Below are 268642 nucleotides of genomic sequence, written 5' to 3'. Positions count from 1 at the left end.
CATGAGGTGTTTCCACCAAATAGAAGGAGATTAGTTTGACGTTTGGTTAGTGTCATAACAACCAAACGTCAAATTATTCTCCTTTCGAAAAGAAGAAAAAATATGAAATTTGTATTGATTTTATTGATTGATAATTTAATACTTTTTTAATTATGAAGTGTTAATTACTTTAAAAAAAAAGAATTAGTGTCGGTGTTGTTTTTTTTTGTATTTGTTCACTCATCTGTAAGTAATTAGTTTTATTATATTCTTGTACATATATATTATTTTTTATACTTACATTTTTTGTTTCGTCTGTGATTTCTTGAAAGTTGTTTATTGTTTTGAATTTGAATCATATGGAAGTGAGACAGATAATTTTTGTTGACATTTCCATCTGTCAATAAATGAAATTGGCATTTAAATGGTTCGGTTCAACAATTATTCTCCGAAAAAAAGTTTGTTTGATTTGACAAACTAATGTTTCCAAGTACAAAGTACTAATGTTTCAATGAATTTTATTTGAAATCTTCATTTGAGGATATTAAAATTTGTATGGTAATTCTTCGAGATTTGTAACAAATCTAGCTAAATCCCGGTTTAGGGCTCGGTGGAAACATAGTATAACAGCGAAATACTAGATTATATAAGGACACGCATATATTTCACGAATCGAATGGAAGTCGTGGGGCCTTAAACGTAATTTTTGGCAAAGGGAACTGGTTAGTTCTGCAAGCGTCATACATTTCATACTTGGAACTTTACTTTACTAACAACTACCAACTACTACATCCAAAATCCATCAAGCAAAAAAACCATCATGATTTGTATTTTTTATTGTAAGGAAATATTACTTATTTCTTTTACAAATTGACAAGGAACCCTTTTACAAAAAGCTTTAAAAGAAGTTGTTCAGAAATAAATAAATAATAAAGTTAAGCTTTCAGTTTAATGAAAAAAACATGATCAATTGTCATTTTGACATAAGTTGATTTAACTTTATGGTTAGGGAGATTTTTGTTGACTACCTTTCCAGTGAACTTTCCAATAAAGTTGCTTGAATTGGAAGGCAATTTTTTGGCGGCTGCCTAATCAGATACTAGAGACCTTACTTTCAAGTCTCTTATGTCGTTTGAACCTGTCCATTATTTGAGACTTTAATTGAATGCGTAGACGGCGGCGGGCTATCTATTGCTGACATGTATAGGCATTATAAAACGGATCGAATTTTTCTGTAAAAAAATTGTGGCTAGTTAGACACAAACGTACAAATTTTTAATAATAAATTAATATTGCATTTTTTGTACCATAAAAGGTTCAGTGCGATATTTGTGAAGCCTTTAAAAATGTAAAAAAAAAAATAGGAAAAGGAGCAGTTAGAAAGCTCTTACAGGCTACACCAGGTAGAACAGACTTGAAATCTGTTCTTCCAGTTTTTATTGGAAAAAAATCTGAGTTATTTTTTATAAATAAATTTAACGGTGAGTAAAATAATTATAACCTGTGTACATAATTGAACTCTTTGTATTTAAATTATGCTAAAAAACTTAAATTTAAATTTGCAGATATCACATATGACAAATGATCACATTGTATGTTATATCTGGCACGAGGATTTAAGGAACAGAGGTTCAAATGAGATTGGTCCTTGTGTGCTTATGTTTCTTCAAAACCTTTCGTTCACTAGTCTTTTAAAAACACAACTTTACTTTCACCTTTGCTTTGGAACAAAGCTGTAACCTCATTTGAAGATAATAGGCAGGTTTAGGCAACATAAGGGAATTTATTTGCAATCGACTTCATTCTTTGAAAGTAAATTCTGACCAAGGCAACCAGTTAGTTTTTGAAGTGTCATGAATTTCAATTTCAGAACTTTATTTCGCAAAGCTCTACTTTAAGTTCATAGTACAAAAAGTACCTAAGAAATTATTGTCTACAAAACACTCCTCAGGCAATCTACAAGTCCACCACGATTTATATTTTGTATTGTAAAGAAATATTAGTAATTTCGTCTTCATATTGATACGGAACCCCTTTACATAAAACATTTAATAAAGTTGTGCAGAAAAAAAATAAATCATAGAGTAATAAAGTTCAGCTTTCAGTTGAATAAAAAAACATAATCAACTGTCATTTTGATAGAAGTAGACTTGACTTTATAGTAAGGGAGATTTTTCTTGACTTACTTTCCAGTCATCTTTCTATTAAAGTTGCCTTTATTGGAAGAATGGAAGGTAATTTTTTGGCAGCTAGCCAATCAGATTCTAGAAACTTGCCTAACTTTCAAGTTCCTTATGTCGTCTGAACCTGCCCAATTGCTTGACAGTGAAAATATTGTCTGTCAGATACATTTTCTGACAATTGATTGCCATAGCCAATCATTTTTCATTGATCTATCTGATCAACTATGTACGCCCTATAATATTATGTGTTGTCTAAAACTCAAGAGAAACAATTTGACATATTTTTGCAGTCATCTAAAAATCTGAATAGTTTATAACTTCTTGACAACAATTTAAGTGATTCTTTTATTTATTTTTCAATTGATAACTTTTGAGAGAAAATAAAATGAAAAGTATATTTTAAAATTATGGTAAACAAAAATCAAATTCACTTTTCTGTCAAAACTATCAATAGTTTTTTGTTAATTTATGTATTAATCATGTCAAAGACCTATAATTATAGGGTACCGGTCCGGTACTTTACTATAAAAACTCTTCCATTCATGTATAATATAAACCCATAAAACTCGTTTTATTAATTCATAAAGTGCCGCCAGTCTTCAGGTCACCGGACGCCAGCCGTTGCGCCGTCATCAACACAGCAACCTGTAAACACTTTTGATTGCGTCATTAAGTCACGTGTTCATTTATAATGATTATTTAATTACTGATTTAATAAACCATGATCATTTTTTATATTGATATTTAAGTATGCATAAAGTTGTACAACATCATATTAGGTCTTTAACACTATTTAATTTGTCACACCTTTTCGTTGATGTGATTTTCGCCATTTAATAAATTCTTAAAATAAATCGAACTAAGGATGTTATTCAGAGTCCAAAAAAGGAACGCATCCTTTGTTAACATAAAGGTTATAGGTTGTGTCAAAATTATTTAGAGTCAAAAAAGGAACGCATCCTTTGTTAACATAAAGATTATAGGTTGTGTCAAAATTAAGGTAAGCATTTGAAATGTCTCTATTTGACAGCATGTGATTTCTATCTCCTGTTAATTAATCGATGGTAGCTCCTTGGCAGAGACGCCATTAAAAAATTATTAAAAAATCAATGTTTATGTGTTTTATGTTACGTATTTATATTTGTGACTTTAAATGTCATCATCAACTTTTATACTTAGGTGGCAATACTTTCAGACTTACTGAAATCAACCTGTAATGACATCTACATTAATTTTAGCTTGAAACATTTTATAATTCAACTTGACCCTGACATTTAGGTCTATAACAAAGAAATTCACTTCAGGATCCGAATTCTTAAGGCCGTGGCCCTACGTAACATTATTTCGCACCTGAATTTCTTAGAATAATTGTATTAAAATACAAAGTTGCATTATTTGATTTAAAACTGAAAACAAATGTCAATGATAAGCTTATTGGTTTGTTCTCATTTCTTTTGAGTGATTCATTCACAAAAATATAATTCTATACCTTTAGAAATAAATAAATATAAATTTTTATTGACGCATTCACGCATTGACAGAAGCAGTAGTTATGCGCATGTTTTGTTGTTTACCATTTGTTTTGGACTAAATAAACAAGTTTGATGTTGATCAAAATATATTTGAATCGATTGACCGGCACCGGGCACGGCACAACACCTTTTTCCAAGAATCAAAACTAGGACACATGCGGGACAACAACCTTATACAAATAACTACCTGGTGCCCGGGCCGATGGTGGTGGTGCGTAAGGTAGATAGGTATTATTAAACTCTTATAAGTAAACAACTATGATGGAACAACTATCTGTCATTTTGATAACACAAAAAAGAAAAAACGAGTGCACCTAAATATGCACTATTTTCGTATTATTAGGTCACAATTTTATGGTTTTCCAAATGATTAAGTAAACATTTTGTACTTTTTTGGGAAAAGATTTTATTTTAAGGCAAATACAAGGCCAAGTAAATGTAACCGCTAAAAGATCTACTTTGTAGATAGCAATGCGAGTTTCCGGTTCAATTTTCATAAAACATCAGCCATCAAATAATATCGTATGTTTTGTTTACATATTGATAAAAATATGTACAGTTATTTCATTATTTTTGTCTCAATATAAAAAGAAGAAGAAAATGCTGTCAAATCTTTATCTTAAAATAACGTTTATTCCATATCAACAACTGTCATTTTAACATTTTTAATGTTATACCAAAAGCATTTTTTAACTTTAAAACAGTCCTAAAATAGAAAAGGCGTATCAAATTTAGTGCAAATATTTCAATCTAACGGATTGATCATAAATCAGGAGAGGTAATAAACCAGAATTCGATTCTGAACTGGAAATTCTGGTTCTCTCTTTGGATTGGTTTGATTCTCTGAACGCATCCAAATCGGTTGTGTAAGAACTAAAAATTGACGAACCTTCAATTTTGACAGTTCGAAGCATAACTTCAAATTTTTAAATTAAAATTTTTTTCAGATCGTTCAAATCAGTGATAACTGTACTGTTGTTTGTGCTTTAATAATTATGGAGGCACCTTCAAATACACAATAACGGCTCACCCAAATGCGTGTTATTTATAAATGTTTACTTTATAGAATCTCGCCTATACAAAAACTCATGTCATAAATCACTTTAAGTTATTTCTAACTAAAATAACTTTGTACTTACTAGAATATCAAACGAACAGTCTCATTCAAAGGTCACATCAATTTAACACGTCAAAATCATATATATATTGCCTATATGATCCTTGATACTGTTTTAAATTCTTGTGCAAATAATAATTAGTAGTTACCGAGTCGCGTCATGTGCGTTAAAAAAAAAAGTAAAAGAAAACAATACAAATTTGCGACAACAACGACGTTTTTGCGGCGAAGAAACATATTAATATCCACAATGGGTGTGTAATTTATTTGTCTGTCCTTTCCGGTTTAGCGTTTGTGACGATGGCGGCGGCGGCGCGGGGGCAGCGATGGTTATAATTCTTTAAAAATTGTATGTTGCTTGTTTTTCTTAATGGAACACTTACCGTTGCCGCTGCTTCTGAATGAAATTAACAATCAAACAATAAAAATTGCAGAGAAAATGAAAACCACAACTTTATGCCAACATTAAAGGATCTCTACATGATAAAGTAGTAAGGGTAAATATTTAGTTTTTGTTTCTTTTTGTTGCTTACTTTATTTATTCAATTGGCATGCTTAACTACCAGTTATTTTCGTACTAAACTTGACCCAGTAACGTGATTATTTTTAAATTATTTTCCGCTTTTTGTCTGTGGATTTAATGATGAATGTGCGCTACGCCTTTGCATAGGCCTTTAGGGGAAGATAACATTTTATGATTTGTTTTGTTTAATTTGGTCGCCCAAATTCGATGTTTAAATTAATCATTTAAAGTTATTGCAACAGTTGAAATAAATTTAATTTTATGAAAAATTCAATTTATTTATAGCCGGTGGATCCATACGAAATGAACTACTGTCAAGTCAGAGTTGTCATAGATTTACCGTCTGAAGCAGAAGCTGTCATATAAAACGCAAATTTAAAACAAAGCAAAGTGTTGAACGAACCTATCGAAATGTCAATAATGTGCACAGTATCAAGTCAAAAGTGTTCAACTTGATCCCTCAATTATCCATACAAACCGTATTTATGACAAAAGTAAAAATTCACCAGCTTCCGCTAATGCTTCGGCTTCAACTTAACATTGTAGCGCTGTGCATTGTTTTTGTACTTTTCAACTTTGGCTGTTCCACATTCTTTAGCTTCACCATTGTGTTCAGCTTATTAAGGGCGCGAGTGAATTGCGATGGAACTTAAACAAAATTACCGTAAAACATAAGCAACATTCTTGCACTTAAGCATGCGCAGATCAATACATTTTTTATTTTGCGTTGCACTGATTCCATGTTGACAGACGTTAGTGAAATTACTGGCTGTCTACTCAGATCATAGTGGTAGTTGGAAATAGAGTTGTTACTAAGTGTCAATATATATTGGACATCTTTTGTTTAGGGTGTGTACACATTTTGACCTGTTTATATTATCATTGTATTACTTTTAATAATAATTATTCGTAGCCAGAAGTGATCTTCCCTTCTTCACATATTTGCACTATCTCTAGGCTCAGGTAGACTTCCATACCTTATGGAAGAAGGCACTCATTGCAACAATCTTTGAAAAAGGTAACAAATTTGACATTAGTAATTCTTATCCCTCTACCTTCCCAGAATCATCACCCATTCCCACATAAATAAGGCATACCACCTCCCACGTTGTAATGGCAAAAAAGCTAGATAGCGCTCCTATCTCCTATGTTCCTTCTCACTCTAGGTAACCTAGCTGAATTGCTGTTACCGAATCTTTTCCTTACATATCAGAATGATGATTTAACATCAACTGACTATTCGCCCTATCTCTTCCTCCCCTACCAACTCTCATCATTATTGGGCTGGATCTAAGGTATTAAACGACCCGTGCCGATGATCAGCCTGGCTGGGGGCCCAATTCAAAAATAGCCCAGTCTCTAACGGAGTATCCGCATACCTGGCGACCTCTGGATCAACTGTACATACGAACCTCTGTGCAGACGGATCTCTTTTCTTCGCATCTCGTGGGACCAAAAATGTACAAAAACAAAACAAATATGAAAAGAACGATGAGACCGTTATCTCTTTAGGACCGGGTGGCAGTTTGGCGTCAAACCCTGTTGCCGTATCTACTGCGGCCAACACGGAGAAGTGAGTTGTGGCTAACCATGGACCCTCATGTGCTGTTGGTAGCAACGAGAATATAAAGGAAGCGATACCTAATTTCAGTAGTGGCAGGGTTGTGAAAAATGGCCCTACCACACTAATGAGAGTACATCCAGAAATGGAAAGGGGAAACTCTCAAAAAACCTATATAGGCAAAGGTGAGAGATGATCAGAGTTTGTAACCCGTCCCTTCCGACGTATAAATGGAAGATGGCCAAGCTAGAGGAAGTGAAGGGTCTTTCTAGGAGTGCCATTGTGGTATACTTAATAAGGAATCCGTGGCTCCACTAGCCATTAAAATTCGAATCTATAAAAAAAGATGAGGTTAGCGGGCCTCCAAAAGCAACCGCAGGTGAACTAGCGGTTGTGGGGCTTGGACATCGTCTTCCCTCTGAACAGAGGGTGACAATGCACCCATGCCCTCAACAATCGCAACTCCACCCTCATCAAAAGTCGTAGACAGTCCATTCTTATTGGAGACTGAGGACGACCTTAACATGATCCTTCTGAGCGGGGTCGAAATCTTGGGCTCATCCTCACACTCAGAGGATCAGTTAGTACAGATTAATCTCCAACATTGTCCTGATCCAAGAGCCATGGATTGTGGGATCCGTTGATCGAGGACTCAGAACTCCTGGATACTACACACTGTGTGTGACAGATGAAGGTGAACCTAGATCTTGCATACTAGTGAAACGTAGCATTAACGTATTTTTACTCCATGATTTCAGTGACAAAGATACCACCGTAGCTAGGCTGGAAGCAACCAAAGGAAGTTTCTGGCTGGTGCCGGCGTATCTTGGGCATGATCACCTTATCTCTCTCCCTGGAAAAACCCTGGAGAAAGTCTTCACTGAAGCGGAATGGCAAAGGGTCCGCCTAATTATTGGGAGCGATGTTAACGCTCATCACACGGTATGGGGAAGTACGAATATCAACGACAGAGGTGTGTCTCTCTTTGATTATATTCTTGGTACTAACCTCTTAGCAAGTAATGTTGGAAATGAACCAACTTTCATAACTAAGACTCGACAAGAAGTGACATAACTCTTGTCTCAGATACTATACACCATATAAGCTTGGACTGGGATGTATCCAAAGATCACTCGTTCTCTGATAATAGATATATCAATGTGGATGAAACCCCGATCAGGCTCATAGATTTTGCTGCGGGGCAAAACGTCATGGTAGCCAGTACGCGTTTTCCCCACCTCATATATGTACAAACTTTCCGAGGAGCTAACATAGACTTGGACCACTACCTCGTTGTAGCCAAGGTAGCACTTCGGGTTTCCAGACCCAAGGCGAAACAGGGAGGTGCTGGGAGAAGGAAACAACGTCGAACGGCTACAATTGCAAGAGATCGGCAAATCCTTTTCCGACCGAGTAACAAGTAACCTTTCTCGAAGTTCTGTGCCACCAACACAATGTATCGAAAAGCAGTGGCAACATTTCCAAGATGCAATCAGAGAAACCGCTTCTGATGTGCTGGGTTTCAAGCAGCCACCAACAAGGAACCCCTGGTTTCATAAGGAATGTCGGCAGGCAAATGCAGCCAAACAACAGGCACGCCAGCGGCGCTGCATAAAAGGACGAGAGCTGCTCATGAGCTCTATGAGCAGAAGAGGTTAGAGGAACACCGACTTCTCAGATGGAAAAAAGAGAGGGCATGAGAAGCGTGCGGTGGAAGATTTTGAGAGGTTTAAAAGCAGGAATGAAGTTCTAAAGTTTTATGAACTGGTGAAACGAAATTCACAGGTACATAAACCTAGAGCCGAAGGCTGCAATGACGAAAGTGGAAACATCATAATGCAACCGCATTTAATGCTGAGGGTATTGAAAGAAAAGTACAGACCTCACACGTCAACACTAGACGACGTAACTTTGAGGTAGTCAAGGACTTCGTCTACCAAGGATCTGCTGTAAAAGCAGAATACAACACAAGCGCTGAGATCAAACGCAGAATAACTCTTGCTAACCGCTGTTTCTTTGGGCTAAAAAAGCAATTGAGTGGCAAAGACCTCTCTCGAGGGACCAAAGTCTCGCTATATAAGACCCTTATCATTCCCGTCCTGCTATACGGTGCAGAAGCATGGACTATGACAAAAGTGGATGAAAGCACCTTGGGTCGGTTCGAGAGAAAAGTTCTTCGTGTGATCTACAGTGCCGTATGCATCGAAGGGGAGTGGAGGAGAAGATGGAACGACGAGCTGTACAGCGACGTAGACTTAGCCAGAAGGATAAAAGTCCAACGACTAAGATGGCTGGGTCACGTAGAGCGCATGGAAACCAATGCTCCAGCCCGGAAAGTCTTCGAATTCACACCCACAGGATAGCGAAGTAGAGGTAGACCTTGGATCAGGTGGCGCGCACAAGTGGAAAGTGACTTCACCCATCTTGGAGCGAGAAACTGGACACATCTAGCTCGGGACCGATCGATCCCCGACCGGAATTGAGTCGAATCAAGCTCATTTCAACTCGATTTAGGTATATATAGAATTAAGGCGAGCTTCAGGCTTGCTTCAACACCACAAATTAATGTAGTAGTCTACGAACAAACCCACTTCTTGAAGCAATTGTTAAATGACCATTTTATTAATTTTAGTTAGTTTTTTTTCCTAATTTATTTTTAACTTTTAGTTCACAAAACTTTCTTCTATTTGTGTGTTTTTTTTTTTCATTGTTATTCTTACAGATCTTCTTTCAGTTGTACCAATCTTTAAATACAAAAATCTGGCTACTGCTGCCGATGCGTTTTCTTGGGAATTTTCTACTATACTATTTATAGAATGCCAAAAAAGCACGGGTATTGTATTCATTAAGTTGTATACGCTTAAACTACCATGAGAGTTACCACAACACCCACAGTTTCCAATTAATGCATGTTTCTCAACACACCACTAACTATGGAAAGCATGAACTATTAACTTTAAGCTTAACCTTTTGATTGCAGCATAAGTAAGAATATTTTCAAAAATATACCAAAGACCAGTCTACGCACTTAAACGTTCTATCAATTTGTTTACAAGTTAATTGTATACAAAAGTGCTCCAAACCAAACACCTCTAAGGCAAGTTACAAGTCTATTACGTATAGTAAAGGAATAGTACTTATTTCTTTTCCAATTCGGCAAAACATTAAATGGAAGTCTGCAGAAAATAAATAAATTACAAAGTAATAAAGTTCATCGTTTAGTAGAATGACAAAATGATCAGCTGTCATTTTGACATAAGTGAATTTGACATATGTAATAGTTTGGAAAATTTTTCTTGGCTAACTTTCCAGTCAAATTTCCAATAAACTTGCCCTTATGTTATCGGAACCTGCCCAATGTTAACCCATGAACTTGAAGCATTATCTGCAGGCGAAAAATCTGCTAACTTTGACAGATTGGTAAATTTATCTTTCGTATAGATAAAACTGAATGTTGTTCACATATCAAGTTAAACCTATAAATGTATCATTTTATTTAGGTCAAACTCGTAACTCGTAAATAATATTAAAAAGTACCGTAAAAAAAAAACAAAAAGTGACAGCTACACCCTGTACCAAAAACCCAAGTGCTACGTATTTGCATCATTATGAAAATCAAAACAAAATGTGCGGCGCGGCAGAGCGCGAGCGGTGGCTCGACGTGGCACACCATAAAATTCGAACTCGAACTTCGCTCCTATTACATAGTCCAGCTTGAGCTCTATAAAACGAAAAACCAAATCACGGTCGGGGCATGTTGGAGCCACAAAAACCGGCACCACAACACCATCATCATTAAATATGCTATTACTGCCGCAGCGAAACCAAAACAGGACCGGGCGGGAGGCATATGTAGCTTCACCATCGCCGTCTTTCCAATCTTGCTGATGCAGAGCTTGAAGCCATCATCATGAGTTTCTACTTCTCTCTAGCCACAACTAGGCAGATATGTATACCTATACCTTTGCAAACATCATCAGCAGCCAACACAAAACCAAACACACCGGTTACATCGCTTGCGCTTCCGCATTGCAATGTCAGTGAAGCAAGGCAAAGGCATAGCATAGCATAGAAAAGAAAATTTTCCCTAGAGACCGCACTTGGTGGCTATGTTACCCACTGAATGGGAAACTTGGTCTTTTGAAGCAGCCTCAGCCTGTACCACTAAACTAGTCCTAGCTCCGAGACTCTACTCTTCAACTCATAAAGTGGTCTCCAGCACCCGTCTCCTTTCATCTCTCTGGTGAACGCATTTTTCTTGATAATTCTCCGATGAGGGTCCAAGTCTTGGACAGGTTTTTCTCTTGCGGCTTGGATCAAATTTGCACCTTCGTGATCCATTAACCGTACCGTTCGCAGGAAAGCGCAATTGCGTCGTCGTGAGTGAAGTAGGCAACCGATATCCATACCATACCTACCTATACCTCTACCTACGGTCTCTTAGGTCTTGGCGTGCTTGTGGCGTGTTTAGCTTACTCGTAGCTGCTGCAATTGATGATGAATCCGTTTCGATTTTATGTGGCAAGCGATAGCGACATTGTTGCCAAATGAGCGATTTTCTGAATGTCTGACATTTTAAAAAGGTGAAAACCGACTTGACTGGGTCGCTTCGTTTTGCAGTACGCGATCATCGCATGATGGCTCGCAGAACTCGATTTATGAATGCATTAAATAAGTTGAAGCTAGATGCTTATAGTTCGTTTTATGTTTGGCGCGTTGAGCTTGGATAGTTTTGTGATGGTTTTGGGGGATCAAATTCAGGACTTATCTAAGTTTCGTAGAGATTGTTTAGCTGTCAAACTATATAGAGGTAGTCAGAGTTACAAGTAAGTTCGGTTTCATTTTGAACTTGTTCGTACTTACTCACATAATGCTGGCTTTTAAAATCATAATAACTAGTTGTGGACTTCACTTGCTGCAAGTTGTATTATATTTAAAGTTGTTAACACAAATCTATTATAATACATGTATTATTTTGTGAAAACGAAAGTGGAAAATTACTAACCATCACTTTCAGTTTTACTTGTGGGTGAGGGATGCAACATTCGCCGAAGTCGTACTCGATTTTCTGGATTAAGTTGGATTTTGTAATTAATAAATATTCATGCTTGGGCTTTAATAAGTTATGCCGGGGGTAAGATCAATTTCAGTAACAAATGCGAAACTTTATGCCACTGTTTTTGGCGGTATGGTTTCGAGCTTTAAGGCTCTGACTTTTGACAGAGAAGAGAACAAGGTTTACAGAAATTAATGGGCAAGTTTTAAGTATCTGATTGGCCAGCTGCCAGAACATCGTCTTCCAACTAAGGTAACTTTATTGGTAAGTTTACTGTAAAGTTAAGCAGCATTTACATGAGCGCGACCAACGAACGATGAATGACTTAGAAAATGTGAGTTTATACACGTTTAAAGACATATTTCCACACAAATTCTTAACAAAACGATAGCAATACAGTTTCTATTTGATTTATGATGCATACTTTTAGTTCTCAATATCATATATTAATAAATTTAGGAAAACAAATTTATTTGTCGCGAAAAAAATTGAAGTTGATACGAACTGTCAAACTTTATTCGCGTTGCACATTATCCACACTCCCAACGAATAAAGTAATAGTGCGTACTTAACCTAAAAAAATTATTCTTGTTTTGGTTTCGGTGGTGAATGGTGTTCGGCTGTGGCTCCTTGTTAAACTTCATTCGCGACGAATTAAAAACTCTCATTTGAAAGAAATGTCAAAATTGACGAATAATCGTTCATTCGTTGGTCGTTGGTCGTGCTCATGTGAATAGCGCTTTAGTCAAGGAAACCTCAAGTCAAGTCAAGTCTACTTACATATGTCAAAATGACATTTGACAATTTTTGTTCATTCAACTGAATGCTGTAATTTATTACGCTGTAATTTATTTATTTTCTGCACACTTCCATTTAGTGTTTTATGTAAAAGCTCTCTGCAATTTGGAAAAGAAATAACTTATGTATATTTCTTTACAATAAAAAATACAAATTGTGATAGACTTATAGCTTGCCTGAGGAGTGTTTTGTAGACAATAATTTCTTAGGTACTTTTTGTACTATAAACTTGAGGTAGAAGTTCGCGAAGTAAAGTTCAGAATTTGAAATTCGTGATGCTTGAAAAACTAGCTAGTTGCCTTGGTCAAAATGTTGACTGCAAATTAAATTTCTTATGTTGCCTGAACCTGCCCATTATCCCTAAGTCCCCTATTACACGTTGACTGACGACTCAACAACAACAAGAAAATCAAATGAAAAAGAACAGCATAAAACGAATATGAGAAAAAAGAAACCTCAAAGTGAGTCTAATAAAAATTTGGCCGAGAATCAATGGACATTTTTTTTACATGTCATTTTCTCACATCTCCTTTCTTTTTCGCACTCATGTGAGTCAAGAGGCATCGTGTAATAGCAGATTTACTGTCAACTCAAATCTACGTATACTTACTTACTTACATACTAAAGAAGGCGCTACAGTCCGGGCAGACCTGGGCCTGAACCAACATGCGTCTCCACCCAGCTCGGTCCCTAGCTAGCTGTCTCCAGTTTCGCACGCCAAGTTAGTTAAGGTCTTCACCCACTTAAGTGAGCCACTTGATTCGCGGTCTTCATCTACTGCGCCGTCCCTCGGGATTGGATTCGAAGACGTTCCGGGCTGGAGCGTTGATGTCCATTCGCTCTACATGATCCAGCCATCTAAGCCGTTGGACTGTAACTCTGCTAACTAGGTCAGTGTCGCTGTACAGCTCATACAGTTCGTCGTTGTATCTTCTCCTTAATTCTCCATCGTACGGGACCAAAAATCACCCGAAGAATTTTTCTCTCGAAGCATTCTAAGACGCTCTCATCTTTTTTTTGACAGGGTCCAGGCCTCAGCGCCATAAATGAGAACCGGGATGATGAGTGTCTTATAGATGGTGATTGTACATGCTCGAGAGAGGACTTTACTTCTCAATTGCCTTCTAAGTCCGAAGAAGCAGTGATTTACAAGAGTTATTCTTCGTCAGAAAAGACAGCGCTGGTGTCGTTGTCTGTATTAATAGCGGTGCCTAGGTAGACAAAGTCCTTAACTACCTCAAAGTTATAGCTGTCCAAGACGTCGTCGTTCAGTGTCCTTTTTTGATGGCAGCATATACTTGGTCTTGCCCTCATTGACCACTAAACCCATCTTCTTCGCTTCCGTCGCAATGCTCAAAAACGCTCCACTGACATCACGCTTTGATCTTCCAATTATGTCAATATCATCTGCGTATCCGAGTAATTGGATGGACCTTTGGAAGATTGTGCCTCTAGTGTTGACGGTTAAGTTTTGCACAATTCTTTCCAGAACCATGTTGAAGAAGTCGCATGACAGTGCATCGCCTTGTCTAAAACCTCTTTTGACATCAAATGAATCGGTAAGATTTTTTCCGAATTTGATAGAGCAGCGTGCATTCTCCATCGTCATTCTGCACAAACGGATAAGTTTGACAGGGATGCCAAAACTAGACATTGCTCTGTAGAGCTCTTGCCTATGGATGCTGTCATACGCAGCCTTAAAATCGATACAGAGGCGGTGGGAACCGATTTGAAGTTTCTATGCTTTTTCCAAGATCTGACGTAGTGTGAATATTTGGTCCATAGTGGACTTTCCTGGTCTGAAGCCACGCTGATAAGGACCTATCAGGTTGTTGACGAACGGCTTCAGTTTCAGACGTTCACATAATACGGCGGAGAGAATCTTATATGCAATGTTAAGGAGACTGATGCCTCTGTAGTTGGCGCAATTAAGAGGGTCTCCTGTCTTATGTATCGGGCAAACTATGCTGAGATTCCACTCATCGGGCATGCTTTCTTCCGACCATATTTCGCAGATGAGTTCGTGCATGGCCCCTACCAAGTCATGGTCGGCTGCTTTGAATAGTTCGGCAGCGATGCCGTCAGCTCCAGCAGCTTTGTTTGACTTAGGTTTAGGTTTAGCTATCTTTACTTCGTCGAGGTCGGGTAGGTGAAATTGTTGATCTGCGTCGCCTAAATTGAGTGGTTCTATATCCCTTACAGCGGAATTCGGTATAATTTTGAAAAGTTGTCTTTCCATATTCTCAACATAGACTGCGGTTCTACTACGATGTTCCCCTGTTCTGTTCATGACTGGTACCTCTGGGAGGTTTTTTTTACCTTTTGGTAAGATTTACGAACCTCATTCCTGTTGTGACATCTCTCTATCTCCTCGATCGCGCGCTTGTCATGCTTCATTTTTTTTCCATCTAAGAAGCCGGTGTTCCACTCTCCTCTTCTGCTCGTAGAGCTCGCGAGCAGCTCTGGTTCTTCTGTGCAGCGCCGTTTTGTATGCCTCTTGTTTTGCTGCGTGCGCTTGCCGGAATTCGTCGTCAAACCAGGGGTTTTGCTGTGATGGCCGTGTGAAAGCTAGCACTTCAGAGGCGGCATCTCTGATAGCTGCAAGGCTTTGTTTCCGCTGGTTTTCAATGTTTAATGCAGGCAGCATAGGACTCCTTAAGAGGTTATTAGAGACTCGATCGGAGAAGGACATGACAGTCTCTTGCGATTGTAGCCGTTTAACGTCGAATCTTCTCACTTCCGTGTTATGGCTTGGATCGGGATATCCGTAGCCGTACCTCTCAGAATGTTCGGATATCCTGTATACTGGAGAAGTGTCGTTCGTCGATCGCAATGTGGTAAATCTGGTTGACAGTTGATTGATAAGGAGATTTCCATGTGGATATTGAGATGTGTGAACTACGTACTGGCTACCAGAACGTCTCGCCCTACAGAGAAATCGATCGGCCTGAATCCGTTGTCGGAGGTGGTGTCGTGTAGGCTGTATCTCCCGATTGTGCCACTAAAGATGTCTTCTCTTCTAGACTTGGCGTTAAAATCTCCTTAGACAATTTTAATGTCACAGCCACGGCACTGCTCATATGTCTTGTCCAAGAGCTCGAAGAATATGTCTTTTGTGTCTTCGTCTTTCTCCTCTGTTGGGGTATGCGCGTATAATAGGCTTATGAAACTCAAGACTTTTGGCCTAGATCTAGTTCCAAGAGCAAATCTACGTACAATTTCAAAATATTCACTGGTTTTATTTTTTAACTTTCTAACGTCATTACTCCTTTATTAATTATGTTTTGGCATAGTTTAAATTTAATAATTGCTCTGAAGACTAAATCGATGATTTTGGAAGGCAAATTTTTTGATTTTGTTGACAAAAATGTAAAAAGCCCATTAATTGATGCCTTAAACGTTATCTCGACCTTATTTGAACAATATGTACCTGCTATGAACTTTTATTTTAAACAAAATTTGGATCACCGAATGACTTCTGCAACATTTTTAACTTTTCGACAAAAGATATTAAATTTCGACACACAATATTTAACACATCTTCGTTGCTAAATCAGTTATTAATATTTTGACGGGTAATTATGGGCATTACAGTGAAATTTGTTCTCAATGACTAGAAAAGTCAGGTTAGGTTATTGTAATATTCGTGGGCTTTGAGCAAATTTTATGTTGGCATACCGTAAATAAGCATTCACTATTGCTTCCTTTATCAAAGCCCTAATCTAGACGGAGTATCAATTTCTTCAGTCTTGACTTATTTCTTACCCCTGACCCTGTTTATCTCCTCTAGGCACATCTGATCATTGTGTTATATCAACAAATGTCTCCTGTCAAAAATATCCAGTTGAGGAAAGTCCTCCTTAAAGACTCTCCCTTAAAGAAAGTCAACTGGGATGGTCGAGATAATTATTTCAGGATCTTTAACTGATCAATATCCTCCCTTGATAGTGACGCTGATGTCACAAATCTCCTGGAAATGAGAAACTTTAAAACGCATGATTTGATGCGAGCTGTCGATATGGACCTGCGTCGCCAATATTCAGCAGACCAAATTCATACATGGACAAAAATTAAGGAAACAAATACTGCATCAAAGGCGTTACAAATTTGTGGTCATTTCCTTCTCCTCGATCACTACGCTCGTTTTCAAACTCGTTCTGTGGCAAGTGTCCTAAAAATCTTATCCCACACAAATACACTGGTCCAGATGGTATTTCTTCTATTGTTGAAGACGTGTTCTTTAACTCTGGAAATACTACTGCGTAAGCTATTTTATGTATCCTGCTCCTTAGGTCTCGTTCCAAGGTCATAGAAACGCTGATTATTTATCAGCTCAAGAAATATCTCGAAGATCGGAAGCTTTTTAGTCCGTCAGTACGGCGTTCGCTGCAATAGGTCCAAAAGTGATCTCGTGGTTTATCTCACAGAACACTGGAGCAAATCTTTGCATTATTGCACTTGATATTTCAAAATCATTTGATAGGGTTTGGCATCAGACTTTCTTATCGCGAATATCGGTTTTCATGAATCCCTCCCTAATTGGATTAGTAATAACCTTTCGGATCGTTAAATACTAGTAATATTATATAGGTTCAAGTCTAAAAACCTCAAAATAAATGCTGGTGTGCCCCAGGGCTCTATTCTATCTCCAACACTCTTTCATATTTGTATAAATGATCTTCTGTCTGTGACTTCTAATCCAATACATTGTTTTTGACAAAAGTACTCTAAGCTTTTCATATTCCTTTTTAGACTCACATCCCTTTTCTTCGGATGTGAAACTGCAACGACAAAATATGATAAGCTCATTAAATTCCAACTTAAACAGCTTTGTACAACGGGAAACAAAAACCTAGTTGAATTTAATGCTTCGAAAACCAAATTATGTCTTGTATCCATAAAGTGAGATACACCCTCCTTGCCATTATCTATGGATGACACTTGCATCAACTAGACTTAACATCTCAATGTGTGTGTCACCAATCAGCCCTTGAGGAACGAACACATAAGAAGTTTCAAAAAATAACGCAAGATGTTCCGGTTTCCTAAGGCGATGCAAGGAATTTGTCGCCCCTACCGATCTGGCTGTTATACACAAAAATCAAATACGTCCAAAGTTTGATTATAATGGCTGAACCACAAACACGCTTCAACTTCGGCTTCACCTGACGTTTACGAGTTTAGCCATAGGAATCCAATGCATGCTATCACAATAGAGCGTCGACCTCACGTTTCGTTTGACAATCGTAAGGAAAAGAACTTAATGTAACGTAATGTGACTCCAAACGGAATCTCTAGTTCAATTATTTAAATTATGCTTTGCCTGACAGCTCAACAGGTGTAAAAAAATGTCAACTTTGGAGGGATGAAGTAATAGAAATGTCATTCAAAGCAACCTCAAAGCAGGCTCACCGTAACGCAGACGAAGCTGAAGCGGGTTTGTGATTCAGCCATAACTCCAATACATATCTGGGCTGGTGTTTCTGCAAACTTACTTCAGCCAGTATGAAACGTAGAGCATTTAAATTGATGATAACATGATCCTTAGTTCCTTTACGTCTCAGCTAAGCAGTATAACCGCGAGCCCAACTTTGGCCGCACAGTGATTCGTTCTTTAGTCATACTACGCGAATGTGGAGCACCTCATTTGCAATATCTGAGAATTCAAAACCAATGTGCACCGACACCTCCTTTAAACCCCTCTCTCCTTTTCCTAATGCTCAAACTGTGACCCTTGAGCGTGGTTTGGGTTAGGTTGAAGTGGCTGTCCAAGATGGAAACCGTCACACTTAGGCCAGTTTAATGACCCATTGTGATACCACATGAATCTTAAGACTTCCTCCTAAGCAAAATGGAACCAGTTTGAGTCCCTTACGAAACGTGAGAGGCTGATTATGCTGATATGATTTTGATCGTTTAGATCGTTAAAGAAGAATTCTCCTAGGTAATTATTGCGTTTTTGAGCCAGAGCAGGGCATGTGCAGAAAAGATAAAGTTCTTCCTCTTCCTCGTCCATACAGCTTCTGCAAAAGTCATTTGAGAATACGCCTAGTCTCGTGGCGTGCTTTTCTATTAGACAGTGTCCGGTTATGACACCTATTATCGAGCATATATGCGATCTGCCTAGAAAGAACAAACACCTTGAACGTTTTAAAATCAGTATTGGCCAGATGTTTTTTGTGACCTGAAACGTGGTTATGTTGTTCCACCTGGTGCCTGCCCTCCTCACAGCGTCTTGCATTAGCAGCAGTTTACAAGTAGCGATTGGTATGCCAGTACTTGCCAAACGTGGTAGGATGGGCTGTACTGTACCGTTCCTGGCGAGTTCATCTGCCTTACAGTTACCTGGAATATCTCTATGGCCCGGCACCCAGCAGAGGTGAATATTAAGGTAAATATTTAACTGTTTTGCCAATTCCTTTATCACCAAAAGTTCCGCCTGGAACACGCTACAATGATTGGGAAGGCGGAATGAGAGACTTAATTTCAGTCGTTCACAGTACACACCTCCACCAACTTCTCTTTTGTTTTTGATCCATCTGTGTAAAAATTGATTGACTCATCCTATAAGAATATCCTATCGTCCCAGAAAGATCAGGGAGGTAAAGAAATCTGGAAGTTTCTGTCGAATTGCAGTTGGGGGATGGTGTAGTCTGTGTGCTTTCGAATTGATTATAAATACCTAAGAATTACAGAGTGGCCAATGTTGTTGTTAGTCCACTGCGACGAAGCTTTGAGGCGAATAGCAGAGCTTGCAGCTATTTATTTGCTTAATATGTCGAGAGGTGTTAGGTGGAGCAAGGTGTCCAGTGCCGCAGACGGGGTCGTGCGAAGCGATCCGCTTATACATAGGCAGGCTGAACGTTGGACTTTATTTAACTTATCCCTGTTTATACCTTCCTCTAAAGCAGTCCACTATACCGCCATACAGTACGTTAAAATCGGTGTGATTACCGATGTGTATAGTATAGCCAATGCGTGATTCTGGGTTGTAAACCCCATTTATTACCAATAGCTTTTTTGCAAGAAAAGAGAGCTACATAAGCTTTTTTGACTCTTTCCTGTACTTTGCGTTTCCAATTTAGTTTTTTGTCTAAGACAAGACCCAGGTATTTAGCCTCGTCTGAGAATTTTAATTGGATATAATAATAATATAAGGAGGGTTGACAAATGGAATTTTGTATCTCCTCGAAAATAAGACCAGATCGGTTTTGTGTTAGTTAACACCCAGTCCACACCAATCAGCCCAAAGTATTAGTCTGTCCAAGGCATTTTGTAAGAGTTCTTTTAAGATGCTTTCCTGAAACTGCTATATCAACGTCGTCCGCATAGGCTATCACTCTGAAACCCTCCGCCTCCAGACTAGTTAGGATTTCATTCACCACTAGGTTCCAGAGGAGAGGGGATAGAACACCACCTTGCAGTGTCCCTCTACTAACAAATCGTCTACTTGAAGAGTTGCCCAGTTTTGAGTTAATTATTCTGCTAGTAAGCATTAAATGAATTAACTAACGAAGCGAACTCTCTACATTGAGAGATGTTGGTGCAGATGTGATTGCAGATGTGTCCACGTTGTTAAAGGCACCTTCGATGTCAAGTAAAGCAACCAAAGTGAACTCTTTGTGATGGAGGGAATATTCGACAGTGCGTATTAAGGTGTATAACGCTGTTTCCACCGATATACCTTTACAGTAGACATGCTGAGACGAAGACAGAAGTCTTGTATCTATACTTGCCCTTAAATGGAATGATAGACTTATATTTCGTAAATTTTTAGGATTGACTTACGACCAGTTACCTGCTTTGGGTATAAAATCAACTTTTAATTCTCTCCATGCCGAGGGAACATGGACCAGGTAAAGACAGCTGGTAAAAATTGCCTCAAGGATTGGTGCAATTACATACAGTCAGAAGTCTTTTGTAGATCGGCTGATGCTGTTGAGAGCCCATTGTAGCTTGGCCCTTGTGATCAAACCTTGTGGATATGTTGTATTGGGTCTTGAACGTATATAACTGTTGCAATTTTCGGTAAGAGAACTAAATACCAGGAAATAGTAAGTTCAGCAATTCATTACTTGAATTTGTCCAGGAGTGTGCGCTTATTATAAAAAAAATCGTCGTGCAATTTGTCGGTAGACTTAAAAATTTAAAATTGGACGTGATAGTGAAATTTAACGGTGAGATTGAAATTTGTAGCCCTTTAAAAGTTTTATTTGTACTGCCGAAAAAAAACTTAATTTTGTCGATTCTGTTAAAATATTTAACGCCACAATTGAATCTTATAGTTCCCATTCACACGTACAACAACTTTATTCAAGATGAAAACGTTTCTTATCATTTGTCCTGATATAAAATTTCATTGAGAATAAACTTCAGCACAAAAGATTTCCAAATGATCTGCAAATTCACAAATTTATTGAATATCATGAAAGAAAAAACAAAAATGAGTGCTTAAAGTAGAGAAGTATAAGTACTGATGTACTCACATTAAATTTATCGATCTTCTCACATACTGATCACGTTTGATTGTATTTGCATTTTACAAATTCATTTCATCTTAAAACGGCACTTTAACTCTTCTCAGAATTTTAATAAGCTACCTATCAAAATCAAGTCACAAGTAAAGATTAAAAACAACAAAAAAAACTCTTCCTTTTAGTACTCACACCACCGTAAACGTCCCCGCCGACCGCCCGCGCCACCACCTCTCCGGCCAGTCGCTGCGCGTGGTCCCACATTAAAATATTCGAAAATAAAAATTGTCTTAAAAAAGCTAACAAAAATCAAATGCGCAATAACCCACTTAAATCTTTGCCCAGACAAGCTTTGCATACGTAATATTAAATTACGGTACTTTCGCTCTCTGTGCGAACATCCAATAGTATCATCTCATTCTTGCATGATATTATTTTTATATAATTTCACTAAAAAGTTTCCCTACATTATTCGAGTTAAATAAATTCCGAATTGAATTCTTTTGGTTACTTTGTTTGATTGTTTTTGTTTACATAATTTCCAAACGCCAAACAGGAACGGCGGCGGCGGCCATAACAAAGAACTATCAACTGTCAAAGAACCGTTAAATCACCATTTTTATTGTTCTGGATTTGGCAGTCGTTAATTTGATGGCGTTCTTTTTCTTCACCATCATCACCAAGATTGTTAACAAAACTCATGTCACATTCCGTCAGACGGTGGTGTGGGAACTTTTAACTGTCAACCCATTGATTGAATACAATTACAAATTGATTGAAATAAAACAAGATTAATTCATGCCCGTGTTTTATTTGGCGTCATAACAATGTAAAAAGGCCATAAAATTAACGTGTAATCATCATCGATCGTTGCCGACTGCGTCATGGTTGGAAGGTGTCAATGTCCATGCGTCAGATTCCAGTTTGATTGCGGTTATGCATCTGCATTAAGCGACCGACGTTATGAGTAAGCAACAACAGATCGGTGTTTTCGCTTTGGCAGGCGTCAAAACATTTGCCGTGTCGTTCCTCCGCGTCGCGTCGCGGTCGGACGGTATTCGGTACAGCTGTACCCAAACCCCAACCGGCTTCTACTTCATAAGGAAGTGACATCACGTACATCTTTACGTTTAACGGTATCTCTATACACGCTGGCATATGGTGATGGTGTCTTAATCTGCGCTTCTTTCCTTCGACTTTGGTTTTGGCGTGTGTTCTGGGTTCGCATAATTTGTTTTGCATCGCGCTTCTGAAATAACGAACACGAAAACAACCAACTCTGGAATGTGGTCTCTTGGTTAGTAAAGTAAATATTTCTTGGGTTGTTTTGGATTCTCTTTCGGAATTTATAAATGGAAGTATCCAGAACGAGCACGTAAGTATAACGGTAATCCTAAATCTGTTGGTTCTAAAGACCAAGCGGTTGGTGGCCGGCGTGGCTGCGCGGCGGGGCCAAGGGAAAAGAGATTTATGTTAACGGTTGTTGTCGTCGTCTCAAAGAGAGGTTCTTATCCAAATTTGGGTTGGTACGTGCCTTAGCGCGCATGCACTGCACGTTCGTGCGTCATAAACTGACCGATGCGACTATGCTGCCGCTAAGGCGCAAACGCAACGTCAGTTTTCGGAGTGCGCTGTGTGGGGACATCTGATGGGGACCTGCGGGCAATAAGCGAAAACGATTTCATCATCAAATGAAATCAAATGAATTTTCTTTTCATTATGGAAAGTATTTTTATGTATTTTTCTTATGCGCACTGTTTTTGATTTAATTTTGTTTCCTCTTCTCTTATATAAAAAGTGGACGTGTTGAGGTGCATGAATACCAAACACCAAAAATGTTGAGTCATTGATTAAATTTGTTAGTTTATTTTTGAAATCTTATACCGAATAACCAAAGGAAATAATTAATCAATAAAATGGGAAAGTGTTGGGTTTTGTAAAATAACTTGATTATTTTAAGCCAAAATAATGTCAAACATTTTGAATGACTCATTATATACATTATACTTACTTACTTAAGGTGGCCCTACATTCCGGGGTGGACCTCAACCAACATGAGTCTCCAGACAGCTCGGTCCCTAGCTAGCTGTCTCTAGTCTCGCAAGCCAAATTGGTTGAGGTCTTCACGCCACCTGAGTTGTCTCAATTGCATTCTAAGTCCAAAGAAGCAGCGATTTGTAAGAACTATTCTTCGTTTGATTTCAGCGCTGGTGTTCTTGTCTTTGTTAATAGCGGTGCCTATAGGTAGACAAAGTCCTTAACTACCTTGAAGTTATGACTTTTTGTCTAACTCGTCTTTGTTCAATGTCTTTTTTTGATGACAGCATATACTTGGTCTTGCCCTCATTGACCACTAAACCTATCTACTTCGCTTCCGTCGCAATGCTCAAAAACGCTCCACTGACATCACGCTTTGATCTTCCAATTATGTCAATATCATCTGCGTATCCGAGTAATTGGATGGACCTTTGGAAGATGGTGCCTCTAGTGTTTACGGTTGAGTTTTGCACAATTCTTTGTAGAACGATGTTGAAGAAGTCCATTGACAGTGCATCGCCTTGTCTAAAACCTTTTTTAACATCAAATGCATCGGTGACCTTGATAGAGCAGCGTGCAATCTCCATCGTCATTCTGCACAAACAGATAAGTTTGACAAGGATGCCAAAACTAGACATTGCTCTCTAGAGCTCTTCCCTATGGATGATGTCATACGCGGCTTTAAAATCGATAAAGCGGTGGTGGGTATCGATTTGAAGCTCCGGGGTTTTTTCCAAGATCTGCCGTAGTGTGAATATTTGGTCCATAGTGGACTTTCCTGGTCTGAAGCCACACTGATAAAGACCTATCAGGTTGTTGACAAATGGCTTCAGACGTTCACATAAAACGGCAGAGAGGATCTTGTATGCAATGTTAAGGAGGCTGATGCCTCTGTAGTTGGCGCAATTTAGAGGGTCTCCTTTATTATGTATCGTGCAAACTATGCTGAGATTCCACTCACCGGGCATGCTTTCTTCCGAACATATTTTGCAGATGAGTTGGTGCATGCTCCTTACCAAGTCATCGCCTGCTGCTTTGTTTGACTTCAGTTTAGATATAGCTTTCTTCGCTTCGTCGGATCGGGTAGGCGGAATTGTTGATCTGCGTTGCCTAGGTTGAGTGGTTCTATCTCCCTTACAGCGAAATTCGGTTCGTCATTGCCGTTATATAAATTGGAGAAGTGGTCTTTCCATATTCTCAACATAGATTGGTGTTCCCCTGATCGTCTGTTCGCGGCTAATACCTTTGTGAGGTTTTTTTACCTTTTGGTAAAATCTACGCACCTCATTCCTGTTGTGACATCCCTCTATCTCCTCGATCACGCGCTTCTCGTGCTTTCTTTTTTTCCATCTAAGAAGCCGGTGTTCTTCTTTCCTCTTCTGCTCGTACAGCTCACGAGCAGCTTTGGTCCTTCTGTGCAGCACCGTTTTGCACATTCTTCGTCAATCCAGGGGTTTCGCTGTTGTGGCTGTGTGAAACCTAGCACTTCAGAGACGGCATCTCTGATGGCTGCAAGGCAATGTTGCCACTGGTTTTCAATGCTTAATGAAGGCAGCATAGAACTCCTTAAGAGGGTATTAGATACTCGATCGGAAAAGGACATGGCAATCGCTTGCAATTGTAGCCGTCTAACGTCGAAACTTCTCACAGTACTTCCTTGTTTTGGCTTAGACCGGGATATCCGTAGCCGTACTTTGGCTTCAACGAGGTAGTGGTCCGAGTCAATGGTGGCCCCTCGGAAAGTCTACCAGAGAAGTGTCGTGCGTTGATTGATCAGGAGATATCCATGTCCCCTTGGGGATATTGAGATGTTTGAACCACGTACTAGCTACCAGAACGTCTCGCCCCGCAGCGAAATCGACCACACTGAATCCGTTGTCGGAGGTGGTTTCGTGCAGGCTGTATCTCCCAAATGTGCCACTAAAGTTGTCTTCTCTTCCAGACGTGGCGTTAAAATCTCCTAAGATAATTTTAATGTCAAAGCCAGGGCACTATTCATGTGTCTTGTTTAAGAGCTCGATGAATATGTCTTTGTTGTCTTCATCTTTCTCCTCTGTTGGGGCATGCGCGCATATTAGGCTTATGTTGGCGAATTTAGCCTTGATGCGGATTGTCGTGATGCGCTCGCTCACACTGTTGAAACTCAAGACTTTTTGCCTAATTCTAGTTCCAACAACAGATACACACCCAAATGAACGCTGTCTTTGCTCTCGGTAGCAGTCGCCGTAGTATACATCGCAGTCTTTTAGTTTGCGTTTGCCCGGTCCATTCCATCGCACTTCTTGGATGGCGGTAATATTTGCCTTGCAGCAGTTTAGGGCTTCCGCTAATTGTTCAGCTGCACGTGGTCTGTTAAGGGACCTAACCTTCCACGTGCAGATCCTAAGTTCGTTGTCCTTATTTCGTTTGCGTGGGTTGTCAACGGTGAATCCGTTCGTATCCGAGGCTTGTTGGTGCTTCGCAACTAAATGTATCCTTTACGTGGCCAGGAAGTTACCCAGACGGCATAACCCCCTGGAAGGCCAGATCGTTAGTATAACTCCAAGGACGTGGAGCCAGATAAACCGCTCCTTACAGGCCTGGGCTCCGAATATGTCGAAGAAGCCCTATAAGGTGTTCACTAAGTAGTTCAACCTTACTGGAACTGTAGATGCCACCGTTGATTCTATCTCGAGAATTCGTCCGCTGCCGCCTGGATAAGAAGAGGTGCCTTAGTGGAAACACCTCTCCCCCCTCTCTCGTTTGCTGTCCCCAACAACTTTCCACTGGGGTTGGAACCCAATCTCCAGTTGAGGTACTAGGCACCCGATATGTTCACCGCGGGGAGGTGTAGACAGAGGTGGGTTTTGAGAAAAACCTGTGGACGCTTGTGTCCTCTTGAATGCACAATTGAACATCAACATGACATGAAAAAATATATATTTGGAGGAAAAAAATTGCGTAAAAAGGGCACTACATAAAAAGTGAAGTATTGCTGCTGCAAGTCTATTCTGTTTTTTTACTAAAAACTTCTATAATTTATATATGGATGGACGAAGAAAATATAAAAGTTAAAATTACATGAGTGGTAATTATTAATTTCATTATTTGACTGTAATTTATAGGTGCCAATAAAAGATGGGAAATAGTTGAAAAGTTTAAATACCTTAGTTTAATATTTACGAGCAGCATGGAGAACATAGAGAAGAATTTTATTAATTGGCTGCAAAATGCTGAGACACCGTTAAAGAACTCGTTATTTACTTTGAGAAAAAAGTGTTTCAGATTCCCTTAAGCACTCCGAAATATGTTCATATGTTGTCATGCTGAAAACAGAAATCTCTCTTTTGTTTTTAAAAACTCTTTAGCTTCTTTATTAAAGGGTGGTGGTTATACACTTAACATCAGGGCGAGTTTTTTTGAAAAGCGCTTAAAAACACAGACACTCTATATAAAGACCGGAAACCCAATCTGTCATTCTGGTTTGCCTACAAGCAGGCGCTGATATATTATTTGCTCACCAGTTGTTAATGGGCAATATAAATTCCCCGGCACTCCTGACTGATATTCATCTTAACACCAACCCTCGACACCTGCGGTCTGTCTCCCTTTTCTATATCCCTCATCAGTTAAGTTAAGTTAAGTTAAGTTAAGTTAAGTTAAGTTAAGTTAAGTTAAGTTAAGTTAAGTTAAGTTAAGTTAAGTTAAGTTAAGTTAAGTTAAGTTAAGTTAAGTTAAGTTAAGTTAAGTTAAGTTAAGTTAAGTTAAGTTAAGTTAAGTTAAGTTAAGTTAAGTTAAGTTAAGTTAAGTTAAGTTAAGTTAAGTTAAGTTAAGTTAAGTTAAGTTAAGTTAAGTTAAGTTAAGTTAAGTTAAGTTAAGTTAAGTTAAGTTAAGTTAAGTTAAGTTAAGTTAAGTTAAGTTAAGTTAAGTTAAGTTAAGTTAAGTTAAGTTAAGTTAAGTTAAGTTAAGTTAAGTTAAGTTAAGTTAAGTTAAGTTAAGTTAAGTTAAGTTAAGTTAAGTTAAGTTAAGTTAAGTTAAGTTAAGTTAAGTTAAGTTAAGTTAAGTTAAGTTAAGTTAAGTTAAGTTAAGTTAAGTTAAGTTAAGTTAAGTTAAGTTAAGTTAAGTTAAGTTAAGTTAAGTTAAGTTAAGTTAAGTTAAGTTAAGTTAAGTTAAGTTAAGTTAAGTTAAGTTAAGTTAAGTTAAGTTAAGTTAAGTTAAGTTAAGTTAAGTTGGATTTTTAGATACCTTGTTGAGTATTAACCTTACAAAAAAATAAAAACAACTTTCAGCTGTTCACAAAAAGCAGAGAAACATTTAAGCTTCGAAGCCAAAATAGATCATAATGACAAATACAATAAGCTGAAATCAATTTTCAGGTTTCATGAAATTCAACCATGTGTTGAATCAGCTGTTCTATCAGGTAGCTACATACCCCGAAAATTCTTCGACACCTTTGGATTCATTTTTTGACATCTCAGCTGTTATTTTACACGTAAAACACTAACTAAAAGGTATCCGGATAACCCATCTGTCTAAGATTAAACGCAGCCATTGAATTTGTGAAATTTGCGGTGATTTATTTATTAAACAATATTAAGTATTTAATATTAAACTTGTTTTAGCCCGATATTCAGGACCGACGAGTGCTCCCGTTGCAATGCCTTTATTTTTCTTCGTATACTTGACGAGAGCCAAAAATGTATGTCAATTTGTTTTTATCGTTCGTAAAATGAATTTTAAAATTTTATATTTTATTGTGGATAAATTATAAGAAAATTAAAATAAAGCTAGCTATTTTTATATAATAATAAATAATCTTTTGCCTGTGAATCCGCCAAAAAAAGTTGTCGGATTTTAACTCGCCAACAAACATTATGTCATTTCAAATTCGCGTTCTTTTTCGTTAATTGGTCGAATTGAATTAATTGAAATTTCAGCTGTCAAAAGTGGAAGTGTGAAAGTTATTAAGCTCCAATTTTTTTTTATTTTTCCTGATAAATTAACAAAGTTTAAATTGTATCTAGTTGAATAATAGTTTGAATAATCACTTAACTTATCAAGCATCAAATAAATTGCTTACATTTCTTATAAGGAAACATATACAATAATATTTAAGTAAAAAAGACAAGAAATATTTTATATTGCCGAATACCGTGACATCAAATTATATGTACCGCAAAAGAGCAATATCGGAAATATCACCGGAAGTAATAAAGAACAACAAACAATTTCTCTGACATGGCTCAAGTGATATTATCTGCCCCAGATTTGAAAAAAATTATTCAAGATAGTTTAAATAATTGTTTGAGTGAGAAAATGAAAGATTAAGCTATGCATCCCCCTTCAGAGAATGGAACGCGCTTGCTGTAGGAGTTGATATAGTACTCTCTTTAAGGGAAAATAATGTAGAGGAATGTCAAAATGTGTTCGTGGTTTTGATAGCTAAAATTGGTGAAAAACTTTATTTAGAACACTTGCAAAATGCATCTTCATCGGCAAGCAGAAACATAAATACAAGTGCTTAAATGGCTCCGGAAGCTATCGACACCATTTTCAAAGCTAGAGTCGAGATCCTTAATCTCAACTTTGTCCCCCATAGATTGGACCTCTCACAAATTTCCACTCTCTGCAATAGAAGAGACCTGGAGTATATAAATCATTTCATAGCAATTTGTCTAATATTACAAGAAATACGACGGCTATATTTCCAAGTGAGTTTTGTGTCTATGGGCCAACTTATTGTCATGTATCCAGTTATGGCGATTGAGAATTTAATATTTTTTGTGTTCCAAATCACGGCAAAATTGAACTTGTGTTCATCTACTAAAATTGTTTTTAAAAACCGGAAAGTTTATTTTAAAAATTTTGTGTTTCAAAACACGGAAAAATTGATGTTTTAAGTCTCGAATAACTGAGAATGTAAAAAAAAGAAGACCTATTTAAACTCATATTTTTTACATACCCTTAAACATTATAAGATCATTCGAAATTCCTTTATTTATCTTCTTTTTTATAAATATTCAAGTTAATAAATTATTCATCTTTTATATTTAAAAACTGTTAAGAATAAACAGCACACGGCAACAACGCAATGTTCTTTTATTCTTAGCTTTAAATTAATCTAATTTTATTATCGAAATAAAGAATTTAATCTAATCTGTTCGAATTCAAAAAAAAGAAGGAAAAAGAAAAATGGCAAACTCGTTAGCAAAACGATTTGCCGCGAATCCCATAATTAGGCCCCAGGAGGTTTCAGATCAATCATTGCTGCAAACAAATTGCCTTTATCTATAGAGCTTCATATCCGAACATTCCGAGGGGCCAACATTGACTCGGAACACTATCTCGTTGTACCCAAGATACGGCTACGGATATCCCGATCCAAGCCAAAACAAGGAAGTACTGTGAGAAGATTCGACGTTAGACGGCTACAATCGCAAGAGACTGCCATGTCGTTTTCCGATCGAGTCACTAATAACATCTTAAGGAGTCCTATGCTTTTGCATTAAGCATTGAAAACCAGTGGCAACATTGCCTTGCAGCCATCAGAGATGCCGCCTCTGAAGTGCTAGGTTTCACACGGCCACCACAGCGAAACCCCTGGTTTGACGACGAATGCCGGCAAGCGCACGCAGCAAAACAAGAGGCATACAAAACGGCGATGCACAAAAGGACTAGAGCTACTCGCGAGCTCTACGAGCAGAAGAGGAGAGAGGAACACCGGCTTCTTAGATGGAAAAAAAGAGAGCATGAGAAGCGCGCGGTCGAGGAGATAGAGGGATGTCACAACAGGAATGAGGTTCGTAAATTTTACCAAAAAGTAAAAAAAACCTCCCAAGGGTACCAGCCACGAACCGAAGCCTGTAAAGACGATCAGGGAAACATCGTAGTAGAACCGCAGTCGATGCTGAGAATATGGAAAGATCACTTCTCCAAATTATATAACGGCGATGACGAACCGAATTCCGCTGTAAGGGAGATAGAACCACTCAACCTCGGCGACGCAGATCAACAATTCCGCCTACCCGACCTTGACGAAGTGAAGATAGCTATATCTAAACTTAAGTCAAACAAAGCTGCTGGAGCTGACGGCATCGCTGCCGAACTATTCAAAGCAGCAGGCGATGACTTGGTGCGGAGCATGCACCAACTCATCTGCAAAATATGGTCGGAAGAAAGCATGCCCGATGAGTGGAATCTCAGCTTAATGTGCCCGATACATAAGAAAGAAGACCCTATAAACTGCGCCAACTACAGAAGCATCAGTCTCCTTAACATTGCGTATAAGATCCTCTCTGCCGTATTATGTGAACGTCTGAAGCCATTCGTCAACAACCTGATTGGTACTTATCAGTGTGGCTTCAGACCAGGAAAGTCCACTATGGACCAAATATTCACACTACGGCAGATCTTGGAAAAAAACCCAGGAGCTTCAAATCGATACCCACCATCTCTTTATCGATTTTAAAGCCGCATATGACAGCATCTACCTAGGCACCACTATTAACACAGGCAACGACACCAGCGCTGAAATAAAACGAGGAATAACTCTTGTAAATCGCTGCTTCTTTGGACTTAGAAGGCAATTGAGAAGTAAAGTCCTCTCTCGAGCATCTAAAATCACCATCTATAAGACACTCATCATCCCGGTTCTCATTTATGGCGCTGAGGCTTGGAACGCATAGATGGAGAATGGGGGAGAAGATATAACGACGAACTGTACGGGCTGTACAGCGACACTGACCTAGTTAGCAGAATTAAAGTCCAACGGCTTAGATGGCTAGGTCATGTAGAGCGGATGGACATCCACGCTCCAGCCCGAAAGGTCTTCGAATCCAATCCCGAGGCACGGCGCAGTAGAGGTAGACCGCGACTCAGTTGGGAGAGGATCTCAACCAACTTGCGTGCGAAACTGGAGACAGCTAGCTAGGGACCGAGCTGGCTGGAGACGTATGTTGGTTGAGGCCCAGGTCCGCCCAGCACTGTAGCGCCACCTTAAGTAAGTAAGTAATCGAGCTTCATAGAGGAGTTTCATTGGAAGCAACAGTGAAGACCGACGACGAACGTAGTGATACGCAAATTTCTTAAATAATTCATTAATTGAGTTGTTGCTGGGCCAGATTATATATACTTGTTTAGGATTAATCAAACTAAATTAAAATTCAAATCATTAATTAATTTCATTTCCAATTTCTTATTATATTTGATTGTAAGAAAAACCTGCTCGGAAGATTATTCGCGCGACTCACTGAACTTACTTGAAATCCATCCAAGGCCAATAATTTCCATATTGTAATGCATTGAATTTAGATGAATTGGTATAAAAAAAAACACTATGTAGGTATCATTCCATGCAAGACAATTTTAAACTTTCCTTTTTTTGTTTGACCACCGCCGTAATCACATCTTCCAAGCAAGTCCTAATTGGTAACATTTTTTATAACGATTTTTTCATATACATACAAATAAAATTTAACTTTATAACGATTTAATCAAATCTTTCGAATTCACAATCAATACTAAATTAAACGGATACGAAACCATGAGGCCCATTACGAAAGTTTGCCGAGCCAGATTAGCGTTTTTTTTTTTTTGAATGAAACACAAATATTTTGGTCTTCAAATATATGCATCTATATATTTTGTTTATTATTTTAACACTTTTAGAAATACTGATTAATATAGTGATATAATGAATTATTACAATAATTAAAACATAACTCCCCTTACTCAAACATTAATTGACAAATCAAAAAGATAATTAAAAAAAAATATTAAAATATAAAAAAAAATCTTATTATAATTTTCTAACATGTTTTAATAATAATATGAATAAATAAAAAATATTATCGGATTTCCAATATATAAAAGTTATTACATTGAAATTAATTTTTCCCTACCTCTTATAGTTTTATGTTAAAATTTGTTTTGTTTATATTTTTGATCGTAAAGAAATTTTGTTTAATAAAATGTAAAAGCCAAACAATGAAAATGGAAATAAATTGAAAATCTCAAATATGTGAATTGATTTAGGATTTAATTTTTCTTTTATTTTGTTATTTTTTATTAAACTGTTTTGAGAGTTGTTTTAGTTTTAGATTTTTTACTTTTCATTGCTATCAATTCGTTTATTTTTTAATATTGTTTCCAATTTTTATCTAAATCAAAATGTGAGATATTCGATAAATTTTATTTTGTATGACTGTGCTATTTTATCAGAATAACACATTTTTATGAAGATGTCTTTTTTATTATTATTTTGTGTTTTATTTTTCTGAAATGGAAATTGTACATTTTTCCTGTTTTTTTTTTTATTTACCACGTGCGTATTTTATATTCGCTTGAACAATTTTGTTTTTATAATGAGAATGATATTTTTAATATAAATATATTAATTTTATTTTTTATTTTTGTTTCATCTTTAAATACATCATTCTTGTAATTTTGTTTAAAGTAAAATGTCATTATATTGCATTTTTCTTGATTAAATTAAAATTATGTGCCGCTGCTGTTTAGAGACAACATTTCCCTTTAGACAGCATCTGCCGGACTTTGGAATTCAGAGAGAGCATGAATTGGATTCTGAACCTTCTTTTGTGATCCCTTTCGAACTTTAGCCCGTACTTCTTCTGGTTTTTCTGGTCGAACAAGTGGTTTCTTTTCGGGGGCTTTCATCTTCCAAACGACAATGGGACACTGAAATTATTAATTGATAATTAATAAATAAATTGATTGAAGCAAAAACATTAATTCTAATATTATAATTAAGTAAGGTATTAAAATTCGTTTCTATGACAAGGAAAAATCTTTAAAAGATACTTATAATACAAAAATCGTGGTAATGAACAGAGGAACTGTGTTTCTGGTATAAGTACAAGTATATTTTTGTGTTGTTTTATAATTTCAGAGATTGAAATGCCTTGCACATGAGACACGAATTTAAAACTACGAATTTTGAAAAGTGTAAAACTTAAATTAGAGCTAATTTAGCAGTTTGTGGGAAGTATTCTGTCTGATGAGATATTTGCATTTTCATATTGCACCGAAAATGCGCGGTGTTGGAGGAGTAGAAAATATTTAATCGTTTCGTATCGAAGTTCGAATGATGTGATCATGTCGCAGCTCATGTGCAAGGAACTTAAAATAATTGTTATTAGAAACATAAACGACTAAGAAAGACATCTAATTAAAAGAACGTGCTTAAACATTATTCTAATGTGACATTATTCTGTCTGTTTATATTTAAATTAAAGAGAGTTGCTTAATGTAAGATAAAAGAAATTTGATCTAAGATAAAATTTAAATCACTATTTTTCAGTTTTCATGTAAGCAAAAATAAAAGTGGCCGTTAACATATGTTTGACTCAAATTAATATTTTCAATCATTTCTTGATTCAGCCTGATCTTGTATAAGTGTAAACCATGGGTCGGCAATTAGTTTGAAGTGGGCTCCAGATACGGTTGAAAACATTTTAATCGAGGTCCAGAAAAAAAAATTAATATTAATGAGAAAAATTATAACCATGGTCTTGAACCACTTTTTTATAGTTTGATTCATGTTCCAGAGTTAGATTACCCCATTGAGCTGCACGAGATATATTCTGCTATATCTTCATAAAAAGATTTGAAAACTCCTGATTTTGATGGAATACCGTATACATTTTATTAAAATTCAGGTCCATCTCTTATTGTAAAAATACAGAAGTTACTCACTGAGATTCTTGAAACTGCAACATCTATTATATACCCACTGTTCAAGAAAGGGGATACAAATGTTGTGTCAAACTATAGAGGACTTTCAATTCTTGATACGCTCTTTAAACTGTGTACTACAGTTCTCTTGAACAGACTGTCATGTCAGCTTGGTTAGAAAAAAAAACAACATCATCAATGAATTTCAAGCTACATATAGAACCAACTAGATATGTGCATTCAAGAGGACACAAGCGTCCAAGGTACCTCAACTGGAGATTGGGTTCCAACCCCAGTGCAAAGTTTTCGGGGCAGCAAACGAGAAAGGGGAGAGGTGTTTCCACTAAGGAACCTCTCCTTATCCAGATGGCAGCGCAGGAATTCCCGAGATGGAATCAACGGTGGCGTCTACAGTTCCAATAAGGTTGAACTACTAAGTGAACACCTTATAGGTCTTCTTCTTATTCCGGGCCCAGGCCTATAAGGAGCGGTTTTATCCGGTTCCCCATCCTTGGAGTTATACCTAGGATCTGGCCTTCCATGTTAGGGGTTGTGCCGCCGGGGTGACATTCTGGCCACGTAAAAGCTTTCATAGTTGCGAAGCACCAACAAGCCTCGGATACGGACACATTTACTGTTGACAACCAACGCAAACGAATTAAGGACAACGAACTTCAGATATGTACCTGGAATGTTAGGTCCCTTAACAGACATCGTGCGGCCGAAGAATTAGCGGAGGCCCTAGAACGATATAAAGCAGATATCACCGCCATCTAGGAAATACGATGGGATGGGCCGGGCAAAAAGAGGATGAAAAACTGCGATATTTACTATGGTGACTGCTACCAAGAAAACCAACAGCGCTTATTTGGATGCGGGTTCGTCATTGGAGCCAGACTTAGGCAAGAAGTCTTGAGCTATGGGCGCATCAATGAGCGCATCATGACCATACGCATCAAGGCTAAATTTGGCAACATTAGGCTGATATGCGCGCACGCCTCCACAGAAGAGAAAGATGACAACACCAAAGATATATTTTTCGTGCTCTTAAACAAAACTTATGAGCAGTGTCCTAGCTACGATATTAAAATTGTACTGGGCGATTTTAATGCCAAGCTAGGAAGGCAAGACATCTTTGGTGAAATAATCGAGAAAAACAGCCTTCACGACAACACTTCCGACAACGGATTCAGGCTCATAGATTTTGCTGCGGGGAGAAACGTCATGATAGCCAGTACGCATTTTCCACACCTCAACATCCACAAAGGAACTTGGAGTTCTCCAGATCAATCTGCCGTCAACCAGATTGCCCATATAGCTATCGACGCCAGGCACGCTTCCAGCATCATGGATGTCTGAACTTTCCGAGGAGCTAACATCGACTCGGACCACTACTTCGTTGTAGCCAAGGTAGCACTTCGGGTTTTCAGACCCAAAGCAAAACAGGGATTTGATGGGAGAAGGGACAACATCGAACGGCTACAATCGCAAGCGATCGCCACATCCTTTTCTGACCGAGTTACAAGTAACCTCTCTCGAAGTTCTGTGCCACCAACACAATGTATCGAAAACCAGTGGCAACACTGCCAAGAGGCAATCAGAGAAGCCGCCTCTGATGTGCTGGGTTTCAAGCAGCTACCAACAAGGAACCCCTGGTTTGATGAGGAATGTCGGCAGGCAAATGCAGCCAAACAACAAGCACGCAAAGCGGCGTTGCATAAAAGGACTAGAGGGGCTCATGAGCTCTATGAGCAGAAGAGGCGAGAGGAACACTGACTTCTCAGAAGGAATAAGAGACAGGCTTCTTACCGACTTTACGATATTTTACTACATCATGTGTCATAATCCGTATTTATTTCTTTTATAAATTCAACAACAGATAGGAAGACACTGCTGCTGCACACAGCTTCTGAAATAAAACCAGCGAAATTGCAATGACAATACAGATGTCAGCTGCAAAAGCGTCACCTTAAAAAAAAAAAGATCAATTTGTTCGTTGTAATTTACGATATGAAGCGGAGCAAAGCCTGACAAAACTTGATTGCCTAATAAGAGTCAATTAAGCCTATTCGATTTGTCAAAGTCGGCGCGACCGAACGCGTAATAGGGGTTTATCTATCATGCTCTAGAATGTGTATTCTAAGATGATGGGCGAGTCAAACTATTTCTTCTAAAATAATTTATGCAAACTAATCTTAAAGATAATATCCTTTTTAAAACAAAAACCAAAGACGTTGGTTGCATCACCAGAACGTTTGCAATAATTGCCTTTTCATAATAAATGGACTTACTCCTGAACAACGTTAGCAAACCGTGCATATTTATTTAAATAATAATGATTCAGTTGGCGCTAACAGTGATACAACCAAGGAGACAGTATATGTCTTAGATTATTCGTTGTGGGCCTTTGGTGAAGCCTATAATATTGTGCGATTTTACACCGCTGGATTATTTGTTTTGAGGTTATTTATGTTCTTATGTTCGCAGATAAGCTCAAGACGATTGACGTATTTGAAGATATTATTGGGCACCAGCCGCGGCGGAAATTATTTTTAGAACTTACGAAAATGGCCATAACACTCTTTACTAAGTTTCTTTTACAATGTCAAACGTGATCAATTCTATTTCTACTACTATCAAAAATTAACTAATCCCAACTCTATGAATTTTAAAGGTGAAGTATCTACTGAGGTTAGTAAGACACTTGAACTTTTTGCTCAGTATTTTGAATCCTAAATCTAATGAATGAATCTAATGATCAACCCAAAGTGGATATTGGATCCATACAGCATAATTCTGCTGATGTTTTAGAAGGATTACAAAGTCTCAAAACCAATGCTAAACCTGGTGTGGATGGCATTACTGCGATTGTATTAAAACGATGCTCTAATTTTCTTTGCCTACCTCTGCTTATTATTTTTAACCGTTCTTTGCCTTCCAGAATATTTCTGGACGAATGGAAATCATCTTTCTTGGTTCCAATTTTTAAATCGGGCTCTAAAAACAACGTTGAAAACTATAGGGGAATTTGTAAGTTATCTGCCCCTAAACTTTTAGAAAGTTAAATTGAAATTATACTTGATTTTATTGTGAAGGAACATGTTTGTAGTGCCCAACATGGATTTATTTCTCGAAGATCGACCGTTACTATACTGACTTCAGCAAAGCCTTCGATTCTGTATGTCACAATATATTGCTTCGTAAGCTTGAAGTATTCGGCATACACTCAAGTCTACTTCAGTGGATCGACTCATTCCTAATTGGTAGAGTGCAAGAAGTAAAAATAGAGGAATATACTTAAAGGCCTATTAGATATACTTCAGGTGTCCCTCAAGGTAGTCATCTTGGTCCTTTGCTGTTTATAATATTTATTGATGATATTGTCAACCATATTAATTTTAGCTAATGTTTAATATATGCTGATGACCTTAAACTATTTTTTAATGTAACAAGCGACTACGACTGCATTAAACTTCAAATGGATTTAGATAACTTATCCTGTTGGTGTAAGTCAAACAACCTAAACATTAACGTTAAAAAATGCTTTGTTATTTCTATCTCCAAGAAACATTTTATTCACGAGTTTTCTTATTCTGTAGAATCCAGCAACCTTAAAAGAACTTTTAAAGTTAATGATCTAGGGGTTACATTCGATCAAAAATTTTCTTTTGTTCCACATGTTGATGCCATCGTTGCCTGATTTTTCCTACCCCTACACCTTTGTTGCGCTATATACTACTTAAGTAAGTTCTATTTTGGAATATGCTGATGTCAACTGGAACCCTCACCAACAACTATTCTCTGATAGAATTTAAATGATCCAAAATCGTTTTACAAGGTATGTTTTTTCTAAAATGCATTTGAATTTCTGTTCAAACTCCCTAGCCAGGCAAAGTTTTCTAGGCCTGCAGATGCTCAAATCGCGAAGAACTATTTATGATATAATTTTTGTACGTGATATTATGTGCTACCATATTAAATGCCCTACCTTACTTTCTTGAATTTTTATTTATGCTCGAAGAAGACCAAAACAAGAGGGAAAAACCTACCATAGAACAAACTACGGAATGAATGAACCAATTTCAAGGTCAGTTAAGGAGTTCAATGAAATAAATAGATATCAAGATCTTTCATTTTCCAGAATATAAAATTGAAAAATGATTTATTGTACTTATTTATTACAATTTAATTTCATTATTGTTTAATGTTAACTTTATTTGCCTTAATAATTCTAAAGTAATCTGTGAAGCTTGTTACTCGTAGGTTAAATAAATAAATTTGTATTTTGCCCTTTTGCAAGCTCTGCTATTCACAAAAAACCCTTTTGCAAGCTCTGCTATTCACAAAAAAAGCTTCGTCGCAGTGGGTTAGCAACATCATTGTCCATTTTATTATTATCTCAATCAATTTCAAAGCATACACTACACTATTTTCCAACTGCAATTCGACAGAAACTTCCAGATTCCTATACTGTCCTGATCTTTCTGGGAGGGTAGGGTATTCCTGGAAGACGGATCAGTCTACTTTTATACAAATAAATCATAAACAAATGAAGGGTTTAACTCTCTTATTCCGCCTTCAAAATCATTCCAGGCGGAACTTTTGCCGATAAAAGAAATCTTGTCCTGGCTTAAAGAAAGCCTGATAACCGACATTTTAGAAAATTGTGAGACAGATGAACTCACGAGAAATGGTAGAGTACAACCCATTCTATGTTACATGCAAAACATCAGGAGGAATAACATCACCACGAGTCAGGTCACAAAAAACATCTAACATACACTAAATTTAAAGCGCTCAAGGTGCTTGGTTTCTCTAAGCAGATCGCATATAAGCATGATAATCGGTAATTTAACCGAGAACTGTCTAATAGGAAAGCACACCACGCGGCTAGGAGTATTCTCAAATGACTTGGCAGAAGCTATATCGATGAGGAGGAAACACTTCTTCACCTCCTTTATACATGCCCTGCTCTAGCTCAAAAACGCAAGAATTCTTCTATAATGATCTTAAAGATCTCAATGATATTAACATAATCAGCCTCTCACGTTTCGTAAGAGGATTAAACTGGTTTCATTGTGCTTCAAAGAAAGCCTCAAGATTCATGTAGTATCGTAATGGGTCTTTAAACTGGTCTAAGTGATCCCTACTCTATTAAGGAGAGACACTTAAAATTAACCTAAACTTGCTGTTTTTTATTCTTAAATTACCCCTTAAAAACAAGAGCTCTTTACGAACTTTCTGATTTTTAAGCACATACAAATTTAATAAAACTGTTCTAAAAATGTATTTTTATTAATAATCTACGTACTGTTTCAGAAAATATCGTGTACATTTATTCACGTAAGTATTTTTTGGTGAAATAGTAAAAACTAGTTATTTATTGAACCATAATATTATAAACGGTGTGTAAAATACAAATAATTTTAAGTTGTGTTTATCACTTTTAAAAACAAATTAACAAAACAAAAAAAACATATTATTTTGAGAGAAAGAAAAACATGCATATTATGTTAAGAACAGAAACTACGCTGGAGATATTTTGCTTAAATTTAAATAAAAATCCAAATGTTTCAAAATCGTCAAGTGATGAAATAAGGTGTTATTTTTGTTTGTTTGTTTTCTTGAGGGCAAAATATCCCAGTAGAAGTTAAAAAGATCTAAAAAAAAACTTCACACCAAATTCGCCATTGACGAATAATACTCACGTAATTCTGTTAAGATTTTTTGAAATAAATTTCAACAAATACAAGAATACAAGATAAAATGTTACTTTAAAGATTTCTATTTAGAGCTGTCAGTTTTGTTTTTATATTTCTTTATTTTCATAATAAAAAAAAGTAACCAAAAATAAATAAAAAAATTAAAATAAAGCAATAAATTAAAATTCAAAAAAGTAAATACAAAAGAGTAAAAAATAATTACAAATAAAAAACTTACCGGAACAGTTCCCTGTCTAGTGTATTTCGTTGAAGCCACATATGAGTATTTAACCGTTAGGACAACAGCATTCATGAGATTTTTGGCCGCCTGTATAAGAGACGTGGCACTGTCCAACTGAAAATAAAAACAAGGAGAAATAATTGTCCAGTGTCCACATAATTTATTCTCAATGTCTTACCCCAGAGACAATCAGTTCGCCACTAATATTCTGTACGTCGGCCTTGACCTTTGATGTGATTTGAATTTGATGACAATAGAGGGCAATACGTTGCAAATAGGCTAGTAAATCTTTTTTGGTGCTACTCTCTGGGCATTGTTCGGCGATTTCTCTTGTTAGTTTATCTAATTTGGTTCCAGCTTCGGAGATTTTCTTGGCGGCATTGATAACATCCATTGTTGTTTTCAATGGACCACGACCACTATTTGATTTTGAATACAAATTTTTAATATTACAGAAATGTTGTAAAAAAAAAGTATTTACCGTGTAAAATCTGTCATTTCCATCATAATCATGCACATATGCTTGGCTAAGAAAATTATATCATTGCCAGTGTCGTCCCACTTGGCTACTTCAGAATCAAATGTGAGTTTTTCTCTTCGGAAAAGTTCAACTTGTTGGGCAATCTTTTGCTTGTCTTCTTCGGTCATCTTACGCATGGCTTCCTATTTAAATCAAATAAAATTTGAATATAATTAATAAAATAGATTATTTTTAATAAGATTAAGATTTCAATTAGAGTGAAATAAGTATTTTAGTTAATGTAAGTAAACTTACTCTTGCTGTACAAATGCCACTTATGTCTGGATACTCATCAACCGTCTGATCACCAGTATGGGCGCTCGCTATAAAAATTTATTTGATTAATATTTTTTAAATGAATACTGAATTTTGTTGGCAAAAAATTAAAACATACACCTTGCCCGATTACATAGAAAGAAGTTAGATGTGATATTTGGTATTTTTGTTAATAGTTGGATACAAATTACAAGGAAAGTGTAAACTATATAATTAATTTGAAAGCATAACAATGAAAATGGTAGAAAAGGAAGAAAAACGGGTATATAGGCAAGGCTTAAGTATTGAGAAGGAAATATGAACATTAATGATATTTGGGGAGAAAAATAAAGTGTAAATAGTTACTTTACGTTATAATGCAAGCTTTTTATTGGTTGATATTTTTAAGAAATTAAATAAAATATTTATTATACATTAAATCGTTTGATTTTGGCATTTTGTTATCCTTCAGATTTACAATCCACTTTAACTTTTACAAATTTATGTTTTATAAAAATAGTTCAGGCGTTTCTTTAACTAAGAAATTAGTTTTCAAATTGTGCTTGTTAGGTTTCTATTTTGTGATACTTAGAACTCTAATAATACTTAGTTTCAAAACAACACTTTTAATTCCGTGCCCATACCAAAGAGCAACTTTTATCAATTCATACAATATTTCAAAATTAATTTTGTTTGCAGGTGGCGTTCAATATATTCTTGGTATCGTGGTGAAGATGTGGTTATATAGGGTCCGCCAAACAAGTTTTCTTTTTTTTTTGAAAACGCTATAAAAACATCGAGTGTAGCTTTGGCTGTGTGGGGCACATAGCGCCGCACCGTCTTGTTGAAAACAAATGTTGCCAATATCCTGCTCTTCAACTTTTGTGAACAAAATTTCGTTTAACATGGCCCGAAACTTCTTGCTCATTTTGCAAAAATTACCCAATTATGCCTCTGGACCAAAATCCGCAACAAACAATGACTCGTTTTGGGTGTATCGGCTTTTCAATGTATGTGTGCGGGTTTTCTGTGACTCAAATGCGACAATGTTGCTTGCTTACATACCCGCCAGGATCAAAATGAGCTTCATTTGAAAAGATGATTTTTTTTGGCAAAATCGGCATCTTTCCTATAGTCCAGTCAATGAACGAAAAAAATCAGTTCCTAAACTTGGCACACTTACTAAGGGATGACCCAAAAAAAGTCCCCAAGAACCCGACGTGAGCTCTAGCGGCAGATAAGAGAAACATGTAGATTGTTTCAGTGTTTTACGTTTATCTCGAAAACTATTTGTCGTATAAAAAAATGTTGTTCCACAAAATTAAAGCTCATTAAATTTTATAAAAAAAAGCTTTGATGATTTTGTTAGTATCTTTTATATTTTATAAAATAACTTTAGCGGCAGTGAAGAGTTTTTCGGGTTTATCTTGAAAAATATTTGTCGTATCAAAAAATAATTTTCTACAAAATTAAAGCTTATTACATTTTCTAAAGAAATATGATATTAATTTGTTTGTACTTGTTTTATTTTGTAAAATAACTCTATAGGTATGTGATGATTTTTTCAAACACATTGATGACGGTTGAGTACCTAAAACGCTAAAAAGTTTCTGGAAACTCTTATACTTGAAAACGAACATTAAAAATAGAAAAAAGAAGTGCATCGCAATAGGGCATCGCAATAGGGCATAGCATTATATCAGATGTGCATCCCAGATCATTCATGTCTCCAATACCAAGCGGCATTGCCTTATTTATATACAGTAAGCTTGGTTCTAAGAAGATGGTAAAGCTTGTATTAAACTTAAGGGTTTGTTCTTCATACGATGAAGCTCAGTTGTTAGACATATCAGCTATTTGCCATACGCGACCAGATTCCAGCGGTTTAAATGATAATGAGGACTTTATTGTCAGAACGTTAGATGGACATAAATACATTACATTCTTTGGGCGGAATAAGATGCATCGGTTTTCTGATGAGTGGAAGTGGCCTGCAAGAGTAAATGAGTGTTATATTGAAAAGATGCTGCAAGGAAAAGCTTTCGCTAGAGCAGTTCGTGTTTTAATACTAATACAGACATCTTTAGGTTTAGAAGACTGAACAAACTCTAATGCGTGGAAAGAAGAGTATGGGTGGCTTGACACCAGGGCATGGAATCACTGATAGTGTGGTTTTAGGGCTGACTGCTACTCATGAAATTTTCTAATCTTTCGAAGAATTTAGTGGCGTTCTTTTTTCTACTAGTAAGCAACATTAAGATTTTGGGGAGGCAAAATTAGAGATAATACAGACATTGCAAAGCTGTCGAATTGGTTCCAAAATCATCTTCGAAGCGAGTGGCATCGTTGGAGATGATAAAGTAACTTGTTACAATGCTTATTTTCTAGGCATGCAGGCAATGAGCCATATAGTTAGTGGCCCAAAGAGTTTCAGAAGGACACACAAATTAAATACTTCAGTATTTTTTGTGGACAATTACAGACAGGAAAAAATGCATACCATATTTTTTTAAAGGAAATTTAATAAGCTTTCTTTTCGTGTAAGAAAACACATGTTTTCCTTTCACCGATTTTTACAAGAGAGTTTTTGAAGCTATGGATCAGGGACGAGAATACAAATGAAATCCTTTGAATGCCATTACAGATGTTTATAAGGCTTGGTGCGTCGATGTTAAAACAAGTGCAATTGTTTTAACAAAGCTGGGTTTGGTACTTTTGATAATTGGTCCGATGAAGATTCAGTTCCATTGTCAACAATAAGATCATTAATAAATCGAGAACAACAGCAACTTTAACAGAGTTTTACCAAGTGATGATTATCCTCTGTAGCAGTGGATGCAAATGTTGCTACAATGGAGATCTCTTCAGACGAAACAATTTTGAATGTAATTAAATCTGAGGATGAGGAATCGGACTCATCAGATGATAATGCTGAAATCGAATTTATTCGAAAAAAACCCAACGATAATGATATGAGAGCTGCATTTGATAATATGCATTCGAAGTTTTATTTTAAAAAGAGATGAAAAGAATAAAAAGACATATGTACATTTCTTTAAAATGAATTTTTTTGTATACTTTTTTTTGAAAATATAAATAAAAAAAAATGTTTATATAACCATTTTTTTATAAAACTTCCTTAATTTTGTATAAAAAAATGTTTAGCTTGAAGGTTCGTTATAAAGAAGTTTGGCTGTATATTTACTCAAGAGAGCTACATTTATTTATTATTATTTATTTAATTTTATAATACAAATAGTTAATAATTATTTTTTATTCAAAATAAAAAGTTAAGATTTTATTAAAAAAAAACTTTTATTATTAAATATAACATTAAAACAATCAAATGTAATAAAAATGTCAAACATTTTTTTTCTAATATTTTTTTCTTTACCAAATTTTGACCAAGCATATACATATAAGCCTAATCTTAACATGTTTGCCAAATTTGATTTAAATCCGTTCAGATTAAACAGCATTTTTTCCGCTTTCCCATACAAACCGAACCACTGTGCGTCGTGGATACATCAAATGGGTGCTTGAACAACAGGCGGTTAACGGCGATTTTTCGAACAAAATGTTCTACACGACGAAGCGCATTTCTCACTCGGTGGGTAATTTAATAAAAAATATTGTCGTATTCGGGGTTCTGAAAATCCTCAAGTAATTGAAGAGAGGTCACTAAAATCGGAGATTTATGGTGATATGATAATCGACTTGGGGGATATGTGGTTTCCACAAGACGGTGACACACAACGCGAGCGAATATGGCTTTATTGCAAGAAACATTTTCTGGCCGCGAAATTTTTCGTTTAGGCGATATCAACTGTCCACTAAGATCATGCGATTTGACTCTCTGGATTTTTTTGTGGGGCTACGCCAAAGACCGTGTTCATGCAGATAAACCTTTAACTCTTGAGCACTTAAAAGGTAACATAAGTAATGGCTGAGATACTGCCCAATAGATGGTCATGTAAATGATTTTTTTAAATTTTGTTTTTATAATAAGCACACACTGAAGGGGGTATTACTACCTTTATTATGCAGAGCCACAGTGTGAGCACTAAAAAGAAGAGAGAGGGTTTAAAAGGAATATTGCTGAATATTGCAATGATTAGGAAAAACAGAGTGTGGTAAGGCATTCCACATTCGTGTAGTAGGCTAAAAAACAAATCTCTGTATTTGACAGTACGGTCAAAGTTGGGCTCGAGGGTATACTGATGAGCATTCCTAGAAGCGCGAGTATTACGGTTGAACTGTATAAGGGGAGGAATGCAACTGGCTATTTCACTAGAGCATAAGCCGTTAAAATAACGGTAAAAAAGGGTCAGACAAAAGCCCTTACGACGATGTTCAAGCGAAGTAAATGAAACTTATGATGATATTTTCACCTATCAATTTAAATACTCTACGTTCAATACTATCCAAGATGCTTAAGTAAGTTGCAGAAGCACCAGCCCAGAGATGGGAGTTATACTCAAGCTTTCGACGTATGTAAGTCTTGTAGATAACAGCCAGATCAGAAGGGGTGAAATATTTCTTGTATCGCCTAAGGAAACCCAAACACCTTGTGGCATTTTTGGCGACATCGAGTATGTGATCATTCCACAAGAGGTGGTTGGTGATACACATACCGAGAATATCGAGCTGTTCAGTCTCGTTGATGCAACTGGCATCCATGGATAATGGCAATGGGGGTATATCTCGCTTTAACGATGCAAGACAGCATTGCGTTTTCGAACCATTAAATTCCACGCGGTTTTTTAAATCCCCATTCATGAATGCTGTTTATGTCGGAAATTAATGAGCTTATCATATTTTGTCATTGCAGTTTTACATCCGAAGAAGAGGGATGTGAGTCTGAAAACGAATATGAAAAGCTAAGAGTACTATCATCAGCGAAACAATGTATTGGATTAGATGTTGCAGACAGGAGATCATTAATAAAAATGAGAAAGAGTTTTGGAGATAGAACAGAGCCCTGGGGCACACCAGCCTTAATTTTGTGATTTTCAGACTTGATTCCATCCAATACAATTTGTATTGAACGATCCGAAAGGTAATTACTAATCCAATGAAGCAGGGATTCATGAAAACAGAAAGCACGCAAGAGAGCCTGATGCCAAACCCTATCAAATGCTTTTGAAATATTGAATGCAATAATCTTACTTTCTCCAAAACAACGTAAACATTTGCTCCACTGTTGAGTGAGATGGACCATGAAATCACCAGTGGACCTATTGCTACGAAAGCTGTATTGCCGGCCATTAAGAGGATTTTGATTTGATCTTCAAGATATTTCTTGAGCTGATAATTAATCAGCGTTTCCATGACCTTTGAAAGAAGGGACGTAAGTGCAATCTGTCGGTAGTTAGAGGGTGAGGAATATTCGCCTTTTTTGGGAATAGGCTGGACAAATGCCGTTTTCCACCCGCTCGGAATGAGACCTGAGGAGTAGGACAAATGAAAAAGCTGACGCTTAGAACAATAGCGGGGATACCATCCGGACCAGCGGATTTATGTGTGTTTAGGTCTCTAAGGACTCTTGCCACAGTAGGAGTGCGAAAAAAGATTAGTCCCTTAGAATCACGAACTCGCTCAAGTACAGGCGGAATCATAACACTCACTGGCAGCATAGAATTAGCCGCGAACTGCCTAGCAAAGAGATTCGCTTTCTCTAAAGAGCTAACAAAAGGAGTGTCATTGACAACGAGCGTAGGAACCGATGAAGAGAAAGAATTCCTCATGTTTTTTACAAATGACCAAACATTTTTACTGCCTTTACGGAAACTTCTCCTCTTAGGCCCTAATAACCTCTTTACAGCTCACAACAAACCAAGCGTCGCATCAAATCACGCGTTTTCCTTGGGTCGGATACTTTTAACCCTGTTCGGTATAAAAGTTCTCATTCCCAGGAGAATTAAACTTGTGATCATATCAGCGCTGGCGTCAACGTCACTATCGAGAAAGCATAGTGACCAGTTAAAAATCCTGAAGTAATTATTGAGACCGTCCCAGTTGGCTTTCTCGTATTGCCAAACGGTTCTCTTAGAAGTTATTTCTTTAACTGAACAGTTTTGACACGAGAAATTTGCTTATATAACACAATGGTCAGATGTGACTAGAGGAGATAGAACACTAACAGTGTACTTATCAGGGTCAGAGGTAAGAAACAAGTCAATTGTGTTTTCTGCTCCACCTTCAACGTCCAGCTGAGTTAGGTGGTTTAACTCAGCGAAGATTTCTGCACACACTCCATCGGGTGTTGTCTGGGCTGAATGTTGAAGCAATGAAGAATTGTGTACATTGAAATCGCCCGTAACAACGATTTCAGTGCGAGGATACGATGAAACATTTCTCTGGATGGAATCAGACAAAGTATCAACTTCACGAGAAGTTGATACTCTATCTAAATTTCGGCTTCGATAAAGGAAGCAGTAGTGAATGATTTGCTTATTTACGGACAATTTAAACCACATATAATTAAAAAAGGAATTGGTGCAAAGACCATAATGTGGTAAGAGCTGATAAGCAACATCATTCCTAATGTATATGGCGAGACCATGGTGGGAAAAGAATAAAGGCACCAAGCTATACCCATGAATAAAAAACTCAGCAGGATCGGAATCCTCACCTACTTGGGTTTCACTTAGTGCCAAAACAGCTGGCCTATATAAAACAGTATGGCGGTATGCCAACACAAAATTTGCCTTTAACCCACGTAGTGTTTCACACATAATTTAAACGCTCAAAATTTATAATAACAAAGAAATATTATGAAAAAAACATATTTTGTATCTATTTCTACGTTTACTTTTAAAACCGCAAAATGGATAATCCTTTATAATATAAAATTTATCTCAAGTCGTTAGCTTATTGGTTCGTGAGATATTTTGGATTAACCAAAATACCAAACGTACGGACGAATGGACACGCAAGCCCAGACATCACTATAAAGTGAACTTAAAACGTCTACAATTGTAAATATTTTCAATTCAACAAATCGGACTGATTTCAATAATAAACTTGCAAATACCATCATACAAACTAAGTCTTGCATGGCATTTTCACAGTTTCTTTACTTTGTAACATTCGCTTTCTTTTTTTATTAACGATTAAGGACACTAAGTGAGATGTTGCAGGTTCCTATTAAAATTTTCTGTCAAAAAATAATTTTGATTCAACACTACTTTTCAGTTTTACAAAAAAGACATGCAATAGAAAATACTAACTACTCAAAACATTACTTGCATTTTCTTCAGAACAGTTTATAGCTTTCTTATCAAATTTTGAAGCACAAAAAGTCTTAATTCCATTCGTGTTTTATTTTTTCTATAAGGTGCAAGTCAAAATCAGATGAAGCTGACTATAAACATTTTGAAGAAAACACACATTCATTCAAATATACAGACGAAAGTGCAACAACAACAACAACAAAAAACACATAAATACAAAAATTCTCATACATCGACTACGAGTTTCCAATGTCATATCTTCGACTGGTTCAAATTCAGTATCTGTATCTAAATCTTCTGAGCTCTGTAAAATAAAAATGAAAAGAAAAAAACACCAAGCAAGATGCAAAACACAAAAACGAAATTAGTTAAAATGAATAAGTATTGTTAAATAAAACAAAAATGTATGTAACAAAAATGAAAAAAAATGATGTTAGGACATTAAAAACAAAGTAGACATTTAAGCAATGTAGACAAGACACAGGGGGGTTGGTAGTAGTACAAAATGGCAGGATGTATGTATGTTTGTTCGACCCCATCGATAAATCGATTTGCTTACATTTGCTTCTAGTTTCGGTTGTGTAGTGTTCATCGAATTCCACATCTTCTGGATCGAGGTCATCTTCATCCTTTTTTGTTTACATTTTACATATTATTATTATATAAATTTGATAAAATTGTAATTCAATTTAAATGAAAACATTTAGCAGACGGACATAAAATAAAAATAAAAACACAAAACAAAATAAAAATAGAAGGAACATTTGAAACTTACCCTATTCATTAGGACTGCTCGACGAATCTCCCTCACTCCATCGTACACCAATCGAGAAGCATCAATAAAATCATTTTCATCGACATCCTTATTGGAATTAGTTGCGAGAGCTTCAACAGCAACATCAACTCTCTGATCAAATTTAGACATAACTAAAATCAAATATGTAATTTATGAATATTTAATTCAATTAATAATGAGTTTAATGTTCTACGTTACCTTGTTCCCTGAGAACCTTGACAGCCTCTAGAACTCTCTTGGTATAAATGCACGGCTCATAGTTATCCATTTCGGCTTCAACAACATTACACACTCTGGCCGATCTTCCCTGAATAGCCCCAGCAGTGCTTCGTAAATCCTGTGCGTCACCCACTTGCAATGCCATCACACATTTATTCACATCCTCCAGTATATGATTCTCCGAGACGGCCAAGAAATCATCAATAGTTGTAATATCATCGACAGCCTCAGTGAGAATTCTCACTTGAACTTCCCAAGCCTGACGATAAGCTGCCATATTTTCTTGTGCTACCTTTGAATTTGGTCGCACAGTCAGAATTGAAGCTGCATTGATGACTTGAGGGCATAGACTCTCGATTTGTGCAGCAGCGAAACGTACCATTTTAACACCATCTTCGTTGTTCGACATGCTGCACACAAGATTAGCAACTTCGACCAATTTCTCAGCATGCTTAGTGAAGATGTCAGCCTTTTCACGAACTTTTTTCTCGTTGCCAGTTTTGGCTGCTTCAATTAAATCAATAAGTGGGGTAGTAGTTTCTAAGAACGAATCAGAAACATGATCAACAACTGCTTTGCGCAGTTGGCGACGCAGATCGCGTGTTTTGCGACACATTTGATCGATAGCTCTATCCAAGCCGGCGCTATTGTCCTTTTGACCCATCTAAAACAAAAATACCGAAAATAAGATTATGTTTAACCTAAAAGAACATGTTCAGGGTAAAGCAAACGTGATTGTGGTTTTATGATACGTGAAATGAATAATATGTGTTAATTTGATTAGCAACATTTTCTTAGTACTTGGGAATGCTCTTATTTGGGTATTCGAAAATACAGTATGTTGGACTTTAGCAATTAAAAGTTCTATTAAATAAAATTGAGAAGTTCTTTGCAAGCAAGTATAGTAGCTCTCACAACTAATCGGACAAGGAAAATCAAAAAATGTTCGTAATACAATTTCTCCATGATGGTAAGTGCGAATGGACTGTCATGCCAGAGGTCTTGGGTTTGATCCCTGCCTAGGATATGCCATCTTAAGTTTTGAATTGACAAATTCTCCAAGAGTAATTCTTGCCATGAAAAGTGCTTTCTCAAATTAGCCGTTCGGATTCGGCTTAAAACTGTAGGTCCCCTCCATCCCCGACAACAGTACTCGCACACAGGAATGTTTGAGAGTTTTAAGTCACTAGGCCCTAGTTCTCAACGGACTGTTGCGCCACCCTATTTATTTATAATTTCTCCAAGAAAATGTATAGAAGTAGTAGAACTTAATTATCATTTATGGCACCAAAAGAAAAACAAACGGAAATTCGAAAATTGCCTTTGTTGCATAGCCAGGACGGTAAATCAGTACGAGAAGTAGCAGAGATTGTGCATCGGAGTTTCATCGATGAGATGCTTCTTTTTAGGCAAATCAACAAAAATTCTACGTTATCTTCGGAATCTAAAGATTTTTTTTAAAAGAGATCACGAGTAAAGAAGTCTGCAACGAAACCATCAGATGAAGAAGCATCGCCGTTGAAGTAATAACTGAAAGCCGTGCAGCATTGTATAAAAAGTTATACAGGGTGGAGCGTGGTTACTTCCTTATCTGAAACTTTTGCAACTGAGCAGCTATTAATGGTAGAGCGTTGGTTTATGGCTTGCTCGAAAGTACGTTATCTAAGGTTTTCGTTTTGACTAGTTCAGTGTCAACAATGCAGTGGACTAAGCAAGTGGCGCGTTCGCCGTGGAGGCCTACTTTTCTTTCAGCCGTTCGATCATCGCAATTCAGAGTGCATTCAGAAACCACTTTAATATCATCGGTTTGTTTGTGGGTGGACACGTTCAAGGATACCGGTAGTGTGCAGAAGAAACATAATGGACCTTGCAGAACCGTCAGGACACCTGAAAACATCGAAAGGGTAAGGCCGGCGATTTTGAAATCCACTAGGCGATCTGCACATAAACATTCAGTGCCTTTTATCCTAATAACTTAATCCACGCGATTATGTTGCGCGGAAAAATGCAAAGTCTTACTTGAAAACCTGCCTCAGGCGCCCTTGTTTTCTTTAGTGACGAGGCACATTTCCATGTTTCAGGATGTGTGAACAAACAAAACAAGCGATATTGGAGTCCCACTAACCCGCGATAACTTCATGAGCAGCATAAGCATAGTGGTTAGTGTGCAATATCTAAAATTTGCATTATTGGCCCATGGTTCTTTGAAGAGAACGAAAAAGCAGTTACGCTCAATTCAGAAAGTTATGTCAGCATGATTGTGGATTTTTTTCTGCCCAAACTTGAAGAAATGAATATAGGGGAAGTGTGGTTTCAACAGGATTGCACCACAGCTCACACGGCAAGAAGGTCAATAAATATTTTGCGTGTGCACTTCTCCGAACGGTTCATCTCTCTTACAGAAGATCTTCAGTGGCCAGCACGATCGCCACATTTAGACCCATGTGATTTCCTCCTGTGGGGCTACCTTTAATCGTTGGTATACACTGATCGTCCAAAGACCCTTCGTCAGCACATTTAACCTTAAGGGTTCAGATGGAAGAATGTATGAATGGTAAAAAGCAAATGAAGAATTTTGTCATAAGCCTACTCGGGCTACTGTATGCATGGCCTTTTTGGTTAAGGTATGAGGATGTGATTCAAGTTCTAATAATCGGATCTAATATTTTGTGGAGGGTAAAAAATTTATCAAATGGCTAATATAAATATTATTAACAAACATTTGTAGTCCAGTGTCAGTGAACTTCGGACTACAAGACAATTTCATCTTTCACCAGGATAACTACCCAAAGCACACAGCTTGTACAGAAAGGACGTTGCTATTGTATAAATGCCCTTAGGTGCTGAAAACACAGAAAAAGTCGCATGACCTTAATGCAATCGAACATATAATGGATAAACAGTGACGTCGAGTTGCTTAAAAAGATCTTTAGAAACATTGATGACCTTAAGACAGGCTTTCAGTATGTTAAAAACTTGTCTCTTCAATCAGCCCTATTACCGATGTCGTAAACGACAGCAAAATATACGACACGACACAGTCTGCATTCCATAAGTCGTTTTCAACTTTTGTCACTCGTTTTTTTGTAGTGTGTAAACGTCAAGTGTGTTGAGCGCTTTCATTCAGCATTCTGTAAGACGAAAGATAACGACGACAATGTAAAAAACGACGGTATCTCTCGTTTGAAAATTTGCTCACGACGAAGAAATGGAAGTTCGCAAAACTGTCAGTTTCAAAATGTTTGAATCGCTCATTTCATTAATGTAAACAATATTTTAATGTTTGCTTTAATCAGGTTTGGGTCGACTTTAAGTTCAAAGTGAAGAAGAAAATAATAGATAATTCAAAAGAAACCATTTGCAAATTGTATCTTCGCTGGAAGATGCTGTAGCAAATTTGATTAAATACAAACACGGAAATAAAATTGGTGTTTCCCAGCCCAATTTCCTTCCAAATAATTTGACGACTACATACGGACATACATCAACAAGAACTCAGGCTACAGATGCATCATCATCACTATCGCTACTCCTGTTGTAATACATTTCTATACTTATCATTTTAATAACTTATTTATTTACCAATAATTAAATAAAACTGCATTTGTTTAACATTGAACAATGATTTTTTATTTAGACTTTAATTTCATTTTGACAGATGTTTGTTACTTTTGCATCTTTTAAAAATCTGCTACAAATTCGTCGAAGAACTTATGGAATGCCACTTAACGACACGACAGAGAAAACGAGAGTCGTCGAAAAAACGAGTCGACATCGGTAATAGGTATGAATATCTCGACGCCTTGAGTAAGAGATTAAAAGGAATGGAATCGAACTAAGTACTATTTATTAAGTATTCGATTATACGTGAGGTGTTTTTAATATTAATTGGCTTAAATTATAATTTATGGAAAATAAAAATGGTTTTAATTTTTTCTCCATACATTTTCTTGGAGGAAATGCATTGCGAAAATGTATATTCCATGTGCCGATTAGTGATGGAAGCCACTGTAGAAGTCGTATAAAGATGCCAAAGACAGTCCGTGGGAAAAGGCTACCTCTTATCTCATCGATATTTTAAAATTTTTCTATCATTTTAGGTTAGATTCAGGGCTGTGATCCCAAAAATTCTGATTTAACTAAGACACGGGTTGTGGCTGGGTACTGCTTATGCAATGGTTACAATGGTCACCTTTGTTATATTAGTTACTAATATTTACATGATATTTCTTTTGAAGTTTTGTTTAAGTCAGAGGTAACTTCTTTTTCATACTCAACTAGAAATTGCTAGTAAATATTAGAATTGGATTATTTTATGTTATTGGAACGTATTTTCTTTACATAGGAATGAATTCAAAGCCACATACATAATAGGATCTACAAATTAAACTTTTAGCTTTGAACGACTAATACTAAATGCTTTCGTGTAAGAAAAAGATCTTGCATTGATTAGTTGCCGGTAGGATATGGGCATTTAAAGCAAACTGACTAAAGTATAAAAATTGGTATTCACCAATGACCTTTGATTTTTTGGAAACTCGAAACCAAAACTCCACAGCATTTTTGATAGTTATTGTTTTAGCATAAGACTCTACCCAGTTAATCATTATGAGTTTATGCCATTGCCATACCTTAAATTTTCGAAACCAACCTGATCAAACAAAATTTGATATACTTAAAATCAAACTTTTTCATTATTGAACGCTCAAATACCATCAACATTCAACTCAATAGCCTGAAGAAAATCTGCAGAAAAATAGTGGATTATTTGCTACCAACGCACGTTCATTTAATGGTGCACGCTTTGTAAAAAATAACAAAATGGCTATGGGGCTCAAAAAATCAGCCTAGTTACAAGTAACCTCTCTCGAAGTTCTCTGCCGCCAACACAATGAATCGAAAACCAGTAGCAACGTTGCCAAGATGCAATCAGAGAAGACGCCTCTGATGTGCTGGTTTTCAAGAAGCCACCAAGAAGGAACCCCTGGTTCGATGAGGAATGTCGGCAAGCAAATGCAGCCAAACAACAGGCACGCAAAGCGGCGCTGTATAAAAGGATGAAAGGATATGAGCAGAAGAGGTTTAAAAGCAGGAATGAAGTTCGAAAGTTTTATGTACAGGTGAAACGAAATTCACAGGTACATAAACCTAGAACCGAAGGCTGCAAAGACGAAAGTGGAAAAATCATAATGGAACCGCATTTAATGCTGAGGGTATTGAAAGAAAAGTACAGAGCTCACACGTCAACACTAGATGCACTATCTTTCAAAAGTCTGTCCAATTACTAGCATATGCTGATGACATTGACATAATCGGAAGAACTCAGCGTGATGTCAATGGGGCCTTTGTGAGTATTGAGGCAGAGGCGGCAAAAATGGGTTTAACGGTTAATGTGGGCAAAACAAAGTACATGCTGTCTACAAGAAAGGACATACAACACCGACGTCTTGGTCACCGAAGGCTCTAAAATTATGGACATCTTATGTGGTGATATATGAAAACGGATAACTATAAGCACTGGTATTATTCCGACAGGGCAGCTAATTTAGCCAAAAACGCACCTTTATTCATCTTCAATATCTTCACCAAAACCGATCTCCTCAAGCTTAATGGAAAGCTATCTTTTGCAAAAAAATGCCACGACTTTGCTAGACTTTGACCTTGGCACACCACTGCCTCCCCGCAAATCCTCCTCAACAAAAAAAAAATTATTGATAATAATATTTAATAACAACAATAAATAACAATATTCATTTTTCTGAGAGAGATGTTAATCGACTTTTTTCTGTTGCATGTAAGATAGAGCGTTCTAACAGGCAGCCCATGCCACAATCTATCTTTATCCACCTTAATTTAAAAAAAAAAAAAAAAATAATTTTCGCGGGTACTGCCTCTTGCGAGGAATTGACAAATTCTCCAAGAGTAATTCTTGTCATGAAAAAGTGCTTTCTCAAACTAGCCGTTCGGATTCGGCATTAAATTGTAGGTCCCTTCCATTCCTGACAACAGTACTCGCACACAGGAATGGTTGAGAGTTGTAAGTCACTAGGCCCTGGTTCACAACGGACTGTTGCGCCACCCCATTTGATTTTGATCTGTAAAGTCGTATGGAAGTTCCAGCTAGACTATTTTCAAAAACACATAGTAGGAACCACTAAACGATTTTAAAAGACGGTTAAGGTGGAAGTGGAAAAGCTGTTGCAGAAGAACAACATTAAAGACGTAGATTTCCTCTTGTAATATTCCATGACATTTAACTTTAAAATTTGTACTCTGCCACTGACAGGACTTTGGAACTTGAGGTAAAACCGACTCACAGTGTTACATCACTTTACAGTCAAATCCTTACATTTTTAAAGTGAATAAGTTTGTTTTTAATTTATTTTTAGTACAAGGCACAAATATAGTTTATCAATATACATATGTAGGTATTTAGGCTAGCTAGCTATACAAAAATTGCAAGTAACAAAAAATTCCACACAAAACACAGAGGAAATTTTAACTCTGCGTACATACCAACTTTTTTGTTTTTGCTGCAATTAACTGATGTTTTGTTTAAAATATAAAAATTGAAAAATTAAATTAAATATTTAAAAACAATAATAAAACTAAAATTACTTACATTAGCCATATATTCAGATAATAGATCTTGTAGAGCTTGACGAACAGCATTACACTCGGCGACAATTCTCTCACGACGTTCATCGCGTGTGCAATCAGCATCGGCCATCAATGCCGCAGCACTAATAATACTCTCCAATCGTTCTTCCAATAGTTGCCGTGAACGTTTTTCACTATAGGTCAATGGATCCATGATGATACCTTCATCGAAATCATCCAATGCAGCTGCTAGTTCTCCAGCTCCGCTATATATATCAGTTGGTTGAGAAGATTTGCCCTGGGCAACATCACTGATTGTGTTAACAGCATCACAAACTTGTTTCAAAATGAAATCCCTATTGACTTTGGCCAAATCAAGTTCAGGATGACGAACATAAACTTTGGATGCTGTCAAAAGCATTGTCGAGTGTTTTTTGAGCATTGCTCGAGCAGCTGCCAAATCATCACGCAGTTGGGGATCTTTAAGTTCTTGTTGACGCTTGGCAGCTTGTTTAATCAATTCACCAGCATTTCTTCCAAATTGCTAAAATTAAAACATAACAAATATTGAGAAATTAAATTCCACAATATTGGATTGTTGTTGTTTTTAAACTTACTCTCATATTATTCATCAGTTCATCTTGGCTAGATGCATTTTTAAGCTTATTCAAGTCATCTTCGACTACATGCAGTGATTTGAGCAACAAATGAACATCAACCATATCGGCTAAGATCAGAAGGCGTGTCACAGCTGACAGTAAATTACGAGCTGCCCGTACCATATTGCCACGTTTTAAAGAACTGCACGGATCTTCGGAGAATTCTCGTGCTGCAATGCTCATGGCATCGCCAGTCTTGCGAACCTCATCCACAGCTGCCAACATTTCTTGTGTAATGTCGGGATTTTCATAGGCTATTTGTTCTCCTTTCTGGATGAAGTTTTCAGTTGCCTTCTCAACAGCTGCCACCAAGGCGCTAGCACGCTTGGATTTACCTTTTAAATGATTAAAAAGGTTGGTTATTAATAACATACAATTTATTTTAAAACTTAAATACTACAGATTAGTTTAAAGAAATGAACCCCACTCCATCCTGTTTTAAATAATATGGGTTTAAGAAATTGGATTAAATCCCAGTTTAGGTGTGTCCTAGCAACATCACAATATATGAAATCTTGAAGAGAATTAAAACAATTAAGACAAATATCAAAAAGTTGGGGGACTTCATTTCTGGGAATAATAACAACAAAGAAACTTTAACGAAGTACAAATCCAACGATAGGTTAAAGATATACACCCAGATAATTTTAATATTGCAATTTATTATGATACAGGTTAATGATAACAAAAGTTCAAAGGCTTAGAGCTTAATTTCTGAGTCGGAAAATGGTTGAAGGTTTTGGTTAGATGCAAATTTTATAATAATACAAAAAGAAAAAGAAGAAGCCTCTCACATTTAATTGAACTTAATTTCAAATATGATAATTTTTTAGAAAAAAACTTTTCGAAACACTATACACAATTAAAAAGTCTTGAATTGTTATGTTCAACTTTTTCAACTTCAAGGTTTGTAGGTTATATTAAATCCAATAAGTTGTTGCTTGCAATGAAAATGAACTGCACCTGGCAGTGACAAAATAAAATAAAATCAATATGTGCCTTAAGTGGTTTTATTGTTGTAATGTATTAAATAAGCTTTTATGGGTAGGTAATAAGACATTTTAAAGATGTAACACTTCCATATGCATTCATTGAAATAAACGAAGTATTGGAAATATACAAATTAGAATTTCATTTTAAAGCGAATTATTTAATGAAACAACTTTATTTATTATGAAATATAGAGAAAGAAACGAATATTTTGAGTATGTACATAAATGTATTTAAAGGGTGAGTCAAATACAGGTTTTTATATTTATGAATTGTATTGAAATTAAGATAATTAAATGTTTCTAAATATAATGGTTTTATTAGTAAAAAAAGAATTCTTTTAAATTATGAAAGACAATATCGTTCAACTCGGTGCATTGTTCATTCTGTCACTCTAATTTTCCAAAGCCCTTTTGATAGTTTGGGATTGATGATCCGAAGCTTCCGTAACAGTATGAATCCCATGCTTTTAATTTCGGTAAAAACCATGGTTAACTCCAAGTCTTCTTTCACATTTTTGAAGCTGAAATATGAAACACTACACTCTTAAAGTTAGTTTTTGATGTATTTTGTATTTAAGTCCATAGGATCATAACTAACTTGGATTTCATGACATTAGCAACTTGATCAGGAAATCTTAAAATTCCAAATTCATTATCGATTTTATAGTAATTTTTTTTCATTTTTTAGTTTGATTTAAAACTTAAATTGAAAATCTATATCTAAATAGAGGATGACAGTTCCTTTTTTGAATTATGAGGAATTAAGGGCTCTGCGAACTTAGGCCCCAGGAAATTAGGCAACAAAAGCAAAAATGAAATAAGACCTCAAAAAAATTCATACAAAACAACAACAATGAAAATTCATTAATACACATGCAAAATAGCAATGTACCTAGTTTTGATCCCTGGGGAACTACAGAATAAAGATGACAGCTTGTTTTCTCCCAACAAGGTAAGAAAACATTAAATCGAATGCTGAATCTTTGAATCGGAACAGCCTTTTTATTTTGGAAACAAGAACACTGTGATTAACCGTATCAAAAGCTTTCGAGAAGACAAGTTATCTTAAAAATTATACTTGATCATGGTCAATAGCACATCTTAGATCTTTAGTTACTTTAATGATAGAAGATACACAACTGTGATTTATTCTAAAACCGAATTTTTTCTAAGATTTTTTCAGGAGATGTTAAGCGAGTAGCAGGTTTCTTGATCACAGGAATTACTTTTGCAATTTTCCAGGTATGAGGAAAAGAACTTGTCGAAATGATTGTATTGAAAATATGCCTAAGGGTGGTAAGTATGTGAGGTAGTACTATTTTAATAAGCGAGGGGTGTATTTCATCAAACCCCATGGCTTTTGATTTAATTTTTAAAATACTGTCTACTAAATCAGCTTCTTCAACTGCCTGAAATTCAAAAAAATTTACCTCATTAAGAGATTCAGACTGGACTTTCGCAAAATTAGCATTAAGAACATCAGGATTAATGTTTTCAGGATATTTTCCTTGCAATGGTCCTACTCCAAGATTTCGTATATTTTTCCAGAGTGTTTTAGAAGGTAGATCGTTCCTTAAATGATTTGAATATACCTGTATTTTAGCTTCCCTTATTTTAATGCGTACTTTGTTTCGAAAGTCACGAAAATTATTATGACGAAAACGTCCCTTTGCTTCATCAGTCTCTTAATTTTAAAAGAAAACCACGAATTGTGCTTGTGCTTGACCACCTTTGTTTTGAGCTCTACATGCTTATCGAATAAACTAGGAATAAAATTTTCTAAGAATAAAACCGGTGGAAGCCATAAACAACAAACATATTCTTGAGTTTTAGGGTGTTACTTCATTTTTTGGGGCCTTATTTCATTTTGAAAATACCGCTGAGTGTGGTCCCAGCAATCATGTTCCAATGTAAAACCGAGGTGATGTAAAAGCTTGAAGAAAAAACCATCGTCATTTTGGATAAATCAGATTATCGAAGTGTTGTTAAGTGTGGATTTGAATTATTTCGTTTATATTAATTATGAATTGTGAAAAGTTTGTGGGAAAAAGGAGGAACAGTGAATTACTGTATGTTCCTATCATCAAAAAAATGATATACAAAAAAATCAGCGTATAAAGACATTATTAAACATGAGTGCTGGAGAAGTTCTTGTAAGGCAAGAAATGTTTTATTACCAACTTGTAAGAAGGCAAAAAATTATGTGGACCAAAGCCATGAGAACGATGAACTTAAAGCTTTAAATAAAATTAAAGAACTAGAACATACAAATTTGTTTATTTTTTGTTTGGATCTTATTAAAAACAAGATTTCAGGAAGACACTCAGAATTTATCGTTTTCAAAGATAAGAAGGGGTGGTCTGCAGGATATATGGCAGGATGATCCATTCAATATAGACGACGAAGCCAACAATCCCGTTCTCCCGACTTAGACGAAGTAAAGATTACCATATCTAATCTGAAGTCTAATAAAGCCGATGGAGCGGATCGCTTGAATGCCGAGTTCTTTAAAGCCCCTGGTTAGGAAACATGCAGCAACTTATCTGTAAGATATGGTCCGAAGAAAGCATGCCCGATGAATGGAACCTTCGTATTGTTTGCCCGCTCCTGAAAAAAGGAGACCCGCTAAACTGCACCAACTATAGAGTAATCAGTCTACTTCAAATCGCCTACAAAATCTTCTCTGCCGTAATATGTGAACGTGTAAAGACCATCGTCAACAACTTGATAGTTCCTTATCAGTGTGGTTTAGAAATATTCACATTACGGTAGATCCTGGAAAAAACTCAAGAACACCAAATCGACACCCACCATCTTTTCATCGATTTCAAGGCCGCATATGGCAGCATCTACAGGGACGAGCTGTATAGAGCCATGTCTAGTTTTGGTATCCCTGCCAAACTCGTCCGTTTGTGCGGGATGACCATGGAAAATTCACGCTGCTCCATAAAGGTTGGAAACAACTTAACAGAACCTTTCGATGTCAAAAAAGGTTTTTAGGAAAGGTGATGCGCTGTCATGTGATTTTTTTAACATCGAGCTTGAAAGAATAGTGGAGAGCTCACACGTCAACACTAGAGGCACTATCTTTCAAAAGTATGTCCAATTACTAGTATATGCTGATGACATTGACATAATCGGTAGACTTCAGCGTGATGTCAATGGGGCTTTTGTGAGTATTGAGGCAGAGGCGGCAAAAATGGGTCTAACGGTTAATGAGGGCAAAACAAAGTACATGCTGTCGTCAAGAAAGGACATACAATACCGACGTCTTGCTCAAAACGTCACAATCGACAGACGGAACTTGAGGTAGTCAAGGACTTTATCTACCTAGGCTCCGCTGTAAACGCAGAAAACAACACCAGCGCTGAGATCAAACGCAGAATAACTCTTGCTAACCGCAGTTTCTTTTTTGGCTAAGAAAGCAAACGAGTAGTAAAGTCCTCTTTCGAGGGACCAAAGGGTTGCTATATAAGACCCTTTTCATCCCCGTCCTGCTATACGGTGCAGAAACATGGACTATGACAAAGGGGATGAAAGCACCATGGGTCGGTTCGAGAGAAAAGTTCTCCATGTGTTTTACGGTCCCGTACGCATCGAAGGGGAGTGGAGGAGAAGATGGAACGACGAGCTCTACGGGCTGTACAGCGACGTAGACTTAGCCAGAATGGTAAAAGTCCCACGACTAAGATGGCTGGGTCACGTAGAGCGCATGGAAACCAAATCTTCAGCCCGGAAAGTTTACGAATCTACACCCATAGGACAGCGCAGTAGAGGAAGACCGCGGATCAGGCGGCGCCCACAAGTGGAAAGTGACCTCACCCAACTTGGAGCGCGAAACTGGAGACATCTAGCTAGGGACCGAGCTAGATGGAGAAGTTTGTTGGGTGAGGCCCTAGTTTACACAGGACTGTAGCGCCACCTTAAGTAAGTAAGGAAACCGTCTTATATTGGTTTTTATATGAAAATGAATTACTATTGTAAAAACGTTTGAAATACATGTTTTTTATCCATAAAATAATGCTCAGGGCGTGATGGTTAGAGCAATCTAAAATCGTCCAAGCGTTAATGCTTTTGGCCTCATCCTAGTGACGCATTATTTTATACTCTTTTTAAGTAGTTTATTTTTTTATCTTAAGGTACTCCAAAGTTCGTTTCCAATGCACACTTTAATATTATAAATTTGTAATGGTCAAATATGTATCTATTGACAGGTAGTAAACATTTCCAGATACAACACTTCCACCAGCTATAAAAGCGAACATCGATTCCAAAATGTGTAGCCTCATCCTAGTGGTTGGCAGTCTATGCAGTAAACTTATTTTTAAAATATTTATTCTGGCAATAATATTCAACAGTTGGTTTTAATACTCATAATGTAAAAAAAACATACCTACATAAAAACATATGTATGTACATACGAGTATATTGATTGGAATGTACAAGTTTAAGGACATTATCATGTTGAACTTCTTTTGTATGTATGTGTGTATCCGTGTATGAATATATGTATGTAATTATACAAACATAAAGTCAAAGTTAAAATTTGCATATCAAACACAACACTGATTAGTATAATATTTTCAAGTAAGAGGTTTTTGACTTACAATTAGAATAACATTGTGAAACCACTTTTAAAAGCTTTTGAATTTAAAATAGCTGCTGTTTTCATTTAAAAAGTCAGAACAAAATCAAAAACATAAAAAAAAGAAAACTTTTTTACTTTTCAAACTTAAAAGGGATTTTTTATCTTTTTATTTTCCATGAATTCAAATTTTAAACACAGACAAAATTTAATTTTATTTAGAAGATATATCTATTTTTTGTGTTCGTTAGATACAATTTAATTTAAATAATGAATACGTTTTAGTGTTCTTTTATTTAACTCGCGTTGACAGGAAACAAAACATTGCAATTAGAAATGCTTTTATTTTCAAAAGCGCAACAATCCAAATAGATTTTGAGTTCAGAGATGTCTTTTTGGTGTTTAGAATAGTTTAAAAATTTGTTGCGAGATTTTAGGGAAGTAGTGATTACTTTATCTCGCTTTAACGATACAAGACAGCGTTGGGTTTTAAGCATTAAATTCCACGCGATTTTTTAATTTCCACTGTACAATGCTATTTAGGTCGGAATTAAATGAGCTTATCATATTTTGTCGTTGCAGTTCCACATCCGAAGAAGAGGGATGTGAATCTTAAAACAAATATGAAAACTAGAGAACTTTCGTCAAAAACAATGTATTGATTATTAGACAGATCATTTATACAAATATGAAAGAGTGTTGGAGATAAAACAGAACCCTGTGGTACACCAGCATTTATTTTGTCGTTTTTAGACTTGAACAAATCCAATGTTACTAGTATTTAACGATGCGAAAGGTAATTACTAATCCAATTAAGAAGGGATTCATGAAAACCGAAAGATTCTCTCCAGTGTTCGGTGAGATAAACCACAAGATCACCAGTGGACCTATTGGAGCAAAAACCGTACTGACGGTCATTAAAAAGCTTTCGATATTCGAGATATTTCTTGAGCTCATAATAAATCAACGTTTACATTGCCTTGGAAAGAAGGGACGTAAGTGCAATCGATCGGAAACTAGACGGTGAGGAAGATTCGCCGAGTATATTGATTGGGAAATTCGGTTGACAAATGCGGTTTTCTATCCGCTCGGAACGAGACCTGAGGAGTAGATCAGTGGTTTTGTTTAAGTTTCTGAGAGAAAGCGCTTTTAAAATACAGTAAATTGATTGGTGATTAATTTCTTAGTTTATTTAATAATGCAAGAAACACACATTCTCGAAACCAGTATTTCAGGTAATTATTGATGAAAATACGATTTAATTACATTTTTATGGAATGATTACTGGAAAATGCAATTACTACAGCTTTTTTGATCATTACTTTTGTTTTCAATCACAGTTATGTGATTAGTAATTGAAATTCTTTGAATAAATTTTAAAGTAATTATAGTTGAATTACTTTGTAATGAAGTTTCCCTACTATGTCTGATATACGAAGACTGTTCAAAAAGAACCCGGAATTTTCGTTCTCTTAAAAAATATTTATTTATTCGTTTACATTGATGTGATCCCCTTCAAAGTAGTCCCCCCCAGATTCAGCCTTTATTTCTTCAATCGAGGAAAAATGACGTCCTTTTATGGGTCTCTTCAACTTTGGAAAAAGGAAAAATTCACACATAGCCATATTTAGTGAATATGGAGGTTCGGACATGACTACGGTATTGTTTTTTTTAAACTTGGATCGTCATTGACGTCATTTACCAGCTCGTGAGCGATGCTCATGCGATTGTTTTTTTATTCAAAATTCAGCAGTTTTGGAATGAATTTTGCTTTCAATCGGTTCATGCCAAAACATTTATGAGATAAGCCAAATAATAGGCCAACTTCGTCAGCAACTTCTCTAATTGCGATTCATTCATAACCATTTTTTCCACTTGTTCACATTTTCATCGATTATTGTCCTGCTGGGTGTTCGCGGCCATCATGGAATAGCTTACACCACTCGCAAAAACTTGTTTTTTTTTTCATAGCAGGCTCACCATAGGCTTTTTTTAACATTTCACACACTTTGTTACAATTTATTTCATTTGAAACGCAAAATTTAATACAAATTCTTTGACTCTTCAATTCTTTAAACAAGCAAAAATCGCCGAGCTTATAAAAACACGTCGAACCTTAGCCACTTCCACAGAAAAAGTAAACAGTGAATATAGCTGTAAATTGCAGCATTCTTTAGAGGGCATGTATACCAACAGACCCAGACCCGCGAAATTTAAAAATTCGGGGTACTTTTTGAACAAACCTCGTAGATACGAGGTTGAGTACTTAAGGTTTCAATGCAAACATTTAAAAGTGGACCTAAAACTTGTGTTATCCGTTCAAGAACAATTTACGGCTGTTTTTTTTTTTTAATAATATCGTGTCTAAGATGATACATTTGGAAGTTCGAGCAAAACGACTAGTATCTCGCTAAGAATACGAACGAGTAAAGTCGGCTTCCAAAGCGTCAATCTTTGCAGGTTTTTTCTAGATGACTTGAGACTTTACGTACATATGTATCTCCAGGCGTCCAATTTAAAGTAACAAAACATGAAATAAAGTGCTGACCAAAATGACTTCTCAACAAGTTCATTGTCTCACTCATTGCCTCATGAGCTCACTGAGACTATGGGCTTGAATTTCAGGAAGTACATCGTTCGTTAATATGGTGCGAAAACGGTTCTGATTTAATTCTTTTTTTTTTAAGAAATATGACCAATGATTCCATTAGCCCATAAACCAGAAAGTAATGATAGTTCTTGGTTCTCATCGGGTTTTTCATCACTCTAAATAAGACAATTTTGTATGTTAAGGTATCCATTGAGCCACGAATTAGATTGCTTGCGAGAATGGAAATACTCTCCATTGGCTCCGAGAATTCATCCGCGGAAATGTGGCAGTTTGGCTGAATGCTGATCTCCGCCTGATGGACATAAAGAAGATAAAGAACCTTTAATCGGCCGATAGGAAAAGTCCCGATCAGATAGGGAGATACATTTTATCTCTGAACGCCGATCTACTCGGCCAAGAGTGGAAAGTTATAGGAACGGAGGAAGGTATTGATATGATTGTGAGGTTAACTCACAAACCGATACTTCTGCTCCATGAGATAGATTTGACGGTGCGCATCGGTATACCACGATGCAAACTAAGACTGATAGAAGGCCAAGAAAAACAAGTTAGTGAGTTGGTAGGTAAATCTGATGGTGAATATTAAATAAATACAAAGTAATCTTCTACAAACTAAAGCTTAAAACTCCAACTTGGTCAACTGTATAAAAAGTGGACAACATGAAATTGCTTAAATACCTGAACCCTGGATAGCAGGTCTTAAAATTATAGGTTTAAATTCTAAAGATCTCGTACTGTATAAGGCAGACACAGGCTAGGAAACTGTTTAATCTCTTTTTTTTAAGAGCTCTTAGTAACTTGCAACAGACAGCAGTAACAATGGAACGTGAGAATACACCACAACTCATCATGGGATCAGTTTATATGCCCCATGGTGGAATGGTAGGATCACCAGTACACCTTACCAATAAGTTGTTAAGCTTCGCTGGTAAGAACAGACTGGACCTGGTTTGGGGATGCGAAGCCAACGCAAACCATGTTCAGCGGGGCACCACTGATATAAACACCAGAGGTGAGTCTTTTTTTGAATATATTTTGGAAAACAGCCTGTAAGTATCAAATAAAAGGAACACACCCACTTTTGTTACTATGAACCATAAGGAATTGCTTGACATTACTGTAACCAGTAATTCAGGAACTTGTACCAATGGAAAGTGTTAGAAGAACCCTCATTCCTTGAACAAAGACTAATTGAGTTCATAATTAAAACAAAAATTAAGAAAACTAGCAAGCCTTTTAGGAATCAACACAATACTAACTGTCAGCGCGATTTCGGAAAATTTCATCCAGGGGAACACCTCAAGGAGTGGCCTACACTGATAATCTATCTCTACTGGCGAAAGGGAAATTCTTAACCACTTTTAGAGAACAACCGAACCAAGCCTTATCCAAAATTTATACATGGACAACAAACTGTGGCTTTACGATTGAAGCCCTTAAAACAGATTTGGTATTCTTTACAAATTACAGGAAAATACCAGATTATATAACTCCTAGTATCGGTGGAACCACACTTAAATTATCAAATAAAGCTAAATACCTAGGAGGTGGGGAGGTGGCTGGCTTAAGCATTAATGCCAGTAAGACTAAGTTAATGTACCAGCCGAAACCAACAACAACAGGTTATTGTGAGACAAGTGGTAGTAGAAGAGGTCACCCAGTTCAACTATCTGGGAAGCTATTTGGCACTCGATGGTGGAACGGACCTGGATGTAACCAATAGAATAAATAAAGCCTGTAGTGCATTCGGAATGCTTTCTAACGTGTGGAACTCCATGAAAATAGCGCTCCGTAACATTTTAAAGTTGTTTGAGTACAACGTAAAATCCGTGTTGCTATATGCCTGCGAAACTTGAAAGTGCACTGCTGGCATCTCGAGAAGGTTGCAAATTTTTGTCAACCGCTGTCTACGTTACATCCTAAACACCCGGTGGCCACATATCTAACGATGAACTGTTGCTCAGGACTGGGCAAACAAAAGTGGATGTTGACATCGCGCAGAGAAAGTGGCGCTGGATTGGCCATACATTGAGGAAGCCGAACGACCACATAGCAAAGCAGTGCTTTCAAGGGGGAATCCACAAGGTAGAAGGCGGCCTGGAAGACCAAGGGAAACATGGAGATCATCTGTAATGAAGAAAGCTCGGTCCCAAAACTTGGAGAAACTATATTTCATTTCTATCCCATTGATATAACTAAGATCATTTGTATATTTTGTTTGTGTTAATAAAGTTCCCCTGAAGAAGGCAGAAACCCCTGCCGAAACGTTGGAAAAGTTAATGTAACTTAATTGTTTCATTACGAAAATTCAAATCAAATGGGGTGGCGCAACAGTCCGTTTTTGAACCAGGGCCTAGTGACTTACAACTCTCAACCATTCCTGTGTGCGAGTACTGTTGTCAGGAATGGAAGGGACCTACAATTTAAGGCCGAATCCGAACGGCTAGTTTGAGAAAGCACTTTTTCATGACAAGAATTACTCTTGAAGGATTTGTCAATTCCTCGCAAGAGGCAGTACCCGCGAAAATTATTTTTTTAAATTAAGCTGGCACAGGCAGGGATTGAACCCAAGACCCCTTGCATGACAGTCCAACGCACTAACCATCATGCCACGGGTACTACCATTACGAAAATTACAGCGACTAAAAAAGCCGGCGGAAAACTATACTTCCACTAATCACAACTATTACATAAATTGGTCAATAAATTATCTCAATATTTTCATTGATAATCTAGCACCAATAAAATCGATTACCGGCACAGTAATCCAAACAAAGCTTTTGAATTACTTTCGTTTAGAACTTACGGTTCTTTGATCACAGCAAAACATTAGATTCAGCTAGGTTCTGGGTCACAGTGAAGTGCCTGAAAACGAAAGAGCTGATGAGCTCGCGAGGACAGGTACAACACTCGACCAATCCCATATAGACAGAAACAGATCATTGGTAATAAGATACATCAAAAAACAAATGAAAGATTAGAAAGCCTCAAAACCTCAAAAAAGAAAAAAAAATCACAAGTTTTTATAAAGAATTTTTTTGGGAATTAAATACTTCTAGGTATCACAATGGATCTAATTGTGGCGATGACGTTATCTATCGCCAGCTCATTTACCTAACCTAACCTAACCTAAACAAATGGGCTTTATCGTGAACAAAACTTCACCATAAAACACAGGATATTCGTTAAATTTTGTTGTATACAGGATCATTCATTTTCTGACTTCGAAAGCTTAACTAAATAAAACACACATAGAGGTTCATTTTGATTAACTACTTATTGCATTGAATAGGTTGGACTTTGGCATTAAGCGTGATAATAATATCTATCAAAAGGCAGCCTCGGGAAGGTTTACTCTTCTTTCGACCACATCGGCATTTTTAATAATCATACCTTAAACGATGTTGTTTTTTTATGCCTTTAGAGTTGAGGATTATTTGCGTAGATTTGTTGGGTTCTTGTCAAATAGGATGATCTTGGTGGTCAATTGAAGTCAGTAAAATTTTCACTAAAAACAAGTTTGGATCACCTTTTTAAGTTACTTTTAATAATAATTTAAATGCGTTGTTCGATTTTGAATGGATCGATCACCATAAACAATAACTTATCAAATTATATTACTATTGTTTTGAGTTTGACAGATGTCAAATACCAGCTCTACCGTGTTAAAACCTCAAAATGAATTACCCGTTGCTTAGAATACTTTTTATGCAAAGTATTTAATTTTTGTTTTAAATTAAGTTCGATTTTGTCTTTAAATATTTTGAAAAAGTTAATTTTTCTTTGGCTAATATGTATAATCTTATTTAAAAACAAGCTAAAAACTTTGGACAAAATTCGATGTTGCCTCAAAAAGAGACACCTCTGATCATTATGCTATAAGTAATAACAAATAAGACCAGACATAATAAAGGTAAACTTTGATGCACAACCATCAATTGTTTCATTAATTAACCTAATTTATTGCAATTAGAACTGATTTTGAACTTTTGGTTTTTGAGCTAAAAGGTGATTTGGAAGGCTAACACAAAAAGGTCAAATTAGTTAATGTATTCGGCGCGACGTGGAAAGGTACCAATGAAATAATATTCCATTTTTTTGTGCATCCATTTTATTTGTGAAAGTCTAAGAATTTTATAAAAATATAACAAAATTTAATTATAAATGCAAGGATATCGTGGAAGATGATGTGAGTTAAAAAGAAAACTTTTAAAACAGTCGGTCCTTTGATGTTTTTTGCAAAAGGTAAGTATTAAATATTCATGTTTCTGATAAGTCTTTGTCTGCGTAGACAAAGTAATGTTCTTGCTACTTATAAATAATGATCCATTTAGTTTTTGTTTATAAAGAAAAGAAGAACAAAATTAGACTGAACGTAAAATAGCTTTCATGTGAATTTGAAGCCAAACAATTGCGTCTTAGACATTTCCTAATATGTAATAATAGTCTTCCTTTCCTTCGAGAATAATTAAAATGAATATTCTAAATTTGTAAGAAAAAAATGCGAAGATTTATTTATAGAAGAAATTAAAAAACAATAGGAGGACAAAAATATCTAAAATAGTGGACAGAAGTTTTCAAGACAGTGCCATGGATTTAATTGTATTCATATTTTATCCCACACTTAAGGCATCGAAGTCTTTCGTGACCATGCCATCCATTCAATCCATTCTGACAGGAAAGATGACATTAAAATTTTGACTGACGTTCAAGGCAGGAGTGCAGAATCCGGTGTCGGTTAGATTCTTTAAGCCTTAGCACGATTATAAATATTTATAATGTGTAGGTTTAGTGGTAGGAGGTTTAAGACATCTGTTGGATAGGATCGTAGGGCTCCTGTAGTTCCGACATTAGCTTTTCTTTGAACCTTTCTTTCTAGTTTCTTGATGTTTTATTCGTTGCAAGGCGCAATTGTCTACAAAATCATCTTCGATGAAAGGCCTCACTTCTTACCTAAAGTTTTTCCGCAGGCGTAAAAGGCAATGAACGGATTCTTCAATGTAAACTTTACAGTTTAGTTTATGATCTAGAATAATTCCTTGATATTTCACGCTGGACGATAAAAACAGGATTTGATCTGTCAGTCGGGGTCGGGTGAAGCCATGTATTTTAGTTTTGGTCATAAAGAGCATGACTTTAGTTTTGCTCTGATTAACACCTAGTTCATTGTTGCGGCCCAGTTGCTAACTCTCTTCAGAACCAGCTTTCCCGATTCCTGAAGTGAGTAAGGGATTCGGAAATAGATTCAGTAAGGACGTTATTAAAAGCACCTTTTACGTCTAGGTTCGTCGCAGTAGACTTGCCTTTGAGATATGCGTGCTGAGATTCTTCTAGCGGTTAATTGTCGAGAATAAGAATCATTATTGTGATACCTAAACACAAATTCCAAGCCGGTTTCCGACCTGGATTTTCAACCACATACACATATAACTATAAATATTGCTAGAAAATATATCGAAAATAATGTGTGTTTTGTAAATTTAAAAGCTGTATTCGACAAGTTTAGTAGGCAGGAATTTATTTATAAAATTTGGCAACAGATTTGTCACTGATAAAGAATTGGTTGATTTGGAAAAGGCCTTTGAATTTTGATACCGTATGGTTAGAGGGTGTTTACCTAAAACTGAGCAGGCTTGGCATAAGCAAACCGTTGTTGTATATACTTTACCATATACTTAACGGCAGAAAGATTGTTGTCAAAAGTGGCAATGCAACTTCTACCACCACATTCCTTATTAAAAATGGTCTTCAACAGAGAGCGGTGAATTCGCCTATTCTCTTCAGTATTTACACCAGTGATCTGATAGGTAGCCTTACAAAGGCAATTGCGTACGCCGACGATCTAATTACGTACAGAACTGCCCGAAAGATTGAGGTTATTAGAATTCTCTTGCAGAGTGATTTCCATAAGATTCAGCGATTTTGCGACGACTGGAAACTGAAAATAAATGTCCAGAAGTCGGAGACAATTCTGTTCCAGACTCCGTTGGCTAGGGCCATAGTGGTTACGTGCAGGAATTGGCGCAAGATGGTCATCGTTGATCTTCACGGCAGTCATTAGCAAGCAAAAGTGTAGTGAAGTACCACGGTATCTGGTTCGATCAGTATTTATATTTCGACAGATATATAAATGATGATGAAGGACCAGAACAGCCTTCACCCAGACAAAACGGCTGTTTTTAGCAGTCGGCTCGACCCCAGAGTGAAGGTAATTTGCTACATGGCCCTCATACGGCCGATGATCGTTTATAGTTATCATGTGTGGTTCAACGTTGCCCCTTCCCAGATGGAGAAGGTTCAGGTGTTCGAGCGACAGTGTTAACGACGATGTACCGGCTTATATCGAACAGCCGAATCTTTTTATGTGCATTACTACTCCAACGAGGTCCTATACAACGGGGCTTGAATCAACCGAATTGACAATTTCGTAATAAAACTCGTTCGAGGTCACATTGCAAGAGCTATGTCTTTGACCAACAATTTAATTTTCGGCCCGTTCTATCCGAACCACGAGTATTTTGAGAGTACACGCTTGAGCTGCTTCATTCCACCAGAGGCATTCCTCTTTTTAGACAAATGCGGTTTAATACAGGATAGATTGGCAGTTCCGCTAATCTACCACGTCAGGCGACGAACCGTGGATATGCGACTCCTGTACAATCGGGAGGTCATGGCACAAGGCGGAGCAAAGCTCCTTCGATTCAGTAGGGCTGTGTCCGAACGGGACCGAACTGATAAGGTGAAGCAGGAGAAAAAGTTTTGGTGTCTTCAATCAGCACTTGATAGTGGGTAGTCGGGATGGGGTTTTGAGCCTTGGCCGGCTTACATACTTGTTTTATAGTTTGGGGTTTAGTTTTAAGTAGGAAAGGCATGGTGGCACAAAAAAAATACAAACAAATATATACACACAAAAAATACAAAAAAAAAAAATAACATGAAATAATAACAAAAAAAAAAGAACAAAATGTGTTCGTTCTAATTTTAAGTAGTTTATAGGTAGAATAGGTAGTTTAAGTTAGCATTAAGTTTTATATTAAGGACCTTATTTTAAGTAGTTTTTAAGTAAAAATAAAAAAGGATATCGATATTAGTTTTTTAAATTTTCTAATGAATGCAAAAATTAATACAATTGAATTAAAGTTAAAATAGATCTTAGGGCCGAAAGGCATTACAATTAAGTATTATTGTTTAACTTAGAGTGTCTGGATGGGACCAGTAAGTTAGTTGTAAGTTATGGTTAATTAGGCTTGTTTTATGAATTTTTGACTAGCTTCGATAGGTTTAAGATTGAATTAATAAAAATGAATTTAAAAAAAACTTGTTGAATATATTGTTATAGGGAATTCAATTTCTAAGTGTACTCTTTTCTTCTATAACTTTTTTTGACAATTTATGCGTTTGGTAAAGCACAAAAACAACTGTATGGGATAGTTTTCAGTTTTCAGAGTAGTTTAATAATCTGCAGCTGTACCAGAGGGATGCATTTTTAATTCTGTTCTATTCGCCTTGTACATTGACGTAGTAGCTGATATTCTATTGGGGCATGCACTTTTAGTTAGATTTCATAAAGATTCTCCTCTATGCTGATGACTTGGTGATTCAACTTGAAATTAATCGATAATAGCTTATGAGTTATCAGATATTATTCGATAATTTAGAATTGTTGCCTTTATCATCCAAAGTTACAAGATTGTATGTTTCAAAATCAATACAATTTTAAAAGATCCCAGGTTTCTCGTTTCCCATTGCAATATTTAAGTTAAAAGTTTAATATTTATGATAAATCATTATACATTATTAACACCTTCAAATAAATTGGAAGCCCCTATTTTCTGAACAGAAAAAGTGTAAGTTGTACAAAGGTGTAAAAAGATTGGCATGCGGCCCACACATGATAACCTTTCACCCGTTTGTCGAAAAAAAGAAAAAAGTTTGCAATCAATATCTTTCATTGATCGATATTCTTTTGCAGGGGTGGAATCGGCTAAGGTGATTGTTGACTATCAATTTTTTGATAGTCAAATTGACTATCATTTTCATTCCGTCTGTGGAAGATGATTCAACTCAATTCAATTCGATTGAACAATTTTAGATTCAAATTGTCAAAATTCGTTGTTGCCTTGGTGAAATTTTAAATTGATTCTTATAAAATATCTAAATAAAAGTTTTAAATTGCCTGATTTTGAATAAAATTCTTCCTTTTCTTGTTTTTTTTCGAATGTCGTAAGCTTTGTCGGTCACAGGAATGTGTTTTTAAAAGAAATAAAGTGAACTAAGAAAATTTTTCAGTCGTTTGTGTAAGCGTCTGGTAGCTCTATTCAGAATAAACAAATTTGTTTGAAAACGACTATCACATTTTTTTGTGATAGCTTTTTAGGTATCAATTTGACTATCACCTTATGTAGATCAAATTCGATCATTTTGATTGTCATTTATCAACAATCACCTTAGCCGATTCCACTCAGATTTTCCGGCTGTTGGCCGATGCCGTTTAAATGCACACCCCACGGCTGCAGACGTCCCAGTGCCTATTTCATGAACATTAACAATTGGTAAAGGTTGTCACCTGTTAATATACACCTTGACAATTGTAAAATTTTGTTCATTAATAATTTTACAATTTTGTAGAATTGTAGTAAAATATACGACGATTGTCATCTTTTCGTTTCATGAAGAAATTGTCAAGTATTTTTTTTACAAGTCATGAATTTTCCGACAAATTTGTTCTGACAATTCTTTTATGAAATGAACAAAAACGTTACAATTAACATATGCGCCAGTATTAATTTGACAACAGGAAACTTAGTTACGATGAAAAGACTTAAAATAATGAACGATATATTTTCAAATGAAAGTGATTTTGATTCGTTAAATGGCTGCTTCCCAAAAACGTCATTTTTCGTGTTCTATTTATTAACCTTCATACCAATACTCTAGGTTTGGCTTAATTTTGCGAATAAAATATATATATTTCTTAAAACAACTTTAGTACACTTATTTTGAGACTGTTATTTATTTTATTTATGTTCACTTCTTCACTTGGGTCTGTTACTTCTAACATCAAACAAAATTCTAGAGATAAAAGATAAGTTCCATATTTCATCGTTTTTCGATCATGTCTTATTTCAAGATTATACAATGAAATGCCAGTATATGACAATGACAAAATTGTCATGATAAATTTGCCATTGGAATTTTTTGACAAATTTGTCACCTGTCAATATTTTATGGAATAGGGCCCTGGTCTATGCTATCCTTTCCCTCTGTCTTCTACCCATAATCTGTACTTTTTTTTTTGTAAATCTAATATATAAAATTATTCTGTCACAGTGCACTACTCCTCCGAAACGGCTTAACCAATTTCAATGAAATTTTGCACATACATTCGGTAGATCTGAGAATAGGTTTGTAACAATTTTTTATATTCCTAAGTGCTATTGTTTAATTGCATCAACATCGTACACGTTGAGGCTTACCACTCCGTTATTTCGGAATGCATTCACCAAATCGAAATGCATCTTATTTAATAGACGCTGAATTGAATCCTGAACTACAATACAATATTGTATAAATGGTAGCGATTGTTGCTCGCAATCTCAAACTTATGAATGAAAAACAAAGAACCATTTATGACCACATCATGCTCGCAGTTTCGGCAGGACAAGGTCTGTTGGTACTGGCAAAACCTTTCTTATTTCGCTGATTCTTGCTAAAATACGATCAAATAATGGTATCGCATTGGCTGTTGCATCTTCTGGTATTGCGCAACTTTATTTGATAGAGACTCATTCAGTATTTCAACTACCACTAAATATTCAAGCGGTGTGCAATTATTAAAAAAAAAAAAAATTATCCAGGGCCATAATGCCTAAAACATATTAAACTTATCATCGGAAATGTATGCACTATGGTACACAAACATTCGCTTGAGGCATTGGCCACGACTGACTATTTGGCGGCACTCTGTCACTTCTGTCAGGCGATATCAGATAAACATTGCCCGTTATTCCGCGTTCATCGCCACTGTGGCGTAATGTTGAAAAAGTACAACTGAAAGTAAATATTATGCGTGTTCAAATGATTCAAGATCCATCCGCTGAAACATCCTCAAACCAACAGTTACTACAGATGAAACTAGATGCATAAAATTACCGGTCGATTTCGAGACCAGATATTTCTCGATACACACAGACAATTTACAAATCATGAGTGACCGGGAGAAGGAGCAATTTTAGCAGCAAAAATGTGGATGTAAACGAATTTAATCTCAAGATACAACATTTGTTACGAGGAAAGCAAAATATTTTCTAGACATTGTTCATATGACAAAACAACGTGTGTCCGGTCAGCTAGTATTATATAAATAATATTCAAAACAGAAATTTAATGTTTCAAATCATCTAAAATTGTACAGTTTTATCATCTGAAATTACAAATCATAAAATTGTAAATAAGCAAATAATTTAATTATTTCTTTTTTTATTTTATTATATTTTTTTAAAGAAATGTCATATCTGGCAGACGGCAAATTTTGTCATTAACTTGTCTTTCGTATTTTCAACCAAAATATTGTTATCTTTTGTTTTGTAAAATAAAGACAAATCTATATATCTAGACATTTTGATGAAACCAGTCATAAGAAATCTTTAGGTACTCAGATTTGTACAAGTCACAAAAAAAGATCGAGATCTTAAACCATATTTGAATAGAATAGAATACAGATACGAAAAAAAGCGGGATACCCCTTTTTCTTTTAAGTTCAAATTCAACAACTGAAATGTTCTCTCTTTTTAAAAAACCCACCCTTAAGTCTATCTTTTTATCTAATTCCACAACATTTTCTGTGTCAATGAATGCACCCGCCAACAGCAGCAGCATCAGCTACCTATACATCAAGCATCAAAAGCTTCTTTACAATTAAATAACATCAAATGACACAGCGACAAGCGACTAAAAAGACCTACCTACCGATGTACCTACACACGAGACACTCTGTCTAGAGATTTTGCTTTTAAGAGTCATCTTATACTTAAAAAAAAAAAACAACAGTGGTAGCCACCACCCGCCAATCGTTTATCTCCTGCCTTTTGTCTTTTAAAACTCAACATAACTCAACTCATCTATATATATAAATATGTTCTATGTACCTGCTATAAAGTGCACACTTCCTGAGCGCGCTGAGCGAGATCAAGTTAAGTCATGGTTATTGTCTCGTCATAGGTACCTAGCCGCTTGCTTTGATCTTACTCACGACGTTCTATAGAAGCCCTCACCAAATCTAGGTGTAGTATGTATGTATAAGCATGTAAAATAAAAAACAGAAATAAAAGCACAAGAGGCACTTGAGTTTTTCGTTATTCAACTCGTTTAATCACTTGCTTATAAGTGAAACACCTTTATATGAATAATAAGAGCGCTCATTCCCTCATATACTTCTTACAGCTGTGGTTAAAATAATAGAAACACTTGAAGAAAAAGCTCATGCAATAATTTTGTTCATCGCCAAATGTGAGACGCATTCAACCTCAAGCTTGTAACATCCATGTTCAAACTTTGGAAGAAGTCAAATATCTTGACATAGTCCAAGGGACCACACTGTTATGTTGACGAAACACTAATTACAATGAAACAAAATATATGTTTTCGAACGCTATTCTCAATAACAGGACTCAAATTTTACTGAGAACTATTTCATTGAGTCAAAATAAAGTGTTCTTATTTTTGTTGACAAGCTTAAAGACTTTTTACTCTAAATTTTTGACAGCATTACAAATGCAGACTTGAACACGGATATTTGCGTTCAGTTCATTCCCTTATTTTGGGAATCTTCTACAATTGTTGTCCAGAAATATTGACTTCCAAGATTCATCCTTATAGTGTTTGTCGAGTTGATCTTTAGCACTACAATTTATGCTTTTCCATGATACTATTACGAGTCCGCATATTCCAGGTGTTTAAGGTGCGATTGCAGAATTCATTAACTTTCTGCATTAAGTACGTCACTTATTACCAACAGGAACGGTATTGTCAAGAGCCTTTGCTGGGTGTCGGCCAATAGAGACAATACAGGACATTTTAAGGCAGATGAGTTCACCAGATTTTATACAGTACAACCAATCTACCAAGTTTGGCTAATGGCTACATGTAAACTTTTGCTAATGGAAGACGATGTGAAGAAGCCAATCATCAGGTGAAATAACATCACCACGTGTCAGGTCACCAAAATTATCTAGCCTACACTAGATTTAAAGCCCTGAAGGTGCTTGCTATCTCTTAACAGATCGCATTTAAGCTCAATAATAGGTGTCATAACTCAAACTGGTTTCATTGAGCCTAGAAGAAAGCCTCAAAATTCATGTGGTATTAAAATAGGCCATTACACTGGCCTAAGTGTGTCCTACTCCATTACGTTCAGACACTTAAACCTAAACTCACTTAAACCAAACTTTCATTTTCAAATTGCTCTAAGAAGATGAGGTGTTTCCACTCTTCTTATCCCGAGATGGAATCAACGGTGGCGTTTACAGTTAAAAGGTTGAACTACTTAGTGAACACCTTACAGGGCTTCTACGACTTATTCGGAGCCCAGGCCTATAAGGAGCGGTTTTATCCTGCTCCCCGTCCGTGGAGTTATACTAAGGATCTGGCCCTCTAGGTTGGGGTTTGTGCCGTCGAGATAACTTCCTGGCCAACAAGCCTCGGTTACGGACGGATTTAGTGTTGACAACCTACGCAAACGAATGAACAGACCACGTGCGGCCAAGAATTAGCGGAGTCCCTAGACTGCTATAAGGCAGACATCATCGCCATTCCGCAAATACGATGGGATGAGCCAGGCAAAAAGAGGATGAAAAACTGCTATTTACTATGGTGACTGCTACCACGAAAACCAACAGCGCTTATTTGGATGCGGCTTTGTCATTGAAGCCAGACTTAGGCAAGAAGCCTTGAGCTACAGGTGCATCAATGAGCGCCTTATGACCATACGCACCAAGGCTAAATTCGCCTACATAAGCCTAATATGCGCAAAAGCCCCCTCAGAAGAGAAAGATGGCAACACCAAAGATATGTTCTTCGAGCTCTTAGACAAAACATATCAGCAACTACGATATTAAAATTGTCCTAGGCGATTTTAATGACAAGCTAGGAAAGGAAGAACAGCCTGCACAACAACACTTCCGACAACGGATTCAGGCTCCTAGATTTTGCTGCGGGGCGAAACGTCATGGTAGCAAGTACGCGTTTTCCACACCTCAACATCCACAAAGAAACTTTGAGTTCTCCAGATCAATCTACCGTCAACCAGTTTGACCATATTGCGATCGACGCCAAACACGCTTCCAGCATCATGGATGTCCGAACTTTCCCAGGAGCTAACATCGACTCGGACCACTACCTCGTTGTAGCCAAGGTAGCACTTCGGATTTCCAGACCCAAGGCGAAACAGGGAGGTGCTGGGAGAAGATACAACGTCGAACGGTTACAAACGACAGAAATCGCCAAATCCTTTTCCGACCGAGTTACAAGTAACCCCTCTCGAAGTTCTCTGCCTCCAACACAAAGTATCGAAAACCAGTGGCATATTGCCAAGATGCAATCAGGGAAACCGCCTCTGAGGTGCTGGGCTTCAAGCACCCCCCAACAAGAAACCCCTGGTTTGATTTGGAATGTCGGCAGGCAAATGCAGCCAAACAACAGGCACGCTAAGCGGCGCTGCATAAAAGGACGAGAGCTGCTCATGAGCTCTATGAGCAGAAGAGGCGAGAGGAACGCCGACTTCTCAGAAGGAAAAAAAAGGGCATGAGAAGCGTGCGGTCGAAGATGTTGAGAGGTATAAAAGCAGGAATAAGGTTCGAAAGTTTTATGAACAGGTGAAACGAAATTCACAGGTACATAAACCTAGAACCGAAGGCTGAAAACACGAAAGTGGAAACATCATAGTGGAACCGCAGTCAATGCTGAGGATATGGATGGACCACTTCTGCAGACTGTATAACGGCGACGACGAACTGAATTCCGCTGTCAGGAAGGATGATCCATTCAACGTAGACGACGAAAGCAAAGAATCCCGTCCTCCCGACTTAGACGAAGTAAAGATTGCCATATCTAAGCTGAAGTCTAATAAAGCCGCTAGAGAGGATGGCTTGAATGCCGAAATCTTTAAAGCAGCTGGAGATAAGTTGGTTAGGAGCATACACCAGCTTATCTGTAAGATATGGTCCGAAGAAAGCATGCCCGATGAATGGAACCTCAGTATTGTTGGCCCGATCCTGAAAAAGGAGACCCTCTAAACTGCATCAACTGTAGTGGAATCAGTCTACTTAAAATCGCCTATAAAATCTTCTCTGCCGTAATATGTGAACGTCTAAAGCCTATCGTCAACAACCTGATAGGTCCTTATCACTGTGGTTTTAGACCAAGATCAAATATTCACATTACGGCAGATTCTGGAAAAAACCCAAGAACACCAAATCGACACCCACCATCTCTTCATACCATTGAAGTTAAATAGTTACCGAAAATTAAGTTGTATTCCTATTATTTCGGCTGCAACTGTATGTAAAATAGGTATACCTTCTGACAAACCACTAGAAGGGTAGACAAAAAAAATATTCCTAATTCCAACCCTTTTCCTCCTACTCCTTCTCGGGAAGCAATTTGTTTGTTTTATATTTATTTTAAAATAAAAGTAAAAAATATAAATCAAAACCACTGACGACAACGACGACACAAAGAAACATAGAACCACACAAATAATCAGCTCAACTTTTGACGACATAAGTTTTTCTCATTAGCACAACAACAACAACAAAAATACTACCTCATATTAGAAGATAGGTATGTAGGTACATAACATAGGTAAGGTAGCTCTTTATCTTTTATTCTATCTCTCTGCACATCAAAGGAACCACACTAAAAACCACTTACAAACAAAATAATAATAATAAAAGAAAAAAGATAAATAATATATAATGCACAGCTATTTCGTATAGTAAAGGTAAAGGTACTTTGTACAATACCGTTATACACAATATTAGTAGTCTACAAAACAATTCAACAAAATATTTTTCATTTTAATTTTCTTTCTTTCGAAATTTTTCTTTTTATTTTAACTGTCAGTTCATAGATGGCATTGCATATACATACGAGTAGTTCTCATCATTTTTCATTATTATTTTACCTTCATCACCGTCATCATCAGATGAAGTTGCATTCTGCAAATAATGCTGCATGCTAATTATCAAACAACGAGACATCGAAAAAGCGAGTACTACACTCACTGTCACTGCCACTATTCACTTTAAACACACAACAGTTCCCGTTCGAGTTGTTGGCGCTGAGGAAGTTTGAAAAGAAAGATAGTTAGATCTTCCCTACCGTTGCTCGTAGATGTCACCGCCAACCACCAGCACTAAATTATAATTTAATTTCAAATCTTTTGATTTAGGTTCTTTGTGATTTTTTTGTCGTAGCTAAATACACTTTATCTGTAACTCTCGAGTGTTTCAAAATTCGACAGAAAAAAAAAACAAAGCTACACTCGCGATAGTCGTTCGTTTTCAAACTCAAACTCAAGCTCAATTCACATCCTACAACTAACGTAAGAAACCGCACCGCAACTTTGCTGTGTTCTTATTGTGATGTGAGGCTGCTTTGACTCAAGCCACCTATGAAACACCCAATAGTCTTCCCGTATATCCTTTTGATTTTTATTCCTTGTTTTGTTTTGCAAAAGAACGTTTCGTGTTCATAGCAAATAAGAAGAGAAGCTCAGTTACACAAACAAAAAACACGCGTTACCCAGTTTTCTATCCAAAATCAACAAAATCAAATATAACAAACTGGATGATGTGCAAAATAACAACCAACGGGAATGAAAAGATGTCTAATACTGGTTGTGCTCTCTATTTGTCTACGATGATGGTGACATCCTCCGATTCAGGGATTCATCATCATCATCATCATCATCGTCGTCAGCATCATCGTCATTGTCAACATCATCATCATCAACATCAGCTGCAGAAAAGCGGCATCAGTATCACATCTTTTCTTGTGCGTACAAACTCAACTCAACTCAATATAATATTGCGATAGAGAACCAGAGCAGCATCAGAAGCAGTGAAAGATGAAGAAGAACAAGAAGATTTCAAAGGTAGTATATATCATTTTGTTTTTGTTGTTGTTGTTGGTGTTGTACGTGTATGTGTGTTAATATTTAAAACTTTTCCTTTCATCCTTGTGCCACCCGACGAACCGAACCCAATCTTAACCCTCAATGCTCTTCTTCTGCTGCCTTTATGCCTCTAACTCAGCTACAGCTACATCAGCCTCATCTATAGGTATCAGCCTTAGCCTCATACTCAGCTTCAGCATCAACATGAAATGGAACCCTCGTGCCTGCCTTTCTCTCTGTTGCTCTCGCTCTTCTTCTTCTTCTGGTTTGCTCACGCGTTTGTTCACAAAAGAAACCTCTTAAAAGCCACTTTCCGAAAGATCAAAGCAGATCAAAGGAAGCTCCCATTCATGTCTGACTGGATGATGGTGATGGTGGTGGTTGTTGGTGGTGCGGAGGTTGGTGCTGATGATGGATGTTGGTTTGTAGTGAAGAGTGCGGTATGGAACGAAGTACGATACGATACAATACGATATGGTATAAGGCATGATGTATATCGACAAGGAGAGCAGATGTGGAACTCAGAATAGGACAGGACGGAGGACAACAATGGTTGGGTAGTGTGTTTTGGAGGGTGATAACGAGGACGAGCAACGAGTGAGGATGAGGAGTGACGACGATGAACGGACGGTTGATAAAGAGACGAGGGATCATGAAAGAAACAAAATAATTAAATTAAAAACATCAATGGACCATTTTCCATCAAAGAAAAACGGTGAGATATTATTCTCTTTTCTCTCGTTTCGTCTCGTCTCGCTTCGCTCCCTAACCTTAGTCACAGCTCAAAGCCATCATCACGATATCATCATCATCATCATCATCGACTTCAGTTTTCTCTATAGAACTACTATAGAACTCTCATCCCAAAAACCAAACCCTCACCCACCCTATCCTAACCCTCACGCCTTCCCTCGTCTTCTCCCTCGCGATGAGAAGACCTTTCTGTTAAGTTGTTACAACTATACGACTCGACTAGAGCAGGTGGTGGGCACATTCTATATAGAATTTTAGAAAATTTAACTTTATTTTTTCGTTTGTTTAATTTTTGCAAAGGTAACTTCAAACTATGGTACATACGTATAAAGGTTATCATTTTACGATGGTGGTGAATATAACATACTTAGACCTTATCTTCCTGGAGTTCAGTTCTGCACAGTTATTATACTCCCCATATCTGTTTGCCAGCCTGCTTGCCTCCCTACCTTACCTACCTCCCTATTTACCTGCTATGCATACACAGAATATTCTAAAATCTAGAGGAAAATGTTTTATCTTTTTGTTGTTTTTGATGTTGTTGTTGTTGTTACTGGTGCTGGTGCTGATTCTGATGTTGGTTTTGTTGCTGTTGTTGTTGTTGTTTGATTTATACATCAGTTAGTGGTGGGTGGACTTTGGTTGGATGGTTTTTAAATTCACATGGTAACCATTTGGATGGAGTTCTTAGTGTTTCGAGGGGGGTTTGGTGTTCTGGTGTTCGTTCTCACAAAATGAATTTGGTTTTTGTCTTTGAAGAGTTGTGTAATGAATGATTTTTGTTATTTTCTTTTTGTTTTTATTTTTTAATTTGATTTTCGAAAAAAGGTTTGGTTGTCATGGTCAAAGACATTTCATTTTATCATTTTGAATTTATACAAACCTCCCCCTACCCCCTACACATAACATACTCGTATAAAGCCACAAAAAGTTATATATGTACTCCACAGCACAGGAATACATATATCTACAAAATAATAATCGCATATAAGAGTGGTAAGGTAGTCAAAGAGATAGAGAGAGATATTTTGTTTGACTTTAAAATACTCTTCAATTAATAAGCCTTTTTTAATTGCAAGTTGGTTAAGGTACACTACGCACACATATTCGTGTATTGCATTTGGTTAAATTTTGGGGTTTTAATCAGGAAAATAATAATTTTGTGAAAACAACAAATAAAAGAGTTGAATTGCGGTTGGTTTATAGCCAGTGTCCTTTTATAACACATAACGTATGTATATTTACGACGTATGTAGGAGGTACGGTATTGGTCACATGCATATGCAAAAAACACATTAATCGATAGATATTCAAAAAAGAAAAACGAGCGGATTTGAGTTGAACTTTTGTAAAAATCACTTTGCACATTGATCAAAAAATATTTGGAATGCTTTAGGGGCTGTGATCTGGAAGTCGAATCACTTGACTCATGATAAGCTCCAACCTTATTCTGGCACAATACCTTAACTCAAAGTAGATTTTTTCTTTCTTTTCTCAAGAATGCGATAGGCTCTCGAAATAGTCCTTCCTCACTTTTCCTTAGAAAATTGTTTTCTTTCATTTCACTGAGCAACCGTGTCTCCGATCGTGAGTGACTTCTGGAAGAAATATGACCCTAGCCTGGATTTAAATGGACTCGACAAAAAATGACCTGGCTTATTCCTAGAACATTAGTAGGGTTTGAATACCACAACAGCAATTTGATTGTGCAACTACAAGGCTGGAATTTAATATGTTTAACAAATGCTAACCGATCATCAGATTCCTTTATTTGTGGTACTAAATCTTTGGTTCATTTAAATTAATTGAAAAACTTTTCTACTGTCATTCACTGGAACCCTGAGTACAGAGCCGATGGACTAGACATAGTTTTTACTAGCCTGCAAAAAAACATGATTAATTGTTGATTTACATAGAATGAAGAAACACTGATATTGTCCAATGATCGATAGCGGGTAAATTTTGGCGGCCATTTTGATTTGGTGACATCTGTCAAATCTTTTGTTTATGTCAGTAAATAATCAGACAACACCCGTACGTTCAAAGATCGACCCAGAACCAGACCAGACCGCAGCGATGTCAGTGAAAGTGTACAGCAGAACCCGAGGCAGTCTATTCCTCGAAGTGCACAAGAACTCGGCCTTTTGCAGACTTCAACTTCGCGAATTTTGCGTCGGGACTTGGGCCTACACCCGTACAAGATCCAACTGACCCAGGAGCTCAAAGTTCATGACTTTAGACAACGCCGTTTGTAAACTTACTGGGCTTCGAATTGTTTAGAAGAGGACGCCTATTTTGGCCGAAAATTCATCTTTAATTAACAAGCAAAATTGCCGTTTATGGGACGACACCAACCGTCACCGTCAACAGCAAGCGCTACATAACGATGATAACTAATTTCTTATGGCCTAAATATAACAGCAAACGTCATTTCAACATCTACCCACCATCTTTATCTGTTTTTTGAACAGGGCGGCAGATTTATACTTTCAAAATTAAATAAAGAAAAAATCTTTGTGATATGTTGTTTTATTTGGAATATTAAACGACAGCCAAATAATGCGGATTTCAATTTTTTTACATTATGTCATCCAAATGTCTTCCGCTCCAAAAGCCTCTTGTTATACGCTGCAGTAAACTTGATTTAATTGCGATAATTTCTCGACGAATGGTTTTTTTAGATTTACTAGGGTTCGGTAGACATGGTGCATTCAAAAGGACACAAGCGTCCACAGGTTTTTTTTCTCAAAACCTACCTTTGTCTATCAGCTCTTACTCTCACCTCATCGCGGTGAACATCGGGTGCCTAGTACCTCAACTGGAGATTACGGTCCAACCCCAGTGGAAAGTTGTTGGGGGCAGCAAAACAAGAGAGGGGGGAGAGGTGTGTCCACTAAGGCACCTCTCATTATCCAGACGAATTATCGAGATGGAATCAATGGTGGCGTCTACAGTTCCAGCAAGGTTGAACTACTTCGTGAACACCTTATAGGGCTTCTTCGACATACTCGGAGCCCAGGCCTTTATGGAGCGGTTTATCCGACTCCCTGTCCTTGGAGTTATACTAAGCATCTGGCCCTCCAGGTTGGGGGTTGTGCCATCAGGGTGACTTCCTGGCCACGTACAAAATACATTAGTTGCGAAGCACCAACAAGCCTCGGATACGGACTGATTTACTGTTGACAACCCAAGCAAACGAAATAAGGACAACGAACTTCGGATCTGTACGTGGAATCTCTACAGGCAAAAAGTCTTGAGTTTCAACAGTGTGAGCGAGCGCATCAGGACAATCCACATCAAGGCTAAATTCGCCAACATAAGCCTAAGACATATTCTTCGAGCTCTTGGACAAAATATATGAGCAGTGCCCTGGCTTTGACATTAAAATTGTCTTAGGAGATTTTAACGCCAAGCTAGGAAGGGAAGACATCTTTGGTCGTACAATCGGGAGATACAGACTGCACGACACCAACTCCGACAACATTTTCAGGCTGATCGATGTTGCTGCGGGGCGAGAAGTTCTGGTAGCTAGTACGCAGTTCGCACATCTTCATATTCACAAGGGGACAGGGAAATCTCTTGATCAATCAACTTGCAACCATATTGACCACATAGCGATCGACGCACGACACTTCTCCATTCTGAGGGGCCAACATTGACTCGGACCACTACCTCGTTGTTGCCAAGGTACGGCTACGGATATCCCGGTCGAAGACAAAACAAGGAAGTATTGTAAGAAGTTTCGACGTTAGGCGGCTACAATCGCAAGAGACTCTAATAATCTCTTAAGGAGTCCTATGCTGCCTGCATTAAGCATTGAAAACCAGTGGCAACATTGCTTTGCAGCCATCAGAGATGCCGACTCTGAAGTGCTAGGTTTTACACGGCCACAACACCGAAAACCCTTGTTTGACGACGAATGCCGACAAACGGAAGAGGCATACAAAACGGTGCTGCACAGAAAGACCAGAGCTGCTCGCGAGGTCTACGAGCAGAAGAGGAGAGAGGAACACCGGCTTCTTAGATGGAAAAAAAGAGAGCATGAAAAGCGCACGATCGAGGAGATAGAGGGATGTCACATCAAGAATGAGGTTCGGAAATTTTACCAAAAGGTAAAAAAAACCTCCAAAGGGACCACGAACCGAATATATTCACACTATGGCAGATCTTGGAAAAAAACTAGGAGCTTCAAATCGATAGCAACAATCTCTTTATCGATTTTAAAGCCGCGTATGACAGCATCTACAGGGAAGAGCTCTACAGAGCAATGTCTAGTTTTGGCATCCCTGTCAAACTTATCCGTTTGTGCAAAATGACGATGGAGAATGCACGCTGCTCTATCAAGGTCGGAAAAGATCTTACCGATGCATTTCGTGTCAAAAAAGGTTTTAGACAAGGCGATGCACTGTCATGCGACCTCTTCAACATCGTTCTGCAAAGAATTGTGCAAAACTAAACCGTCAACACTAGAGGCACAATCTTCCAAAGGTCAGATACTCAGATGATATCCACATAATTGGAAGATCAAAGCGTGATGTCCGTGGAACGTTTTTGAGCATTGCGAAGGAAGCCGAAAAGATGGGTATGCTTGGAACGCATAGATGGAGAATGGAGGAGAAGAAATAATGACGAACTGCGACGCTGACCTTGTTAGCAGAATTAAAGTCCAACGGCTTAGATGGCTGGGTCATGTCGAGCGAATTGACATCAACGCTAAAGCCCGGAAGGTCTTCGAATCCAATCCCGAGGCACGGCGCAGTAGAGGAAGAACGCGACTCAGGTGGGTGAAGACCTCAACAACTTGGCGTGCGAAACTGGAGACAGCTAGCTAGGGACCGAGCTGGCTGGAGACGCATGTTGGTTGAGCCCCAGGTGCACCCTGGACTGTAGCGCCACCTTAACATCCATTCGATAGATGATATAGTCGTTAGTGAAGAGTTCCGTACTAAGGATATCGGGTGTGAGGTTGGTTTCGGTTAATTTCACAGACTTCACTGTCTTTGAAATAATTACTAGTTTTTTGTTAAAATATTTACATCCAGTTAAAACTTGTAACAGTAGGTACTTAAAACTGTACGAAAAAATAGGAATTTTAGAAATCCTTGACAACCTACGAGTATTTGAACTCTCTATAAAGAATTTGTGGTTTTTTTTTATAAATTTCACATACTCAACATTCCATTTCACAGAGAAGAACATACTTCCTTTTAGAAATCGCTGTTTTGTTATTCGCACTTAGTTCATAATCCCCTTCCTATGAGTTCTCTCTGCAGCTAAGCAAATCATGAATAAAGGACCAGAACAGCAAAAAGTGTATAGCTTTTGAACTTTGACTTACTTATTTCCGGTTCTTTTAATCATTGTCACAAAAATATAATCTTTTTTTTCTGTGTTTTGTATTTTCTTCATATGTATTTACCCTTTGTCACCGGTTTATTTGGCTTCAATGGGATTTATTCCTTGATATCTCGAATCTACCAGAGCACCCCTTATAATCAATACTTTTCAATTAAGCGTTTAACCTTCTCCTCTACATCCACACAAAATGCTCTCCGGCGGCGCTTGGATAAATTTGTTCCTTTTTGAATGTAAACAATAAAATTCTTTTCTTCACAAAATCACGAAAGGTAAGTCCTTTTTTTCATCTTTTTTTTGTTGTTGATTTTATTAAAAAACAAACAAAAATCAGAGAAAGAGAGTCTTTATGCCCAAAGGACATAATAAATATCCCAAAAATATTTTCCAGACATGTAAAATGAAACTTCTCAGCGTGAATAATGTCGTATAATATTTTATGCAAAACAAAATAAAAAAAAAATGAATAAGAAAAGAAACTAATCCAGTTCATCTAATAACTCTTTGATCTGCATCCTTTGAAAACTACAAACACACACGGCTCCGGCTAGGATATATATTTTTGTCCCACACACAAGGGAGAAAAAGGATGTCTTTGATTTTATGTTTTTACTTTTATTTTGCTCGCTCGTTGTTAGGTTTTTGTATGTGTATCATCCTAACTCCCTTAGCAACCCCTAAGGGATGATATTATTTTGGTACAAAAGAAAAAAGTGCATCATACATGATATCATGTTCAAAAGAGAGATAAAAGAAGCTAGAATGGAGGAGCTCTGGCTTTTAATCGGTTTTGTAAATAATGAAGTGAATGTAAGTATTAAAATAAATATATTTGACATCAAGGTCTGACGATAAATTTTATGAGTCTTGAGGAATAGTGACTGAAATATAGATAGACAGGTAGAATTTATTTGATCTATAGGTAGGCACTCGAGGAAGGTTAGGTAATTGATAAGACTTTTATTTTTTTTATTAAATTAGATTTTATTTTAAGTAAATAGAAAGATGGTTTTTCGTTGATTTTTCTTAAATAATAGAATAACCTTTTAGAGAGACAATTACAAATACATTTTTAAAAACCATAAGGCATGTGCTATTTCCAGAACACAGCGAGAGCACTGCAAGTCTAATTTTGTCAATTCGATCGGAAAAAACTATCGGAACGATAAATTAGAATAGACATTAATGTATCTTTCCCTATTTTTTAAGACAGAAAAACATTATATCCAAAACTTGTGTGCAAGTTTTAAGCTTAATTTTTTTAAAATATTAATTTATTAAGCTCAAAAAAGGTTATATTATAAAATAAAAGGTTATGTACCTATTATTGCATAAAGGTTGGGTTAAAGTGTTGTCCGTGATGGAGTAGGACATACTAAGGTCAGTTTAATTGCTCACTGTAATACCACATAAATCTTAAGGCTTTTTTTCTGAGCTCGTTTAGATCGGTATAAAAGAATTATCCTAGGTAAGTCTTGTTTTTTTTTAGCTAGAGTAAAGCATGTACTAGTTGTCTTAAAAACTCGGAAACATGGACTAACTTTTTCGAAGAAACACTAAACCTGCTACTAGACACCCACTTCCCAGATAGCTCCAAATCCGTTAATACAACAAACCATCCTGGGCCGGGTATTAACTTAACTTTTCCTCAAGGTCTTGTTACAAAAGAAAAATTGACATGGGCTTTGAATAGCTTCGAACCGTATAAATCTCCAGGTCCAGATCAAATCATACCAGCTGAGCTACAACTTACAATTGACATAACTTTGTCCATCATTGAGATGATCTTTAAAAGTTGTCTAGAGAAGTAAAGGTAGTTTTCATTCCCAAAGCTGGCAAATGTTTGGATGTCAACCCTAAAGATCTAAGACATATTAGCCTATCATCATGCATTCTCAAAACTCTGGAACGATTGATTGATATCCATATACGTAATAGCATTGATAAGGGACTATCCATGTCTCAGCATGCTTACTGCAAAGGGAAATCGGTAGAACAGCCTTGGACACTCTGGTAAGAATTATCGAATACTCCCTAGAGCAAAAAGAATATACTATGGTGGCCTTCCTGGATATTGAGGGCGCTTTCAACGACGTCGACACATCCGCTATCACTACTATTATGACGACCCTAAATGTTGAATACTCACTCTGTGAGTTGATTAATATAATGCTAAAAAGCAGGATCATCAACTCTAAGATGGGGGATTTTTGTTCGAAAAGGTCTGTCGGTAGAGGCACTCCGCAAGGTGGTGTTTTGTCCCCTCTCCTGTGGAACATAGTGGTTAACGAACTACTAATATCCCTTGAAAGGGAAGGCTATAGAGTGGTTGTGTATGCCGATGATGTTGCTCTCGGCGTCACAGGAGAACATCCTAATACACTGAGAGACCTCAGCGTACTTAGTATTAATCCTATGATTAAGCCAAATATCTTGGTCTGATTTTGGACAAAAAACTAAGTTGGAAATCTAATGTTCAGGAAAGAGTTAAAAAAGCTACAGTAGCTCTTTTCCTTTGCAAAAAAAACCATAGGAAGCAAATGGGGTTTACAACCTCCCATAGCCTATTGGCTATACACATCGGTTATCCGACCAATACTTATGTACGGGGTTGAAGTATGGTGGACTGCACTGGAGAAAATCACATACTACGACAAACTCAGCAGAGTCCAACGCACTGCATGTCTCTGCATAAGCGGTGCATTAAGAACCAAATCCTCCTCCATCTGACACTCCTACACCTCTTTGGTTCTATACCAAAGTTCATAGACTACACTATTCCAAAACCCCAATTTGGAAAAAACTTCCCTTCCATCCAGAGATGAATGGGAAGACAAAAAACTCCTGGATGACAAATGCATCTATTTTTAAGTAACTCCCTAGATTGATGTTGTATCACAATGGGTCTTTTCTTTTGGCCTAAGTATCTGGACTATTAATTCGCAGCCACTTTAACCTAACTTAACCTAAAGGATGTACAGCGAAGGTGAAGAATGGTTTATTTCTCTTCCTCTTGCTTTTCTATTAGACTGTGACCGGTAATAATACCGATTATCGAGCTTATATGCGTTCTGCTTAAAGATAGGAAGCACCTTGATCGTTTTAATCCAGTGTAGGCCAGATGTTTTTCGTGACCTGAGACGTGAAGGTGTTATTTCACCTGATGTTTGCCTTCTTCATAGCGTCTTGCATTCGCAAGTTTACAAGTAGCGATTGATATGCCAGCATTTGACAAACGTGTTAGAATGGGTTGTTCTGTACCGTTGCTGGCGAGTTCATCTGCCTTACCTGGAATGTCTCTATGGCCCAGCAAAGGTAAAAATTAAACTGTAGTGCCATCTCCATTAAAGATGATGGAAAGTTATGGTGTGTTAGGCAGAGTCCAGAGATTTGATAGCGATCTGACTATCTAAGAAAATACGGATATCAGATGTTGATATCACGTTTTCTTTAAGCCAGGACATGACTCCTTTTATCGCCAAAATTTCAGCGTGGAACAAGCTACAATAATTGGGATGACTGACTTAGTTTCAGTCATTCAAAGTACACGCTTCCACCAACCCCCTCATTTCTTTTTGATCCATCTATGTGAAAGTGGACTGACTCGTCTTCAAGGAATGTCTTATCCTATATAGAAATTTGAAAGTTTCTGTCAAATTGTAGTTGGGGGTTGGTATAGTCTGTGAGCTTTTATTAGATTGTCAATTATTTAAATAACGGAAATTCTTACAAAAAAAATTAACATGTTACTTGCATCTAACGTTCTTTCATTTTCATATTACTTTTAGCTTGAAGTTATACTCTACATTTCCCGGTGAACACCTATCATTTCAAACTCCCTGGATATAGTGTGTTCATTAAAATAGCAGTGGTTTTGATTTTATAATTAAAAAGTGTTAAAAATTCAATTTTTTTATTTTTCGGTAAATAAATATTTTACTATATAAAGTTTTAATTATTTGTAACATACTAGCATATTAAAAATTAATAAATATTGGCTCTAAGATAAACACTGGGACGGTCAAGACACTGCACCGAAGAAATTCGAAAACAGCGTTGGAGTGAAAAACCTACCAAAATATTCAAGACATGGCTGTAGTTTGTTAAAGCGCATAGAGATTGGGCAAAAACGAAATGGAGGAATGTTCGGTGGGGCGATGAAAGCAAAGTCATCCTTTTTGGGTCCAAGGGTCCTCGAAAATATGTGAGAAGACCCTAAAATGAGCTTACGATCCACGGTACACTTTATAAAAACAGTTGATCATGGTGGAGGAAAAAATATGATATGGGCCTGCTTTTCATATTACGGGGTTGGGCCTATCTATCTCATGGGGGGTATAAGGGATGCAACCGAGTATGTGAAAATTTTTGAGGAGGTTATGTTACCCGATGCTGAAGGGGAAATGCCATTGGTTTGCGCAGAAGAAGTTATCCGCTATGGAGTGGCCCGCTCAATCCGCCGACCTTAAACCCTTCGAAAATTTGTGGGGGTATGTTAAGAATGAAGTTCATGAAGCGAAACCCAAGGATTCGAATGAAATGTGGGAAGCAGTGCGTGATTCGTAGAACGCAATACCAGTCGAGAGGTGTCAGGTTTTAGTGGACTCGATACCACGTAGTTATGCAACAAAGTACTAATTGTAAGCTAACATTGTTTGTATACTTTCATATAACTTATTACAGTTTTTCTTACTTCTTACGTAATAGATCTAGTACTTTGTCATGCACTGCTATTTTTATGAACAGCCATATATTTAAAAAACGGTTTTTACTGTGACAAAGCTAACGGTAAAAAATCGATAATATATAATATATATAATCTGTTATTATGAATAAAATATTTTTGTTTGTTATTAGAAGTTTAATAAAATATATTATAACACAACTGTATATTTAAAAATATAAAAGATATTATTTTATTTTAAATAAATATTGATCTTCTTGACAAGAACTAGAACAAAAACAAAAATTGCTCTTAAGGTAATAACAACTTAAACAATGCATTTTACACAAAACATTCAAATTCAATTACTTGGTCTTATCGTAGACTTCAAACCTTTTAATATTATTTTGGAAAAAAGTGATATTGTAAAACATTCTTTATATTTTATATCATATCCTTTATTTTCTATTATCATTCTTCGAGTAGTTCCGTTATCTAAAGTTTTCGAGTTCTTGATAGCAAATGCTCAAACAGATTCTCAACGGAATGTATGTCCGGTGATTAAGGCGGTGTTTTGAGCACTTTTGGACAGTTATATTGGCTACAGGTACGAGCTTTTAATGCGTTGTTTTAAGGATCATTTTCTTCGAAAAATGTAAAATTGTTTTACCAGACCTAACCTAAAAGCACTTTGTTTAGGATTTTTTTAAAGAATGGTGAAATATACATCTTGGTTTATAACCCTATTAATTATTTTAAGAATGAGTCTCCGCGCGCCTTTGAAAAACAACATCATTACGAATCCACCTTCATGTTTTACTGTGCGAGTTAATTGTTTCAGATTTAGCTTTGTGATTTCTTCGCTGAGAATAACGTTCTTCATTTTGGTTCCTATTTGTTAGGTTAGGTTATAGTGGCTGTCCAAGATGGAAACGGACACATTTACGCCAGTTTAATGGCCCTTTGTGATACCACATAAATCTTGAGGCTTCCTCCTAAGCTTGAGTCCCTTACGAAACGTGAGAGGCTGATTATACCGATATTATTTAGATCGTTTAGATCGTTAAAGAAGAATTCTCCTAGGTAATTCTTGCGCTTTCGAGATAGAGCAGGGCATGTGCAGAGAAGATGAAGAACCGTTTCTTCCTCGTCCATACAGCTTCTGCAAAAGTCATTTGAGAATACGCCTAGTCTCGTGGCGTGCTTTCCTTTTAGACAGTGTACGGTTATGACACCTATTATCGAGTTTATATGCGATCTGCTAAGAGAGAGCAAGCACCTTGAACGTTTTAAATACAGTGTTGGCCTCACAGCGTCTTGCATTAGCAGCAGTTTACAAGTAGCGATTGGTATGCCAGTACTTGCCAAACATGGTAGAATGGGCTGTACTGTACCGTTCCTGGCGAGTTCATCTGCCTTACAGTCTCTATGGCCCGGCACCAAGCAAAGGTGAATATTAAACTGTTGCGCCATCTCCATTAGAGATGATCGACATTAATGGACTGTTATAGAGTTTGTAGAGATAGAGTCCAGAGATTTGATAGCGGCCTGGCTATCAGACAAAATACGGATATCAGATATTGATATCACGTTTTCTTTGAGCCAAGACAAGACTATCGCCAAAATTTCCGCCTGGAACATGCTACAATGATTGGGAAGGCGGAATGAGAGACTTAATTTCAGTCGTTCAGAGTACACACCTCCACCAACCTCTTCTTTTGTTTTTGACCCATCTGTGTAAAAATGGATTGACTCATCCTCCAAGAATGTCCTATCCTCCCAGAAAGATCTGGTAGGTATAGAAATCTGGAAGTTTCCGTCGAATTGCAGTTGGGGGATGGTGTAGTCTGTGTGCTTTGGAATTGATTCTAAGTACCTTAGAATTACAGAGTGGCCAATGTTGCTGTTAGTCCACTGCGACAAACCATTGAGGCGAATAGCAGAGCTTGCAGCTATTTTTTTGCTAAATATGTTAAGAGGTGTAAGGTAGAGCAAGGTGTCCAGTGCCGCAGACGGGGTCGTGCGAAGCGATCCGCTTATACATAGGCAGGCTGAACGTTGGACTTTATTTATAGAGATCGAACGCTTTTTTCGATTGACCTCTGTGATCATCGTGTGTAGTACCCGTAGCATGATGGTTAGTGCGTTGGACTGTCATGCAAGGGGTCTAGGGTTCAATCCCTGCCTGTGCCACCTTAATTTAAAAAAAATAATTTTCGCGGGTACTGCCTCTTGCGAGGAATTGACAAATTCTCCAAGAGTAATTCTTGTCATGAAAAAGTGCTTTCTCACACTAGCCGTTCGGCTTCGGCTTAAAATTGTAGGTCCCTTCCATTCAGTACTCGCACACAGGAATGGTTGAGAGTTGTAAGTCACTAGGCCCTGGTTCACAACGGACAGTTGCGCTACCCCATTTGATTTGATTTCTGTGATCCACGGCTTATTTCGTGCTATCCTGCCAGTAAATCTATTTTTTGTATCGTTTGTATAATGATTTCGGAGCTTACATTTTTGTTGAGGTCTGTTTGCAGTATTTCAGCCAATTTCGTTCGTTTAGAAGTTGTCTTTCCTTATTTCTTGGTTCATTTTTATTTTACCGTTCATCTTCTGTCTGTTTCTCTACATAAAACTACAACAGAGCTAATACATTAAAAAGCAATGCACCACTTCTTAAAACTAAAGTTGACATTAACATTATTCAAAATGAATGAAAAAACAGTTTGCTCAAGCATTCTACATTCTCAATGTGCGGTAAGAAAATAATCTCTTTACTTGATAGTACGTCCGAAATTTTGTTCAGAGTGTAAACTGATGAGCATTTTTGGAAGTGCGAGTTACGTCTGAATTGTTTAAGGGTTGGACATTTTTGGCAATTTCGAATATGTGATAATTCCAGAAGAGTTAAAAGTTGAAGAGCACTTAAAGTTAATTATTTTCATGGATAGTATTATCAACGGTGTGTTACACTTTTGGTAGTGATTTATCAGAAAATATCGTTGCAAAAGTATTTTTAAATAGTTTGAGAATATCTCCATCCTTTAAAATTATTTCAAATTATTCGCATTTGGGATTTTGGATTTGGGCAAATGATAATCCAAGAGCGAATTTAGAAAAACCAATGCACCAACAAATAGTGACTGTTTGGCGTGTTTTATAGGCTGGCAGCATCATTGGGCCGTATTTTCTTCAAAATGAGGCCGGTCGTATAATTACTGTAAATGGTGTTCGCTATCTCATGATAACGTACATTTTGACCCGAATTGGAAGGATGAGATAATTCGGCACATTAACGGCATAGAACCTAAATTATGACTCAGGGTCATCGAAAATTTAGATGGATTGAGGTGTGCCGCCAATGTCGCTCCAGCCGTTTGGCCGATAATAAAAAGAAATGACAATCATTGTATAAATAATTTGTGTTTAATTCGGAATCAACATCGCCCCTTAAAATTTAACCACCCTTTACGAGTAAACGAAGGTGTGCTTCAAAACTTCCGACACTCTTCTTTGTATTCATACATTTTTTTCTAAGATTTTTAATCAACTAAGTTGTTTTGCTTATCATAGCACCTTCAGCTTTTTTAATTCATTTTTAGACCCACAACCATGCCTACCCTATAGATGTGGCTTTTATAAAGAATTAAATGCCGAAAACTAAATGCTGTCCACTTACGCTAAAGCGTAACCCTATCTCAATATCAATATATTGGTGGAACTTGCATTAAAGAGACCAAACAGGCTTTAGGTTTAGGTCCGTGCATTTAAAAGCCATCTTTTATAGAGTGATCACGTAGTCAACATCGCTTAAAAACTACTATTAAGGTTTTCTCTACATATGCAGACAGTTGTCCTTATTTTTCCGAACCTTGAGTAGAATTTCCATATCTGCGCAGAAGTCAAAGTAATTCACTTGAATTTCTTTGACATAACTTTTTTTTATATTTTTTCACGCCCTAAAGGGGTTATGAATACCCTTATAATGATTGAACACAGTGCAAGCAATTAGGAAAGGAGAATAGGATAAGAAAGAAGAAAACGATGCATATTAGTTTTGAATGTCTGAACATTGTAATGAGTGGGAAATATCGAGCCTGGTAAAGCATTCCACATTCGTGTAGTGCGGCTAAAGAAAGAATCTCTGTACTTAACAGTACATTCGAAATTGGGTTCAAGGGTAAACTGATGGGCATTCCTAGCAGTACGGGTATTACGGTTGAATTGTTTAAGGGGAGGAATGCAACTGGCTTTTTCGCTAAAGCATTGTTTAACTTAAATGATGATGGCTTTGTCAAGTAGCGGAGGGATCCAATGGACTTTGATATCCTATTTGAAACACTTGAATTACGCGGACGATGTTTGCTTACTCTCTCATAGGATCATGGATCTCCATCAAATGACAACAAGTGTGGACAAAGAAGCAGAAGTTTTGAGGCTGAAAATTAATTCCGACAAAACAAAAATGATCAGCCTCAGAATTCGACCATCCTCTCAAATAAATATTTCCTCGCAATCTTTGGAAAAAGTGGAGAGCGTTCAATACCTTGGAAGTATCGTCTCTATTGAAGACGAGACCGAAAAAGTTGTCATCTGCCGCATAGGAAAAGCAAAAGCGGCTTTCCTAATGTTGTCGAAAATTTGGAGGAATAACTTTATCAATTTTTATGGGTGCAGAACTTGGAAGGTTACTTTAGCTATGACAAAAAAAGGCTGCAAACATTCATGAATAGATGTCTTCCTAAGGATTTTCTGCCAAACCGTATATCAAATCAGGTCCTTCATAGAAGGACAGGCCGGGAACCTATAGACTCTATAATACGACGGCGTAAGTGGCAATGGATTGGACATACGCTCCGAAAAGGTAACGACTGCAGTGCAGGCCAAGCAATGCAGTGGAATCCGCTCACACAAGAAGGAAGAAGAGCTGGACGACCAAAAAGCCCATAGCGCAGGACAGTGGAAGTAGAATCAGTGTCAATAGGCAAAAGTTGGAGGGAGCTGAAACACAGCTCCTGAAACCGTACACGATGCTCTTTATGCTCGTACACGCGTAGGCGAAGTAGGGGCCCTATGCTCCTCAAGGGGTTCAAAACGAACTTAACAAGTCTGAGGACCTAAGTTAGTAAGTAAGTTTAAGAATGATAGGCCCTACATTAGTTTTCTACCGTTAAGCCTTTAACATTTTTTATCTGTTTTTTTGTTATTTTTTTTTATTTTGGACGTACTGTCAAGTACAGTGATTCTTTTTTAGGCCAGACTACTCGAAGTTGGAATGCTTTATATGGCTCAATTTTTTCCATCTATTCTTTACCATTTGTAACCATTTAAACCCAATTTGCATCGGTATTTCAATTCGAACTATATAACTTTTTTTATTGCTTACTGTGTTTAATCATTATAAAACGACAATCATTATAAACAACAAAGGGAATTGAACCCCGTTTTAGCAGTCATCAATAAAGCCTCATTAATCTTCCTCCATTGTCGTAGAGGTTTCAAATTGAAGGAGCAAGGAACTGTCTTACTAGAAACAATTAAATTTAAGAAAAAGAGGTGCAACTCGCAGAAAAATTAGGGCAAACTTAAATGTCTAATCTGAGGTTTAAGGAGCGAAAATCAATTCAATTTCATGCAGTTCCCCACCGTGGTAGCAGCTCCTTTCTCTGCTTCCTCAACACAGAAAATATTCAATTGCTATCCCACTTTTGAGTTACCCCCCTTTAAGAAACTCTAAAGGTAAAAAGGTATGAAAATGTAATTTTAACGCAATTATTGTAAAACAACATTATTCATACCCCTACACCCGAGTACATCGGTGGAGTAGGGAGACGGTTAATTTAATTTACCTCACCATCGCGTGTATCTAATGGATGGATTTAGCCACCCCGCTGTACTCGTACTCGTGCAACTTTCCCTCTACTCTGTCCAACCAAACCTCTACGTGACTATTTGCCAACTTGAGTTTTCCAAGTCCCAGTATTATTGTACCTACATTCTTATACCTATGTGCAATGGATAACTCAAACAGCTAGCAATCATTGTCTCGCCTCTTGGAGTGTGTCTCTATTGCCTAATTAATTGAAAATTGAGTGGTGGCTGGCTGCGCTGCCAGTTTGTTGTTGTTCGAACAAAATCCATTCGTCAGGAATTGGGACATGTATCCGATTGCATTTGCAATTAAATATAATATCTCACTCCTGGACTTCGAGCTGAATTCCTGATTTTTCCAATAAATCCACATTTTGCATTTTGGTATAGCGACAGACAGAGAAAACTTTTAGCATTTTTTTGTGCTTTATTTTCTCATCTCATCGCATCGCATTGGGGGCATGACTAATAGAAGTATAAAAATCAAGGTAGACAAGGCAACAACGGACAACAAGAGCAGAGCAGAGATCAATGGAGGTAAATTACACCCGCAGCAATAAGAAAGCAACAGCAAACAGAAAAATAGCCAAATAGCCACCACCAAATCTTCATCAATAATAAGTTTCCCATGAGAAAAAAGAAATACTGCTTCACTGGACTCCACTGTCCACAAAATTCACTTATGCACTTATGTCCACTTACCTTTTTTCTTTTTGCTGGGGCCCTTTGTGTTAACCAAAGTGGTGACCTGCAGCACCAGCGGCTCGAGCGTCTTCTCCACCGACATTGTACGAATTTCTAGATTCTTTGGATCCCATTTCATGGCAATTTGTCCGAAATCAGCTAATGTTCCCATTTTAACACTTTTTTTTATTAATTCTGTTGTTGCTTCTTTATTTTTATGGATTTTTATTTTATTTTATGATTTTTCACAAATTTTCTTCACTTTTGCTTCAAGGGAAAGAAACAAAAAAGAAGAAGTGTCAACGCCTTTTGACAATTAATCGAACGAAGAGTTCACTTGATTTTCTTTTCTTTGAATGAATAATTTTCACATAAATCGAATGATTGAGGGGATAATTTTATAGGAATTCAATTCGTTGACTTAAGAACTATGAATTTTTAGAAACTTTTAATTGGGAAAGAGTTGATTTTTCATGGAAATTGTGAAATTTTCGCGGAGTGAAAAAATCGCGACACGACAAAAAGCGAACAGTATATGTTTTTTATTTTATTGTATTTTCAACAAACATGGCGTCGTTGGTGGAGAGGAGAATAGGAGATATGTTTGTCTCTTTCGTTCGTGTTTGTTGATGGGAACGGAATGAGATGACGATGAATATGGAAGAGTGGTATAGTTTTGCTAGAATCAGTAAGGTGGCGCTTTGGAATCACCGTTGAGAGTTTAAAAAATTGGATACGAAGCAAATAATTGTTTGGGAAGGGCTATCTATTTTGCGGTTTCAAAAGTAAACGTACATATTATGTAAACCACATATCAAATATTTTTTTATATGATATTTCATTTTCATTATAAAATTTAAACATTGACATTTTGTGTGAAATACTACGTCATTTAAATGACCACCACGCTAATGATGCAAGCATCGATTCTTTTGACGTAACTTTCGACTACTTTTTGAGTAATATTGGGCGGTATCTCAGACATAACTTGACGAATGTTGGTTTTTAAGTGCTCAAGAGTTCAAAATTTATCTGCATAAACACGGTATTTCTCGTAGCCTAATAAAACAAAAGTCCAGCAGTGTCAAATCACATGATATTTGTGGCCAGTTGATATCGCCACGACGAGAAATGTGGTACCGTCTTGTTGAAACCACATATTCTTCAAATCGTAGTCTTCAATAACAAGCAAAAGAAGTAGGTTAATGTATGAAAATAACGATTTGAATTAACGGTGACTATCGTTCCATCGACGTTTTAGAAGGAATAAGGACCAATCACACCTCCTGACCAGTGACCAGAACAGTGACTTAATATCACTTAAGACTTCTTATGATGTTATAAGGTTTTTCAGACGGCTTCACTGCCTCAATTCTAGCTGACCATCTTGTATCGGAAAGTTGAAGGGATCCGGGTACATTTTTCTTAAGAATTTACCAAATTTGGGCACTGCTGCTAAAAAAATTGAAACACTTTTGAACAACTCCAAAAAATGTGATTGCGGCAGTACAACATTTCGCTGAATCGACTCCACACAAGTTAAGGCTGTGAGCTGCACATGGTGAATACACGGCATTCGTGCACCATTATACAGATATCGCAAAATAAATATGTTTTGTTCCACATGACTTGAATCGGGTGTTGCATCGACAATTATAGCGAATTCAATCTCCATCAAAATAGCTGAATTCACATGTTGGGCACAAATTTTAATGAACTCATTTTGAATCTCAACGGCAAGGTAGTGGACTTGCAAACGTTTGTGCTCTTGTTGTGAAATTCTTACTTTTTCCAAGTGTTCCTGAAGTAAAGCGTCATAAATACCATTATTTGGCTCTCCAATAAGATTGCCATCGCCTTATATTCCTAGTCCGAATTAAAAATTTCGTTTACAGCAGAAACAAAAATAGAAGAAAAGAAAATTTATAAAAACAGAAACCGAAATAAATATTTGTATTTTATTTCAATTTGCCGGGCCCTTTACTTTTACTTTAAACATTTTCGAAATAAAATAAATTTAAAATTTACGCTATATTGAATAAGAAAAGCGAAAAAATTAATTATAACTTTCTTTCAATAGTTTAGAGTTGCCCAATTTTCCATAAAATATTAACAAAAATGTACGCCAATAATAATCAGGGGCCCAGATCTGCAAGTCTGTCACTGATTGATTGGCAAATAACATGCAAACAGGGGCCCGATTGCGAAAGGTTTTAAATTTTCGGGCTTCTAAAAATAAGTGAAAATAGGTATGTTGATGATAAATATAGAGTATATTCTCGTTGCTTTCAATTTTGCGGGCATCTAGAAAATACTGGGGCTGGGGAGGGGGTCCTTCTTTCCTTCCGCTCGACGGGGCTGGACAGAATCACCATTTTTGTCGTAGGTTGTAACAATTTTTATGAGTGAAGCGATCCATTTTCGTAAATGTCAGGTTAGGTGAGGTTATAGTGGCTGTCCAAGATGGAAACGGACACACTTCGGCCAGTTTAATGGCCCATTGTGATACCACATGAATCTTGAGGCTATCTCCTAAGCTCAATGGAACCAGCTTGAGTCCCTTATGAAACGTGAGAGGGTGATTATACCGATATGATTTAGATCATTTAGATCGTTAAAGAAGAATTCTCCTAGGTAATTCTTGCGTTTTTGAGCTAGAGCAGGGCATGTGAAGAGAAGATGAAGAACCGTTTCTTCCTCTTCCTCGTCCATACAGCTTCTGCAAAAGTCATTTGAGAATACGCCTAGTCTCGTGGCGTGCTTTCCTATTAGACAGTGTCCGGTTATGACACCTGTTATCGAGCTTATATGCGATCTGCTTAAGGAGAGCAAGCACCTTGAACGTTTTAAATCCAGTGTTGGCAGATGTTTTTTGTGACTTGACACGTGGTGATGTTGTTCCATCTGGTGCCTGCCCTCCTCACAGCGTCTTGCATTAGCAACAGTTTACAAGTACCGATTGGTATGCCAGTGTGTCAAACGTTGTAGGATGGGCTGCACTGTACCGTTCCTGGCGAGTTCAAATGCCTTACAGTAAAGGTGAATATTAAACTGTTGTACCATCTTCATTAGAGATGATCGAGAGTTATAGACTGTTATAGCGTTTGTAGGGACAGAGTCCAGATATTTGATGGCAGCCTGACTATCTGAGAAAATACGGATATTAGAAGTGATATCACGTTTTCTTTAAGCCAGAACAAGACTTCTTTTATCGCCAAAAGTTCCGCCTGACTGATAAAAATGGATTGACCCATCCTCAAAGAATGTCCAATCTCCAGAAAGATCTGGGAGGTATAGAAATCTGGAAAATTCTATCAAATTGCAGTTTGATTCTAAATACCTTAGAATTACGGAGTGGCAAATGTTGTTGTTAGTCCACTGCGACGAAGCTTTGAGGCAAATAGCAGAGCTTGCAGCTATTTGTTCGCTTAATATGTCAAGATGTGTGAGGAAGAACAAGGTGTCCAGTGCCGCAGACGGGGTCTTGCGAAGCGATCCGCTTATACGTAGGCAAGCTGAACGTTGGACTTTATTTAGCTTATCCCTGTTTATACCTTTCTCTAAAGCAGTCCACCATACTGCCACACAGTACATTAAAATCGGTCTGATTACCGATGTGTATAGCCTGTGATTCTGGGTTGTAAACCCCATTTATTACAAATAGCTTTTTTGCAAGAAAAGAGAGCTACAGTAGCTTATTTGACTCTTTCCTGTACGTTACGTTTCCAATTTAGTTTTTTGTCTAAGACAAGAATTAGATTCCTTTAATATAAGGAGGGTTGACAAATGGAATTTTGTAACTCCTCGAAAATAAGATCAAATCCGTTTTGTGTGGGTTATCACCCAGTCCACACCGATCAGCCCAAAGTATTAGTCTGTCCAAGGCATTTTGTAAAAGTTCTTTTAGGATGTTAAGATGCTTTCCTGAAACTGCTATAGCAACGTCGTCCACATAGGTTATCACTCTGAAACGCTCCGGATCCAGACTAGTTAGGATTCATTTACCACTAGGTTTCAGAGGAGAGGGGATAGAATACAACCTTGTGGTGTCCCTCTACTAACGAATCGTCTACTAGAAGAGTTGCCCAGTTTTGAGTTAATTATTCTGCTAGTAAGCATTAAATTAATTAACTCCCGAAGTGAACTCTCTACATTTAGAGATGTTAGTGCAGATGTGTCTACGTTCTTAAAGGCACCTTCGATGTCAAGGAAAGCAACCATAGTGAACTCTTTATGATGGAGGGAATATTCGAAGGTGCGTACTAAGGTGTGTACCGTTGTTTCCACCGATTTACCTTTACAGTAGGCATATTGAGACGAAGACATAAGTCTTGTATCAATACTTGTCCTTAAATGGATATCAATCAATCTTTCCAAGGTCTTAAGAAGGAATGATGATAGACTTATAGGTCGTAGATCTTTAGGATTGACTTGCGAGCATTTACCTGCTTTGGGTATAAAAACAACTTTAACTTCTTTCCATGTCGAGGGAACATAGACCAGGTAAAGACAGCTGGTAAAAATTGCCTCAAGGATTGGTGCAATTATGTCAGAAGTCTTTTGTAATTCGGCTGGTATTATTCCATCTGGTCCTGCATCTTTAAATGGTTTGAAGCTGTTGAGAGACCATTGTAGCTTATCCCTTGTGATCAGACCTTGTGGATATGTTGCATTTGAACTTGAACGTATATATAACTGTTGCAAGTTTCGGTAAGAGAACTACCAGGAAAGTGAGTGTCCAATAGTAATTTCAGCGATTCATTACTTGAATTTGTCCAGGAGCTTCATTTTTCAAACAGCTTGGCATAGATGGATTAGTTGAAAGAATTTTCCGTAACCTAGAGGCTTCAGAAGTTTCTTCTTTCGTGCCATAGAAGGATCGCCAAGAAAATCACTTGGATTTTCGTAGTGCCTTCTTGTAGATTCTTAGGGATTCTTTGTAGGAGTCTCAATGAGAGGCTAGTCTTGCAGCTTTGTCCCTGTTGAAAAGTTTTTCGTAAATGTCAGAATCAAAAAATGGATAACCATAACCATATACAATGAACAAAAGCAGGTTATTTGTCAAATACTAATCATTACATTACAGGTAGCTTTGAAACCCGGTAGAGGTCTGTTATCACTGGATTTCAAAAAAGCATTTGAACTCATCTAACCTCAATGAATTAAGGAGTTGAGGATTTGGTCAAAAAATGTACAACTTCATAAAATTGTTTCTTTTTAGTCGAACAATCTTGTTAACGTGCTTTTCCTCTTCCCAACAACTCCACAACGGTATCCCTCAGTATCTCCCCTATCTATGATCTTGATTATAACACAGCTTTTGAAGATATAATTTAATTACAAATAAATATAAATTTTAAGTTCACTGCATATGCAAGCTAATATTTACATAATATTTAAACAGTGAGAAAAGCATACGAGTACTTTCAAAAGTACAAACGACATTATAAATTGGTGAACTACATCAGGTGCTAGATACCATGTGCTTGAAAAAACATAGTTTCGCCACACACGAAAAAAACATGCTTGAGCAATATTAGTTGCGTGGTACAAAAAACATCTATTTTTGGACATTCCAACTAGTTAAATGAATTGGAAAACTCGTCCAGCGTTGACTTTAACAACTTTTCATGTTAACTTTATGAAAATTAGCATCGGTTTGAGCAAAATTCAAAACACACCACACAAACATGTTTGTGCAGGCACGGAAAATTCAAAATTGTTTGATTTGGTTCAAACCGCTTGCGCAAACACCCATCAACGTACAGACGAGATACAGACCCACACGACTTGAAGGTTAGGACACTGAAGGCATCAATAAAAAATGTCAATCTGTTGATTAAGCAGAACTGCAGGTTATCAATTAACGAGTACTGGGACCGCAAGATCCGGTCAGTTAATTCGAGTGACCCTAGTATCTTGCCCAAAATCAACAAGATATTCAAGAAAAAAAAAAACGATAATGACCTTTCGTGTCTGAAACTTCAAAGAACTGAAGAGAACAGTGACGTACTAAGGACAGCGCAAATAGATCCAGAAGAAGCCATCTTTGACGATGTCTTTTACTTAATTGAAGATCCGAAGTGGAAGCTGAGGGAGCTGCTTTCCAGCAAGTATACAAAATGAATGTTAGCATTCGCCCCAACCACGACCTCAAAAACAGAGCCCTACTTAATCACTTTTACCTCCGAAAGAATATCACGCAATGGCGATCTGAGAACCGCGGTTTCATGAGGTTATATGACGATTCCATGGCAAATGCCATAATCGCTGAGCAAATGGGTCCTAATCCCTTGTTAGTGACGAAGGTTGAGCTTCAGTTCATCTTCAATTCAATACAACACAAAAAGTCAGCAGGTATCGATTGTATATCCAACGTTGTACTTAGACATTTACCGGTGGAGGAAATTGACATTTACACCACACTCTTCAATACTAAACTGAATAATGGATATTATCCAGTGCATTGGAAGACCCCTGTAGTTCATCCTCTCCTCTTAGCAAAGTTTTCGAAAAAATCATTAATAGGGCTCTGACTAAGTGGGTTGCGGACAGCAAAATAGTTCCGGATAAACATTTCGGCTTCAAGGTGGGTCATGAGTCATGACACAATTCATGCTGCGTCTGAACTCGTTTCTGATATCCAATGGAATAAATCAAAACAACAATGCACAGGTGCTGTTCTGGTTGATTTGGAAAAGGCCTTTGACACCGTATGGTAAGAGGGTCTTAACCTAAAACTGAGCAGGCTTGGCATAAGCAAGCATTTGTTGTATATACTTTATGATATGCTTAACGGTAGAAAGTTTGTTGTCAAAAGTGGCAATGTAACTTCTACCACAACATTCTCAATTAAAAATGGTCTTCAACAGGGAGCGGTGAATTCGCCGATTCTCTTCAGCATTTACACCAGCGATCTGATAGGTAGTCTTACAAAGGCAATTGCGTACGCCGACGATATAATTGCGTACAGAACGGCCCGAAAGGTTGAGGTTATTAGAATTGTCTTGCAGCTGGATTTCGACAAAATTCAGCGATATTGCGACGACTGGAAACTAAAAATAAATGTCCAGAAGTCGGAGACAATTCTGTACTGGACTCTGTTGGCTAGGGCCACTAGGGATACGTGTAAGAATAGGCGCAAGATGGTCATCGTTGATCTTCACGGGCAGCCATTAGCGAGCAAAAGTGTAGTGAAGTAACTCGGTATCATGGTTAGATCAATATTTATATTTCGACAGACATATAAATGCTGCTCTGACCAGGGCCAGAAGAGCCTTCGCTCTGACGAAACGGCAAAGGTAATTTGCTACATGGCCCTCATACGGCCGATGATCGTTTATGCGTGGATCAACGTTGCCCCTTCCCAGATGGAGAAGTTTCAGGTGTTCGAGCAGCAGCTTTTACGACGTTGTATCAGCTTATATTGAACAGTCGAATCTTCTTACGTGCATTACTATTCCAACGAGGTTCTATATAACGGGCCTGGAATCAAGGGAATTGACAATTTCGTGGTAAAACTCGTTCCAGGTCACATTGCAAAACATATGTTTTCGACCAACAATTTAATTTTCAGGGCGTTCTATCCGAACGACGAGTATTTTGAGACTGCACGATTGAGGGGCTTTATTCCACCAGAGCCATTCCTCTTTTTAGATAAATGAGGTCTGATACAGGGTAGATTGGCAGTTCCGTGGTACAGTAGGACAGTGCCCAAACGGGACAGAACTGATAGGGTTAAGCAGGAGAACCAATTTTGGTGGCTTCAATCGACACTTGATAGTAGGTAGTGGGCACTTAATAGAGTAGGTACTCGTAGTTTAAGTTATTTTAAGTTTTATTTTAAGGAACTAATTAAGTTTTATTTTAAGGAACTAATTAACCATATACAATGAACAAAAGCAGGTTATTTGTCAAATACTAATCATTACATTACAGGTAGCTTTGAAACCCGGTAGAGGTCTGTTATCACTGGATTTCAAAAAAGCATTTGAACTCATCTAACCTCAATGAATTAAGGAGTTGAGGATTTGGTCAAAAAATGTACAACTTCATAAAATTGTTTCTTTTTAGTCGAACAATCTTGTTAACGTGCTTTTCCTCTTCCCAACAACTCCACAACGGTATCCCTCAGTATCTCCCCTATCTATGATCTTGATTATAACACAGCTTTTGAAGATATAATTTAATTACAAATAAATATAAATTTTAAGTTCACTGCATATGCAAGCTAATATTTACATAATATTTAAACAGTGAGAAAAGCATACGAGTACTTTCAAAAGTACAAACGACATTATAAATTGGTGAACTACATCAGGTGCTAGATACCATGTGCTTGAAAAAACATAGTTTCGCCACACACGAAAAAAACATGCTTGAGCAATATTAGTTGCGTGGTACAAAAAACATCTATTTTTGGACATTCCAACTAGTTAAATGAATTGGAAAACTCGTCCAGCGTTGACTTTAACAACTTTTCATGTTAACTTTATGAAAATTAGCATCGGTTTGAGCAAAATTCAAAACACACCACACAAACATGTTTGTGCAGGCACGGAAAATTCAAAATTGTTTGATTTGGTTCAAACCGCTTGCGCAAACACCCATCAACGTACAGACGAGATACAGACCCACACGACTTGAAGGTTAGGACACTGAAGGCATCAATAAAAAATGTCAATCTGTTGATTAAGCAGAACTGCAGGTTATCAATTAACGAGTACTGGGACCGCAAGATCCGGTCAGTTAATTCGAGTGACCCTAGTATCTTGCCCAAAATCAACAAGATATTCAAGAAAAAAAAAAACGATAATGACCTTTCGTGTCTGAAACTTCAAAGAACTGAAGAGAACAGTGACGTACTAAGGACAGCGCAAATAGATCCAGAAGAAGCCATCTTTGACGATGTCTTTTACTTAATTGAAGATCCGAAGTGGAAGCTGAGGGAGCTGCTTTCCAGCAAGTATACAAAATGAATGTTAGCATTCGCCCCAACCACGACCTCAAAAACAGAGCCCTACTTAATCACTTTTACCTCCGAAAGAATATCACGCAATGGCGATCTGAGAACCGCGGTTTCATGAGGTTATATGACGATTCCATGGCAAATGCCATAATCGCTGAGCAAATGGGTCCTAATCCCTTGTTAGTGACGAAGGTTGAGCTTCAGTTCATCTTCAATTCAATACAACACAAAAAGTCAGCAGGTATCGATTGTATATCCAACGTTGTACTTAGACATTTACCGGTGGAGGAAATTGACATTTACACCACACTCTTCAATACTAAACTGAATAATGGATATTATCCAGTGCATTGGAAGACCCCTGTAGTTCATCCTCTCCTCTTAGCAAAGTTTTCGAAAAAATCATTAATAGGGCTCTGACTAAGTGGGTTGCGGACAGCAAAATAGTTCCGGATAAACATTTCGGCTTCAAGGTGGGTCATGAGTCATGACACAATTCATGCTGCGTCTGAACTCGTTTCTGATATCCAATGGAATAAATCAAAACAACAATGCACAGGTGCTGTTCTGGTTGATTTGGAAAAGGCCTTTGACACCGTATGGTAAGAGGGTCTTAACCTAAAACTGAGCAGGCTTGGCATAAGCAAGCATTTGTTGTATATACTTTATGATATGCTTAACGGTAGAAAGTTTGTTGTCAAAAGTGGCAATGTAACTTCTACCACAACATTCTCAATTAAAAATGGTCTTCAACAGGGAGCGGTGAATTCGCCGATTCTCTTCAGCATTTACACCAGCGATCTGATAGGTAGTCTTACAAAGGCAATTGCGTACGCCGACGATATAATTGCGTACAGAACGGCCCGAAAGGTTGAGGTTATTAGAATTGTCTTGCAGCTGGATTTCGACAAAATTCAGCGATATTGCGACGACTGGAAACTAAAAATAAATGTCCAGAAGTCGGAGACAATTCTGTACTGGACTCTGTTGGCTAGGGCCACTAGGGATACGTGTAAGAATAGGCGCAAGATGGTCATCGTTGATCTTCACGGGCAGCCATTAGCGAGCAAAAGTGTAGTGAAGTAACTCGGTATCATGGTTAGATCAATATTTATATTTCGACAGACATATAAATGCTGCTCTGACCAGGGCCAGAAGAGCCTTCGCTCTGACGAAACGGCAAAGGTAATTTGCTACATGGCCCTCATACGGCCGATGATCGTTTATGCGTGGATCAACGTTGCCCCTTCCCAGATGGAGAAGTTTCAGGTGTTCGAGCAGCAGCTTTTACGACGTTGTATCAGCTTATATTGAACAGTCGAATCTTCTTACGTGCATTACTATTCCAACGAGGTTCTATATAACGGGCCTGGAATCAAGGGAATTGACAATTTCGTGGTAAAACTCGTTCCAGGTCACATTGCAAAACATATGTTTTCGACCAACAATTTAATTTTCAGGGCGTTCTATCCGAACGACGAGTATTTTGAGACTGCACGATTGAGGGGCTTTATTCCACCAGAGCCATTCCTCTTTTTAGATAAATGAGGTCTGATACAGGGTAGATTGGCAGTTCCGTGGTACAGTAGGACAGTGCCCAAACGGGACAGAACTGATAGGGTTAAGCAGGAGAACCAATTTTGGTGGCTTCAATCGACACTTGATAGTAGGTAGTGGGCACTTAATAGAGTAGGTACTCGTAGTTTAAGTTATTTTAAGTTTTATTTTAAGGAACTAATTTTAAGTAGTTTTTAAGTTAAATTCCCGTCCCGTATGCATAGATGGAGAATATAGGGCTGTACAGCGACACTGACCTAGATATTAGAATTAAAGTCCAACGGCTTAGATGGCTAGGTCATGTAGAGTGAATGGACGAGCTGGCTGGAGACGCATGTTGGTTGAGGCCCAGGTCCGCCCCGGACTGTAGCGGTACACTAATTAAGTAAGTTAGTATTGAAATTAGTTTTTTTTTTTTAATTTTCTAAAAAAAAAAATGCATTATAGTGAAAAATATCTTAGTGCCGAAAGGCAGTAGTATTAAGTGTCATATTTTAACTTAGAGTGTCCGTACGGGACCAGCAAGTTAGTTGTAAGTTATAGATAATTAAGCTAGTTTTATGAATTTTTGTCAAGCTTTAATAATATTAAGAATAGACTAATACAAATGAATTAAAAAAAAGATGCGTAGGACCGTCATAGGTTTTGGGCATCCTTGCCAGTGCGATGTTAAGTTTTTTCCACTTTTACTGCCTTTTACAAAGAATTGACAACCCCAATATGATTATTTCTTGTCATGAAAAGTACTTTCTCAAACCAGCCGTTCGGCTTAAAACGGTAGATCAATCCCATCCCTGACAACACATTAATGTATGAGAGTTGTAAGCCACTAGGCCCTAGTTAACAGTGGATTTTTGCGCCATCATTTCATCTGTCAGTTTGATGAATATAATGTGGTTTATTTAATATAGTTCTATTTTAAAATTTCTTATTTCTTAAACATGGAAGTTATTTTGGATGAATTGGTTGTTACATCGAATCATATTCTGACTTTTAAACAAAAAACAAATCTAAAATCTGACAAAAAAGAAATCCAAAGGTATCCAAAAGTGTCCGTTCTTTGTGGGTATCTTACAGAACAGCTAATTCAGCATATGGTTAAACTGTCCATTTAATAAAATTTTTTCGAAGGGGTCGCATTGTGATCTGACAGAACAACTAATTGAACATATCGTTAAATTAAAAGCAACCCGAAAACTGATTTCAAATTATTATGTATTTTTGGTAAAAATCCAGTAAATTACGAAAATATCCCATTGAAATTTTTATTTTACAATAATTTGTATGAACAGCTAGTATTTGCTTTTATATTTTGCAATATATGTATCTCGATCTAGCTATCCAGTTCGTTTAATAAGGTATCTTAAATTCACCCATCCAGGATAGCCTATCCAATGTCAGTAAATGTCAAGTTCTATTTGTCACGAAACACAAATCAATATTTTTGTATTGAAGTTTGCACAAAGAGTTAATTTATCTTATGAATGCAAAACCTTCCCTTGCAACTAAAGTTCCACCATAAAAGCACAAATAACTCTTATTTACGTTATTTGTTTATAGGAATTAGAAAAACAAAAAACTTTCAATTAAAATAATAATTTATTCGTTTTGTATAAAAATGTTGATTATTTGTTTTTAATTTTACTTTTCTTTCAACAATATAAAATTATATTCTTTTTCTTTTTTTTTTCAAACAACTACCACAAAATATAATAAAGTTTTACAATTAATTTTCATTCTACCATTTATTGTTTTTAATATAAATACATAAACATTTATTTTAAATATATATAAACTGGAACTGGTTTAAATTTTCAATTAAGTACTTTTAAGTTAACATTTTTTTAAAAACTGGAATTTTGCTTTTAAGGAATTTCCATTTTAAGTATTTTTAGTTTTACTTTTTATATATTGTTGCATAATTATTATTGCTAATATTATTCAGTCTTATTAAGATAATAGTATATAATAAAATATATATTTAAAATAACTAAACAAACTCAAAAAAATATATAATAATGTATATAGTATTTTATATAGCCTTTATATAATGTGAAAAAAAGATCTACTAAAATATAAATTTAAAAAATTCTTTCTAATATTTTCTTTTTCTTTTTACAAAAACAAAAAAATAAACCTACTTAGCAACAAATTAATAATAATAATAATTATAATAATAATAAAAATGAGATAGTATTTGCGGGTAAAGTAAAAAGTAGATAATATAATAAAAAAAATAATAATAACAAAAATTATTCTATGAGATAAACATATTTAAGTCAAATATCAATTAATTAATAATTAATCTATGAGATTTTTAAGTTTCAATTTTAGTTTTCTTTTGTTTGAGAGAAAAGTCATTTGTTTTTGTGTTTTTCCAAAACCCGCAGCCATAAACCCGATTTACGTATATAATTATTTTAAGTTTTCATTGAGTTCCCGCTTTTCGATCTTTTTGAGTTTTAAGTTTTGAGGGTTTTTGAAAATTGAGAGAGAGTTAGAATTGTGCATGTTTTGAGATACTTAGAAATTTGTCTAAACCTAGAATTATTGAGATTGATGGTTTTTATTATATTTTAGGAGCGTTTTCCCTCGGCGTAAAGACTAGGGGGAAACCCTTGCAGGGAAGGGCTACACAGGCTGGGACTGTTTGGATTTGGCTCAGATCGTTTGAGTGCAGATTGTAGCGTTGAAGAATGTTCGCCAGCAATATGAAGCCGAACCCTCGGACGAGGTTTTGTCCGATGCATGTCCTCTTTCCGATGCTGAATGGCAAGAAGTGTGGGATGTTCTTTTTGAGGCGGGTCTGTTGCTGTGGAATCTCTGTTGATTTGATTTCAATGTCGGTGATCTTTGTTGTTGTTCTGGTGGATTCCTTTTCGCTGTCGACTCCTGAATCTGAGGATTCCGAGCACTTTCGTTTTGTGGCAATCGACGACGGTGGTGGAACAGTTTCAACGAATCTTTCGGGATTGAACTTCTCCGGCTCGTCCCAGTACTTCGGACTTGTGTTGAGCTCGTAGTTGTTGATGAATACCACAGTTCCTGCGGTCACTCCATACCCGGAGACGACTGAGTCTTCCGTGGCGACATGGGGCACAATCGGAGACGAGGAGTAACGGAGAGTCTCATAAATCGTTCCCATTGTGTAGGGCATGATTTCCATGTCCATAAAGTTCACAAAACGCTTTCCTCCCTCAGTGATCCTGTCAACTTCCTCTTGAATCTTCACTCCAACCTCTGGATTCCTCACAACATAGGCGATGGCCAGCATAACCAAATTTCCCACAGCCGAGTGTCCACCCAGAAAGTCTTCCAACATGAATATAATCGTGTCCCTCGAAACATTCTTGTCCTCCGCCAAACTCTTCAATAGTGCATCGGTGAAATCTCGCTCCGGTTCATCCAGATCGATGTTCTGCTCACGATCATTGATCACACGTTCCAATATGAATTTCCGAATTCCAGTTGACCAATTGATGATTTTCTGTAAATGTTTCTTGTACAGCGGAGCTAACCAGGGCAGAAAATCAACAGCGTAGCCCTGATTGATTTCCCAGAAGATCTCATCGAACCACCAGACGATCTTTTGGAATTCAACATCATCATAGTCAAAACGCACCGAACACATATACTGGCTGAACATATTGGCACAGGTTTGCTGAATAAACTGCTTGATTTCGATTTCTTGACCGGGCACAATGCGTTTGTCCAGCATGTCCATGAATTCCTGCATTTCAATGCAACCGACATCGTTCATTTTGGAGAAGTACGATGAAGCATCACGTGGGGAACAATGGCGACGGGCGAGATTACGACGTTTCTGTTGCAATTGAGACCAATCACATAGAGCAAGAGCTGTAAAAAAAAGAAAACCAAGATTTAGTCAGTGAGAAAATGGACAGGAGTGTAATTTATTATAAAAATGAGGAAGCTTTTTAAAATGGCGCCCGAATAAAACCCTGTCAAGTCTTTTGTGTTCAAATACAGATGGTTTCCCATTTACAACTTTTAAGGGAGGGAAGAAAGGAATATTTAACTACATATTTCAATTATTACCTAAAATTTTCATGAATATGTTTTAATTTTATAAATTCAAGTAAAGTTCTGTTAATTTTGACATTAAATTCCAGTCAAGTGTCAGAAACATTTCTGACGTTTATTTTTGTTTGTTTGTTTTATTTTGAAATATCCAAATGTTTTATATTAATAGATTTTATGTTTAGATCAATGAAAATAGGAACATAAGAAAGAATTAGTTTTGCACAGGAAAATCTTTCATAAAAATTGAGATACCTGTCAAAATATGTTTTTTTTTTAATTCCAACATTGTGGAAAAACGTTCTCCTTATCTCGTTAAAAGTCAACACTGCAGCAAAATATTTAAGAAACAAAATTCTTAAGCAAATAAGGAAGACAAATAAAAATAAATATTTGATCGAATGAAATCAAAGAATTTCAAAATGTTGACATAGGAGAATAATTCTTGATCTGTTTATAGAAACGTCAAAAATTTGTTGACATTTTAAATGGGAAATTGTCTAGTGTTACATTTATTCTAAATTCAAATAGCGATAGATGGAATGAATGGAAGAAAAAATTTTGACATATACTTTGACGTTTCAGAAGAAGTATATCTGTCAATACGTTCAATCTTTCTTTATAAAAAAAGACAAAGAATTGTTAAAGTTAAAAGCAAACAGTAAAAATTCCTGTAGTTTATATTTGAAATGTATGTCAAAATCTTCCCAACCAGATTAATAGAGCAGAAAATGACATATAAACAGAATTTCTCAACTCAAAAGTCAAATACATTTTCTGAATAAAGTTCTTCTTTTAAATGGTGTAAACCCATTGTAATTTTTTCAACCATAAATGCTTTTTGAATTGATTTTTTTGTAATCAAATTCCATTCGTAAAAAAGGATTTCAATTAGAAAATTGACAAATAGAACAGGATTGAAAATTAATAGATTTTGAAACTATGTAGATGTCGTTTTTTCTGATGGGAGATGTGTCAGCGTAGCTGTCAAATTTATATTCAACAAATATGATCAACAACAATACAAAATATTGCCCAATGGAAAGTAAGATAGAAAAAAGTAAATTTTTTGACATTTAAATAAATTTAAACAATGGAAAACAATATAACGGGTTGTCTATTTTGCGGTTTAAAAGTATAGATCTGGAATTCGACATCTGTCAAACTAAGTTGTTAAACCAATTTTTGTTCTTTCAGTTGAAAGTCTGACATTTACGAAAACGGATCATCTAACCACGAACAATGTATACAAATTGTTAAAACCTGCCACAAAAATGGTGTTTCTGCCATTGGCAAAGGAAGAGAGGACATTACATCCACAAAAAGTCACTGTTTGGTGTGCAGTCTTGGCACAGAAATTTAATTAAAAAAAAAATTAAATTTTGTTCCACAGAATCTTTTAGAAACACGTTGAAAAGTTGAAAAAGACTCAAAAAAAGTTCAGAGGTTGTTATTGTTCTAGTTGAACTAATTTTTAATGTTTTTAGAAAATAGAGTTGAAAATAGTTTTCAAAAAACTCACAATTTAATGTAATAACTCTGTTTCATATTTTTTTAAAATCGTGTTGACCGCATTATGAATATAGGTAAACTTTTTTCAAAATCGAATTCAGGAAATCTAAACAAATATTCTTTTTTTTTAAATGAAAATCACTTATTTCACTTTTTTTTTAAATTCTCAAAAATAAAACCCGCACAAATGAATTTCCAAAACAATTGCAAACAAATCAAATATGAAAAATGGGATCACTTCTTCTACTCAAATTACGGTTCGCATTTTATGAAAATTTTCTGCAAATGTAAACAAATTTTCACTCACGCATTTCTTGTTTTCAAATAAAATATAAAAAATTATAATCTACGCAAAATTAAATTTAAAAATGCGCCAAATCCAAACTAAACTTACGCAGCAAATTTTTAAAAAACACTCAGAAAAATATAAAATAATCAATACTTACAATTATTACGATCTCCGCCAAATAGCTTGTGATAGCGCAAAAAGTCAGGACGTCCACCGAAGAACTTTCCATTCTGATTGAGCACTTCCCGAATAAGTTCTAAATTGTTGACCACAAAACACCGGGTTGTCCCAAGAGTCAGTGTATAAGCATCACCATATTCCTTGGCAATGGCGGTAAATGCTTCAAATGGCACCTTGTATTTACCCAACATTGCCAAATTGCCTAGAACTGGCCATGGAATTGGCCCTGGAGCTTGTTTATATTCACGGGTTACTGTTTCGCCAGTGGTCCTTTGGATGGTGTGTCCTTGTTGTCCCTGTCCTTGGACTTTGCCAAATTGTGTTGTCGTAACTCGGGCTTTGCGAAAACATTCATAAATCACTTTTAAGTAAGCACCGAACGATATGATCACAATGATGAGAATTAATATGTCAAAAACTGCAACTTCCATTTTTAGTTCCTTAAAGTGTTTGGGATGATTGCAGGATAGATAGAGCACAGATTTATTGAGGTGGTTAAAAAATTGTTTGATAAAACTTGACACTTTTTTTTTTTAATTTCTTGATCGACACGTCTTCGTAGTCGTTGTCGTCGTGGTCTTGGTCTTCGTCTTCCTATAAAGCGCACTTAACTGATTCTTATATTTATAAGAGGTTCTTTAAGAATATCGGTTGAAGTTCGAAAAGTTCCTAATCGGAGCGCAGCCAACACCAAACTATTTATCGTCTGAAGCAAATATTTATGGCAGACAGGCAGACAGATAGACTGGTGGGGCTTGAAGAAGGTTCGCCGTGTGCCTTTTTCAAGTTACCAAAAATTCTTAACTGAGCACTTTTGATTCTATGCGATGGCTTTTATAGCTATGGTGGGAGAAGAACCAGGCACACTTTGCCTCATTATACTTAAGGTAGGTATCGGTATACAAGGTATACAAGGTACACACGGTACACACCATACAACAAGGCGCGCACTATACCGCGATATAAGAAAATGAAAATACGAAAAATAAAAGAAAAAAAGAAAAACAATGACGACAACACTCGTAAGTCGTAAGGCCGATCGCTCGCTGGTGGCCCAGAGTCGGAATCAGAATCAGATTCAGAGTCGGAATTGGAGGCAGAGTCAGAACCTTAGAAACAGAAGCTAAGAGAACCGCGATTGCCTCTCCGCTGGAGTGTGTATTGAGGGGCAAAAGAAAATCAGCAAAAATAGTATCTTCTTAATCGGCGACAACAACAACAACAAGATCAAGAAATCCAATCCAATTCAATCTGAATTGAGAATTGTGAATTCTGAATTCTGAATCCCTCATTGACCAGTGACCAGTTTCAGTTTGTTTTACTTGATGCAGAGCAGACATTATGCTATCACTGTCTATGGGAGTTGGAGCTGTGAGGCTTTGATTCGATATTCCTCACGCTTCCTTTATTCCCATCATCAGAGATCTGTGATTGAGTTGCGGTGAGGACGCATCATAGGAGGTTAAGGTGTTGTGATAGTAGACTTTTTAGAGTGTGTTATTACACAACAATACGCGTTACGGTCGCACCGCGTAGTGTAATTCTTTCTGGTCACGGTGTGTATTTCAAAGATACATATTTACATTTTCCTGATGTCGCTTCTAGACGAGATAGATAGATGGTCTTGGCCTGGCCAGTACCTATCTCCAAAGTCTTAGTTAGAGCTTCTATATGAGCATTTGAATCTTTATTCTCTATGGATAGCATGATCTAAGTCTAGGTCCATCCATCCGTTGAGCTAGGGATTCATCATCATCTTCATCATTTGTAAGGAAAAAGAAAATAAAGAAAAACATTGCATAGATACTTAGAAATGCTTAGATTCTTCTTCTTTTTCTAGGCTCTGGCTGGCTCGAGATGTTGATGAGTTGTGTCTAAAAGTGTTTTTCTTTTCCATTTTCGTGTTTTTGTTTTTCTTCTTATTTTCTGTGTTGCTTTAACTTTATGTTGTGTGATGTCTCGATAGGGATGGGTGGTTTTTTGATTATGGAATTAAAAATATGTATTATCATTATCATAGAGAAAAAAAAATCTTAATCACTTTTGTAGTGTATCTACTAGAACTTGTGCATTTCGGGGTGACCATATTTTTGAAATATAAAAAAAATCATAAGAAATAATTGCATAAAAAAAACTAAACTAAGAAGACAAAAAAAAGAAGACAAAATTTAATATATATTATGTTTTAGAATTAAGAGCAAATAAAAGAAAACACACATAAATTAAGGCTGGTAGTGCCCTATCCGCGTTTTTCAATATCTTCTGTAAAACAAAATTAAAAAAAACAGGTTATTTCCAAATACTTAAAGTTTTAAAATAAAACTTCTATTTTCTTATTGCAATATGTTCAAAACATAAGAAAGTTTATTAAAGTCAGATAAGCCGGACAAAATGTAAACAAAATAAGTACAAATCTGTTAAGAAAGGCCAAGCAATTGTAAAGGATTGTTTAATTTTAAGGGCCGATGTTGATTTTGAATAAAAATAACAAATTATTTATGTAACCATTGTAATTTAATTTTAATATAATAATTTTGGTATGACTCTATTACGCGATCTCGACGGGACACGTTCATTCTATAGGTATGTACATCTTTTCTTTCAAATAACCAAAAAGAAGAAATCAAACGGTGTCAAATCACACGAATTTGGCGGACCATTGCCATTGCCACTACGTAAGATAACACGGTAATTTCGTTACCTGTGTGGCAAGTTGCACAGTCCTATTGAAACCACATATCGTCTCTACCCAAATCTTCCAATTCGGGCCATAAAAAGTTTGTAATTATTTCACGATAACTACTGCCTGACCAGCCTTATTTAGAAAAAATATGGGTGCCAGCCCATTAACCGCACCAAAATGGTTTCATTGGTTTTTCGACAATCACTCTTTGATTATCATTCTCCCAAATGTGAAAATTATGCTTATTGTCGAATTCGAATTCGAATGAAAATGTGCCTCACCACTAAAGATAGAGAAGATAATTTTCTTCAAAAATTGATCATTCACTCTTTCCATTTCTTGCCATAATATTGACCATTAAAGACGCTTGAAATGTTAAAGAGGCTTTAGTTCTTGAGTTTACTGCCTGAGTTAAAAGCGTGGAAATGTAAGCTTTTAGGTAGACGGCTCTTCAGCCACACTATCGCGAACAGCATACATCTTATACAGACTAGGTTTGCTCATATTTTTGCACGATTTTTCCGATTGTAAACTCATTAATTTGACGATTAAATTGACCGAAAAAATCACAAAATACCCGATATGCATTTTGATTTGAACGCCAGCTTTTATAATAAGCCTGAATAACTTAAACGCGTTGCTCGATTGCGTATCTTTCCATGGTTAAAAATGAATTAGTCTGAAATTGAGAAATCTTAAATTAGGTGCAAAGAAACTTTACATTTAGCTCTTAAAATTTAACCACCCTACGAATTATACGTTCACCGTCACAGAAAAAGACAGTTGGTTCTAAACAGCGTTGTTAATGGGGAAAAACATGTTGGGGCCATTTTTGCTGCCATTCCGAACTTTTTGGGGCAACTTATTTTTTTTCGTATTTACAGTACCACGTGTGGTCGAAATTCGACCATCTGAGCACAAAATAAGACTTCACATATGAATATTTTTACACTTACATATTACTACTGTCAGTCGATTTAGTGTGTTGAATTTTTCAATGAATGCGCCCAGCAAAATTGGCATATGGATGATACTAAATATCGATGACTTGAAAATTATAGATTTCTAAAATTTTTAAGTTATGATTTATTATTCTATTCAAAATTAGTTTTTAGTTTCTAAATTTTACAATTCTGGGACCTTTTCGTAATGGCCCAGTGCAAAGTGCCAAAATAAAAATATTGGGGCTGAATGGCACTTTAGTACAACGCTGGTTCTAAAGTTCATTCAAAACACAGAAGTTACGAGGTCAAGATCAAGAATTTGTAAGAGGATATGAAAACATTTTTAGACACTATAGTTTTCCACAATAAAGACTTACAATGGAAAGCAATACTAGTGAGTAATTGGAAAGCAATACTAGTGAGTAAATGTCAAAAACTTGTTTAGTCAATGTAGCGTAATATAGAGGCGATAAAAAAAATTAAGAAATTCATTCTAGCAATTGAAAAAACTACAAAACATTTTTTTATTTCAAAACTGACTTCTGCTTAGTTAATTTTGACCAATTCGAGTTCACTATTATTTTGAAGACTCTAGAATAAAAAAAAAAACAAATTTTATTAAAAATAATTTATTTTACAAAAATATGCAAAACTAAAATTTCTAAAATATTTAAAAATTATTTGGTTTGTTGCATTTATTATGACTATGAGTCTAAGAGCCAAAAAAACTTGAAATTTGATAACGATTATCAGCCCTAAGGTACAAAATAATAGTTAATTTTTGAGCTCAACTGCCCACATCTGTTATTCACAAAAATCGGGTATGTAATGAAACACCATGACATAATGATGACAAAAAAATAGGGTTCCCTACTTATACCATATCCCTATTGGATTGTTGCCCGGCTTAAAGAGGTCGGTCTGCGGAGTAAAAATACCCTCACCTGTTATTATATTGATTTTAACGTAAAATGAAAGCTTATTTAACTCTCGTCCGAACAATATACGATTGCCTAACAAAAACCTGGAATAACCCAGGGTTGCTTGCATTTCAAGTCTTTGGTAAGCATAGAAAATCGATCTCATGATCTTTAGTCGGTTCTTGATTTAAATAAAAGAACATTCAAATAGCAGCCTAATATCATAAGGTTGCTTAGCCAAAAGTTGGTCCAACTCAGTTGCCTGCATTTAAGATGTTAGGTCTTTGGGGATCAATTACTCGCCCTAATTTGTCATTTAATTGGTTTTGGAGTAATATGAAAGTGAATTAAATTCATTATGCACGATCGATGTGGTCAAATTTGTATTACTCTGAAACTGAAATCTGAATGTGCTATGGTAAAGATTAATCATTAATTTCGACTTTCAAGTTTGTAGCGCTTTCGTTTTACTCCTGTCAAACTTACATAGGTCTCGTTGAAAGTGCCATAATATTGGTTAAAAGTTTGGCGTGTACTAAAGTAGATCGCTAACAACCAAAATTATTAAAACGTATCACAAAGCTCACTATTCAAACTATTCATAATTGATGTCTAGGCTGGGAGCGGGCTGAAATGCTGTATTTTAAAATATTGTATGGTCAAAATACTATGGTAGTACACGTGGCATGATGGTTAGTGCGTTGCACTGTCATGTCTGAAGTCTTAGATTCGGTCCCATCTAAAGTTTTATTTATTTACGGGTACTGCCTGTTGCGAGGAATTGACAAATTTTCAAAGAGTAATTCTTGTCATAAAAAGTGCTTGCCCACATTAGCCATTCGGATTCGGTTTAAAACTATAGGTCCCCTTCATCAGTGACAACAGTACTCGAACAAAGGAATGGTTGAGAGTTGGAAGCCAATAGGCCCTAATTCTCAACGGACTGTTGCGCTACCCAACTTTTTTGTATGGTCAAAATACTGTAAGATACTGTTATGTTATGGTTAATATTCTAATACTGTATATTTTAAATACTGTATCTCAAATGCTGTATTGTCACAATACTGCATCGCATAATACTGTATCTCAACAACACTTCATGAAGAACCAGCGCCTAGTGACTTACAACTCTCAACCATTCCTGTATGTAATGTTGTCAGAGATGAAAATTCTGTAAATAGGTTGAAAAATAAAAAACCTTTTGATAGACTGCACTGCATTATTTTAAAATACAGAATTTTGTTTGGATTATACAGTATTTTGTACAAACAGTTTTTGGATTTGTTTTTTAAATACAGTGTTATGAGCCATGCAGTACATATTTTGACCCCGTCTGGGTGTCTGCATTGTCGTTTAGTTTTATTTAGGCAAGAATTAAGATACTTAATTATTAAACACATTACAGACGCGAAACAAAGTCTGCTATGTTAACTTCTAAACGGTGATTTTTTAAGAGCTTGAGAACTTTAAAAAAAAAAACGCATAAAATTTACAAAATCTCATCGATTCTTTATTTGAAACGTTATATTGGTCCATGACATTTACTTTTTGAAGATAATTTTATTTAAATTTTGACCGCGGCTGCGTCTTAGGTGGTCCATTCGGAAAGTCCAATTTTGGATAACTTTTTCGAGCATTTCGGCCGGAATAGCCCGAATTTCTTCGGAAATGTTGTCTTCCAAAGCTGGAATAGTTGCTGGCTTATTTGTGTAGACTTTAGATTTGACGTAGCCCCACAAAAAATAGTCTAAAGGCGTCAAATCGCATGATCTTGGTGGCCAACTTACCGGTCCATTCCTTGAGATGAATTGTTTTCAAAATGGCCATAGAATCGCGAGCTGAGTGGCATGTAGCTCCATCTTGTTGAAACCACATGTCAACCAAGTTCAGTTCTTCCATTTTTGGCAACAAAAAGTTTGTTAGCATTGAACGATAGCGATCGCCATTCACCGTAACGTTGCGTCCAACAGCATCTTTGAAAAAATACGGTCCAATGATTCCACCAGCGTACAAACCACACCAAACAGTGCATTTTTCGGGATGCATGGGCAGTTCTTGAACGGCTTCTGGTTGCTCTTCACTCCAAATGCGGCAATTTTGCTTATTTACGTAGCCATTCAACCAGAAATGAGCCTCATCGCTGAACAAAATTTGTCGATAAAAAAGCGGATTTTCTGCCAACTTTTCTAGGGCCCATTCACTGAAAATTCGACGTTGTGGCAGATCGTTCGGCTTCAGTTCTTGCACGAGCTGTATTTTATACGGTTTTACACCAAGATCTTTGCGTAAAATCTTCCATGTGGTCGAATAACACAAACCCAATTGCTGCGAACGGGGACGAATCGACATTTCAGGGTCTTCAGCAACACTCTCAGAAACACTGTACGCATTCGTGTGGTTGGTTTAATGTCCAATAAAGTAAACTGAGTGCGAAACTTGGTCACAATCGCATTAATTGTTTGCTCACTTGGTCGATTATGTAGACCATAAATCGGACTTAAAGCGCGAAACATATTTCGAACCGAACACTGATTTTGGTAATAAAATTCAATGATTTGCAAGCGTTGCTCGTTAGTAAGTCTATTCATGATGAAATGTCAAAGCATACTGAGCATCTTTCTCTTTGACACCATGTCTGAAATCCCGCGTGATCTGTCAAATACTAATGCATGAAAATCCTTACCTCAAAAAAATCACCCTTTATATAAATAGGCATATGGTTGAGAGTTAAAAGTTAAACGATTTCTTAATAGTAGTACCATATGTTCCTAGATTTCTTCTTCTTTTTCTTCAATCTGAATGTAGCATAAAGCGGTAAAATTTACAAAATTGAAAAAAGAGGCTGGGATGCGACCCAACACTGATAACTTCCCATCCCGTCTGTCGATTTGTCTTGCTTAAAAGTTTGTCCATATGTACTCGTATCAATTTTTACCAAATTTGCGTACTATTTTTTATGAATAAACGGACTGTTGGATTTTTATATAAAAATTACTGAATATCGAAAACAATATTTTTTGTGAAATAAAATAAGTTTAAAGCCAATATTTTTAATTTTTGAAATGGTATTTGAGTCGAAAGTAAATTTTTACCAACTTTTGTTAAATTTTGTTTAGGTTTTTAATTTTTTGTACAAAAACTGTCAATTCGATTTTTTTCAAAATGTTACTGAATGTTAAAAATAATATTTTTTGAAAGACAAAAGTAGTTTAAAGCCAATATTTACAATTTTTGAAATGATATTTGAGTCGAAAATCAATTCTTACTAACTTTTATACATTTTTTTTTTAGGTTTTTATTTTTTTGTAAAAAACTGTCAATTCGATTTTTCTCAACATTTTTCAGAATGTTGAAAACAATATATCTTATAAGATAAAATAAGTTTCAAGTCTAAATTTCAAATTTTTGAAAAGATATTTGAATCGATATTCAATTTTTACCAACTTTGAGTAATGTTTTTTTAGATTTTTATAAAAAAAAAATGTCAATTCGATTTTTCTCCAAATTGTATGAGATGTCAAAAATATTATTCTTCGTTGCACAAAATTGTTTTGGAGATCAAATCATATTGTAGTCGTAAAATTTTGAAGGTGACAATTTTTTTTTCTCAGTTTTTTTTTGATTTATAAAAAAACCGTTAAATGGATTTTTTTTTTTTCAAAAAATAAACTTCATTGATATCAATATACAATATATTATATAAAATTTAATTCAAGTCTCTAGCGCTTTTGGTTCGTAAGATATTTAGGGTTAACTAAAATTTTCAATTTGACAAATCGGACCCATTACAATAACTTCCTATGGGAAGTTAAAAATCGGAGTGTCCAGAGTCCGACAAGGCTGCACTCTTAGCCTAGATCTTTTGGCCCTTTATATGAATGACTTAGTGAACTATTTACCTGGTGGTATTGAATATGGAGGACTGCAAAATAAAGATCTGATATTTGCAGATGATGAAGTGATAATTGCAAATTCTCCTGAAACTCTTCAACTTATGATTAACAAGTTAAAAGAATTTGTGATCTCTTGTTTCTTGTTTTTAATCTTTACAATTAAAAACTCATGATAGTAAGGAAGGTAGGTTGAACAACAAGTGGAAACTACAAATGGTTTTATGATAGAAATACTGTTGAAGTTGTAAAGGAGAACAAACTGATCACGCGAAATATTAAAATGGATAAGCATTTGAGTGAAAAACTAAAAAAGGCATAAATTGCTATAAATGCAACTTTGGAAAATTACTTCAATAACAGCCAAATAGCCACAGCTGGAATTATCACGTTTTCTGAAGCCATTGTAGTATTTTCTGTTTAATGCTGCACAGACATGGGGAGGAAAAGAATACGAAGAGGAATGGGAAGAGCTAGCAGAAACATGCGACATGGATCTGAATTTAACTGCAGATAAACCTAGTACTTGGAAGCCCTTGCTTGGGGTTATAACAATTCGTTTTAAGAGCTGAACTTCACAAAACAGATGCAGGCAGGATTCCGTGAAAAATGCTTGACCATAGATCAAATCTTCATTCTGAATACGACAGCGCAGACATTTATTGGAGAAAAGAGAAAGCTCTATGCGTTTTTTGTCGACCTAAGACCTGCATTTGATACGGTGGACAGAAGAGCACTTTTTTATAAATTGTACAATATAGGTCTATCCAGAAAATTTGGCAACTTGATTGAAAAATTGTATGAACAAACGACTTCTGCTGTTTTGGACGGTAGCCAACTGTCAAATTGTTTTGAAACGGTTACAGGTGTGAAACAAGGATTCAATTTAAGTCCGCAAGCATTCATAAAGTTTTTATAATTGGGGGAATCCTTATTAAAGTTGTAATATATGCAGATTATTTGGTGCTCCTTGCAGACACACCCTTCTACTCTGAACGTCGAACTTGTCGAGTTGTAGAAGCTGAGTAAGGTCAATGATTCTCGAGAATTTTCTCCAGATGAGTCCTGAAACTAAAGGACGTTCTTATCCCTCTACCTTCCCAAAATCATCATCCATTCCCACATAAACAAGGCATACCGGCCTACACTTATGTCACCAACTCCCATCCCACCTCCCACGTTTGTAATGGCGAAAAAGCTAGCAACGATCCTATCTCCTATACTCCTTCTCACTCTAGGTAACCTAGCTGAATTGCTGTTACCGAATCCCAATCTTTCCTTACAAGTCAGAATGATGAATTAACGTCAACTGACTCCTCACCCTTTCTCTTCCTCCCCACCACCTCTCATCATTATTGGGCTGGATCTAAGGTGTTAAACGACCCGTGCCGATGATCAGCCTGGCTGGGGGCCCAATTCAAAAATAGCCCAGTCTCTAACGGAGTATCCGGATACCTGGCGACCTCCGGATTAACTAGCCTTATCTGTACATGCGAATCTCTGTGCAGATGGACCTCTTTTCTTCGCATCTCGTGGGACCAAAATGAACAAAACCAACAACAAAAACAAAAACACATGTGAGACCGGTATCACTTCAGGACCGGGCGGCAGCTTGGTGTCAAAGCCTGCTGTCGTATCTCTTGCGGCCAACACAGAGAAGGGAGTAGTGGCTAACCATGGACCCTCCTCTGCTGTTGGTAGCAACGAGAATAAAAAGGTAGCGATACCTAATTTCAGTAGTGGCAGGGTTGTGAAAAATGGCCCTACCACTACTACTGAGAACACTTCCAGAAATGGAAAAATCTCTAAAAGGTCTTTATAAACAAAGGCGGCATGCGGCGAGAATCTTGAAGGCCTCTGGTGCATCATCGGGGGCTGAAAAGACACCGCAGCAAACCGCTAGCGTCGAATGGGCCAAAAGCATAATTGCTACAACTAGATCCAATAAGGACTCTACGTCCAAAAGAGAAAGATCTCTTGAGGGGGCCGCACCGACACCAAAACGGCCTCGGGTGCATAACACGAGCACCCCCCTCAATCCCATCAGGAAACAATCTAGTTTCAGTGACGTCGCGAAGGGCAAAGTCGTGGTTGCGGTCATTGACAGGAGCGATGATGATGGCACAATATCGGCTGATCGTTGGCAGTTGGTCAAGGTTAAGCTCTCGGGTGGCTTTTTGAGCATTTTGAGAGAGCTTCCAGGACCACTTCCTTCCATAAGCGATGGGGGTTGGCATCAAGGCCATGTCAAACTCATGGTTTGTGGCGACCAGAGATCTTGTGACCTTTACAAGCTTGCTGTCAGCCGGTTAGGTGAAGTTTGGCCAGGTGCGAAGCTCGAGGTTGTCGCTGTGGAAGACATTCCCAGCAGACCTAGAGCCCGTATCTGGATACCGATTGAACCTGCTGGTATCGAGGACATTCTCGAGATGGTCAAAGTGTGTAACCCGTCCCTTCCGACGCATAACTTGAAAATAGCCAAGCTAGAGGAGGTGAAGGGTCTTTATAGGAGCGCCATTGTGGTACTCAATAAAGAATCCTTGGCTCCTCTAGCCCTAAACGAGGGCTCCATAAACTATGGTTTCGAAACCATTAAAATTCGAATATATAAAAAAGATGAGGTTAACGCGGAAAGCGGGCCTCCAAAAACTACCGAAGGTGAACTAGCGGTTGGTGAACCTGGGACGTCGTCTTCTCTCCTAACAGAGGGTGACGATGCACTCTTGGCCTCTCCAATCGCGAATGCACCCTCTACAAAAGTCGTGGACAGTCCATCCTTAATGGAGACTGAGGACGACCTTAACATGATCCTTCTGAGCGAGGACGAACTCTTGGGTTCATCCTCAGACACAGAGGATCAAAACAAAACCGTGCCTAATTGTAGCCAAAATGCTGCAGTTAGTACAGATTAATCTCCAACACTCCATAAAGGCCTCGGCCTCACTTCTTCTCCGTCTGGCGACTAACGGGGAAGATATTGTCCTGATCCAAGAGCCATGGGTTGCAGGATCCGTTGTTCGAGGACTCAGGACTCCTGGATACTACACACTTTGTGTGACAGATAAAGGTGAACCTAGATCTTGCATACTAGTGAAACGTAGCATTAATGTATTTTTACTCCATCGTTTCAGTGACAAAGATACCACCGTAGCTAGGCTAGAAACAGCCAAAGGAAGTTTCTGGCTGGTATCGGCGTATCTTGGGCATGACCACCTTGGCCCTCTCCCTGGAAAAACCCTGGAGAAAGTCGTCGCTGAAGCGGAAAGGCAAAGGATCCGCCTAATTATTGGGAGCGATGCTAACGCTCATCATACTGTATGGGGCAGTACGAATATCAACGACAGAGGTGAGTCTCTTTTTGATTATATTCTTGGTACTAACCTCTTAGTAAGTAATGTTGGTAATGAACCAACCTTCATAACTAAAACTCGACAAGAAGCCTTAGACACAACTCTTGTCTCAGATAGTATACACCATATGATCTTGGACTGGAAAGTATCCAAAGAACACTCGTTCTCTGATCATAGATATATCCAGTTCAATATAAATGTGGATGATAACCCGAGTCCATTGACTTTTCGAAACTATCGGAAAACTGACTGGGCTTTATACAGGAACTTATTACAGAGTTTACTAGAACCTGGACTATCTAGTCCTTCCTCTAACGCTAACGAACTTGACAACAAAGTCAATGACCTTACCTCAGCTATGAACAGATCGCTAGAAATTTCTTGTCCACTTATACACATAAGAGGAAAGAGGAAACCACAATGGTGGTCCTCAGAGCTTGACTCGCTCAGGAAGGAATGCAGGAAACTTTTCAACCGAGCCAAAGCTGCAAGACTAGCCTCTCATTGGGACTCCTACAAAGAATCCCTAAGAATCTACAAGAAGGCACTAAGGAAATCCAAGCGATCTTCTTGGCGATCCTTCTGTGGCATGATAGAAGAAACTTCTGAAGCCTCTAGGTTACGGAAAATTCTTTCAACTAATCCAGCTATGCCAAGCTGCTTGAAAAATGCAGACGGCTCCTGGACTAATTCAAGTAATGAATCACTGAACCTACTATTGGACACTCACTTTCCTGATAGTTCTCTTACCGAAACTTGCAACAGCTTTGCACGTTCAAGTTCAAATACAACATATCCACAAGGTCTGATCACAAAGGATAAGTTACAATGGGCTCTCAACAGCTTCAAACCATTTAAAGCTGCAGGACCAGATGGAATAATACCAGCAGAATTACAAAAAGCCTCTGATATAATTGCACCAATCCTTGAGGCAATTTTTACCAGCTGTCTTTACCTGGTCCATGTTCCCTCGGCATGGAGAGAAGTTAAAGTTGTCTTTATACCTAAAGCAGGTAAATGCTCCCAAGTTAATCCTAAAGATTTACGACCTATAAGTCTATCATCATTCCTTCTTAAGACCCTGGAAAGATTGATCGATATCCATTTAAGGGCACGTATCGATACAAGACTTCTGTCTTCGTCTCAACATGCCTACTGTAAGGGTAAATCGGTGGAAACAGCGTTACACACTTTAGTACGCACCATCGAATATTCCCTCCATCATAAAGAGTTCACTATGGTTGCTTTCCTTGACATCGAAGGTGCCTTTAACAACGTGGACACATCTGCAATCACTTCTGCACTGACATCTCTAAATGTAGAGAGTTCGCTTCGGGAGTTAATTCATTTAATGCTTACTAGCAGAATAATTAATTCAAAACTGGGCAACTCTTCTAGTAGACGATTCGTTAGTAGAGGGACACCGCAAGGTGGTGTTCTATCCCCTCTCCTCTGGAACCTAGTGGTGAATGAAATCCTAACTAGTCTGGATGCGGAGGGTTTCAGAGTGATAGCCTATGCGGACGACGTTGCTATAGCAGTTTCAGGAAAGCATCTTAATATCCTAAAAGAACTCTTACAAAATGCCTTGGACAGGCTAATACTCTGGGCTGATCGGTGTGAACTGGGTGTTAACCCACACAAAACCGATCTGGTCTTATTTTCGAGGAGATACAAAATTCCATTTGTCAACCCTCCTTACATTAAAGGAATCCAATTAAAATTCTCAGACGAGGCTAAATACCTGGGTCTTGTCTTAGACAAAAAACTAAATTGGAAACGCAACGTACAGGAAAGAGTCAGAAAAGCTTATGTAGCTCTCTTTTCTTGCAAAAAAGCTATTGGTAATAAATGGGGTTTACAACCCAGAATCACGCATTGGCTATACACATCGGTAATCAGACCGATTTTAACGTACGGTGTGGCAGTATGGTGGACTGCTTTAGAGAAAGGTATAAACAGGGATAAGTTGAATAAAGTTCAACGTTCAGCCTGCCTATGTATAAGCGGATCGCTTCGCACGACCCCGTCTGCGGCACTGGACACCTTGCTCTACCTTACACCTCTTGACATATTTAGTAAACAAATAGCTGCAAGCTCTGCTATCCGCCTCAATGCTTCGTCGCAGTGGACTAACAACAACATTGGCCACTCCGTAATTCTAAGGTACTTAGAATCAATTCCAAAGCACACAGACTACACCATCCCCCAACTACAATTCGATAGGAATTTCCAGATTTCTATACCTACCAGATCTTTTTGGGAGGATAGGACATTCTTAGAGGATGAGTCAATCCACTTTTACACAGATGGCTCAAAGACCAAAGAAGGGGTTGGTGGTGGTGTGTACTCTGAACGACTGAAATTAAGTCTCTCATTCCGCCTTCCCAATCATTGTAGCGTGTTCCAGGCGGAACTTTTGGCGATTAAGGAAGTCTTGTCTTGGCTCAAAGAAAACGTGATATCAACATCTGATATCCGTATTTTCTCCGACAGCCAGGCCGCTATCAAATCTCTGGACTCAGTCTCTACAAACTCTATAACAGTCCATAACTGTCGATCATCTCTAATGGAGATGGCGCAACAGTTTAATATTCACCTTTGCTGGGTGCCGGGCCATAGAGACATTCCAGGTAACTGTAAGGCAGATGAACTCGCCAGGAACGGTACAGTACAACCCATCCTACCACGTTTGGCAAGTACTGGCATACCAATCGCTACTTGTAAACTGCTACTAATGCAAGACGCTGTGAGGAGGGCAGGCACCAGGTGGACCAACATCACCACGTGTCAAGCCACAAAAAACATCTGGCCAACACTGGATTTAAAACGTTCAAGGTGCTTGCTCTCTCTAAGCAGATCGCATATAAGCTCGATAATAGGTGTCATAACCGGACACTGTCTAATAGGAAAGCACGCCATGAGACTAGGCGTATTCTCAAATGACTTTTGCAGAAGCTGTATGGACGAGGAAGAGGAAGAAACGGTTCTTCATCTTCTCTGCACATGCCCTGCTCTAGCTCCAAAACGCAAGAATTACCTAGGAGAATTCTTCTTTAACGATCTAAACGATCTAAATCATATCGGGATAATCAGCCTCTCACGTTTCGTAAGAGACTCTAACTGGTTCCATTGAGCTTAGGAGGAAGCCTCAAGATTCATGTGGTATCACAATGGGCCATTAAACTGGCCTAAGTGTGTCCGTTCCATCTTGGACAGCCACTATAACCTAACCTAACCAGACACACCAGAATGTTTACAGCGAATGATTAATTAGCTGAAAAAATACTGTGATGAATGGAGGCTGATTGTAAACATAAATAAATCCAAAACGATGGTGTTGAGAAAAGGAGGTGGGTGCTACGCTAGGAATGAGAAGTGGTTGTTTGATGGACAGGAATTAGAAACAGTCATATTAATACTTGGGAATAAATATCTGCTGCAACATGAACATGAAACAACACTTTCAGGAGAAGCTATATTCATCTAAATCAACTATAAGTGCCGCATGGAAAAACTGTCTGGAAGATAAACATATATCGATGAGAATCAAATACCAATTATTCCAGGCAGTTTCCAAATCAATAATAATAATAATAATAATGGAGCTCAAGTGTGGGTACGATAGAGAAGAAAAACTGCTCCGATTTTTCTTAAAGCGAATGTTCAAGCTTCCACAATCCTCACCAAACCATATGCTATTTGTTGAAACAGGAATCTTGACTTGATTTCAAATTCATTGCGAAAACTCTGGTACTGGAAATAGAAAGGTTGATCAAACGAATAGCAAGTTACGTGATAGAAAAGAGAATATTATTTTATGAACTCGCAGAGTTCGCTGGTCAGATTTTAAGGATTACTATGGATAATATCCATAAATGGAAGGAAGAGTTCGATAACTTTAAAGCGGAAAGCATTGAAAAAGCACTAAATTCAACCCATCGCGAAATATATGCCAGCTTAAACTATAATCTTTGCGAAAACAACTATTTTAATGAAAAATACTCAACTGACGCAATATCTACTGTTTTTAAGGCCAAAAAAAATTATAGACCTTAACTTTATACCCCACAGAGAAGATTTGCAAATTTGTAATATGCGTGAAAGGGAAAACATTTATCAATTCCTGGGAAGATGTCCTGTCTTAAAAGAGTTCAGGATTCAATTTGTTGGGAAAATAAAACTGGAGAAACCAGAAATGAAAATGATTTTAAATGGCACCGACTGGAAAAATATCACAACTATTGTCAACAAGCATCGAAATATAGAAGAGCTATAATTCAAGAAAATTTTTAACATAATTTATTATGTACATTTTGTTAAACTCGGGCAGAGTCATGTCTTAAAATTAAAGAATAATACTTTTTTGTAAACTTAAATTAGAAAAATAAACAATAAAAAAAATAATAACCAATCTTCAACGAAGTTAATTTATAAAATCTAGGAAAGTACGGAAGGATTTAAGAGAAGCATAAAAAGTAAAACAAAGTTCGGTAAAGCATTTCACAGTCTTCTTGTACGGTATAAAAGAAAATATCTGTAATCAATCGACAGTAAGTCCGAAATTAACTTAATGGAAAAACTGATCGGGACTCCAAGAAATTCTTCACATTGAGGTGAGATTTCTAAAAAATAAATAAGTATCCTTACAAATTCACTAATATGGTCACCCTAAACTTTTGCTTTACCAACCTGTTAATTGTTTTGGATATGTTTTTTTTTAATTTACTGCACGAAGCTTAATATATGAATGTTTCGCATAGGGATTTTCATTTTCACTGTCCACACAGTAGGTAAGTCAAGCTGTTTTGATTTTTTCCATATATAAACAAAAGAATATTATATATATAGTTAATCTTAATTAAAAGAAAAACAAAAGAAATAAGAAATATTACAAAAAGATTGTACCTATGTACATACATTAAAGAAGTTAGTTAGGTTAGGAGCAGCATTTTGTAAATATGGCTTGCATCTTTTTCCTTGGTTGGTTGAGTTTTATTTTTCTATTCCTACTTCTAATTCTGGAAAAGTGGAAATTCTTGAATCTTGATTTAAAAAAAAAAACTTAAACCTGGATATGGTGGATGGCAGGAGAGGAAAGGTAATGAATGACATTCTATGATTATGTATAATAATGTTGTATGTAATATTTATGTTGGTTGTGATTCGTGATGCGCGGTTTAATGTTATGCTTTCTGTAAACATCTTTGATACATAATTGGTTTTGGTCTTTTACTAGAATACTTTCCATTTAAACACATACACAGAAGAAAAAAGATACTTGTAATTATGCAGTAGTGTTTACTTTTGTTTATGGAACTAAATGAAATGTTTGTGTTTCCATTTTACTTAAGAAATTGAATATTAAAATAATGAAGTAAACGGTTAATCCTCCCGTCAGCTTTATGTCGAAAACGAAGAAATGAGAACTCATGCCCGAAAGAAAGAAAAAGGCCATGAGTAGCGTGAAGCTGAGGAAATCCAAGGATGCTTTAGTAGGACAGATGCGGAGTTTTTATAGACGAATCAAGAGGCAAACCACGGGATTCACTAGTCGCCCTGGAGCCTGCAATGATAAGAAGGGAAATATTGTAGAAGCAATTTGGAAAGATCATTTTGACCAGCTTCTTAATGGCGATGATCCACGATCCTCGTAACGAGCAGCCCCCACAAATCCATTTGGATGATAATCTGGAATTTCGCCTACCCGACCTGAATGATATCCGAGTTGCCATCACGGCTGATGATGGTTTAGACGAAGAGCTCTTAAAGCACACGGGAGCTGATCTGGTAGAAGCATGCAACAACTCAAAACTCTGGTCGGAAGAAAGCATGACCGACGAGTAAAATTCAAGCAATATTCATCCGATCCACACGAAATGTTACCGACTTATCTGCGCCAACTACAGAGTTATCAACATTTTAAACATCGCCTAAAAGATCCCATCTAGAATGTTATGTGAACGCCTGAAGCCAGTGATAGATGAACTAGTTGGAAATTATCAGTGTGGCTTCAGACCTTAAAAATATACCAAAAATATAGCAACAACCAGATGTATGGTAAGGTGCAGAAGCATGGACTCTTTCTCAGGTGGATAAAGGGTCCTTTGATATCTTCCATAGGAAAGTTTTACGCACAATTTATGGACTGGTTTGTGTCAACAGGCAAAATAATATCTTTCGGAGAAAATACGATCACGAACTATAGGATCTATATGAACTTGTCACTGGTCAAAAAACTATGTGTTCAACAATTAGAATGGCTAGGGCATGTAGAGCAGTTGAAGAATTTGCTGATCACTTCAAAGTTTTTCTGAACCCGTTATCGGTTCACCAAGCGTTTGAATATGCTCTACCTTTAGTGAAATTGTCGGAACTTAATGAGCCAATTTCAATGAAAGAGTTGCAAGATACTTTGAAATCAATCAAAAATGATAAGTCTGCTGGAATCGCCAGTATTCCCGTTGAATTTTACAAAAAATTATCAGCAATTTTTTGGTTCATACCAATTTATTCTTTAACAGACTTCTTGAGAAAGAATCTATTCCGAAATCTTTTCTATGAGCATTAATTTTTTTTTGACAGGAGGAAATCTTCAAAAGACACTTGGCTGTATTCGACACCAATAGTGTGGGACTCTTAACCACTAAAATCACCTCTTCATCAGCTCCAATCTTGAAGGATCGGCTTCCGATTTTTTTTTCTTAATTTTGTACAATCACGTTGGGGAAAATTAAAACTTTTAATACTTTCCCATGTTTTTTTTTTAAGACCATAAGCTCATAAGGCCTAATCTTCTTAATTTACGAACATGGTTTCTTATATTCAAGACGGACTCCATTTCAGAATTAGTAGGTATGACTTTGCAGTCTCTGGTTGTGCGATACAGCGTATTTTTTAACAGCTTCTGTAACCATTTCTATTTGTAAGTCAAGATGTAGATCGGTATTTCTTATGTAACAAGGTGCATTAACAATTCCACGAAGGACTTTGTTTTGGAATTTTTGGATGATTTCGGTGTTTGTTTTCTTTGTACAGCCCCATAATTGTATTCCATAGGTCCAAACAGGCTTTAGAACTTGATTATACAGCATTATTTTGTTTTGGATTGATAAATCAGAGTTGTTACCAAGCAACCAGTACATTTTTCTATTTTTCAAGTTTAGTCCTTCTCTTTTCTTTTTGATGTGCTCTTTCCACTTAAGCTTTGCATCCAAAGTCATTCCAAGGTATTTGGCCGTATTGGCGTAAGGTACAGCATGATTATTAATGATTATTGGAATATGGAGCATGGATCTGCGCAATATTTAAAAAAGGTGATCCCCAGCGCCCAGACAACTACAGGGGCATATCGATTTTACCGTGCCTTCGGAAAATTTTCTTCCATCTTCTATACCATAGGTTGACGATATGGGTTGAAGAGAACCAACTACTTAGTATTTTCAAAGCCGGTTTTCGATCGGGTCTATCAACAGTTGACCATATATTTGCACTCACTACTATAGTCAAGAAGCTTTTAGAGAACAAAAGAAAACTTTATGTTTTTTTGTCGATTTAAAAGCGGCCTTTAATACGGTTAACAGGAGTGCTTTAATTTATAAAATTTCTAACCTAGGCTTATCAACAAAATTTCTTAACTAATAAAAGCTTCTTATAACTGATACCTCTGCTGCTGTAGGGAATGGAAGAAGAATGCCTTATTTCTTTAAAACATGTACTGGTGTTCCACAAGGTTGTGGATTAAGTCCATTAATTTTTGCACTATAGTATATTGATGAACTATCCAGGTTGGTGAAACATTAATAAAAATGAAGTTCAAATACTTATGTTTTTTAATAACTCGTAACCTTGATTTCCGAACACATGTAAAAGAAAAATGCAATCTTATGTGGAGTTATTTTTTCTGCAACAAGTATGTGGATGCAACTGCTAAATTAACAGTGTTTGATGCAACCATTAACAAATGCCTGTGCTATCATATCAAGACGCACGCCGAGCCGCCGGCTTGGTATTCTTAATTGGAGACATCAAGCTAGAGATCGAGTAAACTGGTGGGATCTATTATTTGAGGCACAGGAGCTTGATGCGCTGTAGTGCTAACTAAAGTAAAGTAAACCGGGTATCTGGCTTAGAATATTAATTTTATTAGTTATTTTATATTTTATTTACTAAAGCTTTTATTTGTACAAAGTAAGGCATTCCAAATTCTTGTTGTCCGGCAAAAGAACAAATCTCTTTACTTGACAGTACGACCAAAGTTGAACATACTTTATTAGCATTTCTAGAGTTGCGAGTATTAAAGTTGAAATGCTTACGGACTGAAATGCAACTGACTCTTTTAATGTTAAAAAAACGAAAGAATGAGCTAAAAAAAATTACGACTGCGTTCAAGCGAACGTAAATGAATTAACGATAGCAATCACCAATCAAATTATAAAACGCTTTTCTTTGAATACTACCCAAGGGAATTACGGCAGTTCCAGCATAGAGACGGTAGTTATGGGTACACAAGCTTAAGACTTATATAAGTCTATAGATACAAGCCTGATGAAGTAGGTGGTGGGTACAAACATCTTTTTCCGGTTTTGGTGTAGTTGTTGCTCAAGTGGTTTTTGATGATACGAGTATATACTTCGCGAGATGTTAGGTTTCCTTGATAAAGCTTCCACTCAAGTTTTGAAGCTTTATATTTTCCCCAATTCAATTCGAAATGCTATATCGAGGTCTGAATTTAATAAACATGCCTATGAAGATCTTATAACATGAAAAGCTAAAGGGAACTGTCTTCAGCGAAAAAGATAAATGAATAAGAAGTATTCGACTGCTGAGTATTATTAAAACCGAAAAAGTATCGGAGAGATAACAGAACCCTGAGGTACTCGGATCTACTTTTTCGTTGGTGATCAAGAAGGTTTCTGATAGGAATTTCTTATAGGACTAAACTCGAGTTTTTAAACACCCCTTTATTAAATTTATTCTAAAATTAACTACCTTTGGGTTATTTTACAACCAAAATACGTCAGTTTAAAAAACCTTTAGAACCTTAACCAAGTGAATGTTTGTTGTAATGAATGGCCTGTGTGCGTCTTAGTTGGCAACCATATTTTAACATTTTGTATGTAAGAAAGTTTTTAGCATTTTGTTTTTTGAAAGAAGAGTATTATAGTAAGTAGAAATGTGTTGTTTTTTATTTGTTGCTTCTATAATTTATCCATTAAAGGTAATGCGATTTAACTCCTTCATAAGTTCATTTCGGATTTTGGTGATGTACTTAGAAATAAAATTTGCATAACTTCATCAATTGAAAGTTTTATGTGTTTATCCCATATTTATTCCAGTGGGATAGCAAATAAAAATAGGTACACCTTTACTTTATGCATTTTATTATGTTGTAATAAATTTTTCGAAATATTAGAAACGTGTAGGACTTTCCAGATTAAATTAGAATAAATTTAGGGAATTTAAATTCTGTAAGACGTATATTGCTAATTTTTTTATTTTGGTTTTCTAGATGCAAAACAGCACCCTTGCATAGATATTTCAAGCAATAAAAGATATAATAAATAATGTTTTTTTTTTTTTAAACCAAAATCAATGCATAAGTAAAAGTGGGAGAGGCAATTCTAGGGTTTTTTAAGAAGAAAGACTGATTCTTTACACTAAACCCAAGACAAGAAATTATTGATATTTCTGACAACTTGTACCAAATAAGTCACGTTCAGAAAAAGTTAATAAAAAATTCTGTGAAAATATTTAAAGAATTATGAAAGATTGACGTTGAATGCTTCCATTTTCTACTCACCTATTAAATGAGGTAAAATTGTTTGTAAGAACTACTCGTAGTTTAAAGACCAACATTTTGTATAGAGAATTATATTCCGAACGCTAATGCATAAACACAAACACCGATCATACAGTTTTGACTTAATGTGACTTAGAGTCCCAGTTTTTCTATCAGAATTATCCTAATTACAAAGTTCAACTCGAATTAACTCCTATCAGTCTTTCTATTATAAACTTGTAGTTAACTCAGAGTTAACCCTTCAAATTTGTTGAGTTAACTTCGGATTAAATATATACATTTTTTTTGACAGATGCTGAACAGTGAATAGTTTTTTGAACAATGGGGATCTATACGAAATTTTATGTTAAATACTTTTGAGAAGAAAAAGATTTATCAGATAGTGACCAATTTATTTTAAGAAAAAGTTTGAATTTCTTTTGCTCCAATAAACAAAAGCAAATGAGATTATAAAAAACAGCTGTTGGCTGTCAACCAAAATGTCAAAATCTATTGATTTCGATAATTGTTTGACAGCTAGAGCAATAACTATTCCGGAATACCATATAATAATACCACTCATGAGGTTAACATTAAACTCCTACTGAAAAACTTTGTTGACATTTTTGTACCGCCGTTGAGCTGTCAAACAAAGCAAATGTTCAGATAATTGAACTAGAGCTTCCGTTTGGAGTCACATTACGTTACATTACATTCTTTTCCTTACGATTGTCAAACGAAACGTTGGTCGAAGCTCCATTGTGATAGCATGCATTGAATCCCAATGGCTGAACTCGTAAACGTCAGGTGAAGCCGAAGCTGAAGCGTGTTTGTGATTCAGCCATTAAGTGTAAAAGAACAGCTGATACAAAACTGCTGGGATGTCAAAAAAGAAATCCAAAGGTATGGGCAAATTTTTAAAGCTAGTGAAATGCAGTCTACATTCAACTAGCTCTGTGATGAATGCAAAATTGCACTGACAAATACATAAAATAAGAAACATTTTTAATTTGATAAATTTAAATAAATCTTTTTTGTTTTAAATTCAATAAAATAAAATATGAAACATAATTTGAGGGATTTGTATTTCCTCAATTTGTGTGTCCTCATCGATCAGCTGATTTTGAAACGTCAAAATCAGTGCACAGTGAAGCCGAAATTTGTACATAACATTGGAGGGAAAATCCAAACTGATTTTTAAGTTGATTTTAGTCAATCAAATCTCTTGACCACTTGCATAGTGAATGTTGGAAATCGCGCCAAAAATCCTCTTTTTTTTTAAATTGCACGAAATTCGCGAAATCGTGGTTTGACAAAATGGTACCATGAAGCGAATGCTCTTTACAAAGATATATGTAACAAAAGAACATCGAATATCAAAATAAGCAAGCACTTTCATTAGGTCAAATAAAAAACTCGAATAGCTAACGGAAATACTCATAGAATTGACACACATCTACAGCAAGTCTGGCTGCACACTTTAAAGGACTTCTAGGCAATAACCCAAGCCAATATTATTGCTATGCGGAACCTTATGTTCTTGATGAAACGTTTAATGGTGAGATAACAATAGAAGAAATGAAAGCTGTATTGGAAAAAGCGAAAAATGGAAAGACACCAGGTGAAGATATAAATTCTCCTCACATATGCATTAATAAAATAAGGGAACTCTTCAACAAAATCTTTTCAAATTAATGATGTATATCATTTTTGAATGTATTAAAAAAATATGCTGCGTTATACTAGTAGAGACTTGAAAAATGGGTCGAAAGGAAAAACATTCTGTCGGATCTCCAAGACGGATTTACAAAAAAAATTTTCAACAATAGATCAGATCTTCACTCTTTCATCAATCATAAAAGTTTTTCAAGCAAGAAACAAAAAAGTTTATTCTTTTTTTGTGGACTTCAGAGCGGATTTTGACCTTGTAAACAGAAGCACGCTCTTCTATACGCTCGGCTCTCACAATTGGGCCTATCTTCGAGGTTTTTGAAAGTAATTAAAGCGATGTATTTTGGAACTAATGCAGCAGTCTGGGATGGGAAGATATTTTCAGAATGTTTCGAAACATGTACCGGTATAAAACAAGGCTGTCCACTCAGTGCCTTGTTGTTTTCGCTGTTCATAAATGACATAGAGGAAGCCTTTCCTGGAGGAATATGAATATCTGATTCTGTTATAAGTGTGCTACTGTACGCTAATGACCTTGTCCTGCTGTCGGATTCACCAGAAAACCTACAGTTGATGATAAATCGCTTAGCAAATTACTGTGATAGGTGGGGACTATCTATTAATACAGACAAGTCAAAAATAATGATCTTCTCACAAAACCTTAGCGGAAAAAGATGGTACTTTAATGGAAATCTTTTAGAAATATCCAAAGAAACTAAATATTTACAGGTGTAAAGCTAAATACAACCCTCATTTTTGGACAAACACTTTATGGAAAAAGTCAGCACCTCTTAACATCAGTCGTCGCGTGGATTACATATGTAATCCATTTTAAAATTAAAATACAACCAAAATGGTTTAATTTATTCAAATTTATTTTGGCTTTAAAATGTAATTACATGTTATATTAAGTTAAGTTAACTAACTGTTCTAACTATTTAACTTTAAATGCTAAAAGAGATGAAAAATCCCCACCACTAGTTTCTAAGGAATACTCCATTTTGTATGAGCGGATTACAATAGTAATCCGCGCGACGACTGCAGGGTTAAAGCTTGTTGAATTTATCACAGAAAAATATTTTTTCAAACGACAGAATAATCCTTTCAGTCAAATATAAAATATTTGTTGCCGTTGTGAAATCAACTCCTTGCTACGCTTCTAAGGTCTGGGGTGCAGATGAGTACGAAGTGATAGACAAATTTCAAAGGAATTTTTGGAGAAAATTCTTTAACTTACCGCAAAATACACCGTTTTACACAATGTACTTAGAAACCGGAATAATGGAGAACTAAGCCAGTGGACTTAAAGAAGTAAATATTGTATTTAAAATAAATTAAATTTGGTGGTGTCCGTTGAGAACTAGGGCCTAGTGACATACAACTCTCAACCATCCTGTGTTCCAGTATGGTTGTCGGATATGGAGGGGGCCAACAATTTTGATCCGATTCCGAACAGCTAATTTAAGACAGCGCTTTTCATGACAAGAATTACTCTTGGAGGATGTTTCAATTCCTCGCAACAGCATTCCCCGTGAAAAAACCTTTTGATGGCACAGGCAGGGATTGAATTATATACCTCTGGCATGACATTCATTTATAAATAAAAATAGTACATAATTTCAGTATTCAAATGAGCAAAAACGATGACCATTTATTTAGTTTCCAATTCCCTTAACTGAAGTCGAGGGTCCAGTGGATCGTAGACTCTTTCTGCGACGCGTTTCAATCAGTATTAGGATACGCTTGGGTCCCCTGGACCCACGACTGTAAATACGTTATTTTTTTTGTTCATTTGGTTTTATTATTGTAGTGAAGTTATTGTTTTATTTTTAATGGCAAATCGAGGAAATATGGCTATAAATCAAGAAAAAATTTTGGAGCAATAGTTGAACGATGAATAGTCTATAGATGAGGAGGAATTTGAAGGATCTGTGCGCAATAATAGCCCGAACAATCATTCAGAAAATTATTTCTCTGACGGAGGAGAAGAATTTTTGTTGAAAAATGATCACGATTCAGATTCTGATTTGTCTGAAGATGAAGAAGAAGATGAAGCCCAAGTTATTGAAGAACATACGTCTGGATACTTCTATAAAAAAAAAACAAATTCAAATGGGCTAGAGCACCTCCTGCAAGAAACGCTCGTGTCAGGAGCCAAAATATAATTAGATTGCCTGGCACTACTTCTCGAGCCAGACCTAACGATCCATATAATCCAAAGGAATCATTCGAGAAAATATTTGATGTGGATATAAAAAACACAATATTTAAAGTGGACATACATCAAAATGTTAGCACTCAGAATTATGTACAAATCAATGGATCGTTTTCAACTAAAAGACTGCACTGAACAAGAGCTGGATGCATTTTTGGGTCTTTTGATCCACTCAGCTGTATTCAAGTCAAATCATGAAGCCGTAGCATCGCTTTTTGATACGGACGGTACAAGTCGAGACATTTTTGGCTTCGTATGTTCTAATTGCGATTTTATACGCTTCTGTTATGTCTTCATTTTGACAATCTAGAACATAGAAATGACAGCAAAAAAAACAGATGCAGGTTGTATAGTCACAGACATTATAAATATTTTCAACTTAAATTCCCATGCAAGCTAATCAATTGGAGCCAATGCAACTTCAACTATAGATCAGATGCTGGTTGGTTTTCAAGGTCGCTGTGCATTCAAGATGTACATTCCAAGTAAGCCCAATAAATATGGATTGAAAATTCAGTGCCTTGCAGGTGCCTTGCAGATTCGACAATACATTATGCACTCAACAACTACATGTTCATATTGTAGCAAAAATTCGGATGGCTTTACATTAACTGCGGAAGAAAGATAATTTCCAATACCAGTGCATGCTTGTTTGCGATTATGCAAGCCAATTTGGAACTCAAATCGTAACATCACGACAGACAACTGGTACACTTCCATGGAACTAGTAAATATAATTAGGCCCAAAGGTCTAACCGTCGTTGAAACAATGAGTAAAATTAGAGGGACTTTGCGAAATATTTTTTACCTCACATAAGTAGACGAGTCGGATCATCGCTTTTCGGAATTACAAAAGATACGACAATGGTAAGCTTTGTCCCAAAGAAAAACAGGTCTGTCGTCCAGTAGCTCAAGATATTGATGAATCCTTAAAGTTGGAGAGAAACAAGAGAAAAAGATGATTTTTGCGTCCGCCAAACACACTTTGTTCAATACGCTCAGACGTTTTCCTTGGGGAAAATAGATAGATCTATTTTTAATCTAGATCTGTTAGAAAACAAATTTCGCCTGTTTTTGAATTTCATGAGCCAAATAAATTAATTTATTTTTGATTTAATATCAAATCAGCAGATCTAGATTGCCCGGCCCCTTTTATCACCAATACTTGTACAATTTTTTAAAAAGGTCAAGCTCGGAATTTGACAGGTCTACCGCACTCGTTGACAAGTACAGAAAGTTACACTATTACAATGACAAAACACAAAACAATTCCACTCGTGTTCCATGCGCTACCGAAAAAATTCAATTTTTTAATGAAATCTAAATTTACCCATGGAAAACCCTATAAGATTTCAAATCTCTGCAAAAACAAAATTAAATCACTTAATCGCGGCAATCAGTTTTTGTGAAACATGTTTAATATTTGTCCATAAAATAATGCTTTTAACATATTTTCTGGTCTAGTTAAGTGCAGAATTTGTATATCTATTAAGTAGCTTGAAATTGAATAATTCGAATTTTTGCTTTCGTCTTATTATAAAAGTTATGTAAGCGGACCTTAAGTAAAGTTTTGTTTTGGAATCGAGGACCTTAAGTTAAGTTTTGTTTTGGAATCGAGTAAGGTTTATAACAAAATTAAGGAACTCTAATTATTGAAATGCAATCGTCGCATATGTATCGTCTCCGTAAAATCTAAAGCTGACCAAAATCTAACACTTTAATTTGCTACTAAAATTATAGAAAAATATTAAAGGCCTGAAGTGTTTCTCTTGTGGGACACCATACTTAAAAATTCATAAAGTTCTATATGCAATAAAACCAACTTTACTTTATGTCAAGTTTCCATTTCCAGTTTACTCTATGGTATTAAAGACAAGGTTTGGTAATGAATTGGTAAGCGTTTAACCACCTCTGAAAAAACCTGTGCAGGTACTCGTAGACATCTAAACTTTTGATCCTATAGTACATAAATCCTAATTTATATCGATAGAAATAACTAATGGAGGAATTTTTCAAACTTATTACTAAATGTTGCTTTCATGTTTCGAATTTGGGTGAGATTAAGTTTAGTCCTGAACTCACTTTCAAGTAAGTTACATGCAGAATATTTATAGAAAAATAAAAAGTTTCGATTTATTCAAATTACAGTCAATTTCCCATTTTACCACTTTTCTTTTTCGGCTCTCCCCCTTTTACTTTTTTGAAAAATGAAATTGAAAAGAAAACGGTAAGTGCTACCTACCAATTATTCACGCACACAAAGTCGAGTGACGAAATAAATCTATAAGAGCATACGAGATACGTAGATACGCATGAATTAAAGTGTTATAATAACATTCATTATTTTGTGATACAAAATCAACTCACGTATTTTATTTTCACGTTTCTTAATGGTCCTTAAGCCGGTTCTTCTAAATAGATATCTACATTTGTATGTAATAAAAAAGAAAAATACTGACATCACCAAATTGTCTATTGAACTAAATAGTTGTCTAAAGGGGATACAAGATACAAAGTAATGTACATAGATATTTTTGACACGCATCAAAAATTTAAAAGACGTTTATACAGTCTAAGGATTTTTTTTGAATTGATTTTGCGTTGTTGTTATGGCTTCTGACTGTCTTAGTTAAAAAAAAAGGAATAGACAACATTTATAAATAGTCATAAATTAGTCTTATCAAAAAATCTGTGCCATGAGCCATGACTTATGATCGTGTTTCTTTAAATTGAATGGCGATTGCGATCGGTACATAATAAAATAGACAAATATAAGTAAGCACTTCTCGTCAACTGAGTACTCACACATTTAAAGGGTTTTCCAATTAAAGGCGTTTTTAAAATTCAATAAAACAAGTTGTATTTATTTATTTTAATGCCCTATTAATGACATTGGGGTTTATTAATAAAGAATTAGAAGTCGTAATTTCTTGATCTATAGTTAAGGAATTGTTGCTTAAATAAACACTTATATTCATCTTATTCATAGTCAATTTCCCATGCTGTGTGTAGTAGAACCCCAGGTTTAGGTTGTGTTCTACTACAATTTTACTTGAAATGAAGACTGTTAAACAAAAAACTGTTATATTTCCAAACTGTTAAATTTGTTCTGCCATTCTTCAAATTGCCATATCGAAATCGCCAACAATATGAGGACCACTGTCTATAGTAGACAAATACAAAAATTGAAGGAGCTGTGGCATCGGATGAAAGTTGCAGCCAGAAGAAGCAATGCTGGAATGAAGAAGGTTAGGTTATAGTAGCTGTCCAAGATGGAAACGGACACACTTAGGCCAGTTTAATGGCCCATTGTGATACCACATGAATCTTGAGGCTTCCTCCTAAGCTCACTGCAACCAGCTTGAGTACCGATATGATTTAGATCGTTAAAGAAGAATTCTCCTAGGTAATTCTTGCGTTTTCGAGCTAGAGCAGGGCATGTGCAGAGAAGATGAAGAACCGTTTCTTCCTCTTCCTCGTCCATACAGCTTCTGCAAAAGTCATTTGAGAATACGCCTAGTCTCGTGGAGTGCTTACCTATTAGACAGTGTCCGGTTATGACACCTATTATTGAGTTTATATGCGATGTGGTGATGTTGTTCCACCTGGTGCCTGCCCTCCTCACAGCGTCTTGCATTAGCAGCAGTTTACAAGTAGCGATTGGTATGCCAGTACTTGCCAAACGTGGTAGAATGGGCTGTACTGTACCGTTCCTGGCGAGTTCATCTGCCTTACAGTTATGTGGAATGTCTCTATGGTCCGGCACTCAGCAAATGTGAATATTAAACTGTTACGGCATCTCCATTAGAGATGATCGACAGTTATGGACTGTTATAGAGTTTGTAGAGACAGAGTCCAGAGATTTGATAGCGGCCTGGCTGTCAGAGAAAATACGGATATCAGATGTTGATATCACGTTTTCTTTGAGCCAAGACAAGACTTCCATAATCGCCAAAAGTTCCGCCTGGAACACACTACAGTGCTTGGGAAGGCGGAATGAGAGACTTAATTTCAGTCGTTCAGAGTACACACCTCCACCAACTCCTTCTTTCGTTTTTGAGCCATCTGTGTAAAAATGGATTGACTCATCCTCCAAGAATGTCCTATTCTCCCAAAAAGATCTGGTAGGTATAGAAATCTGGAAGTTTCTGTCGAATTGTAGTTGGGGGATGGTGTAGTCTTTGTGCTTTGAAATTGATTCTAAATACCTAAGAATTACGGAGTGCCCAATGTTGTTGTTAGTCCACTGCGACGAAGCTTTGAGTCGAATAGCAGAGCTTGCAGTTATTTGTTTGCTAACAATGTCATGAGGTGTTAGGTAGAGCAAGGTGTCCAGTGCCGCAGACGGGATCGTGCGAAGCGATCCGCTTAGACATAGGCAGGCTGAACGTTGGACTTTATTTAACTTATCCCTGTTTATACCTTTCTCTAAAGCAGTCAACCATACTGCCACACCGTACATTGAAATCGGTCTGATTACCAATGTGTATAGCCAATGCGTGATTCTGGTTGTTGGCATGTTGAGACGAAGACAGAAGTCTTGTATCGATACGTGCCCTTAAATGGATATCAATCAATCTTTCCAGGGTCTTAAGAAGGAATGATGATAGACTTATATGTCGTAGATCGGATTGACTTGGGAGCATTTACCTGCTTTAGGTATAAAAACAACTTTAACTTCTCTCCATGCCGAAGGAACATGGACCAGGTAAAGACATCTGGTAAAAATTGCCTCAAGGATTGGTGCAATTATATCAGAAGCCTTTTGTAGCTGAAGCTGTTGAGCTGTTTGTAGGTTTGAAGCTGTTGAGAGCCCATTGTAGCTTATCCTTTGTGATCAGACCTTGTGGGTATGTTGTATTTGAACTTGAACGTATAAAACTGTTGCAAGTTTCGGTAAGAGAACTACCAGGAAAGTGAGTGTCCAATAGTAAGTTCAGCGATTCATTACTTGAATTTGTCCAGGAGCCGTCTGTATTTTTCAAGCAGCTTGGCATAGCTGGATTAGTTGAAAGAATTTTCCGTAACCTAGAGGCTTCAGAAGTTTCTTCTATCATGCCACAGAAGGATCGCCAAGAAGATCGCTTGGATTTTAAGCCACTGGAAATGTGATTTAAGTTCCAGAACCACCTGAGGAGAACTTTATCGTGCAGGACAGGATAAAGGAAGATTTTAAGGAGGACTCAATTTTGATAGACAACAAATTCGAAATCGAATTTCCTGATGAAAATGAACCAGCCCTAATATAGTGTTTTACAATAAGGGCAGGTAGATGATGGAACATCAATCATGGCGTTTGCTGTGTGGGACAATTCATAAGAAATAGATCTTTATGGAGCTGTTGACGATCACGGCCTCACTTACGTCGTTTTCAAAAAAGTACGGACTAATTACGCATCCGGATAAAAATCCAAACTAAACGGTAACTTTTAGAGGATGCTTATCACCTGGTAAACCTCACGTGGGTTGGTGTCGTCCTCGCATCGTCACTAAAAATGATTTTTCTGCCGAATTTGAGGCCCTGTTCGTAGCCCAGTCAGCGAACAAGCGAAGTTGTCTATGGCCATGAACCTTAAGCTCCTAAGTCAGTTTGATCTTATTTGGATGTAGGCCCAAGTTCCGACGCAAAATTCGCCAAGTTGAAGTCTGCAAAAGGCTGAGTTATTGTGCACGGCGATTGATAGACTGCCTCGGGTTCGGCTGTACACTTTCTCAGACCGCGGCGATTTTCTCGGCCGATCAAGCATCCCTTCAATGTAAGGGTGTTGGCTTATTGTTTACTGAACCGGTCGTCTCAAATTTAGCCACCAAACGTTAAAGAGTCGCCTATGATGGGCCACCACATCTGCTGTAAAATGGATGCAATGCGTGCAACATTAACGTTAACTAACACTCATCTTGATAATAAAGTTTTATCCTTTGAACGTGCTGTTGCGACGGGGCCAGCGCCAATTTAAAAATACTATAGATGAATGTAAGGACAATCAATCTGAAAACCCCACAAGAAAAAGTGGTCCAATCTCACTGTATTGGTGGCCATTTCAGACCTGTCTTGAGTTGGGTGGTACCTACCACCATAGTGTTGAAACCATGTGACTCCGTTGTATTCAAAGCATACGGACCGATGACATCTCTAACCCAAAATTTTCATCAAACAGTAATTTTGTTTGTATGCACTGGCGCCTCGTGAATCTTGTATGGATTGTTTCAATGACTCTCAATTTTGTTTATTTTAAAATGAGCCTCGTTACTAGAGATGATTTTCTAACCTAGTTAGATCTCAGGGTGTAAGTCCAATCTCAGTAGGATGAGATCGATCTCACAATGAAACTTCTCCATGAGATATACCTAGCTCGTGTTTATATGCAAAAACGGTTGGAAAAGTATTGATTACATGAGGTCGATCTCACAAATTGTTAAGTATTGTTATGATATTTATCGGATTTAGTTCACATAAACCGCAAAGATGGCCGAATTACTTTTGTAAATTATGTTGGACAAAGAATTTATAAAAATAAAAGGTGTCCAATTGGCGAAGATTTTTATCGGTTGTATCATTTTAGTGAAAAAGATTTGCGGTTATTGACGAAAGAATTTGTGGGTCGAAGCTCAGAAAGAAACGGTGGTGCCTTAACTAATCAACAAAAATTAGAATCTTTTTACAATACGTAAGAGACCACGGATTCCAAATTGGAGTTGGTGAGGATATTGGAGTTCATCAGCAAAGTTCTGCAGCAGTAGCAAGCCATTCGTAGAATTGGATAGTATGTCCACATTCAATGGAAGAAATGCAAGAAGCACGAATGTTATGGAACATGAAGTACGAGTTCTTTTATGCAATTGGTCCTCTAGATTGCCCTCATGTCCGTATAAGGAAACCTGTGACCCATCATAAGGACTGGACTTGATGGTATTTCCGCAGTATTCCTAAAAGCAGACCCTGAGGCAGCTTCCCGTATTTTGCTTAAAATCGTGCAGGTTGACTGGGAGATTGGAAGGCTGGAGTTATTGTATAGTTACCAAAGAAAGGAAACCTCGAAAACTGTAATAATTGGAGCAGTATCACAGTTTTGTCTATTTTCCCGAAGTTAATGGTAACTATTATTCTCGAGAGGATTAAGTCCAGGATCGAGTCTACCCCCAATAGCCACCAAGGGGGGTTTCGAAGTAGCCGATCGTGCGGTGACTACATCAACACCTTGCGAATCATACTCGAACAATCATCTGAGTACCAATCACCGCTGTACCTAATGTTTTTAGATTTTGAGAAGGTGTCTGATCGGATCAATCGTGAATGCATCTGTAGATCGCTTATTGCGCAAGAAATCCCTGAGAAAATTGTCGCTTTTATTAAGGAATCGTACAACAACGCAAGGTCTTTTGTGTTGCACAATGGACAGATTTCCGACTCCTTCGATTTGCGTCAAGGAGTGAGACAAGGAGATGTCTCGTTACCAATTCTGTTTTTGCTGGCGATTGACGATGTGATGACTGCCACGGTGATTACAAATGAAAGACTCGTTATCCAATGGAGCCTGTCTGACAAGCTTATCCACATAGATTATGCTGACGATATATGTCTCATGGCTAACAACACGGCAGGCTTAAATCAGATTTGTCAATCACTGTAATTAAATGGAGAGGTGGTTGGCTTAAGGATTGCCACAAATAAGACCAAAGTAATGACCACGGGCCAAAGCACACAAGTTATTCTAACGCCAGGGGACCATAGAGGAGGTCGAGCAGTTTAATTATCTGGGAAGTTTTATAGCTCTCGATGGCGGGACGGACCTGGATGTTAACAGTTGAATAAACAAAGTCCGTAGTGCATTTGAAATCCTTTCTCCTGTGTGGAACTCTAACAACATATCGCTACGCACCAAGTTGAAACTCTTCGAATCCAAAGTCAAATCAGTGCTGTTATATGCTTTTTTTTTTTTATAATTAGCAAACACTAAAAGGGTTTTGTATACCTTTAATATGCCAAAGACACAGTGTGAGCATTAGGAAAAGAGGGAAGGGTTGGATAGGAGGTGTCGGTGTACATTGGTTTTAAATTTCTGAACATTGCCATGACAGGGAAAGATAGAGCGTGGCAAGGCGTTCCACATTCGCGTAGTACGGCTAAAAAAAGAATCTCTGTACTTCATAGTACGTCCGAAGTTGGGCTCAAGGGTAAACTGATGGGCATTCCTAGAAGCGCGGGTATTACGGTTAAATTGTTTAAGGGGAGGAATGCAACTGGCTATTTCACTAGAGCATAGTCCGTTAAAATAACGGTAAAAAAGGGTGAGGCAAGAAACCTTGCGTCGATGTTCGAGTGATGTAAACGAGTTGATGGTGTTTATGTCACCAATCATTTTAAAAGCTCTTTCTTGAATACTGTCCAAGAGGCTTAAATAAGTTACTGGAGCACCAGCCCAGAGATGAGAGTTATATTCAAGTTTCGGACGTATATAGGTTTTGTAGATTGTAGCCAGATCAGACGGAAAAAAAAATTTCTTGCAACGTCTCAGAAAACCTAGACATCTTGCGGCATTTTTGGCAACATCGCGTATGTGATCGCTCCACAAAAGGTGGTTGCTGATGCACATTACGAGGATGTCAAGATTTTCTGTTTCGTTGATGCAAGTGCCACTCATAGATAGTGGCAAAGACGGTTTATCTCGCTTTAACGATGCAAGACAGCATTGCGTTTTCAAACCATTAAATTATACACGATTTTTTATTCCCCATTGTACAATGCTGTGTAGGTCGAAATTTAATGAGCTAATCATATTTTGCCGTTGCAGTTCCACATCCGAAGAGGAGGGTTGTGAGTCTGGAAACGAATATAAAAAGCTAAGAGTGCTATCGTCAGCGAAACAATGTATTGGATTAGAAGTAGCAGACAGGAGATCATTTATAAAAATGAGGAAGAGGGTCGGAGACAAAACGGAGCCCTGGGACACACCAGCGTTTATTTTATGAGTTTCAGACTTGAATCCGTCCAAAACAACTTGTATTGAACGGTTCGAAAGAAAATTTCTAATCCAACGAAGAAGAGATTCGTCGATACCGAAAGCACGCATTTTCGATAAGAGAGCAAGATGCCAAATTTTATCAAATGCCTTTGAAATATCAAGTGCAATAATCTTACTTTCTCCAAAACGATGTAAAGATCTGTTCCACTGTTCGGTGAGATGAACCATGAGATCACCAGTGGACCTATTGCTACGAAAGTCGTATTGCCGGTCATTAAGAAGCTTCCGTTCCTCAAGATATTTCTTAAGCTGATAATTAATCAGCGTTTCCATGACCTTAGAAAGAAGGGACGTTAGTGCTATCGGTCGGTAATTTGTGGGAGAAGAAGATTCGCCTTTTTTTGGAATTGGCTGAACAAATGCAGTTTTCGAACTACTCGGAACGAGCCCAGAAGAATAGGATAGATGGAAAAGCTTACGCAGTGGTTTTGCTAGCGTGGAAGAACACCTCTTCAGAATAATAGCGGGGATACCATCTGGGCCAGCGGATTTATGAATGTTGAGATCTTTAAGAACTCTCACCACAGTTCGAGTACGAAAAAAGATTGGTCCCATAGAATCATTTACGCGTTCAAGAACTGGAGGAGTCATGACACTACCTGGTAAGGTGGAATTTTCGGCGAACTGCCTTGCAAATAAGTTGGCTTTATCAATAGAGCTAACTAAGGGAGTGTCATTGACAACAAGCGTAGGAACCGAGGAAGAGGAAGAATTCCTCATGTTTTTTACAAATGACCAAAAATTCTTACTGCCTTTGGGACATTGCAGTATTTTTCGCCGTAATTTTTGGTCATGTAAAAATTTGGTCCTTCGAATATAGGTGTTGCAGGCCTTCCTGGCTTGCTTAAACTTTTTCCGGTTTTCCTCAGTTGGGTTGGCTTTAAAACACCGGAAGCTCATCTCTTTCTCCTTGATAACCTCTTTGCAGCTCGAATCGAATCATGATTTATCCTTGGGTTTAATACTTTTAACCCTATTCGGGAAAAACGTTTCCATTCCCAAATGAATCATACTAGAAATCATATCTGCACTGGAGTCTACGTCGCTATCGAGGAAGCATAGCGACCAGTTAAAGATCCTGAAAAAATTATTGAGACCGTCTCAGTTGGCTTTCTCGTACTGCCAAACGGTTCTCTTTGGAGCTCTTTCTTTAACTGGATTTGTTTGACACGAGAAATTAGCAGATATAACACTATGGTCCGATGTGCCTAGAGGCGTCAATACACTGATTGTGTACTTATCAGGATCAGAAGTGAGAAACAAGTCAAGGGTATTTTCTGCTCGGCCGTTAACGTCTGATATTCGAGTAGGCTCATTGACAAGCTGAGTAAGATGGTTAAACTCAGCAAAAATCTCAGCACACATTCCTTCGGGCGTTGTCTGGCCCGAATGGGCCTCAAATATAGAAATGCTCTGCCAACATCTCTAGCAGACTACAAGCTTTCTTTAACCGTTGTCCGCGCTCTATTCTGAAGAACCGATGGCCGCAAACCATTTCTAACGTTGAGCTGTGGAATAGGACCGGACAGGAAAAATTGGACGTAGACATCTTGCAACGGAAATTGCGTTGGATAATGGATAGGCCATACACTGAGGAAACCGCACAACAATATAGCAATACAATCCGTCCAATGGAATTCCCAGGGTAATAGACGCGTTGAAAGACCAACGAAAACATTCCCAGGGTAATAGACGCGTTTAAAGACCAACGACAACTTGGAGGTAATCAGTTTTGAAGGAGGCTCGGTCTCAAGGTATTCAATCGTGGCATCAGCTGAGTTCAGTTGCGGTGAATCGGGATAGGTGGAAGGATCTATGCTCCAGGAAAAGTTAAAGCGGTGCTGTACTTTGCAGCTGGACAGCAAATATATACATATACTCCCTACAAGGTTTTCAGCGGAACAAAGGTCAAGGGGTCAGCAAGTACACTATAAATTTAATTGAAGAAAAGTTCATAATTGATATAACTAAACTAGCCTCATTTCTACATGCGAACCTATTTTCTGGACGTTAAGACCTCATCTTATTTCAAACAAAATGCACCTACCCCTTATTTTGCATAAAACATAACTTAAAAGTTTTCACACCTTGTATTTCCGTTCATAAACTTTTGGCTAATAGTTTGAATGAAACTCCACGAAATATGTAATGTATCAAAGATCTCAAAGATAAACAACATTAAGCATTAATATACATTCTATATATTATATTAAGGTACCTTTCAAGACGTACCTTTGTTCTATACATACTACTTGCTTATTCTAATCTCTTCCTGGTTATTTTTTTATTTAAGTTTTATATCTATATATGTAAATAAAAAATGATCTTCTATTTCGAGTTCCCATGGCCATCAGTGAAGCAGTAAATCGAAATTATGTTCCTTCATAGGTACGAACTTCATTATCAATGCAATGCTTGTAAATTTCGGTTAGGATTCAATTACGGGCCCTGCCTCGGTGTCTCGCCATCACTTTACCATTTCTCACCAAATTTTATGAATTACAAATCTGTAAGTTTGCCCCGCAACAGACCGACATTACATACCTTCATACTCGTATAGCTTCATAGATTTGAAGTTATAAATCCTTCTTTTAAATTCAGAAAAATAAAAGAATAAAAACAAAAAGAGGAAAGGTAACCAATTACACATTAATGAAACCCAGACGAATGCGTACGTAAATTTAATTCCAAAAATTATTAAAATAAACCTACCTTCTGTCGATACAACTTGTTTGTCTGATTGTGACAATAATTGACGTCATTGATCTTTTGGGGGTTGTCATACGGATTTTAGAAGAAGCGAAATATTAACACATTTGTGAATCAATTGAAGATTCACTACCAGAACCTGAAAAAATTATGTCATAGACATAAAAATAGAAGCCAAGAAGCTACAGGAAGGTGCTTCATGAAAAAAAGATCATTGCTTTAAATTTAATCATTTCTTGGGGTGGCAAGAGAATTTGAAAGAATTTCAAATGAAAACTGTAATTTTTGTAAAAGGCAAACGGGGTAGTTGTGACCTATTTCGTGATTTTTGTATTTAGAAATGATTCTATGGATAGAATTCGAAAAATAAGCTTAAATGACAGTCTCAATTATTTTGCTATTGATATTTTGACGAAATAAAGTTGAACGAATGTCGGTAACGTGCCCTTCCCTACTTTACCTCCTCGTGGTAACCAACGGATACTGGTAATATCTTTAGATATAACTTGCGAAACTTGTAAACGCGGGAGCGAAATCGGGGAAAAAGCACCTTACCTTAGGGGCTAACACCCTTCCACAGTGAAAAATTTGAAAGTTATGAGAGAGATAGCAGCCTCGGATAATGAAAAACCCTCTTATGCTAATCAGACCCGGAATGTCAACGGACTACGCATTGAGAGTTTGTACCTGGAATGTAAGAACCCTCTACAGTCCAGGTGCAACTCAGAAACTTGAATCTGTCCGCTCGCAGTATAAGGCAGACATTACTGTAATCCAGGAAATACGATGGATAGGATCAGGGACAATGAAGAGAAAGAATTGCAACATTTATTATAGCAGTCATCAGAGATTTTGGATGCGGATTCGTCGTGGGAAATCGGCTTAGATCGAAAGTCATGGATTTCAAACCAATAAGTGATCGCCTGGCTGTGATCCGCATCAAGGCCACATTACAGAACGGTGATAAGTAGCACTAGGTTTCCAAGACGGAAGGTCTACACAGCAAGCTGGCGATCTCCGGATGGTCGAACCACTAACCAAATCAAACATAGACTAATCTGCGCAAGGCAAGCATCCAACATCCTGAACGTGCGCACTTTCCGAGGAGCAAATGTCGTCTCTGACCTCTTTCTGGTAGTGGCTAAGTTTAGAGCTCGAATATCAAACGACAAAAACACGTGCGGCCCAAAGAAAGAAGTTCAACATCGGTTGCCTTAGCACAACGGAGAATGCCAGAGATTACAGTGAGCGCCCAAGCGAGCGGCTCTTCGCCACCATCCTCCCAAATACTACAGACGTCAACACATTGTGGAGCCAATATCGCGAAATAATAAAAAATGTAGCCAAGACCGAACCCGTGGTATGATTTTGAAAAGAGAGACGGAAAATGCACGTGTGCAGATGCTGCAACGGAAAACAAGAGCAGCAAGGGAAGAGAATCGCACGAAAAGGAGAAATGAGAAAGACCCTGCGAAGAAAGAAAAGAGCATCCGCAGTTTCTCAGCTCAAAGATCTAGAGGAGTCTCGGGCCAAGAACAACACCCGGCGTTTCTTTAAAAGGTCGAAGCAATTAGCTTCTGGTTTCGGAACCGGGGCACAAGCTCTTCGAAACAGTGAAGGAAACCTAGTTACCGAAGCACAGGGAATTGTAGATGATGGATAGGATTATGTTGCATATGAAATCCTATCCAACGTACTGTGTGAGCGTCTTAAACTTTCTGCAACACAAATATCGGCACGTACCAGTGTGGCTTTAGGCCAGGTAGAACAACGATAGACCAAATATTCGCACTGAGGCAGATCCTGGAAAGACCAACGAATTTCAAGTCGAAACCCACCATCTTTTCATCGAATTTAAAGCTGCTTATGATAGCATCCACCACCAAGAGCTTATGATGGCGATGTCTGAATTCGGGATCCTGAACAAACTGATCTTGCTGGGACGCATGACGCCAAACAATACGCAGTGCTAAGTGCAAATGGGAAACAGCTCATCCGAGTTATTCCAAACTTGCGCAGGGTTTAGACAAGGAGATGCGTTGTCATGTGACTTCTTTAACATAGTCCTGGAGCAGATAGTGCGTAAGGCAGGTGTGAGCACGGAGGGCACTATCTCCAACAAATCCACCCAGCTCCTAGGCTATGTGGACGACATAGACATAATCGGTTGATCCAAGAGAGCTGTGCTTGAGGCCACAGCGATTGAAGAACAGGCGAAACTAGTTGGTCTTGAAGTGAATGAGGACAAAACAAAGTACATGTTATCAACAAACAAAGCAATATCTGTCCACAGCCTAGGACAAAACGTCACTGTTGGTATCAGCAATTTCGAGGTAGTGAAGGAGTTCACCTACCTTGGAACAAACATCAATCCCACGAACGACACCTTAGTGGAGATCCGAAGAAGAATTACCCTAGCGAACCGCTACTGCTTCGGTTTGGCCAAACAACTGGGTTCAAAACTCCTCACTCGAAAAACAAAGTGTCTGCTATACAAAGCTTTGATTTTACCAGTCCTACTCTACGGCGGCGCCGAGTGCTGGACGATAAGTAAAAAAGAGGAATTGATACTGGGCACTTTCTAAAGACAAATTCCTCGACGGATTTTTAGTACCGTTTGTGACGATGATGAATGGAGAAGAAGATACAACCGAGAACTGTATGAGCTATACCAAGATGTGGATGTAGTCCAGAAGGCCTAGGAAAGACAACTACATTGGCTCGGCCACATCGAGCGAATGGACGACAACGCTCCAACCAAGAAAAGCCCCATTGGCATTAAGCTGAGTTTTTTCGATCATATCAATGTCATCAGCATTTGCCAGTAATTGGACAGACTTTTGAAAAATAGTGCATCTAGTATTTCCTCGGTAGCATGACAGCCCATTACATTACTCAAAGCCTTTTTGACATCGAGAGCTTCGGTTCAGTTTTTTCCAACCATTAACCATTAAAACTAGACCTTGCTGTACAAAGTTCGTTCCTGTAGATGCTTGCATATGCGGCTTTAATTTGTTGGAGAGATAGAGGGTGTCGATTTGATGTTCTTAATTTAGACGTTTACATAATACAACAGATAAGATTTTGTAAGCGATGTTAAGTAGACCCATTCTTCTATAGTTAGTGCAGTTTAAAGAGTCTCCCTTTTTCAGTATTAAGCAAACCAATTCTGATGTTCCATTCATCGGGCTTGCTTTCTCCCGACCATAATTTAAAGACAAGTTGTTGCATGCTCCTAAACGAATTATCTCCAGCTGATTTGAAAAGTTCGGCATTCAAGACGTCTGCTCCAACGCCTTTGTTAGACTTCAGCTTAGATATGGCAATCTTCCCTTCGTCTAAGTCGGGAAGACGGGGTTGTTGGCTTTCGTCGTCTATGTTGAATGGATCATCTTGCCTGATAGAGGAACTCGGTTAGTCGTCGCCGTTATAAAGCCTGCAAAAGTAGTCCTTCCAATGGTCCTTCAATATGATGTTTTCATTTTCGTTCTTGAAGCCTTGGGTTATAGGGTATGTAGTTGTGAATTTTGTTTCACCTGCTCATAAGACTTTCGAACTTCAGCTCAGCTTCTGAACCTCTTAACATACTCGACCGCACTCTTGCTTTCTCTTTTTTCTTCTGAGAAGGAGTTGGTGTTCCTATCTCCTCTTCTGCTTATAGAGTTTGTGAGCAGGTTTTTCCTTATTAGGTTTTTAAGTAGTCTAAATTCATGAGACACAAAATGGGGTCTCACCTTGTAAAAGGTAAAGCTTTTTAATATGTTCTCTTACCTACTTCGGTTCTTTTTTTGGAATTATCAATAGTTATAGCGGAGATTATGAGTTTAAGGTTTGAGATGAGCCCTTCATTAAGATATCACGGATTTCAAAAATTAATTGTATTTTATTACTTTTAAGATTACCGGAAATAGGTATTAAAAGACAGCGTCAAACGGGAGGCTTCTAAAGATAAAAAATTGTATAATAATAGATAACAGTTTCTTCTTTCTCAAGCCTTTGTTCTGACAGATTCCCTGATTTAATAAATTTTGCTGTTTAATAAATAAAATAATGAAATAAACAAACGATAAAAACATATATTGAGTTTACATTAAAAAATGCTTCAGATTAAGACCTGTCTAGCTTAAGCTACTATTCCAATCTCTGACTTGCTAATTGTAGCTTCTTCTTGAAGAAGTTTAAACTTATTTGTTATTCGCATGAGCTTCTAGAGGCTAGCTTAATTCTCTTCCCACAAAAGTCATACTGTTCCTTTTTTTCCTTCACAAAAACCCATGGACAAATGGATCTTTATATTTTAGAATTTATAATGTTTAACCTTAAGCTGTTAGAACTTATATTAATTTGTAGTTTAAGTTGGAAAAAAATCACTTAACTTAAGTTGAAAAAAATCACTAGGCTTTAGATGATGGATAAGACATTTAATACTGTAGGACCTAATGTTATTTGATCCATGTCAAACAATAGTCTTTCTTATTTCTTGGACACCTCCCTGCGACCCATCTTTGGTTCTTGGATATAATTTTTTTAGTTCGCACTTCCTAACTTCTATTACTTATTTATGGAGTTCTCTCATTTGATAGCAGGGTTTCAAATTCAAAACCATTTTTTAGCGGCGTGTCGTGGCGGCTTCGGCGTATTTAATAATATCATTACAAATTCGGATAGTACCTAGGAATACATATATAAGTATATATGTAGACAGTCTTAGCCTCGACTTGAATTGAGGTATTTTTGCCATTTTTTGTATTGTTCAAATAGTTTGCTATTCTATTTCAAAAACCAAAAAATGCGAAGAAAATAAACTCCCGTTGGTTTTTTGTTGGGAAACCTAAAACAGATGCGTGTGTGTCATGAATTTGGAGACTCTTCAATCTTCTGTGTAAAGTGAAGATGATTTGATATTTAAAAGTCATTTAAATTCACTGATGCGTCCGTCTGTTCGTCGTCGTCGTCCATTTATTTATTAGATTAAGATAGCTATGTATAAGTACAAGCTCGTACCTTTATTGTTTGAGACTTGAGAACCTAGTGAAGTGATACCTATAGAGTATAGGAATAGGTATATTGGAATCTAGTCTGGAATGAGATGTGGGAGGACGAGTATATTTTTTTTGTTTTAATTTATTCATTTAATCGGCGCGACAACGTATATTGGGCCATCACACACCGGATCAATTTTGAACCAGACTTCAAAGATAAAGATTGTTTTTCTAACAAAGGAAAATTGTCTTTATACGTATAGACTTTAGGTACCTATTCGTACGTGAAATTATCTTATTACTTGTTGGAAGAGTTTTTCTTTAAGAGTATTAGTTTTTCATTTCATTTTAAACAGAAGCAACTTTTGCACGTTTCATTTGACACGTTTCGGTTTCGGGCCTATACAAAATTTGAGTTTTCCTTGCATCAGTATAGTATTAGCAGTTTGTCAGATTATAGACCGAAAGGAATAAATATTTACATGATGTCCTATAATTAGGATGAAACATTCCCATTTTTCACATGCTTCAAAATAAACGTTTTGACTCTTTCTATTGGAACTCATACAATAATCCTATATTTAAAGAACCAACACGCATTATCGACTCCCCCAGTCCCGTAGATAACTCCTTAGATTGTTCTTCCACTTCCACGTGTTTCTCTTCTGCCTTTTAAGGTAAGCGGATTTTACTGAATTGTCTGTCTTCGTATAATACTGTCTATGAATTTCAGTTCTTCGTTAGAATTACGATTTGGGCAGAAACGTTAAGATGTTTCGTTGGTTTTGAGTTCCTGAATATTGAAATCACTTGAAAATACAGAGTGCGGTAAGGCATTCCACATTCGTGTAGTACGGCTAAAGAGCGAATCTCTGTACTTGGCAGTACTACCCGAGTCTTGTTCAAGGGTATACTGATGTGAATTCTTAGTAGCGCAAGTATTACGGTTGAACTGATAGAGGTGAGGAATTTATGCTCTCTACAGCATAAAGAATATTTGGTTCAAGCGACGTAAATGAACCAATAAAGACTCCAGTCCAGAGATGGCAGTTATACTTAAGCTTTTTTACGTATATGAGTCTTGAAGACAATCGCCATATTAGAAGGGGAGAAACAATTCTTGCATTCCTTAGAAAACCCAAACACCTTGATGAATTTTCGGCTATATCGTGTATGTGATCGTTCCACAAGAAGTTGATGGTTATACAGTCTCTTAGTTGAAAGTACTACCCATGGATTATGGCAAGGGGGGTATATCACGCTTTAACGATGCAAGAAAGCATCATTAGAAGTTGGAGACAGGAGATCGATAATAAAAATGAGAAAGGGTGTTGTAGATAGAACAGAGCCCTGGGGCACGCCAGCATTTATTTTGTGGTTTTTAGACTTGAACCCATCTAATACTACTTGTATTGAAAGATCTGAAAGGCTATTTTATTACTAATCTAACGAAGAATGGATTCATATAAAACGAAAGCACGCATTTTCGATAAGAGTGCCTGATTCCAATACCTATCAAATGCTTTTGAAATAACAAGTGCAATAATCTTAATTTGTCCAAAAGGATGTAAAGATTTGTTCTACTCTTTGCTGCGATGAACCATGAGATCACTACTAGACCTATTGTTGTGAAAGCCGTACTGACGATCATAAAGCGTTCGATCTTTGAGATATTTTTTAAACTGATAATTAATCAGCGTTCCCATGATCTTGGAAAGAATGGACGTAAGTGCAATCGGTCGGTTATTAGAGGGTGATTGAGGTCAACTAATTTTTGAGGATGGGCTGGAAAAAGCCCGCTCACAGACTTTATTTCCTTAATTTCCTAGCAAAAATTAACTTTCTTTAAAGAGCTAAAACAAAGAGTGAATCGAGGAAGAGGAAGAATTCCTAGTGTTTTTTACAAAAATTCAAAAATGTTTACTTTTTCCGGCTTTCCTCAGTGAGGTTAGCTTTATTGCTATTGCAGAAACTTGCATCTTTGATCTCGTATCGGACCATGCCTTTTTTTTAGGTCTGATGCCTTAACCCTGTGTGGGATAAAAGTTATCATATCCAAGAGAATCAAACTTAAGAAGCATAGTGACCTAAAATCTATAATTATTGAGGCCGTCTCAGTTGGCTTTCCCGTATTGCCAAACGGTTCTTTTAAAAGGTCTCTATTTAAAAACTGGGCATTGGAAACTTTCTTCTGTTGGTTTCTGTGGTATTTTCATCAAATAGGATGAACAAAAGGCTTCGAAGGTGAACATCTTAGTTTTGTCCGTTCTGATGTTCAAATGGTAGACATGTGCATTCAAGAGGACACAAGCGTCCACAGGTTTCTCTCAAAACCCACCTCTGTCTATCAACTCCTACTCTCACCTCCCCGCGGTGAACATCGGGTGCCTAGTACCTCAACTGGAGATTGGGTTCCAACCCCAGTGGAAAGTTGTTGGGGGCAGCAAACGAGAGAGGGGGGGAGAGGTGTTTCCACTAAGGCACCTCTCCTTATCCAGGCGGCAGCGGACGAATTCTCGAGATAGAATCAACGGTGGCGTCTACAGTTCCAGTAAGGTCGAACTACTTAGTGAACACCTTATAGGGCTTCTTCGACATATTCGGAGCCCAGGCCTATAAGGAGCGGTTCATCCGGCTCCCCTTCCTTGGAGTTATACTAAGGATCTGGCCCTCCAGGTTGGGGGTTGTGCCGTCGGGGTGACTTCCTGGCCACGTAAAAACATCATAGTTTCGAAGCAACAACAAGCCTCGGATACGGACGGATTCACTGTTGACAACCCACGCAAACGAAATAAGGACAACGAACTTCGGATATGTACGTGGAATGTTAGGTCCCTTAACAGACCACGTGCAGCCGAACAATTAGCGGAAGCCCTAAACTGCTGCAAGGCAGATATTACAGCCATCCAAGAAGTGCGATGGGATGGACCGGGTAAACGCAAACTAAAAGACTGCGATATCTACTACGGCGACTGCTACCGAGAACAAAGACAGCGTCTATTTGGGTGTGGATTTGTTGTTGGAACTAGGCTCAGGCAAAAAGTCTTGAGTTTCAACAGTGTGAGCGAGCGCATCACGACAATCCGCATCAAGGCTAAATTCGCCAACAAAAGCCTAATATGCGCGCATGCCCCAACAGAGGAGAAAGATGAAGACACCAAAGATATGTTCTTCGAGCTCTTGGACAAGACATATGAGCAGTGCCCTGGCTATGACATTAAAATTGTCTTAGGAGATTTTAATGCCAAGCTAGGAAGAGAAGACATCTTTGGTGGCATAATCGGGAGATACAGCCTGCACGACACCACCTCCGACAACGGATTCAGGCTGGTCGATTTCGCTGCGGGGCGAGACGTTCTGGTAGCTAGTACGCAGTTCACGCATCTTAATATCCACAAGGGGACATGGAAATCTCCTGATCAATCAACCGTCAACCAGATTGACCACATTGCGATCGACGCACGACACTTCTCCAGTATCCAGGATATCCGAACATTCCGAGAGGCCAACATTGACTCGGACCACTACCTCGTTGTAGCCAAGGTACGGCTACGGATATCCCGATCCAAGCCAAAACAAGGAGGTACTGTGAGAAGATTCGACGTTAGACGGCTACAATCGCAAGAGACTGCCATGTCCTTTTCCGATCGAGTCTCTAGTAACCTCCTAAGGAGTCCTATGCTTCCTGCATTAAGCATTGAAAACCAGTGGCAACATTGCCTTGCAGCCATCAGAGATGCCGCCTCTGAAGTGCTAGGTTTCACACGGCCACCACAGCGAAACCCCTGGTTTGACGACGAATGCCGGCAAGCGCACGCAGCGAAACAAGAGGCATACAAAACGGCGCTGCACAAAAGGACTAGAGCTGCTCGCGAGCTCTACGAGCAGAAGAGGAGAGAGGAACACCGGCTTCTTAGACGGAAAAAAAGAGAGCATGAGAAGCGCGCGATCGAGGAGATAGAGGGATGTCACAACAGGAATGAGGTTCGTAAATTTTACCAAAAGGTAAAAAAAACCTCCCAAGGGTACCAGCCACGAACCGAAGCCTGTAAAGACGATCAAGGGAACATCATAGTAGAACCAAAGTCGATGCTGAGAATATGGAAAGATCACTTCTCCAAATTATATAACGGCGATGAAGAACCGAACTTCGCTGTAAGGGAGATAGAACCACTCAACCTCGGCGACGCAGATCAACAATTCCGCCTACCCGACCTTGACGAAGTGAAGATAGCTATATCTAAACTTAAGTCAAACAAAGCTGCTGGAGCTGACGGCATCACCGCCGAACTATTCAAAGCAGCAGGCGATGACTTGGTAGGGAGCATGCACCAACTCATCTGCAAAATTTGGTCGGAAGAAAGCATGCCCGATGAGTGGAATCTCAGCATAGTGTGCCCGATACATAAGAAAGGAGACCCTCTAAACTGCGCCAACTACAGAGGCATCAGTCTCCTTAACATTGCGTATAAGATCCTCTCTGCCGTATTATGTGAACGTCTGAAGCCATTCGTCAACAACCTGATTGGTCCTTATCAGTGTGGCTTCAGACCAGGAAAGTCCACTATCGACCAAATATTCACACTACGGCAGATCTTGGAAAAAACCCAGGAGCTTCAAATCGATACCCACCATCTCTTTATCGATTTTAAAGCCGCGTATGACAGCATCTATAGGGAAGAGCTCTACCGAGCAATGTCTAGTTTTGGCATCCCTGTCAAACTTATCCGTTTGTGCAGAATGACGATGGAGAATGCACGCTGCTCTATCAAGGTCGGAAAAGATCTTACCGATGCATTTGATGTCAAAAAAGGTTTTAGACAAGGCGATGCACTGTCATGCGACTTCTTCAACATCGTTCTGGAAAGAATTGTGCAAAACTCAACCGTAAACACTAGAGGCACAATCTTCCAAAGATCCATCCAATTACTCGGATACGCAGATCATATTGACATAATTGGAAGATCAAAGCGTGATGTCAGTGGAGCGTTTTTGAGCATTGCGACGGAAGCGAAGAAGATGGGTTTAGTGGTCAATGAGGGCAAGACCAAGTATATGCTGTCATCAAAAAAGGACACTGAACGACGACGTCTTGGACAAAACGTCACCATGGACAGCTATAACTTTGAGGTAGTTAAGGACTTTGTCTACCTAGGCACCGCTATTAATGCAGACAACGACACCAGCGCGGAAATCAAACGAAGAATAACTCTTGCAAATCGCTGCTTCTTTGGACTTAGAAGGCAATTGAGAAGTAAAGTCCTCTCTCGAGCATGTAAAATCACCATCTATAAGACACTCATCATCCCGGTTCTCATTTATGGCGCTGAGGCCTGGACCCTGTCAAAGAAAGATGAGAGCGTCTTAGGATGCTTCGAGAGAAAAATTCTTCGGGCGATTTTTGGTCCCGTACGCATAGATGGAGAATGGAGGAGAAGATATAACGACGAGCTGTACGGGCTGTACAGCGACACTGACCTAGTTAGCAGAATCAAAGTCCAACGGCTTAGATGGCTAGGTCATGTAGAGCGGATGGACATCAACGCTCTAGCCCGGAAGGTCTTCGAATCCAATCCCGAGGGACGGCGCAGTAGAGGAAGACCGCGACTCAGGTGGCGCACCCAGGTGGGAGAGGACCTCAACCAACTTGGCGTGCGAAACTGGAGACAGCTAGCTAGGGACCGAGCTGGCTGGAGACGCTTGTTGGTTGAGGCCCAGGTCCGCCCCGGACTGTAGCGCCACCTTAAGTAAGTAAGTAAGATGTTCTGCGCAACCATTTCTACTTCTTCCTCCACCGTCTTGTTGTCATTCTATAAAGATCCATAATCCTATCAGACAGCACACATCTTCAGCTTAGTGTAGGTGTTTCAGATCACATTATGCAACCACTTTGGACTGCAAACTTTTCTTATGTTTTTTTAAGCGTTAAAATATGGAATCTACGATTTTGGCGTCCGAAGATAAAACAGAAATTCTATTCCAGTTTTGTCACTTCCTCAAGTCTGTCCTTTCTTCGAAACAAAATAATATGCCTACCTATATGTTTTCCGTGCATTTTTTGTAGTCCTTTAGAATAAGGAGAAAAAAAGTTGATCAGGTATTTTGCATTCCAAAAATGATAACAATGTTTATTGTATGCATGTACATTATGTATGTATATATATAACAAATGTTATTTTCTCATATTATGTCGTTATCGTTATAGCTGCGAATGTTTATCAATTTTTTTTGCTCAAACAAATATTTAAGGAAACTTATTTGTATAATTTGATAACAAATTTTTCCCTGATGGGATGATTATGACAAGAATAACGTCAGGTATGCGTTGCAAGAATAACGTCATGTATTCGTTGTGTATGTCTGTACTGTATGTTAAAGACATTTGGAGCAAAATTTTAAACGATTTAGTAAAATGTTAAAGCTATTTTTAGCAATTTACTAGGCTTAACAGACGATTTACCTAACTTTAAACGAATTTTACAACGCTAAACAATATCCTAAAATTAAAATCATGGAATGGTTACTTTAACCTTTTTGCTAAGTCCGTTATGACAACTATTAGCAGTTGGGAATTCCAATCAATAGGCGCGTTTAAGCGTTACTGCTTTTTTGATTTTCACGCGAAAAGAAAGGTTTAAAATTTTGGAGTCCCTTAGTTCAATGCTAAATATGAAGCTACTGACTATTAAACAACCTTAACAATTGGTTCTTTAAAATTATGTGCAATTCTTTCTTATATGATTCAAAGTTAGTTTAAAAACTTAACAATAAATAAAGAGGCTGTAAGATCGTTCTTTCAATTTTTAATGTAAAAATTCACAGAAGCACGAACATTTTTAAGCACAATACATTAATTTTTCAGTTTACAAACTTTAGGATTAGCGCCTTATAATAAACCGACTTAAGTTTACATTTGTAAATTCCGAAACCATTTACATTTTTGGGTAAAACCTTAACCTATAGATCGCTTTTAAAATTTCAAATAATATTCGATATTTTAAGTTTATGGAACCAGAATATAAATTCAAGAAAAATCTTTTTCACTAAGGTTAAAGGTTAAAATACAATTTAAACAAAAGATAATTTTGTACAATTGACAAAAATATAGGGTTTTCGCTTTTAGGTCACATGTTTTTGAAAGTCTTATAGAATATAGCTAGTTGGAAAACAAATAAAACTATTTCAGTCGTAAGATAAATGTTAAGATAATGTTTTATACTTTTGGAGTTACATATAACGACAACAAAAAATTTTGTTTCTAATGTATTAAAATACATCAAATCTCCTTCCAAAAATATACCGTTAAAATATATATCTTTAACTACTTTCACAAAACTGATAACTACGAACAAAAATATTGAGCTGTTTAACAATAAACAAATAAATATCTTTTAATTATGTGATCATTTTAAACAAATATCTAAAAACCATCTTACAATTAAAATGCTTTGGCACAAAATCTCCTAGGCTTGTGAAAAATCAACTTCATATTGGTATATATTTAAGCTATTTTCAAATCATTGGCAATTATTCTCGGACTGATCGGAGACAGTACTAAACGTTCTGCAAATCGTCTATTAACATTAATATTATAGTGAATTGTAAAAAAATAGTTTAAAAACCAATAGAAAAATTAAATTCGTATAACAGACCTTCCTCAATCTTAAATGTTTTCTGACCAAATCTAGACTGAAGATCTAAATTGCCTAATTTAATCGAAAATGTCCCTATTGTAACTGATTAGGCGTTAATATTCGTATATTCTTTTTTTGACGATATTTGATGTGTGTCAAGCTTGATAATTTCTGTTTGGTGACCCTTATTTTATAAGCGACTTTGAGTTTAATTTGCGAACGAACCCTTTCAGTAACGCAACTCCTGCTCATCATACAAAAATTTTGTACTGAAATTCCGAGTCAGTTTAGTGTTTAGATATTTGTACGTGAGGTTGTCCCTACTTTCGCACACTAAGTTGGTCGGGGTGCTCTCCCAACTGCGTGCGCCTCCTGAGCTGTCTTCGTCTACTGCACTATCCCTCCGGAATTGATTTAAAGACCTAACGGGTTAAAGCGTTGATGTCCATGTAGAATTTAGATACTAAGCTTACAAGCTTTTTATAGACATACTATCTCAGTTGAGGGCAATAGCCAAACCAAAATGCCCATTTTTATTTGTTTTAATGAATTGAGTTTTGTGTAAAAGTAGATGATACTTAACCACTGATGTCTTCAGAGCATGGACTTAGAGTCATTTTCTTCACTACAAGTTTAACTCAACATGAGCAATTTTAATTCTTAACTTGTGATTTTGTTTTTCTTCACTTATTATTTATAATCTCAACTTTCGATTCTCAACTCACGAGTTGATCGATTTCTGGTTTCCTTAACCTCCAAAAAAGTACAAGTTCAAATTTTTAACCAATTCATTGCATTTATTGTCAAAAATTATCCTCGTTTTCGGTTCAAATACAAATATATTTTAAATAAAATGTTTCGAGGAAATTATTATTTTGGAAAATTTACCATCGATTCCGGAAGGGAAGAATTGTTAATTGTTAAAAAAAAGACAATTTAAATTGTCTCCAAGGGTCGGACTAGAAAAATGGGACAACCACAATTTTATCTACCGATTTCGTATTTCAAGCAAATAGGGTGTCAAATTTAAAAGAGGCGAACGATTACAAGCAGGAACAATTGGGGACATAAACAAAATGTAGGCAAAATGTTTAGAAATCGCAAAAGTTGGTTGGTTGGTCTGTGGCATCTGCAGACCTGAAAATAAAAGATGCTGCTCTTTGGCAGGTACGACCTATAAAATAAAAATGAATACAAATTATGCCCCTGACCTTCGTTTCTATTCTTTTCTCAGGGTTCCAAACACTATCAATGTGTTTTGAATTCTAGGCAACGATTTGAAATAAATAGGGTGAATTTCAGTCCTTTTTTAAACGGTGGCTCGGCTACTCAAATACAAATTACTTTGCGACATATTTTACAAATATTTGAAACTCTGTTGAAAATTTATGTGGGTAACTATTTTTAGATTCGCACACAAAATTGTGTCGGGCATTCCTATGGAATTGGGATAAGACGGTTTCCAATATTGGCCACCGGCTTAAGGTTTGAACCGTGCAATCGATTATAATTTTGTGTGCTTATGAAACTCTGCATTACATTCGAGTTTTATTTTTGGACTCTTCTCTTCGACCATAAAACTTTACGGGTTGATCCCTTTCCATTTCTAGAATTTCTAAATCAATGGTATGTTTTTTTTTAATTGGTGTTGTTATATTTTCGACTAATAATAATCCTAAAATAATTTATTTTTAAAAGATTGTGTTGAATCGCTTTATGTGGATCTTTGTACAGATGAAGTCAAGTCACTTGATAGATACATTCAAGCCTGTTTTTTTTCGTCTAATTTGGCGAGAGATCATAGAGTGCACTTTTGACATCTCTTCCATTGCGTGACTGTAAGTTGGGGGTAAAATACATATCACAATATCCAGCTTGTTCCTTAAATTTCTAGAACCAAAGACTCTCCTTTTGAATAGTAAACAGAGCTTCAACTGTTGGGATTATTTTATTAGACAACGTCCAGTTTCAATGATGACCATATAATTTGGTGCGTTTTTCGGTATTATCTTTTCACATAAAACCTTAGTAATTTTCCAACAGTTTCATATTTTCCAAATAATTTGGCGCTGCATACAGCATTATAGATTCGGTTACTGAAGTGAAAACTTTGTATTTTACATTATGGGGAACAAAATTGCTTGGAAAGCATATTTTCAGCGCTTATTTCTGGGCCTTTACAAGTTTCTTCTTAAAATAGGTTTATGATTGTAAGTTGCTTTCTATCATTACACCAAGGAAATCGATTGGTAAGCTGTTGAAATACCATTTTTCATTACTGGCTAGTCTGCCATCCCCATTTTTAATCACCATACTCTTAGATGTATTTAAATAACCGTTAAATTCCACTGTTCGCAGTTTACAACAAGGCGGTTGATCATTAGTTGCAGTGTTTGAGGTGAGTAAAGGCCAAGATCTTTGGCAAACAAAAGTGAAAACTATCCCTCCCCGGTAAATCGTCAATGACGTCGTCGATAAACGGACTCAAGGGACATCCTTCCTTGTTTTACTCCCATCGTTGTTTCAAGCCAATCCCAACTTTCCTCACCAATCCACACCACAGCTTTAATTCTTTCATAAAGCTTTACTATAATACTTTTCCAAATTTTTAGTGATATTCCTTCGTTGTACATCTTGTATAAAACAAGTCGCTTCGATCGATAGTATCGAAGGCGGCCTTGAAATCTATGAATAGGACATATAGCTTCTTTTTCTGCTACAACCTTTCCAAACTGTTAGTCGATTCCTTAGAATTGACAAAAATACTTTATATAATAAATTAAGAAAGGATACTCCGCGATAGTTACCTAAATCAGATACATGGATTGGAGATAATATCGCTTCCTTAGATTCACACGGCACAGTTTCATTATTCAAGCTGTTAATCAAAGGTTTGCATAAGTTTTTAATTTATTTTCAATTTGTAGATGACAAGGCTTTAGTTAAGATTCATAGAAATACGATTTTTTCCTTTGGCAGATCAGTTTGAATTTTTTGTTAGCTTCCATTTAAAGTCTTTCGAAACATTGGTTGTTTTTTTTCGGAAAGCTCTTAACCATCCAGAGGGTCTGATCCTGGCCGCTTCAGAATCAGCATTATACCACTTTCCGATGCTCTTACTTTTAGCAGAAGGCATTTGACTGCATGTCGGATACGAGGACTTTATTGTTCTCTCAATGTCCCTTACACTCAGCTCTTCCTCGACTTGCAAAGCGCTTGAAATAAGTCGTTTTCTACATCTGCGGAGAATCTAAAGTTGAGACTCTTAAAGTCCTAAATATATATTATCAGAAATACGTTTCATTGATTTTTCAAATGTTATTACACTTGTTTCCTCAAACAAACACCTCAACCACCTGCATTTAACTTTAAACACCTCTTCATTCATTCCATAATATGAGTCAACCATTGATACATAACAAATAAAGTGAACCATCACACTATCCTCAACATTTTATAAACATATCTAAAAAAAAGAAACACTTCATCATTCGGAACCGGAATTCATTGATTATAAATTAAATTTATACGATGCGCATCAATAAAACACCAACGCACTTCCTTTGATAATGAACTTAAACGTGAATCTGCCCCATAATGTTGTTGTTTCTTCTGAATACCTTTTTAGGAAGCAAAACACTTCAAGTCTTCGATTTATTTTTGCTAAAGCGAAAAATAAAAAAAAAAGAAAACCTAAATCGTTCTAATTCAAAAGTGATTCTCTTTAACTTAGGTCAGAAAAGTTGCATAAGTTGTAAAAGGCGCTGATTTTTGAGATTACCATTTGAAACCAATTGCATGTAATTGACACAAGTATAAAATATACAACCAATTTTACTGCATGTTTACTCAGGACGTGAAGTCTTTTTTTTTTCTAAAACCTATGTAAGATACTTAGGGCGGGCGTTAGATACTTCTGTTTAGAATTTGAATATTTCCTGGTTTAGATGAAACATGTATATACCATAGACGAAAACGAATCTGCTGATGCAGCCGCAAATACAAATTTACATACGGTGCTGGATTTAGTGACGAACAAATAATTTGATCTAAAAGGTATTTGAAAATAAAAGGTTATAGAGCGCACATTTTTCTAAGCTATCTGAAAGTTTGTCGTGCCCGTGGAGTGATGGTTAGTGGGTTGGACTAGGTCTTGCGGTTAGGCCCTGCTCCAGCCATCTAAAGTGTTTTTTTGACGAGTACTGCCGCTTGCAAGGAATTGACAAAATCATCCAAAAGTTATTCTTGTCATGAAAAAGGCTTTCTTAAATCAGCCATTAGAATTCAGCTTAAAAACTGTAGGTCCCCTACATCCCTGATAACAGGAATGATTGAGAGTTGTAACTTACTTGGCTTTAGTTCTCAACGGTCTGTCGCACCACCTAATTTATTTATTTTATCAGAAAGTTTTTATATAGTTCTCTTAAAAGATAATAGTATTGAATTTTGTACCGATTTGTATATAAAATCCTTCTCATTGGCCTAAAGAGTTGTTCTTCTGACAAATCACTGAGGTAGCTTTCTATGTATTCAAGTTGTCCTTTATCTTTCTGTTTAATGCATCGTCTAAACGTTCTTTTTCTCTCGATCTCAATCAAGTTAAATCGCATAGGGATTGCTGGTATGCCTCAAGGTTCCATTTTCGCCCCTAATCTATTTCTCATATTATCTAATTATATTTGGTCTACTATTTGTTCGTATGTTAAATTGCTCAACTGATGTTTAATTACCTTAATCTATTTGTCTGGGTTTCATATGGAGCCCTAATCCTAGCGTGAGAATAAAGCCAGCCGTTCGCGTCATTCAGCGGCGACATTGTCACTCGTTGCCATCATCGAATGCATCAAAAACATCAAGAGATGTTTACCAATTTATCAAGCGTTATTCAATTCTTTGCAAGAGTATTGAAAAAATCTGCATTTAGGACCGCTCTACGTCTATCGATTGCATTATTTTATAACCTACGGAGACGGTCATGACGTGATGGTCCAGCAGCGGCCAACGAGAAGCTATCAGCGCCATCAGCGTAAATGTGCGATGTGCATTTGTTGTTAGCCTAATTTCGCAATATCAAATTGCAATTGTGCATAGGTAAAATGATTTAATTTGTGTCGGCTTCACTTTTTTTTTGATAGATAGGTATAATAAAATGGGTAATATTAAATTCAACGAAGATACTCTAGATTCAATAGATACTTTGTGTACTTTGATTTGACTTTGTGTTATTTATTTATTTTACCGGGGTGATATCACAATATTATATTAACTTCGTTCTTGATAAAAAAGTAAAAAATGGGTATACGAGTACATGTCTCTTTAATTTATACCTGACCTGCAATGCCAGAATTGATTATTTCCATAGAAACTTTATCCATGTACAAAATTTGAAAATTGATTGTGCAATATTGTCATGATTGTATTCTAGTCTTTAAAAGGAGATTTATTAATTATTGTCTTTGAACGTCTCTGAGAAAAGTCTAATGGGGGCCTAACAAAACATTAAACACATAATGAAGAAATATTGACAAAAATATCTTCTAGCTATTTCCGCTAGAAATTTACATAACGTTATTATGTTTAATCTCTTTTGACAACTATGAATTTCCACTGTGAATACACCCTTAAACTAGTGACCAAACTGTTAATATCAAATCATTCATTAAAAGCGCAAAATTTTAAATGGTTTAGTAAAATGTTAAAGCTATTTTGAGTAATTTACTAAGCTTGAAACATGATTTACATAATTTTAAACGATTTCAACATCTTACGATCTCTTAACAATTTGTTATACCTAAAATTACGGAATGGCTACTTTAACTTTAAACTATTTGCGAAATACATTTGACAGCTGGACAATTATTCTTATAAGAAAAGTGGATCCAGTCAACAGTTAATAATTCCAATTAATAGATCTGTATAAGCGTATTTGCTTTGTTTGTTTTCACAAACTGTCACTTTTTAGACAAGTTTGGATGCTTGTTTTTTAATGAAATGCAATTAGCAAATAACTAGTTAGCAAAACTAAAAGAACAGTTTAAAATTTTGGAGTCTCTTAATATATTTATATTACTATTTATACAAAATGAATAGAAATATGAAAGGGTCAATTTAGGTTAAATTGCTGGGCTGGCGATTGATGACGCTATCACTTAGATAAGTACACTGAAGTATTGAACTTCCCAAAAAGAGTGAATAAACCTATGATATTATGGGTTGTCTTATTCTCGACCTTTGGAGACTTTGATAAAGCCTAATAGGCTGTTTCTTTGAATATCTTCAAGTTCAAGATTATTGAAAAAGTGTTAACCTAAGAATTTGTTTCTAATGTGACCAAGTGCTGGGACGTGGCATAAGAAGTGGAGTGTGTCTTCTTTTTCTTCCTTATTACTGCGTCCATTGCACATGTCATCGGTAGTGAGTAGCATATAGCATTTTCTTATTATGGCAATCCAGAAGGTTGCTCAGACGTAAAGACTTTTCGTTTAGATCCATAACTAAGCGCGATTTCATTTTGCCGAATTTGTTCCATTATTTCCTGGCGGTTACACAGGTTTCAAGGTATTTCTATCTTTCATTGGTTTCTGCAAGTATTTTGTTACAAATGATGCGTTTTAATTTACAGGACGGGATGTCTATTGTTAAGTCTAAACTGGATCGTCTCAAAGTTATACAGACCCTCGCCAGCCCCTGAACTCTCTCTTTATCATGTACATCGCTGTAACCTGATATCCAGCGGGGAATATCAAAAAAAATTACAAGCTTCGATTTCACAGTGTGGAAGAAATCGATTTTGAGGATGCTTGACTATTAATGAATATGGTGGTATCAGCTTGTGATAGCGCTTTCATTGAGACCTGCTTTGCAGCGCATGGTGCTGCCAATACTTCGGTTTGAAAAACGCTGGTAACATTGGAAAGTTTAACGGAGTTGACACGATTGAGTGTCTCAAAGAAGAAAGTTGCTATTACTCCAGCATCCATTTTGAGCCCTCTGACCGCACATATGGATATTGACAATTCGTTCAAGTGTTGAAGCATTATATTTTCTATCAGAGGTGTGAATATGGAATTTTGATAGGTTTATTAATACTCATTCGAAGAAACATAATATTGTTTGTTAATATATTCTTCTCCTGAACAATAGGTTCGTAAATTTTATAAAAACTGTCATAATCATTTAAATGCATCAACCTTGAACCGAAGATAGTGGAAACATCATATACAGGCCTATTCTGCTATTCATCGGGGGGAATTTTACTTGAATTTTCACTAACCATTATTCTGCTATTCATTCGAAGTGAATATGTGTATGTCGATAACGTCGGTAATACTGCGCGGTATTCTTCTATTCACGTGAATGCATTCATTCTATACAATTCAGATCCGCATATAAAATGCAGCGGATTTTTCATTTGATGTCTAGTTTGTTAATTTTTGTAAGCAAAATGTAAGTGAAAACTAATTTATTGCTAAATTTAGAATGTTTGTTTTATAAATAAAAGAATATTAACATTTTTAGGGGAAGGAACACCCTTTCTAACATTTCTCCGAAGCTCTATTTTTGAGGATTCTCTTATTCCTCTGGTTACATTTACAATAAAAAGTCCAATACTGTCCATTTCCAAAAATTACACAAATTATTCGGTTTAGGTGGATTGATTAAATTTAATTTTTGTATGAATCAAAACAATTTATCCAACATTCCCAACATTTTTACATGAACAGCTGTTTATTTGAATGTCAAATTGGTTTGGGATAATGTAGTTCAACCGATGGATAGCAGAATGCAAAGGCAGTGTGAAAGGGAATCGAATGGGTGAATCGAATATACGATCCACGTGAATAGCAGAATAGGGCTGATAATAACCGCATGAACGAAGAGGATATGGAAAAAAGAATGCCGCTGAATGGAACCTCATTATTGTTTGCCCGATAACTTGTGAACGCGTAAGACCCATCGTCAACAACGTGATAGGTTCTTATCATAGTGGTTTTAGATCATAAAAGTCCTCAGTCGATACAATATTCACATTGCGGCAAATCCTAGAAAAAACGTAAGAACAAATCTACACCAACAATCTCGATTTCAAGGCTGCATATGAAAGCATCTACATGGACGAGCTGTATAGAGCTATATCTTACATTACATTGCATTACATACTACTCAGCACATAAATGTACAAAGCTCCCACGTCAATACAAGAGGCACTATCTTTCAAAAGTCTTTCGAATCACTCGCACATGCTAATGACAATGATATATTTGGAAAAAATTTAGCGGTTTAAACAAAGTGCATGTTGTCATCAAAAAAGGACCTACAACACCGACGTCTCGGTCAAAACGTCACCATGAACATGACGTAACTTTAAGGTAGTTAAGAATGTTGTCTACCTAGGCTCCACTATGTTAAAAAAAAAACAACCAGGCATATTTACGGGGGGAATTTTACTTGAATTTTCACTAATCATTATTCTGCTATTCATTTGAAGTGAATCTGTGTATGTCGGTAACGTCGGTAATAGTGCGCTGTATTCTTCTATTCACGTGAAAGCATTCATTCTATACAATTCAGATCCGCATATAAAATGAAGCGGATTTTTTATTTGACGTCTGGTTTATTAATTGTTGTAAGTTAAATTTAAGTGAAAACTATAATTTATTTGTAAATTTAGAACATTTTTTTATAAATAAAATAATATTAACATTTTTAAGGGAAGGAAGACACTTTTTAACATTTCTCCAAAACTCTCTTTTTGAGGATTCTTTTATTCCTCTACTTACAATTGGAATAAAAAGTCAAATACAACCAATTCCAAAAATTACACAAATTATTCTGTTTAGGTGGATTGATTGAACTTTTTTTTTGTATGAATCAAAACAATTTATTCACACATTCCCAAGCTTTGTACATGAACATCTGTTTATTTGAATGTCAAATTGGTTTGGGATAAAGTAGTTCACCCGATGGATAGCAGAATGCAAAGGCAGCGTGAAAGGGAATCTAATGGGTGAATCGAATATACGATCCACGTGAATAGCAGAATAGGTCTGAACACCAGCTTTGATATCATGCTAGCTGTTTCTTTGGGCTAATAAAAGCAATTAAGTAGTAAAACCCTCTCTCGAAGATCCAAAGTATCACTATATAAGACGCTAAACATCCCTGTCCTGCTACACGGTGCAGGAGCTTGGACTCTGCCAAAAGCGGTTGAAAGCACCTTGCGCCGTTTCGAGAAAAAAGTTTTTCAAGTGTTATACGGTCTCGTATGTATAGAAGGTGAGTGAAGGAGAAGATGAAACGACGCGAACGTACTGTTCGGGCTGTACAGTGACGTAGACTTAGCCAGAGGATAAAATTCACGCTTAAAGGACAGTAGAGTAAAACCGCGGATAAACTGGAATGTACAAGTGGAAAGTGACCTAACCCAACTTGGAGTGTGCAATTGGAGACATCTAGAAGCAGGCGATTCTTTATATGTAACATATTTGTATCTTCTAGACTTCTAGATCACCTAAGAACATTCTATAAATACTTTTAAAAATAACTGTTGGATTCGTAAATTACAAGACTAAGAAGATTCTAATAAGCCCTTCTGGAATATTGTAAAAGTAATTAATAAAAAGAAACCGTTAATTCCCGCTCTAAAAGTTGGTGAATCGTTATTGGTTACAAGTTCTGAAAAAGCATACGCTTTAGCGCATACTTTTCATGCCAACTATTTAGTGTCTAATTGTAATACAACATTTGAATCTGCAGTCAATTCATCCATAAGTTTAGTAGATACAATTTTAATTTAATAAAATAATAATGTTGTTTGCCCAAATGACATACAAACTATGTTGTCAACACTAAAAACTAGAAAGGCAATAGGATTTGACAATCTAAGAAACATATATTTAAAAAATCTTCCAAAATCTGGCATAGCATTTTGAACAAAATTGTTTAGTTGTTGTTTGAAACGAGGATTATTTTCCATCACAATGGAAAACTGCAAAAATAATACCTATCTTAAAGCCAGGTAAGCAAGCCAGTGATTCACTCCACTTATTGCCTCCCGAACAATTTGGGTTCAGAACTTTTGACAGTACTGTACATTAAGTTCACATAATAACGAAAGATGTAAAAAGTAATTTAGCGTTAGGAAGAAGTACTTGAATGGTCCTTCTGGACATTGAAAAGCCATTTGATACTGTTTGGCATAATGGCCTTATACACAAACTTTTAATAATAAACTTTCCAATGTATCTTATTAAGATAATAAAGTCTTTTCATAGTTCAAGAAAATTCAATGTTTTTGTCAACAAAAGTTTGTCCGAAATGTATAATATTGAAGCTGGTGTTCCTCAAGAATCAGTTCTTGGTCCGTTCTTATACATTTTATTCAAATCTGATTTTTCCAGTTTAAGATACTATAAGAAAATACGATACCTGTATTTATGCATTAGATTCAGTTGATTTCGTAATAGAAACCAATATGCAATTTGATTTAAATGCAATACAAGAGTACTTCAATGATTGGAAGATAAAATTAAATGCTTCTAACACGCAGGCAGTCTTTTATACACGCAAAAGAAAAGCATGCCTCTTACCAAGCAACAATCTTCAAATTGGTGGTTCTACTGTAAACTGGGAAAAAAGTACAAAATATCTAGTAATTCATCTTGATGACAAACTCACTTTTGGAATACATATGCAACAAATAATTTAAAAAGTTAATCTAACTATTAAAATTCTCTCATTCATAAATCGACGGTCTAAACTAAGCACAAAAAATAAACTCATAATTTTCAAATCCATATTCCAAGCTATTTTCTTTTATGGTTCACCAGCTTGGGGAAAATGTTCAAAAACCCAAATTAGAAGACTTCAAATAAGCCAAAATAAATTATTGAAGATTATGTTAAATCTACCGAGGCATTTTTCTAACATTGATTTTATGCAGGCAAGAATTCATAAATTATATGAAAAGTACAAATTCTCTTGTGAATCTTCTAATAATTCTTAAGTGATACTATTTTTAGTGGACTATAAAACAGATTTCGTAATTACTGATCATACAAACTATTAATTGTAAAATAACTACTGGTACATACATCCTGATTGAGATTTATTCTTCTAATAATTTATCTACCATCCTTATCTCATCTCTTCTAAGACGATAAATTATTGTAATGTGTATTATTATTGTTTTTATTTTGAATGAAGGTTGTGTTGTAGTTTTTCTTTCGAATTAATTTAAATTTCAAGCAAAACCAATTTTTAAAAATAACGATATCTATGTAAATTGTACAATTCTGCCACATTTAATATAGTATTTATATTTTGCTACAATAAAAATAAAAATACGGTGGTAGAGGGCGTTTCCGTCGACACGTGGGTTTGAGTTATAAGAAATTACACTAAACGAACGGCTGCTATAAATGCCTCTTATGGTTCCTATTTACTTTACTTTGAATCGTTAACATGAACTTCGGATATTTTAAACAGTGTTGCGATGTCACGCTCTTTTTGAAAAAAAAAACCTGAATATCGTTTTCATAGAAGCAAATACAATCTCCTATTTTTGTATCGCTCTTATTTTAAAATTGTAAACAGCTGAAAAACAATTTCTATTTAGGTAAGTGGGTATTGGTACGACGAAGTATCAGAACAAGTACTATCTACGTATTGTATACTTCCTTGGACCTTGAAATATCGTTGTTATACTTGCTGTTTACACGTTTTACATGTTCAAATACATATATTAAAAAAGGGTGTCTATAGCTTCCATAACTTGTTTTCTTTATTTCAAATCAGACAATTTCTTAGGAAATTGTATTGGTTCTATATTTCGATTCCGTGATAAAAGTCCTGGACTATTAGAAGATTCCGCAATTCTAAAAGCAAATGATGACAGATGCATCTCATTATAACTGTTTTAGCGTAATAAAGTGAAAAAAGTGTCTGCAAGTTTGGAAGGTCAAAGGTCAGAAACATCCCGATTTCCTGGTTATCTCCGTTTCTATAGCTGCAATGATGTTGACATTTACTGTCAAAATTTTCAAACATTCGATTTGTAATAGTTTTTGTCTTTAACATATTTGCATATGCTCAACTATTCTATTTCACAGGTAGAGGGCAGAAACTTACAATATCGAATTTTTGAGTTATTTCTCAAGCATTTTTATCCAACTCATTCGAAAACTTTAAAACAAATAAAACACAAAAATAACAAATGATAAATGAAATGAATTTTTATTTTGTGATGGAGAGAAATTGATTTATTTATTATACAAAATAAAAATGAAATGAAAAAAGAAATATTGACGCTCCAGCTCCACCATCTTCACTGAGAATACGTAACGCAAATGCAAAAATAAAATGGCAAGGTAGGTTTAACAATAAAAAAACAATTGTTTATTTTTCTTTTCGTATTTTTATTTTGTATTCTTCGTAACATCCTGTTGAGTTCTTTTAATTAATGTACAAAAAACCGCTATCGTCAATATCGTTTTCGAAATACATAATATTTGTTTTGTGGATTAAAAAAGGCTCCTTTTTTAATAAATCTACAAAAATATCTACAACAAGATGACGTTGTTGAGCTTCTATAAATATTACCTAATTCCGAATTTAGTTTAAACATAAGAAATAAAGGAGATATAACGTAGGTGTATATCATTTTAATAAAACTTCGTATGATACTAAAGAAGTTATTGATGAAGTGATGGACCGATGATAATTTGGAAGGATATTAGAGTAAAATTGACTGTTTGTAGAAATAGACGAAGAATGTCAATTTTTTGATGCATTTATTGGGAAACTTTAATCTTTATTTTGAATGCAGTGGGCACTTTAACCAGTTCAAAAAGTTATCCGATGAGTTTTCATGAGAAGTTTTGTCGTAATAAATTTACTTTTTTTTTAAACAAAACCAAATATGCTATTATTTCTAAATGAAGACGATATTAGAATTATGGTATTATTAAAATAAAAACTTAAGGATGGTTACATTTTAAGGGCCAATCTTGAATGTGAACCTAAACGTTAAGTTATTTTTCTGCATAATTCATTTGAAAATTCTCAATTTGAAACGGGTTAAAGTTATTCAGGCGTATTATGAAAATTATAGTTCAAATAAAAATGCACTTGTGATTTTTTCGGTCAATTTAATCGTCCAATCGGAAAAATCGTGACAACATTTGAACAAACCAGGGCTGTAGGAAATACGAAAACACCAGTACATGCTCTTCAACTCGTTGTCTCTTGCCCAACAATTGAACATCTCACGCTCGTTGTTGATGAACTTTATACATAAGGACTTGCATCTAAAAGCTGAAAAGGTGGAATTGACTTGAAAACCAAAGCCTCTTGACCATTTCAAACGTTGTCAATTGTCAGAAGAATGGGCAACAGTGGATGATCGCACTTATAAAGTATTTTCGAAGAATATCATCTTAAATAATGAGGCAAAATTTCAACCTAGTGGGTTCGTTAATAAGCAGAATTGCCTCATTAAGGTGAATAATAATCCAGAAGTGATTGTCGGAAAACCAATGCACTCACAAAGAGTGACTGTATGCTACGGTTTATGGGTTGGAGACATCATCTGATAATATTTTTTTCTAAAATAAGGCAAGGTCAGGTTGTTACTGTGAATTGTGTTCGCTGTTCGCGAATTGGAAGATATATATGAGGGTCATGGACCATGTGGTATCAACAGGAAGGTGCCACTTGCCACACACCTAGCGAAACATTGTCTCTATTGCCCGACAAAATAAATGAATGTGTTATTTCACCTAGTGGCGATGTTAATTGGCCGCCAAGATCATGGATTTTGACACCTTTGGACTTCTTTCTTTAATGTTATTTAAAAGAAAAGGTAATTCGGTGTGTAAACGCCATCAAACCTCAATAATTTCTTAGCGTCATCGTCATTAAAAATTTGGACCATTTTATGGAAGTGCCGCCGGGGTGACGATAAATTACGCGGCCAGGAAATGTCTCTTGCAATAAATCCATATAGTCATATTCTTACATAGCAGGTAAACACAAGTCGGTTATCATGTGACAATAACGTTCCGAATTGACGGTGACAGTCGTTCCATCTTTGTTCTCGAAAAAGTGAGGTCCAATCACACCTCCGGACCAAAAAGACTACAGAACAGTGACTTTTTGTGGATGCAACGGCCTTTCTTCAATTACTTCAGGATTATTAGAACCCCAAATACCAAAATATTGTTTATTAAATGGAAAATGGAGGAATACCGACACCGAGGAATCCAGACACTTTTAAAAATCTATAAAATCATTATCCCCAAGTACAAAATATCCAAAAATAAAATCCCCAAGATCTAAATTCCCATGCCGATAATCCACAAACGAAATCCCCAAACCTAATGTTTTCAAACTCCGTCAATGCATGTTTGAGTTAAAGTTAGTTTCCGATTGTCTAAAAAATATTCTTCCTGGCCTGGCACACAAAATGTAACTGAATCTTGGCATCGCCGCCGCCTCAAGTGCATTGTAGGGATAAAAAATCAGGATTATATACACTAATAAGAGATTTGTCAAAGGAAATGATCGAAGGGGGTCAAGTTTCCCAAATCATTTTTCACAATCCATTTTCCCAAAATCAAGATAATTTTCCCAATTTTTTTCCGCAAAAAATTGGTGTCCAAATACAATTTTTGGCTCAATTTTCCATTAGCTCAGCAAGAATTTCGTCACTTTTTTTTTATTTGATAGATATCTGCAAATAAATAATAATTATAGCAATTTTTTAAAGTTCACTTTTTCTCATTTTTGGTTTTGGCATTTCTTCTCTGTTTTTGTTCAGTGTTGCCATATATGATATTTTTTGTTGGTAATTTATAACTTGGCATTGAGATAAATTTGAGACATTACATTTTTGGAAAAATGACATTGGGAATTTTGTCCTACAATCGGAAATGTTAGATGTTGAGAAAATAAGCAGCGGTGAAAAAGACAAATTGTAAAATCGAGCGTGAAAACATAAAAGAGCGTGAACAACAAAAAAACAATGCAGTCAAAAGTTGAAAAATTGAATTTTTAAAATTTGTATCATATTATGTTAGGTTTGTTAGGTTAGGTTAAAGTGGTTGCAGATTCAGAATCCACGCACTTAGGAAAAAAGAAAAGGTCCACCGTGATACCACATGAATCAAGAGAATTATTTCTTACCATTTGAGCTTTTTATAAGGCGAAAAAGATATTTGATAATTCGTTTGAGCTAGTTCACTGGGATTATCAAAAGAGTAGTCTGCCAAATGAAGTGTGCGTCTAAGTGAAAGAGCAGGGTAAGTGCAGAGAAGGTGAGAGATTGTTTCCTCTTCTTCCTCGTCCATACAACTCCTGCAGAAGTCATTTGAGGCTACAACCAGGTCGTATTGCATGTCTGCCTATAAGGACAACTATTAGGGAGCTAATATGAAGACGGTTCCATTTTTTGCAAGTTCATCGGCTCTACAGTTTCCTGTGATGTCTCTGTGGCCCGGCACCCAACAGAGCTGAATGTTAAATTGCTGCGCCATCTCCATAAGAGACGACCGACAATCGAGGGCCGTTTAAGATTTGCTAAGGACACCCTCAAGAGATTTAATAGCAGCCTGACTGTCAGAGAAGATGTGGATATCAGAAGTTTATATCACGTTTTCTATTAGCCAGGAGAGAACCTTTTTAATCGCTTGGAAGACGCTACAAGGAATGAGATGCTTAGATTAAATTTAGCGTCTCATACTATTTTTTATTTACTTCAAAATATCTTTAAAATATTATAAAATTTTTCAGTTGTAAGATATAAATTAAATATCAAATCTCTGAGCAAGCTGCGTATTATAAAAACAAAAACAATAATTTGTAAAAAGCATTTATCTATGAAAATAAAATATCTATCTATGTATCTATCTATCTACTTCAGTAAAGATTTAACAAGGCTGCCTTAAATTCATATGACTTCTGAGCTTCTGAAACATTAAATTCATTATTCTGTTCTCTACATTTAGGTGTGCTTCCTTTTTTTATAACTAATTGTCAAATTGTGTTGCAGCATATAAAGTGACCTTTATCAGGATTTTAAACAGTACAAAAACCATTCAGTCATCACTTTCGCTCAAATTTAAAACCTTAAAACGTCTTGAAACTTTACCAGACCTAAACTTTTTTGTATTAATTTTAGCGTCAAGTAAAGGTTCACTATCGTTAATATTTAAAGATACAGTGTGATCTTTAAAAGAATATAGAGGGAGTAAAGAGGATATACTAAAGCACGTTGAAATTAAAGTGCTTAATACCAAAATTCAAGGAAAAAATGATTTAATCAAGCCATTTTCATATTTTTGATGTAAGGATCACTATATTTATAGTAAAGAGTTTTCCAACTGTTTTAATATCGGGTGAATGCTAGCCAAGGTTTCAGTGGTGTACATCTTAGCATATGCAATAAAGCTGAAGCATAACTATTGTAGTTCAATAAAGAAGTATTTTTTTTTAATATCGACAAAAAGTGAAGTCAAAAAGTATCTAATCACATGATCGTAGTGCCTTATTGACATCACTAAGGTGACGTGGTAAGTTTCATCATCCTGTCGTCAATCTTCTAAATTCAATTTTTGGCCACATAAAATCTCTCTGCTTAATCTGTATCATTTTCAATTAAGCACAGCCCTAAGAACCCACCATAGCCGGTCCATAAGACGCGCACGAACAGTCACTCTTTCTTTTCAATAATCACTCGTGGATTTACCAAAAATCAGTAATTCTTCTTGCTGTGCCTCATGCTTGACCGAACAAACCTCAAAGTTTATGAAATGTATTTTTATCATTCTCATAAAACGTAAAGTTGATTTTTAAAAAAATGTAATGTCATCAGCATATATTATGACAGACGAATTGTGTATGATCGAAACCAAGTCATTTATAAATAAAAAAAATAGAATAGGACCAAGGTGACTACCCTGGGGGACACCAGAATTCACAACAAATGAACTTGAACACTCATCACGAAATTTAACACTGTAACGTCTTGCAAATATGAGGAGATCCAGTTTATGAAACAGTCGTTGGTTGAATTTGTCAAAGGCTAGAATAACTTTAAATAATGAACATCTTTCGTTATATTTGGACAACCCTTTGCTTCCTAAATCAAGCTGAAAAGTACACTGATGAGCATTTCTAAAAATGAGAGTACGGGAGTACCGCCGCTGAAATAAACCAACAAAGATAACACTATTTGAGTTATGTTGCGCCTTAGTGACATGAAAAAGCATTCAAATCTAAGTCTCAAATGATTCACCATTGAAATTTTTTGTTAAAACTCAAAATTAAAACGTGTGCACACCTAGAAACAAATATAAAATTAAATTAGAAAACGTTTATCAAAACATTCGTATGGATAAGAAGTTACAGACTACTCGTTTTTAAAATATAAGAAAGAATGTAGTAGACAAAACGGAGCCCTGAGGAACACCAGAAAACACAACTATTCATATCAAATGATTGAAATAATGCTTGTTTACTACTCGTATACTATACTCGTAAGTTTATTAATTATGTTTGCTCTGTACCTACAACTATATCCTATCTAACAATTAAATATATATATGAATTAAATAACTTCGTAATGTCCAGACATCTTTAATAATAATCACATAGATACATTTATTCCAACATATTTACGAGTATGCTCATATTATGTACCCACCTTGTTGTGTGTACATAGATATAATGATAAACTATAAAAACAATCTCGCACCAAAAGTATCTCAACCATTACAAATTTATACAGCTTGATGTAAATATTGAATTAAAAACAAAAAAAATCAAATCAAAATTAAATCTCTCAACTTCGCGCATTCAGTATCAGTAGGTAGGCAAGGTAAAGAAGCCTTTTTTATATCCACCATCCACCTATATACCAAACCTATCTACACAAAACCTTCACTTAACTTCCCTTTCTTTGCGCTATCGTCATATCGTCATATCGCAATATCGCCATCACTATCTCTAAACTAAGGTAGGAAGATCATTTCAAAGAAAATAAAAAAGAATCGTACATAGATAGAAAGATACAAAATAAAAAGGAATACAACGACGACCTAGTACTCTGCTGCCAATCCCAAGTTCCCAAGTCCCCAAGTCCCGAGCCCGACCAGAATTCGTTATATCTTTCCGTATTCTTCATTCTTTCAGCACATCATAGCAGCGCAGCTCAGCTCAGCCCAATGATTCCCAGGTACTCGAACGTCCGCGTCTTCGTCGTCGTCATTTTACCTAACGTGCCTTGATAAATATAAATGTTTACTTCTTCTACACGTGGCCAATTGGGTTCTAATATTAAAACATCTAAATTTTCAAACCATATCACATCTTGAAATTCGAAAAAAAAGAATAAGAACAACTCGGTCTTGTCTGTCACCTTCTCCTTCGTTCGTTCTAGTTAGATACAAATCCTACAATAGCTATATGTATAAGTATCTGTATCTGTATCTATATCTGCAAAAAAGGTCCGAGTATATTTCTTCTTTTTTCGAGATATAAGAATCCGAATATACCAAGTTCCAACTCCAACTCCGCACATTTTGAATTGTAAATTGAAACCAAAACAATACAAATAAAAACAGAAGAAAATAAAAAACAAAATAAAAATAAAATTTGAAATGGTTGCGCCCCTTTTGTGGATCTTTTTGGTCGCTTTTTAGTCTGCAAAAGAAATTGATCTGAACAGAAGTAGCTGGAAACAGTGTGCCAGAACAAGTGAGTCCTAACCTAGTCCATTTTTTTTATAAAATAATTCTACGATCGATATTGTAATTTTGTAAAGAGAAAATCAATCTTGAGAGTGCATTTTTAAAGAGAAAGATAAATTTGACAGTGAATGAGAGAAAGAGTGAAAGAGAACTATAGAAAGAGAGAAAGACTTGAAAATAAAACAACTGTTATTCAGTGAAAGTGAATAAATAACTTGTATTTTGTTATGATTTCGTTTTTTAATTTTATTCAAAAGTAAAGAAATCCTTAAAAACACTTTGAAACACAAAGTTTAAAACATTATGACAATACTAAGAGAACATTCGGTAAGTAACATCAAACAAAACTGACGTAACCAAAACCGTTAAGTGTGATAAGTGGGTGACATTTTTGTTCACCATAAAGTGACATTTGCTTAGTTATACACAAAGTTCCTATAAAACTGATGACACTTAATTTTATTTTTACTTTATGAACTTTATTGAAATCGGAAACCAAATTCAATCGCAATTCGAACAAAACTACAAAAAAAAACATCATTTGGTTCGAAATCAAATTCGAAACTGGGTTAACCAATACTTAATATAATTGGAAAATTGATAAACTGTATTATAGTAGATTCTTCCAACAATTTAAACTATTGCAAAATATTTGTTTAACAAAAAGAAATTAAACAATAAATCGAAATTGACAATGAAAATAGATTTTACAATGGTCATCAGTTTGTTTTTTGACCATGAATTAGGGCGCTAGCGCCATTCACATTATTGCCTATACGTACACCAAGATTGAGCAATATTGTGGCGCGTTAAATTATATTTTATTAACAAAAAAAAATAGGAACTATTGCGCGTCTTTTTGGCTGTCCATGTCGTCTTTGACTATTGACTATAGGTACTTGAGGTTTTTGCAATTTTTCATTAACTAAATTACTTTGGCGGTATAAGTTTTTTGTTGTAAGTTTTAAACTTATTCAGGGCATATTTAAGGTAGGTATTTTGATTTTTCTTGTTTTTGTTTATTGAGCTATAGACTTTTTATGGCGTGACAAACAATTATTATTATTGTAGCATAGGTTTTTTACTATAATCATCATAATATTAATGCGAGACAGTTTTTACTTTTGAATAGTTTTTCTTTATTTCCTATAAATAATACATTTCTGATGTAACTTAAGATGAAATTTATGAAAGAAAGCGTGTACCGAGCTCAGTGTTAATATCTAATAATGAAACCTTTTGTTTTTTGGCATTCAAGGCTTCATTTTAGTGATAATATGGCAAAAGTTGTCTTCTAAGACAAAGGCTGGTGCTTATTGGATAAGACGAAAGGATTCGTAATAATGTAGTACTAAAAAAAATATACCACACCGTCTTGTTACAACTACAATTCTTTCCATTTCGGAGTACTTTATTGATATACAAAAATTAATATTTTCTTAATAAGAGGTTTCATTTTAAAAATAGCCCGCAATAGCGGCAACTGACATCTCTTGACATTTTCATTTTTCATTTTATTCATTTATTTTACGATATATAACCAACAGATACGAAAGTTCTGAAAAAAATGTGTGGTTTAAACAAACAAAATTTCTTTAATATGACTCTATTTAAACTTATATCTAGCTTTATGACAAAAATCTACAACAAGAACTTAAAGTCTCTCGTAATCCATAAGACGTTATAAGTGCAACCTCAAATAGTAATAGCTTTAGTCTTAAAGTAAGCTAACATATAAAGGAATAAGATCAAGTTAGTTGTTGCAGTCTACACAACTACAAAGAATGTCAAGATCAATTTAGAGTTTGCATCTCTAGTAACAAACATTTTGAGTGATTCGAACGATGAATTTTTTTAACTCACCCGAGGAATTTTCTTAAATCAAAGCGCAAAAAGTTCCTTTAGACATTTTCAATCCTCTACCAATTCCATACAACACAAGCTTATTCCAATAAAGTCCTAACACTACAACATTGAACGGATTTCATTAATCATTAAAATCTACAGAATTTCTTTTTAAAAATCCCAATATTTAATTGGAAATATTAGAATTAATATGAAGTTTAAATGATGAAAAGAAGATTCTTAACATCATGAAGGATTTTCAGTTCTATCAACATTTTCCAAAAACTAAGTGAAACTATATTATATGAACCCCTACTCTAGGACATTGACACACATTTACCTATATTTAATTTAAGACTATTACCGTTGAACCTATGGTGATTAGTGCGTAGGGCTATCAAGACAAAGATCTTCGATTCAATCCCTGCCTTTACCATCTGAAGTTTTTATAACGTGTCCTTTGCGAGGAATTAACAAATCCTCTTATTATGAAAAATAGTTTCTGAAATTAGCCGTTCGGACTGGGCTTAAAGCACACAGGAATGGTTGAGAGTTAAAATTCACTACGTCCTAGTTCTCTGCGGACTGTTGCCATGTAACTTATTTTAATTAAAGTTCATTGAGGTCACACCACCTACAAATTCTATCTATGTAGACCACTTTGAAAGAGCATGCAATCATGTGCACTAGAAATAACATCCAAAAAGTCTGAAATACAGAAGTTTTAAAAGCATGATATTATGATGGCTTAAATCGTTCACAAACTTGTCCCTTGAAACTTTAAAAAATTAAAAAAGAATGCAAGGGAAAAAAAAGTTTTTATTATTTCACATTGATTTAGATTTCAACAAAATTAGTATTACATAAACAATATTGTGATTTAACTCACATCTAAATACATTTTGAATAAACTTTGTAAAAACTTTTAAATTGCACTTTTCCTGTGATAGCACTTATTCAAATCCGACTCCAAATTTGCTCTATCACGTTGGCTATTGTTAGATATTAGTTTTCATTCTTTTTTTTTCAATAAAACTCCTCATTGTTCTCGGAATCTTTAATCCCTATTTTCAGTTTTCAATTGAAATATTTATTGATAGATAGATAATTCTCTATTGTACAGACATTTTTTGTTAATAAAGGGTTTCTACTACAGTTTCTTCAAAATAATTAACAGCTTAACCTCAATTTCAATAACAAAAAGTTATCAATTTTAAAATAATTTGAAACATTAAAAGATACCAATTTTGAGATGATTTGAAACATACAAAGTTTTTTCTCATATTTGATTATTTCAATTTTAAAGAGATTAGAAAAGACGAAATAAATTGTTTTAAACTACAGCAACTTGGTGAACTAAAGGTGTAAGGCCTAAAAAATCAATTTGAAGAAAGATATCTTTCATCAAAACACAACCGGCGTATTTCTTGCACTTTATTAAAATTTGCAATAAGACGGTTTACGTCTTCATTTCCCCGTATATTGCAAAGATTACAGATTTGAGGTTGATCTACTCGATGAGGCATAAAGTTTAACTTAAAAACTTCAACAAGTGTTCTAAAAATTAAGCTCATAGCGGATAGAATATTCGTTGCTGAAATAAGTTTCTGAGGACAACTGGTGATTGAGGTTCCTGTATGTATTCCTGGAAAATATTGAAAATGTTCTGGATAGATGCTGAGTGGAAAGCTTCTCGTCTATTTGTGCCATGACATCTGCAAACATGCCCTTCCATTCATCAACGTTTTACTACATTTCTGATAAATGAACTTCATGGGAATGGGTTATTTCTTTCCATTCCTTGAACGGAGAGCCGTTTGTTTGCAAAAGTCTTACTATCATACTCTTGTGAAGACTTATTCCACTTCTTTTCATCACCCTTATAAAATAAACATAGTTGGCTTTTAGATTTTTAACTGCCCATAGGAAGTTATTGTAATGGGTCCGATTTGTCAAATTGAAAATTTTGACATTTTTCAACGTTTCAAGGTTCCTAGAGTCCAAATTAAAGATTTTTTGATAGATGTCTGTGCGTGAGTGTGTACGTACGTTCGCGACGTTTTTTCGTTGTCCATAGCTCAAGAACCAGTAGAGTTATCGACTTCAAATAAATTTTGTTATACAGATAATAAGGCAGAAAGATGCAGAAAGGGCTCTCAAGAAAATTGCGTGGGCAGTTTTTTTACCATAGCAGTTTAAAACAAGGTGAACATTTTGGTGAACCCTAAATATCTAGCGAACCAAAAATGCTAGAGACTCGAATTAAATTTTGTATAATGTATTGTAACGTGATACCAAAAAAGATATTTAAAAAAAAAACCGATAAACCTTTTTTTTTTAAATAAAAAAAAAACGAAAACAAAATTTTTCACCCAGAAAATTTTACGAATACAAAATGATTTTATATCCAAACAATTTTGTGCAATGAAAAACAACGTTTTTAACACCTGGTACAATTTTGGGAAAAATCGAATTGACAGTTTTTTTATAAAATATAAAAACCTAAAAAAATCATTACTCAAACATGGTAAAAATTTATTTTTGAATCAAAAATCTTTTTAAAAATTTAAGATTTTGACTTCCAGCTAATTTTATAAGAAATATTGTTTTTAACATTCGAAAAAAATTTGAGAAAAATCGAATTGACATTTTTCTTACAAAAAAATAAAAACCCAAATAAAAAAATTAATAAAAGTTGGTAAAAATTGATTTTTGAATCAAATATCTTTTCAAAAATTTGAGATTTTGTTTCCAGCTAATTTTAACTTATAAGAAATATAAAATAAAAACCGAAACAAAAGAATGAATACAAGTTGGTAAAAATTTATTTTCAATTGAAATATGTTTTCAAAACTTTGAGAAATTGGCTTTAAATTACTTTTATCTTTTAAAAAATATTGTTGTCAACATTTAGTAAAATTTTGAGAAAAATCTAATTGATAAAAACAATACTAAAAATTGGTAAACATTTACTTTCGACTCAAATAGCTTTTCAAAAATTTAAAATATTGTCTTTAAACTTTTTTTTATTGCATATTTAGTAGATTTTTTTATAAAAATCTAACAGTCTGTTTTTTCATAAAAAAAAATAAAATCCACGAAAAATAGTACGCAAATTTGGTAAAAATTGATGTTCGGTTCTTGATATCTCTCAAATTAATTTCATTTATCTTCTTAAATGATTGATCTAAACGTAACTCAACAAAATGTAGGAAGAACATAATAAATGTTTCACAAGCAACTGATTGTTCAGTTTGGGTGTAAGCCCACATAAAACCGATTCAGTTCAATCTTTTGAGAAAATACAAAATTCCATATTTTAACCCCCTATACATATTTATTAAAGGCATCCGATTAAAATTCTTAGCCAAGTCTAGCAGCTTATTATAAGTATCAATTTGATAGTCGATAATTTCTATCAATTATTTAATAAGTTGGTATTTTACCAAAAGTTCAATGTAAATCAATTTTATTTACTTTGTTTGACGTTTCACCAGTGATGCATTTGTTTTTTTGTCTACTAAAGAAAAAATATTTTGTTTCTTAATATGATATTTCTTTATATAGGAGCAGAATATTAAAAAATAAAAGTTAGAAAGAACAGTTTGAGTTGATGGAAGAGAATCCTTGGAAATGCTGAAGTAAACCCGAAGTAATTCAGCCATGAGAATATTCAAAACATTTCCGCTCAGTTGGTAACTTGCTTAAGTAAAGGATTTTAGTAACCCAGCCTATTTAGGTATATTTGAAATAGAAGGCTGAATTTGTATTGGTTTAAGTGTATCATAAATATCGTTTAATACCTCCTTTAGGGCTTGTTCGGAAGATCTAAAGTTTTGAATGAATCATTAAATTTGTTGATATCTATCAAGCAACTGTTGATAGCTTTAACAGGGCTGTAGATAAGTATGTATCTGGGTCTTATATTAGATACAAAAATAAATTGGAAAATTAATATGCAAAATGAATCATCTCAGAACAATTTAACTGTACGATGTGGCAGTATGGTGGATTGCTTACGAAAAAACTACAAACTGTAACAAAATAAATAAAGTTCAACGTTAAGCTTTCCAATGTGTAATCGGATCGCTTCGACCCCATCTGCGGCACTGGACACCCTACTCTTCTTAACACCTTCTGATATAATTAGCGAACAGATCTTTCTGAAAGAAAAGGGCTTTGCTAGAAGACGAGTCAATCCACTTTTACCCAGATGGATTAAAAACCAATTAAGGGGTTGGTTGAGGCGGGTACTCTTAAGGACTGAAATTGGGTCTCTCATTCCACCTTTCCAATAATTGTAGCAAGCGAAAATTGTCTTATAAAAGAGGTAGTTGAGGACGCTATCAAATCTCTTGGTCCTACTGACTCTATTACAGTCTATAACTCTCGATCTTCTGTAATGTAGTGCATCTAGCCAATAATGGTACAATACAACACATTGTTGCACGTTTTTCTAGTGCTGATATACCAATAATCACTGCATGTAAACTATTACTAAAATGCAAGGCGCTATGGAGAAGGCAACCATTAGGTAGAATAACATCACCACGTGTCAGGACAAGAAAAACAAGGTGCTTGCTATCTCTAAGCAGATGGCATTGTCTAATAGAAAAGCACTAAACGTATCTAGGGCATTTTCAAATGACTTTTGCACAAGCTGTAAAGATGAGGAAAAGGAGGAAACAGTTATTCGATTCCTTTGTGCATGCCCTGCTCTAGCTCTAAAACGCAAGGCTTACCTAGCAGAATTCTTCTGCAACGATCTCAATCACATTAACATAGTCAGTCTTTTACGTTTTGTGTAAATCTTTGAGTTTTAAAATTTTTACAAATTTAATTTAGATTTCAAATTTTGTTTTGAAGGAACTCAAACGTTAACGCTGGCAAACACTACCGGTCATACTAACAACTTTATTATTTCGGTTATTAGCAATTAAAAAAAAGTATATCATGAAATACAAATAATGTTAAAAACGTATATTTGATCAACGTTTCTCAAAACTACAATTAAAGTCAAATGAAGCCTCTTTACTAACATGAATTTTCAGAAACTAATGAAGATACTGAAATGATTTAAACTACATATATCTGGAAGACGAACCAGACAAGTTCTTCCATACTTACTCTTAACATTTCGAAAACGAATGGTTGCACCTTTTTCAAATGAGAACATTTTGTAATTAAACCACAAATATTCAAAAACACCTAATTAAGTCTTAACGTTTCTTACCTTAACATTCTATTTTATTTGGAATCGTATTATTCATTATTCGATTTTATGAAAGTTTACATCCACAATCTTAATGGTTTATCCAGCTCACTTATTGTAAAAACATATGTATATACATAAAGGTTTGATAGCTGCACTGGCTTTCATCAGACATCAAAAACTATTAAACGCTTTTTACCGGCTGCTCGGCGGCGGCGGCGCAACGACGCGACGGTGACAAAATAAATGAGATTATAATTATTAAAAAATAAGATCTTGTAATTCAATTCTTTTTTTACGCCTTTGTTTCTAATTTAATATTTTTTCGTATGCTATCTGATTATATTTTTTTAACTTTGCGTAAATTTATTTAAAAATAAAAATTCATAATAAAATGTTTCTCAAGTTTCTATTGATATGGACTTTGTACTCCTATTGTCCACGACAAATTTGCTTACCGTATAATTTTATTATTATATAATGATTTATATTTTTACGTTACACATGGCATTTTTTCACAAACGAGCCCCCTCAAAAATTACAAAAAAAATGCATCTTATTTTCTTCTTTCGTCAAATTTAATAGCCGTTCGAAAAATGAAAATTTAATTTCCTAAAAGCAGAAAAATGAAACTTGATATCTAAAATGTTTTTGACTATCATTTCCTTATGATTCGAGCTCTGTTTGTTTTTTTATTTTTCATGATCATTCTTCTCAAGTTCCACACGCGTAAATGCAATTTATTTTGGCAAACACTTATTGTGTTTGAACAAATATTCTAGAAATAAAGTACACCAACATGGTCTCATGTTTTGACTAAAATAATTAAAAAATAGTTTAAAGATACAATGACTCGAATTTTGTTAGAATCCATTGTAAATTATTGATTCTCTTTTTTATAAACGATGCATTTGACAAGCTCTTAAATGTGACAGTTAAAATTAAAAACAAATCAAACAAACCTAGATCTTGGTAACGAATCTGTTAATTGGAAACGTAAAAAACTCAGAAGTCATATTCATTTTACCAAATTGCTTCAAGTTCAATATTTTTTTGATTTTGACTTAAGTAAAATGTTAAAATATAAAAAAATGATGAAACAAGCAAAATCTTCTTTTTAACTTACTACAGTATTCCACTTTGTAGTATCGAAAATTTTCCAAAGTGATTTTGTCTGTCAATTAGGCGATAAAATTAAGCGAGGTGCAATTGGACCTCTTGTGGAAATTACTGTAAACGTTTTGAAAATTTTACTACATGGTGCACATAATTTCAGTTTGTGAGTGTTATCTTTGGACTGACAATAAGTTTTTTGCATATGAATTTCTTTCATGAAACCAAAATCTTACCTTTAATCTCAAAGTAAATGGCCCTTACCTATCTAAAAACATCACATAAGTTTTAAAAAAACTTATGGTTACACTGCAATTTGTTTGATTGGAATTTTTTGATTCCTTAAAATGATTTGCTTTTGTTTGTTATTTTGTTGCAAGCACTTTTTTTGCGTTAGGCATGCGTAAATTTTTATATGTATCAAGAAATGTTTTCAAAAAATAGCTGAGCTTTGGTTATAGCTTCTAGTGTATCAAATGTCCTTGTTGACATACTCTTGTAGATGAGCTCGTGTTCCAATTGGGGAGTTAAATTTCTGTCCGTCTTGCAGTTTATTAATTCCAAGGTCGTCTTTAAAAAATTAAATTTCTATAGATACAAACATATACATAACGTTCGGGCTCTGAATTTAATATATGGTTGTATTGTAGCGTAAAGATATTCTAAATAATATAGATTTGGATTAAAGTGCTAAAAATGTATGGTTTTATGTGAATAACGAAAGGGGGGGGGGGTTATAGTAGCTGTCTTATCTCGTGTATTAGCTTTAAGTTCGTCAATATTATTCGACTAGCCGACATAAAGTTTACTTTTAAAAATGCCTCACAAAAAAACATATGAAAACACTATTTTTGAAATAACGGGTGCTGAGAATCTGCTCCGCAAGAGCTTTATAGTAGAGGCTGCATTTTGTAGACAGATAAAGTTGGCCAAAATTAAACGGCAGCGTAGGTATCACATGTTTAGGTTATCGCTCACACTTGATTGAAACGTCACCTGACAAGTTGCTGAAGAACCGTTACTTAGAAATTTTTCCCCAAACAATGAAATCTCTTGTTTTTAAGGGCTGAATGTTTTCCAAATTTGTAGGACAAGCTAGTAAATTCTTCACATTTTAACAATGGTTTTCGATGTCAAAAGCGTTGTTTTTAAACCCCTTAATTTTGTTGGGATTTAATGAATAGTATAGTAAAAAAAAAAAACTTTTATATTCGTATACAATAGTTTACTTTTTAAGTTTGATATTGATGGGTAGTAGTATGAAAAATAAGAAGTTTTGTAGAAATCGAAAAACTTCATTTACAAAAAAGATTTCTTCTCATTGGAAAAACACACAAATCATTAAATTAACAACAATTAGTTAAAATAAATGTTTTGTAGTTCGTTGAAACCCGATTAACCGGGATCCTCTATTATCCGTGATAAAAATATTTAAGATTCTCGATAATAAAGACAATGTATTTATTTAAAACATTTGCCTGGGAAAATTCAAAAACCGTCATGGAATTCGTGGATTGAAAGAAACAGGGGAAAAAGAATGTTCTGAATACGAAGCTATTAAACTTTTTGTATAAGAATGTTCTAGACTCATTCAAAAATAGAACTAAAACAATGGGCAAATTTATAATGCCGATGAAATCAGTCTATTTTGGAAATATTTGGCCACAAACACTTTGGCATGTACAAACGTTCTGTTGAAGGGTATAAAGAATTACAGTAACAATTCACTGTACTGGTTTGTTCTAATGCTTCAGAAACTTATAAATGCAAGGATTCCAGTCATTTACGAAGCAAGCAAGAGGGATTTGGTAACCCAAAAACTGTTTCTCAACTGGTTTAATAAAAACTTTGTCCCCGATGTAAAAGAACCCCTGCAAAAAAAAAACAATATTGACAGGAACTGCAACATTTGTGTAATATTGGAAAACTGTCCAGCCTACCCAGACGCTAATGATTTCAAATCCCCAAGCATACAAGTGAGGTACTTTCCACCAAACTGAACTTCTCTTATACAGCCAATGGACCAAGACGTGTTTTGAAGTCTAAAGATCGACATCGTAAGATATAATTCGAAGTAAAAAAAAAGAGGCTGGGATACGACCCACACTGATAACTTCCCATACCGTCTGTCGATTTGTCTTGCTTAAAAGTTTGTCTATTTGTACTCGTATCAATTTTTACAAAATTTGCGTAATAAGTTGCAAAATAAATTTTTATCAAGCGGCGTTTTTAAACTAAATATGGTGTTCATTTATTTAGTGCATATAAATATACATTTTACATTTAAATTTCGTAAAAAAATATTCACCCCTTTCTGAGATCGAGTTTTGTAAAAAAAATATATTTTTAAAAATCAAACAAAAAAAATAATGACAGTTTTAATCACCAATTTGATAATTTGATCATCGACAAGGGCTTGTGGAGAAAGATAAGATTATTGAAATCGGTCCATTAGTTTTAAAGTAAACTTTATAAACAAAATAAAGGTTTTATGAAGGGTGCGCTTTGTACCAATACCAAAATATGTTTTTTCTTGTAGAAAGAAGTCAATTCAAGAACAAGAAATTTAGAAAAAGTTTTTAAAAAAATCGGTTCATTTAGAAAAAATCGAATTTTCGATTTTTAACCAAAACAAATTTATGGGGACTGGTGTTATTTTTCGTATTGAAACAATTAAAAACACTTCCGCTAATCGGTTGAAAACCTTAATTTCAGTCGACACCATGGTTTGGCTGTAGGGGCCAGGACAGACATACCGACGGAATCGGAGGACCCACTTTTTCGAATTTTTCCACCATCGTAATGTTATGTTTGATTAAAAGCTCGAGTTCGAGTTTTTTACGTATGCCATAACTGCCATAAAAATCACTTCAATGTTCACTATGTATGTACATACGTGCTTCACAAAAAATAAAATGGAATTGAAGGCTAGTTTCAGGAATTTAAAGGCAACTTCATATAAAATTGATGATCTCTTATTCAAGCTTTTTTATTAAAAATCTAAATATTTGCTCTTTTTCTTAGAAAAAAATTTAAAGCATGACTAAAGTTCTTTAATTTGCGTGAAAAACAACTTTTTTGACAAAAAAACACTTTTTGGTGAATGTCGTTAAATTACTTACAAAGCTTTACCTATACAAATTAACTGTATAAGCTTTTTGGCTCATATGACTCCCCTGGATCGTTTATTAGTCACAAGTTGTATTATGTCTTTGGTCCAGTCCTCAGTTAAAATTAGTAATTTTAGCAAAAAAGTTTACGGAAGTAAAATACAAATTTTGTTTTCATATAAAAAAAGAGGATGGGATGCGACCCACACTAATAACTTCCCATCTCGTCTGTCGATTTGTCTTGCTTTAAAGTTTGTCTATATGTACTCGTATGAATTTTTACCAAATTTGCGTACTATTTTTTGTAGGTTTTATTTTTTATGAAAAAAAAACGGACCGTTGGATTTTTATATAAAATTTACTGAATATCGAAAACAATAGTTTCTGTAAAATAAAATAAGTTTGAAGCCAATATTTTTAATTTTTTTTTTTTATTTGAATTAAAAGTAAATATTTACCAAGTTTTAGTATTGTTTTTTTTTTTAGATTTTTATTTATTTTTTTTAAAACTGTCAATTCGATTTTTTTCAAAATTTTATCAAATGTTGAAAACAATATTTTTTATATGATTAAATTAATTTGAAGCCAATATTTCAAATTTTTGAAAAGATATTTAGTGGAAAATCAATTTTTACCAACTTTTATTAATTTTTTTTTAAGTTTTTATTTTTTGTTAAAAAACTGTCAATTCGATTTTTCTCAACATTTTTCAGAATGTTGAAAACAATATTTCTTATAAGATAAAATAAGTTTGAAGCCTAAATTTCAAGTTTTTGAAAAGATATTTGAATCGATATTCAATTTTTACCAACTTTGAGAAATGTTTTTTTAGATTTTTAATTTTTATAAAAAAAACTATCAATTCGTTTTTTCTCAAAATTTTATCAGATCTTAAAAACATTATTTTTCGTTGCACAAAATTGTTTTGGAGATGAAATCATATTTTAGTCGTAAAATTTTGGAGACGAACAATTTTTTGTTCAGTTTTTTTGATTTATAAAAAAAACCGTTGGTTGGATTTTTTTCAAAAAATATACTTCTTTGATATCATGTTACAATATATTGTATAAAATTTAATTCAAGTCTCTAGCGTTTTTGGTTCATAAGATATTTAGGGTTAACCAAAATGTTCACCTTTTTTTAAACTGCTATGGTAAGAAAACCACCCACGCAATTTTCTTGAGAGCCCTTTCTGCAAAATTTATTTGAAATCGATATCTCTTCTGGTTCTTGAGCTATGGGAGAAAAAAAACGTCGCGAACGTACGGACGTACAAACGTACGTACACACGCACGCACAGACATCTTTCGAAAAATCTTTTATTTCTACTCTAGGGACCTTGAAACGTCGAGAAATGTCAAAATTTTCAATTTGACAAATCGGACCCATTACAATAACTTCCTATGGGAAGTTAAAAATCGGATAAACCTGTTCAAGTCATTTAACATCAAGGTTGATTTATTGGGTATTTGTAAGCCCTGGAATTTGGTTACAAGCGATGTCATTCATAACTTAATTGGTCCCGAAATGAAGAACAAGGTCATTTTTATCGAAATCAAAAAGATTTCCATTACCCCGAATTTTCGATTATTCGTGATGGGTTCAGTTCCGACTATCCGGGATAGTAATCGAGTTTTAGCGTACATATAAACTGTTAAGGCCACGGTTTTTTCTACACGTTTAGGTTCATATTTGAACAAGCGTCAGTTGTGGAAGAATTTAAGAGAAATAGGAATTGGTAAACTTAAAGGTGACGCGGTTGACAATATCGATGGCAACGTCTTAAATCGTAAATTTGCTTCGTTACCATCCATATCCGTTTCCATCAACGTTAAAAACTCAAACGATGTAAGACTGGGCGAGATTCATCCCATATTTTTAAAACATATTTTGCCGATTGTCTTACCATACATAACTCATATTTTTAATTACATTCTAACAACAAGTAAATATCCTCCTCAATGGAAACTTGCAAAAGTCATCCCTATCCCAAAAAAAAATTCAAAAATGGATGATTTTAGACCCATATCCATTTTGCCTTACATCTCAAATGTGTTTGAAAAATTGGTACAAAGACAAATTAATGCGTATTTAAGTCGTACGAATCTATTAACGCCAAACCAATCTGGTTCCGTAAGAGGCATAGCTGTATTACCTCGCTCATAAATGTGACAGAAGATTTGCGACAACCGATGGATGAAGACAAAATCTCGTTTCTAGTTTTACTAGACTTTTCCAAGGCATTCGATTCCGTTGACTTCTCTGTTCTGTGCAACAAACTTCATAATGAGTTTAGTTTCTCATCCAATTCTGTAGATTTTATCAAATCTTACGTGAGTGGAAGAAAACAAGCAGTTGATATAAATAACAATTTATCTGAGTTTTTGTCAACTAGAGGGTGATTTTTTTGAGGTTAGGATTTTCATGCATTAGTATTTGACAGATCACGCGGGATTTTAGACATGGTGTCAAAGAGAAAGATGCTCAGTATGCTTTGCATTTCATCATGAATAGACTTACTAACGAGCAACGCTTGCAAATCATTGAATTTTATTACCAAAATCAGTGTTCGGTTCGAAATGTGTTTCGCGCTTTACGTCCGATTTATGGTCTACATAATCGACCAAGTGAGCAAAAAATTAATGCGATTGTGACCAAGTTTCGCACTCAGTTTACTTTGTTGGACATTAAACCAACCACACGAATGCGTACAGTGCGTTCAGAAGAGAATATTGCGTCTGTTTCTGAGAGTGTTGCTGAAGACCGTGAAATGTCGATTCGTCGCCGTTCGCAGCAATTGGGTTTGTGTTATTCGACCACATGGAAGATTTTACGCAAAGATCTTGGTGTAAAACCGTATAAAATACAGCTCGTGCAAGAACTGAAGCCGAACGATCTGCCACAACGTCGAATTTTCAGTGAATGGGCCCTAGAAAAGTTGGCCGAAAATCCGCTTTTTTATCGACAAATTTTGTTCAGCGATGAGGCTCATTTCTGGTTGAATGGCTACGTAAATAAGCGCGAAATTGCCGCATTTGGAGTGAAGAGCAACCAGAAGCCGTTCAAGAACTGCCCATGCATCCCGAAAAATACACTGTTTGGTGTGGTTTGTACGCTGGTGGAATCATTGGACCGTATTTTTTCAAAGATGCTGTTGGACGCAACGATACGGTAAATGGCGATCGCTATCGTTCAATGCTAACAAACTTTTTGTTGCCAAAAATGGAAGAACTGAACTTGGTTGACATGTGGTTTCAACAAGATGGCGCTACATGCCACACAGCTCGCGATTCTATGGCCATTTTGAGGGAAAACTTCGGAGAACAATTCATCTCAAGGAATGGACCGGTAAGTTGGCCACCAAGATCATGCGATTTGACGCCTTTAGACTATTTTTTGTGGGGCTACGTCAAGTCTAAAGTCTACACAAGTAAGCCAGCAACTATTCCAGCTTTGGAAAACAACATTTCCGAAGAAATTCGGGCTATTCCGGCCGAAATGCTCGAAAAAGTTACCCAAAATTGGACTTTCCGAATGGACCACCTAAGACGCAGCCGCGGTCAACATTTAAATGAAATTATCTTCAAAAAGTAAATGTTATGGACCAATCTAACGTTTCAAATAAAGAATCGATGAGATTTTGCAAATTTTATGCGTTTTTTTTTTTTAAGTTCTCAAGCTCTTAAAAAATCACCATTTACTAGGGGAGTTCCACAAGGGTCAATTTTGGGTCCACTGACGATGTGCAGTTGTACTTAAGTTGCAGAGTCGGTCTCATTGGACATCATGTAGCTTGTATAAACGAAGATTTGGAGAGTATTTCCCGTTGGTCTCAATCTCATGGCCTCTTATTAAACCCTTTGAAATCAAACTGTCCGTCAAATAGGAAACCATTAGACTTATGCTACTTTCCATTGGTATTCCTTAACAATACTTCAATTGTATACTCTGAGACAGCTAGAAATCTGGGTATTGTTTTTAATCGCTGCTTGACGTGGGATAATCATATAAATTCAGTCATAGAAAAAATGTATGGTGCTTTACGTTCCCTTAAAGCCTCTCAATCTTTTACCCTTATCAAAACTCGAATTGTGCTGGTGAAAACATTAATAGTGCCAATTCTTATTTATGGGCTATAGCTATGGTTTACGAAGATATGAGCATGTTTCAGCGTTTTCAGTTAAGCTTTTCAACATGACATTTAACAGTTTCCTGGAGCTTCGTACTCTACTTTTGTTTTCTGACATTTTACTAACGCTTGAACCCCGCTATTTGTTTGAAAGAATACGAACACCTATACTTCGAGTAGATCCGTACAACTCATTTATCCGCGGTACTAATTCTTAACATCGGAGCGCCAATTTTTTATAAATTGTATTCGTCTTTGGAATAGTCTTCCACGCCATATTAGGAGTATTAAAGATCCGCGAAGGATGAAGATAGAAATTAGAAATCATCTATCGTCTTTAAATGTTTAAGCATTAATTATGATTAGAATTAATTTAATTAGTTTTCTTCTTATTTTTCTTTATTTTTCTTTGTTATAGAATAAATTGAAACTACTTTGAATTATCTTTTATACTACTTATAAAAATACTTATTTGTAATAATAGTTTTTCACTAGCTAGATATTGTATCTTTCTGTGTTAAACAAACGATAATAAATTGTTAATTGTTAATATATGATACCAGCCATAAAGCATCAAATATGCCCACGTCTAAGAATGAGAACCTTGAAAACTGCTTTTAATACTCGAATAAAAGTCAAATCTCTTCTCTATTCACAGAAGAATAATTGCTGCAGATGTTATATTTGTTATTTATGTATATAAATTGTGCTACACATAACTTCTTCAAGTTATAACTAAAATCCAAAATATTTTAAAAAATTTGTAATTTGTAATTTGCAGGGTCAAATCGAATTTCATGTTTTCCGTTTATAAGTTATAAGTTGTAACTTACAATTTTAACAGTACCTGCAGCGCGAAAAAAGCTCTACAAAATTTCACGTTGTTGCACTTTTAAATAAGAACTTAAATATATTAAGCTAAATTGTTATTTATTAAACTTTTCAACATTACGTATGTAATCCATAATTGAAGTTTAGGTTGTTTTTTTGTCAAGACATTCGGGACGTTAAACCAATTTTGTGTAACACTTTTTGTGGGTTATTTTTTGTAAACTAAACTATTAATTTTAATTTTTAATTTATAAAATATTTATAAAATATATATAAGAAACTGTAGGTCCCCTCCATTCCAGACAGCATTACTCGCACACAGGACTGGTTGAGCTTGAGAGTTGAAAGTCACTAGGCAACAGTTCTCAACATACTGTTGCGCCACTTAATTTATTTGTATATTATTATTCGAGGCGAAAATAAATTCCTACTAATTTTTTTACGTCCGTACGTTCGTGACGTTTTTTTCGTCGTCCATAGCTCAAGAACCAGAAGAGATATCGATTTCAAATAAATTTTGTTATACAGATAATAAGGCAGAAAGATGCAGAAAGGGCTCTCAAGAAAATTGAAAAAAATTAATAAAAGTCGGTAAAAATTAATTTTCGACTCAAATATCTTTTCAAAACTATGAGATATTGGCTTTAATTTACTTTTATCTTTAAAAAAATATTGTTGTCAACAGTCAGTTAAATTTTGAAAAGATCGAATTGACAGTTTTCTAACAAAAAATTAAAAACCGAAACAAAATTAACAAAAGTTGGTAAAAAATGATTTTCGACTCAAATATCTTTTTAAAAATTTGAGATATTAGCTTCAAACTAATTTTTACTTTTAAGAAATATTGTTTTAAATATTAGGACAAATTTTGGGCAAAATCGAATTGACAGTTTTTTTTCAAAAAATAAAAACCAAAAAAATGTATAAAAGTTGGTAAAAATTGATTTTCGACTCAAATATCTTTTCAAAAATTTGAAATTTGAAATTTTGCTTCAAACTAATTTTATCTTATAAGAAATATAGTTTTCAATGTTCGATATATTTTTGAAAAAAATTGAATTGACAGTTTTTTACAAAAAATAAAACTAAAAAAAAAACAATACTAAAACTTGGTAAAAATTTACTTTCGACTCAAATAGCTTTTCCAAAATTATAAATATTGGCTTCAAATTTATTTTATTTTACAGAAAATATTGTTTTCGACATTCAGTTATTTCTATATAAAAATCCAACAGTCCGTTTTTTCATAAAAAATAAAATCTACAAAAAATAGTACGCAAATTTGGTAAAAATTGATACAAGTACATACATATAGACAAACTTTTAAGCAAGACAAATCGACAGACGGGATGGGAAGTTATAAGTGTGGGTCGCATCCCAGCCTCTTTTTTTTATAAAAATAAACTATCAATTCGATATTTCCAGAAAATTATACCAAATGTCAGAAACATTATTCGCCATACAGACAATTTTTTGAAGATATTAAATTTGGAATTAAAAATGAGGCTGGGATGCGACTTTCACTAATAACTTCCCATCTCGTCTATCGATGTGTCCTGCTTAAAACTTTAACAAAATATTCAATATATTGTGTTAGATAAATAATTCGAAGTCGATTTCTTTCTTTGTTCTTGACCATATTTCTTATCAGTTGTTTGTTGTTTTTGTAGTTTTTCGTGGTTTGTTAAAAAAGTTTTCAGTTAAATTTTTCTAAAACCAATTAATTAAAAATTACCAATATTTTCCATATGATGAAATAGTTTGATTTCAAAATCTATTTTTGTTAACGAGAATTTTAGTCACAAACCAATTTAAGTAGCATTTCTTAAAGTTTTTATTTATATAAACAAATACAGATCACATGTTTATAAGAAAGTTTAGCACAGGATGAAATGATTTTGAAGGCAATACTTCATTTATTCACTGAATAACGAGTTATCCATTTTTTGGTTTCAAAAGTAAAGGGCTGTAATTCGACATCTGTCAAACTACATTGTTAAACCAATTTTTTTAAGTTGAATGTCTGACATTTACGAAAATGGATCGAACTACCCACTAACGCATTTCAATTTGTAAAACCTGCTACAAAAATGGTAATTGTGCAACAGCCATGATCGTGCTTTAAGAGGAGATTATGGTTTACATAATTGTATAACTAGGCAAGCAATTGGAAAAATTGTGAAGAAATTTGAAGAGACCGGATTGGATACAGATGTTATAAGGCTGCTGTAAGTGAAAGTGTTGCCCTTGCCGAAGACCCAAATGTGTCGATTCCTCGTCGTTCTTAGGAATTAGGATTGTCTTACGTCAAATTATGTAATATTTTGCATTTGGATCTACACCTTAAAATCAAATTCCAGCTCACACAATAAATGATGTCTGACTATTCACAACGTGCCTCGTAGATACGTCGAATGGGTACTTGAATAGCAGGCGGTGGAGAGCAATTTTTCGAACAACATTTTCTTCATCGACGAATCACATTTCTCACTCGGTACTCAAGTAATTGAAGAGAGGCCATTACATCCACAAAAAATCACTGTTTAGTGCACTCTTTAATCCGGAGTTGTGATTAGAGCCTACTTCTTCGAAAACGACGATAGAACGACCGTCAGCGTCAATTCGGAATGTTATGGTCATATGATAACAGACTTTTTTTGCCTGTTATCGAAGAATACGATATGTGGTTTCAACAAGGTTGACACCACATGCCACACAACTCGAGCGAATATGACTTTATTGCAAGAGACATTTCATAGTCCCGTAATTTATCGTCGTGGCGATATCAACTGGTCACCAAGATCATGCGATTGGACACCGCTGGGCTTTTTATTGTGGGGCTACGTGAAAGGCCGTGTTTATGAAGATAAATCTTTAACTCTTGAGCACTTAAAAAGCAACATTCGTTAAGTTATGGCTAAGCAGTAGCCCAATACTTGTCAAGAAGTGGTCGAAAATTACCTCAAAAATTGATGCTTGCTAAAATTCGCATAGTAGTCATTTGAATGATGTACTGTTTCATACATAATGTAAACGTTCACACTTTATAATGAAAAGGAATATCTCTAAAAATCTTTCATTTAGATTATAGGGAACCGTCGAGAAATGTCAAAATATTCAATTAGAAAAATCTAACCGTTAATAAAAACGTATAATATAAAATTCAATTTAAGGTGATGGCGTTATTGGTACGTGAGTTACTTGGGGTCAACCGAGTTTTTTACATACTCTTTTAGAAAATGGATTTCTTAAACTTTGTGAAGCAACATCTCTTTGATGCTTCTTGAGATGTGGGTGACGAAAAAAGGTACAAAATTTCATTTTTGACAAATCCGACCGATTTCTTCAAATAGGAATGTCGGCTATTTAAATAGAATGCATTTTCGGAATATATTCCTTAAATCGATATACACAAAGTCAAAACTTAAAAATCTTTCCATATAGTTTATATATTTTTAAATTATTGTTACATAATCTATTCAAAATAGTAATAGTTACAGTTGCGAGGAATTGACAAATCCTTCAAGAGTAATTCTTGTCATGAAAAAGTGTTTTCTCAAATTAGCCGTTCGGATTCGGCCTAAAATTGTAGGTCCCTTCCATTGCTGACAACAGTACTAGCACACATGAATGGTTGAGAGTTGTAAGTCACTAGGCCCTGGTTCACAACGGACTGTTGCGCCACCCAATTTATTATTTAATAGTTACAGTTAAAACCTAGTGGACGAACTATATGCGTTAAAAATTATGCAAGTTCAAGTTCAAAACCAACAAATCCAAAAGTTAAAAAAAAAGAATTTCTTGATGTTCGTCCAAGAATAAAAATATAATAAAAAGTGAAATAAAAAAGAAAGAGGGAAAAGAAATTAAGAGTCAGAAACAACAACAACTATACCATCATTTAAAACAAATACAAAAATCTACGTGATTAGTTTTTCTTATAACTTCAAAATAGTTAAAAAAAAACAATAGGAGTCAAAAAAAAATAATACATAACTGCGTAGTAAATAATTTATTCAATTTTCAATTCCAGAACAATATAATAATGTTTAAAAAATGTATTGAAGTCAAATAGTGTGTTGTTTTGAATTTTAATTTTCTATATACAGTTCTTTCATTCTTCTTCTTCTTGATGAACCTTACCATTCTTTACTTTCAATTTATGTTAAAGAAATAGAAATGGTTCTTAGATATTTTATATTATTGTTCTGATAAACCTCTCGATTTCGATACCAGAAATTTTACTATCTTACGAAACTAATTACAATCTTTGGCATATACTATTGCTGGAAATAACAAATTCCTTCTGTGGAAAGGAAACGCCCAAAACGGCCTCCATACCTGTCCTGTTAGCCTCTTGACTTCAGAATTCCAATTTTATGTTATTTGGTAATAAGAAAAAGTGTTTGTCAATTAGCTTTGACAAAAATAAAGAAACAATCTTTTCCTGGTCCCATGTCACTCTCCAAATGGAATGCACTCAATCACTTGCGCATTAACTTTCCTTTCACTTACATCGCTAATGGTTATCCTCTTCCTTATTCCCATCACTTCTTCAAATGCCAACCAAAAAACACAAACAAGAATACACATTCCACCCCGCATCAGCAATAACTGCTCGCGGTCCGGTGAAAAGTTCTAAAGTTCTTGAGAGTCAATTCCAAACCTAAATTAAAAATTCAATTTAAGTATGTACAGATACGTGTAAGGCAAGATTTTTGTACATATAGCTTCATACTTGACTCTTATATCCACCTGAACTAAACCATCATCATCTACCACTGCCACTGCCACTTCCACTGCAATGTTGGTGTTGCAGGTTGCAGGTCTTGTTGCAGCACAAACAAAATTCAAAGCACATCCAAGTCCATTGCCGAGTTCACTTAATCATGTTACAAAATCATTGAGTGAAAAAAATTAATCACGTTACTCTCGTAACATGAATCTAACCGCCTTGTTTCGCCTCGCCTCGCCTGCCTTTAATATAGTCCGTCCTTCCGTACATTGCGTCGTAGTCGTCGTCATCGTCGGTCGCCCGAACTCACGCCCTCACCCTGTGTAATGTGTCTTCAAAGAACCATTTATGTACATCTTAGCACGCAATCCCCCACGAAAAGGGAAATCTGCATCATCAACATCGCCGTCACGATCATGCATCAATTAAATGGTGGAAAGCCTTTTGCCTTCGTCTTTGCCTCCGGTTCTTCGTTCCTCTTCTTCGAACCCTCAAACAACCCAAAACCAAAACCAAAACCAAAACACAAACAAACCAATTATACTGACCGACCGGTCTTCACTTTTCCTTTTTGACGTCCTTCCTTCTTATTCCACATCCATGGCCACGTTAAACCAAATGCGCAGACCTGGAGCACGAATCCAAGCCAGAACTTCACTTCACTTTTTAATTCACTGTCGATTCCGGGATGTAGAATATTTGTAAAACCGGTGCGGTTGTGTGTCCCAGCAGCGGTTGTGTGTCCCAGCAGCGGCTTGGATGACGGCCTGGTTAGTAAGGAAGAGCAACCCGCTTGTCTCCGCCCTGTGCTTCTTCACGTTGTTCTCGGCTCGTTACGTTAGAAGTGTAATCTCTGATGTAATGACAACATACCTCGAGGACACGTCTTCAATCTTCCTTCTTCTTCTTCTTCGTTGTACCAGTGCCAGTGCCAGTGCCAGAACCAACAAGTGCTCCTAACGTAACCGGTTCAAATGGATCTTCTTATCCGATTTGGCGATCGTATTTTTTCTCAAATGAAAACAACAACTATTTGATTGGTTGATGATGGTCTTCCTTGTCCAAATGCATCTTCGTCATCCACCAAAAGTTATGCTATAAACGAAAGGATGCGGCGTGCCCTGCTTTCATGCTGCGATACGGGATGCATTTCAAATGTAAATAACAAACATTCATTTTTCGCGTCGAGATTTATCCTCGAATGGGTTTCAAGAGGTCAAACGTCTTGCTTCCTACCACGCTGCTGGACTGCACTCGCACTGAACACTGCCTCTAAAATTCATCACGAAGAAGCAAAGGCAAGTTCTTTGACCTAAAACCAAAGAAGAATTCGCGCATGCGAAATGAAAGGAGTGAAGTTGAACGCGTGCAGTAAGGTAAACAAAAACTTGGTGGCCAAAAGAGAGTCGAAGAGGCAAGGTGTTCCAATGTGGCTCAAGAACGACACGAAAATCAGGTCTTCAGTGCAATTTCCTTAAAAGTGAAGAGTTCTGCAAGTTCGGCCAACTCACAACAACAAGATTGTTTTGTTTATGTCTTTTTTGGATGTAGGTAATGTAAAAGAATTACTCTCACGTCGGACTTTATGTAATACTTCCTTGAGTCTACACTGAACGGAATTTTTTGATGAATTTATTTACGTTTAAATTTGTTATGTTTAATATTTACTGATTCCAATCAATAAATGTAAAGTGGGAGTAATCAAAACATGGCTCATATCAAACTTCAGTTAAAGGCTCATATCTCTCTTTGGAGCTGTCAAAAAATATCTATGTTTCTTTCTTTGGTTCACAAATGTCAGAGCACTCGGGTTGTGTTTCTTTTTTCAATCAGGGAATGCTCGAAACGCTGGAAATGACCGAGCTTTTGGAGCTAAAAACTGACTTCAAGCTTCTTTTGTTATGTTTTGTTATGAAAGAGACAAATAGCTAATTTTAAAACTTTTGACAATTTGGTTCTACAATTTGTGTTTCACAATTTATTCGTTTAGCTTTAATAAACTCCACTCAGAATTTACTATATGTATTCAGGCTCTGCTTATCATTTGTTAAGTTTATTTATACTTCAAACTCCTAACTGTCAAAAGAAAATTCATGTGATGGCTACATTTTTGAATAATTTTTGAAAGTAGTAAACGAGACTTTTTGTAATGACATTTAAGTAAAATAAAAAATCTTAAAAATTCATTTAGCTGTCCTTGACGTACAAAACACACGATTTGACGTTAAGAGCAACTCAAGATGCATATGGGATTCCAATATCCATCATTTATACAAGAATCAAAGGAAGGAAAAACTCATTGGACAAGTTTTAATAAGCATTTAAGATTTGACTTCTTAAACGTTTTCCACGCGATAAAAAGGTACTTCTAAATTTGATCACACTTAGATGAGTTCTTACTCACCGCTTAAAATGTTCTTTAATGTTTCGTAAAGGAGGTAAACAAAATTTAAATAATATAATGAGGGTCTTAACCTTACATTTATAGATTTCAATTGCTAAAGTGGCAACTTTAGTTACCAAATTATTTTACAACACTGTTGTCCAGCAACTTATGGTCTAACTTTTTAATTTGGATGACTCCCTACACATTTGAAAGCATTCCAAGATTCCAACAGTTTTTTTAAATATGGCATATTTAAGAGTTAAAACACACTTGTTTCACGAGGAAATGTGTGACACTTATTTTAAACGTAGCTTTTTTTACGAAAAATAAAATATACTTTTCTTGTTTCTATTTCTATTAATGTGGAGAACGATAAATAAATTGAAGAGAGACGATCTGATATGAAGAACTGTCGGGTTTTTTGACATATGTAGTTTTTTCAGGTTATTTGACCCTAAACGAGTCAACAAAACTTTAAAATTGTAGAGAGAAAAATAGACGGTTCTTGACTTTCAGGATAAAGGTGCATTTAAGTACATCATTTCTCTAAAAAAATTAAAACAAATTAAGGTAAACACATAAGTTGGGAAGAAACGTTTGTGTGGCACTCACAAATTAAACGTTTCAGAATATATTTTCACTTTAAACCTCAAGAAATTAAAAGCTTTCATATTACTGAAGTTCGGTAGTACCCGTAGCGTGATGTTTAGTGTGTTGGACTGTGCCACCTTAATTTCAAAAAAATAATTTTCGCGGGTACTGCCTCTTGCGAGGAATTTTTAAATCCTTCAAGAGTAATTCTTGTCATGAAAAGTGCTTTCTCAAATTTGCCGTTCGGATTTGGCATATAAACTGTAGGTCTCTTCCATCTCTGACAACATTACTCGCACACATGAATGGTTGAGAGTTGTAAGTCACTGGTAAAAATTAATACGAGTACATATAGACAAACTTTTAAGCAAGACAAATCGACAGACGGGATGGAAAGTTATAAGTGTGGGTCTCATCCCAGCCTCTTTTTTATTTTTATTTTCGTTTGAATAAAGAATTTAATTTAGCATAGAGAGAAAACAAAAGATAATTTTACTTTATGTTTTTTTCCGAATTCTGCAAAATTTTAAATCGAAACAATGCCAAATTGCTATTATTTCGTTTTCTAAAGCGAAATAAACCCAAATTGAAAATGTAGCCTTATTTCGTTTTCAAAAACGAAACAATGCCAATTTTTTTATTTCATTTGGCGTTATTTCACGTCACCGCCCAACCTCGCACCTACCCCAAATCCTATAGTCTGCACAAACAGGGGGGTTGCAGGGGGCGGGAGCATGTCCCATTACATACCTTACCGTACAAAATAATTTGGTCCTATTTCTCAAAATAATTTTTCCTTATTAAACTAACTTTGTCAAAGTGCAACATTACCAACCGCTGAAAATTGTGTAGTGCAATAAGGCAATTTTTAAAAGTTTCAACATATATGCTGGCTAGCATCTTTGACGTTTTAGTCTATTGTGATCGCTGTGGACCTCTCATTACTGACTTTTTCGTTCATTAATTGAGCCACTATAATGTGCAGGAGCTGTGGTTTCAATAAGTCAAAGATGGTGCATCTTGTCACACTGCTCGTGCCAAAATTGATGTATTATATGGAATGTTTCACACCACAGACCCGTGAATTGGCCTTCAAGATCGTGCGATTTAATAGTAGGGGAGCCCACGATGCTAAATCGGGATTTACTCGAGCCTCAAACAGACCTATTGGATTGCGAAGCTTGTAAAAAAACAGTTGCATGGACATACTCCAGCGCGTCAGATATTAATAGCATCCATGTTCTACGTATTTTTGAAAATATACGTATGTTAATCTGACCGTTTCCATGATGGGGGTGGTGTTACGTAAGGGTTGAAAACGGTAAAAAAAATGTAACCGAGTGCGTCAGATTTTCAAAGGGGATATTAAGTGAACCTAAAAGAACGCTCTTATGTAATAATCTGACGATTTGGATGTGACCCAAACTCGCGGCCATTATTAGAACTTGCAAAAAAAATGGCCATTTTGAAATAATCTGACAATGGAAAGATTTTTTTTGTCAAATCTTTTAACAAATTGAAGAGCTAAAAAAATAGCATCCAAGGAAAACAGTATATATTCTTTGAAGTACAAAACTTTTATTTATGAGTATAAAGAATATAAAGAATATACATTTTTTTAAGAATCATTTTTTCAATCATCATCTTCGTCGGTAGAATCATCTTCCTCTTCTGGCTCAATTTCATCCTCAGATTGTGTATCTGAAACAAGAAATCATGAGAGTATTAAACGAATTACGATTTCTTCAATCAAAACAGAAAAAATATACCTAATTTTGGAGTATCCTCAAAAATATCTGGTTTCAATTTTCTCAAGAAGACATTAAATCATCTAGTTTTCAGTTTTTGATCAAAAACAAATAAGAGCAATAAATTCTGAAATAAAAACAATGGTAGATAATCTTGAAGTATTGAAAAATTACACTTTAAACCTTTTTTTTAACTTTTTCTACTCAAATTTTGAGTTTAAAATTAAACTTTTTAAAAACTATGCATAGTTCTGACTTGAACTGGCTAATAAAACAGAATGTGGCTTTAAAAAAATGTATAAATCTTAATTGTAAGTATCACCGTTATTTTTTAATTATTTTTTTCCATTTTAAATAATAATTTTTTTAAATTGCCCCCCCCCCTCACTTCGGCTAACGGAAATCGTCAGATGATATATTATTTGTGACCGTTGAATTATTACTTTCAAAATAAAAAAAAAATTAGCCACGCTCGAGAAAGTCAAGATGACGTTTTTTTTACAAGTTTGTTACCCGTCTACTTCTTATCGTCAATCGAAAATTGTCAGATTATTGGAATACACTTGTTAGCATATAACTACCTTACCCTACCTTAATCTTACGCGCTCGAGAATTTCAGATGACCATTTTTTTTTTACTAATCTGATCCTTTATTCTTGACGCGCGGCCACATATACGGGGCTCATACTTGGTGGAGGTATTCAATGGGGTACTAGGTACCTCCCTGTATATTAATCTGCCGCGCTGTAGTAAATCCCAAAATCCCTTCTTGGGCTCCCCTACTATAACGCTAATTGAATATTTTCTGTGGAGATGTCTGAATTGGATAGTCTGCGTCGATAAGCACATTCACCACATTATTGTCAACATACGATCATACTTTTTTAAAAAAAATCCATTAATCTTGGATCGCCAGATTACTCTAGGTCGCGTCCGAGCTATATACCAGAAATCATATAATAATTGTAGTACCAAAAGATTGTTTTTCAAATAAAGTAAATTTCACGTCAATCTACGAGTATTAAAGTCATTTATGGACTGTTCTATTATAAAATTTGTAATACTCTAAAAAAAAACACACCCTCCATTTATATTAATATTTATTCTCTATAGTTTATTTTATTTTATATCGTTTACACAAGAAAGACTATACTACAATTTTGGCAACAAATCATCGTTTCTCTTGTTTTTTCCTGACCATTTTCTGTATGCTCAATAAAATAATTGTGTTTAATGCTGCAGTAACATAAATGTAATTTCCTTTTATTTGGCTTTTCATGTAGCATTTTAAATGTAGTTCCTTGAAATTGTCTCTAGGTTTCTCTAAAATGGAATTGGGAACTATCCAGAATACTCACAAGGCTTTGTTTTCATTTGCTCTTTGCCAACAAATATCTTCTTGAAGTGTGTATGTTGTCAACAGAACATATTTGCAATTTTGATAAACGATGGCATTAGACTAGTACTGATTTTATTTTGTAAAATGTTTCGAAAGGTAGTTTTATATAATTTTCAGGTACTTACGTCTTAGTTATAACTTCTTTAAGAATTGACTAAACTTGGACGTAGTAACTTTTAATAAAAAATTAACTGATACCGATATGAATTCCAATTTTAGGACGAGTGTACTTGTTTTAACGTTTGGAGTTTGTAAACACAGGCTATTTTAACTTTCCTGGGAGTTATTGAATCGGGACGATTTTTCAAATTGAAATTTTTAATTTTTTTTTACTTTTAAGATCCCTAGAATGTGAACACATGGTACTTTTAGCATTATTTTTTTCGTCAGCCATTTCTCAAAAACCAGTAGAATGTTTTATAAATCTAGTATAATTTTTAGGAAAATTGAGTTTAAAATTTTTTGACAAACAATAAAAACAATTTACTACAAAAAATGTCGGTAAAATTTAAAATAAGAATCAACAAATCACAATTTTGTTAACAAAAAATTAAAACCAACCAAACACTAAATTTGTTTAACGTTCCAAATATCTCGACACTTTTTGAAGCAACTTACATGACAGTTTGGCTTATTGCAAGAAAATTACTACTTTTAAGGACAACAATTGCAAGTTATCATCCAGCTTCCCAGCCTCAATTTATTTAGTGATTGTAAAATAAAATCACTTAAACAAAATCTATTTTAAAATAAATTAACCCCAATTCAGTGATCGTCCACCTGTATCCCGATTGATTTATTTCGTTAGGAACCACCCTTACTCTAGTATACTTACGACGATGTCTTACAATCATAAGGTACACTGCTGCTCATCTGAATAGGTTCACTGTTTTTCGTACTTTACATAAAGAATATCTGAATATGTAATGAAAAGCACTATTATTTGCCGAGTTTGGAATAAATTATTTTCTATTAAAACCTACCCTTATTCTTACTAATCGGCTAAACTTATTCCTTCAAAAAAACAAAGGTTTTTTTGGCTCATTTGAATAGATTCGAAAGCAAAAAGCTTTTCATAAATTATGGTTAAGCCAAACAACAATCGACAACAAAATTGAAAGAAGCCAAAACTTAGTGGGCAATTATTTGCGGAACATAAATATCTACGAGAAAAATTTGAAAGGTGAAACCTAAAGGGCCAAATCAATGTTCGATAGACGTGCAATTATCAGAGCTGCTTTATATTTCTTGCTCAAATTTGCATTATACTGCGTCAAAAATTTAACTTGAAACTTGTGTGTAGTGCATTTTGGTGACGGTGAATAGAGTTATCAAGAGTGAAAACTATTAAGAAAGAAAAAAAATCCTGAAAGAAACATTTCTTCATGTCGTGTAAATTGGAATGGGGAGCAATTTCCCACAAATCTCTAACCTTTTTGGACTAATGCAATGGTCATTCCAATATGATAATGCTCCCATCCATACAGCGAGGTCGGTAAAACAAAAGATCGAGAGTCAAAATTTAGCAATTTTAGTATGGCCTCCATCCTCACCGTTGAAAATGTTAAGGGACTTCTTTCCCGTAAGGTGCATGAGTCAAAAAGACAATTTAAAGTCAAGGAATCCTTAATCGGAGGAATGAAGAAAGCGTGTGTTGAGATTTCTGTGCAGTACCTAAAAACACTGTATGACACAATTCCAAATCGAGTTTTTGAAACAATTTCAAAGAAAGGTGGCAATAAACCATTCCCCATTTTTTGCTCTTGAACCTATTCAAATGAGCCAATTTTCGAAGGGATTAAGTTTAGCTGATAAGTGAGAATAAGGGTGAGTTTTAATAAAAAATAGTTTACCCCAAACTAAGCAAATAATAGTGCTTTTTCATTCATTAGACAGAAATGTCATAGCCTGTTCAGTATGAGCCTGTTGAAACACAAAATTGTTTGAATCCGAGCACTTTAATTAATTATGTTATTTACAGGCAAGTAACAGAAGCTTTCTAAGCTTTTTTTTTGTGACAGGAGGAAATCTTCAAAAGACACTTGGCAGTATTCGACACCAAGTAGTGTGGGACTCTTCAAAGAGGCAGATTAAACAAGTTTTGATTTATTACCAAAACGTCAATGGCCTAAGGACAAAGATCAATACGATCTATAAAAATATTAACAATCTACAACATGACATAATTACTTTTACAGAAACATGGCTAAATAATTCCTTCATAGATACCGAACTCTTTGACTCAACTTACCAAGTTTTTAGACGAGATAGGCACCAATCGAGCGACTCGGAGACAGTCGGTGGTGGAATACTATTCGCGGTAAAAAACTACCTTATATGCACTTTGGTTGATTCTTTTGATCTTTCTGACGTCGAAATGCTATGTATTAAAATCAAATTGGAAACAGGTTATCTCTTTATCATCTCAGTATACATACCTCCAAGATCTACCAGTTTTGTCTATGAAAATTGCATGCATTTAACTGAGAAGATCCACGACCAAATGGAACCTAATGATGAACTGCTCATCATAGGTGATTTCCATCTTCCGAACCTCAACTGGACAAAATCGTCAGATTTCAACTATTTTACACCTATCAGTCCAACGAGCACCAATGAATTCACAATTATTGATGGTTTAGCTTCTTGTGGACTTGTTCAATTTAATGGAGTTGCCAATCAATACAACAAATATTTGGACCTAATATTTTTCTCCGACACGATAAACACTGACGTAGCTGTATCTCCAACCGATGTTAAACTAGTAGAAGAAGACCGTCACCACCCAGCTTTAAATATATCACTGAATATAAATGTGTGCAATATTCCTAATACATCAAATGAAAAACTTGAATTCAATTTTAAAAAATGTAACTTTAATGAACTAACTAACTTATTGTGTAATGTTGACTGGAATCAACTGCTCCTAAATCGTAATATTGATGACATGTGTCTAAATTTTTATAGTATTATATTTAACTATTTTTATGAAACTACGCCATTACGGAAATCTCGCTATAAATCTAAAACTCCACCATGGTTTGACACTCAATTAAAAAACTTAAAAAAGAGGCTGGGATGCGACCCACACTGATAACTTCCCATCCCGTCTGTCGATTTGTCTTGCTTAAAAGTTTGTCTATATGTGCTAGTATCGATTTTACCAAATTTGCGTACTATTTTTTATAGATTTTATTTTTTATGAAAAAACGGACTGTTGGGTTTTTATATAAAAATCACTGAATATTGAAAACAAAATTTTCTGTAAAATAAAATAAGTTTGAAGCCAATATTTTGAATTTTTCAAAAAAGCTATTTGAGTCGAAAGTAAATGTTTACCAAGTTTTAGTATTGTTTTTTTTAGAGTTTTATTTTTTGTAAAAAAACCGTCAATTCGATTTTCTTCAAAATTCTATTGAATGTTGAAAACAATATTTTCTATAACATAAAATTAGTTTGAAGCCAATATTTTATAGATTTGAAAAAATATATGAGTCGAAAATCAAATTTTACCAACTTTTGTTAAATTTTTTTTTAGGTATTTAATTTTTTGTACAAAAACTATCAATTCGATTTTTTTCAAAATTTTACTTAATGTTAACAACAATATTTTTTGAAAGATAAAAGTAGTTAAAAGCCAATATCTACAATTTTTGAAAAGATATTTGAGTCGAAAATCAATTTTTACCAACTTTTATAAATTTTTTTTTAAGGTTTTTATTTTTTGTAAAAAAACTGTCAATTCGATTTTTCTCAACATCTTTCAGATTGCTTAAAACAATATTTCTTATAAGATAAAATAAGTTTGAAGTCTATCTTTAAAGTTTTTGAAAAGATATTTGAATCCATATTCAATTTTTACCAAATTTTGTTAATTTTTGTTCGGTTTTTAATTTTTTATAAAAAAAACTGTCAATTCGATTTTGTTCAAAATTTCACTGAATGTTGACAACAATATTTTTTAAAAGATAAAAGTAAATTAAAGCCAATATCTCAAAGTTTTGAAAAGATATTTGAGTCGAAAACCAATTGTTACCAACTTTTATTAGTTTTTTTTTAGGTTTTTATTTTTTTGTAAAAAAACTATCAATTCGATTTTTCTCAAAATTTTATTGAATGTTGAAAACAATATTTCTTATAAGATAAAATAAGCTTGAAGCCATAATTTCAAGTTTTTGAAAAGATATTTGAATCGATATTTAATTTTTACGAACTTTGAGTAATGTTTTTTTTAGATTTTTATTTTTTATAAAAAAACTGTCAATTCGATTTTTCTCAAAATTTTATCACATTTTTAAAACATTATTCTCCGTTGCTCAAAATTGTTTTGGAGATGAAATCATATGTTAGTCGTTAAATTTAGGAGGTGACAAATTTTTTTTTTTCAGTTTTTTTGATTTAGAAAAAAAACCGTTAGATAGATTTTTTTCAAAAAATATACTTTTTTGAGATCACATTACAGTCTATTATATAAAATTTAATTCAAGTCTCTAGCGTTTTTGGTTCATAAGATATTAAGGGTTAACCAAAATTTTCACCTTTTTTTTAAACTGCTATGGTAAAAAAAACCACCCACGCAATTTTCTTGAGAGCCCTTTCTGCATCTTTCTGCCTTATTATCTGTATAACAAAATTTATTTGAAGTCGATATCTCTTCTGGTTCTTGAGCTATGGACGACGAAAAAAACGTCGCAAACGTACGGACGTACGGACGTACAGACGTACGGACGTACGGACGTACGGACGTACGAACGTACGTACACACGCACGCACAGACATCTTTCTAAAAATCTTTTATTTCGACTCTAGGGACCTTGAAACGTCGAGAAATGTCAAAATTTTCAATTTGACAAATCGGACCCATTACAATAACTTCCTATGGGAAGTTAAAAATAAAAGAAATAAGGCATGGCTAAAATTTAGTAAAACTAGAGCAGAAGAAGACTTCAGGATTTACTCCGAACTTAAAAATATTTTCATTGACTACTCCAATATTCTATACTCTGACTATATTATAAAAATTGAAAATGAATTGAAACAGACCCCAAAAAACTTCTGGGATTTCGTGAAAAGTAAAAGAAAAACTGACGGTTACCCAAACTCTATGTCTTTTAATAACACAACAAGTCATGACTCCCAAATAATTTCAAATATGTTTGCTAATTTCTTCAAAGATGCTTTCGACGTACCTCCTTCTTTTCAAATTCCCCATTCGTTCTTTCCAGCCCAAAATTATCCTCACCTTAACTCACTTGACTTGACAATATGTGAGGATTCAATTGTTCGTTGTGTCTCAGAACTTGATGACTGTTTTCACCCTGGCCCTGATGGAGTACCATCATGTGTTTTAAAAAAATGTGTGTCTCATTTATCGTACCCTCCGTTTGTTTTGTTCAATGAATCTCTTAGAAGCTCAGTTTTCCCACTATTATGGAAAAGTGCATTTATAACTCCGATTCATAAAAAAGGATCTAAGAATGAAATAACGAATTACCGGCCGATTGCCAAACTTTCCGTTATTCCCAAACTATTTGAGTCCATTATCTGTAAGATGTTATCCTTTAATTGTAAGTCAATTGTATGTGAAAATCAAAATGGTTTCGTCCAGAATAAATCAACAATTACAAACCTACTTCACTTTACTTCTTTCTGCCTTGACTCTTTCGAAGATCGTAAACAAGTAGATTGCGTATTCACAGATTTCAGCAAAGCCTTTGACAAATTGTGTCACAAGACTTTAGTCCATAAACTTGAGGCCTTAGGGTTTAACGACAAATTCTTGACGTGGATCGCGTCTTATCTCAAGAACAGAAGTTATAGCGTTATATTCAGAAATGAATTCTCCGACCAATTTTACGTCAACTCTGGTGTTCCACAGGGTAGCCATTTAGGTCCTTTATTATTTATCTTATATATAAATGACATAACATCCGTTATAAAAAACTCCTCCGTTTTAATATACGCTGATGACATTAAAATTTTCAAATCTATTAGTTCAATTAATGACTGCTCACAGCTTCAAGAAGATCTTCATAGTTTTAGGGAATGGTGCAATACAAACCGACTTTTATTGAATATTGACAAATGTAAAACTATGTGTTTTACACGCAAAAAAACAATTATAGATTATAACTATTTATTAGATTCTTCCTCCCTTTGTAAGCTTTCCGTTTTCTCTGATTTAGGTGTTATTCTTGACAATAAACTAACGTTCTGTGACCATTATAACTTCATAGTTAAAAAAGCTAACAAAATTCTAGGTTTTATTAAACGTTTTTCTCGTGACTTTCGTGACCCATACGTCTTAAAACTTCTTTATGTATCATTTGTAAGGCCAATACTTGAATACGGCTGTGTTATATGGGCACCATACTATTCAGTCCATATTGACAGACTTGAAAGTATCCAAAAAAGATTTATGCGTTTTTGTCTTCGTTTTCTTCCGTTTTCCCAAATATTTACACCACCTCCTTATTCTCAGAGACTTTTGCTAATAAAGCTCCCTACACTTTCACAACATAGACAATATCTCCAATTTTGTTTTATTTTAAAATTAATTAATGGTTCTATTATATCCGCAACAGCTCTGAATCGTCTAAATTTTAGCTATAGCCCAACTAGCATAAGAAGACAGATACCTTTATGTCCGATCTTTAGCAGAACTAACTATGGTATGAATAGCCCTTTAAATCAATTGATTTCAGTCTTCAATAAATTTTATAATTTAATTTCATCTGTTAATGACAATGTTAAAAGTAAACAATTTAAAGAAAGATTTTTTAATTTGTTATAGTATTTATTTATTTCTATATTAATTAAAATTTTATATTAAAAATTATGTAAATAGCTATAAGTTTATATTAACGTTAGATAATTAACGGATTAAATAAATAAATAAAAGACTCTTAACCACTAAAACCACCTCTTCATCAGGACCAATCTTGAAGGATCGACTTCCGATTTTTCTTTCTTAACTTTGTACAATCACTTTGGGGGAAGTTTAAACTTTTAATACTTTCCCATGTTTTTTTAAACCATAAGCTCATGAGGCTTGGTTCTTTTTAATCTCCGAACATGGTTTCTTATATTCAAGATGGACTCCATTTCAGAATTAGTATGACTTTGCAGTCTCTGGTTGTGCGATACAGCGTATTTTTTAACAACTTCTGTAAGTCACTTTGTAAGTCACGATGTAGATCGGTATTTCTCCACGATGGACATTGTTTTAGAATTTTTGGATGATTTCGGTATTTGTTTTCTTTGTACAGCCCCATAATTGGATTCCGTAAGTCCAAACAGGCTTTAGTACTTGATTAAAGAGCATTACATTATTTTGCAACCAGTACATTTTTCTATATTTCAAGTTTAGTTCTTTTCTTTTCTTTTTGATGTGCTCTTTCCACTTAAGCTTTGCATCCAAAGTCATTCCAAGGTATTAAGCCGTATTGGCGTAAGGTACAGCTTGATTATTAATGATTATTGGAATATTGTTTATCTTTTTATTTGTAAAGTTTATATGTTAAGGTTTTGTTTCATTGAGTTTGATACGCCATTTTTCGGTCCAAGCTCTCACTATGTCGAAGGCATTTTGTAGTTTTACTGCTGCCTTAGAGACAAATTTGTCGGGTACCTAAATTGCGTTATCATTTGCAAAAGTTGCCATTATGGTGTGATTACCAACTGGAATATCCCTTGTGTATAGTAAATACAGGGTAGGACCTAGGACACTTCCTTGTGGTACACCGGCTTCTATTTTCTTCAATTCATACCTTATTCTAAACAATCGGTCTGAGATGTACGATTTTAATATTTCAAAGTACTACCTGGGAAGATCCCTTTGCAGTTTGTACTCAAGTCCCTCATGCCAAACCTTGTCAAAAGCTTGAGCAACATCTAAGAAAATAGCTGAACATTTTTCTTCTAATGCTTTTTCTATTACATCCGATATTCTATGAACTTGGTCTATTGTGGAATGTTTATTTCTTAAGCCAAACTGATGGTTTTGGGATTAACCTTCTTTCTTCTATGATATGCTAAGTCTCTTTAGAAGCAGTTTTTCAAAAACTTTTGCCATAATTGGTATAAGCGAACAACAATCTTAAAAAACAAATTTACAAATTCAAAAATGATTCACTCAGTACATTCCTAAGGAATTTAACGACTGATGCTTCAACCTATTTTTCACTATGGAAAGCAGCCAAGCGCCTGAAAAACCCCAGTTACAGAACTCGCCCTTGAAATCTCAAGATTAGAAATGGATCGGTAACCCGAAAGAAAAAGCTAGCCTTTTCGCTGAACTTCTTGCGAATGTTTTTAAGTCATACTCATCAAACGGGTGAAAATAACTTACAGTTTGTTGATAAGATAGATGAAAGTGAAATACCAATTGTAAGACTTAAAGAAATAAAAAGTATGTGTTTACATCAACTACCAAATAAAAAATCACCAGGTTACGATCTAATTACTGCTCAGTTTATGAAAGAAATCCCATTGAAAGTCTTTATAAAACTCCAATATATAATAAATGCATGCCTTAAGCACCGGTATGTGCTGCACCATTGGAAAATTGCTGAAGTAATTGTCATACCAAAGCAAGGTAAACCACTTACAGAAGTGACGGCTTACATACCAATACCGCTTATTCTAAGGATTGAACGAGTTTTTCAACCCCAAAACTATTCTAAAAAGGCACACTTTATAGATTGAGAGATTGCGTCATATAAGTACTCTGCGTGGTAAAAACGGACCTCATCATTCATTTTTTTTAATACTTTTTAAGGACCTGATAAACGTAAAATCTTGTGTTAATTCTTTATGGAAAATCCAGTACAGTATCGTTTATAAAATTATTTGTTCGTTCTATTTTAAATAATGGTGTGGTTAACACGTCAAATGTCAAAAAATTATAACTTTAAAAGTGACAGCTGCCGAAATATTGGTTTATTCAAAATGAACACTATTATTGAAAGAACTTTTGTATGACTTTTAACGCCACTTAAAAAAGTGTATGGAACTACCTTTTTCGTCTCACTTACCATATTAGTGTCAATACCTCTTTATCAAATGAATATGTTGTCCTTTTTTGCAAGTACACAATAATACAACATTTACTCGTCATGTCCATTTTTGCTATTAGCTGATTTAATAGCATTCAATTAGATAATTACATCGTAGGTATGTACAACATGTGAGCATTATTTCAATATTGTTAAACATTTATTGTTAATTTTGTGTATTCATCGTTATCATAAAAAAATCTATGTAAGCTAATATTAACTGTTTTGTCGTGTAGTATCTAAAAAAGAAATTGAAAAAGATTGATTTCAAAGTCAATACACTTAGAGGCTTTAAACATCATACATTACATACACTTTTACGCTAAAAGCGTGCAATACTATCTTTTTGAACAATGATGGAACTTTAAAGCAAAACGTAATGTCATGTTTGGCTAACATGAAAAGAAGGATTCGAAAAACTTGTTTTTGTGTCACATGAATAGGAGCAAGATCTAAATTTACCTCTTAGCTTGTTTTTAAAAGAAAAAAGGATAATCTGATTGCTTGAGAGTTTAGTACAATTATTATTTTGATAGAATCAAGAAGTATGGGCAGAGATAAGGGTGTTACCAAGGAATAGCCCAAATTCGAGCTTACGCAAAGCCATCCATTTTATAGCCAGACAAATTATAAGAACTTCAAATGTTGTATAAAAATACCTCAAGGACCCTGTTAGGTATGGAAAAAATAAAAAGGAAGAGTTGAGAAAGCCACATTATTTCAGGGAAGAGAGCTGCTTCTAATTCAAGCTAAAATCAAGGCACAAGCTGTGTGAATGCTAGCAGACTGACTGTTGTTCGGGTGATATAGAAGGCAGACCATAAACGACACTAAAAATTGAGGAAAACTCCTTTATTGAATGCTGCATGCATTAATTTTGCAACAAATCACATCAGGTGGAATCGAGCTTGTGCATACATTCGACCTGACGATATAGCTGCTATTTCGATGATGAAAGAAAGGAAAAAATCTACCTTGAAAAACGGGACCTACCTTGGGCATGGTTCTTAAATGACGTCAATCACTTACAAATTGATTGTAGGACGAGCTTTTCCGCAGTTTTCCCAATTATTTTAAATTTTATGGACAACGATATACCTTCCAACAAGATAATGCACCATTGCATACCGCACGTACAACAAAAGCCTGGATTCAGGGGGAAAATGTGAACCTATTACCATGGCCCCCATATCCCATATTGTCCTGAACTGAACAAAATGGAAAACCTGTGGGGATAGTTTTTAAGAAAAGTCTACAAAGGAGGATGGCAATGATGAGATTGTTGAAGAAATAAAATTGGTCTGGGCCCAAATTTTATTTATTTATTAACATGACTTTATAGAGACTACATTTAAATCAAGTAATAATATGAATTTATAACATATGAGTTCAATATAATTAACTTAAAATAATACAGTTTATAATAAATTTAATAAATTTCTCTTAATATCTAACCTACTATTATTAAAATCAATTAAAAAATCAAATTCATTAAAAGCAATAAAGGAATCAGTAATTGGGTTGTGTTTGGAATAATTTGTACTAGGTCGCAAACTACTAGAAGGTACGTAAATATTAAACATTGATAGCAAAGTAGAACAATCTATGTTAGAATTCAAAACATCGAAAGCAAAGAGTATCGAATATAGCTTTCTTCTCCGCACTAAAGGTTTTAAATCAATTAATTTACACCCTGGTCTCATAAGATGGAATATCTGAGCTTCGAAAAACCTTACGTAAGGCGAATTTGGTAATTCTTTTCTGAACTTTTTCAATCCTAAGGATACTTGATTGAGTAAAGGGATTCCATATAATGCAACAATACTCCAGCAAAGGTCTGACAAGGGATAAATAAAGTGTTTTTAGAGAATATGGATCTTAAAAAGAACTTAAAAGAACTTCTAGATATAAAACCCGCGTTACCTCTAGAAATAACGTGGTCAGTATGAAGCGAAAAACTCATTTTGTAGTCAAAGATAACTCCCGGATCCAGTTAAGGAGTCATATCAGTTTGAATTTTACTGGCATCTAATGGAGATCTTTCACAGCTAAAAATCTTGAGATCATCGGCATATAAGAGACAAGCGATTTTCTATACAACCAAGACAATAATTCGTAAATATTGATAAATTGGTTGCTGTCGATCTATCACTCATAAAGCCATGCTAATGTTCAGAAATATGATTTTTAACTAAATTATACAGTTTATTTTTAACAATTGCTTCAAATACTTTTGAAAGTAACTGAAGTTTAGCAATAGATCTATAATTTTCCACAGATCCCTTAGATCCAGATTTATGCAGAGGGGGAATCTGACAATGTTTCCATGTATCTAAAAATATACCTTGTCGCAAAGACATGCTGAAAATATAACACAGCGTGGCTGCTAAATTGTATTTAAAAAAGATTAAAAGAAGTGGAGGAATTTTATCTGGTGCAGCGGAGAAACTATTGTCCAGAGATGATAAGGCTGACAACACATCATCTAAAGATAAACAAAGCCTACCAGCATTTATATTACTTACTTACTTACTTAAGGTGGCGCTACAGTCCGGGGCGGAGCTGGGCCTCAACCAACAAGCGTCTCCAGCCAGCTCGGTCCCTATAGCTAGCTGTCTCCAGTTTCGCACGCCAAATTGGTTGAGGTCCTCTCCCACCTGGGTGCGCCACCTGAGTCGCGGTCTTCCTCTACTGCGCTGTCCCTCGGGATTGGATTCGAAGACCTTCCGGGCTGGAGCGTTGATGTCCATCCGCTCTACATGACCTAGCCATCTAAGCCGTTGGACTTTAATTCTGCTAACTAGGTCAGTGTCGCTGTACAGCCCGTACAGTTCGTCGTTATATTTTCTCCTCCATTCTCCATCTATGCGTACGGGACCAAAAATCACCCGACGAATTTTTTTCTCGAAGCATCCTAAGACGCTCTCATCTTTCTTTGACAGGGTCCAGGCCTCAGCGCCATAAATGAGAACCGGGATGATGAGTGTCTTATAGATGGTGATTTTACATGCTCGAGAGAGGCCTTTACTTCTCAATTGCCTTCTAAGTCCAAAGGAGCAGCGATTTGCAAGAGTTATTCTTCGTTTGATTTCAGCGCTGGTGTCGTTGTCTGTGTTATAGCTGTCCATGGTGACGTTTTGTCCAATACGTCGTCGTTAAGTATCCTTTTTTGATGACAGCATATACTTGGTCTTGCCCTCATTGACCACTAAACCCATCTTCTTCGCTTCCGTCGCAATGCTCAAAAACGCTCCACTGACATCACGCTTTGATCTTTCAATTATGTCAATATCATCTGCGTATCCGAGTAATTGGATGGATCTTTGGGAGATTGTGCCTCTAGTGTTGATGGTTGAGTTTTGCACAATTCTTTCCAGAACGATGTTGAAGAAGTCGCATGACAGTGCTTAGCCTTGTCTAAAACCTTTTTTGACATCAAATGCATCGGTAAGATCTTTTCCGACATTGATAGAGCAGCGTGCATTCTCCATCGTCATTCTGCACAAACGGATAAGTTTGACAGGGATGCCAAAACTAGACATTGCTCTGTGGAGCTCTTCCTTATAGATGCTGTCATACGCGGCTTTAAAATCGATAAAGAATCGGGCACTTTCTTCCGACCATATTTTGCTGATAAGTTGGTGCATGCTCCCTACCAAGTTATCGCCTGCTGCTTTGAATAGTTCGGCGGTGATGCCGTCAGCTCCAGCAGCTTTGTTTGACTTAAGTTTAGATATAGCTATCTTCACTTCGTCAAGGTCGGGTAGGCGGAATTGTTGATCTGCGTCGCCGAGGTTGAGTGGTTCTATCTCCCTTACAGCGGAATTCGGTTCGTCATCGCCGTTATATAATTTGGAGAAGTGATCTTTCCATATTCTCAGCATCGACTGTGGTTCTACTACGATGTTCCCTTGATCGTCTTTACAGGCTTCGGTTCGTGGCTGGTACCCTTGAAAGGTTTTTTTTACCTTTTGGTAAAATTTACGAACCTCATTCCTTTTGTGACATCCCTCTATCTCCTCGATCGCGCGCTTCTCATGCTCTCTTTTTTCCGTCTAAGAAGCCGGTGTTCCTCTCTCCTCTTCTGCTCGTAGAGCTCGCGAGCAGCTCTAGTCCTTTTGTGTAGCGCCGTTTTGTATGCCTCTTGTTTCGCTGCGTGAGCTTGCCGGCATTCGTCGTCAAACCAGGGGTTTCGCTGTGGTGGCCGTGTGAAACCTAGCACTTCAGAGGCGGCATCTCTGATGGCTGCAAGGCAATGTTGCCACTGGTTTTCAAGGCTTAATGCAGGAAGCATAGGACTCCCTAGGAGGTTATTAGAGACTCAATCGGAAAAGGACATGGCAGTCTCTTGCGATTGTAGCCGTCTAACGTCGAATCTTCTCACAGTACTTCCTTGTTTTGGCTTGGATCGGGATATCCGTAGCCGTATCTTGGCTACAACGAGGTAGTGGTCCGAGTCAATGTGGGCCTCTCGGAATGTTCGGATATCCTGGATACTGGAGAAGTGTCGTGCGTCGATCGCAATGTGGTCAATCTGGTTGACGGTTGATTGATCAGGAGATTTCCATGTCCCCTTGTGGATATTGAGATGCGTGAACTGCGTACTAGCTACCAGAACGTCTCGCCCCGCAGCGAAATCGACCAGCCTGAATCCGTTGTCGGAGGTGGTGTCGTGCAGGCTGTATCTCCCGATGTCTCACCAAAGATGTCTTCTCTTCCTAGCTTGGCATTAAAATCTCCTAAGACAATTTTAATGTCATAGCCAGGGCACTGCTCATATGTCTTGTCCAAGAGCTCGAAGAATATGTCTTTGGTGTCTTCATCTTTCTCCTCTGTTGGGGCATGCGCGCATATTAGGCTTATGTTGGCGAATTTAGCCTTGATCCGGATTGTCGTGATGCGCTCGCTCACACTGTTGAAACTCAAGACTTTTTGCCTGAGCCTAGTTCCAACAACAAATCCACACCCAAATAGACGCTGTCTTTGTTCTCGGTAGCAGTCGCCGTAGTAGATATCGCAGTCTTTTAGTTTGCGTTTGCCCGGTCCATCCCATCGCACTTCTTGGATGGCTGTAATATCTGCCTTGCAGCCGTGGTCTGTTAAGGGACCTAACATTCCACGTACATATGCGAAGTTCGTTGTCCTTATTTCGTTTGCGTGGGTTGTCAACAGTGAATCCGTCCGTATCCGAGGCTTGTTGTTGCTTCGAAACTATGATGTTTTTACGTGGCCAGGAAGTCACCCCGACGGCATAACCCCCAACCTGGAGGGCCAGATCCTTAGTATAACTCCAAGGAAGGAGAGCCGGATGAACCGCTCCTTATAGGCCTGGGCTCCGAATATGTCGAAGAAGCCCTATAAGGTGTTCACTAAGTAGTTCGACCTTACTGGAACTGTAGACGCCACCGTTGATTCTATCTCGAGAATTCGTCCGCTGCCGCCTGGATAAGGAGAGGTGCCTTAGTGGAAACACCTCTCCCCCCCTCTCTCGTTTGCTGCCCCCAACAACTTTCCACTGGGGTTGGAACCCAATCTCCAGTTGAGGTACTAGGCACCCGATGTTCACCGCGGGGAGGTGAGAGTAGGAGTTGATAGACAGAGGTGGGTTTTTAGAAAAACCTGTGGACGCTTGTGTCCTCTTGAATGCACATGTCTACCATTTATATTAGAATTGGAATTATTAAAATCTTGATCATAATTTATTCCCAATTAAGCAAAATTTGATTGAAAAAATAAAGCAAAATTATTACAAATATCACTTAAGTTCTTTGAAAGGACCCTATTGTAAGATACACTAGAAGGAATCCTAATTGATTTTCTTTTACTATTCAAAAATGATTTTTTTTTAAATTCATGCTCTTTACTAGTTCTATTAAATTGTTCGCTAATAGAGGACAGAAATTTTCCTTTTTTTATGAAGTTTAATCATAAAATTTTTAAGCGTTAATAAACTTTTATTAAACCAAATTGGTCTTTTTGAATTTTTAAATTTCTTTATGGGACCAAAATTAAAAACAGCCTGATCCAATATATTCTTGAACATAGTAAAAGCTAACTATAAGTTATTATAATTTAAAATTATTTACCAATTTACTGATTCAAAATATCTATTCATAGAAACAAAATCAGCATTGAAATTCAAAGCCGTTAAACTATCTATTAAATTATACTCGAAATCTTTAGAAAAGGAAAAGTTAAGTTAAAATCTCCAAGAATTACAATATAACAATTTTCATCTAAACTTTTTGCAATATCATTTATATTTTGTATGTGAGCATCATACACTAAACATTGAGATAAAGGAGGAATGTATGAAACAAAAAAATAAATATGAATATTTTTATAAGATAAAATAGATAAATCTACAATTACTCAATTATCTGACAGCACTGTATTAATCCATACACCACTTGAAGTAATTCAGAAATCAGGAGGCAGCACACATTACTAAAAAACTATTTCAATCCATTCAATAATATTAGTAAAAACCTAAACCATAAGATTTTTTGTTATTTTCTTTACTTCAAAGGGCCTTACTGGTAAATTTAGATCTTGTCACTATTCATGTGACACCAAGTGTATAAGTTTGTGTCACCAATTTATTGTTTTCTATAGAAGTTTATTGTACAGGATCTGAATCCTGATTATACAAATGCAAAACATCAAACGAATCAATGAAATTAATGTTACTGCGTATTACTTTTATAAAAGCTATCAATTCATCAGAGGTGTTCTTTTCGAATTATTGAACTCATTTCAACTCGTGAAAAAAAGGTCAATACATTTAACATAGCGCCATTCTTCTTCGCATGCATAAAATACACACTTTTTCAAAATATTTTTGAACTTGTTTCTATTTGAATCACATTATGTCCAAGATGTTTCTCTTTCGCTGATAATGTTAATATTGTCTGTGCATAAATAAAACATCCCAAATAAAAGAAATATTTTGTTTTCTAAACTTACCCAAATGCATAATATTTTAAAGAATTTAGATGATTGAATCGAAGAAGAATTGATTGAAACGTTAAAACGGGTCAACATACCTCAAAGTTATTAAACGAAGTCAATAAAGTTCTTTTTTTTTTCGTTTTTTCAAAATGCGTTTGATGTTTTTCGTACATAAACAAATAATTCTTAAATATATTCAGGGAATAAAAAAAAATAAAATAAAAACTACGAGATAGTGAATCAAATTTAGTATTTTCGTGTCATGATGAACGGCAATTATTTTGAGGTTAAGTTTGCATATTTAATATTGAACTTTCAAATACACACGACTCAGTTTATTACAATGAAATGCGAATCTGGATTGCAAAGTTTTAAAAAACCTAGATGATATTTTTAAATGTTATTTAATAATTTCTATTCCAATTTTAACATTTTGACAACTAACAATTTACTAATTGCTTTTTCTTTACATTAATTTCTTGCGTACCTGAACACGTCCAAACAGTCCCAGTTCCAGATACAAACTTTTCAAACTAACCTAATTGGGGTAAAAGACCCTTTTCTTTGAAATGAAAGAAACTCTTGTTGAAGGAGCCTTCTCGTTATGTACCTTCGTTTGAAATGTTTAGATATATGGGGGTTTCAAAAAAGAGATTTTAGTATAATAAATCGAGTATTTCTTTAAAGAAATCAAAAAAGTAAAGACGAAGCTTTGCCACTACCAATTTAAACGAAGTCACTGTTTCATGCAATTATAGATATAAAATTCGCTGTATAACCTCGTTAACTTCACAAATACCATTTTTAACGTCTTGAGTTGATTGTTACGCATTTGCATGGACCATAGTCCTAAGATGTTGAATCATAAAATCTCGTTGGCTAATAGTGATATCACCTTTAAGAAATTATATGATCTACGAAATTTGCAAAACTACGATCGGTGAATGCAAAATAAAAACCATATTTGTAATAAGTTTTCGAACTACGTCAAATGTCAAAAGATTACGGATTAAAAAAAAGTTACTTACCAAAATGCCTTAATTCGTTAAAAATGTTCACCGTTACACATTCTATGACTTTATTTTTTCAAGACCTTGTCGATGGTTTCGGGACGATCTTAAGTATATACTTGAATCGTATCCAGGTCATTGACATATTAATGGTTTTTTAGGGTTCTTCACGAAAAACACGCTTCAAATAGATGCATTGAGGTAGAAATTGGTATTCAGACGGCCGATAATAAGGTTTGGGAGTTTTGGCATGTCGCATCATCCTGTGTGAAGACAGGACGTCCAAAGTCATATGTTCAATTTAAGGAGAAAACAAGTCTGTCAGACCCGATGATCCAAACTTTTATCCTCTGTTTGTGCATTAGGTTCTTTAAGAAAAGCGTGGGAGAATTTGCTAATTCATATACGGCAATTTATTTAGTAACATAGCTGCCCAAATGAAAATGCGGGAATTCTTTCTATTTGGATAATTATGTTGTTTTCATTCATTAAAAAAAACGATTTCAGAAATCATAATAAACAAGCCCTTTTCATTTGAGCTGAAACATGAGTTGTGAAATAAATTCTAAATCTAGGTTAATCACAAATTATTAAAAAATATTTAAAAAAAAATACTTATCTACACAGTTTTATAATTTTGTAAAAAAAACTTCCACAAATTATGAAAAATAAAAGATTATACATATTTGAAATCCTTTTACCTTTTTTTATTTAAAATTTTAGGCTTTTGTTACTAACTTTTTGTTAAATGTCATTTAATTCAATTCTTCCATCATCATCAATATCCACTTAAAATGTTTGTGGTTGATATCAATCATATGCTCCATTGCCAAGTCATGCAAACAACCTTCCATGCTTTATAAATGTAATATAAGTCTTGTGAACTTATCAGTTCTCTTTTCAGCAAGGTATTGCATCGTTCCGGTCCTACTTTGTTTCACTAGAAAACAGATTTCACTGATTTTCCTCATCAGAATATATTCTTTGTGTGTAACTTTTAAATTAAAGTGCAAAATAATTAACTTAGCAACATTTATTCCAAAAACGACCCGAGGATGTTTCGTAGTTTTTTATTAAATAAATCAAAAGTGAACTAATTTAATTAAACAAAAAACGAATTTTGTACCCCGTAGTTCTAAAAAAGTATAGTGAAGTGCAGCTAACTTTAGTTCAGTTTCTGTTGAAAGTTGCGATTTGATACTTACTTTTAAAATACTTAGTTTATTTTATCGTTATCAAACTGTACAAATTTTTATATGTTTTATGTATTGAAAATAAATATTATTACTGTTTAGAATCTTAAAACATCAGCTTCACCTGTTTGTGACCTTAACATCCTTAAAACAACTAATAAATCTTACAACTTAAAATGAACTTACTTCCATACTTACCTTAGGGCCTGACCCAACTTCCCAGTTGCGAATTCCAAGTTGGGTGAGTTGGGTAACTTACCACTTCCCTGCGTGCTACATGATCCGCGGTATTTCTTTATTGTCCTGTAGAAGTGGATTCATTGGTTTCCATGTGCTCTACGTGACCCAGCCATCTCAGTCGTTTGACTTTTATCCTTCTGGCTAAGTCTACGTCGCTGTACAACCCGTACAGCTCGTCTTTACATCTTTTCTTCCACTCACTTATTATACATACGGGACCGTAGCTCACGCGAAAAACTTTTCTCTCGAAACGACCCAAGGTGTTTTCATTTTTTTTGTCATAGTCCATGCTTTTGCACCGTATAGCAGGACGGGGATGATGAGGGTCTTATACAGCTACACTTTGGTCCTTCGAGAGAGGGCTTTTTCACTCAGCGGTTAGCAAGAGTTTTTCTGTGTTTGATGTCTGCGCTTGTGTTGTTTTCTGTGTTTGCAGCGGAGCCTAGGTAGTCCTTGACTACCTTAAAGTTACGTCTGTAGATGGTGACGTTTTCACCAAGACGTCAGTGTTGTATGTCCTTTCTTGACGACAGCATGTACTTTGTTTTGCCCTTATTAACCGATAAACCCATTTTTGCCGCCTCTGCCTCAATACTCACAAAAGCCCCATTGACATCACGCTGAGTTCTTCCGATTATGTCAATGTCATCAGCATATCTATACCAGTAATTGGACAGACTTTTGAAAGATAGTGCCTCTAGTGTTGACGTGTGAGCTCTGCACTATTCTTTCAAGCACGATGTTAAAAAATCACATGACAGCGTATCACCTTGTCTAAAACCTTTTTTGACATCGAAAGGTTCTGTTATTTGTTTCCAACCTTTATGGAGCAGCGTGAATTCTCCATGGTCATCCTGCACAAACGGACGAGTTTGGCAGGGATGCCAAATTGCAAATTTGGTGTTCTTAAGTTTTTTCCAGGATCTGCCGTAATGTGAATATTTGATCGACTGTGGGCTTTCCTGGTGTAAAACCACACTGATAAGGACCTATCAGGTTGTTGACGATGGGCTTTAGACGTTCACATATTACGGCAGAGAACATTTTATAGGCTATGTTAAGTAGACTGATTCCTCTATAGTTGGTGCAGTTTAGGGGGCCTCGTTTTTTCAGGATCGGGCAAACAATACTGAGGTTCCATTCATAGGGCATGCTTTCTTGCGACCATATCTCACAGATAAGTTGGCGCATGCTCCTAACCAACTTATCTCCAGCTGCTTTAAAGAGCGAGCTCGGCATTCAAGCCATACGCTCCAGCGGCTTTATTAGACTTCAGCTTAGATATGGCAATCTTTACTTCGTCTAAGTCGGGAGGACGGGATTGTTGGCTTTCTTCATCTATGTTAAATGGATCATCCTGCCTGACAGCGGAATTTTATTCGTCGTTGCCGTTATACAGTCTGCAGAAGTGGTCCTTCCATATCCTCAGCATTGACTGCGGTTCCACTATGATGTTTCCACTTTCGTCTTTGCAGCCTTCGGTTCTAGATTTATGTACCTGTGAATTTCGTTTCACCTGTTCATAAAACTTTCGAACTTCATTCCTGCCTTTAAACCTCTCAACATCTTGGACCGTACGCTTCGCATGCCCTCTCTTTTTCCTTCTGAGAAGTCGGTGTTCCTCTCGCCTCTTCTGCTCATAGAGCTCATGAACAGCTATCGTCTTTTTATGCAGCGCTACTTTGAGTGCCTGTTGTTTGGCTGCATTTGCCTGACGACATTCCTCATCAAACCAGGGGTTCCTTGTTGATGGCTGCTTGAAACCCAGCACATCAGAGGCGGCTTCTGTGATTGCATCTTGGCAATTCTGCCACTGGTTTTCGATACATTGTGTTGGCGGCAGAGAACTTCGAGAGAGGTTACTTGTAACTCCGTCGGAAAAGGACCTTCTCCCATCACCTAGCTGTTTTGCCTTGGCTCTGGAAATCCGAAGTGCTACCTTGGCTACAACGAGGTAGTGGTCCGAATCGATGTTAGCTCCTCAGTAAGTTCGGACAACCATGATGCTGGAAGCGTGTCTGGCGTCGATCGCAATATGGTCAATCTGGTTGACGGTAGATTGACCTGGGGAACTCTAAGGTCCTTTGTGGATGTTGATGTGTGGTGTATACTGGCTACCATGACGTTTCGCTCTGCAGCAAAATCTATGAGCCTGAATCCGTTGTCGGAAGTGTTGTCGTGCAGGCTGTTCTTCCCGATTATTCCACCAAAGATGTCTTCCCTTCCTAGCTTGGCATTAAAATCGCCCAGGACTATTTTAATATCGTAGCTAGGGCTCATATGTTTTGTCTAGGAGCTCGAAGAACATATCTTTGGTGTTTTCGTCTTTCTCTTCTGTGGGGGCGTGTGCGCATATCAGGCTATTGTTGCCTAATTTAACCTTGATGCGTATGGTGATGAGGCGCTCATTGGAGTCTGGCTCCAATGACTAAGCCGCATCCAAATAAGCGCTGTTGGTTTTCGTGGTAGCAGTCACCAAAGTAATTATCGCAGTTTTTCATCCTCTTTTTGCCCGGCCCATCCCATCGTATTTTCTTGATGGCGGTGATATCTGCTTTATAGCTGTCTAGGGCCTCCGCTAATTTTTCGGCCGCACGTGGTTCGTTGTCCTTAATTCGTTTGCGTTGGTTGTCAACAGTAAATCCCCCCGTATCCGAGGCTTGTTGGAGGGTTTCAAAGTGATTGCATATAAATTGAAACCCTAACAAAACGCCTTACAAAAATAGTACTTTGGGCTAATCGGTGTGGACCTTGCGTCAACCTGCACAAAACCGAATTAGTCCTATTTTTGAAGAAATACAAAGTTCCACATGTGAACCCTCCCTACATTAAAGGAATCTAAATAAAGTTCTGATACGGGGCTAAGTTCCTATTTTAGGCAAAAACTAAATTGGAAACGTAATATAGAAGAAAGAGTCAAAAAAGTTACTGTAGCTCTCTTCTCTTGAAAAAATGCCTAATGGTAATAAATGAGACTTACAACCACGAATTATGCATTTGTTATACGCATCGATAGTCAGACCAATTTTAATATACGTTGGATTTTAGTGTCGCAGTGGATTACCAACAAAATTGGCCACTCCTTAATTGTTTTGTTTTGTTTAGTTTAGTTTAGTTTATTCATCAAACAAAGTTACAATAGGTACTTAAGTGATTATTAGATAATTTAATACATTTAAAATATTAAACATTCCCACCAGCAAATCTATTTAGTATTAACAATAAATTTGATTTAAATAAATATCTACTAACATTGAAATCAATCATGTTGCAAACAGTATTTCTTTCTCTCAAACACCTGGATATTGGTTCATTGGAAGCATACACAGTTCTATGACATGGAACATTAAAAAATGGTTGCTTTCGAAGCAATCTCGCAGGAACACTAATGTCAATTCGAGCTAAAATTTTGTGAACAATCAATATGATTTGCTTCTATGTCACGAATGAACATAACCTCTGTATACTTTCTACGAATGTTAAGAGGCAAAATACCGAGTAGTTTACACCTCGTTTCATAGGTAGGAAAATCTATATCCTATTGAAGTCTTTTCACTACAACTCTCGTAAATCGTTTTTGGATCTTTTCCAAATTTTTCCAATTTTTTAAATGAATGAAGAAAATATAAACTATTTCAGATTACACCAGTATTCAAGATTAGACCTTACAAACGCAAAATATAAACACTTTAAGGTGTGTGGATCGGAAAACTCCTTTGAGTTTTGCAATATGAAACCTAACATTGAACTGCCTTTAGCAACTAAAAAATCTATATGCTTTACAAAGTCAAGTTTTTTTTTATCAAAAATCACACCAAGATCTTTTTTAAAGGTTATAACGGACAATGGCATATGATTGATTTTATAGGTAAAATTAATTGGACGATTGTTTCGAGAAAACGTAAGGCTTTGGCATTTGTAAATGTTTGAATATAAACAGTTAGCTAAACACCAGTTTGATAAAACATCAATATCTTGTTGCAGAAGGAAACAATCATGTTCAGATTTTATACAACGAAATACCTTAAGATCATCTGCGTGCATCAAGCACTTTGATTTAAAAACATATCCGGAATGTCGTTTATAAACAATAAAAAAAGAAGAGGACCATGATGGCTTCCTTGCGGGACACCCGACGTAACATATACCGGTGCAGAAATAATGTTATTTATACGAACGAACTGAATACGATCTCTTAAGTATAAATTCAGCTATTTTAAAAAGTTATATTATGGGAAGGGTGGTTTAAGGGGGGTTCACTATTATTGTTTGAATTTAGGGCAATGGGTTATCACTTGTTAAATGCAATATATTATGAAGACATGCATAAGAATTCACTGGGATATTAGTATCATTAGAATTTATTTGTTTATTATTTTTAAATGAATCCTCAGGAATATTAATTCCGTTTTTTGAAACAATTATTGTTAATAAATCATTTTTAATTTCATCCATACATTTAGCACTTTTATTTAATTGCTCTCTTAAGTAAGAGATTTCTCTTTTGAAGCCGATGACACTATCCGAAAGTTCCGTAAAGCGCAAAATGAAACTAGCAAGATTTGATTGGCAGCACAAACCGCACTTCCAAAAGAAATTAGGATTTGTAAGAATGTTAAGGTTTTCTTGGTCAATATTAGCACAGTTTTTATGAAATAGTCGTCCGAAAAAAGAACCGCAGACTACACTATCACTTAAATCTGCGCGCTTTATTTTTTGATTACATTTACTGAAATTAAGCCTCTCATTCGGCTTCCCAACCATTGTTCTGTATTCCAGTTGGAACTTTTGGCTATAAAAGAAGTTTTTTCCTTTCTCAAAAAAACGTAGTACCGTATGTTATTACAAAGTCAGGCCGTCGTCGTCGCTACAAACTCTATAACAGGCCATAACTGTCGATCATCTCTAATGGCGATGGCACAATAGTTTTAAAATCTTGAATCTTTGCTGGGTGCTGGGCTATAGAGAAATTCCAGGCAAAGCACATGAACTCTCCAGAAATGGTACAGTACAACCCATTCTACGACGTTTGGCTTCATATAAACTATTTCTAATGCAAGGCGCTATAAAGAAAGCAAACATCAGGAGGACTAACATCAGTACGTGTCAGGTCAGGAAAAACATCTGGCCTACACTACATTTAAAGCGCTTAAGGAGAAAACAGTTCTTCACCTCCTCTATACTGTACATGCCCTGCTCTAGCTCAAAAACGGAAGACTTACCTAGGGAATTTCTTCTATAACTATCTTAACGATCTCAATCATATATAAAAATAATCAGTGTTTCACGTTTCGTAACGGACTCAAACTGTTTTCATTGAGCTTAGAAAGAAAGCCTCAAGATTCTTGTGATATCACAATAAGCCATTTAACTGGCCTGAGTGTGTCCTACTCCATCACGGACAGCCACTTTAACCTAACCTAGCCTAATGTGTCTCCGATGTTGCAGGCCCCTACGGCCGGCCCAGAGAACTTAACCCCAAATTAAAAAGAAATTGTTTTTATAGCCCTACTGAGAGGTCCATAAGTTAATGCAGTTGCTGCTTACCGTCATGGCAAAGCATTAAACTTTTTTTTGGTTTTAACTAATTTATCGCAAATTTCCTAATGGATAAGCTCAATCACCTCAACCAGCTAGCGTTGCGTGATGCGTGCATCGGCTCCATAAGCTACTTACTTGGTCAAGGTACGATCGTGCGTCGGTGATGGTAGAAAAGTATTTCAATTAATATGAACCTACCAAAGTCTTAGTTCTACAAATAAAGAAATCTGAGGACCTTTTGGTTGCCGTGAAACATATGAAATTCCAGCCATGTGGCAGAACAATCAAATTGTTGCTCTATTATTTAAACCCTACTAAAATTCCTTATTTTTAATAGAAATTTGTATTAGTTTGTTTAAGTACATTTGACCTTTTAAAACAGCTCAATTCTATAACAAAATCACGCTAAAACTATATTTACAAGAAACTCAAAATCAATTCATTATCTTATGACCTAAAAACTCAAATAGTGTTACGCTCATTTTTTAAAAAAAGAATAAAACATTAAAAATAAAATTTCACATTAATAATACATTAACTTATTTTATAAATTAAAATTGACAACATTTTTACTATACTTGCAAGAAAAAAATGACAGTCTGTTAACGTACAATCTAATTTTTAAGTAGATACTGCAATAAGAAATTCACTTGCTGTATCCTATCCATACTCCAAACTCGAGACATTGTGATCTAACTGTTTTATTTTTATAGACTAGCGGACTTGCAGAAAAGCTCTAGTTTATATGCATCCAAAATGCGCACCTTACTTCAATTTTATACGCACAATGCCGAATACATTTGTTATTAAGAATTTTGAATAATTCAAACCAACAGCAACAAATTCAAAATAACAACAACAATACGAAACATTTAGACTTTGATAAAGCGATATGGGTTTTTAAAATTATTATTGGTTTTGAAATCTAGCTGATCTTGCTGTTCATAAAATTCAAATTATCTGCAATAGTTTTTTTTCTTAAATGCGATTGATCATGGAATTTATAAACAATACCTATAAAAATATACATCATCAGGTACTTCTTGATGATATACCTACCTTAACGGTTTTATTTTATTAAGACTTGACATTGAATTTTGGAGCCGGAAGTCGAGATATAGGAATAAATTTCCCTTGCTCCATCTAAAATTTGACTATTTTTGCACATGAGGGAGCTATTTTATTCAAGTTGTCATTTCAATTCAATTTCAGACTTTTGTTTTATTAAGATTGTGATGTGCATCTGATTCGCTGAGGTTTTAAAAATTCAAGATTCCTCTTCACGCAGGCTTATTTTTTATTTATTTATTTATTTTGTAGTTCTGCTTTATATTTTTTGAACTTGGAAGGTATCTTGTAAGGAGTTTTGGCAGCAGAGTGCGCAGTTTTTCCGCCATATTTGAATTTGAATTGTAAAACTGTCAATTTCAAAAACAAAATATATTCAGTGCTGATGATGCGGATGGACACACGTTTATTTTGTTTAAATTTTATGACTGCTCAAGGTCAACAACAACAAAAAAGGGGAGAAACATATTTAATTTATTCTTTTTGATTAACATATATAAAAGAATCAAGTGTCTTATATAGATTTAGGTAGGATACCTTACCTTGCCTACCATTCACAGCCTTTGATTGAAAAACATTTTATAAAATAAACTGACAAGATTTTTGTCTTATTTTTTTAATTTACAGATTTTACACAAAATGCTTTTTAAAGGAACAACAAATTCAACACAAATTATTAAGCGTATAATAGAACCCTTCGAATTGACAATGTATTCGTTTGATTTGTCAAATATTATCTCGTTAATTGGAGTTTTTATTATTAGTGCGCTTTATTATTGGATATTTCATATGCCCATCGATTGGAAAAGGGTAAGTTTATTATTTAGAATATTTTGATTTTAAAAGACATTTAAAATACAAAACATATTTGCTTTAAGGAAGAATTACTAAATACTAATACTATAAGAAACCCATAAATAAAAAAAAAACAATGCATAAGTTAATGGCGCAATGTCAGTTTGGCTAATAATGTTCAAAAGATATTTACATTACGCTTTTTATCTTATTTCACGTCGAAAATATTTCTGAACAAAGTCAGAGCATTATGAACATCGCAACAAATCGTGTTCTGATTGCTACGAAATATTTTTGAAACACACCTGAATACTTAGCTGTCATTATTTGACAACTGTCAAGTTACCTGTCATTGGGCAGATTCAGGCAACGTAAGGGACTTCATTTGCAGTCAACTTCATTCTTTGAACGTAAACTTTGACCAAGGCAACTAGTTAGTTTTTCAAGTTCCATGATTTTCAAATTCATAACTTTACTTCGCAAACCTCTACTTTAAGTTCATACTCGTAGTACAAAAAGTACCAACAAAATTATTGTCTGCAAAACACTCCTCAGGCAAGCTACAAGTTCACCACGATTTTTATTTTGTATTGTAAAAAAATATTAGTTATTTCTTTTCCAAATTAACAAGGAACCCTTTTACAGAGAGCCTTTAATGAAGTAATAAAGTTCATCTTTCAATTGAATGAAATAACATGGTCAACTGTCATTTTCATAGAAGTAGACTTGACTTAATAGTGATATTTTTCTCGACTAACTTTCCAGTCAAATTTCCATGAAAGTTGCCTTAAATGGAAGGTATTTTTTCGGCAGCTGGCCAACCAGATACTAGAAACACTTGTCTATCTTTCAAGTCCTTCATGTCGTCTGAACCTGGCCAGCCCATTTTCTTCAACATATGCAAGAAGTACGTATCAAAACTTGTAGGTATTACTTAATTAATGGTGGCGTTACAGTCCAGGACGGGCCTGGGCTTTAACTAACATGGGTCTCCTAGCTATCTGTCTCCAATTTAGCACAAAAAGTAGGTTAAGGTCCTCATTCACGTGCGTGCACGTCGCTGTTCTTCGGCGTAGTTCGAAGACCTTCCGGACTGGAGCGTTGATGTCAATTCGCTTTTCATAACCAGGGATCTTAGTCGTTGGAATTTTATTCTTTTAACCTGGCTAATGTCGCTATACAGCCCGTACAGTTTGTCGTTGTATCTTCTCCTCCACTCTGCATCTTTGCAGACGGGACCAAAAATCACCCGAAGAATAAACCTAAGACGCTCTTATCTTTCTTTGAAAGAGTCCAGGCCTGAGTGCCAGAAATGAGAACCGGGATGATGAGTGTCTTATAGATGGTGATTTTAGACGCTAGAGAGAGGACTTAACTACTCAATTACCTCCCAAGTCCAGAGAACCCGCGGTTAGCAAGAGTTAATCTTTTTTTCGATTTCAGCGCTGGTGTCCTTCGTTGTCTGCATTAATAGAGGTGCCTAGGTAAAAAAAAGTTCTTACCTACCTAAAATATATACAATACATAGCTGTCCATGGTGACGTTTAGTCCAAGGAGTCATCGTTGGCCTTGCCCTCATTGACCACTTGTCCATTCTTCTCCGCTTCTGTCGCATTGTTCAAAAACGCACGTTTTGATCTTCCAACTTTGCCAATATCATCGGGATATCTGAGTAATTGGATGGATGTTTGGAAGATTGTGCCTCTGGTGTTGACGGTTGTGTTTTGTAAAACTCGGTTTGTCTAGGACCTTTTCATCGTTGGGATTTTATTCGACCTTGATCGATCAGCATCTTCACAAACGGATAAGTTTGACAGGGATGCGCCATTGCTAGACATAGCTCTGTAGAGTTGAAGTTCTTGGTTTTTTTCCAAGATCTATCGTAATGTGAATATTCGGTCAACGGTGAACTTACCTGGTCTGAAGCCAAGTTAATAGGGACCTATCAGGTTGTTGACAAAAGGCTTCAGACGTGGTGGTCAGTAGACTGAAGCCTCTGTAGTTGGTGGAATTCAGATGGTCTCCTTTCTTGTGTATTAGGCAAACTATGCGGAGATTCCACTCATCTGGCTCATTTTGGTGATGAGTTGGTCATGCTTCCTACTAAGTCATCGCCTGCTGCATTGAATAATTTAAAACTTTAATTAAACTAATTATAATCAAACAAGAATGCAGTTTTCAATTGTAAATTTGTTAGTTTCCCTATAAAATGCTTGTGATCAGCTTTCAACTCGGTCTACTCAGTTATTTTATTCTGAGTTCATTGAGCACTCTCTGAACAAGGTCATAACATGTTTCTTTGACAGGCTCTGAACTGAAAAATAAAAACGTCTATTTAGAACAAAATTGTGCCGTTGTTGGAGCTAGTGTCGGTGTAGCTGTCAACAGTCTAATGAAATTTGTTTGGGGATATTGGGCGCATTCCTAAAGCTAGTTTATATGTATCACCCTCCAAAATCCATTTGATTACATTGTTTTATTTGTAATGTCGACAAATAGATTTGAATTTCAACGAAAAAAATTGGCGTTTTTATTAGAGCGTTTTTGCTAGTGACTACGTATTAAAAATTTAACTGTATATGTAGGTAGTCAATCAGGAAATGTCATGTTAATGACAAGTGCAAATATATAGTATAAGAAAACAATAACTTAAATAATTTTGTTTGTTTTTAAATTTAATAATTTTGATTTATTTCATTTTAAATTCTTGCGTTTTTACCGATCAGCTTATTTTGAAACGTCAAAATCAGTGTCAACTTACTTTGTAGCTGAAAATGTTGTACTACGTCGGAACTGAAATTTCAACTTATTTAGAGTTGTCTTATTTAGAATGCCTTGAATTTGTTGCCGCTAGCTTAGTGAATGCCCCTATCCTGACACTGATTTTGAAATTTCAGTTGATCGGTAAGGACACACAAATTAAAATTGGTCAGGTACAGACAACAAAAGGCACTTCATGTAAACTTCATCCCTTGAACATTTTGGCGAAGTTAACTAGTTTGTTTTTTAAGTGTCATAAATTTCATACTTGAACTTTACTTCACTATTTTCTTTTTCTACTATCATTACACCCTCAGACAAATACAAGTCCATCACGATTTTTATTTCATATTGTAAAGGAATATTAGCTATTTCTTTTCCAATTTGGCAAGGGAACCTGTTACACAAAGCATAAGATGGAATTGTGCAGAAAATAATTAAATCATAAAGTAATAAAGTTCAACTTTCAGTTGAATGACATTGTGACATAAGCAGACTCGACTTCATGGTTATTGGGCAGGTTCAGACGACATAAGGGACTTGTACGTCAGACAAGTTTTAAGTATCTGATTGGCCAGTTGCCAAAAAATTACCTTCCAATTAAGGGAACTTTAATGGAAAGTTGACTGGAAGGTTAGTCATAAAAATCTCCCTATTAAAATGACAGTTTATAATGTTTTTTCATTCAACTGAAAGCTGATCTTTATTGGTAGGTAGAAATGGCGATCGCAAGGCAACCTAGCCTGAGATCCAATTAGCGCTGTAGTGCACCGTTTTGATACCAAAACCTCGTTGGACCTTTGATTGAAAGGGATAGATTTATAGAGAAGCTTCATAGCAATTATGTTAGAGCCATTTTGTCGCATTGAGAAAAAAGATAAGGTTTCGTAGATAGAAAAGATTTTACCCTTCATAGCACCAAGAGGAATGATAACCATTTCCGCAAGTGAGCTATGAAGGGCCGATCCTTGACTGGCTAGCTCGTCAGCCCGTTCATTTACCATGATACCACTATGACCCGGAACCCAGATCAGGGTGACACCGAGGTTAATATTCAGGCTTGCAAGCTCATCGCGACATTGCTGGACCAATTTAAATGAGGATATGACAGCTGCCTGACTGTCTGTAAAGATAGCCGCATTTCGGTTTTGGTTTGGGGTTTGTTTAAGTATCTCACATGCCTCCCTTATTGCCAGCAGTTCAGCCTGAAAAACGCTAGCAAAGTCAGGAAGCCTAAAGGATTTGGCTACATTTAGGGACTCAGAAAAGATCCCAGAACCAACTCCGCACTCCATCTTTGAGCCGCCAGTAAAGATGGTTGTGTCGAAACCTATCGACATGATGTCATCCTCCCAATCTTCTCTGGATGGGAAAATTACTTTAAAACCCTTACTAAAGCTCAAAGTAGGAGTGCAGTAGTCAGTGTCTACTGAGGGATTCAATTTCGTTGTGTTGCTGTGACCTTAAGGTTTTGACAACCAGCTGATCTTTATTACTCTATGGTTTATTTATTTTCTGCACAACTTCATTTAATGCTTTCTGTAAATGGGCTTCTTGTGAATTTGAAAAAAAAATAACTAATATTTCTTTACAATACAAAATACAAATCGTGATGGACTTGCAGCTCGCTTTAGGAGTGTTTTGTAGACAATAATTTGATTCGTACTTTTTGTACTATGAACTTAAAGTAGATATTTGCAAAGTAAAGTTCTAAATTGGAAATTCATTACACTTCTTTCTTCGGAAAAACCAGCGACTAGAATGTCAATAACGAATAAAGCAAAATGAATGTTGTTTGACCGTTGCTTTCTTTTCTTGAGAATAAAAATGAATCGGCTGTCGATACCTTGAATTTCATTCCAAGTAAGATCTCTGTTGTTTTCTTGTTCCATTCTCGGGCTGATTGCTTTAAACCATAGATACTTTTATTAAGTCTTATCACATTTCCTTCCCTTCCAACATTTTTAACCCTGCGGCTGGTCCATGAAAAGGGGTATGCTCATTTTCGGCCCGGAGTGTACACCAATGAATTTGGTATCAAATTAAAGGTTGTTCTAAGCCGGATATATCTGCAAAAATATTTTGTCGATAACTCATGGGAGATCCGAGATATTTGAGATTGAAGTTCGAAATGTCCAACCATTAAAAGTCAGCACTTTTTCGACAAAAATGCTATTATCTTTGGATACAGAAAAGTTAGAAAAATCAAAAAGGTATTAAAATAAAGGTGTAAAAAATATCTTTTAAATGAAACTAAAATTACATTTCTATGATTTATATATTTTGAGTTATTTTTAATCAAACCTTTCAATAACAGCATTTTTTAGGCAAACTTTTGTACAATAATATCTTTTAAAATTCAATGATGATTTTAATTTTTTTGGCACCAACAAGTGGCTCAGTTCACAACCTTTATTTTCATATATAATTTTTTAGGGTTTCTTCAACAATTTATTCATTTTGACAATAATAATTCAAAAATATGCTCCTAAAATACAAACAAAATCTTATACCTTACACTAAAGTAATTCTTGTAGTAATAGTGGAAAAATTAAAACAAAAAATAAACAATTCTTATTAAAGTAGTGGAAATACTAGAATAAAAAAAGAAGTTGTTATCACAATATCGACAAAACAAAATTAAATTAATTCAAAGAAAAAAAATAAATAATTATAAACTAAATAATAATTCAAAGAAAAATAAATAAGCAATGGGTTTGGAAAAACATAATGCTAATCTGAATCATAGGTCACTAAAAGGTTGTTTAAAAATTGAGAAGGAGGTCTTAAATTACTCTCATATCTTGCCCAATTTAAAAACCATATTATGGTCATAACATGAGCGCAGCATCCAACCGTTCTTCGACCTACTAGGCAATTGCAATAATATTGTAGAATTGACCGTTGGCAATTAACGCATACCTGTCTTCGATTTCCCACACCTGAGCTAGGTTCGTTTCTTTGCACTTGGGAACTATTTACGTTACTTGGATTTTCATTAAAAGTTGAATCGTAATCCATTTTTGTCAAAAAACATATTTTAAGAAGAAATCACATCAAAAAACCAAATATCAACTGCATCAAACCAAAAAATATAACGGAAAAAAACTTATTGACAGATATTTAATAGCGTGAGTGGTTAACTTTTTCCTGTATGTTAAACTTATACCGCTCACATGCTACTCTTCTAACATTATAGTGTTAGGTATAAGATTTTTTTTATATTTTAGGAGCATATTTTTGCATTATTATTGTCAAAATGAATAAATTGTTGAAGAAACCCTAAAAAATTATATATGAAAATAAAGGTTGTGAACTGAGCCACTTGTTGGTGCCAAAAAAATTAAAATCATCATTGAATTTTAAAAGATATTATTGTACAAAAGTTTGCCTAAAAAATGCTGTTATTGAAAGGTTTGATTAAAAATAACTCAAAATATATAAATCATAGAAATGTAATTTTAGTTTCATTTAAAAGATATTTTTTACACCTTTATTTTAATACCTTTTTGATTTTTCTAACTTTTCTGTATCCAAAGATAATAGCATTTTTGTCGAAAAAGTGCTGACTTTTAATGGTTGGACATTTCGAACTTCAATCTCAAATATCTCGGATCTCCCATGAGTTATCGACAAAATATTTTTGCAGATATATCCGGCTTAGAACAACCTTTAATTTGATACCAAATTCATTGGTGTACACTCCGGGCCGGACTTCCCTTATAAAATGAGCAATCCCCTTTATGCATTATGTAAGTTTGGCTTAAACTCAGTGTTCTTCTTCAAGACGGTAGATCTGTTGGTGTCCAAACCACTTTTAGTCCATTTGCTCTTCTCGACAAGTGGTAAACGCAATACTTCTTCTATAAAGTACCTACAAACCTGAATGCGTATTTTTAACAACTATGGGCAAAAAACACCGGAATCCCAAGGTCTTTATTTATTTCTCTTAATAAATGTTACCTCCCTTAAAGCAGTTTTTTCAATTTCAATAATTTTTAAAACACATTCAAACAAAATGTTTTAGTTTTTTAAGAAGAAGTTGAAGCTAGACAGATCCAGCTTCTGTCTTGTTTTATATGAACATGAATAAGCTTCGAAATTTTTGCTTTGCTTCATTTATTATTCGGGTAAAATAGCTTCAGCTTAAAAATTTTCAAGCGGAAAGCGAAAAAACGACAGTTGACTGGAAATTTGACACAAGAAAGTAAATGAATGGTAATTTAAATACGTCCAAAATCCTTTCGATATGTTGCTCCCTGAAGGTATTCTGCAGTACGTTTTACGAGCCTAGAGATAGCTAGAATGCCTTTACTTCCTTTAATTCACAAAGTACCACTAAATTCGTGCTTTATTCTTTTGAGCATTTGAAAGATTAAACATGTAGCGTAGACTTTAGAGTTTTTCAAAACTCGTTCCAGAACGAAATTTAAAAAAATACTGCATTACTGTTCTAAAGTAAGACTTTTCCACTGTTGCAGTTTCCAGACTAGAATAGTTCCGTTCACAAATAAATAGCATTATTTTCCCCAAGAAACAAACTGTCTTAAATCACCTGCATTTGTTTCCATTTACTTTAATCCATCCATAATAAAAAGATAATAAACTTTGATGATACATATTTAAAAAACGTTTATTTTAAAATTCCAGCGCCTAGAAGATGTCAGTTACGACCTCGCACTTGGTCGCGATCGAAATATGAAAGCCAAACAAAAACGCGACACTATCAATCGGATGCGTCGTCTTCGCAAAATCGGCATTAACGATCTACCTCCACCCTACCCCAATGGCTGGTACAGCATTGCAGAATCTTCGGCAGTTAAGAAACAAGAAGCTATCAGCGTTGCGTGTTTGGGTGAACAATTTGTAGTCTTTCGAACGGCAACAAACGAAGTGCACGTCCTCGATGCTTACTGCCCCCATTTGGGTGCAAATCTTGGAATTGGAGGCAAAGTAGTTGGTGATAGCATTGAATGTCCATTCCATCAATGGACATTTCGTGGCAGTGATGGAAAATGTGTCAACGTACCTTATAGTTCGTGTAGTGCTCCGGCAGCTTCCAAAGTTCGGCGATGGGCTTCGAAGGAAATGCATGAAATGATTTTTATCTGGTATCACATCGAAGGTGAAGAACCTTGGGATTTGCCAGAGATTGAAGAAATTGATAGCAAGAAATTTATCTACCAAGGTCGCAATGAGTTCATTGTTAGTTGCCATATTCAAGAGATTCCAGAAAATGGTGCCGATTTGGCACATTTTACAGCCATACACAATCCAAGCGTGTTGGCTGGAAGCAGTCCGAAAGACAATCCGCTGGCAGTACTTGGCACACATCGATGGGATGCAACGTAAGTAGAAATGATACCAAGGATCTAATGCAACATTATACATTTTTCGAATTTGAATTTCAGTTGGAAGGGATCAAAACCCGAAAGCAAGCATATTTCCACTCTATCACTGAATCATCTTCTGGAAATCTATCCTAAGGTCCAGTTTTGCCAGGTCGATGTTGTCGGAGTGCAGGTAAGTCTTGCGGTTTCCGGTTAGTAGGTTAAACTGAAAGATTAATTGATTTTAACTAGATCGGCCCAGCCTATGTTCAACTTCATATGAAAAGTATCTTTGGACGGTTCGTAGCAGTTCAGACAGTGACACCCATTGAACCACTTGTCCAAAAGGTTGTTCATCGATTTTATGGACCAAGACTAATGTCACCGTTTATGAAATTTATTGTGGTGGCAGAGAGTATCATGGTAAGAAAAAGTTTAAAAGAATAAGTGGAGTCAATTCAAAACAATTTCTCTAACGTTTCAGGTTGAACGCGACATAAACATGTGGAATCACAAGACATTCCGCAGTAAACCTCACTTAGTGAAGGAAGATCATTCGATAAAATCATTCCGCAACTGGTATAGTCAATTCTACTCCAACAACAGTAAATCCTTTGCCCACGCTCAGGAGAATTTAGATTGGTAAAATCAAGTTGCTCCTGTATCTCATGTTAATTCCTTAATTTATGTTCAATTTTCTTAGACTGTTAGAATTTACTAATTAATTGATAAGGATAAGGTATCTTTAAGTAGACTTATAAAAATATATATATAAAAGACTTTATTTTGGTGATTCTTTTTTTGTTCAGATGTTGAAATCACAAATAAATGAAATGAAAAAATAAATTTGTTTAAATTGGTTGTGTTTCTCTTTTCAACCATTCCAATGTTAGATAATCGTTTTCTTTTTCCAAAATTGGGGATAAGGTCTCCCAGACCTGTTGGTGATAGTCGTTTAAGAGTTTCACCTCAACCGATGTCAGGAGGTCTTTTTTAATCATCTTAGTTTGTTTTGGACACATTGTAATTGTTTTGAATGTAAGAGCACCACGTCCAGCAAAATCATATTTGGCAGTGGAAGCGGGGACTATTTGAACGATGTCTTCGATCCGAATTCCAAATTCACCATCTTTGTAAAATCCAGGTTCTATAAAAATAAAATACAAAATAAATAGAATTTTTAATTGAGTTTGTGATAAAATATAATTTACCATTGGAAATGAACATATTCTCTTGTAGGCCTGGATCATCGGCCATAATGCGAATACCAACACCCATGGGGCCCTCATGTACGTTAAGGAAATGTCCAACTCCATGGCCAGTTCCATGCCCGTAATCTAGGCCAACATCCCATAGAGCTTTTCGGGCTAAAGTATCCAGCACTTGCCCCTGGAATTTATGAACAAATTTGTAGAAAAAATTTAATTTAATAATAATTTAATAAAAAAAACAATCGTTATAAATTCAAAATTCCGCACAGGCTACACTACTGTTTAGGAACTACAACAAACGATATACAGATTGTATCACTCTAAGAAGGAATAATCAAAGAATTATAGTAGGTCTCTCCACTGGCCATTCCAGATTAGATTTTTTGTAATGAGGACGAGGACACACCGGAGACCATATATTTAAGTTAAGAAGTAATCTCCCTTAAAATACCCGAAAAACTCTAGTTTCTCAGAGGAAATAATTTGGAAGACATAGTTAGAATAAGTTTCCTCATCCAATACATTAGGGGAACACAATATATCTCGAGGTCGCATAAAAGTTTATAAAATAAGCAGAAATATTAAAAATATAAAAAACACAATACAATGGAATGTTGCGAAGATCAAAGGCGAGTCGTATGATTTTCCGCTGAGTGGAACCTAAAAAACTTTTAGAAAAAATAAATCCATTGCAAAAATAAAGAAGAAAACATTATAAGGCGTAACTGGAAAACATAGGCATTACACTACATTTTACTAACCTTATGTTTCGAAATCAGCCAAAATTAGGCCTGCAAAATTATTTTTTTCATTGAAAACACTAGTGGAGCTAGTGAACGTATTAACTCTACATTCGCACAGTTCTTAGAGTTCGGGGATTGCTGCTGTAAACTTTTTCTTTGGGTTAGCACCATACATAAAAATTCATTGGGGTTAAGTCGGAGGACCTGACTGATAAGATTTTAAGGGAAAGCTTCCCGAAGAAAATTCATCGAATCTCTAGCCGTGTGTGCGTTTGCATCATCCTAATGGAACCACGCTTGAGATGAAACCTTGTCACTATTGACATTTGTAGCCTGGCATAGGCATTCTCGGAAAAAAGGTCAAATTATCCTATGGGGCAATGCAATGGCTTATGGGTTTTTGGAGCCTAATAACGGCAGTTTTGTTTACTTACTTGACAATGAGCGTCATCACAAAAATGGGACCCACAGTACGAAAACGCTTCAACATCGTCTCACCAAATTTTTGAGATTTTAAAACCTTTTTTAAAATTTCATGACAACCATTGAGGCTGCTCTTTTCAACAACAAAACAAGAACAAAACTGTCGACGCGAAGTTATATCGTTACTTTTGAAAAATGACTGTGCGACATAGTGACTGAGAAATCCGCACCATCACTGGTTCCAATGCCACCACTTCCTCTATACCACTTATTAGCTTTTGAAAAAAAAATAAATCTGCCTCACGACACCTTTTAGATACAAGCAACTTTTTAGGCAAAATCTATACTTTCGATATTTGACATTTTTTAAAACCGTTTAACTTCTAAAGTCCAAGTCTTAAACAAACAAACAAACTTTTTTAAAGGATTTATTGTTTAAAAGTAAGATCCTAAAAACGGAAATTTTCGACAAGAAATCTAAAATGCTTTTTATGCTCACGTGGAATCGTTGAGGATTTTTTGTCACTTTTTCATAATCCTCAGTGTCTGTACTAATTTTTAGCGATATGAAATGTTTAAACTTATAATGGATATGGTGTTTTAACATGAAGAATATTCAAATTGGCCAAACCTTTTAGGCATTGGGCAAGTTCAGACAACATAAGGGACTTCATTTGTAGTCAACTTCATTCTTTGAACGTTAACTTTGACAAGGCAGCTAGTTAGTTTTTTAAGTGTCATGAATTTCAAATTCAGAACTTTACTTCGCAAACCAATACTTTTTGTTCATAGTACTAAAACTACCAAACACATTGGTCAGGTTCAGACGACATAAGCGACTTGAAAGTAAGTCAAGTTTCAAGTGTCTGATTAGCCAGCTGTCAAAAAATTGCCTTCCAATTGAGGCAATTTCATTGGAAAGTTGACTGGAAAGTTTGTCAAGAAAAATCTCCCTAACTATCAAGTCAAGTCCACTTATGTCCAAATGACAGCTATTCATGATTTTTCAATTCAAAAGTTTGTAGGTTTTCGTGTTGGGATAAAAAAGTTGTCATTTGAATTATTCTTAAAATTTTTAAAATTACCAACAATATTTTTTATATAAAGAAATAGTTTAGTTTGAAAATCTAGTTTTGTTAAATAGATTTTTAGTCAAAAACGAATTTTTACTAATTTTAGTAGTATTTCTTAAATTTTTACAAATTAAATGAATGAAATTAATTTGAGAGAAATTAGATTTAAAAAAAAACTACTGAATAAACAAAAAAAAGTTTAAACACAATATTTTTAATTTTTGAAAAGCTATTTGAGTCGAAAGTAAATTTTTACCAAGTATTTGTATTTATTTGTAGGACATAAGTCTTATAAAGTTTTGCCTTTAAATTAATTTTTTTAAATAAAATTTGAATTTTAAATAAAAAGAATAGAAAAAAGAATATAATTTAAATATGAAAATGTAAAAAAGAGAAAATAAAAAAGAAACAGACAAATAAATAATAAATATTATCAACGATTTGCCAAATAATTGAAAACTAAAGATTTAAACCTATTCGCGCTTCTCATACTTCTCATCGCGGTGGGCAGTGAGTTCCAAAGGCTGTATGGACAAAAAATTGACGCTCAGTAGTGAGATATTTAAATCAAGGTTGTATAAGGACAAAAGACCTATTATGATAATCCGGTTGTTGAGTTTGAATGATTTCATGCAGATAGCTCACCGATCGGAAGTTTACTAAGCTGTCAAGACTGCAGCCAGATATACGTTGTGCAAAGTTCGATATGTGGTTATATCATCGCAGATTATTGTTTTAAAATTCTGAACATTAATAATATTTATTTTCAATGCATCAAACATATAACAATTATTACAATTTGATAACGATAAAATAAACTAAGTATCTAAAAACAAAGTATCAAATCTCACCCCAACTAGATTTTTATACTTTTGTAGCAGGGAGTTCTTTGGTTAGAACATCAGCAGGCATCTCTTCCGTTTTCAAATATTCTACTTTTAATTTATTATCTTTTATAAGATCTCGAATAAAATGATGCCTTATATCGATGTGCTTTGAACGTGCGTGATAAACGATGTTTTTAGATATGTTTATTGCACTCTTGTTATCGCATTGCAATATAAGTTCTTGATTCCAATTAATTAGTTCTCGCAATAAAGATTGAAGCCAAAGTGCTTCTTGAGATGTTGAGGCTAAGGCCATATACTCAGCCTCTGTGGTGGAGAGAGCGATAGTAGGTTGTTTCTTTGCATTCCAAGAAATAGGTCCTCCTTTGTATTTAAAGAGATAACCTGTAGTTGATTTTCTGTCATCTAAATCACTAGCCCAGTCAGCATCCGAAAATCCTTCTAAACATCTTCAATGTCTCGAGTGTATTCTAGCTTGTTATTTATTCTTCCTTTTAAATAACGGAAAAGTCGTTTAACCGCTATCCAATGAGATGAGATGACTGCAAAGGGTAAATCTGGGCGACTTACTTCTGCTGCATATAAAATGCTTCCAGTAGCTTCTTGATATGGAACGGTTTTCATGTAATCAGTTTCGTGTTTGCTTTGTTAATATGTTTTTTTTATAAGCTTTTGGTTAATATCTAAGGGTTTGGATACCGGATTACAATCCTCCATGTTGAATCGCTTGAGAATATTCTTTAAGTATGTCCGTTGGTCTATCCATAACTTTCCCTTTTCTTGATCGCGAGTTATTTGCATACCAAGCACAAATTTAGCTTCTGAAAAATCTTTCATCTCGAAGTACTTAGCCAAATTTTCTTTGATAATTCTTTTTTCATCTTTGTTATTTGTAAAAATCAGTATGTCGTCTACGTAAATAGCGACGAAAGTTTTATCTGTGCTGTTTGTCTTGTAATAAATACACGTTTAGGTTTATGATTGTTTAAGTCCAATTTTCTTTAAAGTTTCATCCAATTTCTTATTTCAAACTCTGCTAGCTTTTTTGAGACCGTACAGTGATTTCTTCAGTTTACATACTTTATTTTGAACATTATCAAAACCTTCAGGGAGATTCATGTAAATTTCATGGTTAACTTTACTTTGCAGGAAAGCAGTCACAACATCCATTTGATCGATATCAAAATCATATCGTACAGCCAAACTTAAAAGTACCCTTATGGACGTGTACCTCACAACGGGAGAAAATATTTCTTGATAATCGATCCCTTGACATTGCGAATACCCCTTTACGACCAATCTAGCTTTATATTTTTCGACATTACCACTTGCATCTTTTTTTGTCTTAAATGTCCATTTGGAATTTATGGCTTTCTTTCCTTTTGGAAAAAGAGCTGTATATTCATCGTTCATTACTTTTTTCCAATCAGACATATGTTCGCTCTTCATTGCCTCAGCGACACTGTCTTTGGATCTTCATCATTGTTGCTGGCCACGTACGATATATTACAGTATCTTTCAGGTGGATCTCTTATTCTGGTAGATTGTCTTATTCCTCTCTCAGATATTATTGCTTCTGAAGGTTATTCAACAATGAAATCATCTTGGGCATCCAAAAAACTGTTTTCACTTGCCGTTTCGTCACTTATTTGGATTGGTATTTCATTGCTTGAATTCACTGATAGAATTTCGTCTTCATTCCCCACTAAATAATATCCTTAAAAATATAACAATAAGATGTATCGTTTGTCTCACCATCTTTTGGAAAAATTTGCTCATGCAAAACTGCGTCTCGACTTATTATAACTTCTTTTTTCTTAACGTCATAGAAGCGATATGATTTTGAGTGTGTGCAGTATCCGATAAAAATAACATCTTTTCCTTTGGCATCGAGTTTCTTCCGCTTTTCTTTTGGAATGATAATAACTGCTTGACAACCGAAAACTTTAAGATGCTGCAGATACACTCTTCTTTAATTCCAGATTTCTTCAGGTGTTTTTTCGTTTGTACCTTTGCAAGGTGTTCTGTTCGTTAAATAAACTGCCGTATTTGCAGCTTCAGCCCAAAAACGTTTGTGTAAACCAGACTCGATGAGAAGACGCGCTTTTTCAATTATGGTTCTATTCATTCTTTCTGCCAACCCGTTTTGTTGTGGAGAATATGGAACCGTTGTTTGATGTTGAATGCCTGCATCTGCTAGAATCTTCTTCATCTTAAATTGCATTGCAACTCAAATGGCCTTTATTTTGTTACCAGTCTGAACATTTTTGAACTCAAGGAACTTTTCCTCTACCTCATTCTTGCTTTTAATGAAAAACGCAAAGACTTTTCTTGAAAAATCATCAATGAATAGATTGCAAGTACTCTGAACCTCCAATTGATTTTTGTTCAATCGGACCCCAAAGATCTGTGTGTACTGTTTCTAATATTGATTCTGCTTCAGTACCAATTGAGTTAAACGGCAGGCGTGCCATTTTACCTTTGATACATGTGATGCAATTGATTTTTGAACTATCGCAATAAATATTCTGGACCACTTTCGGAACCATAGCTTGTGTGGTTTCAATATTTGGATGTCCAATACGCTTGTGCCAAAGTTCAAAGTGTGAAGTTAAATATTTTTTTGTAACATTATGCACTTTTGTTGGGTGGTCTGTTGAGTTGAAACATATTGTTCACCAAGCTTGCAACAACATTACCACTTTGGTCTTTCACTAAACATTCATTCTTGGAAAAAATCATTGAAAAACCCTTCTGAACAAGATTAATGCATATGTAAGTCAGGAACTTGAAGGACTTCTAAAAATTCAACCTCATTTTCTTTGAATTTTCCAATAGCTACCTTCATATCGACTTTACCTATACCTTGGACTTGTATTTTTGAATTATTTGCAACAATTACCTCAAAGTTATGATTTTCCATCTCACTTGAAAAGCATACACTATTTGAGCACATGTGAGCTGCCGAGTCGAAATACCATTCTTCTTTGTCAACAGCCTTGACGGAAAAACATCCTAGGTTAGGTTAGCTTAATTTTTCAATTTTAAAATGAAATCTTTTACATGAAATAACTAATGCAAAAGTGCAAAAAATTAATAAATCACAAAGTAATAAAGTTCAGCTTTCAGTTAAATAAAAAATAATGATAATTCGTCATTTGACATATAAGTGGAATAAACTTAATAGTTAGGGAGATTTGGCTCGACTCCTATTATAGTCAACTTTCGCCTTAATTAGAAGGCAATTTTTTGCAGCTGGCCAATCAGCTACTAGAAAATTTACTTCCAAGTCCTTTATGCCGTCTGAACCTGCCCGATGACTTATACAAAGGCTGATAAATCTTTTTGCAGAAGGTTCAAACATAAAGATAATATTGGCTTCGCTACAGCAAACTCAAATGGCAACGTAGGTTAGGTTAGGTTAAAGTGGCTGCTGATTCAGAATCCACACACTAAGACCAAAACCATTTTGAGCTTTTTATAAAGCTAAGAAGATATTTGATATCCTTTTTAGCTAGTTCACTGGGATCATCAAAATAGTAGCTTCCCAGATGAAGTTTGCTTCTTAGTGAAAGAGCAGGGCAATTGCAGAGAAGGTGAGTGATTGTTTCCTCTTCTTCCTCGTCCATACAGCTCCTGCAGAAGTCATTTGAGGCTACACCAATCGTATTGCGTGTCTGCCTATAAGACAGTCTTCCTTAAGGACACCTATTAGGGAGCTAATATGAAGTGAGATGATATGAATTGAGATAACAAGTCTTTAGAGCACATTAAGTCCAGTGAAGGCCATATGAGTTTTGTGGCTGCGCATGTTGGTAAATAGTGCCACCTTAAATTTGCTATCGCAAAAGCTGTTTCTCTTAGCAGAAGTTTACATGTAGCTATCGGTATACCTATCCTCTCCCTTTCAGGTGAAATAGGTATGACGGTTCCATTTTTAGCGAGTTTATCGGCTCTACAATTTCCCGTGATGTCTCTGTGGCCCGGCACCTAACAGAGGTGAATGTTAAAATACTGCGCCATCTCCATAAGAGACGATCAAAAATCAAGGGGCCGTTTGAGATTTGGTTGAGACACCGTAAAGAGATTAAATAGGAGCCTGACTGTTAGAGAACATGCGGATATCAGAAGTTGATATCACGTTTTCTCATAGCCAGAAGAGAACCTCTTTGATCGCTAAAAGACGCTAAAATGATTAGGGAGGCGGAATGAGATGCTTAGATTAAGCTTTTCTGAATACAGTACACACCACTACCAACTCCCTCATTTGTCTTGGATCCATGCAGAGGCAATCTGTGCATTGGACTCTGCTGAGTTTGTCGTAGTATGTGACTTTCTCCAGTGCAGTCCACCATACTGCAACCCCGTACATAAGTATTGATCGGATGACCGATGTTTATAGCCAATAGGTTATGCGAGGTTGAAAACTCCATTTGCTTCCTATGGCTTTCTTGCAAAGCAAAAGAGCTACTGTAGCTTTTTTATCTCTTTCCTGAATATTAGACTTCCAACTTAATTTTTTGTCCAATATCAGATCAAGATATTTGACTTCATTGGTAAAAATAAGTAGTACACCTTTTATTGAAGGAGATGCAATTACTTGGGTCTTGTATTTTCATATAAAAAGGAAGAGGTCTGTTTATTGAGGATTAATACTAAGTCCGCAGTGATCAGCCCATCTAGTGAGCATATTGAGTGCGTGTTGGAGGAGGTCTCTCAGTGTATTAGGATGTTCTCCAGTGACGGCTCTAGCAACATCATCAGCATACGCAACCACTCTGTAGCCTTCCCTCCCAAGGGATATTAGTAGTTCGTTAACCACTATGTTCCACAGGAGAGGGGGTAGAACACCACCTTGCGGAGTGCCTCTACCGACAGACCTTTTCGTACAAAAATCCCCCATCTTAGAGTTTATGATCCTGCTTTTTAGCATTAAATAATCAACACACACAGTGAGTATTCAACGTTTAAGGTCGTCATAGCAGAAGTGATAGCGGATGTGTCAACGTCGTTGAAAGCGCACTCAATATCCAGGAAGGCCACCATAGTATATTCCTTTTGCTCTAGGGAGTATTCAAGTGTATCAGAGTGTGCGAGGCTGTTTCTACCGATTTCCCTTTGCAGTAAGCATGCTGAGACATCGATAGTCTCTTATCAATGCTATTACGTACATGGATATCAATCAATAGTTCCAGAGTTTTGAGAATGAACGATGATAGGCTAATAGATCTTAGATTTTTAGGGTTGACATAGCAGTTGCCCGCCTTGGGAATGAAAAAATGGCAACGTAATCTTTGCCGAAAAGTTCCTACTAAAAGATTCGAATCTGCCCAAAACAGCGAGAATAAAAATGTATCATATGTAGTGACAGCTTATCAACTATAAAAGTATTTCTTAATAGAAACAAATCTATCGCCATTCCAGAACATCTTAATCAAAAAAGTTAATATCTTAAATTAGTCAGAATCTTTAATCTTCTCCCTAACACTACTGTCTTCCCAAAAACGCAACATCTACAATGCTTTAAAATATATTTAAGGTTAGAATTAAATTAGATAGATTTATGACTTATTGGGTTCTTAAGGGACGAATACCCTTATAGTGATTAGAGCAATTAGAAAAGGAGAATAGGATTAGAGGAGAGACATATTTTTAATAATGCTTCAAATTAAATCTCTTACCTTAACTTTTTTCGGAAATATTGTTGAACCCAATGTTAATTGACCTTTCAAAACTCTTGTATAAGTTTCCATTTGAAAATCAGTTGGTTCTCCAAAATGCAATGTTCGAGTTACATCAGTTGTTCCATCCCTGAAATCAAAAGATACAAATTATTAAAATTTTAAACATACCACAAATAAATAAAAAGAAAATTTTGTCCATACTTATATTGCGCTCCAGAATCGCACAGGTAAATCTCTTTATCATTTATTGGCCTATTTGTTTCCTCAGCAGGATGATAATGTATAACAGAACCATTTGGACCCGAAGAACTTATAGTTGGAAAACTCAAACCCATATAATGTTCTTTTTTTCTATAAAATACAAAATTAAGAAGTAGTTATTTTGATGTTGTTAAAATAAAGATATAAACAAAACATACGATCGAAGTTCCTCAAGCTCGTCAGCTCCAGAAATTTCATCAACAGCTTTTCCATCTTGTATCATTTTCTCTAGCCAAGCAAAGTATTGACATAGAGCAACTCCATCACGAACATGACTGTTGATGAACCCTTCAATTTCTGTTGAATTCTTAATTGCTTTCATTATGGCAATGGGAGTAATCTAGTGGGAGAGTTTTTGTAGTCAAATTTCATGATAAGAGATTTGTAGGTTGATTAATCATAAATACCTCTTGATGTCTTTTATTTTTTGGAATTAAAGCAGTCAAAAAGTAACTGGAACTCATAGCAATCCATATCTTCTCATTTGAATTTTCAATCTAAAAACAAACCAACAAAATAGCAAAGCAAAGAAAACAACCATTAAAACAACAAAAATAACATACAATATCGAGTAAACGTTCTTTAATTGATTCATATCGTTCAATAACAATATCCACGTTATTGTCAATCAAATGTTGACTCCAATTATTGGGTAATTTTGATTCATCAATGAATAGATGAAGTTTGTCGTGTGAAATGATTAGATATGAAAAGAACACCGGATTAAAATCAATATCAGATCCACGCAAATTTAGGAACCCTTTAGAAAAACAATAGTTATACTTTGAACGTCCATAATCTTTGAGTATAATTTTTATAGTTACATGCTATCTCATCCAATGCGCTGACAACTAAGGCGTCTGCTTTCTTATCTGTCATTTGTTTCTTTACTTCACTCCATTTGGATGCAATTGTGGCACCAGCGAACTTCAAATCCAATGTAATGACAGGATTTGTTGGACCTTTTGGTTGATTGTCCCAGACAGCATCGATGAGGTTATTTTCAATTGGGACTAAGGCACATTCTAAGGTAGGAGTACATTAAATGATTTGTTATAAAAAGCTCAACTAATTGTCAATCTCTTACCGTTTCCGTTAAGTTCCTTTTGAATGGGCTTCCATAAGCGATAGGAGAGTAGTTTAGGATCAACTCCAACTGTGCAACCTTTGGCCAGATTTTTTGCCAACCAAGCTCCTATCGAAGGTGTCGCAGGTAGACCTACAAGTTGTCATTGAAGTTACTTACTTTCTTTCAATTCTGTTTTGCAGTTTTCTTACCATCCTTCATAAGAGTCCAATTGGAATCCAATTGTTTGCCAGCTTGCTGATAGTACCTGCCATCAGTCCACAATAGGGCCTTGTCAGTTGTGACAATGGCTGTCCCAGCAGAACCATCGAATCCACTCAAAAATGCACGACGTTCGTCTCTCTGACAAATGTACTCGCTCTGGAAAGCAGAACAAAATTTACTTTTCTTTGTTAAAAAACGATTCAATATCTCTTCCTTACCTGATGAGCATCATCTGAAGGCACTATATATGCACTTATAGCTTGAACATCCTCACCTGGATGTTGCATTAACTTCCTAAGTCTAGCGAGGATTTGTGTGGTGTCTTTCATGGTTCGAGCGAAGAGATGATTTGCTGCCGCCAGTTTGTTGTCAACTAAACTAAAATCAATAAAATTTGATATCCCACAATAAGAATTGAAAGGCAGGTACATAGGTATGTATTAATTGTTATCAAAAGTGCGATAGTTTTACCTACATACCTAGTTTTTATTTATGAATTAGAACAAAAAGCGATTAAACAAACTTTATGATTATAGCTTCAATATGCACTCAATAGAAATGTAGAAATGCCTGTTGTTTGGATTAATATTGAGTTTAATCAGCTATAAAAATTGTGCTTGCTTGGAGTGAGGGTTAATGGTTTGTTTCTTTTATTTTTATGTAAAATCATCAACTTTTGTTCTTTTGATTTAATTGGAACAAAAGCGAGTTTCTGATTTGCGAAAATTAAACTTCAAAATCAGCTGTTTAGTTATTTGCTCTCTACTGTTGCTTGCGTCATCTAGTGTCGGAAAGATAAGATTACTTAATAGAAAGATAGTGCGGAAATTTGACACACCAGAATTTTGAATTTGAATAAAATAAGAACAAAACTTCGGTATTCCATTGGTAAATTCAGATTTCCTTCAAAAATTGATTTTTCTGTTGTGACGCATGGAACACAATTGGATCTGTTTTTGTTTCTAATTGTATTTGTTTATCTACGTGAAAGTGCTATGGCGTTCGGTAGAGCTCTTAAATCTTCAGCGAAACATTGTTTAAAAAATTAAATCATAAATAAATGGATTTATTTGGCCCCATGGAATGTAAAATGATGCAAAATTTGTGTTTTGACAGATCTAAATTAGAAATAAATTAGTACATAATGAAATATTGCAGAGAAGGTTTAAAAGGAGATGTCGGTGCACATTGACTTTAGAATTCCTGAATATTGCAATGACTAGGAAAGACAGAGTGTGGTAAGGCATACCACATTCGCGTAGTACGGCTAAAGAACGAATCTCTGAATTTGACAGTACGACTGAAGTTGGGCTCGAGGGTATACTGATGAGCATTCCTAGAAGCGCGAGTATTACGGATGAACTGTTTAAGGAGAGGAATGCAACTGGCTATTTCACTAGAGCATAAGCCGTTAAAATATCGGTAAAAACGGGTCAAACAAGAGACCTTACGACTATGTTCAAGCGAAGTAAATGAACTTATGATGATATAATCATCTATCAATTTAATTACCTTACGTTCAATACTATCAAAGAGGCTTAAGTAAGTTGCAGGAGCACCAGCCCAGAGATGGGAGTTATACTCAAGCTTTGGACGAATGTAGGTCCTGTAGATAACAACTAGATCAGAAAGGGTGAAATACTAATACTGAAAACCGAAAGCACGCATTTTCGATAACAGCGCCTGATACCAAACCGTATCAAATGCTTTCGAAATATCAAGTGCAATAATCTCACTTTCTCCAAAACGATGTAAAGATTTGCTCCACTGTTCGGTGAGATGAACCATGAGATCACCAGTGGACCTATTGCTACGAAACCCGTATTGCCGGTCATTAAGAAGCTTTCGATCTTCAAGATAAGTAAGTGCAATCGGTCGGTAGTTAAAGGGTGAGGAAGATTCGCCTTTTTTGGGAATAGGCCGGACAAATGCCGTTTTCCATCCGCTCGGAACGAGACCTTAGGAGTAGGACAGATGAAAAGCTTAAGCAGTGGTTTTGCCAGCGTTGAAGAACACCTCTTCAGAACAATAGCGGGGATACCATCCGGACCAGCAGATTTATGTGTATATAGATCTCTTAGAACTTTTGCCAGAGTACGAGTGCGAAAAAAGATTGTTCCCATAGATTCACTTACTCGCTCAAGTGCAGGCGGAGTCATGACACTCACTGGCAGCGTAGAATTCGCTGCGAACTGCCTAGCAAAGAGATTAGCTTTCTCTAAAGAGCTAACAAAAGGAGTGTCATTGACAACGAGCATAGGAACCGAAGAAGAGGAAGAATTCTTCATATTTTTACAAATGACCAAACATTTTAAATGCCTTTGGGACATTGCAGTATTTTTTGCCGTAACTTTTGGTCATGTAAAAACTTGATCCGTCGAATATGGGCATTGCAGGCCTTCCTGATTTGTTTGAATTTTTCCTGGCTTTCCTCAGTACGGTTGGCTTTATAGCAACGGAAACTTACCTCTTAGGCCATAATAACCTCTTTACAGCTCGCATCAAACCAAGCATTTTTCTTGGGTCCGATACTTTTAACCCTGTTCAGTATAAAATTCTCATTCACTGAAGGATTTAACTTGTGATCATATCAGCGTTGGCGTCAACGTCACTATCGATGAAGCATAGTGACCAGCTAAAGATCCTGAAGTAATTATTGAGACCGTCCCAGTTGGCTTTCTCGTATTGCCAAACGGTTCTCCTAGGAGCTCTTTCTTTAACTGAACAGTTTTGACACGAGAAATTTCCTGATATAACAGAATGGTCAGATGTGCCTATAGAGGAGATAGAACACTAACAGTGTATTTATCAGGGTCAGAGGTAAGAAACAAGTCAAGAGTGTTTTCTGCTCGACCTTCAACGTCCGATATTGGGGGGGGGGGGGTTTGTTGACTAGCTGATTAAGGTGGTTTAACTCAGCGAAGATTTCTGCACACACTCCATCCGGTGTTGTCTGGCCTGAATGTTGAAGCCATGGAGAATTGTGTAAATTGACATCGCCCGTAACAACGATTTCAGTGCGAGGATAGGACGAAACAATTCTTTGGATGGAATCAGACAAAGCACCAAATTCACGAGAAGTTGATACTCTGTATAAATTTGGGCTTCGATAAAGGAAGCAGTAGTGAATGATTTGCTTATTTACGGATAATTTAAACCACACATAATTAAAAAAGGAATTGGTGCAAGGACCATAGTGTGGTAAGAGCTGATAAGCAACATCATTCCTAATGTATATGGCGAGGCCATGGTTGGAAAAGAATAAAGGAACCAAGCTATACCCATGAATACAAAATTCAGCAGGATCGGAATCCTCACCTACTTGGGTTTCACTTAGTGCCAAAACAGCTGGCCTGTATGAAACAGTATGGCGGTATGCCAACAAAAAATTGCCCTTAGCCCACGAATATTACAATAATCTACTCTGAATTGTCCAGTCATTGCAAAATAAAAAAAATTCTTAAACCAATACAGATAGAGATGAGAAATAAGATTCTCAGTGAATCATGAAACACAGAATAATTATCAATACACTTCACTGCTAGTGTTATGCCTTAGCACCAATTCCAATAATTGTAATTGATACATAAACTAGGCTGTGCAACTGTGGAAGAAGGGGAAACCCATCTTCTTCGCTTCCGTCGCAATGCTCAAAAACGCTCCACTGACATCACGCTTTGATCTTCCAATTATGTCAATATCTTCTGCGTATCCGAGTAATTGGATGGACCTTTGGATGATTGTGCCTCTAGTGTTGATTGTTGAGTTTTGCACAATTCTTTCCAGAACGATGTTGAAGAAGTCGCATGACAGTGCATCGCCTTTTTTGGCATCAAATTCATCGGTAAGATCTTTTCCGACCTTGATAGAGCAGCGTGTACACTCCATCGTCATTTTGCACAAACGGATAAGTTTGACAGGGATGACAAAACTAGACATTGCTCTGTAGAGCTCTGTAGAGCTAGTGTGAATATTTGGTCGATAGTGGACTTTCCTGGTCTGAAGACACACTAATAAGGACCTATCAAGTTGTTGACAAATGGCTTCACATAATTCGGCAGAGAGGATCTTGTATGCAATGTTAAGGAGACTGATGCCTTTGTAGTTGGCGGAATTTAGAGGTTCTCCTTTGGTATGTATCGGGCACACTATGCTGAGATTCCACTCATCGGGCATGCTTTTTTCTGACCATATTTTGCAGATAAGGTGGTGCATGCTCCCTACCAAGTTATCGCCTGCTGCTTTAAATAGTTCGGCAGCGATGCCGTCGGCTCTAGCAGCTTTGTTTGACTTCAGTTTTCACTTCGTCAAGGTCGGGTAGTCGGAGTTGTTGATCTGCGTAGCCTAGGTTGAGTGATTCTTTATCTCTTACAGCGGAATTCGATTCGTCATCGCCCTTATATAATTTAGAGAAGTCTGCGGTTACGATTACGATGTTCCCTCGATCTTTACATGATTCGGTTCGTGGCTGGTACCCTTGGGAGGTTCTTTTTACCTATAAACATTTTGAGAAAAGTCTAATTGACGGTTTTTTTTTGTTTTGGTTTTCGATATTCAGTATTTTTTTAAATCCAACAGCCCGTTTTATAATAAAAAAATCAAATCTACAAGAAATAGTACGCAAATTTGGTAAGAAATTTTGTTTGGTTCTTTATACTCTCAAATTAATTTCATTCATCCAATTTGTAAAAATTTAGTAAATGCTACTTAACATGGTAAAAAATTGTTTTCGACTATAATTTATTTAACAAAACTAAATATTTCTTTATATGAAAAATATTGTTGGTAATTTTAAAATTTTCATGAATAATTCAACTGACAACTTTTTTAACTCAACACGAAAACCTACAAACTTTTAAGCAAGACAATTCGATAGACCGGATAGGAGGTTATCAGTGTGGGCCGCATCCTAGCCTCTTTTTTTATTATAAAGGGTCCAACAAGTAAATTTTTGTTTGAAAATGCTATAAAAACATCCATTTTAGCTTCGGCTGTGTGACACGTAGCCCCGTCCTGTTAAAACCAAATTTTGCCAATATGCACCTCCTCCTTTTTTGAACAAAAATTTGTTAAACATGGCCATTACCCGTGTTTTGTTGGAAAATCTATCAATAGTAATAACAAAAACAATATCCGCAGCATGAATACTACCGATAAATGTTAAAGTAGAATCTTACAACGGTTTTCGACATTTATACGAGTCTCGAATGGATCTTATGTGATTTCGTTCTCAAATGTTGGTACGATTGATATTGCATTTCTATCTCGATGGCTGTGTTCGTAAAGTAGTTGTGCATTTGGAATCATGTACTTTCTATTGGGGGAAAAAATCAATCTGTTACAGTTGATATTATTGAGTTTTTGAAAATGGACTAACAGGGTTTATTTTGCAAGAGAAAACAATAAAAAAGATATTAATGTTTTGCTATCTTTCCACCAAAGGTTTATCTCAGTTTAGATTAAATAAATCCTCATGGTGTTTCCACCGCACAAGAAGATTTAAAAATAATAACGTTTGACAGCACTTTCTAAAAGGCAAATGGTGTTTCGATGTTTCTTATGAAGTGCAAGTGCGATAGTTTGATTCCTGTTAAACAATGAAAAACTGAATAGTTCAGCACCATATAAGAATATGTTACCTACTCCATGTGCAATTTTTTTTTAATTTGATTAAAACAAAACTATAGTTTTTGCACACAAACATGCAAATAAATGGACCATAACGCATTATCTGTAAAACCAATTCCTCCCCACAGATTTTTCTTTGTGCGTTATTACACTCAGACGTTTTTAAAAAGACGCAAATATGTGCGAAAGAGAAAGTAGGTGAAATAGAAATGCTTTAAAAAGTCTCAACCCGCAGAGTTCTGGGTTCAGGATTCTTGGATGGTTTTCGACGTTTTTATTTCTTGCCTTTATTTGTTTCTTGGCGTTGCTTTATTATTGTTTCCAATGTTTCCGAGTAAACAAAAAATACTCCGCCGGACAAATTCAAGTGGAGCAAAGACCTTATAACCTAATTAAATGAAGGAATGATTGAAAGAGTCAAGCTTGGTAGTTTCAACTTTGGAATGTTTGACCAGTTGAAACAAAGTGATAGAAAAGTTTTCTGTCTCTCAAAATTGTATTTTTTTAAATGCCGTGTTCAATGAACTACGAAAGCAGGTTAAAAGTTTCTTCATTCGTCCCTATATAATTTAAAAACGATGGTTTATCATTTGATTTTAGTTCATTTGTCAAGAAAATGAAGGATTCTCTCCAGATTCCAATCCAATTCCCTTCTTTTGCTTGGGAATTTTCAAGGCATCCTCACAAAGGTCTAACACATTTAACAACATTTCGGAATTATTATCTGCATTCATGATGTCTCATTGATGTAGTTAAAAGTGCAATTTTCTTTAATTATTTTCACACTTTAACTTTGTAGATGAGAACAAAAAATGAAAGAGAAGTGTCAAAAACACGCAACCGAAAAACATAATAGTGTAATAATTCGAGATTGACGGGATGGGTGTTCAAAAGAAAATATGGGAAACACGCAGCATGCAGAAAGTCTGAGTGTAATAACACACTTAGCAAATTTTGACCCGACTCCGATACCCAACCGGAATTGAGGCAAATCAAACCCACTTCAACTCGGTTCAGGTACATAAAGAATTAAGGCGCGTTTCAACACCACATGTTAATGTAGCAGCCTACGAACAAACCTCCTCCTTGAAGCAATTGTTAAATATACTTTTTGTTTCCTTAACATTTCTTCTTGAAAATTGTCCATTTTATTAGTTTTAGTAAGTTTTTTGACAAATTAATTTTAACTTTTGATTTTCACAAAGCTTTCTTCTATTTGTGTGTTTGTTTATTATTATTTTGACAGATCTTTTTTTAGTTATACCAATTTTTAAATAAAAAATCTGGCTACTGCGGATCGTTTTGTTGTCATTTCTCACTGTACTATATTTGGAATAACAAAAAAATTTATTGATTGATTGAATAAAATGTTAACTGATGCCATTATATTCTTTTTTAAATCTTCAAATAATTTCATATTTCCCATACAAAGATTTGACAGTTAACAAACATAACTTGTTTGTTTCACATTGCATAATTAAAAAAAAAATTATTGTGTACATTACGTGTTTAATTTAACGTTAATTAGTTTTAAATGTGCTGAGAACAATTATAAATTTGTCCAGGCTATACCAAAACTTTCAGTGATCGTTTAAGTTTATTGATAAATAATTTTGACAACTTAAAAATTTGTAAACCAAACTGAAAGGTGATCTTTATTACTCCGTGATTTATTTATTTTCTGTTTTATGTAGAAAGGTTTCTTGTAAAATTGGACAAGGAATAAGTGGAGATGTCATTGTAGTTTAGTTTAGGACTATTTTGTAGGCAATTATGTTTTTGGTAGTTTTTGCACGATCAACTGAAGGTTATTAATAAAGTAAGGTTCCAAGTTTGAGGTGTATGACACTTGAAAAACAGCCTAGTTGCCTTGGCCAAATTGTATGTTCAAAGAATGCAGTTCACTGCAAATTAAATCCTTTATGTTGTCCTAACCTTCCCAATGACCGAGCTAATAGTTGAGCGCATTTAACATATTAACTTCCCATATGAAGTTATAGTAATCGGTTCAATTTGTCGAATTGAACATTTCGTTATTTCTGGACGTTCGGGAAGCTTTTTTCGCCGTCCAATTCTCAAGAACCAGTTGATATATCGACTTCAAATAAATGTTGTTATACAGATAATAATGCAGAAAGATGCAGAAAAGACTCTCAAAAATATTGAGTTGATGCTCTTATAGCAAAGTGAAAATCGACCTTCCGAAATAATTTAATGCGAAGAAGAATAACGTTTTTGATATCTAAACAAACATTACTAAAACTTGGTAAAATTTGATTTTCGACTCAAAAAAACTTTTAAATATTGATATTAAGGCTTAAAATTAATTTTATCTTATAAGAAATATTGTTTTCGAAATTCGGCAAAATTTGGAGAGAAATCGAATTGACAGTTTTCTTACAACAAATATAAACATATAAAAAAACATTACTAAACTTTGTTAAAAATTAATTTTCGGCTCAAATCTCTTTCCAAAAGTTACAAATATTCATCTTCTAAAAAATAAACTTTTCAACATTCAGTAAAAGTTTTGCAAAGATCTAATTGACAGTTTTTTTTACAAAAAAATGAATACAAATTACAAAAACTTCGTAAAAATTGATTTTGAAAATCAAATACTTTTTCAAAAATTTAAAATTTTGGCTTGAAACAAATTTCATCTCATATTGTTTTCAACATGATGTCAATTTTGTCTAAAAATCCGACTGTCAGTTTGTTTTCATTAAAATTAAACTCTACAAAAATAGTCCTCAAAATTGTTAATACAATTCTCGATTTCTCTTGAACAAATTAAGGCATCGACTTCAAAATGATTGAATTATGTGCAAATTTTTGTTAAGTTAAGATATTGTTCCCAAAATAATTTATTTGTTTATATATAAAATAAAAATTAAACATAAACTACTATAATTGGTACACATTGGTTTTCGACTTAAAATCTCGTAAAATGATATAAGCTGTAATCTGTCAAATGTCAAATAATTGTTTTTTTTTTATTCCTGTCCAAGAAGGCCACGCCACAGACCCGTCAAAACGCGTTATTGTTTCGAGTAGCTAACAAAGTCGTAGAACTGAATGGAACCAAATTTTAAAAATTTAGACATTAAAGTGAAAATTCACGAAACTAAAAATTAACTCAATTCAATTCATTAAATTTTTCACATTGTGTTCACGTGTAAATATGCTATAATTTCATTAAAGCCCCTTTTTTGTAGAATTTAATGCCTTAGTTGATTAAAATTCACGTTTTTAAACATATAAATATTATAAAAAGGATTTACATAGGTATACATATGTGAACATACATATAAAAAAATAATTTCAAGAATATAATTAACGAAAAATTATAGTTCCTAGAATTGACGCATATGCAAACTAAAGTTAATAGTGAAGCATAAACATTAAACATGTGAGTATCTAACCTACATTTTTCAAAAGACACACGCGAATTGGCGTAGTCAACATGTGTTTATAACCTTTAACGGCTGCAACAGGTGGTCTATAGTTGATAGGCAACGAAAAAGTTAAATATTTGAACCAACAGAGGGAGTCATGTGTAAATTTTAGAATGAAAAGAAAACACCTTTACAGTTTTCGCATTGCGCTCGTATCCAAAAATTCCAGCTAATTTTATGTTAGTTTGTTAGGAAAAGTGCAACTGTATCCAATTTCCAAGAAAATAAAAAAATACCGTTTTTCATAGGGAGCTTCATACTAACGACGGATGGTTTGACGTTGACAGTTGACATGTGAGATAAGTGTATGCATTTATACTCGTCAGGTTTTGAATTCGCTGTTAAAAATGTATATTTCATTAGAAATACATGAAATGAATTACTATATTCCTGGCGATCTGTTTCTATAAAAGTTAACAAATTCAGGAGAGAAAAGTACTTTCGATTCCACAAAATGAGTTCCAGTAAATTCCGTCAAATGTTATAACATTTTTGACACAGAACATAAAACCAACAAGGTAAAATATTTTAAGCTCTTAAATTAATCCCTCTTCTCAAAAAAACAGATAAAAGAAATTAAAAGGAATTTTGAACAATTTTTTGTTCGTGTAATCGGCCAAAGAAATACACTTAAAACTCAATTAAGGGGGACGTTATGTAAATATTTGAGATTCTTTCTCAACAAAAAAAGTTGGTAATGGTAATGTTAAAATCACGAAATCAATATTATAGTCATAGAGGAAATATATTATCAGCTCGGATCCGTGCCACCGTAAAAAGCCGAAGTGGGCTGAATAATGCCATATTCCACACTTAATGGCATACATGCGCCTTTCAAAAAAAAAATTATTTTGTTAATAACTCACACACAGCTTGTTTTATTCCATTTCAATATCTACCCCCTTATTGAAATACCCTTTAGTTACCGCGGATATGTTGAAAAATGTTTGGATCAACTTAATTTGTCCCGAGATTTTACAAAGTGCGAAAACTGGAGATGAATTTGCGTTCTATTAGCCAAAATAGTAGCAAAAGTTATACTGGAACGCATCAGAGAACACCTTGAGGCCACACTCGATGCTGAACAAGCAGGATTTCGTGCTAGATCCTTCTGTATTGATCATATTAATACCCTGCGGATCATTATTGAACAGTGCGTTGAAAATCGATCACCACTACACCTGCTGTTCATCGACTTCGAGAAGGCCTTTAATAGCGTTAACAGGGAGTATATCTGGTTAGCTTTGAGGAGGAGAGGCATCCCAAAAAACTTGTTGCTAGTTGCTATTATTAAAGCAGCATATGATGGATCCAAATGCCACGTTCTGCTCCATGGTAGGTTGTCAGATGATTTTGAAATCCGAACCGACAGGGCTGTATTCTGTCGCCAATATTGTTTTTATTGCGGTATTAAGCAATGTACTGCGCTCAGCTCTGTCAGGTAGCGGAGGGATCCAATGGACTTTGACATCCTATTTAAAACATTTGGATTACGCGGACGATGTTTGCTTAATCTCTCATAGGATCATGGATCTCCATCAAATGACAACAAGTGTGGAGAGAGAAGCAGAAGTTGTGGGGGCCGAAAATTAATTCCGGTAAAACAAAAATGATCAGCTCCGGAACCCGACCATCCTCTCAAATAAATATTTTCTCGCAACCGGTGGAAAAAGTGGAAGCATTGTTTCCATCGAAGGCGGAACCGAACAAGATGTCATCTGCCGCATCGTCAAAGCAAAAGTGGCGTTCGGTATGCTTTCTAAAATTTGGAGGAATAACTCTATCAGCTTAAGAACAAAGCTACGACTGTTTCGCCAAAAGTGTCGAATCTGTGCTTCTTTATGGGTGCAGCACTTGGAAGGTTACTTCAGCCGTAACATGAACGCTGCAAATTTTCGTAAATAGATGTCTTCGTAACATCTTAAGGATTATTTGGCAAAACCGACAGGTCAGGAACCTATAGAATCTATAACATGAAGACGTAAGTGGCAATGGACTAGACATACGCTTCGAAAAGGTGTCGACTGCATTGCAGGTCAAGCGATGCAGTGGAATCCGCTCACACAAGAAGGAAGAATAGATGGACGACCGAGAAGCACATGGTGCAGGATAGTCGGAGCTGAATCAGCGTCACTAGGCAAAACTTGGAGGGAGCTGAAACACATCTCAGGAAACCGTACACGATGGCACGTAGGCGTAGTAGATGTAAATGAAATAAGAAATTGTAAAGACTTAGATTCGAATGCTTCAGCATTTGGTGTTTTATCAGAGAACGAAATTATTGAGATGGAAAACTACAACTTTGACAACGAGATCTTTCTCTTTTGGATATAATTTAAAAAAATTTATTATCTTACTTAGTTTCTAAAAATTCTTATTAGTTATGAGCATGAGTCTTTATTTGAATCTATATATGAATGATACTTTAATAGTTTGGACTTAATTTTTAGTGCTAATTTCCAATCCAAACTCTAATTTTAACTATTTGCTCAAGTTTTAAAAATACACGTTTTCAACATTATATTAAGAAATGTTACAAATTTTGAAGATACCTTAAAAACCTGACGTGATACATTAACTTTGAACTTAGGCCTCCAAAACCCATTGTAATAGTCCAATTTCAATGCCAATGTTTCTTTGGTGTGGACACACTTTAAGAATAAAAAACTCTTTGTTGAAATCTGAATAACATACTTAACCTATTAAAGTTCCAAATTTGGATAAAAACCTCAACTTTTTCACTTTGTCCTCTTTAATTTTGAAAAACAATACTCGAATATAATATCTGTGAATTATCATCATCTTATTAATCATAGAAATGTACACAATGTTCAAAATGTATATAATTTTCGAAAGTTTAAGTATTGTATGATCTCTTTTCGGAACGCAATTAGCCTACATGAAAAAAGGGATTGGCACATAATTTATATTCAAATCTGAATTGAAGGGGATACGACAGTTTTCGAAACAACATTAAAGGAATCGCAGTAAAATATTAGATTGAAGTTCATAACAAAAATATAATAATCCTAAGTATCATCACATTAGAGCTTAGTAAGTTCACATTTGAATATTTTGTATTCGCTTATATGAATGAACTTGTCGTCATCAATAGACCTAAGCCCGCATCCGAAGAGCAAAATTGTAAATGAAAAATATTAACTATATGCAAGCGGTAAGACCCGTCTTTACTACTGTGCCTAGGACCAGGGCTCTGTATGCTCCAGGGGGCCCTAAATTCCTCAAGCACCACTTAACTTTTATTGGTCTATTTTCAAGAAAAAAGTTGTAAAAATTTTGAGATACAAACAAGATGGACGGCGCTAGTTGATCGCCTAAGCGTCTTATATGAAGGGTATTAAGAAATTAAAGAAGCTTTAATAATGATTTTGTCAGACAAAAAACCCATATTCCGAATATAAGGACCTTTATGAAAGGAATTTCTTGACGGCTCTGGGCCTTCTGCAATTCTGACTGCGGGAAAAAAAGATTCAAAAGTGAAATCTTTTCTCCCAATGTCGACACTCTAAGCGTTTATTTGAAACTGCAGTAATGTTCATATACGAAGATTGGCCAAAGTTTTGACTTTTTAGTTTCGAGGAATCTGAAATGTTTTACTGATGAGCGTTTATAGCTATTAGTAAATTTACGTCATTTGTTTGTTTTGTTATTCATTTGTTTGTTATCGCTTGTGCTTTTGTGAAATTAAGTTGAGCTTATCATGGGTCGTACAAAAAATAAACGAAATTTATTAATTGCAAAGTATAAATAAAAGAGTTTCTCAAAAGATACGACGCTTTCAAGTACACCCGCTTTTTCATGCTCGGAAGATATATGGCAAATATTTTTCACTAATGATATAAAGACTAGGCTTAATTTATTTCGAAATGATACCATAAGCGCAAAGGAGAAACTTTGTTTGACTTTAAGGTAAAAAGTTCAATATTAACATAATTTGAGATTTTCATGGCACTGATTGTCTCAGATTCTTCACAACGGGAGCTAGTTTCGCGGACCTATCTTTCCGATTTTTGATAGGTACAACAG

At 35.8% G+C, this 268642-nt stretch overlaps 4 protein-coding genes across 7 annotated transcripts; 1 reads left to right on the top strand and 3 right to left on the bottom strand.

The window, feature by feature from the left end:
• Positions 1–32160: 32160 nt before the first annotated feature.
• On the bottom strand, positions 32161–98389 carry LOC129942649 (catenin alpha). Of its 4 annotated transcripts, none has more exons than XM_056051676.1 (12): positions 97859–98389; positions 56117–56493; positions 55522–56043; positions 55416–55442; positions 48879–49563; positions 48660–48811; positions 48116–48188; positions 40650–40717; positions 40356–40537; positions 40053–40293; positions 39872–39988; positions 32161–32935 (listed from the first exon to the last, which is right to left on the bottom strand). In XM_056051676.1, the coding sequence occupies exons 1-12, from the start codon at positions 98010–98012 to the stop codon at positions 32771–32773; spliced, it is 2763 nt and encodes a 920-aa protein (XP_055907651.1). In that variant the 5' UTR covers positions 98013–98389; the 3' UTR covers positions 32161–32770. The 4 variants fall into 4 exon arrangements, with proteins under 4 accessions (XP_055907651.1, XP_055907652.1, XP_055907653.1 ...); XM_056051677.1 differs by lacking the exon at positions 48116–48188 and adding an exon at positions 48444–48513 and having other exon boundaries at positions 97859–98388; XM_056051678.1 differs by lacking the exon at positions 55416–55442 and having other exon boundaries at positions 97859–98388.
• On the top strand, positions 68429–244834 carry LOC129942652 (cholesterol 7-desaturase nvd). Its single transcript, XM_056051682.1, has 6 exons — positions 68429–68535; positions 235721–235903; positions 243299–243996; positions 244060–244171; positions 244231–244401; positions 244463–244834. Exons 2-6 carry the CDS (start codon positions 235733–235735, stop codon positions 244622–244624), a joined length of 1314 nt encoding a protein of 437 aa, XP_055907657.1. The 5' UTR covers positions 68429–68535; positions 235721–235732; the 3' UTR covers positions 244625–244834.
• On the bottom strand, positions 110508–115921 carry LOC129942651 (cytochrome P450 307a1-like). The gene is made up of 2 exons (XM_056051681.1): positions 114365–115921; positions 110508–112223 (listed from the first exon to the last, which is right to left on the bottom strand). The coding sequence occupies exons 1-2, from the start codon at positions 114816–114818 to the stop codon at positions 110935–110937; spliced, it is 1743 nt and encodes a 580-aa protein (XP_055907656.1). The 5' UTR covers positions 114819–115921; the 3' UTR covers positions 110508–110934.
• Positions 244729–256225, bottom strand: LOC129942650 (xaa-Pro aminopeptidase ApepP). Its single transcript, XM_056051680.1, has 12 exons — positions 255992–256225; positions 255731–255890; positions 255500–255668; positions 255309–255440; positions 255046–255246; positions 254785–254981; positions 254629–254718; positions 254380–254561; positions 254162–254311; positions 253958–254087; positions 245190–245367; positions 244729–245125 (listed from the first exon to the last, which is right to left on the bottom strand). The coding sequence occupies exons 2-12, from the start codon at positions 255839–255841 to the stop codon at positions 244830–244832; spliced, it is 1836 nt and encodes a 611-aa protein (XP_055907655.1). The 5' UTR covers positions 255842–255890; positions 255992–256225; the 3' UTR covers positions 244729–244829.
• Positions 256226–268642: the final 12417 nt, after the last annotated feature.

Source organism: Eupeodes corollae, chromosome 1, assembly GCF_945859685.1.
Source record: "Eupeodes corollae chromosome 1, idEupCoro1.1, whole genome shotgun sequence".
NCBI lineage: Eukaryota > Metazoa > Arthropoda > Insecta > Diptera > Syrphidae > Eupeodes > Eupeodes corollae.
This window is presented reverse-complemented; position numbering and strand designations above follow the sequence as displayed.

Coding starts and splice junctions, on each gene's coding strand:
- LOC129942649 (XM_056051676.1), bottom strand. CDS start 98,012: ATGGGAACATTAGCTGATTTCGGACAAATTGCCATGAAATGGGATCCA. Junction 55,443..55,521: donor TATCTGAATATATGGCTAAT/GTAAGTAATTTT, acceptor ACAAAACATCAG/TTAATTGCAGCAAAAACAAA. Junction 49,564..55,415: donor CAGCAAAAACAAAAAAGTTG/GTATGTACGCAG, acceptor TTTTTGTTTTAG/ATGGGTCAAAAGGACAATAG.
- LOC129942651 (XM_056051681.1), bottom strand. CDS start 114,818: ATGGAAGTTGCAGTTTTTGACATATTAATTCTCATCATTGTGATCATA. Junction 112,224..114,364: donor TGGCGGAGATCGTAATAATT/GTAAGTATTGAT, acceptor TTTTTTTTACAG/CTCTTGCTCTATGTGATTGG.
- LOC129942652 (XM_056051682.1), top strand. CDS start 235,733: ATGCTTTTTAAAGGAACAACAAATTCAACACAAATTATTAAGCGTATA. Junction 243,997..244,059: donor ACACATCGATGGGATGCAAC/GTAAGTAGAAAT, acceptor TTTGAATTTCAG/TTGGAAGGGATCAAAACCCG. Junction 244,402..244,462: donor TGGTGGCAGAGAGTATCATG/GTAAGAAAAAGT, acceptor CTAACGTTTCAG/GTTGAACGCGACATAAACAT.
- LOC129942650 (XM_056051680.1), bottom strand. CDS start 255,841: ATGAAAGACACCACACAAATCCTCGCTAGACTTAGGAAGTTAATGCAA. Junction 254,982..255,045: donor CGCATTGGATGAGATAGCAT/GTAACTATAAAA, acceptor GTTTTTCTAAAG/GGTTCCTAAATTTGCGTGGA. Junction 254,562..254,628: donor AAAATAAAAGACATCAAGAG/GTATTTATGATT, acceptor CTCTCCCACTAG/ATTACTCCCATTGCCATAAT.